Source organism: Macaca mulatta, chromosome 2, assembly GCF_049350105.2.
Source record: "Macaca mulatta isolate MMU2019108-1 chromosome 2, T2T-MMU8v2.0, whole genome shotgun sequence".
Taxonomy (NCBI): Eukaryota; Metazoa; Chordata; class Mammalia; order Primates; family Cercopithecidae; genus Macaca; species Macaca mulatta.
In genome coordinates this window covers 28292813-28536605 of record NC_133407.1, presented here as the reverse complement: position 1 = coordinate 28536605, position 243793 = coordinate 28292813, and the positions used below count along the sequence as shown (strand labels likewise).

Genomic DNA, 243793 nt, shown 5'->3' with positions numbered 1-243793 from the left:
AGAATGATCTATCAAAACTAAATGGCAAATGAAGTTGTGGTTAATCACACTCAGATTTTTAGTCAAAGATATTTAAATAAGGCTGAACATATTATTAGTTTTTTACAAATTTGAATGAAGGTATTGTTTTGTTTTGTTTTGTTTTTGAGGAGTTTTGCTCTTGTTGCCCAGGCTGGAGTGCAGTGGGACGATCTTGGCTCACCGCAACCTCTGCCTCCCCGGTTCAAGCAATTCTCCTGCCTCAGCCTCCCAAGTAGCTGGGATTACAGGCATGTTCCACCACACCCAGCTCATTTTTTTTGTATCTTTAGTAAAGACGGGGTTTCTCCATGTTGATCAGGCTGGTCTCAAACTCCTGACCTCAGGTGATTCGTCTGCCTCAGCCTCCCAAAGTGCTGAGATTACAGGCGTGAGCCACCGTTCCCCACTATGAAGGCTGTTTTCTAAGAATGTTTAGTCTTTGCATTCAATGTTCATCTATTTGCCAAAGAATTCATGTCATGTTTCCCATATGTAATATTTAGATCTCTATATATACAAATGTGAGGGTAAAATGAATTTATACTATGAAATGTTTCTCAGCCACTCTGTGCAATGTTAGTGAACACTGTGCTAATTCATGAGGATCTTCAGAACCATGAATTGGAATACAAAGAGAAGCAAAAAAATCAGCTGCTTGGCACTCTGGGAAACAATACTTGGTTATGCAAGAATCTTTTGCATTCATGCTAAGAAGGAGGATTTGACAAGCTAATTAATTTGTCTTTTCTCTTACCTAAGTACTCCTGCCACTCAAATTCTTTCTGCACTCCAAAGCCATGCCTCTTTCACCAAAAAACTCCTCAGCATTCCAATGCGGGTGCCTTTTGTTTTGAGGATCTAGGGCAAGGGATATGCTGGAAGTGTGTCTCCCCGGGGCTTGAAGATTGTTAGGCAGAAGGGTGAATGTCTAGGTTTACAAGGTCGCCCTGTCTAGAACTCATATCAACAGACACTAACACCACCACCCCCATCTCATAACTCACACACCATTTTTTTTTTTTTTTTTTTTCGAGACAGAGTCTTGCTCTGTCTCCCCGGCATGATCTCAGCTCACTGCAACCTCCACCTCTCGGGCTCAAGGGATTCTCCTGCTTCAGCCCCTTGAGTAGCTGGGATTACAGGCGCCCACCACCACGCCCAGCTGACTTTTTTTGTATTTTTAGTAGAGGCGGGGTTTTTCCGTGTTGGTTAGGCTGGTCTTTAACTCTTGAACTCCAGTGATCCACCCGGCTAGGCCTCCCAAATTGCTGGGATTACAGGCGTGAGCCTCCACACCTGGCCTCACACACCTTTTTTTTTTTTTTTTAAGTGTTTATGACACGTGGAGCTCTCTAGACTATGCGACCCAGCATAGGATTTCTCTCGCCTGAGTGTAAGAGTGATCCAGCTTTAAAAAGAGAGTTAAGGCTGGGAGTGGTGGGTGGCTCAGGCCGATAATCCCAGCACTTTGGGAGGCCAAGACAGGCGGATCATCTGAGATCAGGGGTTTGAGACCAGCTTGGCCAATATGATGAAATCTTGTCTCTACCAAAAATACAAAAAAATTAGGCAGGCATGGTGGCACACACCCGTAATCCCAGCTACTCAAGAGGCTGAGGCGGGAGAATTGCTTGAACCCTGAAGGTGGAGTTTGCAGTGAGCTGAGATCCTGCTGCTACACTCCAGCCTGGGCAACAGAGTGAGACTTTGTCTCAAACAAACAAACAAACAAACAAACAAAATAGAGTTAAAAGGCTGGGCGCGGTGGCTCATGCCTGTAATCCCAGCACTTTGTGAGGCCGAGGAGTGTGGATCACTTGAGGTCAGGAGTTCAAGACTAGCCTGGCCATCATGGTGAACCCTTGTCTCTACTAAAAATACAAAAAGTAGCCTGGCATGGTGGCAGGCGCCTGTAGTCCCAGTTACTCGGGAGGCTGAGGCAGGAGAATTGCTTAAACCCAGGAGGCAGAGGTTGCAGTGAGCCAAAATAGTGTCACAGCACTCCAGCTTGGGTGACTGAGACCCTGTCTCAAAAGAAAAAAAAAAGAGTTAAAGAAAAAACGATCATTAAAGGGATACAATAGTATTCTTAAAAAGCACTACAGTGAACTTACAGTAAAAACTGAGCTATACTGGCTGGGAACCATGGCTCATGCCTATAATCCCAGCACTTTGGGAGGCCGAGGTGGGTGGATTACCTCAGGTCAGGAGTTCAAGACCAACCTGGCCAAGATGGCAAGGGATTTGAGGATTTGCCCAGTCTTTCTTCCTTTCTCTCTCTCTTTTTTTCTTTTATTTTTGAGACAGAGTCTTGCTCTGTCACCCAGGCTGGAGTACAGTGACGCAATCTCAGTTCACTGAAACCTCCACCTCCAGGGTTCAAGCAATTCTCCTGCTCCAGCCTCCTGAGTAGCTAAGATTACAGGTGCCTGCCACCGCGCTTGGCTAATTTTTGTATTTTTAGTAGAGACAGGGTTTCAGCATGTTAGTCAGGCTGGTCTTCAACTCCTGACCTCAAGTGATCTGCCCGCCTTGGCCTCCCAAAGTGCTGGGATTACAGGACTGAGCCACTGTGCCGGCCACTTTCTTTTTGTTTTTGAGACAGTCTCCTTCTGTCACCCAGGCTGGAGTACAGTGGCGCAATCTTGGCTCACTGCAACCTCTGCCTCCTGGGCTCAAGAGACTAACTGAGTAACTGGGATTACAGGTGCATGCCACCATGCCCAGCTAATTTTTGTATTTTTAGTAGAGACGTGATTTCAACATATTGGTCAGGCTGGTCTGCCTCGGCCTCCCAAAGTGCTGGGATTACAGGTGTGAGCCACCATGCCCAGTCAACACTGTCATTTTTATACACTGGGGATAGGAGTTTAAACTGGTATGATCACTTAGCAAAACTGGAAGTGTCTGTTAAAGCTGTACTACATTTTTGCTATGATTCAGCAACCATACCCCTAGGTATATGTCCTGGAGGAAAGAGTTCATATGACTACAAAAAGGCATTTAAGAATAGTCATAATGGTGGGCCAGGCACGGTGGCTTATGCCAATAATCCCAGCACTTTGGGAGGCCGAGGCAGGCGGATCACCTGAGGTCAGGAGTTCGAGACCAGCCTGACCAATACGATGAAACCGCATCTCCACTAAAAATTAGCCAGATGTGGTTGCAGGTGCCTATAATCCCAGGTACTTGGGAGGCTGAGACAGGAGAATTGCTTGAACCCAGGAGGCAGAGGTTGCAGTGAGCCGAGATTGTGCCATTGTACTCCAGCCTGGACAAGAGTGAAACTCCATCTCACAAGAAAAAAAAAAAAGAATAGTCATAACAACTTCATTAATAATAGTAAAAAACTAGAAATGTCTATGAAGAAAATGGGTAAATCGTGGTAGAGTCATACAGTGGAATACTACATGGCAATTTAAAAAAGTGACATGAGGCCAGGCACAGTGGCTCATGCCTATAAGATGAGCACTTTGGGAGGCCGAGGTAGGCAGATCACTTGAGCACAAGAGTTCAAGACTAGCCTAGTCAACATGGTGAAACCTTATCTCTACAAAAAATAAAAATTAGCCAGGTGTAGTAGCGCCTGCAGGTAGCCCCAGCTACTTAGGAGGCTGAGGTGGGAGGATTGGTTTAGCCCTGGACGTTAAGGGTGGAGTAAGCCACGATGGCACTACTGCACTCCAATCTCGGCAATCCAACCTGAGCGACAGAGTGAGACGCTGTTTCAAAATCTAACAAACAAGCAAACAAACAAACAAAGTGACAAGGCTAAATGGAACAGCAGGATGGACTTCATAAACATAATACCTTTAAAAAGGAGGCCGGGCGTGGTGGCTTATGCCTGTAATCCCAGCACTTTGGGAGGCTGAGGTAGGTGGATCACCTGAGGTCAGGAGTTCAAGAACAGCCTGGCCAACATGGTGAAACCCTGTCTCTACTAAAAAAACAAAAAACAAAAAACAAAACAAACAAAAAAATTAGCCAGGCATGGTGGCAGGCACCTGTAATCCCAGCTACTTGGGAGGCTGAGACAGGAGAATTGCTTGAACCCGGGAGGCAGAGGTTGCAGTGAGCTGAGATTTCGCCACTGTACTCCAGCCTCGACAACAAGAGCAAAACTCCATCTAAATAAATAAATAAATAAATTTAAAATAGCAGCCCAACAACAAGAGTCCATGCTGTGTTATTTTTATATGAATTTTATGAATAGGCAAGACTAACCTATGATGATAAAGCTATTAGCAATTGCCTTAGGGTGTTGATTAGAAGTGGGCAAAAGGAGTCTTTTTTTTTTTTTTTTTTTTTTTTTTTGAGACGGAGTCTTGCTCTGTTGCCCAGGTGAGAGTGCAGTGGCGTGATATCAACTCATTGCAACATCTGCCTCCTGTTTTCAAGTGAGTCTCCTGCCTCAGCCTCCCAGGTGGCTGGGATTACAGGCGCATGCCACCACGCCTAGCTAATTTTTTGTGTTTTCAGTAGAGACAGGTTTTGCCATTTTGGCCGTGCTGGTCTCAAACTCCTGACCTCAAGTGAGCTGCCCGCCTTGGCCCCTCAAAGTGCTGGATTACAGGCGTGGGCCACTGTGCCCAGCCGGGAAGTCTTTCTGGTGTTGGGAATGTTCTATATATTGATCTGGCTGGTGAGGAATCAAGTGTTTCCATATATGAAAATTCGCTGAGCTGAACAATTAAAATTGGTGTACTTAACTAAAGCATATTATCGCTTATTTTATTTATTTGCTTATTTTAGAAACCAGGTTTCACTCTATCCTCCCATGCTGGAGAGCAGTGGTGCCATTAGAGCTCACTGCAACCTGGAACTTTTGGGTTCAAGCCATCTTCCTGCCTAACCCCCCAGGTAGCTGGGACTACAGGTATGTGCCCCTGTTCTCAGGTAGCTTTTTTATTTTTTGCAGAGACCAGGTCTTGCTATATTGTCCAGGCTCATATTATCTTAAAAAAAACTTGCTGAAAAAATAGAATAAATATTCTAGAACAGAAAGACAAAAACAGTTGAAGACACATATATATTGGGCTCTATCTCCTTTTGTTTCTTTCATTTTTCTTTCAGTGTTAAAAAAATGCATAAAAACTTATTTTAAAAAATTGATGTTAAATGCCATTTGGAGTAGATGTCATTTTTCTTTACAAGCTAATAAAAATATTAAACTCAACATAGCCAAATATAATACACATGTGTTGGCAGGTGTTTCACCTCCTACAGATTAAGGCCTTCCCTGAGTAGAAGACTAGCTAAGTAGTGGTTTAGATTCTTTCGGAAAGAACTGCTGAAAGATGTGTTTAGAAAGAAAAAAAACCAATGTAGAGTAAAAGAGATATTGAGCATGGGAATCGTTAAAATATATTGGAAATGTTAATGATCTATTGATTGCATGTTTTGGGCTGAATTGTGTCCCTCCAAAATTCATCTACTAAAGTTCTAATCCCTACTACTTCAGAATGTGACTGTATTTTGAGATTGTCTTTAAAGAGGTAGTTAAGGATAAATGAGGTCATGAGGGTGGGCCCTAATCCCATATGACTAGCATCCCTAGAAGAAGAGATGAGAACACAGAAACACACAGAGAGAAGATCACGTGAAAACACTGGAGGAAAACCACTGTCCACAAGCCAAGGACAGAGGCCTCAGAAGAAACCAATCTTGCTGTCACCTTGATCTTGGGTTTTTAGCCTCCAGAATTCTGAAGAAATAAACTTCTGTGTTTAAGCCACCCAATCTGTGGTACTTTCTTATGGAAGCCCTAGCGAACTTATATACTGTGGTAAAATCAGAAGTCAGTTTGTGTCATAAAAATGTAGATAAAATAGTATAGACAATAACAAGAAAGATGGGAGCATTTGGTGAGTACTTATATACTAATATCTTGCTTGATTTTTAACTATGTAGGATAAACACATGTCCTTTCCTAGAACATGATACCTTGGCAGAGTTGAGTAGTTATGAGAGATGACAACCCACAAAGCCTCAAATGTCTTCGTCTAGCCTTTTACAGTGAAAGTTCACTTGATCCTTCTCCACGGGTTTATTTTGCAAACATCAAAAAACATGACCAAAGATACACCTCCATCCATATTTACTTCTGGGGTGGGCAGGGAATTGGGAAATGAGATAAAATGAGATAAAGAGAGGTATAAAAGAGCAGTCTTAATTATATATTTATTATATATATTTATGGAAAATGAAAACATTAAAAACCTGGTTGGTGAATACACACATATATCACTTTATTTTTCAATGGGTTTGAAATATTTTATGACAATATAACATTGTTATGGTTTTGAAGGGATATCATGTTACTATACTAAACAGTTGTCATTTTTCTTTGTTTTTCGTACCCAAAGCATTTGCTGATGTAGAGCACCTATTTCATACATTGGAACACACTGCTCTGTGCTTTGATTTTAGACTTAAAGGTCAGTGGCCGTGTGCTCAGCCAATCAGGAGTTAGGATTAAGAAATGGATGCCTTTTACAGTAAAGGCTTCCCTTATAAGGGGACCCTGAATTGGAAAACCTGTTCTGAGAAAGATTTTTTTTCCTAATTTGTGAAACTATATGTATGAATGTTTTTATACATTTAGGGAATTAGAATCCCTCAGGTTTATTTTAAACAATTATCTGGCACTAACAGGAATAACATTTACGATGTTCTTATCATTCCAGAAAATCAAGGTCATATCAAAGTTTGGTTCTTCGGAAATTTGATTTCCTTATATAATTTTCAAGGTGCTTGAAACAATAAATTCTCATGTACTGCTTTTGAAAAGTAGAAAGTCATTTAGCCTGAATTCAGAAGAAAGCTGACTTCATTTCTTTTGCTTGTATTGTACTTTCATTGTAAATGATAAGGAAACTGGTGAAACAAGTATGTGTTAATATTTAAAACAGAAAGCAATAAAAAAAACCCCTCTGTCTTTACAAGGGCAAGGCTTAGCCAAATATACTTAGGTCTATTCATATTAATAATAGAAGATTGTTACTAAGAATAACTAACAACAAAAATAAATAAGGTTGGGTAGTGCAGTGGCTCATGGCTGTAATCCCAACACTTTGGGAGACCCAGGCAGGAAAATTGCTGAGGCCAGGAGTGAGAGACCAGTCTGGGCAACATATTGAGACCTTGTCTCTAATAAAAATTGGAAAAAAAAAATAGCCGAGTGTGGTGGCACATGCCTGTAGTCCCAGCCACTTGTGAAACTCAGGTAGGAGGATTACTTGAGTCCAGGAGGTGGAGGCTGCAGTGTGCCTTGATCATAACACAGCACTTCAGGTTGGGTGACAGAGCTAGACCCTGCCTCAAAAAGAAAAAACAAAGTTGAATAAAATAGCACTAATGGGGCTGGGCATGGTGGCTCACGCCTGAATTCTCAACACTTTGGGAGGCCGAGGTGGGTGAATCATGAGGTCAGGAGTTCAAGACCAGCCTGGCCAACATGGTGAAATCCTGTCTCTACTAAAAATATAAAAAATTATCTGGGTGTGATGGTGGGCACCTGTAATTCCAGCTACTTGGGAGGCTGAGGCAGGAGAATCACTTGAACCCAGGAGGTGGAGGTTGCAGCGAGCTGAGATAGCGCCACTGCACTCCAGCCAGGGCAAAAGAGGGAGACTACGTCTCAAAAAAAAAAAAAAAGAAAAAAAAAAAAAGAGCACTAATGGTATTTGGGACATGGTTAAGATTCACACTGGAAATGATGATTTAATTTATAAATGCTTGAAAACTAGGGAAGGGGATTTTATGTTTCCCCATCCTAGGATTCATTTTATTATTATTTTCAATACTTTTTTCCTAGGAGGATTTATTTTATTTAATTTAAAATAAATGTTCAGTAATTATAGCCACTTCCCTCAGAGGAAGGTTGGCCCAAGGGGCCCCACTGAGACATTGACCTCACGTCTCTTTATTTCACACTCATATCCAACTGCTGTTTCTAAAAGCAGGTGGCTGGGAAGAATGTCAGTCATGGGCCATGTGCTGGGTCAAACCTGCACTTTGACTTTTGACCACTTGATCTGTACCTTTAGCGTCTGTGCCTTTACTGGGGACAATTTCAATCCATCTGTGGGATCCAGGGTTACTGGTACATTACAGAAGCTGTGTAGCCTTGGTAGGAAGCAATATGGCAAGAAACTCTGCTAGATGATATAACAATAGATGACCACAAAACTTGCCTTTCTTAGGAAGGCATCTTGGAGCAAGGAATACCAGATGAACAGGGCTAGCCATGCTGTTTGGTGGAGGGTATCCGCATAGTACAGCAAATGCAAAGGCCCTGAGGTAGGAAAGCGTTTCCTGAGTTTGGCTGAAGTATACTGCAGCACCAGGGAGAATGGGAAGGGGTGGACCTTGTCAACTTCTTGTTATATAATATCATGTTGTGAAGTTGAAATTTTATTTTATTGCTATGCACCTTTTAAAATCTTTTCATTACTTTTGAATTTCCCATGCCTTTATTGAACATATACAAAATTGTGCTTATATGTCAGTGTGAGTTTGTTTTTAACATAACTGCTGCACTGAGATTTATTCAACAGTGTTTCTTAGAGATCTATGTTATTATATTTTTATAAAGGTCATTCTGTATAACAGCTATAAAATATTCTATTGTGTGAATATACCACAAGTAACCTCCAGTGGTCAGCCTGCCTCTACTATGCCCACTCTCCAGGCTTTTATTTCCTGAATGTAGCTTCTTTACCTCAGTAAGTGGTAAACACTTTGTAAATGAAAACATTGCCTTTTATTTTCTTGGTAGTCATTTCTTAAAAGTACTGTGTGCACAGAAAGAGCATATTGAATGCTTACAACAACCTAGTTATGGAAAAGCAATAAGCCTCCTGAATCCTTTGCCCTTGAAATTTCCTTGCCTGGTGCTCATAACACACTTTGAATAGGTCTTGAAACTGCGGGCCTTCAGCCTAAGGCAGTATGTCATCTGGGTACTCTGAGCAGGGAAATAATGAAAAATAATGTTCAGTTAATGGCACAAGCCATTCGCCACACAGACAGTGATGGTTTTCAGAGTGGATTGAAAGGAGAATGGCTAATTCTGCTTCAAAACATCCTGGAAATTGTCTGCCTCCTGAATTCTGAGGGACGCTTGGGAGGAGGAGGTGATAGGTGACTTAATGTTAAATCCGGGTTCCCTCCCCCAATATGTTACTGTGAAAATTTTCAAACATACAGAAAAGTCGAAAGAATTGCGCAGTGTGCCCATTACCTAGACTCTACTATTATATGGTCCCCTATTTGCTTTATCGTATCTCTGTTCATCCACCCTTTACCCATGCATAGAGGCATCCATACATCTTATTTTTGACGCATCTCAAAGTACAAAGAGCACCATTAAATAGAGTTCAATGCTTGTAATTCTTTTCTTTTTTAAAAAAATTTTGAGGCAACATTTACATCCAGTGAAATGTACAAATCTCAAGTGGACCATTCCATCAGTTTGACAAACGCCTACAAGGTAGAACCCAAGCTCTTATTAGTATTTGTTAAATCCATGTTAGAGTTTGATCAGAGAAGCACAGCCTTTAAGACTCTCACCCTGCTTTGAGGAGAATGGCAAAAATCTGCGAAATTTCTCAGCAGAGTCAGGAGAGAGTACCACTGGTAACGTGAAGCACGTCAAGCTAAGAAAGGAAGCACTGAAGTTAATTGTCCTGAACGGAACCTGATAAGAATCTGCCATTTCATCCCCTCAAGACTGGACTCAAGTTGGGAGAGAATATTGCCTTTTGCCCTGTCTAAACTAATATCACTGTTTAGATCTACAAAGTCCCCCACCTTCCCATGTTTATGTATTACACTGCATTACAAGTCAAAATAACACAGAGAATCTGGAAAAAGGAGAAGGGGAATGTTTCCAACGAAAAGCACACCCCTTAAGGCGTCTGGCCTGAGAGCTATATAGCATGCATAAAATCTGATAATAAGCACATTATGACCCACATTGCATATAACAAAAAGTAGGGCACTTCTGAAGGGTCCTGAGAAACAGCCCTGGACTTTTAAAACCTGCTTTAAGAAGGCGATCAACCGTACGCCACTTTCAAACGCAGCACTGACATGTATGCTCCACAGTCATCAACAGAGAAAACAACAGTTTTCAACAAGAGTTGAAAACTGAGTTGAGGGTTTTTTTTTTTCTTTTTTTTTTTTTTTTAAGTTTGAGGCCAAAATCGGTATTTATTCTTTTGAATGATGCTTATATCTTTTTCCTGGTTAATATGCACGCTGGTGGTACAATTTTGAAAACTACGTAACGTGATAGAACCACCACCCAGAAACGAGTCCTGTTAACAAACTTTTTGTATTCAAACTTTTTCCACTGCACATAGTTTTTATTTTGACAATGCTTTTAGACAATCGTTCTTTTAGCAACCAGCACTTTCAAACAAAAAGTACAGGGAATAGTAAGTTTTTTCCCCCTCCTCTGGCAGATTTGACCCACAAATTGCTATAGGAAGAAAGTGTTAATTATATTAAAACATAGTTTGACAGAAAGTATTTAAAAAGAGAAAGGGAAAACATCACGCTTTTATTTTGGTGAATTAGCAACAAAGAAAAGGATTAGCATGGACGGGTACTTTTCAAAAATATTTTTTTTTTCCTCTGGCTCCCGCTAGGGTGGAGGAAGTTGTCTCTGCTCAGAGACAGGGTGGAAGAGAGTGGAAGGACAAATGACTGAGAGGCGGCCCCCTCCCACTGGTGCGGGCGTGCGGGGGTCGGATGGGGGGCCGCGGAGGGGGGAGGTGGCCAGCAGGTGCCTGGGCTCCAGTCCCCTACCCCCACCCTCGTCCCCACCCTCACCCACACCCAGGGATTGGCCTCGCCCCCTGGCGGGCGAGCAGTAGGTGTCGAGGCACTGGGGTGGGGGGTGCAAACCTCGCGGGCAGCGGAAAAGAAGCCGTGGGGGGCCTCCCGGCCCCGGCACACACTGCGAGGCTGGCACCCGCCCGCACGCACACCCAGTCCGCAGCCCCGAGGAACATGTCCGCAGCCAGGGCGCGGAGCAGAGTCCCGGGCAGGATAACCAAGGAAGGGCGTGTGCTGTGGCGGCGGTGGCAGCGGCAGCGGCAGCGGCAGCGGCAGCGGAGCCGCTAGTCCCCTCCCTCCTGGGGGAGCAGCTGCCGCCGCCGCCGCCGCCGCCACCATCAGCTCGCGGGGCCCGGCCGGAGCTAGCCCGGCGAGCGGCGCGCGAGGGGGAGGGCGGGGGCGGGGAGGGGGGTGGGCGAAGGGGGCGGGAGGGCGTGGGGGGAGGGTCTCGCTCTCCCGACGACCAGAGCCCGAGAGGGAGACCCTGGCGGCGGCGGCGGCGCCTGACACTCGGCGCCTCCTGCCGTGCTCCGGGGCGGCATGTCCGAGGCTGGCGGGGCCGGGCCGGGCGGCTGCGGGGCAGGAGCCGGGGCAGGGGCCGGGCCCGGGGCGCTGCCCCCGCAGCCCGTGGTGCTGCCGCCCGCGCCCCCGCAGGGCTCCCCCTGCGCCGCTGCTGCCGGGGGCTCGGGCGCCTGCGGTCCGGCAACGGCAGTGGCTGCAGCGGGCACGGCCGAAGGACCGGGAGGCGGTGGCTCGGCCCGAATCGCCGTGAAGAAGGCGCAACTACGCTCCGCTCCGCGGGCCAAGAAACTGGAGAAACTCGGAGTGTACTCCGCCTGCAAGGTACGCGCTCGCCGTTCTCGGACCGCGGATGGGTGCTAGGGGCCCAGCCCGCGGGACCCCCCTCCCCCTCCCGCTTCCACCTCCGCCTCCCGCCTTCTGCCTTCTGCCTCTCGCCTCCCGCCTCCCGCCTGGGGCCGCTGCACCGCGGAAGTGCTCTTGTCGCCCGAGCCCAATTAGCTTCTTCTTGGATAAGAGTCCTGCTGGGTTTGAAGAAGGGGATCACTAAGACGGAGAGCCCTTCATTCCTTCCGCTTGAAAGGAGTAGCTTCGGAATCCGAGCTCCCGGGCTACTCTGGGGTTTTGTTGCTCTGTAGGAGCTCGCTGGAGTCACTTTCGCGGGAGTGGAGCGGTGCTCTCCATGTGGTGGGCGACCCAGGGGCAGGGAAACATCTTTTGGGGGACTGAGTGGTCCCTTCTGCAGTCGATCCCTTCCCGTGTCCCACTGGGAGGAACTGGGTGCAAGGAGTCGGGGTGGAGAAGACTCCCGGACTCCTGGCGCTTTGGGAAAGCGAAGGGGAGGAAAGCGCGGGGTGCGAAGGTGGGCAGAGCCCGAGGCGAGGGTCTTGTGGCGCCTGACGCCCTCGGCTGGGGGCGGAGGCGCTGCCGCGCGCAGTGACAGCCCTGTCATTATTGTATTATTACTTGTTTAGTTAAAACGCTGTCCCAGCTGCTCGAGGTGTAAACAGGATTTGGCAAGGTGACAGCCCAGCGCCGCGGACGCTACTGCTTGGTTTGAGGACACCCATTTCTTGCTACCCACTCTCCGTGCCAGTTTAGGCACCCTGTCATCCCCAGCTGCAGATCCAGATGTGGGGGCCGTGCTCCCGAGGTGGGAGGATTGCCCGAGGCCGCGGGGCAGGCTGGCCCTGCGCTGTCAGCAGCGGCTTTGTTTTGACAGGGTGACAGCTGAGGGGGGCGGGGACTTGGCCTTGTCAGCTCCTGCGGCCTGTGGCAGAGGCAGGGAAGAGACACACTCACACACACTCACACACCTCCCTGTATTCTTCCTGCCTGCTGCAAAGAGGGTCAAGTTCCCAGATTCCGGATTCCCAATTCCCACAACCAAGCTGCAGTGGCCACTTCTGAATTTTGATATAACTATTATTTATTCTACTGGAACATCTGGGTTATACTCTTCTTAGTACTTACAGGAGCTTCTTAGTCACAATGGAATGTCTGTGCTTGCTCTTTTTCCACACCGTATCCTCATGTTTATGTTGAGCACCTCTGTATCCTATACTGGTTCGATAAATATTTGTTGAGTGAATGTGGGATCTAGCCCAGTGCTCCTCAAACTTTCATGTGCATGGGAATCTCCTGGGGAAGCTGGTTAAAATGCTGATTCTGAATCAGGTGGTCTGAGGTGGAAGCTAAGAGTTTGCATTTCTGACGAACTCCCAAGTGGCACTACGCTAGTCCACAGACCACATTCCAATTCAGACCTGGACAGTATATTATTTGTCCCCGTTGAATTTAGCAGAAAAGACAGAAACAAATAATAATGCCGTGTGGTTATTTCTGAAGAAGGAATGCAAAAAAGATGAAGTGGGGAGTGTGCTTTTTGAAAGGTGCAAGCCCAGGAGTTGATCATGAAGGGCATTAGATGAATGAGAACAGGCCACTGACTGTAGTAGGCAGAAGGGAGAGCTAGGTACAGAATTAAGAACAAGGTCGTGAGTTCAGGGCATACTGCTTGGGTGATGGATACACCAAAATCTCACAGATCACCACTCAAGAATTTATGTAATCAAACACCACCTGTTCCCCCAAAACCTATGAAAAAAAAAAAAGCAAGGTCAATTACTTGGTGGCCTTGGCGTTTTGCAGCCAAAGTGGGCTCATGCAGGAACTGTGTCAACTCAGTGTTTCTGTCCTGGCTTTATTTTAACATTTGTTTATTGGGTTATCATTACCAGCACCTCTTAAAGACTTCCTGCTGCCTGCTGTAGCTTTAATATCTGAAAACTTTCCTGAAGTTTTGGTTTTGTCTAAAACCATGAGCATATGTGGCCTGCATTGATGTTTTTGATCTTTTCAAATTTCCATGGGTGAGATGTAGCACCACTTCCAAAGTTTGAGATTTGAGTGTTTTCTGGTCACTTTCATGACCAAACAAGAGAAATAGAAAATTTATTTTAAGGCCTTTTTTTTTTTTTTTTTTTTTTGAAACAGGGTCTCACACTGCCTGCAGGCTGGAGTGCAGTGGCATGATTGTAGCTCACTGCAGACTCAATCTCCCTGGGCTCAGGTGATCCTCCTACATCAGCCTCCTGACTAGCTGGGGCTACAGGCATGCACCAGTACACTATTATTATTATTTTTTTTATTCTTTGTAGAGACAGGGTTTCACCTTGTTGCCCAGGCTGTTCTCGAACTCCTGAGCCCAAGCACTTTGCCCGCCTTGGCTTCCCAAAGTGCTGGGATTATAGGCATGAGACACCATGCCCGGCTGAAAGTGTTCATTTTTATGTGTCCATTCATTCAGTAAATATTTGGAGGGTTACCAACTGGGTGTCAGGCATTGTGCTAGGTGCTGGGCCTATGACACACAGAATTTGTCCTTCAGGAGTTACTTACTGTGTGTGTGCACAAGTGCATGTGTGTGCATGCATGTGTTGGGGCCTAGGGAGGAGGGCAGTGAACCAGAATTACAGAGAAGTTCAGAAAAACTACTTTCTTGGAGTACTTGCGGACCCAGAGCAGGACAATTCATAGACTGGGGCACTGGTAGGGTGGGATTGCCTTCCTGGAGGAAGTGTCAGTGGCTGCTAAGAACTCTTGGCAGGGCAGAGTGGGGTGGGGTGAAGCTTCTTGTAGTGGAGAAACTGAAAGCAGTTCTGGAAGCTTGGAGGTGGACCAACTCCAGCCAGACCTTTGTTGCCTAGGGCCACCTGGTTGGGGGTGAGGGGTACGTGGCCAAGAGGGCACTGAGGAGTGCAGGAATCTTAACCTGGGGAGTGACACTATCTCAGATTTGCTTTAAAAAAAAAAAAATTAACTGGGCTCGATTGGATAATAGGGAGGGTAAGAGAGCAGAATCTGTGGTTCTCTCTTGGCTTGTTTCTGCACTTACTATGAGCAAGCCCGAAAGGACAGATTGCTCTACCTTTGCCACAGGCCCCTTGGCAAGTTAGATTAGAGAGATTAGAGAATGAGGAGGGATCTAGAAAGAGATAAGGTAGTTTGCTGGGGGGCTTTTGAAAGAAAAACAGGTCCCAGGCCTGATATAAATCTGGCCTTTAAACTTCACAAACAAAACCAAAAAAGAAGGGAGCTAACTCAGCCAGGGTGATGTGCCACACCCCAGAGAAAAGAAAAAGGAAAAAAAAAAAAAAAAAACAAAAGAAAGAAAGAAAAAGAAAAGAAACAAACAAACTTGTTTTGCAGGATCCAGATCTTTGAACTGTGTCCTGGTAAAGGTTGCTTCAGAGTCATTTTGCTTATGTGTGGCACAGCCAGAGTGATCATTAAAAATGTAGATCTAGGCCAGGCGCAGTGGCTCATACCTGTAATCCCAGCACTTTAGGAGGCTGAGGCGGGAGGATCACTTGAGTCCAGGAGTTTGAGGCCAGCCTGGGTAATATAGTGAGACTTCGTCTCTACAAAAAATAAAAAATTAGCCAGGAGTGGTGGCAGAGGTTGCAGTGAGCTGTGATTGCGCCACTGTACTCCAGCCTGGGTGACTGAGCGAGATTCTGTCTCAAAAAAAAAAAAAAAAAAAAGTAGATCTGACCATGTTATACCCCAATTTCAGGCCCTATAATTTCTCTTTATTGTGGTCCAGAAGGCCCTGCATGGCCCGGCTACTGCTGTCTGTGGCTCCTTTTCAAGGCTTCAGGCACATGGTTTCCTTTCACCTAGTAAGGGGTGAGGTGGGGTGAGGGGCTTTGCACATGCTGTTCCCTGGGACTGGAAGCTCTTCTTTCCACACTTGAAAATTAGCTCCCAACTCTTCCTACAGAACTCAGATTCCTTGCCTTTCCTTTACCCTCCTGAGCAGCCTTCCCATTAGAAATTATCCAAATTCATCTGTACTCTTTCTGGTGCTTTTCTTATGATTTTTATGATTTGTACGATTATTTGATATGCATTTCGAATCTTAGATTCTTAGTGATGCGGTTATTGACTAAGCGAATGAACCAGAGAAGAGAAAGTGCAAGAAATGATTAGCTGTGATGATAGCAGTTGTGGAATTATAACTTAATCACTTCTTGACAACTGAGTAGAGATTTGTCATACAGGACAGTTCTAGGTATCCCACAGATATTGATAGGATTGGCTTATTTATTTATTTATTTATTTATTTATTTTTTGAGACAGGATCTTGCTCTGTCACCCAGGCAGGAGTACAGTGGTATGATCTTGGTTCACTGCAACCTACACCTCCCAGGCTCAAGTGATCCTTCCGCCTTAGCCTCCTGAGTAGCTGAGACCACAGGCATGCACCACCACACTCAGCTAATTTTTGTACTTTTTGGTAGAGATGGGATTCTCCATGTTTGCCAGGCTGGTTTCAAACTCCTGGGCTCAAGCAGTCTGCCTGCCTCGACCTCCCAAAGTGCTGGAATTACAGGTGTGAGCCACCACACCTGGAGTATTTATTTATTTATTTTAGAGACAGGGTCTTGCTCTGTTGCCCAGGCTGGGGTGCACTGGCATGATCATAGCTCACTGCAGCCTTGAACCCCTTGACTCAGTTGATCCTCCCACCTCAGCCTCTTGGGTAGCTGGGTCTACAGGCCTGCACCACCATGCCTGCTTGGGATTGGGTTTTTAATGTTATAAAAGAAACTTCAAGTGAATGTATGAGTAGGCCAAATCCCAGTCTTCTTGAATTAAAGTGTATCATCTACTAACTTCAAAAGAGAAACAAAACCCATTGTAAAGGGACAGGCCATTTATATTAATACATAAGGGGAGACAATAGGGTGTAGTGGTTAACATGGGCTTCCAAGTTCAGACTAATCTGAGTTCAAATTTTGGGATATCCAGCTCTGCAACCTTGGATAAGGATTTCATTTAAGCCTTTATTTTCCTGTCTGTAAAGGAATGATGCTACCCCCCTCATGGCATAACAGTGAGGTTTTAAAATGGGCTGTATTAGACATCCAGCATGGTGTGTTGCCCATGGCAAGCCCTCAGAAGGTAGGGGAGACACTGTTAACTTGGAAGTCGAGTAAGAGCAACAGACTCAGTCCTGAATCCACCCCAGCTCTGCCACTTGTGTGATCTTAGGCACAAGTCACTTAGTTTTTCTCTGAGCCTCAATGACTGCATGTATAAGGTGGTGATCATGACTTCAACCTTAAAGTTAAAAGAAAAAAGTGTCCCCAGAATTCCTAGAACATAAAGATGCTAGGTTAATGCTGGCTAAACTGAATTGCCTGGTGCTTTACTCATATATCAGAGCCAGTGGCCACGAAGCATTTATGGAGAACCCAGTTGCGTAGGTTCTGGGCAAGGTGCCACATTTAAGGAGTTTCATGGACACAGGACTATAAAATTAGTCTTAATTGAAAAAACAGGGCCGGGGCGTGGTGGCTCATGCCTGTAATCCCAGCAGTTTGGGTGGCCAAGGCAGACAGATTACTTGAGCTCCCGAGTTCGAGACCAGCCTGGGCAACATGGTGAAACCCTGTCTCTACAAAAATTAGCCGGGCATGGTGGTGCATGCCTGTAGTCCCCAGCTACTCAGGAGGTTGAGGTGGGAGGATGGCTTGAGCCCAGGAGACAGAAGTTGCAGTGAGCTGAGATCATGCCACTGCAGTAGACCTTGTCTCAAAATAATAATAATAATGATTTATAATCTAGAAGTAGCACTGGCTGTAGCATATACAGAGAGCATAGGTGGATGTGCCACCATAAAAGAAAAAGCATCCTTTGTTGGCTAAGGGCTGGTGGGTGGGGCACTAGAACAAGACTTACAGTTGGAGAGCGCCCCCAACACCTTTGTATTTGTCAATCACTCCCCCAGAGAGCAAATGTCTTTTTCAATTGTCAGCATCTAGAGCAGTGGCTCTCACCAAGGAGCTATTTCACCTCCCAGGGGACATTTGACAATGTCTGGAGACATTTTCAATCTTTGCAGTTGGGAGGAGGGAATGCAACTGGCAACTAGTGAGTGGGTCAGGAATGTTGCTATACATCCCACAGTGCACAGGACAACTCTCCCCAACAAAGAATTATCTGGTCCAGAATATTAATAGAATTAACAGAAGTTGAGAAGCGTGTTTTAGACAAATACCCTTGCAGCACAGAAAGAAAAAAAATCAATGTTTTTTGTTTTGCCTTTTTTTTTTTTTTTTTTTTGAGGCTTTTTTGAGGCAGAGTCTTACTCTGTTTCCCAGGCTAGAGTGCAGTGGGCTCAGGTGATTCTTCCACCCTAGTCTCCCAAGTAGCTGGGACACAGGTGCATGTCACCATGCCTGGCTAATTTTTGTAGTTTTTATAGAGATATTTCGCCAACCTGGGTTTTGCCATGTTTAATAGGCTGGTCTTGAACTCCTGGGCTCAAGCAATTGGCCTGCCTTGGCCTTCCGAAGTGCTGGGATTACAGGCATGAACCACCACGCCTAGCCTAAACCAATGCTTTTAATATGAATTTGACTAACACTTAAAATCTGAAAAATCTCACTTTGTGAATCATGGGCACACATTTTAAACAGTTTTATTGCGGTATAATTTATAGATCATAAAAGTTGCCCACTGTAACTATGCAGTCAGCTGCTTTTGAATTAATGTATGTAGTTGTACATCCATCACCACAACCCAGTGTTATGACTTCTTCCATCCCCCGAGTTTCCTCTTGCCATGAGTACCTTTTTTTTTTTTTTTTTTTTTGGGACGGAGTCTCACACTGTCGCCCAGGCTGTAGTGGAGTGCAGTGGTGTGATCTCAGTTTACTGCAACCTCTGCCTCCTGGGTTCAGGCAATTCGCCTGCCTCAGCCTCCCGAGTAGCTGGGATTACAGGCAAGTGCCACCATGCCGTGCTAATTTTTTTTGTATTTTTAGTAGAGACAGGGTTTCACCATGTTGGCCAGGCTGGTCTCAGACTCCTGACCTCAGGTGATCTGCCTGCCTGCGCCTCCCGAAGTGCTGGGACTACAGGCCTGAGCCACCACACAAGGCCCATGACTGCCTTTTTAAAGTGATATTTTGTATCAAATTGGTTGTTGGTTTGCAAACAGAAACTAAATTAGAAATATCTTTTTGGCAATGCTTCCAATAGGCAACATTGTCACAGCAAAATACAAAACATGGAGGGAGGTGGATAAGATGTTGTTTTAAAAGATCAATCTTTAGCCACATAAGTTTATTGCCTACAATTATATCCTGTGGTGACTTCTCTAAAATACAGTATCATAAAGCCAAGCATACAAAGGAAAAAATGTTTCATTTGGCAGGCACAATACAAAAAGCCTGAGAGAAAGATGTCCAAGTTTAATTCTGTGTCCTCAGAAATTTTCAGGAAAGATGGAAATTCAAGCCTGCAAAGCCTTCAGATTGCAATTTGTAGTTTTATATAACTGAGAAAGTAGTTTACGGGGCAAAACAGCAAAATCTGCTGAGGACTGTTTTGTTTTAGGAAGTGTGTGCTTGCAAATAGCGATTTGTGATGTAGCACTGTTTAAGGTTTTTATTTTGTTTTGTTTTTAAAAATCACCCGGCAGATTTAAACCCAGTTGCCTTGGTGTTAGCCAGATTTAATTCTGTGGTAGTTAAGTAAATCCATAGGGTCCCACCCTTCATAGTGACTATGGAGGGTGAAATACACACTTTCCTGTAAGATGCCTGGGAGCAGTCAGCACATCTGCTTCTCAGCTGAATACTCAGTGTAGTGCCAATAAAATTAGGATTTTCAAGGCTCAGTGGCTTCTGATTTAGTCTGTCGTTAAGAGAAAAGTGGCTATTTGGGAAAAATTGTCAACAGTTGCCTACTCTTGCATGATACTTTTCTGCTGTGGTCATCTGATTCAAATGGGGAATTAGACCAGGCACACTGGCTACTTGCACATTTGGAGAGGAGGGGAATCCTTGCTTACTTCCCTCTATGCTGGGTGCCCTTGGGCAGCGCCCCCTTTTCTTTTTATGGAGACGGAGTCTTGCTCTGTTGCCAGTCTGGAGTGCAGTGGCATGCACTGCAACCCCCGCCTCCCGGGTTAAAGTGATTCTCTCCTGCCTCAGCCTCCCCAGTACCTGGGACTACAGGCGCGCGCCACCATGCCTGGCTAATTTTTGCATTTTTAGTAGAGACGGGGTTTCATTATGTTGGCCAGGATGGTCTCCTCTCTTGACCTCGTGATCCTCCCGCCTTGGCTTCCCAAAGTGCCAGGATTACAGGCATGAGCCACCGCGCCCGACCCGGCAGCACCTTAACTGCCTAGTTTCAGTTTCCTCTTTGGTGAAGTAGGAGTCCAGGTGCCACCTCATTGACTTATTGTGAAGATTAAATACTTCAGCATATATGAAAGTTCTTGGAACCTAGGCATTCCACAAATGTCTATTTAATTTTATTTGTAAAAAACGTTCCATTGGTATTAGCAGTTTGTGTGTTTGCCAAAGTGTTATGTCTCACGTCATTTGATTCTTCTACCCGGGGTAAGTGGAAGGTAAGGGAGGTCATTTTACTAGCAGGGAACTGAGACCCAAAGAGGGTAAGTGACTTCTTCAAGCTACAGTGGTTACTCAGGAAAGCGCCCGCCCAAGTAGATCCTCTTTCCTATGCACCATTTTGCCTCCTCTTCCAAAACTTTTGCATGGGGGTGGAGGGAGTCGCTTTTCTTCCAAATGGTTTCCGAAGAGGATTACATTTGTTTTAGGCATTCTACTATCATTTGAAATTTATCATACTCCATTTGAGAGGTATGTTCAAAGGATTTTCTAGTCCATTGAACCTGTGCAGGCCATAAAGTAAACAAAATAAGTATTCTTTATTACTGGCCCAGGACAGACATATACATGCTCTTGATTGTTTTAAAGGTGACAATCAAGACTGGTCACTGTGCTGGCCCAGTAGAATTCCCTGTTGAAGGAAGATGAAAGAGATACCTACTCAGGCTATAGAAGGTGCCAAATGTGTCAGAAAGTTAAGAAATTGACTGTCTTGAAAGTTTAGAAGTCCAGCTGGGCACTGTGGCTCCCCCTTGTAATCCTAGCATTTCAAGAGGCTGAGGCAGGCAGATCACTTGAGCTCAGGAGTTCGAGACCAGCCTGGGCAATACGGTGAGACCTGGTCTCTACTAAAAATACAAATATTAGCAGGGCATGGTAGCTTGCGCCTGTAGTCCCAGCTACTCAGAAGGCTGATGTGGGAGGACGGCTTGAGCCCGGGAGGCGGAGGTTGCAGTGAGCTGAGATCACACCATTGCACTCTAGCCTGGGCAATGGAGTGAGACCCTGTCTCAAAAAATATATATATATATTTAGAAGTCCCCCAACCAGTTTATATAAGACTGTTCACGCAACAGTATCTCAGCATGATAAAAAGGAGTCATTAAAAAAAATCTTTCAGTTGCATTATGCATAAAGGGCTCAAATCATGTTTACAGTGCAATTAATTTTTACATATGTATACATCTATGCAACTGCCACCTAGATGAAGCTGTAGGACATTTCCAGCATCTCAGAGGGTTTTCTTGTGCCTCCTCCCCACTCCTGGTAATCCTTATTCTGACTTCTATTACCGGTGATTTAGTTTTGTCTGTTCTTAAACTTTCCATAAATTGAATCATATGGTATGAATTATTTGTGTCTGGGTTCTTTCACTCAACATTATGTATGTCAGATGCATCTGTATTGTTGCGTATAGCAGTAGTTTGTAAAGACACATGTTTTTAAATTAAAAAATTAAAACATTGCCAGCAATTTTCAGGATGGAAGTCATTGGACGTGGACAACCTCATGGGATGAATCTTTAACTAAGCTTTTGAAAGAAAGGATGGGAATTTGATAGTCAAATTCAGAAGAACCTGGAATGGCAGGAATGTGGATAAGAAATCAAGGAGGTGGCCGGGCATGGTGGCTCACACCTATATAATCCCAGCACTTTGAGAGGCTGAGGTGGGCAGATCACTTGAGGCCAGAAGATCAAGACCAGCCTGGCCAACATGACAAAACCTTGTTTCTACTAAAATACAAAAATTAGCTAGGCATGGTGGCACACACTTATAGTCCCAACTTCTTGGGAGGCTGGGGCACGAGAATGACTTGAACCCAGGAGGCAGAGGTTACAGTCAGCCAAGATCACACCACGGTACTGTAGCCTGGGTGACAGAGCGATACTCTGTCTCAAAAAATCAATCAATCAATCAGTCAATCAATCAAGGAGGGGTACTTGGCCAGGTAGATATAGATAAGGAATACGGAAAGGAAGAGAGGCAGAATGATGAGGAGATGGGTGCGTGTGGGCTGATGAAGTCACTGCTGGTGGTATGTCTAGCCTGCATGTCTCCTCCCCCTGGAGTCCGTATTGGTGAGTCCTTACTGGTAAATATTCATGTGAAATCCTGTTGCCACCTGTCCCTGGTTCTGGAAGATCACTAGAGTTGTTATACATTGTAGTCGGTGAGCCATGCAGAACCATACATGTTGAGAGTGATGGCAGCTTTCCTAAAAGGTTGACCAGAGCCCAGTGCATAAAGCTCCAGTGGGCAGTGCCACCTTTGTTATATGGGCCTAGTTGATAGAGATGTTCCCGTGTTCTTTAGAACTACCTGCTGAAGCCATTAAATGCCACCCTCTCCCCAGGAATGGCAGTGAGAAGCAAAGATTACTCTACAGCTCCACAAAGATTTTTCATAACAATTGTCCCTGAAAAGTAGTATTGAATATATGATGAGCTTGTTATTTAATGGCTTCATTCGAACCATCCACTTATAAATTAGTCTTTTCCGTAATTGATATATTTAACCAAATGGGAATTTACTTGAAGATTGTGTGTTTGGACACGTGGGTTGTTATATCTGTTGCCATTTATTTATTCATTTAACATTAATTTCCACGGGCTGCTTTGGAAGATTTCTGCTCAGGTACCTCCTGTTCAAACTTCGTAAGATAATTTATCACCTAGTTATAATTGAAATGGAATCGAGTCCTTTATAATTTTGAATCACATTCATCTCTAACATCTAATTGTGCATGTGGTTACCTGCCGCTTTGCACACTTTTCTCTCCCATGTATCTCTTTATGTTGTCCTCAAAGCCTTATTCCAGTCTGTTCTTAAATGCCAGCTTCTCAGAGAAGCCTTCGTAACTCTCCGGTCTAAACTAGCAGCACCCCATCTATCACTCCATAATCTTATCTTGTTTTGTTTTCCTTTACTGCACTTACTAATATTTGGAAATTGTATTTTAAAAAATGGTTTCTTGTCTGTTTGCCTTATGACAATAGAAGCTCCATGAAGCAGAGATTTGGGTTAACGGAGCCCGTAAGGCCTCAGCCCATGAGGGGTGACAAGTTGTATGGGGATTAAATTCCATTAAATTTTCCATTAAATTCATATCCCAGGTGGATCATACCTTGCACATAGTAGGCACTTGATAAATATTTGTTAAAAAAGTTGGTAATTTGATATTCACAGGCTTTGTGAGATTGGTGGAAAGGAAACTGTGTTGTAAAGATGGCCAGGCATGGCAGCTCATGCCTGTAATCCCAGCACTTTAGGAGGCTGAGGGGGTGATCCAGCCTGGGCTATGGAGAGAGACACTGTCTCTTAAAAAAAAAAAAAGAAGAAAAAGAGCCTGGGCACAGTGGCTCATGCCTGTAATCCCAGCACTTTGGGAGGCCGAGGCAGTCGGATCACCTGAGGTCGGGAGTTTGAGACCAGGCTGGCCAACATAGTAAGACCCCATCTCTACTAAAAAAAAAACATGAAAATTAGCCGGGTACGGTGGTGGGTGCCTGTAATCCCAGCTATTTGGGAGGCTGAGGCAGGAGAATTGCTTGAACCCGGGAGGTGGAGGTTGTGATGAGCTGAGATCGCACCACTGCACTCCAGCCTGGGTGACAAGAGCTAGACCCTGTCTTCAAAAAAGAAAGATGAGGAAACTAAGGTGCAGGGAGGTTTAGTAGCTAGCTTTGTGGTCTGCAGCAGGGCAGCCTCCAGCTGGGGTTGGAACAACACCTACTTATAGTTAAGTGTGGTTTCCCTTGGTTCATGGCAGACTTGATGACAAGCAACACTTATCTGATGGCGTGAACGTCTCCTACAAATCAAGCAAAGAGGAATCACCTATATTTTAATCCTCTCCAACCACTGTTTCCTCTTCTGCAAGTTACAGTTAAATTCTCAAGGCCAGGAATGGTGGCTCACGCCTATTACAGGTGTGGGATCCTACTTTTGGGTGGCCAAGGTGGGCAGATTGCTTGAGCTCAAGGGTTTGAGACCAGCCTGGGCAACATAATGAGACCCCATCTCTATAAAAATACAAAAATTAGCTGGGCGTGGTGGCACGTGTCTATAGTCTTAGCTATTTGGGAGGCTGAGGCAGGAGGATCACTTGAGTCCAGGAGGTCGAGGCTGTGGTGAGCCATGAGTGTGATGCTGCACTCTAGCCTGAGTGACAGAGTGAGACCCTGTCTCAAAAAAACAAGACAAAACAAAAAAACTCACAAAGGTATCATGAGTGTTATGAGATCAGTGAGTTAAAAGCTACAAAGTGAGACAAAGTTTTAACATATAGTCTAGAAGTCTGTACGGTATTAGTAAACTTAAAAAAAATCAATTGTATATGAAGGCATTCTTTAAACTACTATTTCTATTTTTTGCTACTTTGTGGCCCACTTTAAAGTCTACAGTAGACTTTCTTTATTTGTTCTTTTACTGTTTAGGCTTATTATTTATTTATTTTTATTTTATTTTATTTTTTGAGACGGAGTCTCACTCTGTAGCTCAGGCTGGAGTGCAGTGGCATGATCTCAGCTCACCGTAACTTCCACCTCCAGATTCAAGTGATTCTCCTGCCTCAGTCTCCTGAGTAGCTGAGATTACAGGCATGTACCACCACACCTAGCTAATTTTTGTATTTTTAATAGAGATGGGGTCTCGCCGTGTTGGCCAGGCTGGTCTCAAACTCCTAACCTCAAGTGATCCACCCGCCTCGGCCTCCCAAAGTGCTGGGATTACAGGCATGAGCCACTGTGCCTGGCTTTAGGCTTGTTTTTGTTTTTGTTTTTTGTTTTTTTTGAGATGGAGTCTCACTCTGTCGCCCAGGCTGGAGTGCAGTGGTGCGATCTTGGCTCACTGCGACCTCCACCTCCCGGGTTCAAGCCATTCTCTGCCTCAGCCTCCTGAGTAGCTGGGATTACAGGGGCCCGCCACCATGCCTGTCTAATTTTTGTATCTTTAGTAGAGACGGGGTTTTACCATCTTGGCCAGGTTGGTCTTGAATTCCTGATCTCGTGATCCACCCACTTTGGCCTTCCAAAGTGCTGGTATTACAGGTGTGAAGGAGATGGATGCATTTATTTTGGAAAAAAAGTGTGAATAATGTCTCTAATGATCCACTTGGAACAATACATCACTTAATCTCAGGAGGAGGCTTAGGGTAATCTTGTCAGTGTATGGGGTTGTATGGGGTTGCTTCCATTAAATTCCGTGCCATCCTAATCAGTCCCCATGCATTGCATACTCTTGGCTTGTGCAGCCTTTTGCGAGGTTTGTGTGGTATGCAGGAGGTTCCAGAAGTACGAGGATGAGACCTGAGTAATATCATAGTGATTGATGGTGGCAGTGCCAATTTGCATCAGCTCTGACAAGCTGGTGTTGAAACTAGATGGCAGAATGCCAAAGACGCCAAGGTCAGCATACTTTGAAATAACGAAGTGAGTCATGTAACTCAGGATTTGCACATACTCACAGGACTACCTGACTCATCCCACCTCTGAAGGAACATATCTGTGAGCCCCGGTTAGGGGCCTGTGGCCACTTCTCTGCTACATGTGCAAAAGGAAGCAAAAGCCACAAGGAGCCCTTTTCTTGTTGAGGAGACAGATAAGGAGTGAAAGAAAACTTAAAATGAATAATCAAGCATGAAGTCAATGCAGGGAGAAACCATCATGAGCTAGGGGCAGGTGAAAGGGTGGGAGAGAGGCCCAGCCCAGGTGGAGGGAATAGCGTAAAACCGAGCAGAGAAGCAAAACTGATGTGAGCCAGACATGAGACTAGTTTAGAACATGGACCTGGGCACCAGACTGCCTGGGTTTGAACCCTGATGTGTGACCATAGGGAGGTTACTTATGCTTTACAAGCCTCAGATTTCGCAGCTGTAATGTGGAGACAGTGATATATGTCAACTTTTTCCGTTCACTCAACAAATTGTTATTTAATGTGCCAGGTGTTGATTTAGATGCTGGTGATACAGTGACAGATGGGTCCTTATTCTTGCAGAGCTTGCTTTCTGGTAGCAGAAGCAGACAATAAGCCAGAAAATAACAGAAAGTAGTAAGTGCCTCGCAGAGAATGAAAACAGAGAATTAAATGAGAGTGCCTGGGGAATTCCTCTAGATACATGCCCAGGAAAGTCCTTCTGCAGAAGGGACACGGACTGAGGCCTGCATGTCAGGAAGTGAGGAAGAGGGTACTGTGCAAAGACTCTGCGGCCAGAAGTGGCTTGGTGTGTGTGAAGCCTGTCAGGAGACCTGTGTGTCTAGATGGAGGTGGGGTGGGGGACATGAATATAGGAGATTAGGTGGAAGGGATAAATGGGGTCCAGATTGCCAACACAGAATTTTTACACAGTGATGTCAAGATCTTTACTTCTGATAAGTTTCAACAAATATATATCAAGACACAGAACTTTTCATCTCCCTAGAAAATTTCCGCCTGCTCCTTGCCGTTCAAATCTCTCTCCCGCGGAAGGAACCACTGATCTGATTTGTGTCACTTTAAGTTAATTTAGCTATTTTTCATATAAATGTTACCACATAGTACATACTGTTCTTTCACTCAGTATATTTTTGAGATTAATCCATGTTTTTGGATGCATTGATAGTTAATTTCTGTTTATTACTGAGGAGTATTCTGCTGTATGGATATACTAGTTTGTTTATCTGTTGACTTGTTAGGGACATCTGGGCTGTTTCCAGTGAATTCAAATTAGATTTCTGGTTTGAAGTGACCCCTCTGGCTGCTCTGAGAATAATAAAGTATATGAGAGAAACAGTAGATAAAGAAGGCCAGTTGGAAGTTATCGTAGTCTAGGTATGAGTAGATGGTGTCTTGGGCTAGGGTAGTAGGAATGGAGGGGTGAGAATTAGTTTGGGCTATATTGTGAGGGTAGAGGCAACAGGACTTAATTTGTTACGGGGGAGGGAGTGATGAAAAGACAGAAATGAAGGATAATGTCTAGGTTTTTGGCCTGAGCAACTGAATGGATGTAGTTCCATTTACCAAGATAGAGAATACCATAGGAGAAGCAGGTTTGGGTAAGAATAAAGAGTTCTTTGTTGGAGGTGATACATTAGATATGTCTGTTAATAGAAAAATGCTGTTTTGATGATAAAATGAAATAATGTATTTAGCAACTTGGTATAGCATCTGGAACATTCAGAATGCTGCATAGATGTCAGTTACTATTACAATCAAAACAATGCTAAATAACTTGGAGGAAAAGAGAAATACGGGCAAAGAGAAACTGGGAAATAGGGTCTGCTACGTTAGGAAGAAGTGAGTTGATAGAAAGTCTTGAATTTCAGGTAGAAAATTTTGAACTGAATCCATTTGGTAATAGTGTCCTTGCCCTTTAAGAAGGAGGAGGCACAAGGTATTTTAGAATGCCACAGAGGAGTTCTAGGTTTTGGTGTTGGCTCCTTGTCCTTTGCCAGCTGGGTGAACTCAGGCAAGCCACACCCCTTCTCTAAGCATTGAATTACTTGTCCTACAGGGTTGTTGGGAGGGGAACATGACATGATTTGGACTGCAATTGCCTTGGAAAGTAGCAAACACAAATGCTTGACGTTCTTAAGTGGTATTTTAGAATAGAGTGATGTGAACTGGTATTAGGAGGAAGGTTGGGAGTGGGAATGTATTGGAAGAGGGGAAGAAGTATTTCTTTTAGTTGGCTGATAAGGGCCTGAACTGGGGCCCTGGCAATGAGAATGGACAAGGTATAGATCTGACAAAGTTTGAAAGAAGAATCAGTTGGCCTGGATGAGGGCATTGAGTGCAGTTTAACTTTAGGAGCTGGGAGAAGGACAGTGCCAACAAAGGGAATACAAAGGGAATAGTGTAGTTGAAAAGGGAGAATTGGGATGGAGGGCAAGCCTTTTTATAAAACTTACTGGGCAGAAATGCTGGATGTAGGCAGTTAGAAATGAGGGCTGGAAGTTCTGCTTTACAGGTTGGGCTGGTTATGTGGATGTGAGAGTCGTCATCTCAGATAATGACTGATACCATGAGAACGTGAGCTATCCAAGGAAACAACATATAAGGCACTATTTATTTTGCTCATCCTGGTTGATTTGGTGCCAAAACAACAGGCGGAAGAGTGAAAAATTCTGTTAGTCAGCTGGTTGTCTGAACTGCTCAATGTTAGCCAAGCAGTTTGACAGATCTTTCCACTGTGTCGAGGTCTAAGTTGACTCCTCTGGCATTTTGACAGATAATTTCTGATAAATTCTGTGTGTGTATATTAAATGGAAAGAAATTGTCTTGGATTTAGCATTCCAGGGTACTAGTTTCTAGGCCCCAGTGTCACTCAGGACCTCCTGAGGCCCTTCCAGGGGTGATGCATGCTTAGGTTTGCTCCTGGAGAGGTCACTCAGATGTAATGAAGGGTCTGGCCAACCCCTAGGCTATTTGGTAGCCACTGGAGCCATTCCAGCATCTTCAGAGAGCCAGCCAAGGGGGTTCCAGACCTTTCTGTGAGCGGGGCCTAATTGTAATATTTAACAAAGGGAGGGCAGTTTCTTATTCAACTCCAGCATAAACACAAGGATTTCTTCCAGACAGGGATGTCATGAAGATTTTCTGTTGATTTGATTTTGGAGGAACCATGGAGAGCATAGATGAGAATTTGAATGAGGTGTTTATTTATACCTGGGTTGTTTTGTCTTGGGTCATTTCCTCGTGATATGCTTTCCACTCTCCTGTAGCCTTGACCACTCTTCAATATTTGTTTTTTTGATTCCCTGTGGCTTTACAGACCAAAATGGCACTCTGAATTAAGGTATTCAGCCAGGTGCGGTGGCTCACGTCTCTGATCTCAGCACTTTGGGAGGCCGAGGCAGGAAGATCACCTGAGGGTCAGGAGTTCAAGACCAGCCTGGCCAACATGGTGAAACCCTGTCTCTACTAAAAATACAAAAATTAGCTGGGCGTGTTGGCAGGTACTTGTAATCCCAGCTACTCGGGAGGCTGAGGTAGGAGAATTGATTGAACCTGGGAGGCAGACATTGCAGTGGGCCAAGATTGTACCACTGCACCGCAGCCTGGGCAACAGAGCGAGACTCTGTCTCAAAAAAAAAAAAAAAAGGTTTTCAGAGATGCTTCTGATAGTGAATTACCTAACTAGTTATCTTTTCTCTCTTACAATTCTATTTCTATCTCAATTCCAGGCAATTTTGTTCTCCTGAGGGAACCCCGACCCCCACCTGATACACTTTCCTCTTTTCACTTATGTCAGATTTTTAAAGTTCCCATAGTTTAAAAATCCCAGCTTGAGGTCATAGCATTATGAAATCTTCTGCTGGCCTTCCATGTGCAACTGTGTGAACTGGAAGGATTGTCTCACAGTGGAGGAAGAAAAAGGGCTTATGTCCCAGGGAGGATTACTGAACCATTTAATCTGTATATGAAAAGCTAAAGTTAATTCAGGGAGAAGAGAAAGGTGTTTCTGAAGTCAAACCATCTTTATCTCTTCAAATCTTTGCTACTCAAAGAGTGGAGTTCACCCAGGAACTTTTAGAAATGTAGAATCTCAGGTTCCACCCGACACCCACTGAATCTTAATGTTCATTTTTTTTTTTTTTTTGAGACAGAGTCTTGCTCTGTCGCCCAGGCTGGAGTGCAGTGGCCAGATCTCAGCTCACTGCAAGCTCCGCCTCCCGGGTTCACGCCATTCTCCTGCCTCAGCCTCCCGAGTAGCTGGGACTACAGGCGCCCGCCACCTCGCCTGGCTAGGTTTTTTTTTTTTTTTTGTATTTTTAGTAGAGACGGGGTTTCATCGTGTCAGCCAGGATGGTCTCAATCTCCTGACCTCGTGATCCGCCCGTCTCAGCCTCCCAAAGTGCTGGGATTACAGGCTTGAGCCACCGCGCCCGGCCTTAATCTTCATTTTGATGAGATCTCCAGGTGATTCCTGAGCAGATTGGAGTTTAAGAAGCACTACTCCAAATTACATCAGCATAATTCAAACTGCTCATTTCCAAAGAGAAAACTTTTGGCAATCCCAGCTGCTTACAGTGGACCCCAGGTGTTGTTTTTTAAAAATATAATTAAAATGTATTGCTGGGTGTGTGGCTCACACCTGTAATCCCAGCACTTTGGGAGGCTGAGGTGGGTGGATCACTTGGAGGTCAGGAGTTTGAGACCAGCCTGGCCAACATGGTGAAACCCCTTCTCTACTAAAAATACAAAAATTAGCCAGGCATGGTGGCGTGCGTCAGTTAGCCCCAGCTACTCGGGAGGGTGAGGCAGGAGAATTGCTTGAACCTGGGAGGTGGAGGTTGCAAGGAGCTGAGATCATCATGCTACTCTACTCCAGCCTGCGTGACAGAGACTCTGTCTCCAAAAAAACCCAACCAAACCAAACAAAAATATCTTTTTCAAATACATGTACACAGTTAAGTGGAAAACTCAGTTAGCAATGGTAGCAAATGAAATTGAGATTTTAAATCCTGTCACCACAATCCTCCCCCATTGTCTGTCTCACTCCTTATTCCCTTTTAATAACCATTTCCAGAAACTCTTAGTCTCCTTTCCCCATCCTTAGGCTGTGTCTTACATGTTACATGGCAGTTTTGTTTTTCATTTTTTTTTTGAGATGGAGTCTTGCTCTGTTGCCCAGGCTGGAGTGCAGTGGCACAATCTCTGCTCACTGCAACCTCCACCTCCCAGGTTCAAGCAATTCTGTTCCTCAGCTTCCCGAGTAGCTGGAATTACAAGTACGCCCCACCATGCCTGGGTAATTTTTTGTATTTTTTAGTAGAGATGGGGTTTCACCATGTTGACCAGGCTGGTCTCGAACTCCTGACCTCAAGAAATCCGCCTGCCTCGGCCTCCCAAAGGGCTGGGATTACAGGCATGAGCCACCGCATCCAGCCTGTATGGTAGTTTTAAGAAGGGAACTAGAATAACTATGTAGAAATTCACTTTAATTAATTAATTAATTTAGAGACAGGATCCTGCTTTGTCACCCTGGCTGGAGTACAGTGGCAGGATCGTAGCTCACTGTAGCCTCTAACTCCTGGGCACAAGTGATTCTTCTGCCTCAGCCTTCTAAATAGCTGGGATTACAAGTGTGAGCCACCATGCCTAGGTAATTTTTATTTTTATTTTTTGTAGAGATGGGGCCTGGCTGTGTTTCCCAGGCTGGTCTCCAACTCTTGACCTCAAGTGATTCTCCCACCCCGGCCTCTCAAAGGGTTGGCATTACAAGCCTGAGCCACCACACCCAGCCCAGAGATTCATTTCGATTTCAGTTTGGCTCTAATGAATTTGTGAAAAGACCAGAAAGTTGGACTTACTTGCTGAAGTAGAGAATCCCAAAATGAATACCAGCAACACCAGTCTTTATTATTAGTAAGTTTTAATTGTTTCAAACTCTCTATTAATTTCAAAAACAGGGCACCCTACTTAATGACTCACTTGTCTTGTCCTTTGCTATTTATCTTTTGCGAAGTCAGATTCTGACAGTGAAGGAAGGACCATATAAAGAGTGTAGCTTCTTTTGCTTTTTTAGATCTGAAAAGGACTGGGTTTGGACAGAGAAGAAGACCCCCATGTGCTGGTCCTATTAAAATAATTTTGTTTTAAGTTGTAAGTGTATCTGTCTTACTAAAGCTTCCTTAATTTGTGAGGAGAAAATAAGCCCCAATTCTGCGATGCACTTTGGGGAAACTTTTCAGAACACCTATCTTTGAAGTGATAGTTACTATCAGTTCTTGCCTTTTAAAATACAGCTTTGTTGAGTTATAATTTAGGTACCATGATATTCTCTAGTTTTAAGTGTACAATTCAATGATTTTTAAGAAATTGACAAGTTGTGCAATCATCACCACAATGTACCTTTTAGAAGGTTTCCATCACCTCCAAAAGATCCTTGGGTCCATTTACAGTTAACCCTGTTCCTACCCCCAACCCCAGATGGCCACTAATCTTTCTGTCTCTATAAATTTGCCTTTTCTGGATAGTCATGTAAATAGAAGTATACAGTATGTGGCCTTTCATGACTGGATTATTATGCTGAGTGTATTGTGTTTGAGATACATCCATGTTGTAGCATATGTCAGCACTTCTTTATTTTTCGTTGCAAGTAATAATCTGTTATATGGCTAGAACACGTTTTGCTTATGTGTTAACTAGTCGATGGGCATTTAGATTATTTCTGCCTTTTGGCTATGATGAATAATGTTGCTGAGGCATCTGCATACAAGTCTTAGTATGGATATATTTCTGTTTCTCTTGGGTAGATACTTGGGAGTGGATTTGCTGGGTCATGTGGTAAATTTATGTTTAACTTTTTGACAAAATTGTTGTTTCTTTAAAAAACTGTGGGCCGGGCACGGTGGCTCACGCCTGTAATCTCAGTACTTTGGGAGGCCGAGGCAGGCAGATCACCTGAGGTCGGGAGTTTGAGACCAACCTGACCAACAGGGAGAAACCCTGTCTCTACTAAAAATACAAAATTAGCTGGGCGTGGTGGTGCGTGCCTGTAATCCCAGCTACTGGGGAGGCTGAGGCAGGAGAATCACTTAAACCCAGGAGGTGGAGGTTGCAGTGAGCCGAGATCATGCCATTGCACTCCAGCCTGGGCAACAAGAGAGAAACTCTGTCTCAAAAATAAATAAATAAATAAAACCCCTGTGGTAATGCTGGGCATGGTGGCTCATGCCTGTAATCTTAGTACTTTGGGAGGCTGAGGTGAGGTGGGAAGATCACTTGAGCCTAGGAGTTTGAGACCAGCATGAGTCACATAGTAAGACCCTGTCTCTACTGAAAAATAAAAATTAAAAATAAAATTAAAAAATTATCCAGGTGTAGTGGTACATGTCTGTGGTCCTGTCTACTCAGTAGGCTGAGGTTGGAGGATTGCTTGAACCCAGGAGGTTGAGGTTGTAATAAGCTGTGATCATGCCACTGCACTCCTGGGCAACAGAGTGAGACCCTGTCTCAAAACAACAAAAACAACAACAAAACTCTGGTAAAATATACATGATATAAAGTTTACCATCTGAACTATTTTTAAGTGTCTAGTTCATTGGTATTAAGACGTTCACATGATTGTGCAGTCATCATCACCATCCATCCACAGAACACTTTTCAGCTTGCAAAACTGAAACTCTGTGTTCATTAAACAGTAACTCCCTCTTCCTTCCTCTAACCCCTCGGCAACCACCATTCCTATCTCTATGAATTTGGCTACCATAGACACCTTATCTAAGTGGAATCATACAGTATTTGTCATTTTGTGACTATTTTACTTAGCATAACATCCTCAAGTTTCATTCAAGTTGTGGCACGTGTCAGAGTTGCTTTTCTTTTTAAGGTTATGTAATAGCCCTTTGAATGTGTATACTACGTTTTACTTATTTATTCATCTCTCAAGGGGTGCTGGGGTTGCTTGCACCTTTTTGCTATTGTGCTTAATAATGATGCTGGAACGTGGTGTCCAAATATTTCTTTGACTTCCTACTTTCAATTCTTTTGGGTATATACCCAGAAGTGGAATTGCTGCCTCATATGGTAATTCCATTTCTAATATTTTGAGGAACTGTCATACGGTTTTCCATAGCAGCCGTACCATTTTACATTTTCAGCAGGAACATTCAAGGTTTTTCAGTTTCTCTACATCCTCTCCAACACTGTTTTCTGTTTTTTGTAGTAGCCATGCTAATGGGAGTGAGGTGGTATTTCATTGTAGTTTTAATTTGCATTTTCATATATATATATGAAATATTATATATATATATTAGATGTAGTTTTGCTTAGTCGCCCAGGCTGGAGTACAGTGGTATGATCTCAGCTCACTGTAACGTCTGCCTCCCGGATTCAAGTGATTCTCCTGACTCAGCTTCCCGAGTAGCTGGGATTACAGGCATGCACTGCCACGCCCAGCCAAATTTTGTATTTTTAGTAGAGATGGGGTTTCGCCTTGTTGGCCAGACTGGTCTTGAACTCCTGACCTCAGGTGATCCACCCGCCTCAGCCTCTCAAAGTATTGGGATTACAGGCGTGAGCCACCGTGCCTGGCCCATTTTTGTAATTATTAATGATGTTGAACATCTTTTCATGTATTTATTGACCATTTATATCTCTTCTTTCAAGTTTCAAGTTTCAAGATTCATTCACGTGCCACAACTTGAATGCAACTTGAGAGAGACACTTCTTTGGAGAAGTGTCTGCTCAAGTCCTTTGCCCATTTTAAAATTTTGTTGTTATTGTTGAGTTGTAGGCATTCTTTATATATTCTGAATATTAACCCCTTATCAAATACATGGTTTGCAAATATTTTCTCACATTCTCTGGGTTGCCTCTTCACTCTGTTGTGTATGTCTTTTGGTACACAGAAATTTAAAGTTTTTACTAATTCCAGTTTATCTGTTTTTCTTTTGTTCTCTGTGTTTTTGTTATTTGAAACAGGATCTTGCCCTGTTGCCCAGGCTGGAGTGCAGTGGCACAATCATGGCCTGTTGCTGCCTCGAACTCCTAGGCTTAAGGGATCTGCCCGCCTCAGTGTCCTGAGTGACTGTGACTACAGCATGCACCACTACATCCAGCTAATTTTTTTTTTTTTTTTTTTTTTTGAGACGGAGTCTCGCTCTGTCGCCCAGGCTGGAGTGCAGTGGCCGGATCTCAGCTCACTGCAAGCTCCGCCTCCCGGGTTCACGCCATTCTCCTGCCTCAGCCTCCCGAGTAGCTGGGACTACAGGCGCCCGCCACCTCGCCCGGCTAGTTTTTTTGTAGTTTTAGTAGAGACGGGGTTTCACTGTGTTCACCAGGATGGTCTCGATCTCCTGACCTCGTGATCCACCCGTCTCGGCCTGCCAAAGTGCTGGGATTACAGGCTTGAGCCACCGCGCCCGGCCCATCCAGCTAATTTTTAAAATTCTTGTAGAGATGGAGTCTTGTTTGTTGCCCAGGCTGGTCTTGAACTCCTGACCTTCCCAAAGTGCTGATATTATACACGTGAGCCACCACACCTGGCCGCCTGTGCTTTTGATGTTATATCCAAGACACCTTTGCCTAATCTAGTATCATGAAGTTTTTTTCTGTATTTTCTTTTAAGATATTCTTTTTTTTTTTTCTTTTGAGACGGGGATCTCTCCCTGTTGCCCAGGCTGGAATGCAGTGGTGCAATCTCACCTCACAGCAGCTTCTGAGTAGGCCCTTCTTTTTTTTTTTTTTGAGATGGTTGCTCTGTCGCCCAGGCTGGAGGTTAGTGGCGCAATCTCAGCTCACTGCAACCTCTGCCTCCCGGGTTCAAGCAATTCTCCTGCCTCAGCCTCCCAAGTAGCTGGGATTACAGACGTGCAGCAGCATGCCTGGCTAATTTTTGTATTTTTAGTAGAGACAGGATTTCACCATGTTGGCCAGGCTGGTCTCCAACTCCTGACCTCGTGATCCAACTGCCTCGGCCCCCCAAAATGCTGGGACTACAGGAGTGAACTACCGCGCCTGGTCAAGATTCATAGTTTTATGTTTTATGTTGAAGTCTTTCATCTATTTTGAGTTCATTTGTGTGTGTGTTACTAGCTAAGGCTCCAACTTCATTCTTTTGCACGCAGATATCTAGTTTTTCCAGCCCCATTTGTTGAAAAGACTGTCCTTTCTCTATTGAATGGTCTTGGCACACTTGTCAAAATCATTTGACCATTATCTGTGAGGGTTTATTTCTGGGCTATCTATTGTGTTCCATTAGTGTATAAGAAGCTAGCAAACTGTTTTCCAAAGTGACTGTACCTTGTTACATCCCACAAACACTGTATGAGGATTCCAATTTTTCACATCCCTGATAATTTGTTAGTCTGCTCCATTTGAAAAAATAATTTATTTTGTGTTTAATTGACACCTAATAATTATACATATTGATGGGGGCATAGTGTGGTGTTTTGAAACATGTATATATTGTGTAATGGCCAAATCAGTGTAATTAGCATGTTCATCATCTCAATCACTTGTCATTTCTTTGTGATGAGAACATTCAAAATCCTCTCTTGTAGCTATTTTGTAATATGCAATATCTTATTGTTAACTAGTCACTCTGCTGTGCGATAGAACACCAGAATTTACTCCTCCTATCTATATTTGGTTAGAGATATCTTATTGGCTGTGAAGTTACGGTTTTGATCTTTGACATTTAAACATTATGCCTTTGTTCAACATGGAGCAGAGAGGTAGTGAATAAGAGCGAGGCCTTCCTCACTCACAACCACAGTGCCAGTTACCTGCCCGGACACACTTTGTGCTCCTGCAGGGTAGAATGAGTAACCCCAGGCAAGTCTCTTATCACCTAGAGCCTCAACTTTCTCTTTTAATAATGGCAATAATTCATACTTTCCTTATGTCAGGTGAGATAAGAATACATGTAGATTTTTAATTTTGGGAGCTAAATAAATGTTGGATTCACAGTTATACTGAATAAATTTTCCATCAGCGTGTTCTTGCTGTGGGACATCTTTGACACTAATTTAAGTTTTCCAACAAATATGACTTTCCAATATTTTAAGCATGACAGAATCCTACTAGACAGCTGGCTGTCTTTCTCCTGTTCCTCTGGATGTCAGTCAAATATCCTCACACCCATCTCACTCATTAACACAGAGTGAAGTGTGAGCTCCCCACCCCTTGTCTGTCTGTGATCTGGGTTGTGACCACTTGTTTATCCTGTTTATCTTCTTTCTCATCATCCATCTGGTTTCTGGCTACTATGACAAAATCGGTTGCATGCTTCTGACCTCTAACCCTGGATCCTATTGGGATGAAAACATTATCCCAGTCCTGTTGAAAGTAGTGCAATGGCCTTTTCTTCCTTCTTGGTTCTGCAGTGTCTACAGAGACTTGCTCTTGGGGGAGACGAAGTCATCTGGTTAGCTTTCCCCTCCCTGTGCCCAGGTTGCTAGCTGCTACAGTAATTGGCTTGGCAGTGCACTCCCCAAAAGGTTGTCCTTCAGCTGATACTTCGTTAAAGCTGCAAGGCCAACTCCCTTGGGAGTTCCCTTAGACAGCAGCTGTCATGCCTAATTAAGGAGAGACATGGGAAAGGTGTTTTGAAAGGAGACCTCTTATCTCAAAGAACAGTGGCCAGGCCTGAACATTCAATGGGGAGACGAAGGCCAAAGTGGAGGGCATGGTAGCAGTAGCTCAGAAAACTTGGCAGAAAATGCTTTGCTGGCAGTCAAGGATAAGAGCATTGACTGTTTTTTAAAGGACATAGTACGTCCTTTTTAGCAAATCAACGAGTCCCATATGTATTAAAAATTTTGTACACTTAGGTTGTTAGGTGTCCCATGGAGCGTGCACACGTGCGAGAACCAGTTTTCATATCCTACAAAAAATACTGAAACAGGTAAGGAAAACGCAAGGGATTCTTGGATATATCAATAGGGTATAACTTTAATGAGTTAGGACCACTTAGGGATGCTGAGACTATTCTATGCTTCAACTGTTAGGGTCCATAGTGAAGACCTGGGGCTTGGGGGTAGAGTTCCTTTATAGTCCAGTGCACTAATATCCAATAGAAATATGGGGGCCACATATATTATTTAACATTTTCTAGTAGTCCTGTGTATTAGTTTCTTAGGCCTGTCATAACAACCACAAAATATGTGGCTTAAAACAACAAATAGAGTTTGTTTTTTTTTTTTTATTCACTGTTTTGGAGGCTAGAAGTCTGAGATCAAGATGTCATCTGGGCCACACTCCTTTTGAAGGCTGTAGGGAAGAATCCTTCCTTGCCTCTTCCTAGCATGTGGTGGTGCTTGGCAGTCCTTGGCATTCTTTGGCTTATAGTGAGACCCTGGTCTCTCTTATAGTGAGATCCAGCCTCTGCTTCTGTTTTCACTTAGCCTTCTTTGCTGTTGGTCTGTGTCTGTCTCCAAATCTCCTTCTTTCTCTTAGGAAAACACCAGTCATTGGTTTTAGGGGTCAGGATAATTTCATCTGCATATCCTTAACTGATCACATCTGCAATGAACCTATTTCCAAATATGATCCCATTCTGAGGTTCCAGGGGAACATGAACTTTATTTACTATTATGATTATTTTTTTGAGACAGTCTCGCTCTGTCACCTAGGCTGGAGTGCAGTGGTGCCATCTCAGCTTACTGCAACTTAGGCCTCCTGGGTTCAAGTAATTATCCTGCCTCAGCTTCCTGAATAGCTGGGATTACAAGTGCGTGCCACCATGCCTGGCTAATTTTTGTGTTTTTAATAGAGACAGGGTTTTACCATGTTGGCCAGGCTGGTCTCGAACTCCTGACCTCATGTGATCCTCAGCCTCGGCATCCCAAAGTGCTGGGATTACAGGCATGAGCCACTGCACCTGGCTGGGACAAGAACTTTAGGGGACACACTGTTCAACCCACTGCACCAGATTTAAAAAAAAAAATCAGAAAAGCCAAAACTTAAATTTCATTAATTCTATTGTTTACTTTAACTGAATATTTCAAAATATTATTACAATACGTAATCAATATAAAATAGTTCTTAATGTGATATTTTAACATTCTTTTTTTAATACTAAGTCTTTGAAATTCAGGGTATATTTTCAAACACGCATAACACATCTCAATTTTTATTGCCAATTTTTAAAGACTCCGTATTCACTTGTGGCTGGCTGCCACATCTTGGACAGCACAGTTGGAGTGCTGCAGGGCTGACAAAACTTTTATACTTCTCAGTGTTTCGCCCCATGTTGTCTCCCTCTCTTCATTCTTCTTAGTTTTCAGGGAATTTTAATTTGTTTCGAAAGTCTCAGTCATTATGAACAAAAGAAATAAAAATCTACTTTGTACTGGGATCGCAAGACTCAGTGGAGGAGGTAAAAAAAAAGCCAATTTTGAAAGAAAAGATCTTTATTCAGTTACATTTTTAAGCATCAGTGTTTATTGTGGGGTAGAATTCATTAAGCACTCTATCACAAGTGGTTTCAACACGTGCGGTTAATATTTAGGATGTAACTTTTTTTTTTTTAAATTGAGTAGGGGGAATATAAGACCTTATTATTACAAATCTCCCTGCCATGAGATTTGTGACTCACCCATTTATGAGCCCCCAGTGAACACAGCCATTATTCTCTGTCATGTTAAGACAAGAAGGGGCATAAATAAACTTTTTTTCTGGGCTGACCGAACTTAGTCTGTTGCAACAATGAAGTTAAGATCTACATCTCTAAAACTCTGTATTGTCTTCTCCAAGAATTTAAAACTTGTTACTTGTTAGCATGAATCTCAGGGCAAGGCAGAGTTTTATAAGCAAGCTCATAGGAAGAAAAGTTTTAGATCCTTGAATTCTTTATTTTATTTATTTTTTAATTTTTTAAAAAACTCTGAGACAGGGTCTCACTCTGTCACCCAGGCTGGAGTGCAGTGGCGCGATCTTGGTTCACTGCAACCTCTGCCTCCCGGGTTCAAGCGATTCTCCTGCCTCAGCCTCTCAAGTAGCTGGGATTACAGGCATTCACCACCATGCCTGGCTAATTTTTGTATTTTTAATAGAGACGGGGGTCTTGCCATGTTGGCCAGACTGGTCTCGAACTCCTGACCTCAGGTGATCTGCCTGCCTTAGCCTCCCAAAGTTCTAGGATTACCTGTGCCTGTCCTGTCTGGCTTAATTTCATTTCTTTTCTTTTTCTTTTTTTTTTTTTTTTTTGAGGCAGGGTCTTACTCTGTCACCTACACTGGAGTGCAGTGGCATGATCTTGGCTCACTGCAACCTCTGCCTCCCGGGTTCAAGTGATTCTGCTGCCTCAGCCATCTGAGTAGCTGGGATTACAGGTGTGCACCACCATGCCAAGTAATTTTTGTATTTTTAGTGGAGATGGGATTTCACCATGTTGGCCAGGCTGGTCTCGAACTCCTGACCTCAGGTGATCCGCCTGCCTCGGCCTCCCAAAGTGCTGGGATTACAGGTGTGAGCCACTGTGCTCGACCCTGTCTGGTTTAATTTCAACATGTCTTTTACCCACTGTGCTGTAGCCACATTGGCCTTTGCTTTCTGTTGAGCAAGCCAGGCACTCTCTTGGCTTTGCACTAGCTGTGTTTCCCTTATACCAGATACCTAATAACCAACTCCCTCCTTTTTTCAAGTCTTTGCTCTAAGGTCATCTCAAAAAGTCCTAGTTAAAATTATACCTTTTATCCCACCCTCTGCTAAGTTCCCTGTACTCGTCCTTTTATCTTTCTTTCCATAGCACCATCACATTCTCCAGTATATGCTATAATTTACTTATGTGTTAATCTTGTTTTCCCCATCCCCGGCCACCCCTAATGTAATCTCCAGGAGAGCAGAATCTTTGTTTCATAGTCAATAGTACCTGGCGTGTAGTAGGCCTCAATAAATATTGTTGAAAGAATGAATCAGTGTGCATGACTCCTGGGCTCGAAATGCAGTTCTCCAAACTCAAGGTGTTTTTGGTTATTACTGTTTTTTGCTTCTAGGTTTGGCCTGCCATCCTTAATTGCTTTGTGGGGGCTGTTTAGTCATTTTTTTTTTTTCTCAAACTGAAGGTCCTTTGGGAAAGGGCTGTGGATCAGACCAGGCTATTCAGAAAAGCTGGAGGCTTAGGGAGTTCCTGGAAGTAGTTATGCAGCAACTAAGAGAGGTTGGTCCGCAATAAGGGTGGTTTCCTCTGACCCTACGAAATCTTAGTGATACTTTTGTAGGGGAAGAAAGCTGTTTTCCCTTTACCATTTTAGGCGCATCGGTTGGGGCCCTGTCAGTCAGACTAATAAAATACATTAACAAGAGAAAAACAAAAGCAAGTTTATTGACATATTCATTGTGCATGAACATGGGAGCACCCAGTGAAGAGTACCTCAAAGAAGTGGTTAGAACTTGGGCTTATGGGCTATCTCAGCAGACTAGTAAATTTTTAGAGAAGTGAGAAGACAAAGGAAAAGGACCTTGAGCTGCTAGGGACAGCAGATTGTGGGAAGGCAAGTATGTGCAGAAACCAATGGTAGATTAGGGCTGGTTTTAGCAAAGTTTGTTATGTAGATTCCCCTGGTACCTTTGGGCTGATAAAGGTCTAGAGTTGTCTCCATGATCAACTTCTGTCCTTCTTGGTAGAGAGGGAAGAAGGGATACCTTTAAGAATTTATGTCCTGCTTTTGGGGATATACGGGAGGGCAGAGAACTTTTCTTTTTCTTTTTTTTTTTTGAGACAGAGTCTCACTCTCGCTCAGGCTGGAGTACAGTAATCTCAGCTCACTGTAACCTCTGCTGCCCGGGTTCAAGTGATTCTCCTGCTTCGGCCTCCCGAGTAGTTAGGATTACAGGCGCCTGCTACCATGCCCTGCTAATTTTTGTATTTTTAGTAGAGACGGGGTTTTAGCATTCAAGACTGGCCAGGCTGGTCTTGAACTCCTGACCTCATGATCCACCCGCCTCGGCCTCTCAAAGTGCTGGGATTACAGGTGTGAGCCACTGCGCCTGGCCAAGCTTTTCTTGTATCTGCATTTTAATAACCCTTATACCAAAGCTGTGTATTTTGGCTTGCCATATTCTGCTATTCACTGTCTTCATTGTAAATTCTCATGACAATTTCCCTCGAGAACATGGCCTCTGAGACCTTTGCAGCCTCTGAAGAGGTGGATGGCTCATTGCAGAGAATTTCAAGGCCAGGTTCAGCCTGGCAACAGAGAACTCTGGGGGTAAAAGTTGGGCCTGCCTGATGCCTAGACAAAAGAGGGTCACTTGAGCTACTCACTGGGGGATGTAGCTATGGGGATGCTGATGTAGGTGCTTCTCCTGGCCCTGCTTTCTCCATCCTCATTAATACAAAATGGGAAAAGCAATCAGGTTAGGTGTTCCAGATTCACACGGCCCACTGAAGAAGACTCATTCAAAAGCAGAGTTTTCTTCTACCGTGACCCTTCTTACCTTGCCAATGGTTTATTCTCTTTTCTTTTTTTTTTTTTTTTTGAGACAGAGTCTCGCTCTGTCGCCCAGGCTGGGGTGCAGTGGCCGGATCTCAGCTCACTACAAGCTCTGCCTCCCGGGTTTAGGCCATTCTCCTGCCTCAACCTCCCGAGTAGCTGGGATTACAAGCTGGCGCCCGCCACCTTGCCCGGCTAGTTTTTTGTATTTTTTAGTAGAGACGGAGTTTCACCGTGTTAGCCAGGATGGTCTCGATCTCCTGACCTTGTGATCCGCCTGTCTCGGCCTCCCAAAGTGCTGGGATTACAGGCTTGAGCCACCGCGCCTGGCCGACTATTCTCTTTTCTTATACTGTTATACACAGCTCGGAAATGATCTCTATCTTGGAGAATTTTATGTATGAGGTCAAAGCAGCAGCCTCTAACATTTTCTTCAAATTACACTTATGCTGCTGGGCATGGTGGCGCACGCCTGTAATACCGGCACTTTGGGAGGCTGAGGTGGGTGGATCACCTGAGGTCAGGAGTTCGAGACCAGCCTTGGCAACATGGTGAAACCCTGTCTCCACTAAAACACAAAACTTAGCTGGGCGTGGTGGTGCATGCCAGTAATCCCAGCTACTCAGGAGGCTGAGGCACAAGAATCACTCGAACCTGAGAGGCGGAGGTTGCAGTGAGACAAGAATGCACCACTGCACTCCAGCTTGGGCAACACAGAGAGGCTCTGTCTCAAAAAAAAAAAAAAAAAAAACCCAAAAAGTTTGGATAACTGTATTATAAAAGTAAAAAGAAGTCAATATTAATAATATCTTTTCTTTAACCCATATATCCAAAATAATACATTTAAACATATAATTTCAATATATAATGTAAAAATTGTTAATGGTATATTTTATATTTTGCACTAACCTTCTAAATCTGTATATTTTACAACTACAGTGCACTTTGATTTGAACTAGCTAGATTTCCAGTGCTCAGTAGCCACATGTGCCCAGACGCTTCCATACTGGATAGTATATGCAGATGGCTCTACCCTAGAGTGACTTCATCTGTGTTACATGTTATTCTAACAGTGTACTTTCTGGTTTCCCAGCCATAGCTGACTTGAAGCAGTATATAAATGGTGAGAGTGATGGAGTGCTGAGAATAGTAGAGAAGGGGCAGAATAATTATTTTTATAAGTGGCTGGGGTCATTCATTGCGAGCATGCTAGCCTTTCATACCTTGAGACCTGCCGAAGCACACAGTGTGGTACCAGGTAGAATAACTGATAATTTTTCCTGCTTGCCTTCCATTTCATGGGTCAAATCACTTACAGAAGGCCACATCGTGTTCACTCTTGTCTACAAACATAGAGAGGTGTGAAGAGTATGTGGACAAAGTTAAGGGAGCTTTCTATCAAGTGTTGCTAAAATGATGATGTTCTAGTACAGGAAACCTGGAAATATATGTATAAGTAGAAACCCAGGACTACATGATGAAGCCCTCTTCAGTTCTAAAGCTGGGAGCTCACAGAAGTCTTGGAGGAGCCTGCAAGTGTGTCGTCAGCTGGGTGTGCCCCCGTCTCATCTTCCTAAGATTGCTAACTTCTTCGGTCCTGTGGGTTTCCCTTCTGGTCCATGGGGCAGAGATGCAGCTGGTGCCTTAGAGCCTGCAAGGCTCAACCTTAGCCTAGACCTTAGCTGTGTTTGTGGGACATCAGGAGTCTGGCTTGTGGATTTGGACATCTTTGAGATGGACTTTCTTGGAACTGACCACTTCATGGACACCCATTGGGGGTAATGGGAGCAAAGTGTGTGGGTCAGCTGCATGAGCTGTAGCATGCAGATTCCAGCCAGCAGAAAACAAAAGAAAACAAAAAGCAAAGCACCCAAATCAAATACCACCTTTGGCTTTTCTTTCTTTTTTTTTTAAACTGGAATAAGTGTTTATTTTCTATTAATAAAAATGAATTGTGACAAAAGTGGACTCCCCTCCCCCTCACCCCCACCCCTCTGGGATAAAAATTTTCCAGCATTGCCGGGAGCTTTCAGGTACACATTAAATTAAAGAATAAAATGAAGTTAAGCAGCTGGAGTATAGGATAGTATTTGATTTTCAAGATCACCTGAAGCTGCACTATCGTACCAAGCTGACCAAGTATAATAAAAAGAAAAAAAAAACAACCCATGCACAAAGATAGACACCTGCTTGATCTGCAGCTTTTCTATTTTTCTCTTGTCTATATGGAAGACGACAAAGTCAGGGGTGAGGGGGTAGCTGTCATATAACTAGTGTACATTGTTCTCATGTAAAACCATCAGTCCACGGCTGCCTGTTACATAATTTTATCTGTTTCTTTATTCCTTTTTTAGGCCGAGGAGTCTTGCAAATGTAATGGCTGGAAAAACCCTAACCCGTCACCCACTCCCCCCAGAGCCGATCTGCAGCAAATAATTGTCAGTCTGACGGAATCCTGTCGGAGTTGTAGCCATGCCCTAGGTGAGTTCCTAAATCTTCAAGGAAAGTATAACGAGTTCATTGTAGCCTGAGACTCTTAACTTACTGAATTCTGTGGGCTCACCAAATTTGAATGCTATGTACCTCTGTATGAGACCAACAACAAGAGCCTCTCTAGTCTCATGAGTTTGCTGGGAAGGGCTTCTTGTGAGAGACAAATGCTGCACTGTGTGCAGTGACTTTGTCCCTTCTTGCTTTCAAGAGCTGAGTTGGACTGGGGGATTGCCAAGTAAGATGAAACATGACAATCGAGCTAGTTAGCATGAATAATGTGTAACATGTCCTGATTCATTTTGGGGGTTGGGGCCTGAGGGTCTTTGACCTCAGGGTTGAAACCTCAACCAATGGGTTTAATGATAATAATTACCCTGTTTGTTATTTCTGTTGCCCTGAACTTTCTGGGGTGCTTCATTTTATCTTCATGTTCCTTAGTTTTGTGTATCTCATAGCTCTTTCTTCACTGGGTTGCTCTTTACTGTGTTTAGTGAATGTTTACTGGTGGTTTCCCTTTCAACTTTCTTATCTGACCCTGCAAAATAATCATTGTCAGTGATGGCACAGTAGGCCCTGCTGCAGTTACTCAAAAGGACTGTGCTAGTATGTTGTTCTGTGTCCTGATACTAGTTTTATGATTAAAATATTTTTAAAAAATCATATGTTGTTTGAGTAGATAAAAGTTGAGGAATTAGTTTTTCCTAGATACTAAAATTTCAGTCCGTGAAGAATCTTAGAATATTATTATTTTTTTTGAGACGGAGTCTTGCTCTGTCGCCCAGGCTGGAGTGCAGTGGCGCGATCTCGGCTCACTGCAAGCTCCGCCTCCTGGGTTCACGCCATTCTCATGCCTCAGCCTCCCGAGTAGCTGGGACTACAGGCGCCCGCCACCACCCCGGTTAATTTTTTGTATTTTGAGTAGAGATGGCATTTCACCGAGTTAGCCAGGATGGTCTGGATCTCCTGACCTTGTGATCTGCCCGCCTCGGCCTCCCAAAGTGCTGGGATTACAGGCGTGAGCCACTGCGCCCAGCCGAATCTTAAAATATTCTTACTTTTCTGCCTTCAGTTATACAATCTCCCCCAAAATGTCAACAAGGCCATTTTGCTGTCCATGACAGCAAGGACATAACACTGGGCAGAACATTCTTGCTAAGGTACTTGCTCTTTCCACCTGACCATTATAAGTGGGAGACTTCTTATGCCATCATTTCTCTAGAGCTTCCTGCTTACAAGAAATGGTGTTGCCTCCAAGGTTAGCATGGTGTTAGGTCGTCCTAAATTTTATTTTGTACTCAGAGAGTATTTCAATATTTACAGAGCATAAAAGTAGATAATGTGATCTTCCCAAGAAGTCATCACATTGGAATAACCTTCAGAAAATAGAAATAGTCTTGATCTCACAAAAGAAACACACTAATAATTTCATCATTTTGTCAACTTAACTGGTATCTCAAATAATGTAAGCTCTGAGTCTTGAAGTACCCAATACAGAGCAAAAATTTCAAAAGTTTGAGAACTATCCTTGATTATAATTTACCTTTTTTTTTTTTAAACAAAACAAAACAACCCCTAACTATGACTGGAGTGAATGGAGTTTAGGATTGCCTTAGGAAATATGACGTAATAAAAGGCTGGACTCAAGAACTCCTTAAGCCTTAGGCTTGAAGTGTATTTGTTATTGATTGGGAAATCCTATTGTCCTACATCAATTAACATTTAAAACAGGATCTTCTTTCTTCCTTAGCTGAGCAGATTGTCTCCATTCTAAGCACGTAAACACACATGAATGCCTGAAGGCAGAAACAGTGCTTCACAAAAAAAAGCCAACTTTGTTTCCTTTTTTATTTCTTAACAAGCTTTGAAAACAAATGCCCTCATTCTGCAATACATAATCAAGAATGAAGACTGAAAAAAAATCACATATCCTTTGACCTGCCAAATCCATGCCAGAAATTTAATCTATGTGTAAATTAAGGCATGCCCTCAAATTAAACTAAAAGGATAGTGACATGTTTTATGGCCTTACTTATGATAATGAAAAGCATGAAACAACCTAAATATTCCAATGTAGGAGATGATTGTGAAGAAATCAGGTAATAAAGCAGCTTGATAGAAGGTTTTATAATTTAGGACTAAATTATTGGATCTATCAGCCTGAGTTCAAATTCTGGCTCTATAACCGGTAGCTGTGAGTAGCAGCACATTGCTTAATCTGCCTGGACTTCAGTTTTTCAGTTCTGAAATGGGTTAATACATAGTAGTATTTACGTTGTAGGATCATTGTGAGGATTATATAAGACAAGAAAAAATCTTAGAATAGTAAATACATGATTATTAGCTGATGTTTTTAGTAGTAGTGGTAGTATAACACTATCAGGGTTCTTTCACTTCATACAACAGATATATACTCTGTCTAGCTTAAATAAGAAAACAATGCATATAAGAAGGATACTGGTAGCTTCTAGAAGCTGAACACAATGGGAAAACAGGTTTTGATCTCATTTGGGGATCTCAGCCGCAGAAGTTCACAGACCTTCTGTTCAGTCTGCTGCCACTGAATGACTTAGGATTCAGCTCCAACTGCCTCTGTCCCTGTGAGTATTGGTTCAGGATTTAAATACCCTGTGGAGGAGATTGTGCCTGTCATGTGCCTAACCCCGAATTTCACCCCAAGGAAACTAAGAAGTTGGTCCTTTCCCAAATACAGGATGCTGACTGAGGAACAGCATTGATGTTTCATGAGTATAATCCCATTTTATTAGTTAAGAAAATGTAATACTATAAGGCTGGGTGTGGTGGTTCACTCTTGTAATCCCAGCACTTTGGGAGGCTGAGACAGGCAGATCATGAGGTCAGAAGATCAAGACTATCCTGGCTAACACGGTGAAACCCCGTCTCTACTAAAAGTGCAAAAAATTAGTCGGGTGTGGTGGCGGGCGCCTGTAATCCCAGCTACTGGGGAGGCTGAGGCAGGAGAATGGCGTGAACCAGGAGGCGAAGCTTGCAGTGAGCCGAGATCCCGCCCCTGCACTCCAGCCTGGGTGACAGAGCAAGACTCCGTCTCAAGGAAAAAAAAAAATTAGGTGTACATGGTGGCAGGTGCCTGTAGTCCCAGCTACTTGGGAGGCTGAGGCAGGAGAATTGCTTGAACCCAGGAGGTGGAGGTTGCGGCGAGCTGAGATCGCGCCACTGCACTCCAGCCTGGGTGACATTGAGAGACTCCGTCTCAAAAAAAAAAAAAAAAAAAGAAAATACAATGCTGTAAAACTTTTTTCTATTTTACTCAACACAGAACACTTCTGTGACCAGCTGTGTGTGTGTGTGTGTGTGTTTTTTTTTTTTCCTTCACTCGCCAGGCAATTCTCCCACTCTGAACACTAGTTGGATGTCCCATAATTCATTTCAGTTCTGTCATGACCTACCTGGAGATAGCATCACATCCCACAGGATCAGGGCTCAGTCCCACAATACTACTCCTACTTCAGATGTCAATTGCAAGTCCCAGGTTGTGACCTTTGCTTCTGACCGACTGGCTATAAATCAGGGTTCCCACCATATCCCTTCCTTGGTTTCAATAATTTGCTAGGATGGCTTGCAGAACTCAAGGAAACACTTCAGTTTACTGGTTTAATATAAAGGATACACAGACAGCCAGATGAAGGGATGCACATGGCAAGGTTTGGGGAAAGGGAGTGAAGCTTCCTTTCCCTCTCCAGGTGCACGACCCCCCAGGCACCTCCACATGTTCAGCAACCTGGAAGCTTGAGCCTGTCGTCTCAGCTACTTGGGAGACCGAGGCATGAGAATCGATTAAACCTGGGAGCAGAGGCTGCAGTGAGCTGAGATCGTACCACTGCAGCCTGGGCGACAGAGTGAGACTCCATCTCAAAAAAAAAAAAAAAATTTTTTTTTTTTCTTAGGGCTTTATCTCTACACTTTCCCTCCCCTACCTTTCTTGTAGGTTGATGGGTGGAGCTGAAGGTTCCAATCCTTTAATCCTCTAATAACCTGGTCTGTCTGGTGAGCAGCTTCATCCTGGGTTATCTGTGCACTACACCTTAAGTCACCTCATTAACATAAACTCAGGTATGATCAAAAGGGGCTCTTGATGAACAATAAAAGACACTCCTCCTGCTCAGGAAATCCCAAGGGTTTTAAGAGCTCGTGACAGGAACTGGGACAAAGACCAAATAGATTTCATACTATACCACAAACATAAATTTTAATATATATGATCAGGAAAAGGTCTGGAAGGATGTATGTTGAGTTGCTGACTGATTTTCTCAGAGTACTGGGGGTACAGGTATTTAAAAAATATTTTCCCCTACTCCTTCCTTTTTTCCTTGTTTCTTCTCTATTCTTTAGTCTGCTCTCTTAAAACTGAAATTACTGCACATTTTCAAGTGGTCTTGGAATTATTGTTGGAATGCCAGTGTTTATTTATTGGTCTTAGAATAACGGCTCTAGAAAACCGTTTTCCGAGATTACTCTTCCTTCCTTCCTCCTTTCTGTGCTTTTTAAAAAACTTTTTTTTCTTAATGGAAAGTTTTAAACACCCTTAAAGGCAGAAGGGATAGTTTAATGAACTGCCTTGGACTCAGCAGCCAGCTCTAATGATTATCTACATTTGCCAATTTTGTTTTATCTAACCCCCTGCTTTTATTTGCCAGAGTATTTTAGCAAGTTTCCTACATTTTTTATCTTAATCATGCAGGTTTCTTCTTAATTGTTACTGACAAAGTACAAGTTGAGGTTTAGGGAATTCTGTTAGGAATTATGTAAGCCTGAATTCTCGAATACATTTCAGTTGCTATACATTGTTGTTCTGTTTTCACATACAGTAGTCACCATTCTGAGCATGGTTGATTTACTCACCAGTAATTGTACACACGTGTCAATACGAAGTGTTCTTGAATTTGTCAAAACAGAACAATACTGGCTTATTGATTGAGATGGTATCAATTCTATTGATTAAATGTTGGGTTTCTTTTGCCTCAGCCATATATGTTCTTTGGAGCTCTGGTTTTATGTAATCTCCTGACAATTTCTTTCATCCCAGACATCTTTGGTCTGACATAATTTAATACTATTCTGTGTTTCATGGACATAAAACACAGGAGCGAGATAGTCTGATCTAGTAGAAAGAACATTCATTTGGGAACTAGGAAGTAAGAACTCTAGCCTGTCTGGGTATGGTGGTTTGAGCCTGTGATGGCAGCTACTCAGGACGCTGAGATGGGAGGATCCTTTGAGCCCGGGAGTTTGAGGCTACAGTGAGCTGTGATGGGGCCACTGTATTTTAGCCTTGGAGACAGCAAAACCCCACCTCTAACAAAACAAAACCAAACCAAGAAAAGAATTCTAACTTGGCCCTGCAATTTACCAAGTTCCTTAACCTTTTTGCTGTTTAGTATCTCCATCCACAGAATGAAATAGTTGGTCTAGACCTGTGCTGTACAATACGGTAGCCACTGGCCACATGAAATGTGTTTACTTTGAATTGAGATATGCTGTAAGTGTAAAATACACACAGTTTTTGAAGACATCATAAGCAAAAACAATGCAGAATGTCCCAGTAATTATATTTTATATTGATTATATGTTAAAATGATAATATTTTGAATATGTTCGGGTAATATATTATTAAAATTATTTCTACTGGAAAATTTGAAATTACGTATATAGCTCACATTATATTTCTATTGAATTGTGCTGGTTTAGAATATTCTAGTTCATTCTCTGAAATTGTATTTGGGATTGGCACAATAATATTCAGTTTACAAAAATTTTACAAAGGGCTCTAACAGAGTGCTTTAGTTGGTCCCAGCATTTCTCCTTATTTTAGTATGAATAAAGATTTTTCTTATTTTGGGACTGCTATTTAAAAAGCAGCTTGGGTCTTGCGTGGTGGCTCACGCCTGTAATCCTACCATTTTGGGAGGCTGAGGCAGGTGGATTGTTTGAGCCCAGGAATTTGAGACCAGGTTGGGCAACATGGCGAAACTCCATCTCTACAAAAAATACAAAAATTAGCCAGGCATGGTGGCAAGTGCCTGTAGTCCCCGCTACTCGGGAGACTAAAGTGGGAGGGAGGATGGCCTGAACCTGGGAGACAGAGGTTGTAATGAACCGAGATTGCACCACTTGTTCTCCAACCTTGGTGACAGAGTAAGGCCCTGTCTCAAAGTAAATAAATAATAAATAAATAAATAAAAAAGAAAATAAAAAAGCAGCCTGTTTTTATGAGCAGGAAAGTAGGAAGCAAATCCTTGCGATCAAAACATGGTTGGAATTTCTGTTGTTATTTTGGAGTCCATTGTTCTGAACTGTTTCAGAACAGACTGATTATTAAATTTGTCTAGTAATAGTATTTTAGTTTATGTAGAAGTTTTTTGATTATTTTTCAGCGTCATCACCTTTTTCTTTCTCTTCTGCCTGGGCTGGTGTGCAGTGGCGCGATCTCAGCTTACTGCAACCTCCCCATCTTGGGCTCAAGCTATCCTTTCACTTCAGCCTCTTGAGTAGCTAGGACCACAGACATGTGGCAACATGCCCAGCTAATTTTTTTTTTTTTTGTATCTTTGGTAGAGACGGATTTTGTTATATTGCCTGGGCTGGTCTCAAACTCCTGAGGTCAAGCGATCTGCCCACCTCGGCCTCCCAAAGTGCTGGGATTACAACTACCTCACCCTTCATCTTCTTTCTCTGATACGTGTGTGTGTGTGTGTGTGTGTGTATATATATATATTCACACTGACTGTTCAGCAGTGGAAACTGTTTTTTGTCACTATAGATTCCTTGCTTTCCTGCTTGTTTACAGTAGGAAATTTCTTTTCTGTTAACTTTTAAAATTTCGAGTTAGGCAGACCCCTCACCCTACAACCAGAATTGATTCAGAGACTCCCAGAGCTTTTTTTTTTTGAGAGGGAGTCTCGCTCTGTTGCCCAGGATGGAGTGCAGTGGCACGATCTCCGTGATCTCAGCTCACTGCAACTTCCACCTCCCAGGTTCAAGCAATTCTCCTGCCTCAGCTTCCCAAGTAGCTGGGATTACAGGCTTGCACCACCATACCCAGCTCATTTTTGTAATTATTATTATTATTATTATTTTAGTAGAGATGGGATTTTGCCATGTTAGCCACGCTGGTCTCGAACTCCTGACCTCAGGTGATCCACCCACCTCGGCCTCCCAAAGTGTTGGGATTACAGGCGTCAGCCACCACACCTGGCCCTTTTTTTTTTTCAACAGAGTCTGGCTCTGTCACCCAGGCTGGAGTGCATTGGTGCAATCTCAGCTCACTGCAACGTCCGCCTGCCAGGTTCAAGCTATTCTCCTGCCTCAGCCTCCTAAGTAGCTGGGATTACAGGAACCCACCACCATGCCTGGCTAATTTTTGTGCTTTTAGTAGAGATGGGTTTTATCGTGTTGACCAAGCTGGTCTTGAACTCCTGATCTCAGGTGATCCGCCTGCCTCGGCCTCCCAAAGTGCTGGGATTATAGGTGTGAGCCACTGCGCCCGGCCTGAGACTCCCAGAGCTTTTTAAGGAAGGTCAAGAGTTAGCTTTAACAATCACACTAGAGCTTACTTCTTGAGTATTATGAAGAAAATACCAGTATTTTTCTCATGGATATTTCAAATATTTAAATCATTTAGGCAGATCATTTGACTGAACACATTTTCTTTGGTCATATGACATTTGCATAGACTTGTACCATATAATCGCCCCCTCAGTTCCCATTTACATATGTACCGTGCAGATGCCAAAGGACGGAAACATGGGGCCCAGCTAGCACAATGACACAGCCTTCTCAATTGAGCCAGCATATTCCTCTGGCTGGGTGTCCACCGTTGGCTAATGCAGCCTTTCAGATGCTGGTTTCAGAGTTTTCAGGAGCTGTGGGTCGGGCACAGCAGGAGTTAAGGGGATAATACTGGTAATATTTTATCTGCTCATTTGATATAAGTAACATCTCCCTGACGTCCTCTGGTCATGAAGGTCCTGTTTGATACTCCCTTCAAGTCCCTCCCTCTAGCGCTGGCTGAATTTAGGCTTTTCCTCATTATTCCTTGCCCGCGTCTGCTGCAGCTTCTGGAGTTCTTATTTCCATTCCTGCATACCTGGCTTTCCCATAAAGTGATGATACAATGTGATCACACTCTCCTGCTTAACCCCTCTGAACTTCCCATTATCCTCAGAGAGAAGAGTGATCTGTAGTTGAGCAAGCAGGTTCAGTTCATTGAGGTCTCTTTATTTTCAAAGCTTTTCTCCAGTTATCTTCATTGCATTGTGGCCATCAGGCTGCTCCATGTTCTCCAAAGATTCTTTGAACTTTCTCCCCCTTCTGCCTTAGAATCTGGAAGCTCACACCAGCTGCAATGCCTTTCCTTCATTTTCTGCCAGGGAATTCTGCTTATCCTCCAAGGCTTGACTACAGAACTCTAGAGAATAAAGGCCTTCTTAGAGCTCTATGGCAATGTTCCTTCTTATATAACTATAATTATATACCAATATGTACTGAACTGTGATTAAGAGTTGACTTTTTCTCTAGTTCATAATATATTTAGTTCGTTGAGCATACTTATGCTTATTCTTTTGTTGATAAATAGTCATTGAATTCAATAATGCTAAAATGAGGGCTGGTTGCATTTATTTGCAGAGGAGCTTTCAAAGTTTATAATCTATACCTACTATGTCCAACACAGTAGCCACTAGCCATTGTGTGGCTCTTGAACACTTGCAGTTTCACTAGTTTGAATTGTGCTGTAAGTGTGAAATGTACACAGGTTTTTAAGACTTAGTAAAACAAGAGGAATGTAAATAGTAACTTTTAATATTGCATAGATATTGAAAGAATAATACTTTGGTATATTTTAGGCTAAGTAAAATGTATTATTAAATGAATTTCACCTATTTCTTTTATCTTTTTAAACACAGCTACTGGAATACTTAAATTTACGTATGTGGCTTGCATTATATTTCTGCTGGACTGCTGTCATCTAATGGGCTCTTACTCTTAGGCTTCTCTTTTTTTTCCATTCCAGATCTGAGATTACAGAAAATGAAACCACTTTTAAATGATAAGCCTTTTTGCACATTAGTCAATTTGACAGATTTCATTGCAGTCATTAATTTTACCTCTTCTAGCCTCAGTGCCAAATTCCCATGAACAAAAAATGTATTTGAGCAGCCTTTAAATCCTACTGTGTTATTTGCTTCTGGTCCAGAGGAGCAGGGACGTGTTAGCTGCCTGCCCAGCTGCTGCCTGTTCACACTGCAGGGCATGTGAGGACTGGCTGGCTGTCTTCACGAGAAGTGCAGGCCAGTGATACATGGAGCCAGCCAGAGCTTAGTGAGGGTCACAGCACACAGTGTCAGTGTGCTTCCTGTTCTCAGCAAGGTTGACAGCTGCACCGTGATTCTTGGCAGCAGTCATATGGCGGGTCACTCTCTGGCACCCTGGGTGTTTGCAAGTCTGACACAGCACCGAGAGGTGCCAAGGTACACCCTTCTGGAGAGATCTAAAGAAGGCAAAGCCTCCCCTCATCCCCTCACTTGCACCTTCTGTCTGCTTTCTTGTGCCCTTCACACAAAGTGGACCCCGGGGGAACTGTGACCCACCAAAAGGTATAAACTTTGCCACAACTCAAGGGTTGGTCAATCTTGGGTAATTACTATATATCAATGCTTTGTATCAGGCTCTTGGAAGACTAAAGTAAAAACAGGATTCTTTAATGATCAAATTCAGGTGGAGGAAAGATTGTAAAAAAACTTTTAATTTTCAAATAATTAAAAATTTACATAAAAGTCATGAGAATAATAATGAAGAGTATCCCATAAATCCTTTCCCTAGATTTACCTATTAGTAACATTTTATTCTATTTGCTGTTATTGGCTCATATATATATATATATGTATAAATGTATATAGAGAGTCTCATGTATGTAATATATATATGAGTCTTTATGTATAAATTGTTTTTTCTGGAACTATATGGGAATAAGTTACTTATATATCATAGCCCTTCCTCCCTTAAATATTTCAATATACAGTTCCTAATAATAAGGTTTCCTATTTTTGAAATGGAGTCTCACTCTGCTGCTCAGGCTTGGCTCACTGCAACCTCCACCTCCTGATTTCAAATGATTCTTGTGCCTCAGCCTCCCAGGTAGCTGGGATTACAGGTGTCTGCCACCATGACCGGCTAATTTTTTAATTTTTAGTACAGATGGGGTTTCATCATATTGGCCAGGCTGGTCTCGAACTACTGACCTTAAACGATCTGCCCACCTCAGCCTCCCAGAGTGTCGGGATTACAGACGTGAGCCACCGCGCCTGGCCAAGGTTTTCTGTTAATAACCTCAGTTCAATTACCAACTTTCGTAAATTTAACGTTAATATAATACTTTTATCTAATCTACTCTGTTTTCTAATTTTATCTGTTGACCCAAAAATATTCTTTATATTTTCCATTAAGCATCCACTCAAGAATCACATATCTGTTTAGTTGTCATGTCTCTTTAGTTTTCTTTAGTCTGGAATTCCTTAGCATTTTTATTTTATTTTTTTGACTTTTATAACATTGACATTTTGATGGAGGAATGTTTTAAATTTTAAAAACAAACTCTTTAAAGAGCTAGGAAAAATACATTTTTTGTTATTTTTCGGTTATGTAGAAAAAACCTTTGCAAGCAAAACCTTAAAGCACTGCCAAATGTAGATATGACTTTCTAAACAAATTAACATTTCTCTACAACCAAACCAAATAAACCAAACAAACCCCTCCCCACCAAATACATAAACATTTGCAATGAATATGGCAGACTAAAGGTTAGTACATAAGGTTTATTCAAGGTGGTAAGAAAAAGACTAACATCCTAAAAAACCAAGCGAAGGGACTCAAATTGGCAGTACACAGGAGATCAAATACAAATGGCCCATAATATGAAAAACAAACAACTCCCTGCTCTTTCTGTTGAATGCAGCTCAAAACAGTGGGGGGTGCTGATTAATTTTCAAAAGATCGGTTAAATTATCAAAGATGGTTCTCCACTGTAGGCAAAGCATAGGAAAAAAGAATATTCTCTCACTACAGATACAGTGTACATTGATGCACATCTTGAGGGAGGTTAAATTAGGGAGCAATGCATCAGAGCTTTAAATAGCAGAGACTTAATATCTTGAGTTTTACGGCAGGTTGACTGCTATAGATTTGTGCATTGTTGCTTACAGATTTTTATTTTATTTTTGAGTTTTTAATATGCTCCTAGACTCATAAATAATAGAGGCCTGTCTCTTTTAAGAAAACTTACTTTTAGATCATTGAAGGGAGCCTATTTGCATCAAAACGTCTTTATAAAAGATTAAGAGAAGGGTTTCTTTTAATAATGAGTGACTCTTTTTGGTTTAATATGAATTGTTTGTCAGTATAGTAGTTTAGCTTTGCAGTTAGAGTGGGGTTCACCTGGATGTTGACATGGGTTGGGATTAATTAGGTGACTGGTAAATCTAGAGATAGGTTAAACAAGTCTAATTCTGGTCAGCATCCCCAAAGAGCCAGGAGTAGTCTCTGGATTTGGTAGAGATGGGGTTGTTTAAGGAAAGTGGTATTTTAGGAAGACTACCCTGGCAGCAGAGAGAGCAGTCTGGGGGGCTATTTTATTATTGTAGGTTTGACATTCCAGTGGAACAAAGGTAGGAAGGGGGAATGCAGTGTCTCTGAAAGAGAATGAGCAAGCTCAGTGGAGTCTGGTGGCTGGTAATGTGTGGAAGGTAATGGACACTGAAGGAATGAATGATGGGCTTGTTGGCAGAAACAGGGCCAGCAAGAGGTAGCTGCTATTTTGAGGAGGGCCACGAGGAGTTCAGTCTTCGAGTCATTTTCCGTGATGGTGGTGCTGCACCTATTTTGTTGGGACAGGGAGGATGGAAGGTGGGGTTTGGGGAACATTGGAGCTGGAGAAGAGATTAGCTGGTGATGTGTATGTGTTGAGAACAGAAAGCTCAGTGCTAGTTCCTCAGAGACTGAGTTAAGTGAGAACTGAAAAGGATTTTTGGTCAAAAGAGATCTGCAGTTGGCCTCCTTGGAGAGGGGCTACATTGGAGGGTCTGAGAAGTCGGCACATTTAGACAACTATGTATTTATATAGTGTAGTCACAGCTGTTCTTGTCTGGCGTTCTTATTACGGGAAGCTTCTCTTTGATAGCAACTTGTCTGGACCTTTTTCCCCCGCTTCTCCAGCAGACTGTCCACTCCATCTACTTTCATTTGATCTTCCTCCACCTCATTGTTTATTCTAGGAAGCTTAACCTTTCTCATACAATACCCTCCTGCCTCAGTGTACCCGCTACCACCCCAGACCTATGTTTATTTCACTCTCAGAGGAAGAGATATCCTCTTCTGCTGTGAAAGTTACTCACTCTTTGTACAGTAGAGCCTTTCTTCTCTTCTGGGAAACTGTTGCTGCTTTATTTACATTTTCCCCCATCTCCACCTCCCTGTTCCTTTCTACTTTGGGTTTCACACAGAGCTCTGAGGAGAGATCACTCATTGTATTATGGTAATAAATAAATAATAAAGAAATGCAAAAAAAATCACAAAACCACAAACACATTTCATTATGGGCAGAGTCAGAGGGAAACGAGCCTCCTCAGGTCTCACTTAAGCATTTTAATTTTCATGAGGTCTGTTCTTCAAAATATGCAAAAAGTTGGTTCTAGACAGTGGTTTTAAAACTGCAGAATCCCAACAAGGGAACGGGATGGGTTCCTGAGCCTTCTGAAAACAGAGGCTTTCCCCTCTGTTTCATCCAGAGCAACTCCTTCTAATTCTGATTAGTACTTTATTTTGGTAAAGTGTTTTGTAGCTTTAAAAAAGTAAGTTACTATTTCAAAAGTAAATTATGGCATGTACTTCCATGAGTTAAATCTACTCTGTGTTAGCACCTTAGATGGTTTCATATTATGGAGCATCTGAAGGAACTTACTTGATATTGTATACTGATTTGATTGCTTTCATAGCTTAGCACAAAAAGAGATTAGAAGTTTATAAGACAGGCCAGATGCAGAGGCTCACCCCTGTAATCCTAGCACTTTGGGAGGCCAAGGTGGGAGGACTGCTTGAGCCCCGGAGTTTGAGATTAGCCTGGGCAACGTAGTGAGACTTCATCTCTATGTCTGTTAATTAAAAAAAAAGTTTATAAGACAAAAATAATCCTAAATAAAATTATTTCTGTAAATAACTGACATAAAAATGTTGACCTAGTTGTCTCCAAAATGAGGCCTGTTTCCCAAAGGCTTCAGACTGACCTCAAGGAAAATTTTGCAGTCTTAAGAAAAAGATGACCTAGCAAGTGTTCTACCTAAAATGAAGTCTGATTTTGGGTATCTTTTAGAAAGTGATGAGGCAATGTATTGTATAGCCAAATAGAAAATAATATATTTAAACATTAATTTTTGTGTTTACACACACACATAATTTTTCTTTTTCCTTCCTTCCTCCCTTCCTTCCTTCCTCCCTTCCTTCCTTCCTTCCTTCCTTCCTTCCTTCCTTCCTTCCTTCCTTCCTTCCTTCCTTCCTTCCTTCCTTTTCTTTTGCGTGGGGGACAGAGTCTTGCTGTCTCCCAGGCTTGAGTGCAGTAGTGCAATTTTGGCTCACTGCAGCCTCCACCTCCCGGGTTCAAGTGATTCTCCTGCCTCAGCCTCCCAAATAGCTGGGACTACAGGCATGCACCACTACACTTGGCTAATTTTTGTGTTTTTAGTAGAGACAGGGTTTTGCCACGCTAGCCAGGCTGGTCTTGAACTCCTGACTTCAGTTGATCCACCTGCCTTGGCCCCCCAAAGTGCTGGGATTACAGGCGTGAGCCACTGCGCCCTGCCTAGATGTAATCTTTCTATGATGTAAATTATTTATATACTTAGAAACAATGTAATTGATTATTCTTTTTCTATTTGATAATGCAATAATATGGTGTGGACATTTTATTCAACACTGCTGAAGTCAGACAGATTATAAAGATTACTTCCCATCTTCTTACCTTTTAAAAATGCTGTTTTGAGCCAGGCATGGTGGCTCACACCCATAATCTCAGCACTTTGGGAGGCCCAAGTGGATGGATCACTTGAGCTCAGAAGTTCGAGACCAACCTGGACAACATGGTGAAACCCCATCTCTACATAAGAATACAAAAACTAGCTGGGCATGGTGGTATGTACCTGTAGTCCCAGCTGTTTGGGAGACTAAGGTGGGAGGATTACTTAAGCCCAGAAAAGTTGAGGCTGTAGTCAGCCATAATTGTGCCACTATAATCCAGCCTGGGTGACAGAGTGAAACCCTGTCTCAAAATAAATAAATAAATAAATAAAAATTTAAAAAGAAAGAAAGAAAGAAAGAAAAACAAGCTGTATTGGAGGCTGGGCATGGTGGCTTATACCTGTAATTCCAGCACTTTGGGAATCCGAGACAGGAGTATCCCTTGAGCCCAGGAGTTCAAGACTAGCCTGGGCAATGTGGTGAAACTTTGTGCCAACAGAAAATACAAAAATATTAGCCAGGTATGGTGGTACACACCTATAGTACCAGCCACTTGGAAGGCTGAGGTGGGAGGATCACTTAAGCTCAGGAGGTCGAGGCTGCAGTGAGCCGAGATCACACCATTGCACTCCAACCTGGTTGACCAAGGGAGACCCTGTCTCAACACCGCCCCACCCCCCAAAAATGCTGTATTGGGGTGCACACCCATGCATGTTTCTCATCACGGGCCCATCACTCTTCCTTTCAATTACTTTTCTGTATTAGAGAGGAATGAAAGGTGAGTGGCCTCTACCACTCTAATTTTAACCCCTTTAATCCGTGTTCCTCTAGGACATTTGTGTTATTTAAAAACAAATAGAGGTTGTTTTGTTTTGTTTTGTTTTTTTGAGACGGAATCTCACTCTATCGCCCAAGCTGGAGTGCAGTGGCACAATCTCGGCTCACCACAACCTCCACCTCCCAGATTCAAATCATTCTCCTGCCTGAGCGTCTCAAGTATCTGGGATTACAGACGCGTGCCACCACGCCTGGCTAATTTTTGTATTTTGAGTAGAGACGGGGTTTCAGCATGTTGCCAGGCTGGTCTTGAACTCCTGACCTCGTGGTCCACCTGCCTGGGCCTCCCAAAGTGCTGGGATTACAGGCATGAGCCACTGTGCCCTCCTGAGATTTTTTAAAGGGTACAAAATTACAGCTCGATAGGAAGAATAAGTTCTAGTGTTCTATGCCACTGTAAGATGACTATGGTTATGGTTAACAATAATATCTAGTTTCAGATATCTAGATGGATGATATCGAGTGTTTCCAACATAAAGAAATGATAAATGTTTGAGATGATGAATATGCTAATTATATTGATCTGATCACTATGTATTAAATGTATCAAAATATTGCTGGGTACCTCATAAATATGTACAATTATATGTTAATTAAAATGAGAAAATAATTTAATTTTTTGAGCTTTATTAAGGTTTAATTAACAAAAATGTATATATTGTATATGATGTGATATTTTGAGATACATACATTGTAAAATGATTAAATCAGGCTAATTAGCATATCTCAATTCACATACTTTTAATTTTTGTGGTGAAAATATTTAAAATTGATTCTATTGACAATTTTCAATTATATAATTACAATGCATTATTATTAACTATAGTCACCATGCCATACGATTGATCTCCGGAACTTCTGTGTCAATGAAACTTTGTACTCTTTGACCAACATCTCTACCCATACCCCACATTCCAAGTCCCTGGTAACCATCATTTTACTTTCTGCTTCTCTGAGTTTGACTTTTTAAGATTCTACATATAAGTGAGATCATGTAGTATTTGTCTTTCTGTGCCTGGCGTATTTCACTTAGCATTAAGACAGGCTCTCACTTTGTTGTCCAGGCCAGAATGCAGTGGTGCAATCATAGTTCACTGTAGCCTCAAACTCCTAGGCTCAAGGGATCCTCTTGCCTTAGGTTGCTAAGTAACTGGGACTACAGATCTGAGCCACCATACCTAGCTAATTAAAAAAACTTTTTTTTTTTTTTTTTTTTTTTGAAACGGAGTCTCACTCTATCGCCCAGGCTGGAGTGCAGTGGCCGGATCTCAGCTCACTGCAAGCTCCGCCTCCCGGGTTCACGCCATTCTCCTGCCTCAGCCTCCCGAGTAGCTGGGACTACAGGTGCCTGCTGCCTCGCCCGGCTAATTTTTTGTATTTTTTAGTAGAGACGGGGTTTCACCATGTTAGCCAGGATGGTCTCGATCTCCTGACCTCATGATCCGCCTGTCTCGGCCTCCCAAAGTGCTGGGATTACAGGCTTGAGCCACCGCGCCCGGCCTAAACTTTTTTTTTTTTTTTTGTAGAGACAGGGTCTTGCCATCTTACCAAGGCTGGTCTTGAACTGGGATCAAGCAATCCTCCTGCTTCAGCCTTCCAAAGTGCTAGGATTACAGGTGCGAGCCGCTATGCCTGGCCGTTTCCTTAGTTTTTAAGGCTGAATAGTATTCGATTGTGTTAATATAGTACATTCTCTTTATCCATTCATCTGTTGGGGTGGACACTTAGGTAAATTCTATATTTTGGCTGTTGTGAATAATGCTGCAGCAAATATGGGAATGCAGATGTCTTTTTGACATACCGATTTCCTTTTCTTTGGATATATATCCAGAAGTGGAATTGCTGGGTCGGGTCATATCATAGTTCTTTTGGATTTTTTTGAGACATATCCATATGGTTTACCATACTGGCTGTACTAATTTACATTCCCACCAACAGTGTGCAAGGGTTCATTTTTCCCACATTCTTGCCAACACTCATCTTTCATCTTTTTGATAATAGCTATCCTGAGCATGAAGTGATATCTCATTGTGATTTTAATTTGCATTTCTCTGATTAGTGATGTTGAACATTTTTCCATATATACCTGTTGGCCATTTGTATGTCTTCTTTTGAGAAATGTCTATTCATATCCTTTGCACATTTTAAAATTGGGTTGTTTTCTTACCATTGAGTTGTATAAGTACCTTATATATTTTGGATATTAGCCTCTTATCAAATATATGGTTTGAAAATGTTCTCTCCCATTCCATAGGTTATTTCTTTACTCTGTTGTTTCTTTTGCTATATAGAAGCTTTTTAGTTTGATGCAGTCCAGTTTGTCTGTTTTTGTTTTGTTGCCTGTGCTTTTTGATCATATTCAAAAAATCTTTGCCAAGACCAATGTCAAGAAGCTTTTTCCTATGTTTCCTTCTAGTAGTTTTACAGTTTCAGGTCTACATTTAAGTCTTTAGTCCATTTTGAGTAGGTTTTTGTATATGGTTTGAGATAAGGGTCTAATTTCATTTTTTTGCATGTGGATATCCTGTTGTCCCAACAGCATTTATTGAAGAGACTGTCCCTTCCCCTTGGCATCTTTGATGAAAATCAGTCGACTATAAATGGATGGATTTCTGAGCTGTCCATTCTGTTCAGTTGGTCTATGTATTTGTTTTTCATGTTGGTAACATTTTGTTTTGATTGCGATAGCTTTATAGGGGATTTTGAAATCAAGTGTAGTGTGATGACCCTGCCTTTGTTCTTTTTGCTCAAGATTGCTTTGGCTATTTGGAGTCTTATGTAGTTCTGTACAGATTTTAGGATTATTTTTTCTATTTCTGTGAAAAATGTCATTGGAATTTTGATGGGGATTGCATTGAATCTGTAGATCGCTTTGGGTATTATGGACATTTTAACAGTATTAATTCTTCCAACCTGTGAACATAAAAGATATCTTATCACTTATTGGTGTCTTCTTCACTTTTTTTTTTTTGGAGATGGAGTCTTGCCCTGTCACCCAGGCAGGGGTGCAGTGGCACAATCTCAGCTCACTGCAACCTCCGCCTCCCAGGTTCAAGTGATTCTCCTGCCTCAGCCTCCTGAGTAGCTAGGATTACAGGCGTGTACCACCACACCCGGCTAATTTTTTTAATCTTTAGTGGAGATGGGGTTTCACCATGTTAGCCAGGCTGGTCTCGAACTCCTGACCTCGTGATCCGCCTGCCTCAGCTTCCCAAAGTGCTGGGACTACAGGTGTGAGCCACTGCGCCCAGCCTACTTTCTTTTATCAGTGTTTTTTAGTTTGCGGTGTATATATCTTTCACCTCCTTGGTTAAATTTATTCCTAGGTATTTAACTGTTTTTGATGCTTAACTGTTTTTGATGCTATTATAAATGAGATTGTTTTCTTGATTTTTTGTTTTGTTTTGATAGTTTGTTGTTAGTATACAGAAACATGGCTGGGCATGGTTACTCTTGCCTGTAATCCCAATGCTTTAGGAGGCTGAGGTGGAAGGACTGCTTGAGCCCAGGATTTGAGAAGACCAGCTTGGGCAACATCGTGAGACTCCATCTCTATTAAGAAAAAAAAAAAAACAGAAAAAAAAAATAGTACTGGTCTTTGTGTGTTGATTTTGTATCCTGCAACTTTACTGAGTTTGTTTATTAGTTTTAAAAGTTTTTTGATGGAGTCTTTAGGGTTTTCTGTTTATAAAACTATGTTATCTGCAGAGACAATTTAACTTCTTTCTCTTTGATTTAGATACTTTTCATTTCTTTTTCTTGCTTAATTGCTTTGGCTAGGACTTCCAATACTATGTGTAATAGAAGTGGCAAGAGTGGGTATCTTTGTCCTGTTCTTAATCTTAGAGGAAAAGCTTTCAGCTTCTCACCATTGAGTGTGATGTTAATTGTGGGTTTGTCACATATGGCCTTTTTGGGTTGAGGTACAGCATGTTCCCTCTATGCCTAATTTGTTGAGAGTTTTTATCATGAAATGATGTTGAATTTTGTCAAATGCTTTTTCTGTATCTTTAGATTACCATATGATTTTTCTCCTTCATTCTGTTAATGTGCTGTATCAATTTATTGTGGAACCATCCTGGGATTAATTCCTCTTGCTCGTGGTGAAGGATTCTTTTAATCTGCTGTTGAATTGAGATTGCTGGTTTTCTGTTGAAGATTTTTGTATCCATGTTCATCAGGGATATTGGCCTGTAATATTCTTTTCTTGTAGTGTCCTTGTCTGGCTTTGGTGTCAGTATAATGCTGACCTTTTAAAGTGAGTTTGGAAATATGCATCCCTCTTCAATTTTTTGAAGAGGTTTTTTTTTTGTTTTGTTTTTTTTTTTTTTTAGAGTTTCACTTTGTCATTCAGGCTGGAGTATAGTGGTACAAGCATGGGTCACTGCAACCTTGATCTTGTGGGTTCAAGAGATCCTCCCACCTCAGCCTCTTGAGTAGCTGGGACTACAGGCATGTGACATCACACCTGCCTAATCTTTATTTATTTTTATTTTTTGTAGAAACAGGGTCTAACTATGTTATGCAGGCTGGTCTTGAACTCCTAGGCTTAAACATTTCTCCTACCTCAGCCTCCTGAAGTGCTGGGATTATAGGCATGAGCCACTGCACTTGGGCTTTTTGAAGAGTTTGAGAAGTAGTGTTAGTTCTTTTTAAAGTGTCTGGTAGAATTCAGCCTTGAAGCCATCAGGTTCTGGGTTTTTCCATGATGGAAGGTTTTTTTTTATTTAATTACTGATTCAGTCTCCTTTCTTGTTATTAGTTTGTTCAGATTTTCTATATTTTCATGATTTAGTTGTGGTAGGTTGTACATTTCCAGGAATTTATCCATTTCTTTTAGATTATCCAATCTATTGACATAATTGTTCATCATAATCTCTTATAATCCTTTGTATTTCTGTGGTATCAGTTATAATGTCTTCTTTTCATTTCTTATTTTGAGTCTTCTCTTTTTTTTTCTTTTGTAGTCCGGCTAAAAGTTTGTCCATTTTTTTGTCTTTTCAAAGAACCAACTTTTAGTTTTGTTGATCTTTTCTATTGTTTTTTTTGTTTCCATTTATTTCTGCTCTGATCTTTTTTGTTTACTCTTTCTACTAACTTTGGACTTTAGTTTGTTCTTCTTTTTCTAGTTCTTTGAGGTGTAACATTAGGTTGCTTATTTGAGATCTTTTTTCTTTTTTAATGTAGGCATTTATTGCCATAAGCTTCTTTCTTTGAACTGCATTTGCTCCGTTTTGTAAGTTTTGGTATGTTGTATTTCCACTTCTGTTTGTCTTAAGATATTTTTAAATTTCCCTTTTAAGTTCTTCTCTGACCCACTGGTTGTTCAGGAGCATGCTGTTTAATTTCCACCTATTTGTAAATTTTCCAAAATTCCTCCTGTTAATGATTTATATAGATTAGTCCAAAATAATTGCGGTTTTTGCCATTGAAAGGAATTGCAAAAATGCAATTATTTTTGCACCAATCTAATAGTTTCCTACCGGTGTGGTTGGAATAGACACTTGGTATGATTTCAGTCTTTTAAAAGTTGTTAAGACTTGTTTTATGGCCTATCATCTGATCTGTCCTAGAGAAAATTTCATGTGCACTTGAGAAGAATGCATATTCTACTCTTATTGGATGGAATGTTCTATATATGTCTGTTAGGTCCATTTTCTTTAAAGTATAGTTCAAGCCCAGTGCTTTGTCATTGATTTTCTGTGTAAATGATTTATCCATTGTTGAAAGTGTAATATCAAAGTCTCCTACTATTATTGTATTTTATTCTATCCTTTCAGATCTTTATTTATTTATTTATTTATTTATTTATTTATTTATTTATTTATTTTTGAGTGTTGCTCCATTGCCCACGCTGGAGTGCAGTGGCATTTTCTAGGTTCACTGCAGCCTCCAACTCCCAGGTTCAAGTGATCCTCTCCCGTCAGCCTCCCAGGTAGCTGGGATTACAAGCATGTGCCACCACATCCAGCTAATTTTTTGTATTTTTAGTAGAGACGAGGTTTCACCATGCTGGCCCCACTGGTCTCAAACTCCTGACTTCAAGTGATCCACCCACCTTGTCCTCCTAAAGTGCTGGGATTACAGACATGAGCCACTGTGCCCAGATCAGATTTATTAATGTTTGCTTTATATTATATTATATATTTTATATATTTACAGCAAACATTAGGTGCTGTAACATTAGGTACATGTATATTTACAATTGTTATATCCCCTTGATGAATTGATCCTTTTGGTCTCTCTGTATAGTTTTGTTTTTTTTTTTTTTGAGATGGAGTCTCCCTGTGTCGCCAGGCTGGAGTGCAGTGGTGTGATGTCGGCTCACTGCAATCTCTGCTTCCCGGATTCAAGCAATTCTCCTGCCTCTGCCTCTCCTGAGTAGCTAGGACTACAGGCACGCACCACCATGCCCAGCTAATTTTTGTATTTTTAGCAGAGATGGGGTTTCACCATATCGGACAGGGTGGTCTCGAACTCCTGACCTCGTGGTTTGACTGCCTTGGCCTCCCAAAGTGCTGGGATTACAGGCATGAGCCACCACGCCCAGCCAGTTTTTGACATAAAGTCCATTTTGTCTGACATAAACATAGCTACTCCTGCTCCTTCAGGATCCCCTACTCCTTGGTATTTAATCCTCTTAACTTTCTGAAAATGCATTTGTTTAGATATCTTAGTTTGAGCTCCCCAAGAAGCAGACTCTGAGACAAGGATTTGAGTGTAGGTAGTTTATTTGGGATAAGAGTAGGAGAGTGAAAAGTGAAATAATGAGGAAATGGTGGCCAATAAATAGTGAATTACTAAGCCAGCTCTCACTGTGGGCAACTGGTACTTAATTCTGTGGGGGAAAAATTGGGAGCTGGTGTAGAACACTTACCTCAGAGTTATTCCATCTGAAGAGTGAGGAAATGAGTATTTATACCCTAACTTCTTTAGTCTTTGGCTAAGAGCTGCTCTTGAGGGGTATCTAGGTGGCAGAGTAGGTTATGGTGATAAGAAAAGCCGTTAGGCCAAATGGAGCTGCTGGTAGTTGGAAACCAGGAGTTGTGGTAAGGAGGAGGGATATATAAGTGGATATTAGTAGTATCCTCTATCCCAGGCTTCTGACTCAGCATTGTGGCTCAATGGTGAGCACATCATGGTCTCCAAAGTAGACTGACCCATGTCCACCACCTACCAGATATTCCTCAATAGCCTTTAGTTTCATCTCCCTTTAAAAGAACGAGGAAAACCCTATCACTTTTTTAAACATATTAATCTTTCTTTAAAAATCATTTCAAGCACTTTAATGTTCAAGCATTTTCAGGCTGGTACACTCAGAGCTACACCTAAGAGGATCATTCTTGAACTGCTGCCTCCTGTTATGTGGCAAACATAGTAATAGATGTTGGGGATAACAGAAATAAAAGACATGATTCCAGCCCAGAGGAGTTCCTGGGCAAGTGGGTGATTATTAGATGGTTTATCTAGAGATCCTTTTTCAAGTGAAAAGGGACTTGAAGTGAATCATTTAATCAACAGAAGTATGTTTGTAGGTGCTTTAGAATTTGGGTCAAATCTTTTTCAGTTTCAAACCCTAGCTCTGCCTTGTTGGCTGAGTGACATTTGGTGAAACAATATTTAGTCTGTCTGAGACTGTATTAGTTCATTTTCACACAGCTATAAAGAACTACCTGAGGCTGGATAATTTATAAAGAAAGGAGGTTTAATTGACTCACAGTTCTGCATGGCTGGGGAGGCCTCAGGAATCTTACAATCATGGTGGAAGGCGAAGGGGAAGGAAGGCAAGTCCTACACGGCTGCAGGAGAGAGAGAACGAGTGAGCAAGGAGGGACTTGTCGAACACTTTTGAACATCAGATCTCATGAGAACTCACTATCATGAGAAGAGCATGGGGGAAACTGCCTCCATGATCCAATCACTTCCCACCAGGTCCCTCCCTTGACATGTGGGGATTGCAATTCGAGACGACTTTTGGGTGGGGACACAGATCCAAACCATATCAGAGCCTTAGTTTCCTCAATTGTAAAATGGAATTACTAATGCCGACTACATGGGGTTGGGGATTAAATGCAATAACCTTAAAAGATGGACTGTATTTGAGTAGAAGAGATTACAAAAGGATGAGTGAAGAGAGGGTCAATGGATAGGTCACAAAACTATAGTAATACAACAGAACAAAGATGCAAAAGTGGGTTTGCAGTTGGATCATGGAAGATGTTGAATCTCAAGCTAAAATAGGCCATGGGGACTTTGCAGCAGACAGTGAGGTTTCAGTGTGTCTCAATCAGAAAGGCTGAAGAAAAAGGCCTTCAGTCTTTACACTATCATGATATTCTTTGGTGAATGAGCTCTTCATAGGACTTAGAGCTACACCTTTAGGGAGCTTGGTTTTCTGCATCTCTGAACCACCAACTTACAAATCCTGCATTCATGACTAGGACCATAGAGAACCCTCTTGACATGGTAGAGAATTTGCTTTTATGGAAACCTAAGAACTTGACCCTATCAGGACTAGTCTTGATGCTACCAATACTGGTTCTTAAAATGTGCATTATTTGCATACATTAGTCACCAGCCCATTTTTAATGTTGGAAGAGGAGACTAAGGCTCAGGAACATGGTAGTCTCTTAATTATAGGTAGATTTTCTGAGAAGACTTCAGTCCTACAGGAGTTCAGAAATTTTCTTTTATTCCCAATGAGCTTAAAGGATTGATGGTAAGATTGATGAGAGAGAACCTTCTATTTTAAAATGGGGAATGTTTGGTTTCCAATTGAGTTCTTATATATGTTTATCTGATCTTATCATAAGCTGCTCATGTTTCCCACCTGGAGAATGTGTCAGAGGAAGAAATGAACAGACTCCTGGGAATAGTATTGGATGTGGAATATCTCTTTACCTGTGTCCACAAGGAAGAAGATGCAGATACCAAACAAGTTTATTTCTACCTATTTAAGGTGAGATTTTAACATTTTAAAAACATTTTCTCTCATTATTCAAATGTGCTCCGTCTCCATATGCCAGGTCATGTGTGTGAAGACTTTCAGCTCATGGTACATTTTGCCCTCAGAGTGTGCTGAACCATACGTTTCTTCATGATGGATTCTCTAAAATGACCCACCATACTTTGAACACATCACTGTCTCTGAGAGCTTTCACACTTGTATGCAAAGTTGAGTATCTTGATTTGCATGTGCAAATAGATTTTTCCATCCACCCAACAAATATTTATTGCACATCTGCTCTGCATGTAGCACTAATGTAGGCATGAGGGATAGAACAGTGGACAAAACAGAGTTCTTCCCCTCATGAAGTATACATCTCAGTAGAAGAGACAGTCAACAAGTAAATAATATCTCTGCAGGTGGTGATAAGTGTTCTGAAGAGAAACAAAGTAGGATAAGTGGAATCAGAATGGCAGCGATGGTGGTGAGTTGGGGACATGCCAGTGAGGAAGGTCAGTTAGGATAGCCTCTCTGAGGAGATGGAAGTTGAGCAAAACCTGAGTGGGAGATAGGAGCCATCTGTACAAAGTGCTGGGGGAAGAGCCTGCCAGGCAGAGGGAAAAACAGGTATTTTAGGCCGTGCACTAAGAGAGCTTGAAGTGATGTCCGAATAGCAAGGAGGGCAGCATGGTGGAGCCCAGCGAGCAGAGGAATGAGTGGGAGGAGATGTAGTTGGAGGAGTGGCTGTAAGTCCTATCTCTAATGCTTTAAGAGGAGGAATCAAGATATTCCAAGTTTATTTTGGTATCTTAGCCACCGTTATCTGTTTCTCACTGACACCAGTCACCGATTATTGCTACCATTCCCCTAGCTGTCTCTTCACTAGTTCTACCTCAGCTCCATGTGGGTCACATCCATTCCTTTCCCATAGACGTACATCTCGTCAAGCTTCTGATTAGGCCCGGGACTAACAGATGTGGGAAGCAAACCAGTGGTGGAAATGGAGAGCAAAACTTCAGGTTGCCAAAAATAGATCTATAAACGAGGCTGCCAGAAGGAATAACCTTAAAAGAAAATAAACCTGCTATTGAGGGCATTGTAGATTATGTTGTATTGTGTAACCCTTACAAGGATGTTAAAAGCAAAACAAAAGCACTCAGAGATTATGGGTAGGAAAAGTTTGCCTCTTCTAATAAGAAGCACTGTGCTTCATTTTTGGAAATAACTCCCCTTTAACTCATTTATATTTATTTGTGCTTCATTTTTATATGACAAAAATAGCTAAATTTTCCAGTAAGTTCCCTCTTTTGCTTTGGCTGCTAGGAATCTTAGCGCAAATTTTGTATCCAGTTCCTATAGCTTTTTTCTTTTCTTTGTCTGAACTTATTTAATTCATAATTTTGCCTTTCCCCCTTTTTATTAACTTTTGTCTTTTATTGTGCTAATGGGCTTTTTTGGGTGGTTAGGAGATAGGAGAGGGAGGTAGAATTATATTTTTAAAATTTAATGGATATTAAATTTGGGGATATTAACTTTACAAAGAATAATAAGAGAGAGAGAGAAAAAGAGAAAGAGAGTGGGGGAAGGGAGAGAATATGAACAGCTGGATTCCCCACAGCCATTAACAGGCACTAGACCACTTTAGGCATCCAGGTGACAACTTGTTGACGTGGCTGTGAGGCTTGAGTCATTCAGCTCGAGCCCTGGTAGGTTCACAGTGTTTAGAGCTTCTGTGGAAAAAGATCTTAGTTGAAGAAAAACAAGGTCTGCATGACTACAGCTATTATTTGTCTTGGAACTGTGCTTCCTGGCAGCTCCCCACTACCCTGTTGGAAGTGAAGGTGGTGTCAAGGTTTCCATCCTGTCAGCCTCTTTTTGGTTTATAACCAACCAAACAGGCCAGAAAGCATTGCTCTGCTTTAAAGTACATCTTCTCTCTCTTTCTTCCCTCCTTCATCTTAAAATAACAGTACATATATATTTGCTTGTGGAAACACAGTCCAAAATATTCAGCATTCTCCCCACCTCCTGCAAAAAGTATTATTCTTGGGCAAATGAGTTATAAATAATCTATTCCTTAGCTTCTGAAAGGCAATTCCTAAAAACAAAACAAAAATAATGATTACAATTTTTTTTAATTTTAATTTTTTTGAGACAGAGTCTTACTCTGTCATCCAGGCTGGAGTGTAGTGGTGTGATCCCAGCTCACTGCAACCTCCACCTCCTGAGTTCAAGTGATTCTTCTGCCTCAGCCTCCCGAGTAGCTGGGATTACAGATGTGTGCCACCATGCCTGGCTAATATTTGTATTTTTAGTAGAGATGGGTTTCACATTGTCAGTCAGGCTGGTCTCGAACTCCTAACCTCAAGTGATTTCTCCCCCTTGGCCTTCCAAAGTGCTGGGATTATGGGTATGAGCCACTGCACCTGGCCCATGATTTTTTAAAAAGAAAAAAGGAGAAAGGCAGTTCTGTGTCTCATGTGTCAATAATTAAAGTAAAAATGTGTTATATATTTTAGTAGCATTAAAAAATTTCAGTCTTAGTCTGGGCACGGTGGCTCACAACTGTAATCTGAGCACTTTGGGAGGCTGAGGCAGGCCCTTTACTTGAGGTCAGGGGTTCGAGACCAGCCTGGTGAACATGGTGAAACGCTGTACTAAAAATACAAAAATTAGCCAGGCGTGGTTGTGCATGCCTATAAATCCCAGCTACTTGTGAGGCTGAGGCAGGAGAATTGCTTGAGTCCAGGTTGCAGAGGTTGCCATGAACTGAGATCATGCCCCTGCACTCCAACTGGGGCAACAGAGTGAGACAACATCCCAAATAATATTATTAATAAAATCAGTCTTAGATGTTGAACATAAATCCAGTGGAAAGCTGTGTCCTAAAGTTGAAATATATCTTAGTGCTTACAAGTGTGACCCTGGAGTCTAACTACCTGGGTTTAAAACTTTGCTCTATCACTTACTAAATGTGACTTTGGGCAAGTTAATCTGCCTTGTTAGTAGTAGCACCTACCTCAAAAGGTTATAAGTATTAAATGAGATAATACATATGAAGAACCATGAAGATTGTCTGGTGAAATTAAGGATGCAAATGCCTGCTGCTATTAAGAACTTTTTTATATGCCCACTTATCTCAGCTTCATCATCTTATAGATAAACTGAAGTTCAACATCTCCACAATCCATCAGTTTACCTCCAAATTGAAACCCCCAATGGGCCAAGTTCCTAAATGGTCTTATTTTAACTGGGGGAAAAAAGCAAGCAACCAGAATTATTTGTATTTAATTTTTATGACCAATCTTTAGATATTCTTAGAAACATACACAATGACTTATCTTTATTACAAATTTACTTTTATAAAGATGGGCATAATACTTGAAAGGATGAACAAATGCCCCATACTCATAATTTGTGTGGCACCCCTGGAAGGAGTTGAGGTCTTTGTAAGACACAGTTCAGTGGTAAGACATGGTCATCTTCAACCTTGGTGGTTCATTGATTTCCATTTATCTCTGAGAGAATGGTTTTCATGTTTTGTTTCTACTGAAAAGGCAGTAAGCAGAGAAAGGAGGGATTGATGTTACTTAAATAAATGTGTGGCCATATCTAACTGACCCACATGTAAAAGTTACAGAAGATTCAAGCCAAGATTGAAGGTAAAGAATTTCAATATCAAATTTATTTTCTGCGTTGTTCTTGGTGAGTGGCTCTGTGTTCTCTTTTCTGTTTGCTCTTTGAGAGCTTTAAATTCCAGTGGCAGGAATTAAGAGCAGTGTTTTTGTTTTGTGGGCATTGAGATGCCAGAACAGTTGGCCTGCCTTCTACGGATGGAAGGGAAATGAAAAAAAGACGGCAACAGTGAAAGTTGCCCATTTAGAGCTCTGCAGACTTCCTTCCCAAAGAGCCTGGGCCCTAGATGATGCGTATGCCGTGCAGCTGCTGTAGACAGCCCCTGTCGCCTGGCCTCCTTTGTGCAGAATAGATCTTGGTCTTTCACGTCTTTAAATAAGATCCTCTAGAGCTTCAGCACACCTACAGTGGCCTGGAGGGGCATGTGCCAAGTGTGTAGGGTTGCATACCAGGCCTCTGGGTCAATGGAAAGCCAGAAACAGTAGGAGAAGAGGGAAGTGAATGGAACAGTGGTGTCTGTTGGACCAGCACGGGTGGCCTAGGCTGCCCAGAATATGAAAGATGTCCAGTTCCTCATAACTCTGGCTATGGACATGAAGGCCAATTTGGGTTACCTGATATTCGTTGCCCATTTTATTGACCTAAGGATTTATTTATATATAGTTAAGATAAATAGAATATGGTAACTTCCTTTAAAGGCTGTGTGTGTGTGTGTGTGTGTGTGTGTGTGTGTGTGTAAGAGAGAGAGAGAGACAAAAGAGAGAGGAGAGAGAGACAGACATAGCAATTAAGATTTTTTTTTAATGATTTCTTTGCAGCTCTTGAGAAAGTCTATTTTACAAAGAGGAAAACCTGTGGTTGAAGGCTCTTTGGAAAAGAAACCCCCATTTGAAAAACCTAGCATTGAACAGGTAAAAAGATTTTAAAAAGTCCTCTTTTTATTGGCTTAAGGCTGAAGAAATCTTTTAATCCTCCTTTTACATGTCTGTCTATGGCTTCCCTCCTCCATACCCAGGTTAGAGATGTTTACCAGTCTGTGGAAATTGTCCTGGAGGCTTTGGATCAGAGGTGTATACCTAATTTAATACATGATCTAGCTTTTGCCTTTTAGGGTTGTTATATACTCAGAGTTTACTGTGTGTGTGGGGAAGAAAAACATTAAGTAGAACATGTAGTTTGTAAGAAAACATGAAATGTGCTTTTTCTTGTTGTTGATGCTTTAAAATGAAGTCTTTGTCCATTTGCTTGGCACTGTCTGAGAAAGCCTATTGAGGTGAGGGAATTTAGTAGCAATGTGAAAAACATTGTAAGTCAAGCAAAAAAAGCAAAAAAGAAATAAGATTTTGTACCCAGAAATGGACTTCCTGCTACATTATGATTCCTGGAAAGAAGCCGTTTTACTCAGGGAATCTGTTAAAATGTAAAGAGTTTTTCTGTTAGGTGTTGTCAGTATCTTTCATTAGCATCACTTTTTTAGCCTTTCATTGTTTGGCTAAACAAAAACACTCAGGACTGAATTTTTTGATGAGAATGACTACTGAAGTCATGATACCAGAGTCCTTAAAAGTAAATGCATTTTTATCAGTCAGTTTTCAGTAAATTTTATTTTGCCTCCAAACTCTATGAAATAAGAATTCATTGCTCTTTTATTTGAAATTAGATGAGATGGGAATATTCTATAGAAAGATTAAATTAACAGTTTTTTAAAAAGCCCATAATTCTGAATGATATATATATTTTGGTAAGCTTATTGACTTCGAACAAATGATAGTAAAGAGTTTAAATTTTAGTTGTTTAGTTCAGTGGCAGGCATGATAGCAGCCTTTTGATTAGCATTTTTGTAATGTAAAAACGTAATATTTATCTAAGAACTGCATTATATGTGGGCTACTCTGCTGATAGTGGAGCAATAATTATTCTGCACAACAGTCATATTTTCTTGATTCAGGGTTTTGACCTTTTCAGTTCATGGTTTTGATTTTCTCCTTAATGCTTCAGGATTTCAGCAGGCGTAAAGTCATAACTCACAACCTCTCTGTCTTGTCACTTTTCATCCACTGTGATCTGAGGCAAGATTCCCACTGGGGATTGCTATTTTCTTTTAGGGAAAAGGAAGAGATTTTTGTGAATAGAGAAATGTCTGTTCTTTTGCTAATAACCACCAGTCGTGCTGGCTGTGTGGGTGTTCAGAATTAGTATGATTGCATAGCTGCATGAAGAAATTGCCTTCCCTCTTTTTAAGGGTGTGAATAACTTTGTACAGTACAAATTTAGTCACCTGCCAGCAAAAGAAAGGCAAACAATAGTTGAGTTGGCAAAAATGTTCCTAAACCGCATCAACTATTGGCATCTGGAGGCACCATCTCAACGAAGACTGCGATCTCCCAATGATGATATCTCCGGATACAAAGAGAACTACACAAGGTAATCAGATGCAAGTTCTTTTCCTTTGGCCCCATAAAGCCTGTTACAGACATAAAATTCTACTTGACTCTGTAAGTAGAGGGTTGCCTAGTTATCATTATGACTCCATCTAATTCAGAGATAATGTCTTTATAATTTAACTTACAAACTCCTACTTTTCATTACTGTCATAATATGTTGAGGGGTGAGGGATGTAAATCATCTATACCCAGTATGATAGCCACTTGCCATATGAGCACTTGAAAATGTGGCTAGTTTGAATTGAGATTTCTATGATTGTACCAAAAAAGAGTTTAAAATTGCTCATTAATAGTTTTAAAATATTGATTACTTGTAGAAATGATAGTACATTGGATATATTGGATTAAATAAAATATATTAAAGTTAATTTTACCTGTTTTTACCATTCCATTGTGGCTACTAGAAAATTTAAAATCCATATGTGACTTGTATTATTTATCTATTGAATATCGCTGACTAGATAGCTACACTATAACTCTGAAATTAATTAGAGCCCTCACTCAAAAAATGCAATGACCATATAATGAAGTTACAGAATTTTTTTGGGCTGGGCACAGTGGCTCATGCCTATAATCCTAGCACTTTGGGAGGCCAAAGTGGGTAGATCACTTGGATCAGGAGTTCAAGACCAGCCTGGTCAATATGGTGAAACCCCATCTCTACCAAAAACACAAACATTAGCTGGGCATGGTGTCACATGACTGTAATCCCGGCTACTTGGGAGGCTGAGGCAAGAGAATCACTTGAGCCCAGGAGGCAGAGTTTGCAGTGAGCTGAGATTGTGTGCTACTACACTGCAGCCTGGGCAACAGAGCAAGACTCTGTCTCAAAAAAAATTTTTTTTCTTTTAAAGGGAAGATTAGCTTAGATCCAGAACTGTGATGGAACTGATATCATTATACATATTATCTTCCAGGTTTTGTCCCTTTAAATAACATTTTATATTAGTTATAATGAAAGAAAATGTAGAATTTTGTAGCCTTTGTCTCTTTACTTAACATCATATCAAACAATTCACAGGTTACATTATAGTCCATTGAGTTGATTTACCCTAATTTACCTAACCATTTCTTTATTGCTGGATATTCAAACTCTGCAGATAGTCTTGTATTGAACATATATTTTCTTCTAAAGTGGAAATTTATTTTTATTGCTTATTACTTGCAGAATAATAGAATTGGTTTTACAAATCTTAAACTTGTACCATACAAAATATAATGACCTACATTTATTTTCATTTGTAGGAGTGTGACTTGGGTCATCTATTCTTTTCAACTTTTTTGTAACTTTTCTCTGTTTGTATTTCAGAGGCACATCAAGCTTCCATCAGGGGATATTAGGAAGCTTTAGTGCTTATTTTTTTCCTGATTTAAAGTGGGCAGTAGTATCTTTTGATAGCCTGTCAAGACCACTTGTGCCCAGGTTATTTTCTGTAACAGCAGATAACATGGAAGAATGGTATAATTTAAAATAAGCTTTCCTCTCTGTCATTGACCTAATTTCATGTGTAGCACACCCTTTTCCTCTCTTTCTCTTTACTTTTACAATATATGCAATTTCAGTTACAAAGTATTTTCTCCTTAATAATTGATATTTATAGGAATTGCAGATTTCTTCAAAATAAGTTTTTAAATTATATCTTTATTTCTGTATCTTTCATTTTAGGATTTTACATTAACAATAGTCCTATATTATTGAAACTCTTGTTTATAATAAGAGTTGAGACAATAAGTCTCTCAAAAATATATAGTTTTTAATCCCATCTATGAATAATTGACAAAGCTAAATATTTGTCAAAGCCAAGGCCCTGAATTCATTTGCCACTTTTAACAGAGAAAGTAATTGTTTCATCAAGAAAAAGGAGAATTAATTGTGAAGCAGCTTGGGAGACATTACTATATTTTGTTTTCTTTTTCTTTTTCTTTTTCTTTTTTCTAGAGATAGTGTCTCATTCTGGATCCCAGGCTGGAGGGCAGTGGCATGATCATAGCTCACTGTAGCCTCAACCTCCTAGACTCAAGCAATTCATATATCTCAGCCTCCTGAGTAGCTGGGACTACAGGCACATGCCACCATGCCTGTCTATTTATTTATTTTTTATAGAGATGGGGTCTCACTATGTCACCCAGGCTGATCTCAAACTCCTGACCTCAAGCGATCCTCCCATCTTGGCCTCCCAAAGTGCTGGGGTTACATGTGTGAGTCACTGTGCCCAGCTATGATATTTTAGAAAACAGAAGAAAAATGCAAGGTAGTCTTTGAGAATTACTAAGAAGTTGGTGGCACTTACAAATACTTAAGAAGTAGTAAAAATGGAAATTGGTTTGGATGAGTGCTGGGTTTGAATGGTGTGGGTCCATCTCTCCCTTGTTATGTGAGCTTTAGACCGGTCTCTGGTCTAAAGAGACCTTTGATTTCTTTCTCTGTCCAAGTGTCATGAGTTTTGTATGTATTCCATGGGTGGTTTGTATGTAGTTTCTGACACACAGAACAGGTGCCGGGAAGATGCTCATCATCATTTTCCTCCCATGCACATTGTTCTCTAAAACTCAGTCACTGCCAATGTGGAGCTATTAAGCTAAAGCCTTAAATGTATAATTGAGTGAGCGTGTAATTATTTGAATATCACTTTAGAAATTAAGATAGCAGGGAATAGAAAAACGGCAAAAGAGTCCTTTATAGCCCAGCATCCTGAGCCAACAGCTGAAGGGAAAGAGTGGAGTCAGACAATGGAAAAGAGAAACTTGCTGAGAGAAACTGAAATGAATATGCCCTGATGAGGTCTGAAACCTGCTGATTTCTAGGTGAAATGTAGACCAAGAACCCCTATTAATAATAAATAAGGAAATGAAGGTAGATGACACCAGCCTCCCCCGCGTCCCCACCATCGCGTCATGTTGATGAGGAAAGGGAAGTAGAGAGGAACAACCTGTGAAAATTAGGAGAATCAATATTCAGAGTAAAACCTCACTGCCATGACCACATGGGGAATTAAAAAAACCACATACCACCACAGCATGATGTCTCACTGATACTGATCTTCTCAAAAATGGGTAATATTACTGGCTGCAGGCACCAGCAGGCTTTATCTTGATGTTACTGTAAGAGAACCTCAGGACCTATAACGCTGGTTCAGCTTATAACTTAGGGCAGTTACTGTAAATATTAGAACAAAGATGTGCCGAAAATGTTTGCAGTACATCAGTCTGAAAATGAAGTTAAACAGGATTCTTTGTGGAAAAGACTGGACTTAGAAAATGATTGTGTTCATTACAGAGCTAACTTGTAAATATTTATTCCATAAAAATTAAAAGCAGACTGGACAGTAGTACTGCTTAACTTACTTCTCTGTTCTGAATAAAAGACAAATATAAATAATCCTTTTTTATTTGAGATGGAGTCTCGCTCTGTTGTCTAGGCTGGAGTGCAGTGGTGTGACCTCGGCTCACTGCCACCTTCGCCTCCTGGGTTCAGGCGATTTTCCTGCCTTGGCCTCCCGAGTAGCTGGGATTACAAGTGTGTGCCACTATGCCTGGCTAATTTTTGTATTTTTAGTAAAGATGGGGTTTCACCATGTTGGCCAGGCTGGTCTCAAACTCCTGACCTCAGGTGATCTGCCTACCTCATCCTCCTCAAGTGCTGGGATTAAAGGCGTGAGCCACCACACTCAGCCTAAATATTGTTACATAAGTGTATGTTAACTGTACCTAATATATACTTGCAGAAGCACTGTGGTTATAGAAAAAAATGTGGGCAAATATTTTGAAGTTCCTGAATTTGATGATAGTACACTATTATAATTCCATGAAGAAATAACCCGAAAAGAAAGTCAGAGGATTATGGCTTCTTAAACTACAACTCACCAACAGTCTGCTGAAGGAAAGTGGCAAGTAATTAGTCTTAGATTTTGAATTGTGTAGAACTTTTGAAAATTAAAGCTTACACCCACACTGAGGAGATGTTTCACAAGAATACAGAGCGACTGGGTACAGTAGCTCATGCCTGTAATCCCAGCAACTTTGGGAGGCTGAGGCAGGAGGATCGCTTGAGCCCAGGAGTTTGAACCCAGCCTGGGCAACAGGATGAGACTTCATCTCTACAAAAAAAATTAATAAACTATCTGGGTGTGATGGCATGTGCCTGTGGTCCCAGCTACTCTGGAGATTGAGGTGGGAGGATTGCTTGAGCCCAGGAGGTCAAAGCTGCATTGAGCCGTCCATGATCCTACCACTGCACTCCAGCCTGGGCGACAGAGCACAACCCTGTCTTAAAAAAAAAAAAAAAAAGAAGAAGAAAAAGAATACATAGCAAGTTAGCTGAAACTAACTTGTTTGTTTTGGGAAACAGTTTTATTCAGCCATTCAGCCATTCTTCTATGATGTATAGCCTATTGCCATGTGTACTGAGCATTCATTATTAGACATGTAAATCTAGAACAGAATTTATCAGGAAGCACGCAAGGAACACTAGGAAACAGGAGATCTGACTTCTAGTCTGGACTTCGGTAGTAACTGGGCCTCAGTCCCTGTGAACTAGGGCAGGTCAGTTTATTCCTGAAAACCACAGGATTTTCAGTTCAGCAAGTCAGTAGAATGAGTTGGTCTTCTGTGTTCACGTTTTAAAATTCTGTTCACAGAAGTTACAAATCATCATGATGATGTGAAAAATCTGGGAGTTATTTGAACAGTCAGAAAATAGCATGCAAATACCATCCTTATTAGACATACAAAAATGAATGAACCATCATTTTGCTTCTTTTTAGTAGACCTGAAATCAGTCATGTAGGTAAAATCTTTTCCTACAGTTACTTCTTTGGAGGAATGCATGCGCCCATGCATGTCCATTTCCTTCTTTCTGTCTCACTATGTGCAATACTATCAATCAGTATATTAAAACAAAACTAGAAGTACACACACACACACTGATTCTTTCTGTCTCTTACACACACACACACACACACACACACACACACACACACACACACTGACTTGGCCTCATTGTCTTAATCTACTGTGAACTTTACAGATTACAAAATAAGATTAATCTTGAAAGTTAAGAAAAAGTTGAAAAGTATAAATTGAGGTCTATAAAATGACTTTGAGGAAATGAATGAAAACCCATTATTTGAAAATTTTTACTAGCTAATAACAATCTATGCTGTCTTCTTCTACCCTGGGAAGACTGAATAACCTGTTAAAGCACTTTTGGATAACTTTTTAGGATTTTATGATAATATTTATAACCTATCATCTTTGTAGGAGAAATAATGTCAGTCTTAGAGCCTTAGACGTCTGCAGATCTCTCCTCAAATGGAAATGCTCTTTAGACTCTAAATCAGCACTGTCCAATAGATATATAGTATGAGCCAAAAATGCAAGCCAGATATATAATTTAAAATTTTCTAGTAGCTACATATAAAATGAATAGATATAAGAAATTATTTTGAATTTTATATATATATATCTTTTTTTTTTTTTTGAGACGGAGTCTTGCTGTGTCTCCCAGGCTGGGGTGCAGTGGCTCAGTTGTGGCTCACTGCAACCTCCACCTCCTGGGTTCAAGCCATTCCCCTGCCTCTGCCTCCCAAGTAGCTGGGATTAAAGGCATGCACCACCACACCTGGCTCATTTTTGTATTTTTAGTAGAGACGGCGTTTCACCATGTTGGCCAGGCCGATCTCGAACTCCTGACCTTAAGTAATCTGCCCGTCTTGACCTCCCAGAGTGCTGGGATTACAGGCATGAGCCACCACACCTGGCCAATAATACATATATATATTTTTTACACAATATATCAAAAATACCATTTTGCCTGGGCATGGTGGCTCACGCCAGTAATCCTAGCACTTTGGGAGGCCAAGGCGGGTGGATTGCTTGAGGTCAGGAGTTCGAGACCAGCCTGGCCAACATGGTGAAACCCTGTCTCTACTAAAAATACAAAAATTAGCCAGGCATGGTGGCAGACACTTGTAATCCTAGCTACTCAGGAGGCTGGGACAGGAGAGTAGCTTGAATGGGGAGGTGGAGGTTGCAGTGAGTTGAGATCATGCCATTGCACTCCAGCCTAGGGCACAGAACAATACTCTGTCTCAAAAACTAAACAAAACAAAACAAACCACAAAAACAAAAAATGCACAAAAATATAATTTCACCATGTAACCATTGTGAAAAATTATTAAGGATATATATTTACTTTTTTGGTACTGAGTCCTTTAAACCTCCAAATCCAGTGTTTATTTTACTTTTTCCTTTTTTTTTTTTTTTGAGATGGAGTGTTGCTGTGTTTCCCAGACTGGAGTGCAGTGGTATGATCTCGGCTCACTGCAACCTTCGCCTCCCAGGTTCAAACGATTCTCTTGCCTCAGCCTCCCAAGTAGCTGGGACTACAGGTGCCTGCCACCATGCCTGGCTAATACTTATATTTTTAGTAGAGATGGGGTTTCCTCATGTTCCCCAGGCTGGTCTTGAACTCTTGACCTCAGGTAATCCACCTGCCTCAACTTCCCAAAGTCCTGGGATTACAGGTGTGAGCCACTGAATCCGGCCAAATCCAGTGTGTATTCACACATCTTAATTCAGTAGCTAAATTTTAAACAATTAAAACTAAATGGAGTCCTACTAGAACAATCAAGTTGTGTTTAATGGGAAAACATTTCACACTGTTTCCACTTAAAAGTAAAATTGAAATTGATTAAATAAAATTAAAAGTTAAACTTCTCGGTCATACTAGCCACATTTCCAGTGCTCAATAGTTACCAGTGGCTGGTGGCTACTGTGTTGGATAGCAGAGACATAGAATCATCGCCATCATCAGTGAAAGCTTTATTGGACAATAAATCTTTAAGCCTTTCATTGCAGAAGATTGGACATATTTTGTTATTTTTAAAATTTAGTCATGTTCTGCATAACCACGTTTTAGTCAGCAATGGACCATATATAATGACAGTCGTCCTTTAAGATTATACCAAAATTTTGCTGTACCTTTCTATGTTTAGGTATATTTAGATATACAAATACTTACCATTATGTTACAGTTGCTTGTAGTATTCAGTACAGTAACATGCTGTACAGGTTTGCAGCCTAAGAGCAATAGACTGTGCCATAGAGCGGGGTCCCCAACTCTTGGGCCATGGTCCACCATGGGTCCGTGGCTCGTTAGGAACCAGGCCGCACAGCAGGAAGTGAGTGGTGGGCGCGTGAGCATTGCAGCCTGAGCTCCACCTCCTGTCAGATCAGTGGTGGCGTTAGATTCTCATGGGAGCACGAACCCTATTGTGAACTGTGTATGTGAGGGACCTAGATTACGCATTCCTTCTGAGAGTCTAAGGCCTGATGATCTGAGGTGGAACAGTTTCACCTAGAAACCATCCCTTTTACCCCCCAGCCATGGAAAAATTGTCTCATGAAACTAATCCCTGGTGCCAAAAAAGTTGGGGACCTCTGCCATAGAGCCTAGGTGCCAAGTGTGTAGTAGGTTCTACCATCTAGGTTTGTGTAGGAACACTCTCCAGTGTTTGCACGATGATAAAATCACCTGACTCATTTCTCAGAATGTATTCCCATTGTTAAGCAAGACATGAAAGACATGACGATATTAAGTCTTACAGATAGTCTTGTGATTGCCTAAGTCTCATGAAATTGAACTTCTGATTATGAAGATTTGTGACTGTTTAACTCTACATTTATAGTTTCATTACTAGTTATTTGGGATCTGACTTCCCCTCAGCCCCAGATAGATAGATAGATAGATAGATAGATAGATAGATAGATAGCATGTCAGTGTCTCATTCTGTCACTCTGTCACCCAGGCTGCATTGCGGTGGCACAATCATAGTTCACTGCAGCCTGGAACTCCTAGGTTCAAGCAATCCTACCTCCTCAGCTTCCCAAGTAGCTAGGACTATAGGCGTGTGCCAATACACCTGGCTAATTTTTAAACTTTCTGTAGAGATGGGCATCTTACTATGTTGCCCAGGCTGGTCTCGAACCTGGGTTCAAGCAGTCTTCCTGCTTGGGCCTTCCAAAGCACTGGGATGACTGGTGTAAGCCACCATGCCATGCCTGGCCAGCCCATTCTTTTAACTTAATTAAGTGGCCACAGACTAACATCTAGCAAAGAATTGACTTTGAAAGCAATGAATTTCTATATGAAGCACCTTATGAATTACAAAATAAATGCACTTTCTAGTTTTTTTCTGCTACCAAGATCACACTTTCAGACAAGAGACAACATTAACACTTGAGGTACCCATTTCAGTATTGTAAACAAACGACATTTGGGGTGTAAATTATTAAAGGAAAAAAGTTGAGAGAAGAAATAGAAATAGTAGCGGAAGTTTTAGGTTATTTTTGAATCTAGGCAGACGAACTAACACTAATGAAAGCATTTTCTCCAAAGGTGTTTGAACCACTGCGACAGCTACCACCATTTCCACCACCAGCACACATACAGGCGAAATATTTTGTAATACAGAATAAGATTTTAAAAAAATGTCAGGGGCATGAATAATATTATTCCTCTCTTCATTAAAGGGCTCAAAGTTCATCGGGAGCTTTTTGTAGCAGCTTGGGCACATTGGAGAGCTGTCTCCCGTTTTAAAGGAGAACAGGAAAGCACATAGAGAGGAGAGGTTTGATTTTTGAAAGGCAGTCCTTTCCTAGAAGAGGGTGATTTGGGTCTGCTCTCGAGGAATAGGAATCTGTGGAATAACGCTTTTTGACCTTTTCCTCGTTTGGTGCCGCCCTCCATGGCTACCACTGTTACATTTATGTTGCTGGGTCCTGGGAAATTCACATCTTCCACTTCTAGGAGATTAAAAAAAACAAAAAAAGTATGGTTGGCTGAGTGTGGTAGCTCATGCCTATAATCCCAACACTTTGGGAAGCCGAGGTGGGTGAATCTCTTTAGTCCAGGAGTTCGAGACAAGCCTGGGCAACATGGTGAAACCCCGTCTTTATAAAAAATACAAAAAAATTAGCCATGTGTGGTGGTGCATGCCTGTGGTCCCAGCTGTTCGGCAGGCTGAGGTCACTTGAGCCCAGGACGTGGAGGTTGCAGTGAGCCGAGATTGTACCACTGCACTCCAGCCTGGGTGACACAGTGAGACCCTGTCTCAAAAAAAGAGAGAAAAAGAAAGAGGTTTATTTTTGAATAGATTTTTACTCTCTACTGTATGTTGGCCAAATGCACTTTCTAAATTAGATGACCTCTGTTGTCAGTGTACCCTGGAACTGTGGTCAGATCTCAAGAAAACTGGCTTCCCTCTGGTCTGGTCCTCCTCCAGCATCGTGCAGTGATGCTGAGGTGCATTTTTGACTTTGAGTCTGAGTCATTGAAAAATGTACCTAGGTGACAGATGGTAGAAGCTTAATACTTCCTACATTTTTGACTTGAGTTTTAAACAGTACTGGAGATCGTTGTCTTCCCACCAAACCTCCGATAAGTGCTGTGTAGGCTTTTTAAATAAATCTTCACATTTTACTCCGAGGACTAGGTGGTTAATTCTGATTCTTTCACAGAAGAGACTTCCTCAGCTTCTCCTTTAATTTTTTCTTTTACTTAAACTACCATTAGTGTGCCAGTAACTCCAGTTATACTGTGTCTTTTATATACAGCATTTCATTTAATGCTCACAAGAACCCAGTGAAGTAGGTATTATTGTTGTCCCCATTTTACAGGTAAGGAAAGACAGGCTAAATAGCGTAATTAAATTTTCAAAGTTATGCAGCTAGTTAAGTGGCACAGCAGGAATTTGATCCCAGGGGCTGTTTGACTCCAGGACTCACTGTGTGATGCTGCAGAATAAGTTGATTTTAACAGAATTAGACACACATGGTGGTGTAAAGGCAAGCTAATTCCCAGGTTTCACTAGCTGGTAGGGATATTGTTGCTTGTTATTGCAGGCCTAGTTTTTTTCTGCTATGGTTAATAGTACGAGATAAACATAATTGGATATTTCTGATGTCCTGGGGGTTTACAGGATATTCATGGTGCTTGACTTCTCTTGTCGCAGGTGGCTGTGTTACTGCAACGTGCCACAGTTCTGCGACAGTCTACCTCGGTACGAAACCACACAGGTGTTTGGGAGAACATTGCTTCGCTCGGTCTTCACCGTCATGAGGCGACAACTCCTGGAACAAGCAAGACAGGAAAAAGATAAACTGCCTCTTGAAAAACGAACTCTAATCCTCACCCATTTCCCAAAGTAAGGGAGAGGTTTTGCTGGTCTTTGTTTGATCCCAGAGCTTGAGGTTGCTAACTACAATGCCAACGCCTGCATAAATAACAAGATCAGGAATGACAGAAAAAGCATTCCAAGGGGGAGGGAGAAAAGACCCTCAGTTCCCTTTGTGAATCTTCTTGGGTATTTTCCAGTCCGTTTATTAGCCTGACTTTGGGTTGACTGCCGTCATTGCTCCCTTATCCCCTCCTCATCCTACCTGAGTCATTGTCTCTGACTCTCATAGAATGGGGCAGTGCTTTCTTTTGTATATTCAGCGGCCAGGAAGCTCTAGAAAGATGAGGGAGAATGTTTAGGTACATTTTCCAGCCACTCAGAAATGGTGCAAAAGTAGCCAAGTGGCTTTTTTTTTTTTCCATTCAATTTCTCCAGCTTTTTCTAAGCACTGGTGAACCATCCCTGCCTCAGCTATAGTAGACTTGAACCCACTCTTTGGAAACTAGACTGCAAAAGCAGGGATGAAGAGGAATAGAGACCTCCTTCAGCATGAACTTTGAACCTCTATGCTAAATTTCTTGTAGAATATGCATACTTTGGTGCTTCTTGCACCTGTCAGAGCTCCAAGGCATAAATAATCATTTAAATATTTTAAAGGGAAGGAAATGCTTTAAAGCAATAGAAAGTTGCGGTGCTGCACCATTGGCCTTGGAAATGCATTTTTAATGCTAAGAACCAAAAATTTAAGCTAAGAGGTTGGACGCTGGTGAGATAGGCTAAGGGTACAGTTGATGACTTCTCATGGAGCAATAACAGCGAGAAATGAATGAGACAGTTCATTTTGTGGTTATCATTCTGCCTAGATCAGCATTTGGTCAGGAAGGTAAAAGGCGTAATTTGAAAAGACTGGCTAGGTATGATATAGCCTTCCTTCCCCACACCTTTCTGAACTGCTGATGTAGAGAATAGAATTTGAGAGTAAGGATTCTTTGATGAAAGATTGATGAAACCCCGTTTTGTTTGAGAAACTAGATTTTTATTATTCAGATAGTATTACTAGATTACAGAATTTTTGTCTCACTAAAGATAGAGTTTTAATTCATAACAATAAGTTAGGTTCAAAACAATAACAAAAACAACAAAACAACAAAAAACCAAAATGGTTTTCTGAGAGAAATTGACTGAAGATTCCATGGCATTTTAACCGAAATCCTAAACCTTAGATAGATGTCATGAGTAATTCTGATGGGCTTTGGTGGAACACCTAATATTTGCACATATATTTCAGCAACCTGATTGTCAAAATTTTCTTTAGAGAACCAGTACATGAGACTAAATCATGACATGAACATTTTGTTGTCCTCTGTGGAGGGAGATTCTGAAGCACTTAAACTGCAGTTTGGATTTTGCTCCCAAAACGGGTTATGAAATTAGGGCACACTCATGTATTTCAGTGTCTTTTAACTGATGTAAGCTCCTTTCCTTAGAGACTGAAGCAGTTTTCTTCCTTATGTATCTATTACATTTGCCATATAAGCAGCATTTTATGTTTTCAGGTGATAGCTGTCATTCTGTCTCTGAGTCAAGGGACAAAAGAAGACTCCTCCCTTCCCAACACCTGTTATGGTATTTAAAGAGAAATTTTAGTTACTTTGCATAATAAGATTTTTCCCATAACAAATTCATTTTGCTTCTTGCAGATATTTGCTAATTATAGTGTGTTTTGTTCCCTCAGCCCATAGTTCTGGCATGCTTATGCTAAGAGCTAAAACATCCATGCTGCCTTCTTTTTTTCTCTATTACTAATGGTGGGGTAAAACTACCACCCACTTCTCCTTTTAAATCCCTTTTCACCGAATATGACAACATTTAAGGCTATTGGGGATTTATACCTACAGTTTTGGCAGCAGAACCACACATGTTGAAACCTGAGGTATTATTTGAGTCTTGGGCACTGTTTCAGAGTTAGAGCTGGGACCGGCTTCCCAGCACCCAGGGAGGTCTCTGCAATTCTCAGATGCATTTTCAGGGCTTACATTCTTATCTTCCTATTCTTCATATGTGCTGCCTTTTTTCCCACTTGGCTTTAACATGTGCCTCTTTCCCCATTCACCTAATTACAAAGTTTTTTTTTAAGTTTTGTATCTATATTTCATTCTAAAAGTGAAGAAAATTTGGTTCGGGGAAAAAATGAAGAAGACCACTGATAGCTTCACCACTCTGAACTATTTTTAGTGCTTTTAGATATTTCTATTTTTCCCCCTTTTATTGGCAAACAAAAATTCAGTAAGCCTCAGAGGGACTTAGGTATCTGTATTTCTTTTTTCTTTTTTTCTCTTTTAATTTTTAAGTTTTTAAAAACACCTGCCCTATTCTGATAAGCATCTGTATTTCTAATAAGGTTTCCAGATGATTTCTATGGGTTGCTAAAACTTGAGATCCATTTGGTTTAAAGTTAGCATAGTAATTAATTAGTTACTTGTTCCAATCCTGATCCTGCCATTTACTAGTTGCAGGAATTTGATTGAGTTATTTAACTTCTCTGTGCCCTACTTTCTTCATCTGTGAAATGGGTATGAATTTTATCTCATAGGGTTGTTAAAAAGATCAAGTGAGTTAGTATACATCAACCACTTACAACACTGCCTATCATGTAGTGAGAGCTATACATGTGCGTGACAAATAAAAATAGAAAATATAACTCATAGAGTTGATGTGAAGATTCAGTAAGAAGTTCTTAGAGCAGTGCAGGCACAAAGTAAGCACTCAATAAATATTAGTAACTTTTGTGAAGGTAATGACAGTGGTAATGCAGCTATATGGAGGGCTGAAATCATGCTCTGAGATTCACTGAGGAAGATTAATGCATTTCTACTGATGTAATTCAAGTGTCTGTATCCTATGTTGTGTTAAACTATGCAGGGTCAAAAGAGTAAACATTTGTATAAATGCATTTCTGTATTTGTATATACCAGGGCTGCCCAACTAAATCGTAATTTGGGTTGTAATTCTCCATTATATTTCTGATTGAAGGTTTGAGACACTTATGTTAAGGTGATTGCCACAGATTATTAGGGCTGTTGTCCTTACAGTAGTTTTTTTGTTTTTTTAAAAAATCTTATTTCTATTACTCTTGTGTCTAGATTTCTGTCCATGCTAGAAGAAGAAGTTTATAGTCAAAACTCTCCCATTTGGGATCAGGATTTTCTCTCAGCCTCGTCCAGAACCAGCCAGCTAGGCATCCAAACAGGTGAGTTTCCTTTTACACAAATCAGAGAATAACCAGGAAGGCCAACCTGACGTGTAAGTTGCAGTGAACTGTAACTTATACTTAGCTCTATAGTCAAATGAGCTTAGCTCTATAGTCAAATGCTGGCTCTTTCCAAACCCAATTATAGTCTCAGTCAATGGCTAGACACACCTAGGAATCAAGTCTCCGTCTGACCTCTTAAATCTATGATATCTGTTTTGTACATCAAGTTACCACCAGGCATAATGGTGGATAGTGAGTGAGAGGCAGTCTTGAGTCTCAGGATCTGAACTACTTCCCTGTGGGGGCAGGGCATCCTTGCTATTGCTTAAATCAGCCAGTGGCATCAGTTGGCATTTTGTGAGGAAGGAAGACAGGTGCCTTCTGGAGTCACAGTGATCCCAGAAAGAGGATCTGAATTCCTGCCTTTGACACTAGGAAGACCCCATGGAGAAGTTTGGCAAGAAATGCCAAAACAGTTTATATCTGGCTACGGGGAAAGACGGGATGCAAAATTTTGATGTCAAGAGTTTTTTTTGTAGTGCTCTAGGTCAATGTGTAATATGGGGGCTTGTGAGTATTGCCTCTAATGCCTCCAGCAAAGAAAAAAAGATTTATTCTTGCTTTAAAAACAAAATTGAAGTATAATTTATATGTACTAAAATGTACTCTTTTTACCGTACTGTGTTTTGGCAAACACATATACTTGAGTAATTACCACTGCCATCAAAATATAGAACAGTGGCCTCCTTCCAGACAGATTCCCTTGTACCTCTCTGTAGTGCATTCATAGTCCTACCTCCAGCTCTGGCAACCAGTGATCTGTTTTTTTGTTCTTATAGTTTTGCCTTTTCCAGAAAGTCATAGAAGTGGAATCATATAGTGGACAGCTTTTCGAGACTGATAACTTTAACTCAGCATAGTGCATTTGAGAGGTGATTTTTGAAAAAGGTTTTCATCTAGAGCTCAAGTTTAGGTGTAAATATAACTAAATCCCTACAAACCAAAGTACTAGTGAATGAGGAATTTTATTTGAATCATACTCTTTTTGTTTGAGCTCATTACCAAAAACATGTCAAAAACATATTTGTGTCTTTTTTTTTTTCTTTTTTATAACCTGAGGTCATAATTTCATGTATCTCTGGTCCAAAACCTGTAGTCCTTTGGGGCCTGTCTGTGCCCATTACATGTTTCTTCTACAGTTGAGCAATCAGCATTTAGTAGACATGTTTTCTGTGGTTACTGGACATATCCTTTGCATTGCTCCCTCTGTACCTGTGCTATTCACTTTACCTTTGATTTGATTTCACCTAACTTTCAAATAGCATTTCTTCTGCAAACTCTTTCCTAAGTTCTCCCATCCCTTCTAGCAAGGACTGGATCTCTTTTTTTCCAGACTTTCACAGAGCCTTGAATATATCCTATCCTTGGTTCTCAAACATGACTGCACAATGGAATCACCCATGGAATTTGAAATGCACTGTATACTGATTTCTGAGTGCCATTCCAACAGAGTGTGAGATTATTGTCCTGGGGTGTGGCCTGGACATTGGAACTTTAAAAAAAACCCCAGGTAATTTTAATGTGCAGCGACATTTGAGAATGACTGTGTTAGACAATACTCACCTCATATTATCCTAGTCCCATTTTTTCTGTATGTCTTTTATCTCCTGTGGATGCAGCTTTTTGATGGTCAGAGACCCAGTTTTGTCGCAATAATTGAAACATTTATTAAGTGCTTGGCTAAGAAGCTTCCTTGGTATCTTTAAGCCTTTTCACAAACCCTGGGAAGTTGGAATTATGATCTCCTTTACATAGTTGAGGAAATAGAAGCTCAAGGAGGAGCAACAAATTGCCCAAGATAGACCTTGTAAGTGACGGAACTGGGTTTCACATCTGTATTTAATTCCTAAATATTACACTGTAGTAAGAGAGCCAGAACTCTAACCACTACATCACACCATCTTGGTATGCCAATATACAGCATACACTTGTGGAAGGAATGAGTGAAGAACAGTTTCCTCCCTCAGGCAGTGGGGGACCAAAGTTATTCAGCAGGATCAACATAGTTCTCCTTTGGTGGGTCTGTGGAGAGGATTTTTCTGTGTGTGAAAACTCCCCTTTACCCTTGTTTGCTCAAAATTCTACAGTCTGCTCAACTTCCAGCCACATAGTTATCTGTCATAGTACAGGATGGAGAAGGAAGAGGTTGTTGTCTGTGACCGTATGGAAATTTTATTCTTTTTTCTGTGGCTAAGGTTGTCACCAGGTTAAGTTGGATTGTACACTTTAGTATTACCTGAAGCCGTCAGAAGCGGGCTGTCTTCTCTTGTTCTACTGTAATTGCAATGTGTTCTCTTGGGGGAAAAGAAGAGTGTAATCATCTACTTAATTAGCATGTCTGCGCATCGATGCAACTGTGATAAATGACATTCATAAGGATGGATCTGAAATTTTACAAGATACTCAGATGTCTTCTGAATCACCAGAGCTTTCTCTTTGTTCAGAATCACTCTAGTATGCTTTCAAATTCAGAAGGGCTATATATTGGAAGAAAAAAACATAGAGCATGGCACTTTAGTATATTCTGATTTTTGACAAACCACTAGCTATTCAGTTAGAAGTGCTATGGGTTGGTATCTCTCTCTCTCTTGGTTTATTTACTTTATTGCCTTCTTGGCTGCTGGGAATGTCCTTGTTGACTGAATTGTGGCTGTGTTGAAAGTTAGATGAACATTCTCTCTGACAATTGTCTGTACTGCCATGCTGTGTCTTGTGTGTGACCAGTGTTTTTGAGAATGTCTATACCCCTTGTCACCTCTCACCTCATCAGCTACCAGTCAGCAACACAGCTAGCAAAGCAGCATCCTACTTTGTAAGGCCTTTTTTTTTTTTTTTTCTGAGATGGAGTCTCACTCTGTCGCCCAGGCTGGAGTGCAGTGGCACGATTTCTGCTCACTGCAAGCTCTACCTCCCGGGTTCATGCCATTCTCCTGCCTCAGCCTCCGGAGTAGCTGGGACTACAGATGCCTGCCACCGCGCCCGGCTGATTTTTGTATTTTTAGTAGAGACGGGGTTTCACCGTGTTAGCCAGGATGCTGTCAATCTCCTGACCTCGTGATCCACCCGCCTCGGCCTCCCAAAGTGCTGGGATTACAGGCGTGAGCCACCACACCCGGCCTACAATGGCCTTTTCTAAAAAACAAAAATATAAAAACCCTTTTTGTTTGGAAATACTATCAAACTCACAGTAGAGTTACAAGAAGAGGACAAAGAAATCCTGTATATTTTATATTCTTTACCTGGTTATAAACCAATTGTTAACATTTTGCCATCCTTGCTTTATTATTACCCTTTCTCTATCCCTTCTTTTTCTCTTTTATTCTCTCTCTACTCTTCCCCTAAGTTATTTACATATATATATAATTTATGAGAAAAAATTATATATAATATATATTTTTATTTATATATGATATATAATATACAAATATTCACACATGTAAATATATATTATATATTATTTATATATAGGTATATATATTTTCTCCTAAATTTGTGTGTGTGTGTGTGTGTATATGTATATATAAAACTTAGGGGAGGAGTAGAGAGAGAGGAAAAAAAGAAAGAGAAAGAGAGAGACATATAGGCCAGGTGTGGTGGCTCATGCCTGTAATCCCAGCAGTTTAGGAGGCCGAGGTGGGCGGATCATCTGAGGTCAGGAGTTTGAGACCAGCCTGCTCAACATGGCAAAACCTCATCTCTACTAAAAATACAAAAAGTCAGCCGGGAGTGGTGGCAGGTGCCTGTAATCTCAGCTACTCGGGAGGCTGAGGCAGGAGAATAGCTTGAACCAGGGAGGCAGAGAAGGTTGCAGTGAGCCGAGATCGCACCACTGCACTCCAGCCTGAGCGACGAGAGTGAAACTTTGTCTCAAAAAAAAAAAGAGCTATATATATAATATATACTTTTAAAAATATATTTTTTATATAAAAAATAGCTATATATATTTAAAATATATATATAATATACAAATATATAATATATATTTTTTCAAAATATATTATATATATATTTTTTCTTCTAAATTAATTGAAAGTTACAAACATCATGCCCCTTTAGTAATTTTGATGTCTCTCATATATTCTCTAATATAAAAACTATGGTTTTCTGTCAGCATATTTAATGTTGATGTAGTATTGTTATCTAAGCTATCTGCTGTCTTCTGTTTTTGCCTCTTGTCTCAATAATGTGGTTTATTGCAAATTTTCCATTGCATCAGGAGGCATATGATTGTTGGTATTAAGTTTGATCACATGGTTGTGGTGGTGGTCACCAGCTTTCTCCGCTGCAGTATTACTACCTCTCCTTTTTAATAAAAAAAGTGCTTTTGTGGGGAGATATTTTGAGACTGTATAAATATCTTGTCTTCATCAAAATTATACTCACCAGGTTTAGCCTACACACATGATCTTCCTCAAATCAGTTATCATATGGTGGCTGCCAAATAGTGATTTTTTTTTTTTTAACTAACTTCCACCATTCCTTCCTTATTTCTTTGTTGGTATTCTTGAGCTTTCCTCATCTCCACTTATTTATTTATTTATTTATTCATTTATTATTTTATCAATATGGACTCAGATATCCTTATTCCGTTTAATGAGTTTTAATCCCTACTGTCTTTGTTATTTTGATGCCTTTGGCTTGTGTTTTAAAGATGACTTATTTTGTGGCATTGGGCAGGAATGGGGTAGTCCCATTGCACTTGGTTTCTTGTTGCCTAAGAAAGGAGTCAGTCATCTAACACCTTCTTCTCCTTTTGCCCGGGCAGTTATCAGTCCACCTCCTGTGGCTGGGACAATTTCATACAATTCAACCTCATCTTCCCTTGAGCAGTCAAATGCAGGGAGCAGCAGTCCTGCCTGCAAAGCCTCTTCTGGACTTGAGGCAAACCCAGGTAAGCTCTTAAGAGGGGTAAGACAGGGCTGTGACTTGCCCCAGGAGCTCTATTACCTGAGGAGTGCAAAAGGTAGACTTAAACCAACTACAGTTTCTGCATGTCCAGGATTTTAATGGCCAGAAATCACTTTGTATTAGGCTTTTGGCTGTACTGGTTAGTTATTGCCGTCTTAAAACTGTAATAACTGGCTGGGCGTGGTGGCTCACGCCTATAATCCCAGCACTTTGGGAGGCCGAGGTGGGTGGATCACGAGGTCAGGAGATCGAGAGCATCCTGGCTAACACGGTGAAACCCCGTCTCTACTAAAAATACAAAAAATTAGCCAGGTGTGGTGGCGGGCATCTGTAGCCCCAGCTACTCGGGAGGCTGAGGCAGGAAAATGGCGTGAAGCCGGGAGGCGGAGCTTGCAGTGACCAGAGATCCGGCCACTGCACTCTAGCCTGGGCGACAGAGTGAGACTCCATCTCAAAAACAAAAACAAATAAAAACAAAAACAAAACTGTAATAACTTATTGTCATAGCCCACTCATTTGGCGTGTTGCCTGAGAGTTGGCTGATTTCAGCTAGTCTCACTCAATCTTGGCTGGGCTTGCTTGCAAGTTACCCATTGATTATAATCTCTGTTTTGGGCTTGGCTTGGCTAGAGCACTTAAGCTGAAGCAACTCTGCTTTACATATTTCTCATAATTTTCCTGGGACTATTAGGCTACCTGGAACATGTCCTTCTTCTGAAGAGAGAGGGCAGGAAGAAATACACAGTCTCTTGAAGCCTAGGCTCGGAACTTGTAAACCATTGCTTCTGCCACATTCTTTTTTTTTTTTCTTTTTATTTGAGATGGAGTCTCACACTGTCACCCAGGCTGGAGTGCAGTGGTGCGATCTCAGCTCACTGCAACCTCCGCCTCCTGGGTTTAAGCGATTCTCCTGCCTCAGCCTCCTGAGTAGCTGGGATCACAGGTGCCCACCACCATGCCCAGCTAATTTTTGTATTTTTAGTGGAGACAAGTTTTTCCCATATTGGTCAGGCTGGTCTCAAACTCCTGACCTCAGGTGATCCACCTGTCTCGGCCTTCCAAAGTGCTGGGATTACAGGTGTGAGCCACCATGCCCTGCTGACTTCTGCCTCATTCTGTCGTCCAAAGCAAGTCATATAGTTGAACTCAGAGTTGAGAGGTAGAGAAGTGGAAAAAGGTAGTCCATTCCTTTCGTAGGAATCACTGCAAAGTCACATGGCAAAGAGTGTAGATACCAGCAGGGTAAATAATTTGGCCATTAATGTAATCTGCCACATGGGCAAAAATATCTCTTGATCCTAGAAGCATTTCACAGTTAGAGAATGTTTTGAAGGTTGCTTTTCTGTCCACAGACTGGACATCAGACAAATCTTGGATATGACCACATTTTTAAATAAATGAAGTACCATGAAAGAGGGAAAGAAGAGGACCTTATAATATAAGAAGTACCAAATATTTAGCATATGCCACCATTCCCTTTCACTTCCAAGGGAGATATCACTAATCCATCCGTAACTCTACCAGTGAGCTTGGATTCAGCCTCAGATTTTTTAAAAAAAATCATAAACACCATTAGCAGCGTAACAAGCAGAGGGCATATATCAATTAACAAACCCCAGCCATGAAATAAATAGTTTTCAGCATTACTCTTAGAGAATCATGGAATTTGAGGACTTATTGGTCAACTGTCTGAAAATATTGTTACTTGTTTCCAAAAACAAACAACAAAAAAATTGTAAAAAAAAAGAACTCGACAAAAGCCATTTAGTAAATAATATGTAATATTTCTGGAAGAATATTCTACAGTCAAGTTGCTTTGTATTGTTCTGCTCCTTTTCAACTAAAGATAGTGAGAATGCTATGTGGAGAATGTTATATTGAGATAGCAGTGGGATTCACATGTGAGGAAATAAATTAGATCTAGACATCTTAAAAATTCAAAAAATTTACTTGTAAAAATAAATACATGTTATGTCTGGAAAAAACTGGAAAAACCAAACATGAGAATAGAAAGGAGAAAAAAAACTACCATGCAATCTCATGAGGAAAGTAGAAGAAAGTTCTCTTTGCCTTTGCATGGCCTCTCCTATTGTGTGGAATGGTGAGATTGCATCTACTTGATAGGCTAGTGGCTGTGCTCACTTTGTGAGGCATCATTTTAAGGCAAAAAAGCATTGTAAAAGATGAAGTGTGTCATTTTATAATAAATTAAAGTCATTGTTTATTAAAAATAAAACAATTTATGGTATATTTCAAATATATAATATTAGACATATATACATAATATATATGCATACATATATATACACATACGTGTGTGTGTGTGTGTGTGTATAGCCAAGCCCAGCAGAGATTCCAATCAATGGGTAGACTCATGAGCAAGCCTGCCAAGATTGAATGAGACTGGTTGAAATCAGCCACCCATCAGTAAACACACCAAATGAATGAGCTATGATAGTAAGTTATTATGGTTTTAGGACTGCATTTGGGGTTGGTTTATTACATAGCAATAACTAACCAATAAAGCCCAGAGCCTAATGCAAACTGATTTCCATACATGTATGGTGGGGTGGGGGTGGGGGGTGCGGAATTAGCATGACTTCAAGGACAAATAATCAAATCAACCAACAGTTGAGGGTTTAAACAAACAACTGAGTAATTCATAGGTCAGACAAAAATATCAGTAAGGCTCTGGAAGCCCATACAACGTGATCAGTTATAGAGAGTTATAGAGATCAAAATGTGAAAATACACATTCTTTCCAAGAAGACACTGCACATTTACAAAAGACTGATCTTATTTTAGGCCATAAGGCAAATTTCAAAACATTTTGACACTTTGATGTCATATGGACCATGTTCTCTGACCTCGAAGAGACTATATTAGAAGTACTAACAAACAATAGCTAGAATCACCCCTTTGCATTTGCAGATGAAGAAACATGTACCTTAATATTTCATGTATCTAGTTAAAAATCATCGTAGAAAGTAGAGAATATTCAGAATGAATTGGGTTGGCAGTTATTGTGAGCTTGTCCCTTCTCTTTCCTATCTTCCTTTGTTACCTCTTCCCCTGGTGGTAAGGATAGAATTGACCTCCATACCCATCAGTGCTGTTAGAAAATTAGTCAGCGTGTATTATTTGTTTTTTGTTTAGAACCACCCATTGTTTGCCTTTTATTTTGATCATTACAGGAGAAAAGAGGAAAATGACTGATTCTCATGTTCTGGAGGAGGCCAAGAGACCCCGAGTTATGGGGGATATTCCGATGGAATTAATCAACGAGGTTATGTCTACCATCACGGACCCTGCAGCGATGCTTGGACCAGAGGTCAGCAGGGTAAACCTGGGCAGCCAGCTGGTAGACCTCTTCTGCTCTCCTGGCCACTCCAGCTGTCAGAAGTGGGGATGCTAATGCTGAGAGTTAACATGTTATGCTACCCTGGTTTGCATTTAACCTGGTGGTCAGTGTGGAGAGGGCAGGAACAACTGATCAAGAGGTAATTCCCCTTGATGAATATCACATCACAGGTCCACTTACTAATAATCTCACAGTCGAAGGCATCGTTCCCAGCTTTTTATCTTGAAAAATTTCAAGCCCTCATAAATGTTGCAAAAATGCTGTGATAAAAATCCATAGACGCTTCACTTAGATTCAACAGTTAACATTATGCCACATTTGCTTTCTCTCTTTCTCCCTGCGCCTCCCCATATGCTCTTTTCTCTTTCTCTCCGTGCTTCCCATGAACCATTTGGAACTGTTTCAGAATTAAAAACACATGTCGTAATACTTCACCCCTAACAATTTTTGCATGTACTGTATCTCATAAGGAAGCTATTCTCTTACATAACCACAATGCAGTCATTACTGTTAGAAAATTTAGCATGGTTACAATATTTTCTAATACAGGGTTGGTGAATTACAGCCTGCAAGCCAAATCTGGTCCACTGGCTGTTTTTTCAAATAAAGTTTTATTAAAACATAGTGTCTGCAGCTATCTTTGCATTACAACTGTAAATTTGAATAATTGAGATGGGGAATGTGTGGCTTGCAAAGCATGAAATATTTATTATCTGGCTTTTCACTGAAAAGTTTGCTGACCTCTGGCTTAATATAAAACCGTATTTAAATTTTCCATATATCCAGATGATGTCTGTTATAACCTTTGTTGTTGTTGAAGGATCAGTTAGGGATTGTGCATTGCATTTAATTCTTCTCTCTTCATTTCTTTAGTCTCCTTTAAAACCACTCCCCAGCCCTGTTTTGGTCTTTTGCAGCACTGCCATTGGTGAAGAGTCTTGGTCGCTAGTTTTGTGTAAGGTCCCTCTTCTTGGATTTCTTGATTGTTTACTAAGGATTAGATTCAAGTAAGGCATTTTTGGTAAAAGTGCTTCTGTCATCTCATTGCCTTGCATCTGAGGGCATGCAAAGCAATGACACTTCTTTAGACATGCCTGTCTTAAGACATTTCTGACAGCTTCCAGGAAATGAAGAAATGGCTTGGAGATTATATTACAGTGTTAATTTTCAATTTGCCATGTTTCCTTAAGCATTTATTTTATGATATTGAAGATACTTCAGAGAACCAGAATGTTGTGATAGAAAAACCTTTTCCTAAAATGATCTTTCCATTTCCTTCTAGATATCCAGTCTGTGAGGGCTTAAGACTATAGTTTTTTTAGGGATTTAGTAACATTGCAGATTAGCTGAGTTTAGTTTTTTTCAGCTCTAAAATGGGAATTTGTACTAGTCTATTGCATTGCTACAAAGAAATACCTGAGACTTGGTAATTTATTTTTTTTGAAAAGAGCTTTAATTGGCTCACAGTTCTGCAGATTGTACAAGAATGGCATCAGCATCTGCATAGCTTCTGGTGAGGCCTCAGGGAACTTCTACTCATGGTGCAGGGTGAAGTGGGAGCAGGCACATCACATGGTGAGAAAGGGAATGAGAGAGTGAGGAGGAGGAGCCAGACCCCTTTAGACTACCAAATCTCCTGTGAACTAACTGAGCAATAACTCATTCATCAACAAGGGGATTGTGCTAGGCCATTCATGAGGGATCTGCCGTGATGATCCAACACTTCCCACTAGGCCCCACCTCCAGCATTGGAGATTGCATTTCAGCATGAATTTGGAGGGGGCACACATTCAAACTACATCAGGATGAATCACATGTTTCAAAATATTTTGGATATATTAATATTTAGTAGTATACTGGAGCTGGCTTGTACTGGAATGCAAAGAAAATTGTTAAATTTTTAGGAATTTTGTGAGCTGGTTGTTCCATATGTTGGTAGCTTGAAATTGACCACCATGGCACCTGGTTACCTGGATAGCCAGTTCTGGACTAATGAGATGAAGTGTCACCATTTAGGGCCTTCCTTACCTGAAGAGCTGTTTGTGGAGTATTTGCTTGCAAACCACTGGGCAGATTAAATAAGATAGGGAGCATAAGTGCTGGCACGTGATTGTGCTTCCAGCTATGGTTGAGTGTAAGTCAACAGATATTCTCTGGAAAAAACCCTGTTCTTTAAAAAGAGGTGTTAAAAGTATATTCATGAGTGCTACTATTGGGCCTGTAATGAGAATTTGAATCTGTCATCTCAAGGGTCCTTAAAGCTCAGCTGGAGAGGATTCCTTTAAGCCAGAGGTTGGCAAACAATAACCCACAGACCACATTTTGTCTGCTTACTGTATTTTTAAACAAAGTTTTATTGGAACAGTACTGCACCCATTCTTTAACATATTGTCTGTGGATGCTTTTGCATTACAGCAGAAGAAGGAGTAGTTGTGACAAAGACCTTATGGCTCACAATGTCTAAAATATTTTCTATCTGGCCCTTCACAGAAAATTTTGCTGGCCCCTAATCTACACTGAATATCATCCGTGTACACATACAATACTCCAATTTCTCAAAATGCTTTACCTGCCTTTTCTGTCTTGTCTTCATAACTTGTATGTGTATGTGTCTCTGTGTGTATGTGTGCACACATGTGTGAATTTAGGACTCTGAAAATCCACAAATGTGTATCTTATTAGAACAAAAATGAGAAGCTTGGATGTGTCCCATCCCCACTGTCTTGAGAGAATAGCTCTGTGTAATTTTTTCCTGTCTCTTGCATCTCAGACCAATTTTCTGTCGGCACACTCGGCCAGGGATGAGGCGGCAAGGTTGGAAGAGCGCAGGGGTGTAATTGAATTTCACGTCGTTGGCAATTCCCTCAACCAGAAACCAAACAAGAAGATCCTCATGTGGCTGGTTGGCCTACAGAACGTTTTCTCCCACCAGCTGCCCCGAATGCCAAAAGAGTACATCACACGGCTCGTCTTTGACCCGTAAGTGGTACTTTCTGTTCCTTCTTCCTTATTTCCTTTTTAAATGAAAGAGGAACTACTTAGATAGTGAAAGTCAGCCATAGTCATCCACCGAATACCACTGCTCCTGTCTTGCTGTGGATACAGAGCTACACCAAGCTAATTTTCATGTCTGAAAGTGCTAAGATTAATTTTAAACAATATACAAATTTTCTTGTTAATGATAATGAAACTTTGTATTTTACATCGCTGTTGACTATCCTGTGCTTCATTCTTTATAGCAGTGAGAGAATGTAACACTAAGATGTTCTACTTTTTTCGTAGTCAAAATATTGGTTTTGGTATCTTAACTAGGTGCCCAGGTCTGTGGGCAATTATTGGGATATAAGATGGGTTAACTTTGAAAATCCATTGCTTTAAAAAAAAAAACAAAACAAAAAAAACCCCCACAAAACCCCAAAGAACTAAACTTCCCTAATTGAATTTATTTTAACATATATAGCCCAGTAGCCTCTGGGGACTGTGATCCATGCCTGTGACAATTCAGAGTGATGCTTTAGACAGAGGGAAGGATTCCATAATGCAAAATTTCACAAATTGTATATGTAGATTTTAAATTCTTTTTCATAATGTTTCTGTAATATTTTGGAGTAAGACTTAACTCTTCAGAGACACATATCATGTTTGTCCATGACTTCCTGCTCTCCCCTGACCCCTCCTTGGCACTGGGTGTGCCAGTTCCAGAGCACCTCCGCACATACACTGTTCTCTATTTTAAACCTCAGGCACTTCTTAGGTGACTGGTACTTTGTTCTGATGGGAGTGCTGATGACGTCTTATGCAGTCAAGCTTGCTCTAAAAAGTTCAGATAAAAGGGTAGTCTAGTGAGATAGGGGTTACATGAAGGAAGTTTCTATAGAAACTTAGGACATGTCCCTCTTTCTTAGTTGGTTAATAAGGAACACCCCAAAAAGTATATTTGTATAACTAGGATAGGTAAAACTTTGACATAATCTTATTCTTTCAGGAAACACAAAACCCTTGCTTTAATTAAAGATGGCCGTGTTATTGGTGGTATCTGTTTCCGTATGTTCCCATCTCAAGGATTCACAGAGATTGTCTTCTGTGCTGTAACCTCCAACGAGCAAGTCAAGGTAAGGGTAACCCAAGGTCTTAGAAGAAAAGCAGAATGTGGAGCTTCTCACTAAGGCCTGCAGAGCTTGGGAAGATCTCTCTGTGCCATGTCCAGAGGAGGTTCAAAGTGGAGTTAAGGACTTTCTGGGAATAGTCCTCTCACTCCAACGGTCCCCAACCGTTTTGGCACCAGGGACTGGTTTCATGGAAGACAATTTTTCCACGGGCCAGACTGGGGGTATGGTTTTGGGATGAAACGGTTCCATCTCAGATCATCAGGCATTAGTTAGATTCTCATAAGGAGCATGCAACCTAGATCCCTTGCATGCACAGTTCACAATAGGGTTTGCACTCCTGTCAGAGTCTGGTGCCACCACTGATCTGACAGGAGGCAGAGCTCAGGCGGTAATGCTCACTTCCCTGCCGTTCACCTCCTGCCCCTATGTACAGGCCACGGACTGGTAATGGTCTAGGGGTTGGGGACCTCTATCTCACTGTGAGTGTATGTGTATGTGTGTGAGAAGAGTAAATGGTTTCACCTACCAACAAATAGGGTTGTACCAAGGCTTTACTGGACTTTGGGGCAAGGTAGCAGGATACTCTGCAAGTTCCATGTGTCACTCAACTATCTATAGCAAATGAAGGGATATTTGAAAATAAATCTCAGTGTTCATTGTTAATTTCCACACCCACACACACACAAACACGTAATCACAATTAGTGACACTGCACTACTGGAAAGGATATGGTTAATGTGGATTAGAAAGATGATTCAGGCAGCTTACACTTCAGAAAGATTTCTTATGACCTTGTCCCTAAGGGAAGACAAGGACTAAAGAAATTCTTTAAGGGAAGTCATGAAATTCTATAAGGGAAGTCATGTAAATTTATGAATAAATTTCAGAAGTTATTCTGTAGGGTTTGGCGTGTGTTGGAGTGTCTTTTTGTTTTGGTTTGTTTTGTTTTTTATGTTGCTAATTTACCTTCCCAGTTGTCTTTGGCCTGGGTCCCTTCCTTTCCGGGAATTGTGTCCATGTTTTATTGGTATTGCAGTTGGTGCCGCAATCTGGCAAGACTAAACTAGACTCTGAATTGACAGAAAGAGCTCTCATCTAGACCTTGTCCTGTTCTACTTTCTTGCTTTTAAGAAAAGGGAACCAGAAAACGTGTCCTTAGAACGTTATTCACTTAGGGCTGGGCGCAGTGGCTCACACCTGTAATCCCAGCACTTTGGGAGGCTGAGGTAGGTGGATCTCCTGAGATCAGGAGTTTGAGACCAGCCTGACCAATGTGGTAAAACCCCATCTCCACTAAAAACACAAAATTAACTGGGCATGGTGGCACATGCCTGTAATCCCAGCTGCTTGGGAGGCTGAGACAGGAAGATCGCTTGAACCCGGGAGGCAGAGGTTGCAGTGAACTGAGATCACACCACTGCACTCCAGCCTGGGCAGCGGAGAGTGAAACTCCATCTCAAAAAAAAAAAAAAAAAACAAAAAAAAAAACTTTGTTATTCATTTAGGATTTTCATGGGCAGACTAAAGATTAGCAGCTCAGGATTAAGATGGCTGCTGAGAAGAATTATTGGAAGGTCTAAAGCAATGTGTCCAATAGAAATATAAAGCAACCTGCAAATATGAGGTTATAAAAGCACACATATATGTGCTTTTAAATTTTCTAGTAGTTGTATTTTTTTTTAAGAAAAGCAAGTGGAATCCAGTGAGATTAATTTTGGAAATATATTTTATTTTACCCATATATCCAAAGTGTTATAATAACTGTAACAGGCATTCAGCATCACGAAGAGTTATGGAGACCTTTTACATTACATTCTTTGTTCTGTATTGTCTTTTTTTTTTTTTTTTTTTTGAGGAGTCTCACTCTGTCGCCCAGGCAGGAGTGTAGTGGCTCCATCTCGGCTCACTGCAAGCTCCGCCTCCCAGGTTCACACCATTCTCCTGCCTCAGTCTCTTGAGTAGCTGGGACTACAGGCGCCTGCCACCATGCCCGGCTGATTTTTTTTGTTTTTGGTGGAGACGGGGTTTCACCGTGTTGGCCAGGATGCTCTCGATCTCCTGACCTCATGATCCACCCACCTCGGCCTCCCAAAGTGCTGGGATTACAGGTGTGAGCCACTGTGCCCGGCCTTTTTTTTTTTTTTTTTGAGACAGGCTCACACTCTGTTTCCCAGGCTGGAGTGCAGTGGCATGATCTTGACTGCAACCTCTGCCTCACGGATTCAAGTGATTCTCCCAACTCAGCCTCCTGAGTGGTTGGGAACTACAGGCATGTGCCACCATGCCCGGCCAATTTTTGTATTTTTAGTAGAGATGGGGTTTCACCATGTTGGCCAGGCTTGTCTTGAACTCCTGACCTCAGGTGATCTGCCCTCCCTGGTCTCCCAAAGTGCTGGAATTACAAACGTGAGCAACCATGCCCAGCCTTGTACTAAATCTTTGAAACCAAGTATGTATTTTACATTTACAACACATCTCAATTTAGACAAGCTGCCTTTCAAGTGCTTGATAGGCACATGTGGCCAGTGGCTCCTGTATTGAACAGTGCTGGTCTAAGTATTTTCTTGACTCCTTCAGCTTCAAAGAAGCAATGCCATTTACAGAAACCAAAAATAAGTCCCTGAAAGGAATCATTTTCTGCATTAGGGGCACAGCCTGTGCTGTTGGTACTGTAGCTTTCGTTAACAGCTTCACTCTCTGGTCACAGTACCCGTTTTTAAAATTATTATCATTATTATTATTATTTTGAGACAGAGTCTTGCTCTGTCACTCTCTCTGGAGTGCAGTGACGTGATCTGCTCACTGCAACCTCCGCCTCCTGGGTTCAATTGATTCTCATGCCGCAGCCACCTGAGTAGCTGGGATTACAGGCGTGAGCCACCGCACCCAGCCACAGTGCCAATTATAGCTGCTGCGATGTATTTATTCTCACAAAGCACAAGTGGAGCTTTTTGTCTTCAACTCTTTGCACTAAGCATCAAAGGGCAAATGCAATTCAACAGTCTTACATTCATCATTCTGACTGGGGAAGGTGAAGACCCATACTTGCTTGAAACTGATCTCTGGCTCATTTTCAAGGAATTCTGACAGTGTGTCTTTAGATGGTGCTGTTGCTGTGTTTATCATTATTCCCCGCTAGCCGAAGTGACAAATGTCCAGATGTTTCCAAATGTTCAAAGTAAGAACTTACTTAAAGGAAAATTTTATTTGGCTTTTCTTAGGGTGAAGACCTGGAAAATATGTATTTGGTTTGTCATTTTAGAAAAAGATGGCATAATTTTTATTTTCAAAACTAGCTATACCAAACACCTTGTTTGGAAAGGTTGATTAAGGTTGACTTGGACACTTTTAGGGATACTAGAGGGAAACTGAAGGTATTTAGTATGAATTGGATACTTTGTCTTATTACTTCCCAGAAAGGCATTTTTTCCCCCAAACCATGTAATTTTCTAAAGACTTGAAAAGGTGGCCAAGCATCACAAACTCAGTAGGAAGAACAAGAAAAACAATCACTTCTTGTAAGTGACTTGAAACTGTAGTTTTAGAAAATGAAGATTAGTCTTTCAAAACAAAATAGAATGGATGAGTTTAGTGTGTGTGTGTGTTTGCATGTGTGCGTGTGTGTGTATGTTTTAATGGTGAGAACGTGTGTGTGTGTGTGTGTTTTAATGGTAAGAACCAATCTTTAGTAGAAGTAAGAATGGGAGAAACAGTTCTTCCATTAATTTCCTGGTCTTTTTTTTTTTTTTTTTAAGACAGAGTTTTGCTCTTGTTGCCCAGGCTGGAGTACAAGGGCGTGATCTTTGTTCATTGTAAACTCCGCCTCCTGCGTTCTAGTGATTCTCCTGCCTCAGCCTCCCTAGTAGCTGGGATTACAGGCATCAGCCACCAGGCCCGGCTAAGTTTTGTATTTTTAATAGAGATGGCATTTCACCACATAGGCCAGGCTGGTCTCGAACTCCTGACCTCAGATGATTGCCTGCTTTGGCCTCCCAAAGTGCTGGGATTACAGTCGTGAGCCACTGTGCCCGGTCAATTTCCTGGTCTTTTTACTGTCCTGTGTTGTTAATGATTAATGAACAACTTTTGAGACATCACACTGCCCAAGATATTTACGTTTTCACTGGCGTATAGTCTAAGATAAAGATTGCTGAGCTCTGCCAACCCAGCAACACTAGACAACTTGGAAGCACTGCTCCAATATGGAGTAAAACTGAATGGGTCCCAGTGGCTGTAGCATACATTATTGAAAACAGAAAATTCATAAGAAGTTTTATTTTTATTTTCATGTTTTGATTTTTTTGAGATGGGGTTTTGCTCTGTTGCCCAGGCTGGAGTGCAGTGGCATGATCACAGCTCTCTGTGTCTGCGAGCTCCTGTGCTCAGGTGATCCTCCCACCTCAGCCATCTGAGTAGTTGGGATCACAGATGTGCACCACTATGCCTGGCTAATTTATTTTTTGTAGAGATAGGGTCTCCCTGTGTTGCCCAGGCTGGTCTCAAACTCCTAGTCTCAAGTGATCCTCCCTCCTCAGCCTCCTAAAGTGCTGGGATTATAGGCGTACCCCATTGTGCCCAACCATAAGCAGACGTTTTAAGTGTTTATTTTACTATATTAAAAATCTTGGCTAAATGGCATTTTAAAGTCTATGTTTGGTCATTTTGGAGAATCACGCTGATAAACAAATTCCTGTGAATTCTTTAAATTAGATTTGTATGTGGATTTATTGTGCTGAAAACACAAGATAACATTTGAGAGTTTACTTGAAGCTCCTCTCCTGATTTTGGAATATCTTGTAATCTAGCCAGGTGCGGTGCCACACCTGTAATCCCAGCACTTTGGGAGACCAAGGCAGGTGGATCACCTGAGGTTGGGAGTTCGAGACTGGCCTGACCAACATGGTGAAACCCTGTCTCTACTAAAAATGCAAAATTAGCCGGGCGTGGTGGTGCGTACCTGTAATCCCAGCTACTCAGTGGCTGAGGCAGGAGAATCACTTGAACCCAGGAGGCGGAGGTTGCGGTGAGCCGAGATTGAGCCATTGCACTCCAGCCTGGGCAACAAGAGTGAAACTCCATCTCAAAAAAAAAAAATTGAATTTGATATTATATGCAGCTTTAAAATTATGTAGCTAATGTTTGTTTACCATAATAGGTATTTAAATAAACACTGAAGTTATCAGATAGTTAGAAAGTGATCCTTTTGATGGCAGGTAAAAATAAAGGTGTACAAAGAAGGGGAAAGAGTTCTGGGGTTAAAATCGAAATAAACATTTGCTTATAATAGCTTTATGTTGTCACTGCCTCTCTAACCAAGGCAGTACTTAAACTACCATGACTGCTAGTCACAAATACTAGTTAGATACAGCGGAAGTTCAAGTTAAAAGACAGAGCCCCTTCTCACAAGCAACTTGGAATCTGGAAAAGTTTTTTGGAGAGATGACAAATTTGTGGTCACTGATGAAAAATATCTTACACAGGTTTTGAGAAGCTATTTACCAAAGAACCATTGCTGTTCTTGAGTAAAATTAATTGGATTGTGGATGAGGGGGACAAATGTATAGTTTCTATTAACTCCTTACAAGATGGTGCATACAACATAATCTCTCTTGCATTGGCGTCCATGTTAAAGTGAATTTCATCAGAAGACACATTTCTTACTAATTTTTAGACATTACTTTTCCTGTGCACATGCAATTCACTCCAACTGGCCAACCGTTTGCTTTCCTCTAGTTAAAAAAAATTTTTTTAAATATAATTTTTAATTATATAAGACATATGCAAATACATTTTCAGATAAAACAAAAATCCCATTTGCCCTTCCCACTACCATCCTGCTATTTTTGTCAGCTTGGTACACATCCTTCCAGGTACTTTTGTATTGACACAGGTACTGGAACTTACTGAACCTACAGATAAGAGGTGACTGTGTGTTTTTTTGTTGTTGTTTTCTTTCCCATTTAAATAAATGGAATTCATATTGTATGCATTGCCTTACTGGAAAAAAACTTAACATTGTCTTAGAGACCTTTCAGCTTTAGTGCCTATATGTGATTGTTTAAATTTGTATTTAGATACATTAAATTAAAATGAATATTTACCTCCTTGGTTATTCAGGTACTCAGTAGCTACATGTGACTAATCATTATCATATTGGATAGCATAGATAAAGAACATTTTCATAATTGCAGGAATTTCTATTAATGCTGATATATAGCTACTTTATTCTTTTTGTACAGTATTTTATAATATGGATGCACCATAATTTATGTAATCATTTCTCTACTGAATATATATATGCTTATTTCCAGTAATTTTCTATCACCAACAATGCTCTGTTTGGAAATGTTTCCTTAGACACTGAGAAGCAGAATTCCTATATGAATTAATATAGCCAGTGTAAATTTAAAAAATTATTTCTGAATTGCCTTCTCAGTGGGTCTACCAGTTTACGTTCTTCACCAGGGGTGTTGGAGAGAATAGTTCTCCCTACCATTACTGGCACTGGGTACATAAACGGTAAACATATTTGCATACCATCAGGTGAAATATTTCATTTTATGGTAGAGTGCTCTGATTGCTATTGAGGTCGAACATATCGCTTGTATTTACTGGTAATATTCTTGTTCTATCCTTTGACAAATTTTCTTTTATTCTGTCTCTTTTTTTGTATTGATTCTGTATTTTTGATATTAAATCTTTGTAATATATGTTGCAGCTACACCCCCTAACTTGTCATTTGTCTTTTGTTTATGGTATCTTTGATTATTTATGGTGCCTTGAAGAAGTTTTAAAATTTGAAGTATTCTACTTAATAATCAGTCTTTTACTTCATGCTTTTGCATTTTATATTTTCTTTAAGAAGCCTTTTTGTATCCCTAAGTTATATGCCCACTTTTCCTATATCTTTTTATAATACTTTTGTAAAGGTTTATTATACCTTACATTTAGATTTCCAATCCATTTCCTTCTCTTGTTTCCAATTTGAAAAACTTTTTTAAGGACTAGCTTAAACATTTTCTTTTCCTTCTATTCCCCCACTCTTTACCACCTTGATTATGGTCTTTTGCACTGTTGTTTTGTTTTGTTTGTTTGTTGTCATTTTTTGAGATGGAGTCTCACTCTGTCACCAGGCTGGAGTGCGTTGGCACGATCTTGGCTCAGATCTCGGCTCACTGCAACCGCCGACTCCCTGGTTCATGCCGTTCTCCTGTCTCAGCCTCCCGAGTAGCTGGGATTACAGGCACATGCCACCACGCCCAGCTAATTTTTGTATTTTTAGTAGATGGGGTTTCACCATGTTGGCCAGGATGGTCTTGATCTCCTGACCTCATAATCCGCCTGCCTCAGCCTCCCAAAGTGCTGGGATTATAGGCGTGAGCCACTACGCCCGGCACACTATTGAAGATACAAATATATCACTCTGTACCAATACTGCATAACAGAAATGTAATGCAAGCCTCAAATGCAAGTCACATATGTAATTTCAAAATTTTAAGTAGCCATATTAAAAAAGTAAAAAGAAACAGGTGAAATTAATTTTGACATTTTTTATTGTCTTATCAACATGTAGTAAGTATAAAATGTTAGTAATGAGAATTTTTTTCCTAGTGTGTTTTTATACTTCAGGACGTTTCAAACTGGACTAGTCTCATAGCAATTGCTCAAGAGCCACATGAGGCTAGTGTCTACTCTGCTGAATAGTATACCCCTTCTCTACACGTGTGTTTATATGTTTATCTTCCCCATTTTCCTATCGTTTCCTCAAGGAGAGAAATAGTTCATTTGTCTTTTTATCCAAGTTTTATTCAAACTCTCTGTGTTCAGTATTGTGATATGTTTGGGAAAAGCTAAAAGCTAAAATGTCTTTGGGTGACATAAATGGAAGAATAATTTGCAGAAGAGGGAGATGATGATACCGTTCTGTTTACTGGACATACTGTCCCCTTATTATTATGCTTGGTCCTAGGATCCATGCTTTAGAAAGGCATTGTTATATTAGAAAAAGCTCTGAAAAAAGTGATTAGTGGCCGGGCGCGGTGGCTCCCGGCACTTTGGGAGGTGTAATCCCAGCACTTTGGGAGGCTGAGGTGGGCAGATCACGAGGTCAGGAGATTAAGACCATCCTGGCTAACACGGTGAAACCCCATCTCTACTAAAAATACAAAAAATTAGCCGGGCGTGGTGACGGGCGCCTGTAGTCCCAGATATTCAGGAGGCTGAGGCAGGAAAATGGCATGAACCTGGGAGGCGGAGCTTGCAGTCAGCCAAGATTGTGCCACTGCACTCCAGCCTGGGAGACAAAGCAAGACTCTGTCCAAAAAAAAAAAAAAAAAAAAAAAAAAAAAGCGTGATTAGTTTGATGAGGTGTCATTCAGTCATGCCATATGAGGAATGACTGTAACCTTGATGGTGCTTGGCTTGGGACTGGGGAAGTACGGATGGGCGTGTGTGAGAGAGTATAATCTTCAAAGGCTTGAAGGGCTATTAAAAGCAAGAATGAGTCTTTGTAACTCTAGGAGTAGAACTAAGGCCAGTAAGTAGAAATAACCATGACCAGATCTTGGGTGAATGTTAGGAAGGAATTTCCAACCATATAATGCCTGAAAATGAATTGGTCTATCTCACCACCAAGGAATTGCCCTACATTGGAGGTGTTCTAGCAGATTGCCTTTTCATGATAGATGGCAAAAGACCTCTAGCCTCATATGGGTTAGGGGGTTAGACAAAATGACTTCCAGAGATCTTTCTGTCCTTGAGGTACTGTGATTCCATGAGATCATACCTGGGAGCATATTTGAGTTATTTAGAAAAATGTGCTACATGGCCGGGCGCGGTGGCTCAAGCCTGTAATCCCAGCACTTTGGCAGGCCGAGACCGGCGGATCACGAGGTCAGGAGATCAAGACCATCCTGGCTAACACGGTGAAACCCCATCTCTACTAAAAAAAATACAAAAAAAACTAGCCGGGCGAGGTGGCGGGCGCCTGTAGTCCCAGCTACTCGGGAGGCTGAGGCAGGAGAATGGCGTAAACCCGGGAGGCGGAGCTTGCAGTGAGCTGAGATCCGGCCCCTGCACTCCAGCCTGGGCGACAGAGCCAGACTCCGTCTCAAAAAAAAAAAAAAAAAAAAAAAAGAAAGAAAAATGTGCTACCAAATTGTAGAAAATTTATGTGAAGATATTTTTGTCTGGATGCTTGAATTTACTTTTATCTCTCTTCATGAGGTTCTGAAACAATCACATTAGATTTATATGTTTTCTGTAAGCTTTGTCACTGAAAAAACTTCATATTATAAAAATATTTGAATCACTGAGTTTATTCAACATTGTTCACTACCTTTAGTTATTCAGAGATTCTGGGCTTCTCAGACCTCACTTGGAAAGGTCTGATAAGACCAAATTTAAAATGCCATGTTTGTGATGATTCAGTTCTTTCGAAGGGTTGCCAATTTCTGGTTTACAGTAAACACTTGGGTTACTAAATATTCTAGTGAAGATTAGCACTTTTCATTTGCATCTTTTTTTTTTCTTCTGAGAATCTCAAATACCTTAAAGATAAGCAGAAATTCATAATCAGCATTCATTCTGAAAACTTTTATATTAATATTCAGCAAGTGATCTTTAAGATTGAGTTAGGAACTTGTGGCCCTGGTGTGTTATTTTCAAATAACTAGAAACTTATATTTTCAAATGATGATTTTTATCTTTGAAGCAAGGGTTTTGATTTTTGTTTGTTTGTTTGTTTTATAGCTTATTTTCAAAGTTAAGAAATGCAAGAAAGGGTGTCAATATATTTCCTTCAGGAAAGGTCCTGGTTGGTAAAATACGTAAAAGTACAAGCTCTTAAATTCACCATCATTTCCTGGTGGATTTATAAGAGTTTTTCTCCAGAATCTAATGTATTTGTTTGTATATTAACTTCCACACAGGGCTATGGAACACACCTAATGAATCATTTGAAAGAATATCACATAAAGCATGACATCCTGAACTTCCTCACATATGCAGATGAATATGCAATTGGATACTTTAAGAAACAGGTTGGTTTCTCACTGCACAACACTGTTTTGTCATTACTTTTCTTAATATGTTCTCAGGTAGCCTTCTTCCAAATAAGTTTCTCCCCCAGTGTCTTCCACTTACAAGAACAGACGTTTGTTTTATATCAAAATAAAACATATTTTATCAAATATATTTTATCAAAAATAAGCTTCAGCCTGGATTAGAGAGTGTCACTAGTACATAGTAAGTACTGAATAACTATTTGTTGAGAGAATGAATGAATGTCATCTGTCAGTGAGGTGTAATATTGCATCCTAACATTCTAAAATATGGTTTCTAATAAGAAATTCCCAGTCCTGGAATTTGGTGGGTAGCATTCTCTGTGAATGAGAAAAACAGATTCAGTTTCTAGAAGACCTCCATTTATGATAGCAGAGAGGAAATCCTGGAGTTTACAAAAAACTGCAAACAGTACTGATTCTACAGCACATAGTGGGCTAGGAGCTTAGCTGTCATCCTTCCTTTCTCCCTTCCTCCCTTCCTTTCTTTTTTTTGAGACAGGGTCTCACTTTGGTGCCTAGGCTGAGACTGAAGTGGTGCAGTCTCAGCTCACCACAGCCTTGACCTCTTGGGTAAGGTGATTCTCCCACCTCAGCCTCCCAAGTAGCTGTGACTACACCCAGCTAATTTTTTGTGTTTTTAGTAGAGACAGGGTTTTGCCATGTTACCCAGGCTGGTCTTGAGCTCCTGGAGTCAAGCAATCCACCCACCTCAGCCTCCCTAAGTGCTGGGATTACAGGCATGAGCAACTTCACCAGGCCTCTGTCCTGGCAGTTTCTTATCAGAAGTTTTCAGCTCAGGCTGGGTGCAGTGGCTCATGCCTGTAATCCTAGTACTTTGGGAGGCCGGGGCGGGAGGATTGCTGTGCTCAGGAGTTTGAAACAGCCTGGGCAAAATAGTGGGACCTTGTCTCTCTTTAAATAAGTCTTAAAATAAGTTTTCAGCTCAGCTTTTTGAGGACTGTTCTTTGGTTGCATATTTTTTTAATAGTGATTTGTAATTCCTAAACATTCTCATTTACTTTTCTGACTATAAAAGTAATGTATAATCATTGTAGAAAATGTAATAAAGCAAAAGAAGGAAAGAAAAATGGCTTGTAATTCCATCACCCAAAGAAATTTTTTGTTAATGCTTTGATTTTTTTATTTTAAAATTTTTCTTTTGTTTTTCCTCTCAGCTCATACCTATGCTGCTAATGCTTTGACATAAATCTTTTTAATATTTTTTTCTGTGTGTATATAAACATAAAAATTGATTCATACCTATATATATATAATATATATATTTTTGATATTTTTGTGTATATAATAATTTTGATGGTTTCCTAGGATTTTGTTGTAGAAATAGAAAATAATTTCTTTAACCAATACATTTTTGGCTATTTAGGTGTTTCTTGTGGGTAACGTGCATAAGTATGGGTGTGTTTGTGCACGTGTTTTGCCCTTAGAATAAATCTCTAGAAGTAGAGTTGCTTCCAGACATTTTTGTTATGTGTTGCCAAATACTTTAAAAATTTCCATTTTTGTCAGTAGTGTATTAGGGGGTCAGGAAAAGAGTTGGTAACTGAAAAAACATTTACCACTTTTCCAGATAATAAATTGTATATGTTTGAATGTATTTGATTATGTGAAGTTTGATTTATTTTTCCATGTTTATCAACTCTTTGTATTTGTTCCCTTTTTGGATTGCTAATTCATTTTCTTTTGTCCTTTTTTCTATAAAAATGTTTAGTTGCACATTGATTTATGATAACTATTTATATATAACAATATTAACCTTGGATAATATTTGTTTCAACATTGCTTGCGGCTTTTTCTTTAAATCTTCAGAATGTTAAAGATTTTATTACATAAAATGTATGGACTTGGTTTGGTTTGGATTTTGTTTGTTTGTTTGCTGTCAGACAGGGTCTTACACTGCCACCCGGGCTGGAGTGCTGTGGCATGATCACAGCTCACTGCAGCCTCAACCTCCTGGGCTCAGGCAATCCTCCTGCCTCAGCCACCTGAGTAGCTGTGACCTCAGGTGCATGCCACCATGCCCAGCAATTTTTTTTTTTTTATAATCATTTGTAGAGATGGTGAGGGGTTGGGAGGGAATCTTGCTGTGTTGCCTGGGCTGGTCTTGAACTCTTGGACTCAAGTGATCCTCCTACCTCAGTCTCCCAAAGTGCTGAGATTATAGGCATGAGCCACTGCACCCAGCCAGACTTTTTTTTTTTTTAAATATGTTCTTACGTAATTAGAAAGCTTTTTGTGCTCTGAAGACAGATAAATAATCTCCTATTTGTTATCTTCTCATTGTTTGAGATGCATTTTAACTTTTATGGTAAAACTTACTAAGAAATTAATTGGATTGTTTCACTGAGGTCTTGAGCATCAGCTTTCCTCGGCTGTAACTGTAGTGGAAAGCATGAGATCTCAGCCATGGTTCTTAAATGACTTGTCTGTAGTCCTCTTTGAGGATGATGGCAATAATTACTTGGAAAATAAGTTTTTGTTGAAAGATGAGGCAGTGAACTGCTGGTGATGGTGCTGAAGTTCAAGTAATTTTCTGCAAATAACTGAAATAGATACTTAAGGAAAATTATGTTTATATTATAAATATATTATTTATAATTTTGAATATTACTCTCAAGCAGTCTGTTATTATGGCTTAAAGTATGTAAATGAGTATATTCCAAAGCATTAATGTCATTGAAACAACCATACATTGTGACTGTCTGGAATTTTTTTGCCTGCAAAGAAAGGATTTCATTTCCTTAGAAACATTAAGTTTCTAATAACTTTATTTTTTTGACCATCTTTTCTTTGATAATTTAGATCAATGTTATTGATTTGTTGAGAATCCTGGGGATCCCCTCACCACTTTGGGAGAAATTTGCAACAGTCATATTTAATTATGTAATTCAGTACAAAATTAAACCTAATTTTTACTTAATACCTGTTTCTGTTTTAAGCTTTTTAATATTTCTTTCTTTTTATTAGGGCCGTTTAAAAAAATGTTGTCTTGCTTCCTGTTTACACAGTTAGATTTCTGGTGTTTTTGAACTTCATGGGTGGTTTTAAGCTAATCCTCTTCAGAATAGTATAATGAGAACTTCAAAGAAGCTTGTCTTGATTCCTCACACAGTGCCTGGAACATAGTTAGCACTCAGTAGATATTTGTGCATGGTGTTCATGTGAATGAATTTACTTTCTTTTCAGGGCTTCTCCAAAGAAATTAAAATACCTAAAACCAAATATGTTGGCTACATCAAGGATTATGAAGGAGCCACTTTAATGGGGTGTGAGCTAAATCCACGGATCCCATACACAGAATTTTCTGTCATCATTAAAAAGCAGAAGGAGGTAAGCAGGTGGTTGACTCACTTACCTTCTGTACAGGCCAGTCTTAGCTGGGGTGGGTTGCATTTCCTTGGGTGCTCTGTGTACGTATTTACCGGATAGCAAACTCTCAGTTTGCTATGGGTTATCCAGATTTCTTCTCTCTCTCTTTTTTAACACAGAGTCTCTCTGTCACCTAGACTGGAGTGCAGTGGCACTATCTCGGCTCACTGTAATCTCTGCCTCCTGGGTCCAAGCAATCCTTGTACCTCAGCCTCCTGAGTAGCTAAGATTACAGGCGTGTGCTGCCACGCCCAGCCAATTGTTCTTATTTTTAGTGGAGACAGCGTTTCACCATGTTGGCCAGGCTGGTCTCGAACTCCTGACCTCAAGTGATCCACCTGCCTTGGCCTCCCAAAATGTTGGGATTACAGGTGTGAGCCATCAACGCCTGGCCATAGATTTCTTCTTTAAAGGTATCCTTGATCTGTTTCCTTTCTCGGTTACCATTTCTACAAGAGTCATTACTTTTTAAATTTGTGTAAAATACAAAATGTGTAAAATATGGTGACATATTTTAACTTCACCTTCAAGCCATTTTACATTTTGGCCTCAATTATCGTTCCCACTCCTATCTCTCTACTTTCATCTCCAAATACTCCAAATACATCTATATTTACTGTTCTCCAAAGTGTCTTCGTCCATTAGCCACCCCCTTCACTCAGCACACGCATATTTCAAACCGTTTCAGCGTGTGTTCCAGTTACTCTTCTGAACTTCTCTAGCATCAGTTTGATCAACCTATTTGAATTTCAATTATTCATCTTACGTAGACATTTACCTTAGTGTATGTTAATCTCCGCTTTTACATTGCAAGTTCTGAGGGCTTATCTTTCTAGGTATTAAGTGATTTGTTATCTGGTATTGAGGTGACATTTTTTATGCATATGAATGAAAAGAGGAGCAGTAAAAGGGAAAGGTTGATAGAGTTGAATACATAATAATTTAAATTTTCTAAGACAGAAAAAAAAAAAAAACCCATGATGAAAAGAACAGAACTGGGGAGTACACAAAGGCCATTTATTGAAAGAAAGAACTTTGTGTGTTAAGCGCAGGATCACCTCCTGGCTGCCCCCAGTTGGGTGGAGTTTGCAGCTGTGTCATCCCACATCAATTCCACTTGATACTTCTGTTATTCGTTTAGTGCACTTTTCTCTAACAAATAGCTAAGGAGGACATCTGTCTTATCCATCTTTGTTTTCTGGTTTCTACTAACCTCCTTAATCCCAGTTCTTAGTTATTTGTCAGGCATTATCTACGGAACAGCCCTAAAGCTTTTTACACAGTGTCTGGTGCATAGTAGTTACTCATTAAGTATTTTTCTTTTACTTAAAGTGGCTCAGTCTTGTTCTTATATTTCCTGGGGAAGTGAGCAAAGGCTTTTTTTTTTTTTTTTTGGATTTGAAAATGAAAACAACTTTTGTTGCTTTTTGTTCAAAGATATCAGCCCAAGATAGAATTCCAAGTAGGCACTTGGAAGAGTTAATAAAGCACAGCAGGCTCCTCTCTCTCCCTGTCTCTCTGAAGAGCTGGCTTTCCTCATTGTTCTCTCTGGGGCTTAATGAGCAGGTCTGGATTCAGCAGCATATCATTCGGCATTAGAAGCTGCTGACCAGCTAAAGCTATCACCCTGCTGTCAGCTGCTCTTTCCTCATTCCTCCTCCCAGCAGCACAAATTCATCCCCACGGTGTTAGCTGAGAGCAGGATTCCCTTGGCAGAGTCTGCAGATTCACATTGTACGTGATCTGTTGGCCCTTCAAACCTACAGGGGAACACCAGAAGCGCAGAGCTATTTTAGATGGCTAACAAAGCAGTCAACTTTTTAGAAGCCAAGGCTCCCTCCCCCTTCTTTTTTCTCCTCTCCTCCCCCTCCCTCTCTGCCTCCAGCCTTTGCTCACACATTCCATTGAATGGGTGATGGAGGTTTGGAGCTCTTAATCTAGTTTTTTAAAAAGCTATCTGAAGTCACTTCAATAAAAATATATTTGGATTCATGTAGTATTTTTTCCCACAGAATTCAGTTGATTTTTTACAAGTGTTATTTATTCCAACTGTGAAAAACCCCTCAAGGAAGGTAGGGATTCATGGTGGCAGCAAAGAAAGAGTGAATATTTTGAGGCACTTCCTAGCCCCTGAAAGTATATAGGAGCAGAATAAGTTGTAGTTGTCATTAGTGGAGATAGAGAGAGAAAACTAGTGTAGTCGAACAGGTGGACCAAGAGTGGAGAGTTAAGTGCTACTTTGTGAGTGTTGACTCCAAGGGAAAGGTAGGATCTGTAGGGGCCTCATGTCACCTGACATGACTTTTTTGTGGGAGATTTGTTTTGAACTGGGCAGCTTGGTAATGAAATCTGCATTAGCAGAGACTCAGAGTCCAATGTGAACAGATTTGTGGGCACATGAACAGGTAGGACCATTGTTATGTCGGTGATGAAGGCACTATTTGAGAAAGTACAAATAGGCTATGAGCAAGCATAATTGGGTATATATGTGCCTATGTGTGTGTGTGTGTGTGTATGTGTACATGCATACATGTATGTGTGGATAGGCTAGGTGGTGGGTGGGGGGATAAATTCTTAACTCTTAATCTACATGTGACAGTACAAGGAATTGGGGTTAGAGAAGCCAAAGTAAGGATGGGGAAACTCAATGCAATTTTTTTATAAGGAGACATGCAAAGACTGGGTGATGTATTGGAGATGGGGAACTACTCCACTGAAATTTTCTGCTTCAGGAGACCCTAAAACTGACAGCGGTAGATCATAGGACTGAGCTATGGACTTCAGGAGAAGATGATGAGGACATACTTTCATTTGGAAGGCATTGATTTTATGGTCATGGGAGGGAGTTGAAGTGAAGATATTTTCTAGGGAGGTGAAGATAATATACTAGAACACAATGAAAATATCTCCTTTCTGAGATGCAAGTCAAAACCACAATGCGACACCATCTCACACCAGTCAGAATGGCCATTATTAAGAAGTTAAAAAAATAACAGATGTTGGCAAAGCTGTGGAGAAAACGGAATGCTTATACACTCTTGGTGGGAATGCAAATTAGTTCAGCCCCTGTGGAAAGCAGTTTGGAGATTTCTCAAAGAATTAAAAATAGAATTACCATTCCACGCAGCAATCCTATTACTGAGCATATATATACCAAAGGAAAATAAATCGTTTTTCCAAAAAGATACATGTGCTATTATGTTCATTGCAGCGCTATTCACAATAACAAAGACATGGAATCAATCCAGGTGCCCATCAAAGGTAGATTGGATAAAGAAAATGTAGTACATATACACCATGAAATATTATGCAGCCATAAAAAAGAACAAAATCATGTCGTTTGCAGCAGTGTGGGTTTAGCTGGGGCCATTATCCTAAGCAGATTAACACAGGAACAGAAAACAAAATACTGCATGTTTTCTGTTATAAGTGGGAGCTGAACATTGGGTATACATGCTCACAAAGATGGGAACAGTAGACACTGGGGTTTCCAAAAGAGGCAAGAGAGGGAGAGGAGTAAGGGTTGAAAAACTACCTGTCAGGTACTATGCTCACTACTTGGACAGTGGGATCATTAGAAGCGCAAAGTTCAGCATCACACAATATACCCATAATACCCCCTGTATGTAAAATGAAAACAAAAAATTAAAATTAAAAAAGATCTTCTCCATAGTGATTACTGGAGGTACAGAGAACTTAGGAAGCCTCCCAGTCCCATTAACAGTCACTTCTCAGGAGCCCACAATCTTTAAGGTGCTACATGAGGTGTGTGGAAGCCATCTGGTAGGTCATTGCATTTGAGAGTCCCTTGGTGAAGAGAAGGAAACTTTTCAAATTGAAATAGTCTTCAGCATATTCTCTGAAGGTATCTATTTAAGAGATTGCCCTTGGGATTTTTTTTTTTTTTTTTTTTTTTTTTGAGACAGAGTCTCACTCTTTCGCTCAGACTGGAGTGCAGTGGCACCATCTTGACTCACTACGAGCTCCACCTCCCGGGTTCACGCCATTCTCCTGCCTCAGCCTCCCGAGTAGCTGGGACTACAGGTGCCCGCCACCACACCCGGCTAATTTTTTGTATTTTTAGTAGAGACGAGGTTTCACTGTGTTAGCCAGGATGATCTCGATCTCCTGACCTCGTGATCTGCCTGCCTTGGCCTCCCAAAGTGCTGGGATTACAGGGGTGAGCCACCGCGACCGGCCGGGATTCTTTGTTTTTTAAAAAAGATTTGGATTTACAAATAAATGGAAAGCACCCATCTAGATCAGCCCTGTCAAAAGTGGTAGTCACTAGCCACATGTGGCCACTGAGTACTTGATATGTGGTTAGTCAAAATTAAGGCATGCTGTAAGTATAAAATCCTCTGATTTTCTTTTCTTTCTTTCTTTTCTTTTTTCTTTTCTTTTTTTTTTTTTTTTTTTGAGAGGAAGTCTCACTCTGTCACCCAGGCTGGAGTGCAGTGGTACAATCTTGGTTCACTGCAACCTCCACCTCCCAGGTTCAAGCAGTTCTCCTGTCTCAGCCTCCTGTGTAACTGGGATTACAGGTGTGCACTACCATGCCCAGTTAATTTTTTGTATTTTTAGTAGAAATGGAGTTTCACCATGTTGGCCAGGCTAGTCTCGACCTCCTCACCTCAAGTGATCCACCCACCTCGGCCTCCCAAAGTGCTGGGATTACAGGTGTGAGCTACCACGCCTGGCCAATCCTCTGGTTTTCAAGAGTTCATATGAATAAAGCAATGTAAAATATCTTACACTTTTTTCCAATTGTATGTTACAATATTTTAGATATAATGGGTTAAATGAAATACATTATTAAAATCAATTTCACTTGTTTCTTTTTGCCTTTTGAAAATGCGGTTAGTAGAAAAATTTAAATTACATGAGTGGCTTGTATTATGTCTCTACTGGACAGCACTGATCTAGATTTACTAGGAATATACTTTTACTAGCTCATTCATTTTATGAAGTTATTTGTTTAACTGTTAGGATTATATATTCATGCTGCAGTATTTACTAGCTGTATGTTTGAAATCAATCAAGAAGTAGATTTTTTTGTTTTCCTTTGTGAATGCAATTAGTGATTTCTATTGTTTTGTTTAATTTTCCAAAATTTCGTTATGATATGTTTAATTTCCAGATGGTGATTTTTTAGTTGTTTTTAACCTCACTGTCTTGGAAGTAGTTACCTCAGCATCTTAATAATTATTTTACAAAACAAACAAAACATCTCTTAACATTTCTCAGTCAGTGTGATGGCTCATGTCATGGTTGTGTTGCTTTAATAGATGATACTTTAAATTGCATTATTGTTTTCTTTCTTCTCATGACAGCCTACTATTATAGAGCTGCTGCTTTTTTGATGCAGGTAGAATAGGTTGGAGCTCCAGCCTTGAAAAGTTTATATAGTAAAGCTTTAACTACTGTAGGCTTTGGGGACTTTCTGGGGCCTGTTTACCTGCCTCTCTAGTCTGAAGGGAACAGTTCCTAGTTATGGATGTGAAGAGATTCTGTCACTTGACTGAGTAGTGAATGCTCAGGGCTGCTTTCCTGTGATTCTGGCAGAGCCTCCTCAGAGAGGCAGGGCAAAATAATTGGGTGTTATGCTACAGATGACAAGTGGGCCCTAGGGGCTGTGTGTTTTCTCAATATTGGCTTTTCTGGATGGCAGGGACAAGTAACTCAAAGATGTTTTTGTGAATGTCACTAAATAGACATGGTATAATATAATCTGTTCATTTCTTACCTGTTAAATAGCATTCACCCCTTTCTCCCATCTCGTTTCATAAAAAAGACTGTTTTGTTAGGAAAACATTTCATTAGGGTGACTGACTTGAACTGTATCCGTAGACTTCTTTCCCTAAACACATTTCCTTCTTGTGCTTCACAGATAATTAAAAAACTGATTGAAAGAAAACAGGCACAGATTCGAAAAGTTTACCCTGGACTTTCATGTTTTAAAGATGGAGTTCGACAGATTCCTATAGAAAGCATTCCTGGAATTAGTACGTATAGACCTTCTTTTAAAAGTGAAATTTTTTAGTAATAGTGTGATTTGTGTTTGAAACAATTTCCAGAATGCAGTAACTTGGAAAGCTATATTGCCCTGCCTGTCTCTGTGTTATCTCTAGTCTTTTAAGAAAGTCAGCAAATGTCATCGTTTTATGTCTTCCCTACCACCCAATACAAACAAACCAAAGGGAGCTTAGATGCCCCCTTGTAATAGCTGTTAATATCCACCGTTTATTAAGAGTCTGCTATTTGTAGCACAGTGCGAATTATTACGCATATGCAACCTTGAAAGCAGGGAATCCTATTTTATAAATGGGGAAATCGAGTTCCAAAGCAGTTAGATCATTTACTGCTAAAGGGCACATAGCCAGTAACGGTCAGAATTAGAAGCAGCCCAGTTCTGATGTCCAAACAACTTACTGTTTGCACCGTGTCTCATTGCCACCAGGGTTTTAACCTCCAAGGTCTGTGCTTGACTAAACTAGTCTCCCCAAACTTCCAAAAAATATTATTTGTTATGTGTGATGGAAATTGTATACCGTGTTTCATATTCCCTATTTTACAGTAGTTTTCCTAAGGGTTCTTGGCTGTATGTTAGAGTTGAGTTGTATTGGGTTAAACCATACCAAATAGTTGTTTTTATAGGCCAAAAGCCATTGAATATCATTTGGCAATTTTATTCAGTTCAAATCCAAGTTCTTTTTAGTATATTCAAGCATTAATAAAAAAACCAAAATCAAACAAGCAAAAATTTTCCAGAAAAAATAAAATGTTATTTTGGCAAGATATATCACTTTATGACATCTGCCCTATGGGAGATCTTACTTTTATGCTAAATCCAGAAATTCTACTTCCATGTATTATCTCTGTTAATGACATAATAGCAACCAGATCATTGAATGCCTACTTGTGCCACACATTTTTCTGTGCTTTTTTTTTTTTTTTTTGTACATCAACTACTCTCAATAGGGATAAAACCACCTGATTTTTAAGGTTCTGTTTTATAGATCGATAAACTGAGAGACAACTTACTCTTATTTAGGGTGAGTTACCTTTTAAGGAAAGAACAGGAAATCACATCCAGATCTGTCAGACTCCAGGCTGTTTTCTATCTGCTACACTAAACTTTCTTGCATTACAAGCGGGGCCTTAGCCAAATAGAACAGAGACCAGGACAGAGTTTGTTCTGACCTAAAATAACAGCTTAACTCTTTTACAGGGTCATCTGCAAAACATTTGACTTTCAGTTTAAAAAATACACATGCCCACAGTACTGTACATATTTATTTTTTATGCTCTCCACTGAAAGGTTGGTGTTCCTGCTTTAAAAACAGTAACATATGGGGCAGTGTTGTTAGTCTTGGAAATGTTTTATATTGTTAGCGGTATAAGGAAGTAACTAATTGCCATTAATTTCAGTCTTTTCTCAGAAGTAGATTTTTATTGAGGCATGCCTGTAATTTATTGTTTTTGATAAGTATTAACTATGTTACTCTCTTGACCAAAAGCACTTCTCATTCAGTGTTTCATTTTGTTGACCTATAGGAGAGACAGGCTGGAAACCGAGTGGAAAAGAGAAAAGGTAAGTATGACAGGCAAAAGGATGTTAATGGAAGTGATTATTTTCCCCCCACCCAGCAACTTAAAGAAAATGGGCAAACTAATTGTAATCACTCACACAACAGTTGGTGGGTTTTGAGTTTCCTAAAACATTCTGGAATGGTTCCAATTTTAGGTTTTTGTAAGAATGAGCTGAATAGTAATCAGCTGGCAATAGGGTATAAATCTAATCATTGCTCCTTGTTTCCCTTTTTCCTTTCAAGTAAAGAGCCCAGAGACCCTGACCAGCTTTACAGCACGCTCAAGAGCATCCTCCAGCAGGTGAAGGTGGGTGTCCTCTTTATTCACCTCATGCAAATATTTTGAAATGATTTCCCACATGGAATTTCCATATTAGATACCTTACTTTTTTCTTTACCCAAGAGCCATCAAAGCGCTTGGCCCTTCATGGAACCTGTGAAGAGAACAGAAGCTCCGGGATATTATGAAGTTATAAGGTTCCCCATGGGTAATGCCATTAACATTTTCTAAGTATAGATTTAAAACTGGATGGCGGTGTGGGGGACAAATGGTTGCTGAGGTTGATTTGTACTCCTCTGTTTAGGGTAGGAAGTGTATGACGGGTGGTGGGATTCCACGCACCGTGGAGGGGCAGTGATGGCAGAGAAGTGGGTGGCTGTGTTCATTAGAGACATTCTGCAGCTGTCGTTTAGAGCCCACACGAGCTTAACGACACTAGACACAGAAAATCCAGGGTAACTGCAGATAGCACTAGGTATGAAAGCTGGTACTTTAGATATAACTTTGCTTATATTCTGTTTGGTGCAAATAGAAAACATCAGCTTATCCTCTTGATATGCTTTGAGTCTGTCGTAAATAGGTATTCCTTTTCATAATTATTCAAGATAATAATGAAAGAAGTTAAACTACTTGACTGCTGTCCTTTCAGAGGGAGAAATTCTACTTACCACAATTCTGGATTTTCCATGCCCTTGATGGGTACTGTTGGTGTCACTGTATATACTCTTTATTTTAAGCTTTGTCTCATATCCAAAATCAAACAAAAAAGGATGTCTTCAGAAATGTAGAATTGTGCAGTTTGGTGCTTTGCCCACACTATGCTAAAATGAATGATTAATTCAATTGAGAACGCTCAAATTAAACTAATTTGGCATTGTGGGGTGACAGACAGCTAGCTGAAATGTTTTCTTTTTATCAGCTACGTGGCCATATTTTTGGAGAGAGCCAGAGTCTTCTGTCTCTTTTCTACTTGTAATCTATTCCAGGTGCTAAGAATTGTGGAAGTCCAGCCTGGGTAAGGTAGTGAGACCCTGTCTCTACAAAAAGTAAAAAATTAGGTGTAGTGGCACACGCCTGAGGCCCCAGCTACTTGGGAGGCTGAGGTTGGAGGATTGCTTGAGCCCAGGAGTTTGAGGCTGCAGTGAGCTGTGATTGCACTACTGCACTTCAGCCTGAGTACTGGAGGGAGACCCTGTCTCAAAAAAAAAAAAAAAAAAAAAATTATGGAAGTATTAAAAATGTGAAAAGGAAGAGTGAAAGGGATGCATTAGCTCCTTGATAACTGAGTTATTTATAGGTGTTTTCTATAGCATTTAAATGTTTCACATGAATATTTTATATATTTATAGTAATGATTTCAGTAGCCTACACCCCTTAAAGTGGACACACATCTATATGCTTTTCTTTCCCTCTTCTCTCTGCCTTACCACTATTTATTTCAGTACAAGAAAATAAAGGGTAGGGTTGAGTCAGTCTAGAATTCTGAATGGAAGGCTGATTTGGGAATCAGTATTGTCCACTATGTGCAAAATATGTTAAAACTCTTTGTGTCCATTTCTAACCATAAATTAACTGATTTTTGTATCCTCTTCTCTGGACTGTCTCAGCTTCTTTTGTGAAACCCTCATGGGAAGTTGTGTCAGTTTGGGGCCCTTTCAGCCCCTGTCCACGTGCACTCTGAAGACGTGCAGTGATAGGTCTAGCGGATCCCATTGATCATAGCCTACTTACAGCCTGCTTTCTGAAAGTGTTTTTGCTTGGTCCAACCTGTAAAGGTTGTGAACTTCTCCAGTTGGATACAACCTGTGTGCATAGCTGAGTCTCACGAGGGGAAAACTGACCTAATTGAGCAAGGCCAATGATTGGCTGAAATGTGTGCTGGACAAACTTAATTAAAGCTATAAATGGTGTTCTTCAGTAGGGCAGTATTTTTTTTTTTCTTGGTATTGTTTAGATGCTGAGTAAAATATTTAGTTTTGTCCCCAAGATTATCTTGTATTTGAAGACAAGAATGACAAATCAATAATTTTACATTTTCCCATTGTTTCCTTATTTGATTTTTCTAATAACATTACTTTTCTTTCCCCATATTCTAAAAATGGATGAGATTTTCTCTCATATGGATGGGATCTAACCTGTTTTCTCTCATATGGATGGGATCTAACCTGTTTTATTTAGGGAGTCACACACTGGACATCACCTGTATAGTCCAGCCCAAGCATGACTTCTTGTTACACATGGATGGCTAGGCAGGATTTTCATGCTTATCCAGAATTCCCAAATTAAGGGGAAGGGACATGAAAACAATAATTTAATGGTGTCTCTATATTTGGTACCACCAATATTTAGTCACCTTTTTTAACCCACCTCATTTTGTCAATTGAAAAAACTCTAAGAAGGCCAGAGGAAGAAAAATGCTATCTATAGCTATAGAATAGAAAGGAAGTATTCAGAATTGTTTATAGTTATTCAGAAAAGTCCAGACACCTCCATAATTCTTGCTTTGTTTCTGTTGCATTTTAGGCTCTCTCCATCTTTTCTTACCCACCTCCTAAAAGTAGTTCGAAAGCTTTTGGACAAACTTCTTTGTGTTGTGTCATCCTTTTGCTCCCCCTCCACCTTTTTGGGGGGTACATGTTTCTTCCTTTTAAAACGTTATAAATATTATATTGGGCAGCACATCTTAAGTGGTAGACATTTAGGTGGAAAAGTGAAAGGAATGTAAACATCTACTTTTACTTAGGGTCAATTTCATTGTTTTTTTCTTCCTTAAATGAGAGAACATTTTGATCTGTTCAGTCACACGTGGATGGGACATTTAGTGTGGATTTGATGAGTCTTTGTGTTTCTTAACGCTTTTAGATTTTTCTCTCTCTCCAAATTGTTTTAGTTAGAGAAGAAAGAAAAGTTGAAAGTTGAATTTATAGATGTGATGACATACACTCTAACCAAGATAGGCTTTAATCAAGAGATAGGCAGAAGCAGCTTTTTTCCATTTCTTCTTTGATGCTCTTGTGGTGGATTTAGGATATTGATGCAAATGAATTTCTTCCCATTTGGGGATATTGTACATAAATTTACTTACCTTATTAAATGATGATCCCAGTGTATTTGGTTATAGGTTTCTTTCCCCTGGAAATTTTGTAACATGCTTAGAATTTGGGATTTGGGTAGTCAAAAGTGTTTCCCCCCCGCATTTGACTTATTTTTCCACACATAGTTAATACAATTATAGCTTTTAACAATAAAGCCAGACTTCAAGACAACCAGGGAACCATAAATAGACAAATGTTAGCATCTATTCTAATCTGCATATAATTCTTTAAATTAGTCCTGACAGTGAGGACTGAGGAAACCCCTCTTTAGTTTTATCAGTTTAGCTGGAGTACTGTTTTCACCTGTAAAATTCTGCCATTTAAAGCAAGCAGCTATATTGGGAAATTCTTTGCAATAGTCTCACAAGGCTTACTTGCTTTAGAAAATAGATTATTAAATGAAGTTTGTTATTCTTATTTCATTGATGGAGCTTGAAGCAAAATTCATTCGAATCATTTTACATGCAAGGTCACTGGTGTGTTCACAGATGTATTTATTATTAGTTTCTCTACTTTATCTATATGACACCAAAACAACTGTGAGTTTAGTGAAACAAACGCAGTCTGATAGTTTTAAGTAATTAAATGATTCAATACCAACGATCCACCTGCTCTGCTCCATATAGATAGAGCTTCTTCTGTGTAATTCTGAATGAATAGCTAACAGTAGTCAGTTCATCATACTTATTGTTGCTAATCTACTTAGCTTCCTTGTGCTGAATAGGGGATTGAACCAGATGACTAATAATGGTCCCTTTAATGCTAAAATGGCTGTGATTTGACATTTTTAAAGAACCCACAAGAGAATGAACATAAGATTTAAGAACTGTTTTCCTTGATCATAAGAATTTCTCTTAAATAAAAGCATTGGGATGATAAAAATGTAATCAAACCAACAACATAGATTTCTTTCCCAGTCCCAGTTTTGTCAGCTGGTGTTTAAAATGAGTCAAAGATTGCTAATATTTTTTTTTCCTGTGCAGATCTGAAAACCATGAGTGAACGCCTCAAGAATAGGTACTACGTGTCTAAGAAATTATTCATGGCAGACTTACAGCGAGTCTTTACCAATTGCAAAGAGTACAACCCCCCTGAGAGTGAATACTACAAATGTGCCAATATCCTGGAGAAATTCTTCTTCAGTAAAATTAAGGAAGCTGGATTAATTGACAAGTGATTTTTTTCCCCTCTGCTTCTTAGAAACTCATCAAGCAGTGTGCCTAAAGCAAGGTGGTTTAGTTTTTTACAAAGAATTGGACATGATGTATTGAAGAGACTTGTAAATGTAATAATTAGCACTTTTGAAAAACAAAAAACCTCCTTTTAGCTTTTCAGATATGTATTTAAATTGAAGTCATAGGACATTTTTATTTTATGGAATAGATTTTAATCTATTTACTACTATTAAGGTAAATTTTCTATGGCATGTCCATTAGCTGACTATTCCATGATAGATGATTAGGGGTTTCCTCAAAACCTGTGTGTGAGGAAATTGCACATAGTAGCAAAATTTGGGGAAATTCATAAAATTTTCAGACCGTGAATGTTTCCATTTTTTTCTAATGGAATGTGAGAGTTTATTTTTATTTTATTCCGAAGGACTTTAAGGAAGGGATACATGATTTTAAAAAAGCCTGTAAGAGGTGAAATATGTGATGTTTGAAGTCTCATTATAGACTTTTTATATATATTTTTTAAAACACTCATCTAGATGAGGTGCTTTGAGCAGTTCTGAAAAATGCAGTTCCAGGAAAGCAACTGCTTTGATTCCTAAGGAAGAAATTCTAAATAATGCAAACTTTTTAAATAAGCATCTAGGTTTTTGATAATTCTGTGTACCTGCAACAAACTTGTTAGTACATAACCACTATTTTAATAATTATTTTCTCTACACAAATGTGTGATATCATATTTGACTTTGCTTATGCAGGCCATAAGTTCCAAAAGATAATTTCCCTGGCCACAAAGGCATAAACTTGAAAACACATGAGATTGAGTCAACATGCTTTAATAGGAAAAGATGTGTGGTCTATAAATGTATCCATCTGGTGAATCCTTGTTCTAATAAATATTTTTTTCTTTTCTATGATACACACAGCCACACTGATAATATGTAAATGAACATTTTCCTTTTTATATCTCCAGATTATGTTTATTGTCTGAGGTGAATTAAATTCCCACCAGGGTTTGCTGTCAGTATTTTAACACCCACATTAGTATATGGGTCCAGGGTCATAACCCCCTAAAATCCATCATGCAACCTTATTAATCTATCTTGGGATTTCAGTTTAGTGCTTGGATTTATTTCCTGATTACACTACATAGAAAAGTGAGACATCTGCCATCCCAGCTCTGGGAAAACCAACTAATATACAACCATATAAACGAAGGCCATCTTGATGGTCTCAACACTAATTTTTTATGATGCAAATTTATAAACTGATTTTTGTAAAGGACAAACTTTTAAAAGTGTATTTAACTTGATGTTTTCTATCAGCATAAATAAAATGGTCATGAATAGTCATTAAAAACAGTTGCCAGTGATAATCTGCATGAAGGAAAAAGACCCCCGCAAATGGCTGAGTTGGAAGTATTGTTTTTGATATGTAACAGATATTCAGAATGCTCACACTGAAAATGCCTCAACTTTTTAAAGTATAAGAAACCACCATGAGTGGTGTCTAGATTTCTAATGAAGAATGATGATACAGTTTGGATTAAGTATCTTGGACTGGTTTTAAACAGTGCTTTGTACCGGATCTGCCGAAGCATCTGTCCAGCCTGGTATCCTGTGAAAGTTTGTTATTTTCTGAGTAGACATTCTTATAGAGTATTGTCTTTAAAATCAGATTGTCTCTTCTATATTGAAAGCATTTTTATGTTTTCTAATTTAAAAATTAATATTTTCTTATAGATATTGTGCAATAAAGCTGAAGTAGAATGTGTGGTTTTTGCAAATGCTTTAACAGCTGATAAAATTTTACATTTGTAAAATTAATATATTGTACTGGTACAAAATAGTTTTAAATTATATTTTAAAAAGCTTCCAATCTTGTGGTGTGTTTTCTTCATTCAGTAGGCTGAGGGTAACAGAACAAATTATGATCTGGTTGATGACCATCAGTTGAATCCTTAAACCTTCTATCTTAAGCATTCTGTTGCATTTGGGGGAGGTTTCATAAAAATCCATATCTCATCAGTAAGAGGTTTTCAGGAGAGACGCTTACTCTGTCTTTTGAGTTTTCCACTGCATCTTACCCACTTACCCACTAAACAATAACAAAAACGATCCATTGAAAGAAGAGTGTTGTCGGTTTAGAAATTAAAAGAATTTTGTTTTTATACTTTGCATCTGTGAAATATATGAATGAGACAGAAATACAGCCGATTTTTAAACGTCTCCCATATGAGCTTTTAATGTTATTCAAAATGATGTCTGTAGGAAAGAATACTATATCCTTTTGGGGTTTGAGAGGACCCAACCAAGAGAACCCCTCTTCTCTACTGAAATCTAGACCAACTGAGAAGTTAAAAAAAAAAAAAAGGGCATATGATGGCCTTTAATACTAGTAAAATGGATATTGGAGAATGTGGCTTCCTTTTTATCTGTGGACAATGGGCTTTCTAATGCTGAAACCCAGAATGTGATTGACCAGCTGCTCTGTACCACTGTTCTGTACTCCAGAATGTTAATGACAAGCTGCTCTGTACCCCACTAATGGGGCAGGGACTTTCCCATTAAGCTTAGTGCAGCCCTAGAGCAGTGGTGCTCTCTAAAGGCAGGCCAATCCTGAAGAGGCCCAGGTGAGAGCGGGGCATATCAGCCTATGTCCATAATAACCTATGGTAAGTATGTTACTACTTAACTCCTTAATTAGGCAAGCCCCTCCCTGGGGAAGAATGAATGAGGGGACAGAAGGAAGCCAGGAGATGATGTATGTCCTCCTTCAAGGAAGTAAACTTTTGTAATGGAGAATAAGTCTACTTCAATCAATAATTACAAATTGGTCATATTTATTAGAAGTGAATGGTGAGAGGGAGACTTTGAGGTTTTCATGTTACCTGGACGAACAATTTATATTTCCAGAAACTAAGAAGTAGAAACAAGATCAGACTGAAGTACTATGGACCAGTTAATTATTTGTCACCCCTTTAAGCTGATATTCTTTAGACCAATCCTCAGTGTTTATTTAAAAGGATTTTAAGTGCTGCACAAGGAATGGTAACTGGCGGCAGCTCTTGTCGTTAGAGCTATTCTGCTCTATCCCTTAACTAGCATTCTCCTCTTAGCAAAGTAAAAATGCCAAAGAAAAGCCATCAGCGATTCTGGAATAGCAAAGGTCAGAATGGTTGCAAGTTCTTACTTAAGAGGTAGTCATTAGGTTGACAGTTTTTTCATCTGTTGAAGTATATGTTTAAAATTCTTCACCATTCAGACATTTTTTCCTGGCAGAAAAAAGGTGTCTGTGTAGGGGGTAGTGGAGGGTGGGCAGGGAAGGTGGTGGCAGGGAAGGTGGTGGCAGGGACTGAAATCAATGGCTGTGTTTGAGTCTTAAAGCTCCTGGTATTAAAGTCGTATTTACTTTCTCCTTTGGGTATATCAGTGCTATCAGTATAAGTGATGATGAAGATTGGCAGGATAAAAACAATGTTAACTAATGTCTCAGGTAAAGAGTTGAAAATGAATTTAAAGAGAAAAAAAGAGCAGATGAAAGATTTCCAGGTACTTCCAGGAGGAAGAGCTTCAGCAAAGTAAAAAAAAGATGCTGTAAGGAAGTGAGAAAACCATAAGCATTATGAAAGATCCTCTTTAATGTATTTATGTATATTTATGGCTTGATTTATTTATGGGAACATCTTTACTTTCTTATAGAAAAAGGAAGCTAACAATGATAAAGCTGGAAATTTTCTTTGGGTTTATTAAAAAGCAGTATTTCAACAAAGCAGAGAAAAATTAAAAGTCAAGCTTCCTGCTCCCTCTTCTTATTGGGAAGTCCGACACAACCTTCACAGGATCAGGAGTTGAAAAAGATGAGAAATGATATGTGTAATTTGTGTGTGTGTATTTATATACAGTCATGTACCACTTAACGATGGGGATACCTTCTGAGAGATGCAATGTTAGGTGATTTTGTTAGTGTGTGAGCATCCTAGAGTGTACTTACACAGTCCTAGATGGTATAGTCTACTACACACTGAAGCTCCATAGTATGGCCAGTGGCTCTTAGTCTAGAAAGTTGTATAGCATTTTACTGTAAATACTGTAGGCAACTGTAACACAAAGGTAAGTATTTTAAACATATCTAAGCATAGAAAAGGTGCAGTAAAAATATGGTATTATAATCTTATGGGACCACCATAGTATATGCAGGGTATTGTTGTCCAGACATCTTCATTTGGCATGACTCTGGGTGTATGCATGAAATTTTATGAGCTGAACCAAGGGTTACCAGTGTCAGTTTATCTAGGTTTGAAGTTCTTTAAAAGAAATCCCAGAGAACTTGGAGGCTAAGGACCTTCTGAAAATAATGCACATGTTTACATGTGTGCACTTTCTGCATATCAGTTCACTTGGTCCTTGGACTCTCCCAAAGCTCATTGGTGAACCCCAGTTTAAGAATTTTTGCTCTCACGAGTCTGGGCAACATAGCGAGACCGTATCTCTACCAAAACAAACAAACAAACAAAAACAAACAATTAGGCCAGGCATGGTGGCTCACGCCTGTAATCCCAACACTTCGGGAGGCTGAGGTGGGCGGATCAGGAGGTCAGGAGATTGAGACCATCCTGGCTATCATGGTGAAAGCCCATCTCTACTAAAAATACAAAAAATTAGCCTGGTGTGGTGGCGGGCGCCTGTAGTTAGTCCCATCTACTCGGGAGGCTGAGGCAGGAGAATGGCGGGAACCCAGGAGGCGGAGCTTGCAGTGAGCCAAGATCGCGCCACTGCACTCCAGCCTTGGCGACAGAGCCAGATTCCGTCTCAAAAAAAAAAAATAAATAAAAAGCATCTTTGCTCCGTCAACCTGCCATCTTCTAATGTTAACAGATGGACATCTAGTTTCTACTTAAAAACATCTGTGAACGGGAAATTTGCCTTTTTGTGCAATAGTACTGTTCAACAGTGGGATAGGCAAAGGTTTATAAGAAAGCCCATAGGTTGGGTTGAAGTCAGCTGTTTGTGACCAAGCTCTAGTTCGAGTTTCCCACAGAGTACTATTAGTGTGCCAGCACTGTTCCTATCCCTCAACACACCCAAGCATACTTGTACAGTTGTAGCTATGTGCACAACTCAAGATCCTGTCTATGTTTTAAAAACATTTTTAGGCTGAGCACAGTGGCTCACGCCTGTAATCCCAGTACTTTGGGATGCCGAGGCGGGTGGATCACCTGAGGTCAGGAGTTTGAGACCAGCCTGACCAACATAATGGAACCCCATCTCTATTGAAAATACAGGCCGGGCGCGGTGGCTCAAGCCTGTAATCCCAGCACTTTGGGAGGCCGAGACGGGTGGATCCCGAGGTCAGGAGATCGAGACCATCCTGGCTAACACGGTGAAACACCGTCTCTACTAAAAAATACAAAAAACTAGCCAGGCGAGGTGGCGGGCGCCTGTAGTCCCAGCTACTCGAGAGGCTGAGGCAGGAGAATGGCGTGAACCCGGGAGGTGGAGCTTGCAGTGAGCTGCGATCCGGCCACTGCACTCTAGCCTGGGCGACAGAGCGAGACTCCGTCTCAAAAAAAAAAAAAAAAAAGAAAATACAAAATTAGTCAGGCGTGGTGGCGCATGCCTGTAATCCCAGCTACTTGGGAGGCTGAGGCAGGAGAATCACTTGCAACTGGGAGATGGAGGTTGCCGTGAGCCGAGATTGCATCATTGCACTCCAGCCTGGGCAACAAGAGTGAAACTCCATCTCAAAACAAACCAAAAACATTTTTAAAAATTGAGGTATAGTTAACATACAATAAAATGCACTGGTCAGACCAGGTGTGGTGGGTCATGCCTATAATCCTAGCACTTTGGGAGGCTGGGGCAGGAGGATCGCTAGAGCCCAAGAGTTTGAGACCAGCCTGGCCAAACATGGTGGGACCCTGTCTCTATTAAAAAGCACAGGTCTTAGGTGTTAAGTTTGATGACTTTTGGCAATTATCTACACCAGTATAATCACAACCCTAAAGACAGGACATTCTTATCACCAAAGAAAAGTTCCCTCACGCCCCTTTCAGGTCAATTCTCCTTCTGTCTCCAGAAAACCACTTCTGATTTCTGTCACCATAGATTGGTTTTGTGTGTTAACTTGATTTCATATAAATGGGGTCATAGTTTGTACTTTCTGGGGTCTGGTTCATCCACATTGTAGTATGTATCAGAAGTTCATTCCTTTTTATTGCTGAAGAGTATACTATTGTAATATTCCACAATTTATCTTCTCAAGTTTAGTGGACATTTGGGTAGTTTCCAGGTTTGGGTCTTACAATAATGCTGCCATAAACATTTTTTGTGCAGGTCTTTTTGTAAACATATTGGTATTCTCTTATGTGAATACCAAATAGTGAAACTTTTAGGTCACGAAGTAGATGAGGGCTTAATTTTATAGGAAGATCCCCCTGCCCTTGTATTAACCTGAGGCATTTTTTATTCGAGTTCCAATATTCACTGTTACCTATTCCTTCTACGTTTTACATTTATAAATTACAAATTTGTTTGTAAATTATATGTTTTCTCTTGTTCATATTATTGAAAAAATATTGAACAGGATGAGGGAGAGGATGAAACTTTCCATTATGATGCTGGATACCAACTTTCAAGATGCCAAAGATCAAAATCACTCGAGTGTGACCATGCAGCTGTATGTGAACTCACCTAACAATCCCGATCCAGGCTACATTTCCCACCTTTTCTATAATACCAAGCTGGAATAAATTTTAATTACTCTCCGTTTTACTTATTACATGTATCTTCTTGCACAAATGCTACTTACCAACACCTTTTATGATAGAACGCCATACTCATTATCTTGAGTCTATTCTCATTAGACACATGCTTTTCTGCTCAAAGTTGTAGTCAGGATGTATTTAATGTATGTGAAGATGGTCTCAGGTGAATGTAAAACACTATATAAAATTTTAAGTTGACACTATAAATTTTAAAAAGGCTTTTTACCTAAACCAGTATTCAAGTATTGTTAATATGTTATTTTATTTGTACTGGCACTAAGTGGGTTTGAACTAGCAGAATTTAGTGCAGATAGTCAATCTGTGGATGCTGCATAGATTCCTATAACCAAGTAATTTCCTCAGGAATCTACCACTTATTGAGCACTTAGTAAGTGTTAAGCACTTTTCTAAGCATTTTATATGTACTAACTCACTGAATCCTTACAATTCAATGAAAATACTGAGATACAGAGAGGGAATTTTCCCAAAAAGGCAAATGCAGGGATTCTGGATCCAGAGTCAGTGCTCTTCAATGCTATGCAATGCCACAGCTACATATAAAGAATGATGGTCCTAGTTTGTTGCAGCATGAAGCATCTGGATATTAAGGCTACCAACTGTAGTTCCTATTCCTTCACATTTCCCTGCTATTTACCTCAAATTCCTATTCCACATTTATTAAGCATCTCCTATGTTTAAAATGATAAAGCCCTTTAATGCTAAGATTCTATTACTGGGAAAGAAAAGTCAATTGGAGAAGAAATGTCACATCAGTGAATTAAGAGATGAGAGACTAATTTCAGGTCAGGGTGACAGTTGATGATATGTTGTGGGATCAGGTTGGATAGAGTCATGAAACACCTTGCTAAGAGCCTGGCCTTCTAGACCAGGGGCCTAGGCCCAAGGGCCTAGAACAATGGCCCAAGAAGGCTACTGAAACTTGGAGTGTGTGTAGGTACAAAGTGATCAAAGTAGCAATTATATTTTCATGGAGAGGTCAGACATTGAATAGTAATTACAGGTATCTAGAGTGCTACAATGAAAGGTAGAGCCTGCAGTGGTGGGACTAAGGGTGGCTTCAACAAAAATACAAATTAAATCAAAAGACTTTTTAAGCAAATGTAGCTTTAATATATGTTTCCAGGGTACTCCCCTGGCTCCTTGTCCCAATATCTCCTCCATTCAAAAAATCACCACCCTAGGGCCCTGTTTATAAGGAAATTCTGGAGCTTTTACTAGTATAGTGCTATGAGATTATAAAAAGGAAGGCAAAATCTGGTAAGCAGGAACTTAGAGAAAGCTTCTGAGAGGAAGTGGCTTTTTAAGCTGAAAGATTAGAATAGGCATTGACCAAGGCAAAATCTGGAAGAAGGCAGGCAGAGACAACACAGGCTAAGATCTCCAAAGAACTGAGAGAATTCAACATGACAAGAGTTGCAGACGCAGAGGAGTGTAGTGTGAGATGGTGCAGGGCCCTAACAGGCCATATTAAGAATAATGGATTTTATTTTAAGAGAAATAGGAAATGGATTTTAAGAGAAACAGGAAACAGCTGTTAAGCATAGTCACATTTTGTGATTTTAAAAAATCATCTAGGAAATGGGATTGGAGACTTTCGCTTACACAATATCGAAGACTAAGATAACTTAAAAACTTTGACCCCTGAAAACACCTGGAAATGGTAGGTAAAATGCAATATATTTGAGGGCATAGCTGAGCTTACAAGAAAGAAAAGGCAATCTCCAAGTGACACAACCAACAGGAAACTTAAAAGAGGGGTTCAGTACATGTACTGATTCCTTGGTCACCCTGGGAAAGTTGCTATCTCTAATTAAAGGGCTTATGTTTTAATACGTATGTAGGCTGAGTGAAACAGACTGTCAACACCCCTCCATCTCTCCCCCCACACATAAAGCTAGAATCTATTAAAAGTCTGCATACATTAGTGAACGCATGGACTAAAAAAGTTTTCTAAGGATGTGAAGCCCCTGGACTTTACCTCAAGCAGATTTGGGTTTCAAGTTTTCATTCCCTACAGTCTGGTAATCTCTAAACAAATTCCCAAACATAATATAAAATAAAAATTGCTTCTTTGGTAGGTGATACCTCCAGGGCTCCTGGTAAAAGCAAACACAAAATCAGTCTACACAGATGTTTCTACAACCTAGTCCTTTCAGAAGGAAAAATAAGTTCCATGAAGGATGAGCTCACAATAAAAACTTAGAAAATATGTGAGCAAATAATTGAAAGTCAGCAGATACAACAAATATCAGAATTAGAGTGCTTATAATTGCTAAAAATAGAGAACAAAACATTAAGTGACAGGTTAAATAGGTTGATATAACCAAGGATAGAATGAGTGAACTGGAAGATAGAACTGACGAAATGATACAGAAAGGATGTAGCTAAAGAGATGGAAAATATGAAAAAGGAGTTAAGAAACACAGGTTATAAACAATGTGAATTCCATCAGGGCAGAATATTGGTTTTGGTCACTGAGGCATCCCAAGGGCCTAGAACAAGGTCTAGCACAGTTGTTCCTGACTATTATTAGTTAAATCAAAGCCCAAAAATTATGAGATATTGTATAAGGAGAGAATGGGAAAAAGGCAACATTCAACAAGCCAATAATTTTTCATAATAAAAAGCATGAATATTTATAACCATAGTGAATCCCAAGCAGGATAAATTATTGACTTCCACTTCTGCCTATGAAGTCCTCTACTATGGGACTTGTTCAGCCACTATAAGCAAAAAGGATGGAAAATATTAATCAACTTTTTCAGAAATTGTGCAATAGCTAGTAAAAGATGATGATTCCAGAGAGAAGGAAAATAAGCAGTGAGCCCCATGTTCTTCCTATATTTCTTCCCAACGTAGTTTCAGAATTGTGAGACACGGAGTGAGAATCCAGAGTCCAGTAATATCACTGAGTTGAAGAGACAGACTGAAGTTTGGAGAGGCCGCAAATGTAGAATTTTCTGGCAGAGTAGTAGACAGGAAAGAGCTATGCAGAGAAAGAGCTCCAGAATTGTGTCTCCTGAGTGTTGACTGAATACTAATCCATTCATGTGTAGGATGAAACTTCATGTAACTATGGAAAGAAGTGCAGGGTAAAGAACAATTGCAGGGAGTTGTGAGCCAAACAACACTCAAAAGTAATACTTTGAACAGGCTTGGGAATCATTCAAGCAACCAGCAGCCAGAATGGACAGACCTTGTTGAATAAATGGGACATTCAGTGAAGACCCTAGATGCTTCATATCTTTGTACTGGGGGTAAGTGAGCATAGAGTGAAAGCTCCCATAGATCTGCCCCAAAAAACTTAAAAGCAAGCCTAATAAAGATGAAGCTGATCTCTAACAAACTTAATTGCCTGACAAAACAAAGTTAACTCTTTAAAGAAATACAAGAAGATACAGCTTATACAAATGTAAAACTCCCAATGTACAGTATCCAATTTAAAAAGTTACAAGATATACAAGGCAGGAAAGTATAATAAATGACTAAAACAAAAATAGGCCAATAAAAGTTGATCCAGAAATGACAGAGATAATGGAATCGGCAGATAGCGGTGTTAAAATAGTTATTCTGAACATTATATACATGCTCTAGAATATGAAACATGAATACAATAAAGAGACAAATAAAATATATATATAAAATAAAGAACCAAATGGAATTTCTAGAGGTAAAAAAAAAGAAAATACAATATCATGACAGAAAAAATACACTGGATAGGATTAATACACGATTTAAAAAAGCAGAAGAAACTATCCAAAATGAAGCCCAGAGGGAAGAAAAGACTAAAAATCACAAGAGATTTAGAAAATACTTTAGACTAAATGACAACATATAAAAATTTGTAGGGTGCAGCTAATAGAGTACTTAAAGGAAAACTTACAGCATTAAAAATACTCATATTAAAATAAGAGAAGTCTTAATTCATAGTACCTTAAGAAGTTAGGAAAGAGCAAATTAAATCCAAAGTAGAAGGAAGAATGTCAAAGAGTAGGAATCAGTGAAATAGAGAATGAATAAAAAAGAGATACATCACTGAAACTAAAAACTGGTTCTTTGAAAGTCATAAACTTCTATTTAGATTGATCAAGAAGAAAGCACAAATAATCCCTTTTCCTGTTTGGACAAAAGAGCGCAGCTTGCTCCCAGCACTCGTTTAATTTTACATAAATACGTTCTTAGAGACTGAAGCAAATCTGACAGATTTTCAATGTGAAAATAAAATGTAAAAACTTTTCTTGGAGTTATTTCTAACAGAACTAACATCAGAATCGTCTTAATCATCAGAATCGTCTATTTTGGAAAAACTGGGTTCATCAAATGAATCTTCGACCAACAACTGTTCAAGATGATGTTAACATCACACATAGGATTGCTTTGTTTTCTAGAATTTGACATTTTCAGGTTTTGAGAATTACTACATTTTCTAAATGGAAATACAGTACTACTATAAACAGAATGCTATATATAGAATATCTTTTGTTTCCAAAGTCAATATACTAGAGTGATGGAAAAACAATAAGAGCGAGCTTATTTTGTGGCAAAGTTATCTTTGAGTAAACGCTACAGCCACAAGTGCTGCCAGTGAATATTCTTGTGGCAAATGGGAAAAAGGTTATCAATATCAGGAATGAAAGAGAGGAGGATAACTAGAGCTCTTACATGCAAGACAAAAAGTACAAGGGAATATTATGAATAACATGTCAAACAATTTGATAACTTAGATGAACAAAATCCTTGTATAACACAAATTAGCAAGACTGTCTAAAGAAATAGAAAATCTAAACATCTCTGCATCAACTTTAAAAATGAATTCATAACTTAAAACGTTTCTACAAGCAAAAGTCCTAGCGCAAATAGTCTCACTAGTGTGTCAAACTTTCAAGAAAGGAGTAATATCAATCTACACAAACTCTTTCAGAAAACAGAGGAGGTGAGAGGACTTGTGAACCCCTTTTATGAGGCTAGTATTATTACCCTGATAACCAAAGCTAGAAAAAAATTTAAAAACCATAAGAAAACTATAGACCAATAACTCTCACAAACATAGATATGAAGGTCTTTAACAAAATATTAACAAAATTCAGCAATATACAAAAATGATGTTATGACTGAGTGATGGATTTATCCCATTAACTCAAGGTTGGTTTAACATGGGAAATCCATTAATTTAACTCACCATATTAAGAGAATAAAAGAGAAAAAAAAATCATCTCAATAAAGTAGCTGACAAAGTTCAACAGTCACTCAAGATTAAAAAAAGAAAAAAGGAAAAAAACCTCCCAGCAAAGAAAGAATACAAGGAAATATCTTCAGTCTGAGAGGTTATTAGTGATCACTTACAGCTAATATCACAGTAATGCCCTAGGACCAAATGCTTCCTCCCAAAGTCGAGAAAAAGGCAAAGACAAGGGCTCTTCTCACCCCTATTCAACATTATGGAGGAAGTTCTAGTAGTGCAGTAAAGTAAGAAAATACATGCAAAACAGAAAGACAGAAGTAAATTGCCTTTATGTGTAGACTTTAAGATCATGTACAAAAAAAATCCTAATGGAACTACAAAAAATGGTGGCAGAACTAGTGAGCGAATTTAGCAAGGTCTAGGTATGAAAATCAATTGTATTCCATAAACTAGCAGCAAAATAGCTGAAAATTAAAAATAATACATTTATAACAAGTCAAGAATATGAGTTGCGAAGGGACAAACTAACAAAATATGAAGAAAAATTAGAATGACTAGACTTCTCAACAACAAAATCAAGTCTGTAAGAAAATTAGTAACTCTTAACCTATACCTCAGGAATGAGGGCAAAATTAAATTCATTTTAAGGGAAACACAGAATTTGACCATTATCAAAATGACATAAAGAAAAAGTAGAGTAGTTTCTTAGTTCACTGGTGTTGCTATAAAGGAATACCTGAAGCTGGATAATTTATAAAGAAAAAAATGTTTACTTGGCTTACAATTCTGGTGGCTGGAAGATTGGGCATGAGGTGAAAGTCTCAGGCTGCTTCCACTCATGCTGGAAGGCAAAGGGGAGCTGGCATGTGCAGAGATCACATGGAAAGAAAGGAAGCAAGAGAGAAGTAGCACCAGTCTCTTTTAAACAACCAGCTGTCTTGGGAACGAATCGAGTGAGAGCTTACTTATCTCCTCCTCCCAGTGAGGGCATTAATTCATTCAGGAGGGACCTGTTCCCATGACCCAAACACCTGCCATTAGACCCACCAGCAACACTGGGGACCAGATTTCAACATGGGACTTGGAGAAACCAAATTGTAGCAGATAGAAAGCAAAAAAAAAAAAATTCAATAAAAGTAAAATTATAGCAGTTATCACAATACATGTACATTTACAACTCCCAAGGGAGAAAAATTAAACAGATTCAATAATTAGAGAACCTGTAAGACTTATAATCATTAAAAAACTAGTACAAAATTTCCCCATGAAAGCATAGAAAGATAAGATGGTTTTGGTGTCAAGTTCACCAAACTCTCAATAGGTACAACTTGTTCCCACAGATACCAAAAATACAAGGTATATACAAGAAATTATATAGGCAAATTTTAGTCATGATCATAGACACAAAAAATCCTAAACAAAATGTTGGCCGGGCGTGGTGGCTCACGCCTGTAATCCCAGCACTTTGGGAGGCCGAGACACGCGGATCACTTGGTGTCAGGAGTTTGAGAACAGCCTGGCTAACATGGTGAAACCCCAACTCTACTAAAAATACAAAAATTAGCTGGGCATGGTGGGCACATGCCTGTAATCCCAGTTAGTTGGGAGGCTGAGACAGGAGAATCGCCAGAACCCAGGAGGTGGAGGTTGAGGTAAGCCGAGATTGCACCACTGCACTCTAGCCTGGCTGACAGAGCGAGACTCCTCTCAAAAAAAAAAAAAAAAAAAGTTAGCAAACAAATCCTACCTATGTATTAAAAGAATTATGACTTAGAAGAAAACAGAAGGAAAAAAATAGACAAATTGGATTCAATCAAATTTCAGAACTATTGTACATCAAAGGACACTATCAACAGAGTAAAAAGGCAACCCACAGAATGGGGGAGGACATTTGGAAATCACATATCTGATAAGGGACTAATATCTAATATATATACAGCCTAAAACACAACAACGAAAAATAGCCTATTGGATTTGAATAGACATTTCTTCAAAGATACACAAACTTTAATGTTCATTGATGGATAAAGAAAATATGTATACATACAATGAGATATTACTCAACCTTAAAAAGGAATAAAATTTTGATACATGCTATAACATGGATGAACCTTGAGGTTATTATGCTAAGTTAAATAAGCCAGACACAAAAGGACAAATATCGTATGATTCCATTTCTGTTAGTTACCTGAAACAGTCAAATTCATAGAGACAGAAAGTAAAAGTAGTGGTTACCAGAGATTGGGAGAGAGAGGAGAAGGCAGAGTGATTGTTTAATGGGTACAGAGTTTTAGTTTGGAAAGAAGAAAAAGTTCTGGAAAAGGGTGTACAATCATGTACTTAATGCTACTGAATGTACTTAATGCTACTGAACTTTACAAATAAAATGATCAAAATGGCCAGGTGTGGTGGCTCATGCCTGCAATCCTAGCACTTTGGGAGGCTGAGATGGGAGGATTGCTTGAGGCCAGGAGTTTAAGACAGGCCTAGGAAACACAAACAGTCTCCAGCTCTACCAAAAAAAAAAAAAAAAAAAAAAAAAAAAATAGCCAGGTGCAGTGGTGCACACTTGTAGTCCTAGGTTAAGGGGATCCTTTGAACCCAGGAGTTTGAGGCTACAGTGAGCTATGATTGGCCACGGTACTGCAGTCTGGGTGACAGAATGAGAATAAAAAAAAAAAACAAACTTAAAAAGATCAAATGATAAATTCTATGTACATTTACCACCTCCACCAACACACAAAAAATTGTGACTATACAATATACCCAGCATAAAGCTAAACAAAGCAATGGAAAGAAGCCCATTCTATGATAAAGCTAGGAATATTCAGCAGTGGGGAAAGAAGACATTAGTCAATGAATTCTGCTGGGACAACTGGTTATCCTCGTGGGAAAAAATAAAATTAGATCCCTAGTACTCAAAATAAATGCCATATGGTTTAACGACCTTAAAGCGAAAAACAAAACTGTACAAATTTTAGACAAAATCTTAAGGAAGAAGGTGGTAGAGGATACTAATATTTCAAGCTTCTAAATATCAAAGGGAATTATAAGCAAGGTATAAAAAAGGGCAGAGATTGAAGAAAGATACTTAGAATACACGTAAACAGAAAAAAGGACTAGTATGTAGACTATATAAAAAATCCATAGTTTTACATTCTAGTAGAAAAGCAGGGAAAAGGTATAATAATTCATAAAGGAAGAAATGAGAATAATAAACACTTGAATTCTCATAAGTAATTAAATCAATGAGATACAAGTTCATAGTAATTAAAACAGAGAGAGAAATAACTTCATACTTCCTGGCTTGGCTAATTTTAATGTCTAATAAAACTAAGTGATCGACAGCGTGTGCTGCTACTGGAATTTAGAAATTGCTGTTAGGACAGTGATATACTCCTTATAACAGAATTGGTGCAACCACTGTAGGAAGCAATTTCCTACAGTTCAATATACTCTACAACCGAGCAATTCCCCTTCTAGGTATTAACTTTATAGAAAGTTAAGCATTTTAAGTGTACAAAGATGCAGAATGTTCACTGCAGCACTAATTTGTAAATAATAAAGTGGAAATGAATTGTGTCTGAAAAGAAGAAATGAGTATGTCTGATTTATATAATAAACTGTACAATGATGAAAATAATCTACATCTGCCAACATGGATAAATCTCAAAAACAATGCTGAAAGTCAGTTGTAAAATGATATGTAAAACATAATATTCATATAAAATGTTAAGATATAAAACAATACTTAAAAGCCTATGGATAAATATGACAAGATTATAGGAACATTAAAAATACAAACACTTTAACATTGATTTTAGGATAATGATTGACTCTTGGGATGAAGGGAAGGGAAGGATCACAGCTAGATCAGTGTCAGAGCAGAATGATCTTTAAGGCAAAATTAAAGTACTCAATGGTCTAGAGCAGGAGTTGGCAAACTTTTTTGGTAAAGACCAGAAAGTAAGTATTTTAGGACTGTAGGCCAAGAGGCAAACTCAAGAATATAATGTAGGTACTTTACTGGGGTTCAAAGTTAGTGCTTCTATCACTAAAATTGATTTCAAGTGTTTTTTTTTTTTTTTTTCAACTATTTAAAAACGTAGAAACTATTCTTAGCTTATAGGCCATCCTGAAGCAGGTGGTGTGCTAGATTTGGCCATGGTCCAACTGAACTTTCTGTGATGATGGAAATGTTCAATATTTCCTCAATTGTCTAATATAGCCACATGTAGCTACTGGTCACTTGAAAGGTGGTTACAGTGATTGAGAAACTGACCTTTTTTTTTTTTTTTTAAAGACATTGTCTCGCTCTGTCGCCCAGGCTGGAGTGCAGTGGCGCAATCTCAGCTCACTGCAAGCTCCGCCTCCCGGGTTCACGCCATTCTCCTGCCTCAGCCTCCCGAGTAGCTGGGACTACAGGTGCCCCCCACCACGCCTGGCTAATTTTTTGTATTTTTAGTAGAGACGGGGTTTCACTGTGTTAGCCAGAATGGTCTCGATCTCCTGACCTCGTGATCCGCCCACCTCGGCCTTCCAAAGTGCTGGGATTACAGGCGTGCGCCACCTGCCCAGCCGAGAAACGGACTTTTTTACTGTCTAGTCTTAGTTTAAGATAGCTACTCTAGTGTTTCCATGAATTTAAAGAATAAGTATAAAGGGAGTAGTAAGAAAAAAAACTGAAAAATTAAGAGACTGTGATGGGAGACTAGGGTATATGAATCAGTGATGAGGGGGCTAGAAAAATCAGGGATGATGAAAAGGATTTCGGCTCTGACTGACATAGAATACAGAAAGATAGGGAGATAACAGCCAAGAAAATCTGAGATATCAGGATTAGAACTGTCCCCCCATAAAATTATAATTTGTGAATCATGAACTGGGAGATTACATAGAGAAAAGTTGGGAGAGAGAAGTGTTAGGTTGAAAGTATGGAGGGGAAGCTGAGAGTTTCACAGCAATGACTACTGAAAATACTAAGGATTAACTCACCTAGATCATACCCCCGCCCCCAAAAAAGAGAATACCAAGAGGAGGGGAGAGGAAATGTCCAAGGATGAGAATAGTGAAGACAGAGAGATATTCTATTTTTGATATTTAAAGAATAGAAGGGAAGCAGTCACTATCCTATACAAGCTTTATTGCTCTTTAAAAATGAATAACCTACAAAGTTTTAAAATTTAAAGAGGTATATACAAGTATAGACATCAAACTTTCTGAACTGAACCAATTCCCTATCGTTGGTTGATCAAAAATATACAAAAACCCTAAATATTCACACATTTAATCTTTGAGATTTCTGACTAAATAAGGAGCTATCCTGAAAGTACATGACATTTGTAATTTTATTGAGGCATCACTCTGAACATACAATTAGAGCTTGGGGTTCAGAACTAGTCACTTACCTAGTCCCTGAGCCTAAAAAACAATAAATTTCTCTAGTCATTTTTCCATACACATTTTATCTGAAAAATTAAATACAACAGTGGTATGAGGAATTCATAAACAACTTAGGGTGTACTCTACTGTAAATATCAAAAATTTATTCTACTCAAATACTACACAGAGTTTCAAAAGATCCACAATAATTTATTTTACTTAAATACTGTACTGAAGGGTTTCAAAAGATCCTCTTAGAAAATCATTCACTTTAGTATCCCCCACTTAAGGGAAAAATAGAGATGCCAGAAGCTTATAACGAAAATATCTTAATTTGAGTAATCATTATTCATTTCTAAAATGTTTGTATAAGATATATTTTGGGCCGGGCGCAGTGGCTCATGCCTGTAATCCCAGCACTTTGGGAGGCTGAAGCGGGCAGATCACCTGAGGTTGGGAGTTCGAGACCAACTTGACCAACATGGAGAAACTCTGTCTCTACTAAAAATACAACATTAGCTGGGCGTGGTGGCGCATGCCTGTAGTCCCAGCTAGTCGGGAGTCTGAGGCTGGAGAATCGCTTGAACCTGGGAGGCAGAGGTTGCAGTGAACTCAGATCATGCCACTGCACTCCAGCCTGGGCAACAAGAATGAATTTCTGTCTCCAAAACAACAACAACAACAAAAGATACATTTTGACCAACATTAAGAGGTTTAGGCAGCATAAGAAATCGGTATGATGATAATGCTTAAGTTCAGTTATTTATATTCAAAAGAAAAAACAAATTAGATTTATTAACATTTTAATACAAAACATCCCATTTGAAGCATAGTTCTGAAGAAACGTTTATGAGCTAGGGTCCTGTCAAAAGAATATTCTATGGCAATGGCTCACTCTGTTTGTGTACTCTTACAGATCCTCTCTTGAAGCAACAGAAAGAGGTGTAGATTGAATTTAAACAATATTCAACAAAACCTTCATTGTATTTGTTTCATACTTTTTTTAGAACGTCTCAAATCCTTCTTCTGCTTGAAAATAGGAGAATTCAAAAAGCACAAATCTGTAAAAGGGTCCCCTCTTCTCAGTTTCCTGGAAGAGTAAAAAGAGATCTCAGGCATAATATAAGCATCCCAATATTAACTTACTCCTCAGTATCAAGTTATGGTAAAATACACCAATTTTAAATGTTACCACTTCAGTTTTTTAAAATCAAATGTTTTTATTTCAGAAAAAACTCATTATTGAACAAAGCTCTATAACCTTATTCCCCCGACATGTATCATTAAAAATAAGTTCCCACAAACCAAATACTTACGAAGCGAGGGTGGGCTCCTTATAGTTCACGCTGACTGTGCACCTACGTTTAGGCAGAGCCACTGCTGGGCTTTCTTTAGTCTTTTTTGGAGAAACAGAAAGCCTTCCGATTTTCACAACAGGATACAAGGAGACATTGGTGATATCCTTCAGTTTAAGATGAGGTGACTGGTGAGTTTCAGGTGGTGTACCTACAAAATAATTTTTACTGAATGATTTAAAAAAAACCCACACAGGAACTAAAATTGTACTCAATTTTATATATCTTAACTGTATACAAAATCCAGCATTTAATAACAGAATTTTTTTTAGATGGGCTCTCATTGTGTTGCCCAGGCTGAAGTGCAGTAGTGTGATCTCAGCTCATTGCAACCTCCACCTCCTGGTCTCAAGCAATCCTCCTGCTTCAGTCTTCTGAGGAGCTGGGACTACAGGTGTGCACCAACATGTCCGGCCAATAATACATTTTTTTTTTTTTGGCTTTTTCATCATTTTTTCCTCTTCCTTTCAAACCATTGTTGAAATATTAATTATAACAGAACACTTCACTAAAACGTAAAATTCTTCTAGGATAGCTTGGGCATAATAAGTTAGTTTAACCATGGAATTTCATTTTAGTCATACCTTGCTATTTGGAATCAAGTCCTCTCTCTTTCAATACCAAGGTTTTTATCAAGTCTCTTCCTATAGTCTTATAAAGCCGCTAAAATTCCTTCTATTAAACAAATGAGAATTCTAAATAACAGCTTCTGTGTAAACCAGGAGACAAACTAGCATGTTAAAAAGTTACTCAGTTTTTTTCCCATCATAAACATCCAAGTATACTTTGGAGCTACACATATATTGGAAGGCAAATGTCCAACACATAATAAAGACACTGCAAAACAATCTCCTCAAATAGCTTTAAAAAGCAAACTGTACCCCCAAAAAAGTAAACTATAACCGTGAAATGACTGTACACTAAGAGCCATATGCTCCAGTGTCATCTGGTTTTTATAGTCTGTCCTGTTTGTTGCCACATAAATATATTGTACTGTATTAATTATTCCAACTTTCGGTTTGAGAAATATATCTTATGGAACAATATCAGATCGGTTGCTACATTCTGGAAAAATGCTTCTCAAACTTTAATGAGTATATGAATCCACAGGAGGACTTCTTAATGGCCAGGCACGGTGGCTCACGCCTGTAATCCCAGCACTCTGGGAGACCCGAGGTTGAGTTTCAGGTCAGCCTAACCAACATGGAGAAACTCCGTCTCTACTAAAAATACAAAATTAGCCCGGCGTGGTGGCACATGCCTGTAATCCCAGCTACTCGGGAGTCTGAGGCGGGAGAATAGCTTGAACCCAGGAGGTGGAGGTTGGGATGAGCTGAGACTGTGCCACTGCACTGTAGCCTGGGCAACAAGAGCAAAACTCTTGTCTCAAAAAAAAAAAAAAAAAAAAAAACCCCACAAAGATGCAGATTCTGACTCCAGGGTATGGGATATGGCCTGAGATTCTGCATTTCTAAGAGGTCTAGGGATCAAACTCTTGAGTAACACTATTTTAGAGTATATTTTTTTCTTTTAAAAATGTATTTTTTATGGATTTTATGTATTTTTATGGATACAGGCTCACACACCTGTAATCCCAGCACTTTGTGAGGCCAAGGCAGGAGGACTGCTTGAGCCCAGGAATTTGAGACCACCCTGGCAACACAGTGAGCCCTCATCTTTACAAAAAGTAAAAAAAAAGAAAAAAAAATTAGCCAGGTGTGATGGCGTATGCCTATAGTCCCGGCTACTGGGGAGGCTGAGGTGGAAGAATCACTTGAGCCTGGGAGGTTGAGATTGCATTGAGCCATGACAGTGACAGTGCCCTCCAGTCTGGGTGATAGAGCAAGACCCTGTCTCAATTAAAAAGTGAACAACAACCAAAAAATCCCAACTTCTTCTGGACATTTTCAAATGTACACAAACATGGCAATAACAGTATAATAAACTCTGAGTTACCTAGGTTCAATAATTATCAACACTCTGCCAATCTTGTTTGATTTTTTTTTTTTTTTTGAGACCGAGTTTTGCTCGTTGCCTAGGCTGGAGCACAATGGCATAGTCTCGGCTCACTGCAACCTCTGTCTCCTGGGTACAAGCGATTCTCCTGCCTCAGCCTCCAGAGTAGCTGGGATTACAGGTGCGTATCACCACGCCCAGCTCATTTTTTTGTATTTTTAGTGGAGATGGGGTTTCACCATGTTGGCCAGGCTGGTCTCGAACTCCTGACCTCAGGTCATCCGCCTACCTCGGCCCCCCAAAGTGCTGGGATTACAGGCATGAGCCAACCCGCCCAGCCTACAGCATATTTTTTAAGAAGATACTTGCCTGCTACCACTGACTAGCCGATTTAGAAAGTTGGTTCGGTTTTTAAGGTTTTAATCTCCTTATAAACAAAATAAGCATCATAACACCTATACTTCACAGAATTGTTCTGAGGATCAAATAAAATGATATAACAATATTTTGAAAATGATACAACTTGACTATGTATGTTAGTTTTACTTGTATTAACTAAAACTGCCAAATGAGAATCTTTGTGGACAGGTGTAGGTTGTATTATGAACATCTGAACTATGCCTACTTTTGATCTCATAAAATATTTTCTGAGCCAGTTTTTAGAGATGTTGTACAAAAGAATACTAAGTCTGTCAATTGAGGAAATCTTCACTAACTAGAAGATTATTTAAAATCACAGTTCCTGTCAAATTTAATATAAAACAAGGCCATTAAAATAACAAGTCACTGGATTCAAATTTGATTTCACTTTCAAGGGGATACTTCAGGTAAGTGTATAAAAGCTACTTCAATTCAACCTAACTCCACAAAAGAGTCCCTCTGTCCTCTTGGGAGTCCTTATTTACTGAAAATAAAAATTCTGTCTCCACAACAAGCAATTTCTGAATTAGGTCAGAGCAATACAACTGTGATTTCCACACCCAGCCCCACACTGTTTAATCAGACCATAACTTCCCCCAAAGAGAGACAGATGGTAAGTCTCCAACCTCCACCAGAGAAACAGATGGTAAGTATAGTATATAAGCATCAGGAGTGATCATTTATCACAAACATTAAAAACGCAGGTAAACAAGTAGATCACTTACTAGTAGGAGTTTTTGTTGGCTTAGAACCCTCCATCTCTTTTTCATCTGTATATTTCAGTCCTCTTTTAGCTAGAGGCCTGGTGACTGGTCTTGTACCTGAATCGCTGGTGGGATTCTGAATGTACTTGCAAGTGGGCAAATAGAGGTCATCGGAATCATCTCCTGAACCACTTGATTCACAGAGGCTCACTTCAGACTCATTGTTCTCTTCTCTATTAGAGTCATTGCTCATTTTTTGTCGGAAAGGAGTAAGATGAACACCCTCTTCCAAATTAAAATTGTAAGCATCATTGGAACTGACAGATTTGTGCATTTTCTTTTTGGAAACAGTTCTTTTATTTTCACTTTTATTCTCTTTATATTTTGACATAGGTTTTGATTTTCTCCTGTTAGCTTTTCTTTTCTCTTCTCTTTTTCTTTCTTGTGTATCTCTTTGCTTACTTTTAGTTTGTTCAGATTTAGATTCTAAAATGTCTTCTTTTGTTTTAGTAAACGTTCCTGGATGAATCAGCTTTGAAAGTGATAAGTTAGCTTGGTCCTTGCTCCATTGACAAACATTGTATTGTACATTTTCAGGCATGTTTACTAGTGGGTCTAAAAATCCAACTCTTTCGAATTCAAAAGACTTCCCCGCCAAATGACTGGTTTCAAAATCATCCAAGCTATCAAACTGACATACACTGTTACAATGTTTCTTTAAACTGCGACGGACAGATACAGTTCTAGGTAAGACATTATCAGTGGACTTAGCTTCACCTGAACCAAAATCAAATCCCAGTGTTTCTTGAGGAATAGTAGGTATCTGATCTGAGAATTTAAAAAATAAATGAGAAAAATAGTTTGACTTTGTGGAAAACTGAATTTCAAGAACTTTAGAATTCAAAGTAAAAAACTGAATGACCAAAAAGTCATTCTGTAGTTTTTCTACATTATAAAATCTGTAAATAAAAATCTGGGGAACTAAAATAATACCATCTATTTACTTGTCAATGATCAACTGATGGCTTATATCTGACATGTGAAAGAATCTTGTACAGGTTCAGTATCCCTAATCTGAAAATCTGAAATCCAAAACTTTTTCAGTGCAGTCATGATGCTCCAAGGAAATGCTAACTGGAGGGTTTTGGATTTCAGATTTTCAAATTAGGGATGATGAACTGATATAATGTAAATATTCCAAAATTAAAAAAATAAATCCAAAACACTTCTGGTCCCAAGCATTTTGAATAAGGGACACTCAATCTTTATAATCTTTAAAACTATTATAGGCCAGGCACAGTCGCTCACGCCTGTAATCCCAAACTTTGGGAGGCTGAGGCGGGCGGATCACAAAGTCAGGAGATGGAGACCATCCTGGCTAACACGGTGAAACCCCGTCTCTACTAAAAATATATATAAATATAAAAAATTAGCTAGGCATGGTGGCGGGCACCTGTAGTCCCAGCTACTTGGGAGGCTGAGGCAGGAGAATAGCGTGAACCCAGGAGGTGGAGCTTATAGTAAGCTGAGATTGCGCCACTGCACTCTAAGCCTGGGCAACAGAGCGAGACTCTATCTCTCAAAAAAAAAAAAATTATAACAGGCTTTATGTGCTCTTAGTTTAAAGAAAATGAATATGTGTTTCACTGAGTACAGATTCAGAGAAGTACAACCGCATATTCCAGAGTGGGACAAATGAGAAAGTGGGAGCTAAGTTGTTCTTTGAAAAATAAATAAGATTTGGATAACTAGAAAGCTTCTCAGGTAAGAAATATAATCTGTATTTTAAGGAAAAGTGAGGCTATGTCCGGTTTTGCTATTCAAATACTATCCCTTCTTCGAAGCTTAGTTCAAGTGGAGGAGATTGACATTTGAGAACACAGACATATCAATTTAAAAGTAGTAAGAAGGGGATAGCTTTGGAGTTCAACTTTGATTTTAAATACTAGCTCTTAACATCTAGATTTCTTCATATGAGATACTTTACCTTCTTGAGTTCCTATAAAACGGGACTAATGTACTTATATTCCTAGGTTGTTGTGAGGGTTAGGTGAGATTGTGCAGGTAAAATGCCTAACATAGAGCTTGACACATAGTAGCAATCAGTAAATTGCTGCCATAGTTATAGCCAAAGTTTCAGATTACAGATTTGACATAATAAACATATTTTACAACTCTATTACTCTGTGTAAAATAAACAGATTTCCTTTGAGCAGAATACCAGATGAACAAATTTAAAAAGTTTAGAAAAAAAGAATTAGAGAAATTTAATTGTATTATTTGTTCTCAAAGACCTTATCTTGCCCTTAATAATATTTTTAGATTTTCACTTGATTACCTTCTATTTGAAATGACTCTCCTTGTCCTGGAAGTTCAGTTTCTTCAAGAGGAATTTGCCTTAGAAAATACCAATGAAAAAACAGAAATTTAATGATTATGTAATAACAAATTCAGTATTTTCCTAATTTATCTTTCCTTTAGTATCATTTCATAACTCGATTTCAAATCAATACATCTATTCTGTATCAAAGGAAACCAAAGGACACTTATGCTGATTATAGGGAGATTGATTTGTTACGACTGACATTCAACTCCTACTTGAACTAACCTATCAAGTTGGATAGTTCCACTTGAAAACATGTTATATAACTCAATTTCATTTAACTAAGGAAACAGCCAATGATAATTAATTTGTAAAATGTTTTTTAAAAAATGTAGTTTGATCACTCTTTAGGAGCCTGCTTTATCATTAGCAGAGCTATGATTTGTTTGTAATATATGCTTTTATGGTGCTTAACTATTGAACTCTTCTGAAGTTAACATTGTTCATTTTCTTTAAAAATGTTGTTCTTTACTTCATGAAACATGAAGTGTTCTTTATACTCTAACACTATTACTGGCAGTTTCATTCTAATTGTAATTTTATTCTTTATTCTCTGTAGAGAATTTTCCACTCTAGACATTAAACAGATTTATGTAATGGCTGTGGTAACTAATAACTATTTTAGAAAACTTCTACAAACGCGATTACCTTATCTTACTTTTTGTCCACAACATAAGTTTGTCAGATCTTAAAGTCCAACAGTTTAAAAACTACTAATGATTAAAAGTAATCTACGGCAATAGAAATCATCTTAGTGGTTACTTCTGTGGAGAAGGGGATGGACTTGAAAGGCATACGAAAGAACTGTCTATGGCAGTAGTTCTCATCTAAGGGCAATTATGCTCTCCAGGGAACATGTGACAATATCTGAAGTCATTTTTTGTTCTCCTGAGGGATGTTACTGGGATTCATTGGGTGGAGCCTATGGATGCTACTAAACATCCCATCATGCACAGACAGCCCTCTACAACAAAGAATTATCTGGCCCAAAATGTTAATAGTAAAAACACTATGTCTTCATTGACATTTTTGTTCCACGATATATACATTAGTCAAACTCATCGAACTGTGTAACTGTGATCTGTGCATTTTACTGTTTATAATTAAAGCTTAATAATTCATAAACAAATAAATAAAGTATATTTGATCCAAGAGAAGGGGACGAGGGTATAGGTGATCTAGAAAAATGAACTGGATCAGCGAGACAATGGGACAACTGTGTTAAATATGATGTTTCATTTATTTATTTATTTTTCCCCCAAACCAGACTATTTATAGGGCTGGCAAAACATCTCATTTCAATAGCTAATCCTTCTTAAAATAAAAACATGGTACACAGAAAAGTATGACTGGAGGAAAGTATGAAGTAGAATTAAAAATCTGGTAAGGCTTCTTTTTCCTAAGCATCAAAAAAGGAGTGAAATATGATAAAAAGGGTAGTTTAGCTTGGCTATATGTGATAGAATTTCAACACATCAAATTCTCTTAAATATATTCTCAGCAGAGAAAGCATCAGACTACAAATATAAGAGTTGACATGAGCACATTTCCTTTCATAAATGAATCACAGAATTAAATCTTTCTTAGTATTAATAATCATAATAAAGAATTTGATACTAACGGTAAATCCTTCACAAATAAATTTCTGGAGTTGTCATCGCTATTGGGGTCCATTCCAGAGGAACATATTTCCTGGTTCTGTTAATGTATTAAAACAAAACACTGTTATAACTGAAGTATTCAGAAGAAAGCATTAACTTATTCAACAATATGCACTTGTTGACAGTCTACCATGGTGCCATGCCATAGTTCTAGGAGCTGAGTCTATAAGAGCTCAAAAGCAGAGTAAGTCTTATCCTCTTAAAGCTTACATTCTAGTGCAGGGAAATAAAATTTTAAAAAGAGAAGACATATGTACAAAATTTCAGATTGTGATGAGTGCCATGAAGGAAATATCCAGGGTGAGGTGATAGAGAGTAACTCAGGTTGGATTGCTCTTTTAAATAGAGTGTATCTGATATAAATCAGAAGACTGCAAAGGAGCCAGCCACTAAAAGAGCAGGAGGAAAAGAAGGCAGTGGAAACAGCAAATACACATAAGAAAAATCTTGCTGTGTTTAGGAAAGAAAGGCTGTTGTGGCTGGAACATAGTCACTGAGAACAGTAGGAGATATACATGCAGAGGCCACATAATGTAGGGCCTTGAGAACCATGAGTTTAGATTTCAGTCTAAGTATGATGGGAAGGTACTTAATATTAAGAAAAGAAGTAAACTGATTTAAGTTTTTGAAAGATCAGTCTGAATTAAAAGAGGCCAGGGGTAGAAAGAGTTGAGACATCATCATAGCATATCTGGCAAGACATGGTATCAGCTAAGATTAGAGTCATGGCTATGGAGGTGAAGCCCAGTGGAAGGCCTTGAGATGACAGGTCAAGCTCAAGGACTGAAAAGGGATGGAGGTGGGAACAATGAGGGAGAGGAAAGCCTCTTGTGGTTTTGGACTAAGCAAATGAGTAGGCTACTTTACTAAGATGAGTAAGACTTATAAAGGAAGGTAGGAAGTATACAGTATCTTTGGGGGAGGCAAGGGGAAGTTGTGCTTTATATAAGGTATGTTTGAGATCCCTTATACATCTTTAAGTGGAGATAGCAAATGGTGGCTGTGTGTATACGTGTGTATGTGTTTGTTTTTAGATTCTGTACTGTAAACTGGGAAGGCATCAGCAGACAGTACATAAAGCTATGACAGGGTATAAGATGAGTCTACAACAACTGGCATTTATTCATTTTTTGAAATAAAGTCTTGCTTTGTCACCCAAGCTGAAGTGTAGTGGTGCTATCATAGCTCACTGCAGCCTTCAACTTCTGGGCACACGTGATCCTCCTATCTGAGCTTCCCAAGTAGCTGGGACTACAGGTGCATGCCACCACAACTGGCTAATTTTTATTTTTTATTTTGTAGAGATGGGAGTCTCGCTGTGTTGCCCAGGCTGGTCTTGAACTCCTGGGCTCAAGTGATCCTCTCACCTCAGCCTTCCAAAGTGCTCAGATTACAGGCATGAGTCAATGTGCCTGGCCAAGAATTGACATTTAAAGGTAGAATGAGGAAGAAATCAGCAAGAGACCGATATGGAATAGTCAGAAAGGTAGAATAAAAACCAGGGGAGCATAATATCATGAAAACTAATAGATCAAAGTATGTCAAGTAAAGAGTGGTCCCTGTTTTACATATTATTACTGCAAGGTCAAGAAGAAAGAGAAGTTACCACTGAATTTGGTAACATGGAGGTTTTGGTGACCTTGATATGCAGTGACAACAGAATGGTAAGGATCAAATCTAGATTCAGAGTGGCTGCAGGCCAGGCGTGGTACCTCATGCCTGTATTCCTAGCATTTAGAGAGGCTGAAGCAGGGGGATTACTTGAACCCAGGAGGTCAAGACCAACCTGGGCAACATAGTGAGGTGGTCTCTACAAAAAAATGTTTAAAAATTATCTGGGCGTGGTGGTGTTCCAGCTATTCAGGAGACTGAGGTTTGGAGGAGCACTTGAGCCTGGGAGGTCAAGGCTGCAGTAAGCCATGATTATGCCACTGCACTTCAGTCTAGGCAACGGAGCGAGATCCTGTCTCAAAGAAAAAAAAAAAAGAGTAATTTCAAATGTGAATGGAAGCTGAGGAAGTGAAGAATATACTGTTTTCTTTTAAAAAGTTCTGCTGTGAAGGGAAGAAAACAAATGAGGAGATAAAGAAATATGAGACGAGGAGAGGTTTCATTACTTTCTTCTTCTCTAAGGTTGAGAGATACGAAAGCACATCTTTATGATGACTGAAATGATCCAGTGGAGAGGGGGATATATGGAAGAGAGAACAATCTTCCAGGAATAAAGTTGTAGAGGAGGTGAGAAGAGAAAATCTGATGCATGGGCTAGGGAGCGGCTTGGGGTGGTGCTTGCCTTTAGCAGGAATAGGGGCCATTCTGCCACTGTAACAAGAGGGAAGATGAAGAACCTAAGTATAGAGGTGGATTTGTAGATCTCTGTTATGAAGATGACAATTCTCACTCAATTCCTAAGAAGCCAATTCTAATTTAATTGAATTATCTTCTGAAATTTGATGAACGTTGACATTATAATAAATAGGCCAAAAATGTTCATTAAAAACAAAACAACCAGAAATTTAATCCCATTAAAATCTTTCGGCCAGGTGTGGTGGCTCATGCCTGTAATCCCAGCACATTGGGAGGCCAAGGCCGGAGGATTGCTTGAGACCAGGAGTTCAAGACCAGCCTGGGCAACATGGCAAGATCCTGTCTCTGGCAAAAAAAAAAAAAAAAAAGAAAAAATTAGCCAGGTGTGGCAGTGCACGCCCATAGTCCCACCTACTCAGGAGGCTGAGATAGGAAGATCGTTTGAACCTGGGAGGTGAAGGCTGAGTGTGCGTGAGCCTGGGAGGTGAAAGCTGCAGTGAGCTGTGATCACACCACTGCACCCCAGACTGGGCAAGAGCGAGACTCTGTCCCCCTCAACCTACCCCGGCCAAAGATGAAAACTTTAAATTTGACATCAATGTAGCTAATGTTCTGAAACGAATATTAATGCAGGTAAATAAAAAAGAACATTTAAATATATACTAATATAACTTAAAAACAAGTCATTAAAAAAATCTATAAAATTAGGGAACAAAAAGGCTGTTAAAAATTACCTAAATGTTAACTATTGCTAGGCTAGGCAAGAAAACATTCTTGTAAAATTTTTACATTTTAAGCTTCTCCATCACTGCTAAATTGATTTGATAAGCACTGAAGCATGGGTGTACAATGAGGTTGAGAATGAGTGACACAAGCAATTAGTATATAGCAGAAAATACAAACGTTGACATTCTAAATGCTAAGAATATATTTGCGTAGCAACTAACAATGTTTTTAATAAATACTCAAAAACCACTGAGCTGCAGTAATAGAATTTTTTCCCAACTGCTTTTGTAATTATCTCATCAAGTATTCACTTCCTACTATTTCTGTTTTTCAGCAAAAACTTTGTAAAAGGAGGAGGAAGATTCAAATGCCTTTAGAGGAACTGTTTCCCCCTACTAGTTGACTGAACAAGGAAAATACAAAATTAGAAAAGATTACATTCTGGGGGAAAAAAAAAAAAAGTAATCTACCACACCTAGCACAGTGGCTCACGCCTGTAATCCCAGCACTTTAGGAGGCTGCGGTGGGTGGGTCACTTGAGGCCAGGAGTTCAAGACACCTGACCAACATGGCGAAACCCTGTCTCTACTAAAAATATAAAAATTAGCCAGGTGTGGTGGCACATGCCTGTAATCCCAGCTCTCGGGAGGCTGAGGCACAAGAATCGCTTGATCCCAGGAGGCAGGGGCTCCAGTGAGCTGAGACTGCACCACTGTACTCCAGCCTGGCAACAGAGCAAGACTCTGTCTCAGAAAAAAAAAAAAAAAAAAAAAAAAAAAATATATATATATATATATATATATACACACACACACACACACACACACACACATATCAACCTCCCATGAAGGTAAAGAAAATATACCTAATCTTTATAGAGGCAGTTCTCAAATATACCATATATGTACTTATTGTCTATGTGTATATATACATATATATTACACGTGTCTTAATCACATGGAGGAAAAAAAATAAGGAATCAATAGGGAGTGAAGCAAGAACTCTTTCACTGACTTCTCCTGTCAATGGAGAAGTGACATTAATTCCATTTTCAATTACCCGCCCACCTCCTCCCACCCCCAATATCCCTCCCCTAATCATTATGTTCTCACTTTCTTATCTGACCTTCCGGTCTAAGTGCCAACTCAAATGTTTTCACTGGTATAGCGAAGCAATGGCCACTGGGAAGAATTTCAATGTTCTGTACGCCTGACACTCACCACTGCTTTTTTTCTTTCTCTGCCTCATTTCCCTGGCAGTGGCTACTGGAAAAAGGGATAAATAAACTAGTTCATCATTACTTTTTTCATAAGTAATGACACACATTACTGTATACACAATGATACACAATGGTACAGCAAGACACAAAGAATATCCTAAAGCAAACCTTCTCCATATCTGTTATATTTTGGCTAGCAGGACCATATTTGAACACCTTCTTTACAATCTTAGACAAAAAGAAAATCAGATTGAAAATTTGAGCAGCAAAATGTTTATGATCTTACTTGTCTGGGAGTGAACAGTCTTCTCTACTTAGTCAACAAGTAGGTAAAAACGATTCTCCAAAAAGCACTTAAATACTCCCTATGTCCTAAATAAAGGTAGTTCTTATAAAACCCCACTGGATATAGCAAAACAAAAGGCTAAGGTAAAAGCTAAGATAGCATTGATTAAAACTTCTGGATGAGTCCACTTCAACTACCACTTTTATATCTTTAGCTTAGTTGCACTATCTTTGACTCACTTAGTTGAACATTCAAATAGACCAGCAATGCAAAAGGCTAAAACTATGTCTTCTGCATCCTGTCTTGCTACCTGCTTTACGAATGAAATAGGCAGGAACAGGCTTCAATCACCTATATGCTTGAAGCTTTCTTAACTGGCCAAATGCAATAGCTGTGCTCTGAAGCACCAAAGAAGGATGTTTTAAACAATTCATGCATAATTGAGCTATCAGTAATTCATTTAAATAAAATAATTGATCTAAACTACTTAACTAAACTAAGAAATTCGGCCTCAGTAATGAAAATACCTGAGCAGGTTCTTCTGTTTGTTGTGATGTAAGTTTTCCTTTCAATGCATATAGCTGCCATGTGAGATAGTAACATTCTTTTCTCAGCTGTAGGATGATATCTTGGGCTTCTCTCACTTTGGATTTTTCATTTTCCAAAGCTAAAACTAACATTTTGTTGTTGTCTTGGTAATTTTTCAGCAGTGTAGAAGTGTTGGCTAAAAAAGGATTAAAAAATTTATCAGTTATTAAATCTAAACTTAAAAGTGATATAAAAGGACAACATAAAAATCTCTTACTGATTATTTGGCATGGTGCAGCTATAAAAGATCTGCGTTTGCCAATCTCTGCCAAGTTTTTATTCCTTTTCTCTTTCATTCGCTTCTTTATGTCTTCAAGACTATCTTGAAAGGACTTCTTCAGGCATCTTTCCTTGGCCATCTTTTGCCTAAACAATAAAAAATAATTTTTCTCAGAGAGAATATTATCAAATATAAAACTTTAAAAAACATACGCTGTTCATAAAGAATGCATTAAATAGACTAAACTGTAGAATTAGCTCAAAGTAGATAGTTAACTAACTTGATAACATAAATTTTCCCCTTTTAAAATCTCATTCATGTTTTTGATGTTCTCTTGTCCTCCTCAGGCACTTTATAGAAAAGTTTTATTGAATATAGATTTCCAACCCAAAGATTCCACAATATGCCACTTATTCATTCTTTAACAAATACTCACTGTGGCATATATGCCAGACACTATTGAAAATGCTTATTATTATATCTTGATGCCATTATTATTTATGCTTCTTAAAGAAAATGTTTAGGACCAACTTTTAGTGCTTAGGCTTACAGCATTAGTTCTGAGGCAATTATATATCTGGGTTTTGTTTTCCAGCTCTTCTTTAATGATTAATTCATCACATTAGGTCATTCAACTATTTTTCCATAATTAGATAATTTTAACCTAATTATCGCTTATGATATACACACACTCTCAAGAAAGTCAAGGTGATCCTTAGAGGTTTAAACTATGTAGCACTACATACAATTTTATTAGGCTATTGTAACAATTACAGAGCTAGAGCAGGAACTTGGGCAGAAGAACACTCCAGTATTCTCAAAGTATGGCTAAAACTTAGGGCTGTTAACTCCCAGTGAATTATGAACATAACAAATCAGACATAAAATATTGTTGTACATACAGTTAAACGCTGAGTATTAAATACATAAGTATACTTAATCTTTCAATGTTGTAAGTCAGGTAGGTTTTAGCATGCTACTAAACATGTCAAACCACTTTTCAGAAACATCTTTTACTCTAGATTGCACTTTGAATATCTTAAAATTGAAAAAAAACTTGTTTCCAATAATAATGTATGCATACAATTTTCACCACAAAGGATATCGCTACCTTCTCTAAGATAGTCAAACATTTTCCTAAACCTTACACTTTCTTGAGTATGTTCTCCAGGCCTTATTTTCCTCTATGCAGTGTCTGGAATCTTAAATATAGATATTATAGATTAAGAACTTTCTACCAAGGTATATACAATATATACTGGGAGGTTCCTAGCAGAGATAGGATAGCTATTTTTAAAAGCAGTAATGGTAAAGGGGTTGTTTTACACAATTAAGTTAGAATTGAGGATGTTTGAGAGTCATACAGATTAAGTTACTGATCTAGTTTAGTTAAGGTATTTTAAAGTTTTCCTTATTACTTTTAATCAAGCTAAAATCACAAAATAAACTTTCCATATCAAAAGTTTTATATCCTGTCTAAATTAGGCGATGGTGTTAGTAGGGGGTGTGGTAGACAGAAGGAATGAAAGCACAGCCAGGCTACAGCGCGAGATGACGGTCTCAATCTGTAGAGTACTCGCGTGGCGCTCTGGATTCAAAAGAACCTAGCATATTTGATCTCCGTTCATAACTATCCAATCAGTTCTGCTGCGAAGACAGCCAGGTAGGACACTAGTCAGTGCCGGCCTCTTCAGGGTAAGTGAGGAAGAGAATGGCCTGGACAATGAGGACGTCAACGGTATCACGCTGCACAAAGAACTGCTGTCAATTTTCTTGCGTTGAGCCAGGCTTTTAACTACCGTAAAAAGCTTTATTTGCACATCACTTAATCTACACAATTTTGCAAAGTAGGATATTAGGGTCTCCATTTATTTAACGTAAGAGGAAGACAGAACATCTGAACGGGCAGATCGAGTGGCTGAACCGCGAAAAGCGCGCGGCCAGTGGGACTCCAGAGCCCGAGCTTTCGGCCACCGAATTTAGAACGGTATTGAGAACCCAAGGGAAGTCAAACACGGATCACTACGCCCTTGTTTCCCACCTTAAAACCTACTTCCTCCTCCTTCAGGAGGCGGAAAGCCGAGGGGAGGTGGGGCTGGTCCAGAACCATACCTTGGCCACTACTTCTGCAAGAGCTATCTTCCTCCTTCTCACATTTCAAGGCTCTTCGAGGCTCTCTCGCGCGAGCCACGCGCAAAGAGCCCTCCAGGACCGTACCCAGTCGCCTGGAACTACCGTCGCCACATTCGAAATTTTCCGCCTCGTTCCTCCATTGGTTGGCTGGGAGGCGGTCACGTGCACCCAACACCAACCGGCGCTGGCAGAGTCCCGCCCCGCCAGGTGACGTCACGCGGCTCAAACTCGCTCACGTCCACATCCGGGCATCCATCGGGCCCGGGGGCGGAGCTGGTGGTCGGGTCGCGGCGACCTGCCGGGACCTTTTCCTCAGAGATGTGGGGATTTTGCGGGTGGAGTCACTCCGAAACCTTTAAGACGGGGTGTGATCGGTAGTCCAGAGCTTCCTGTTTCTTCAGTCTGACAGCTTCCAGTGTCCCAGGTTGTGCTCAAAGCCTTCCTCCTGTGAGAAGAATCTCTTTGGTTGCCTGTTAAAGCGGTCAGCCAGCTTGCAACACGGAAGCAGCTTTTAGGGGAATTAAAACCAAAGCAAGGAGCAAATTCTGGATTAAAGAGGTATTAGGGAAACTGCAGATACCTGAAAATTGGAGCTCCATGTTTCTCTTTGCCGGCTACCTCTGGCTCTTTAACGCTTCTCGAGAAATGGCACCAACATCCATCCAGTTACCGACTAGAAGCCTGATAAATCATCCTTAATGATTCTTTATCCTCTCTTAACCTTTGCCCGTCCAGTCAGTCACACGGTCTTCTCAACTCTACTTTCCAAGTTTCTCTCATGCCCACTTTTTTCCCCCCAATCCAGCTTCCAGCCTAATCTTATTCCCAAAATGGCACTAGTACCCACTCTGACCGCAGATTCTACTCCCTATATTCTTCATAGAGTAATATTTTTACAAAACAAGTATCAAATAGGAAACTTGACAGTGGCTCCCTGTTGCATTTAAGGTGAAGTTCAGACTCCTTTAACATATTTTGTCCTTAAAGAGCCCCACGATTCCTGGTTCCACCACTTGTACATTTTCTTAAGATTCTTGCCCCTTTTGCCAATACCGTTCTGTCAAGAACATTCTTTCCCTTGGCCTGACTTTCTCGTATGTGTACTGAAGTTTCACTGTACAGATTAATTCTTCCAGAAAGACTTATCTGACCCTAAAGCCCCTTAGTATCTGTTTTACACTTTCTTAGTGCCCTGCATTTTTGGAGTATTCCTTGTGACACTGACTTGTCGTTCATTGCCTGTTTCTTGAAGTTGAATAAGGGCAGGAACTACATCTGCTTTATCGATAGCTAAATTGTCAGCATCTCGTTGCAATTTGAAGTAGGTAGTAAATATTCACTGGGACAATAAAGGAACAAATGAAAACGTAGCAAATGCTTTGAATCTAGGCATTCTTTATGAAGGTATGTTGTGTTTTTTAAAGGTAGCTAACACGTGCTTGCTCTAATCTAGGGACCGGTCCTAGCTTGAGTGGAAGAGGCTGAAACACCCTTCTCCAGCCAACAACTCCCTTGTTTTCCAAGTTAACCAGACCAACTCCATTAATCCTCAGTTTACTGCCACTGGGCAATGTGGCTTATATGTGCAGAAGCATCAAGAAGGAATGGGCAGAGAGCTTTTTTGTTGTTTGAGGTCAGAAGAGTATGAAGTGGAAAGTGAGAGCAGAGAGTAGGGCCAGCTTTATCAGCAGGCAACCGGTGCTTAGAAGGGCTGTGCATTTGGTTTAATGCTCTGCTGTGGCCATCTTGAAATGCTTAGTAGTTTATATTTGAACTTATGTTTTGTAAGTTATGTCTGATGAGGCAATGGAGCAATCTTGTGAGCAGATGTGATTCATGCAATGCGTGTCTGTCACTGTTTTTTTGTCCCATGTCATACAGTGTTCAGGATGCTCACTAAATGGCTTCCATGAACCACTTATTTTGTAGTTAGGGACCTAAGTACAAAGTGCTCAGAAGGACTCACCCTTGCCGTCTTGAAATTATTATTATTTTCTTTGAGACGGAGTTTTGCTCTGTCTCCCAGGTTGGAGTGCAGTGACACGATCTCTGCTCACTGCAGTCTCCACCTCCCAGGTTCAAGCAGTTCTCCTGCCCCAGCCTCCCAGGTAGCTGGGATTACAGGTACCCACCACCACGCCCCGCTAATTTTTGTATTTTTTTGTAGAGACAGGGTTTTGCCATGTTGCGTAGACTGGTCTCAAACTCCTGAGCTCTAGTGATTCGCCTGCCTCAGCCTCCCAAAGTGGGATTACTGGCTAAGCCACCATGCCCAACCAACCTTATTATATTTGCTAACCACTTACACTAAAAGTGATGGCGTGAAAGGAAAAGGAAAGGTAAGACATTCCACAATTCCTTTTCTTTTCAATCTTTCTCTACTTATCGGTAAGCTGAAGGTTTTTGTCTTGCATTTTTAGCAAGGAGCGTCATGTTTTCATTTCACATCGACCCACAGAGATTATATAGTTGGCCCTGACCAAAGGCTTGGAGGTTCTGACTTTTTGAGGGGTGTCTTCCCCGTTCCCAATTTAAAAATGGATCAGACTTCAAATCAAGTGTTTATTATAGAGCGTTAAAGAATAGAAATGGCTGAATTTAGGGGCAGTGAGGGAAAATACCACCGGAGTCCTAGCATGAATAACTTTCGTACATCAAAATGTTCTACTGCCGCTGATTTTAGGGAACTAAATTCCTGTTGGAATCAACAGCTCTTTTAAAATATTGTGGAAACTACAGCTGTTCCCAAGAAGAGTGCACATATTCCTTTTTGAACAAAAATAGGCATATTTCAAAGAGTGCTAAATGGTGGACTGGAGTTTGAACCCAGGAAGCCTGGCTCCAAAGTCCATGCTATTAACAACTAGACTATGTTCTGCTACTTCTCCCTTTTATTATATCACAGTGGTACCCAGCCTAATTCAGAGATAATCCATAGTTTAATTATATCAGCAAAGTACAGTGTAGGAACATGTCATCTAGCTGACAAACTGAGAAGAACCTATGAAAGGGTACCCAATTAGTCAAAATTCTTTGTTTAATTTAGTAGATGTTTAGAATAGTTATGGCGTAATTCAAATAATTTTAACTTCTTAAAAATCTTGCTCTCAAATGACAGTGAATATTTGTAGCTGCATTACTATCAGGGTTTTTCAACATGTGAATGCATGTTATTTCTACTTTCGTTAATTTTAACTTTATGATATATATAAAATATAACGAGCACTCACATTCTCCCCTGCAAGTTCCTAAAATCCCAATAAAACTGGTTGTTACTAATCTTTAACTGCCTTGTTCCTAACATTTATTACTATGTGCAGATTTTATGATTTTTACTCGAAGTCCTGACCTCAGGTGATCCACCCGCCTCAGCCTTCCAGAGTGCTGGGATTACAGGCATGAGCCACCACACCCGACCTTTTTTTTTTGTTTGTTTTGTTTTTTTTTAGAGTCAAAGTCTCCCTCTGTTGCTCAAACTCCTGGCTTCAAGGTATCCTCCCACCTCAGCCTCCTACGTAGCTGGGATTATAGGCTCAAACCACACGCCTGGTTCTTTCACTTTCTTAATGGCGTACTTTGAAGCACAAAATTTTAAATTTCCATAACTTTATTGAAAATTTAATTCTCAATTATTATTGATTTATTTATTTGCTGTTCCTTGTGGTTTTGATGTCATCTCTCAGAAGTCATTGACTAATACAAAGTTACAAAGATTTATATCTATATTTTCTTTTAACAGTTTTGTAGTTTTACTTCTTACATTTAGGCCCTTGTGGTTTATCTACACTGTGGTAGTGGATATATAAGCCTACACAGGCAATAATATAACTTACACACACACACACATACACACATACACACAACACACAAAACAGATGGATGCTGGTCAAACTGAGGAAATCTAAGATTTCAATGTCAATATCCTGGCTATTATATGATAGTTTTGCAAAATGTTACCTATAGGGTAAATTGGGCAAAGTGTGAGGGGGATTTCTTAGTATTATTTTTTACAGTTACATGAGAATCTAAAATTAGTTCAATAAAAATTTTAATTAAGAATAATAGTCTGTGGAAATTGCTACTTTTCCTTTTCTTTATGTTATACAAATTGTGGGTAGTCACCTTTTGAATTTTTTTTTTTTTTCATCTGAAAGAAGGGGAATACTGGAGTAATTATTGCCAGGCAAATTAAGAGCATTGTGTGGGTATAGATAATTCTTGTCTTTAAAAATAAACAACAAGCATATAATAGTTTTGGTGTTAATTCTAAATATATACCTAGCACTGTTTTAACATATAGTACTGATTTTGATTTCTACCAATTGCTTTATCACAATGGCATACGTAAGTGCAAATTTGGTAGGGAGGAATAATTTTAGGTGGACCAATAACTTATACAAGTAATCATATGTTGTAGTATATTATGCTTAACGTAAAATAAGAAGTAAATAAAGACACAGATGATCTAATTACTTCTTTAAATTTATGAGTTTTCTGGTATATAAACACATATAGAAGGGTATACCATAATCCTCTACGTAGATAACTTTTGCTGACATTATTAAAAATCAGGTAATCATTTATTTACCTATTAGCATATAATAAACATACATAGATCTAGCAAGAAAAATTGTGAAAAATTTTAAAGTAGTTAAAAAATATTACTATGTATCATCTTGAGTGTGCTCTTCCAGCTTATCTCAGCCTTTCATTGTTTTGGAGCTATTTTACAACTTTATATATTGTAGAAAATTGGTAATAATGCAAATGATTTTTTTGTCCATAGAAATGCAGATGATTGTGTCCACTAGAATTCAATTAATTATTTTCCTGAGGATAGATCTATTTTTCAGCTATTTACAAATTCATTTTAGCATTCCTGATTTTCCGTATTCACATGATTCTTAGAATTCTCCTTTGAACTGGTTATAACATCTTACTGATTTTCTCAATAACTGATGAGTTAAATCAAATTCTGACATCAATTCATTTTAATTTGTATGAGTCATGATTTTACCTCTAAAAAAATCCTTTAATAGATGGCTACAACATTCAAACAGTACAAAATAGAATAAAATGAAAAGTGAAAATCTTCTTCCCAGCTAGTGTCATCTTCATGAGCCTTACAGTCCCATGGTGAAGACAGATGTTTATCCGAGAATGTAAGATAAATATAAAATTGTAATTCTGATAAATGTGATGAAAAAGAGGAACACAGTACTGCGAGAGCGTATGTAACAGGGTAACAACTTAGCCAGGGGGATCTGGGAAGTCTTCTCTGAAATAATAACAAGTGGCCTGAGATGTGACTATAGGTAGGGAGAACCATTATTTATTAATATAAAATGAGACCCAATTGCTTCCTCCATTAATGCTTGGTGATAGATTGTAGGCATAAAAAAAAAAAGTACCTGGGTTGGTGCAGGCCTGGGAGAGAAGGACAGAGGGTAATTTTAGGGTATTGGCAAGAATATTACTGAAATAATGGTTCATGGAATTTAAGATGGGTAAGTAAGCAAGTGAAAAAAAAAAAGCTGGTGGGTGGTTAGGACTAATGACTTGAAAGAAAATAGAAGTATTCATAAACTTGAAGTTCTGATAAAGTTGACAATACAAATTAGAAAGAAAGTCTATTATTAGAAGAGCCTGGGTTGTCTGAAATAGAAAATTTTGAGGAGGAGCAGTTACAGAAAATGAAAAGTTCAAGGTGTCCCATTGGAGTGGGTGAGGAGGGTAAAAAGAAGGACATTGGAGATGAAGAAGACAAGGATCTAGGAGGTCATTTATTTGATTGCTTGCCTGTATGGACACTGAAGTCCCCTGGCATTTATGACAGGGATTGATGGTGAGTCACTTGCCAAGTCACAGCTGAATGTGGTGAGTGACTTGAAAGAGTTATAAACAGGAAAAGGTAAGGGGAGGACTAACGGCCTGGAAGAGGTCCAAAGGTCCAAGGAATGAATCTACCACCACCTGAGAGGGCTACAGGGCCCGGAGCGCCATTGGGAAAAATCTCAAATTAAGTTGATTCAAGCTGTCCTTTTATTTTCCTGTAAACTGCTTGTGTGTGTCTCTGTCTATTTAAAAGTGGACTGTTTGTCTTTTTCTTACTGACTTTTTTACTAGCTCTTAGTAAATTAAGGAAATTAGCTATTTGTCTGACATCCATGTACATTACAAATAATTTTTCCCATTAGTTGTCTTGGACTTTGTTTATGGTATTTTGCCATGTAGCAGTTTTAAATATTTATGAACTGGTTATATCAATCTTTCATTTTTGTGCTTCTGGATTTGTGTTTCTGGGTTTCTGCTCATAAAGACCTTTCCCCTCTAATAGTATAAATAATTCCACTTGTGATTTGTTCTAGAAATTTGATGGATTCACTTTAATAGTCAAATCTTTGCTCTACCTGGAATTCAATTTGGTATAAAAGTGAGAAGGGATTTAGCTTACTTTTTCTTTTCCAGGTGTGTGTTCATTTGTTCCAACACCAATTCTCTACTGGTATGAAATCTCACACTTGTCATAATAAAATTCCAGTATGTATTTGCATCTATATTAGAAGAAAAAAAGGTTAATATGAGACTGCATGATATAATCAAGAGGCATATCTCAGAGTTAAACGGACTTTAAATCCTGGCCTTTCCTGTTGACCTTAGCCAAGGAGCTGAACTTCTCTGGGCTCTAGTTTCTTCATCTTCAAAATGGGAATAATAATAGTCTTTGAGGATTAGTGACAATACATGACATATATGAGCCACTGTGGCTAGAGGAGAGTGAAGGAAGAGGATAGAGAAGAGGAGGTGAGAGAAATATCAGGGAGGTAGAAAATCTAAGACTTTGTAGGCCATTGTAAAGATTTTGTTTCTGTTTTTCTGAATAAGGTGAGAAACCACTAAGGATTTTAAGCAGAGAAGTGATATGATCTAACTTACATTTTAAAAGCCTTCTGTGTTGCAACTATACTGTGGAAAGAAGCAAGGTAAAGCTAATTGCAGTTTTCAACAGAGAGATGATGATGTCTCAGGCCAGGATGGGAGCAAAGATTTGCATAAGGAATGGTAGAATTTTAGATGGAGCTGCTGTCAGCTGAGATGGGAAAGACTTGTGAGTACAGTAAGTCTGAGGGCAAAGATTGAGAGCTCAGATTTGATCATGTTAAACGTGAGAGATTTGCCACATATGCAAGCATAGGTGTCAGGTAGGCGGTATATACTCTTGGGGTTCAGGAGAGAGATCTGAGCTGGAGAAAAAAACTGGGAGTCATTGGATAGCACATAATTGTATTTAACAAATTTAAGGTCACATGAATGAAGTGGATAAGCAAGGCAATGAGTATGGACAGAGTAGGGAAGAAGCTTCAGGACACCAACATTAAGTTGGTGGGCTCACCAACATTAAGAGATTGAAGATAAAGGAGAAACCAGTGAAGAAAGTTGAAGAGTGTTCAGTAAGGCAGGAAAAACTGAAGAAAAGCAGGATCTTAGAAGCCAAGTGGTGGAGTTGTAGGGGTAAAAGCCAGATTGAAGTGGGTTTAAGAGAAGGTGGGAGGAAAGGAATTGGAGAAAGTGAGTACATAAAGCTCTTTTAAGAAGGTTGAATGGGGGAGGTGGTGCCGGTGAGAAGAAGAAAGGAGAAGGTATGACCTTGTTACTCAGGAGAGTCATGCATTTGCTAATTACAAGTATTTGGGTTGGTGTTTACCAAAGCGCGTCCAGCATACCAATGTTGGTATGTGAGGTGATGATAAGTGATGCCTGAAAGCGTATTTTTAAATTTTGAGTCTATTGTATATTTTAAAAATACAACCAGTATTTATAGTGATATAAAAGTGATGGTATAAATTTCCTTTTGAAATAAATTTATTTTGGCAGAAAAAGTGAATCAATTTAAAAAATATATTAAAGGTAGTTTATCGATGTGATGGGTTTACACAAATAATTTTAGGTTTAGGAAACACATACTTGGGCATTCAAGGACCTTTGCAATCTAGCTCCTTACCTGACTGAAGGTGAATTTTCTTTCTCAACCTTTCTGTAGAATCCTTCCCATCAATATTTCTCTATTCTTTTCTGCCCATTGTCTTCTTCCAATCCTTTATTTTGACATTGGACTATATTGTATTGTTTATATATTGGAGTCTGTAGGAACATTGAAAAGCTAGACCTGGACTAGTGCCTAGGAAGCTGGCAGCTAAGCTGCTATGACAGGTGGTGCAGGCCAGAAGAGCCAGGCAGCTCCAGGTACAACGTCTTAAGGTTAGAATAACCATAGAACCAGCTCAGGTGGTTGTCAGAATAAGGAGGTCAGGCCTGGTGATTAGGACATAGCAGCAAGCACTTCCAGGTAGCAGTTCATTAACAACCAGGCAGGGAAAATTATTAAAGCAAGGAAATTTGCACATATGCAGTTAGACCATCACTTTTCTGCTGGGTTACAGGAAGGAGATGTCCAGTCTCAGGAAGGAGGCCTGCCAGACTTAAGTGGGTATCAGGATCCCCATCACCAACTAGGAAGCCTCCTGGTTTGTAGAGGCTTATTTTAATGGAGCAGACTTGGCATCAGAAAATCTGGATTTGAATCCTAGCTTCATCTAACTATGTGGCCTCAGTTTCTCATCTATAAAATGGTGATAATAATTTCCAATAATTATTAATTAAATTAATTACATATGAAAAGAGCCTTATATAATAATGAATATTGATTATAACACTTTAATTATTAATATAGTTAATAAATAAAAAAAGAGTAGAAGATCCTAACAAAGGGACTTTACCATAAGTCAGGGCTTGGGCACAATAATCTGAATTATGGTCAATAATAGTATAAGTTACTATGTTGTTTTTAGTCATTGGTGGAATGAACTGGTGATGTAAATAAATGTGTCAATCACCCAATACCATGCAGTGGCATTATTATTTCTAATGTAAATGGGACCTGTGGGGTCCTGGATAAAATTCCACTGCTGTATTCACAATGTTAGGCCACTTTTAAGTGATATTTTTAGTTTTAAGGGTAATGTGTAGAAATTGAAGAGGGCTCAGGCCATAAATTATTAAATGCATTTGGTCATTTCTTTTGCAAATGTTTATTGAGTGCATACCCAATGAAATCACTCCCGTAAGTGGGCCTTGAGGAGATGGTAATGAATGGGATAGAGGCTGTCTCTGTCTTTTGGAGACAAGCAACTCATGTCAATTAGTTAATTATAACTGTAATGGATGCTAGATGAAGTACAGGATGCAAAGAATGCATCTAATAAGGGGGAACCTGTGCAAATCTAGGGGTGGTTGTCAGGATGTTTAAACTGAGACCTGGAAGATGGTGAGAAGTCAGTTGGATAAAGAAGAAGGGAAAGCACATTCCAGGAAGGAGGACAATGGGCTGAGGCCCTGATGAGGTTGAAGGAGCATGGATTTCCCAGAATTAAAAGATGTTTGGTGTGGCTAGAGTGCAGAGAGGGATCAGCATTGGAGAATGTGACTGGTGGAAAATCCGGAAGGCAGGACCTTCTGGGTGAGATTAAGGAGTTTAGATTTCTAGTTTAGATTTAGAAATCGGGGAAACTTATGCACATTAGTGAAATGAACTGAGAGATCACTCTGGCAGCAGTGTGGAAGAGGGTAGGCAGCAGTTCCAGAAGGGATGGGGGAGACTACTTAGGAAGCTACTGTAGTGTCCCAGATAATACATGATAGGGGCTTACACTCAGGTGGTGGCAGCACATGGAGAGATGCAGACCAACTTGAGAGACATAAAATAGCTCCCTTGGGAAAAGAGACTACTTTTTCTAGAGAAGAGAAGGCAAAGGTTTTAGGTTTTATATGTTTTAAAGTGTTACCATGAAGAGGGTATTGGCTGGTTGTCATCTATCTCTATAGAGAAAGAAAGAATAAATTACCTTATCATTTAATGAGGCAGAATTTGAGTTTCCTTGTTATCCTAACAGACCTGCCAGTAGAAACTGTTTAATTTTTATTTGAGGTACTTTTAAGATGCAGAAATCAACCCTGGAGGCAAGGAGATGAATGCAATGACCCCTTGAACTATTTCCTACTTCAAATTATATTATTGTTCAGCAAATTTGCCTGGAGCATCATAATGTCGTAGGAATACTGGGATATATTCTATTTAAAACTCATCCCAATCTTGAGCCTTGAGTATTCCCAGAAGTTTTGCTGAAGTATTTTCACATTTTATAAGTGTGAAAAAGAGAAAAGCAGACCCTGACAGCTGGAAACTGTCCTGGCACACACAGCTGGGCCGTGGTGTTTTACTGAACATAAACACCAACGCTGGACAAGGCCACTCTGTGACCATGGTGGACCAAGACAAAAACAAAACCACCCTATAGTCAGGGTTGAACATAGACAAAAACATGAGCATTATCCAAACCACAAAAATGGCCAAACATCTCCATATCCTGGCTGATATAACTGACTGCTGTTTAAAAAAAAAAAAATGACAGCTTTAGCTTCACCCCAATCATCTCATCATCTAAAATAGACAAGAATAAGAGACCCAATTACAGAATTACTCCACTTCCTGATACTATCCAATCCAGAGCACAGCCCTGCTTCCTGGAACTCTTCCCCAACTCACCTAATCAAACTCTAATCCCAATAAATAATTATTATAATAATATAATAATATAATTATAATAATAATCCTTATTAATAAGTTAATAAACTCTTTCTAATACCTCTTACTGAGATTGCCTCATAGTTACCTACATGGTTCTCCATTGCTACAAGTCAAGAATCCCAAATTTGTTCAACTGCAGGTGTGTTCCTGGCAGTCCTTGACTGGAGGTCATTGGCAAGTGTAAGGAACAGACTGTAGGTTTTGTTCTTTTTCTCTCGCTTTTGTTACTGGAATAAACATTTTGGATTTTCTATGTTCTGCTGTATCATATAGCTGATTATCTTTTAATTTTCTCTATGATTCCTTGATATGTGTAAAGTCACAACATTCTGGCTTTTTAAAAGCCTTGTAACCCACTTCTTTACCTTTCTATATCATCAAGTTCTTACATCATGGGAAACATAACCATTGACAAAAAATCTTTGACTTTTTTGTTACCACTTTCAAATAGAAAAACTGTTAAGCAAATGATATAAAAAGTATAACAATTTTAACAACTCAGCCAGATCATACTGCTTGTTTGTAATTATAGTGTCTTCCCTCATCCTCAAGGGATATCTTCTAAGCCCCCTAACGGATGCCTGAAAACTCAGATAATACTGAATGCTACATGTACTATGTTTTTTCCTATGCACACCTTTAATTTATGGTTTAGACATGGTAAGAGATTAATAATGGTAACTAATAATAAAATAGAACAATGTAACAATATACTGTTCTAAAAGTTATGTGAATGTGATCTCTCTCTCGCTCCCTTTCTCAAAATATCTTATTGTACTGTACTCACCCTGCTTTTTGGCCACTGATACCTGAAACCATGGATAAGTGAGATACTACTGTGTAAGGTTATTCTGTGTGAAGCAAAAGTGGCTTTGTGTATATGTGTTCAAGAGTCTTAGTTTGCCCTTGTTTGTGGGATATTCTCAAAGATACTTTGGTCTTCTGTATCCATGTATGAGTATTCATTGATGATACTCATTATTCATTACCTGTGCATGGGCAAACTGCTGAATAGTGACTTAGTATACATAGCTTTCTCTTTTAGCTAATTCTCTATGTAGAACACAGTACTCAGCAACATCTTGTATGTAGTAGATTTGGGACAGACTTTGGCAGGAATTTGGCCATTTGTAGGTACCTACATTAAATGGTTGTCTGCATTTGGGGAATGTTGCTGTTGAGAGAAATACTGCAACGTCAAGGACTTTATTTCAGAAATACACAAGTCCTCACTGCAATTTGTATCACATTCTGGTGAAATATAAATGCTCAAATAAAAGCGTAATGTTTATCTGCATGTATGTTTTGGTCTGCTTGTGTAATCAAAGTGACCATGTACTCATCATTCACATGCTTTTCTTAAGTCAGTGAACACTCCCTTCATGCCCCCTGTGTTTTTCTTGATGGAATGCTTTCCTTTTATGAAACAGAAGCAGTCAGAAAAGGTGAAAGAAGGAGGTAGCTGAAAGAAGGAGACAGCAGGGAATTATTATATGACACTGGTTGCTAAATAATAACTGCTGCATCATTTTACCATGCTTTTGGGATCAGAATGAAGATGAGGTAAAGGAACAGTTTAAGAAAGAACAATTCTTTTTGCAGCCCAAACTGTTATCACATTCTCCTACATAGTAATTCGTATCTTGAATACTCCTAGGATGTTACTTCTATTTTGACAGAAAGAGAGGACACCAAGAATGTGGAAAATGATTAGATATGATCAAGATTTGGAACATCTAATAGGAAATCATTTCTATTTTATTTCTTGAGAAAATATAAACATTACCTTTTTTTTTTTTTTTTTTTTTTTTGAGACGGAGTCTCGCTCTGTCGCCCAGGCTGGAGTGCAGTGGCGCGATCTCGGCTCACTGCAAGCTCCGCCTCCCGGGTTCACACCATTCTCCTGCCTCAGCCTCCCGAGTAGCTGGGACTACAGGCGCCCACAGCCGCGCCCGGCTAATTCTTTGTATTTTTAGTAGAGACGGGGTTTCACCATGGTCTCGATCTCCTGACCTTGTGATCCGCCCGCCTCGGCCTCCCAAAGTGCTGGGATTACAGGCGTGAGCCACCGCGCCCGGCTTTTTTTTTTTTTTTTTTTTGAGATAGAGTCTTGCTCTGTCACCCAGGCTGTACTGCAGTGGCGCGATCTCAGCTCACTGCAACCTCCGCCTTCTAGGTTCAAGCAATTCTCCTGCCTCAGCCTCCCTAGTAGCTGGGATTACAGGCGCCCACCACCACACCCAGCTAATCTTTGTATTTTTAGTAGAGACGGGGTTTCACCATGTTGGCCAGGCTGGTCTCTAACTCATGGCTTCAGGCAATCCACCCGCCTTGGCCTCCCAAAGTGCTGGGATTATAGGTGTGAGCCACCATGCCCTGCCCAAACATTGCTTTAATAAATTAAATAATTTAAATCTTTTGAACAGCCCTGAGTAGCAATTAAATGTATTTGTTAAATTATTTATAATTCATTAATTCTCAAATATTAAATGTTAACCTACAAAAAGTCACTTTTAAATTATTAAATATAATGTTTTAAGAGTAGAGCTGGTTTTACAATTTGGAAACTTTATTTTTTTTAATTAATAAAAAGATCACTAAAGGTTTTCTTCTGGAACAGTTTCATAAGGAAGGAGAATTACACAATCACTTTGTCACCCAAGCTATAGTGCAGAAGTGTGATCATAGCTCACTGTAGCCTTGAATTCCTGGGCTCAAACGGTCCTGCTGTCTCAGCTTCATGAGTAGCTGGGACTACAGCTGCATGCCACCACACCAGACTAATTTTACTTTTTTATTTTTTGTAAAAATGGTGTCTTGCTATGTTGCCCAAGCTTGTCTCATCTTTTTAAAGGATGTTTTTGTTTTGTTTTGTTTGATTTATATTAAATTGTTTACCTTTTTTGTTTTGAAACAATTTGAAATTTACAGAAAAGTGCCAAAAGTAATACAAAGGGCCCAAGAGCTGTGTATCTCCTTCAGCCAGATTTCCCAGTTGTTAGCATTGTCCATATTTGCATCCTCTTTCTTTATTGCTCTACACACACACACACACACACACACACACACACACACACAATCACATCACTGTAGGTTTTTTCCCCCCTGTGCCACTTGAAAATAAGTTGCAGACAAAATCTCTTAATATTTGGCATGTATTTACAGTTCCAAAATCAAAATTATGAAATCAACATTTATCTAACAGTACCATCTAATCCACAGATCCCATTCAAACATTACTTATTTTTTCCAAAATTTTCTTTAGAGGTTCAGAATCCAATCCAGGGTCATACATTTGTTACTCCAACTTGGAACAGTTCCTAAATCTCCCTTTCTTTCATGACTATGACATTTTTAAAGGGTAATGCCACTTACATTGCAGAATCTCTCGTGACTTAAAATTTTGACTTTTGTATATGTTACATCATACAGATGATTTGTCTGAAGAATAGCACATGTGTGTAACTTATAAACAAATAAATGGAGGTACATACTCAATTTTTTTTTAAACCAGTGGTGACACATATAGATAAAGGGTTGCAGATCACTTGCTAGGTGATCAGCAAGAGTAACCAGCCACTGTCTAGAAGCTGGGTTGTAGAAAGAAGAGAATGGGCAGTTCATATTGAGAATTGTTGTGGGAGACCAGGAGCCTTGAGCTGCTGAATCTTGGTGCTGGATAAGTACATTATTTTAAGCCTTTACTCATTATGTGATCAAATGCTTCACTCTAATATAAAAACTTGGTGTAGCATTTCGTGATACAGAAATTTGAAACCTATTTTTAAAATTATTTGAATATACTTGATTTTAATGTCTGTTGTAGTCAAAAAAGTTCTTCTAAAGACATGTATGCCCAAATGGAAAAAGTGTACCTTTGAGTATGCATTCCAAATCGTGATACTTATCATTTTTTTAAAAAAACATTTTATTATTATTTTTTAAGCTTTTATTTTAGATTAGGGGGTACATGTGGAGATTTGTTACATAGGCAATCTTGTGTCACAGATTATTTCATCACCCAGCTGTTAAACCCAGTGCTCAATAGTTATCTTTTCTGCTCTTCTCTCTCCTCCCTGCCCTCAAGTAGACTCCAGTGTCTGTTGTTGTTCCCTTCTTTGTATACACGAGTTCTCATCATTTAGCTCCCACTTAGTAGTGAGAACATGTGGTATTTGGTTTTCTGTTCCTACACTACTTGGCTAAGGATAATAGTCTCTAGCTCTATCCACATTCCCACAACATATATGATCTTGCTCCTTTTTATGGCTGCATATTATTCCATGGTGTACATGTACCACATTTTCTTTGTCCAGTTGGTCATTGATGGGCATTCAGATTGATTCCATGTCTTCACCATTGTGAATAGTACTGCAGTGAACATTTACATTCATGTGTCTTTATTGTAGAATGCTTTATATTCCTCTGGTTATATACCAAGTAATGGGATTGCTGTATCGAATGGGTAGTTCTGCTTTTAGCTTTTTGGGAAATTGCCACACTGCTCCCCACAATGGTTGAACTAGTTTACACTCCCACCAACAGTATATAAGTGCTCCCTTTCCTCCACAACCTCACCAACATCTGCTACTTTATGACTGTTTAATAATAGCCATTCTGACTGGTGTGAGATAGTATCTCATTGTGGTTTTGATTTGCATTTCTCTGATAATCAGTGATATTGAACTTTTTTCATATGCTTGTTGGCTGCATGTATCTTCTTTTGAAAAGTGTCTGTTCATGTCCTTTGCCCACTTTTTAATGGGGTTGTTTGTTTTCCTTTTGTAAATTTATTTAAGTTCCTTATAGATGCTGGATATTAGACTTTTGTCAAATGCATAGTTCACAAATATTTTCTCCCCTTTGGTAGATCTGTTTCCTCTGTTAATAGTTTCTTTTGCTGTGTAGAAGCTCTTACTTGTAATTAGATCCCACTTGTCAATTTTTGTTTTTGTAGCAATTGCTTTTGGTGACTTTGTCATGAAATCTTTGCCTGTGTCTATATCCCAGATGGCATTGCCTAGGTTTTCTTCCAGGGATTTTATGGTTTGGGCTTTTACCTTTGTTTTTAATCCATCTTGAGTTTATTTTTGTATATGGTGTAAGGAAAATGTCCAGCCTCAGTCTTCTGCATACAGCAAACCAGCTATCCCAGAACCATTTATTGAATATGGAGTTAATATGTTTGGCTCTATGTCCCCACCCAAATCTCATCTTGAATTGTAATCCCCACGTATTGAGGGAGGGTCCTGTAATCCCCATGTCGAGGGAGGGAAGTAATTGAATTATAGGGGCAGTGTTACTCGTGCTGTTCTCATGATAGTGAGTGAATTCTTGCAAGCACTGATGGTTTTATAAATGGTAGTTTTTCTGGTGCTCTCACACTCCTCTCTCTCCTGCTGCCATGTAAAACGTGCTTCTTTCCCCTTCTGTCATGATTGTAAGTTTCCTGAGGCCTTCCCAGCCATATGGAAGCATGAGACAATTAAACCTCTCTTGTTTGTAAATTACCCAGTCTTGGGCAGTTCTTTACAACAGTGTGAGAAGTGACTAATACAGGAGTCTTTTCCTCGTTGCTTGTTTTTGTCAGTTTTGTTGAAGTTCAGATGGTTGTAGGTGTGTGGCCTTATTTCTGGGCTCTCTGTTCTGTTCCATCGATCTACAGGTCTGTTTTTGTACCAGTACCATGCTATTTTGGTTACACAGTGCAGTAGTATAGTTTGAAGTTGAGTTATGTGACACCTCCAGCTTTGCTCTTTTTGCTTAGGATTGCCTTAGCTATTCAGGCTCTTTTCTGGTTCCATGTGAATTTTAAAATGGTTATGAGAAGAATGTCATTGGTAGTTTGACAGGAACGGCATTGAATCTGTAAATTGCTTTGGGCAGTATAGCCATTTTGATGATATTGACTCTTCCTATCCATGATCATAGGATGTTTTTCTATTTATTTGTGTCTTCTGTGATTTCTTTGAGCAGTGTTTTGTAATTCTCTTGGTAGAGATCTTTCACCTTTCTGGTTAGCTATATTCCTAGGTATTTTATTCTTTTTGTGTCACTTGTGAATGATATTGACTTCCTGATTTGGCTCTTGGCTTGGCTGCTGTTGGTGCATAGGAATGCCAATGATTTTAGTGCATTAATTTTGCATACTGAATCTTTGCTGAAGTTGTTTACTAGCTGAAGGAGCTTTTGGGTATGTCTATGTCTAGAGTTTTTCTAGACATAGAATCATGTTGTCTGCAAACAGAGATCGTCTTCTCTTCCTATTTGGATGACTTTTATTTCTTTCTTCTGCCTGATTACTCTGGTTAGGACTTCCAGTACTGTGATGAAAGCAGTGGTGAGAGAGGGCATTCTTGTCTCATGCCGGTTTTCACAGGGAATGCTTCCAGCTTTTGCCCATTGAGTATGATATTGGCTGTGCGTTTATGACTTTTTTTCAGTGTCTAGTTTATTGGGAGTTTTTAACATGAAAGTGTGTTAAATTTTACCAAAAGTCTTTTCTGCGTCTATTGAAATAATCATGTCATTTTTGTCTGTAGTTCTGTTTGTGTGATGAATCACATTTATTTGCATATGTTGAACTAACCTTGATTTGCATATATCGAACCAACCTTCATCCCAGGGATGAAGGCTACTTGATCATGGTGAATTAGCTTTTTGATGTGCTGCTGGATTTGGCTTGCAAATATTTTGTTGAGGATTTTTGCATCAATGTTCATCAAGGATATTGGCCTGAAGTTTTTTGTTGTTGTTGTGTCCCTGCCAGGTTTTGGTATCAAGATGATGCTGGCCTCATAGAATGAATTGGGGAGGAGTCCCTCCTCCTCAGTTTTTTGGAATAGTTTCTGTAGGAATGGTACCAGCTCTTCTTTGTACATCTGGTTGAATTCAGCTATGCGTCTGGTGAATCCATCACATCCTGGGCTTTTTTGTTGGTGGTAAACTATTTATTACTGATTCAATTTTGGAGCTTGTTACTGGTCTGTTTATAGAATCAGTTTCTTTCTGGTTCAGTCTTGGGAGGATGTGTGCGTCCAGGACTTTATCCATCTCTTCTAGGTTTTCTAGTTTGTGTAGAGGTGTTTTTAGTAGTTTCTGATGGTTATTTTTATTTCTGTGGGGTCAGTGGTAACATTGCCATTATCATTTCTATTTATTTGGATCCTCTCGCTTTTCTTCTTTATTAGTCAAGCTAGCAGCCTATATAGTTTATTAATTTTTTCAAAAAACTAACTCCTCAATTCATTGGTCTTTTGAATGCTTTTTTGTATCTTCATTTCCTTGAGTTCAGCTCTGATTTTTGTTATTTCTCATCTTCTGCTAGCTTTGAGGTTGATTTTTTCTTACTTCTCTAATTATTTCAGTTGTGATGTTGTTAATCTGAGATCTTTCTAACTTTTTGATGTCAGCTAACTTGTAATACTTGTCTTTCAAAGCAAATCCAAAATTATGTAAATATTTCTGCTGAAAAAATAACTAGAAAATTTCTGTGTATTCAAGCTCTATACTTTAAAATTTTTAACATGTAGGCTTAACATGCACTAAAACTTCAATATTCTTAACAAGTCATAATAATTTTCCAAGTTTCTTTTTTTTTCCTTTTGAAACAAGGTCTCCCTCTGTCATCCAGGCTGGAGTGCAGTGGCATGATCATTGCTTACTGCAGCCTCAACCTCTCAGACTCAAGCAATCCTCCTGCCTGAGCCTCCCTAGTATCTGGGATCACAGGTATGTGCCACCACACCTGACTATGTTTTCATTTTCATTTTTTTGTAGAGATGGGGTCTCACTGTGTTGCCCAAGCTGTACTCGAACTTCTGAGCTCAAGTGATCTTTCCACCTATGCCTCCCAAAGTATTGGGATTACAGGAATGAGCCACTGCACCTGGCTATTTTCCAGATTTCTTAAGTGTGCAAGTATTAGAATTTCCATAGTCTACATAATCTTTAACAACAACAGCGTATAATGCTGGAAACACTTCAAAGGTTTTGTTTTTAAAGAGCTCTCTCCATAGATCATATGGTAGTTCTGTCCATAGCCCTTCAGGACTATGTTGATGGCTGATGTCTCTCAGTTGCTTCATTCTCTAGGTATTGCACTCAGGGAAAGAAAGCTGTCTCACCCAAGGTCACATTGCTTCCCAGAGGGCAGCTCTCCTCCAAAGACCAGCCTATGGTAAATTCAAAGGCCTGAATCCTTTTATGCTGTGGGTGGAAATGTAAATTTGGAAATTTATAGACAACACTGTAGAGACTCCTCAAAAAACTAAAAACAGAACTACCATATGATCCAACAATCCCATTTCTGGGTATATATCCAATGGAATTGAAATCAATATGTTGAAGAGATATCTGCATTCCCATGTTCATTGCAACACTGTTCACAATAGTGAAGATGTGGGAGCAACCTAAGTATCCATCATCAGATGAATGGTTAAAGAAAATGTAATATAGATGCACAATGAAATACTACTTAGCCTTGAAAAAGAAGGAAATTCTGTCATTTTTGACAACACGGATGAACCTGGAGGATATTATACTAAGTGAAATTAACTAGGCACAGAATGACAAATGCCACTTGATCTCACTTATGTGTAGAATCTAAAAAATGTTGAACTCATAGTAGTAGAGTTTAGAATGGTGGTTGCCAGAGGCTGGGAAAGCAGGTGAATGAGGAAAGGAGACATGTTGATTGAAGAGTAAAAGGTTTCAGTTAGGAGGAATAAGTAAGTTCTGGCACAGCATGGCGCCTATAGTTAACAACAATGTATATTTCAAAATTGCCCAAAGAGTAGATTTTAAATGTTTTCACCACAAATGATAGATATGTGAGGTGATGGATATGTTAATTAGCTTGATTTAACCATCCCACAATGTATACATATATAATAACATCACATTGTACTCTATAAATACATGCAATTATTATTTGTCACTTAAAAATAAAATAAATTTAAGAAAAAAAAAGGGCTGGCTAGCTTGCTGCAAGGTGAGACAATACTGACAGGCTGTCTGAGCTCCCCATGGGATTGGTTGAGGACACTGTGGTAACTGCATCAGAGTTCAGCTTCTTCCTCTGCTCATTCCTGCTTCCTTCACTTCCCCTTGGCTGTTGAGCCTGAGAGCACTCCCCAGTATAATTTCTTTTTCTTTTTTTTTTTGATCACTGCTCATTGCAGCCTCAACCACCCCAGCTCAGGTGATCCTCCCATCTCAGCCTCCTGGGTAGTGGGGACCATAGGTACCCACTACCATGGCTGGCTAATATTTTGCATTTTTTTTGTAGAGACAGGGTTTCACAAAGTTCTCCAGGCTGGTCTCAGCTCAAGCTATCCTTCTGCCTCGTCCTCCCAAAGTGCTGGGACTACAGACATGAGCCACTCCCCCCGGCCCCAATAGCATTTCTATATACAGCTCTCCATGTCAGAATCTTCTTTCCAAAGAATTTGATCTAAATTGGTTACATTCCATAAGAGAGTGCAAAGAGTCCTCTAAAATTTTAAATGTCTTGTTTTTATAAAACTAACCTCATCCATAACATCCTGTAGCACTTTGCTCTCTTCTGGCTTCACCATATTTTTCATGACAGTTCACTTGTGAGTGAGAAAGAAAATGTATTTCATGTGGGGTATTTTATCTGTATCCTTGCTTGGGAATTAAAAAAATTCCAGTTCAAATAGTTGCCCCACGATTTTTCATGTATCATAGTTTTTCTAAAAGAAACCATTTATTGTTGAAGGAAATATTACTTTTTTTAACAGCTCACATACAAAAAAAAAAAAAAAAAGCAGTTATTCATGTGTTTTATTATTGGAAACAGAATCCAGAAAATACCATAGCTAAAATGTGTTGGAAACATCAGTGCTTCATCTAAATATATACCAAACCTTCAACACTACGTAATTTGTTCCAACATTTGTTTCTGCACTCTACTATAATGTTTTCTATATATCATCCAACTGTATTTGCTGACAAAGACATGCATTTAGGTTTCATCATATGCTCTTTCTTTTGTATTATTTCAGCCATTTTTACCATAACAGAAAGAACAAGTGTTTCCCCAGTGGATGTGGCTGTGCTTTTTACCTTTGCTTTAAAATGAGAAATCTCTAAAGAAGCTTCTACATTTTTATTACTATATTTCATGGCACTTTGTAAAATTCTATATTAGTGTTGTGTGACTTTATAAATCCCTGAAGAATTGAAGTCTTTTTTCTTTAGGTTAGAATGCTTAGTTTGTTTTTCTTTTCTTTTTTTCATCAGTTTGGTGAAAAAAGGGATGCTTAGTTTTAACAGATCCTGCTAAATTTGTGGCATCATACCACCATTTTCTATTTCTATTTCTGGCAATATGGCAAATTATATTACCCAGCGAGCTTCCTGATTTCCTTTCCTTTTCCTTTTCCTTTTCCCTTTCATTTTTTTCTCCTTTCCCTTTCCCTTTCCCTTTCCACAGTCTTTCTTGGTCACCCAGGCACAGTCTCGGCTCACTGCAACCTCCACCTCAATTCTCCTGCCTTGGCCTACCGACTAGCTGGGACTACAGATGTGCACCACCATGCCCGGCTAACTTTTTTTTTTTTTTTTTGTATTTTTAGTAGAGACGAGGTTTCGCTATGTTGGCCAGCTGGTCTTAAACTCTTGACCTTATGTGATCCACCCACTTCGGCTTTCTAGAGTGCTGTGATTACAGATGTGAGCCACCGTGCACAGCCACCAATATCTTTCTTTAAAGCCTGTGAAAACCCTGAGCATTGGCGAAGTAAATGTAAAACTTCTTTGAAGGGACATCTTCAATCCAGATAGAATTACCGCCAATAGAATCCTGCTGCTGAAGATTTCATAATACAAAATTGCAAAATGCATAAGAAAACAATATGCCACAATTGAGAGTCAGCATACACGATAAGCTTTAGTAATATACTATCAAAAACATAAAAGAACTATTGAATAGTAAAGATAAAATAAATATGCATAAAATGGTTAAGGATATAAACAGGAAATCCAAAGCATGAGAGAAAAAAAACACTATCAAAAAGACCAAGAAAATTTAAAAAAAGAAATAAATACAACCAAATTGAACTTTTAGAAATAAGAAAAGTAGTCATTGATATTAAAAACTCAGTAGACAGATTGAAAAGATTTGACTCAGCTGAAGATGGAATTAACACACTGGAAGATAGATCTGATTGGAAATGAAATTGTGATGCAGTTTCTTTTATTATGCCTTTGGACATTGTACCTTACCCATCTGGCCACTTCTCTGAAGTGAAAGCCTGTTGCCTGTTTTGAGTTAGCATCCCATTCTCTATTCTGCTGTAGTGTGCCAATCTTCTATTTCTGGCTCCCTCTCCTCATGAGTGAACCATTTGCCAGAGATATTCCTATTTGTAGCATACATGAGTACTCTTAATGAATCTGCTTCCTTTTTGATAAAGTGTACATTTTTTTCCTTCCTTCTCTTTCTTTCTTCCTTCCTTCCTTCCTTCCTTCCTCCCTCCCTCCCTCCCTCCCTCCCTTCCTTCCTTCCTGCCTTCCTTCCTTCCTTCCTTCCTTTCTTCTTTCTTTCTTTCTCTTTCACAGGGTCTCACTGTGTCACTCAGGCTGGAGTGCAGTGGTGTGATCCTGGCTCACTGTGAACTCTGCCTCCCAGGCTCGAGTGATCCTCCCACCTCAGCCTCCCAAGTAGCTAGGACTACAGGCATATGCCACTGCACCCAGCTAATTTTTATATTTTTGGTATAGATGGGGTTTCACCATTTTGCCCAGGCTGGTCTTGAGCTCAAGTGATCTGCCCACCTCTGCGTCCCAAAGTGGTAAGATTACAGGTGGGAGCTACCGTGCCTGGCCTAATTGGTACATTTTCATAATATTGAAAGAAGTTGCACTTTAGATCACTGAGCCTGTACTAGTCATCATAGAGGAAAGTAGGAAAGCTAGAGTTAGGCAAATAGTCTTGGTTTTTATTAATAATAAATTATTTATTAATAATAACAAATAGATAAAACATATTCTATAAAATAGGCATTCTAAATTTGCTTACTAACCTGAAAATATTCTAAAACAGATAATCAAAACAATTTTAAATAATTATATTAAGAAGTGTGGCTTTATGAATTAAACTTTTCAAAAGAGAAAGTTACCCAAACTATTCATGTCATACACACACAGATATGTATGCATGTACACAGACATACATGTAATTTACTGATAGATCAGAGGAATACTATAGACAGAATGTATGTAAATTATTCTGGGCAAGTTAGATTAATGTGTGCTATGTTAGTCAAGGTTCAGTGCAAGAAGTAGAAACAATTGTAGATATTTTAGGCATAAAAGAATATTTCATAAAACTTCACCAACTATCAGGTGCACCATTATTTCTAAAAAATGCTAAGTGCTATTAAGCTATGCCAAACTGCCTTAATGATAGTCTTGAATTAGTTGGTCACATCAGCCTTTTATTATTTGAAGTCATATTACCTATTTTGTGGGATTTGGTTATTTCTCTTGCTTTTGGTTGCATTGCTTGACATGAGATAGGCAGATCTTTTGCACATATTTAAGTAATGAAATTGGGAATCTCTGTTATAAAGCAGGGGCTGGCAAACTATGGCCTATGGGCTAAACCTGTAAATAAAGTTTCACTCCAACACAATCATGCCCTTTTTTTTTTTTTATCTACTATATCTGATCCTTCTACAGTGGCAGAGTTCAGTGGTTGTAACAGAGAGGATTGTATGACTTGAAAGAATGGGCCCTTTACAGAGAAAAAGCTTGCTCACCCCTGCTACAGGGAAATATATATCATAATAGGAGCTATCATCTCTTGATACTGTGGTACACGATGCTAAGTACTTTATGTGGGGTAGAAGTCTCTTATCTAACAGGGAGACAAATGTTAGTTGATTGATTGATCTATTCAATCAGTCAACAAATATTTATAGAGTAACTACCATCTACCAAGAGACATGTTCAAGGAATTTGAAATATAGGGCATTAAAACACAAAAATCATTGTTTTTATAGAACATACACTCTAATTGCCTATGAGAGGGCAGGATAAGGCTCAATAAAGAGGAGTTAGAAAATAACTGAATTAATATGTAAAAAGTATTATGACAGATCATGATAAATGCATGTGAAAAGAAATGCAGGAGAGGTAGTGCTAGAGGCAGGGCTTCAGATTAAAAATAGAGAAATCAGTTATGAGATAATCCTGGGCAAGGACTTTTTGGAAAAGATGTCAAAAAGTCAGGTAAGAAGAGCATGAATAGACAAATGGGACTGCATCAAACTAAAAAGCTTCTGCAGAGCAAAGGAAACAATCAACAGAGTGTGAAGAGATAACCTACAGAAATGGAGAAAATATTTATAAACTATGCATTAATTAAGAAGTTAATATTCAGAATACCTAAGAAACCCAACTCAATAGCAAAAAAATTCGATCAAAAATGGGTAAAATCTCTGAATAAATATTTCTTAAAAGAAGTCCTACAAATGCCCAACAGGTATATGAAAAAAATCCTTAACATCGCTAATCATTAAGGAAATGCAAATCAAAACCATTATGAGCCATCACCTCACCCCAGTTGGAATGCCTATTATCAAAAAGATGAAAAATAGCAAATGTTGACTCAAATATGGAGAAAGGAGAACTCTTCTTGTACGCTGTTGGTGGGGGATGTAAATTAGTACAGCCATTATAAAAAACAGTATGGAGATTCCTCAAAAAAATTACAAATAAGGGTGGATGTGGTGGCTCATTCCTGTAATTCTGGCACTTTGGGAGGTTGAGGAGGGAAGATTGCTTGAAGACCAGCTTGGGCAAAATAGTGAAACCCTGTCTATGCAAAAAACAGAAAAATAAGAGAAAACTAAAAACAGAACTACTATGTGATCCAACAATCCTACTACTGGTGTATATCCAAAGGAAATGAAATCAGTATGTCAAAGAGATATCTGCACTGCAATGTTTATTGCAGCACTATTCATAATAGCCAAGATACGGAATCAATTTAAATATACAAATATCCACCAATGGATGAATCGATAAAATGTGGTGTATATACATAATGGAATATGATTCAGCCATAAGAAGAATAAATTTCTGTCACTTTTAACCACATGGATCAACCTAGAGGACATTAAGTGAAATAAGTGAGGTACAGAACAACAGATACTGGGCCGTACGCGGTGGCTCACACCTGTAATCCCAGCACTTTGGAAGGCCGAGGTGGGCAGATCACGAGGTCAAGAGATCGAGACCATCCTGGCCAACATAGTAAAACCCCATCTCTACTAATTAGCTGGGCATGGTGGCACGTGCCTGTAGTTCCAGCTACTTTGGAGGCTGAGGCAGGAGAATCGCTTGAACCTGGGAGGTGGAGGTTGCAGTGAGCCGAGATCACACCACTGCACTCCAGCCTTGTGACAGAGTAAGACTGTGTCGCAAAAACAAACAAAAAACAAATAAACAAACAAAAATCTCTCTCATATGTGAGATATAAATAAATTGATCTTATATAGAAGTAGAGAGTAGAATAGTGGTTACCAGAAGCTGGGGGAGAGTACAGGGAAGGAGAATGGTGGGAGGTTGGTCAACAGATACAAAGTAACAGGTGGGAGAAATTAGTTCTAGTGTTCTATTGCATAGTAGGGTGACTATAGTCAACAATAATATATTGCATACTTCAAAATAGCTAGAAGAGTGGAGTTTGAATGTTCTTACCACAAAGAAATGACAAGTGTTTGAGGTGATGGGTATGCTAATCACCCTGATTGATCATTGTGTAGCGGGATGAGCCGCAGACAAAACTCCTCAAACACCAGATTAAAGAAGGAAGAGGTTTTTTATTCGGCCCGCTAAAGAGCCGAGCTCCCTGAAAAAGAAATTCCTAGCCCTTTTAAGGGCTTACAACTCTAAGGGGTCCACGTGAAAACGTCATGATAGATCAAGTAAGTGTGAGGAACGTGACTGGGGGCTACATACATCAGCTAACAGAACAAAAAGCTTCACAGTGCTTTCTCATACAATGTCTGGAATTTACAGATAACACCAGTATTTTGGTCAGGGGTTAATATTATTATTATTATTTTAACCACCAGGGACAGGTGGTGGCGCCAAAGTCGTCTAGCTAGTTATCTTACTTCTGTTTCTTTCCAACTTTTTGCTTTCTCCCTTTTCTCCTGTCTTATAAACTAGGGAAAAGGGGAGGTGAGGGAGAAGCAGGGAAGGACAACAGGAGAAGTAGTGGTCTCATTCCATAATTGCACAATATATATACACATTGAAACACCACACTGTACCTCATAAATATGTGCAATTATTATATGTCAGTTAAAAACAAAGAGAATGGAAAAGTTAGGAAAGTTTCACAAAGGCAATGGTATTTGAATGAGGACCTGAAGGAGGTGAGGACAAGCCATGAGGATATCTAGTAGGAAAGCATTCCAGCTGGAGGCAGCAATCACCTCACAGGCAACAAGGAGGGGAAACGTCTTGCGGTTTTGAAGAAAAAGTAAGAAGGCTTGTATCTTTAAAGTGAAGAAATAAGTAGAGAATAACATCGAAGAGGTAAAAAGAAATGGTGCAGGGGCCGTGCAGATTATGGACTATTGTGAAGATTTTAGTTTTTGTTGTGAGTGAGTTGGGAAGCCATTGGAAAGTTTTGAGCGGAGGAGTAATATGAGTCTACTGAACTGGATACCTCTGTTGCTTTGTGGAGAATAGCTGGAAATTGGGCAAGACTGAAAGCTGTTAGAAAGGGCTTAGGAGGCAATTAAGGAGCATTTGCCATAACCCACCTAAGAGCTGGGAGTGGCTTAGACCTTTGCAGTAGCGACAAAGGTGGTAAAAATACATATGCAAACTTTTCATGGTGGAAAATATAGAACATATATGGAAGTGGAGAGAAGAATATAAGAAACCCCTCCAACTTCAAAAACATTAGTAACTCAGGACCAATTTTCTCTTGTTTATTACCCATTCAATCCTCCTACCATATTATTTTGAAGAAATCTCAGACAGTTTTGGATATATTTAGAAGGTAAAGCTGATAGAATTTACTGCTAGTTTGGATATGGGGAGTAGGCTTCAAGGAAGACTCCTTGAGTACCAGGAAGGAAAAGCTGAGATTTACTGAGATGGGAAAGACTGAACAAGGGGCAAAGCTTTTTATGATGTTTATGTGGGGGGAGTGAAAATCAGGAGTTTGGATTTTCACATAATAGTTTTGAGAATTTATTAGCTATTCAAGAGATGAGATATGTATCTCCATACTTCCCAGTGTGACAATTTGGGGGATCTTTTTGATTGGCACCTGCTGACCTCACCCATTACATTTCCTTCCAATTCCCCACAGGAATTGGAACCTCTTTTGTTTTTTTGAATGTCAGTGATTCCCAAATGTTGCTGCATGATAGGACCACCTGGGAGAGACTTAAAAAACTCTAATGTGCAAGTTGCATCTCAGATCCACTGTATCTGAATGTCTGAGGGTGGACCCAGGCATCAGTACTTTTAAAAAGTCTCCAGATGATTTCAATATACAGCACAGTTTGGAAACACACTGCTCTAGTTCCAGTATTGCAAAGCGTGGTCCCCATCCAGCAGGTATGGTCCTTCAGCCAGCAGTGTTGGCAACACCTAAGAATTTGTTAGAAATGCAAAATCTCAGGCCTCACCCTGACCTCCTGAACTCAAACCTACATTTTAACATCTTCTAGTGATTTATATTCACATCAGTGTCTAAGAAACACATCTGTCTTTTGTTTTTGTGTCTTTGCAGAAGTTGTCTTCTCTGCCAAGTTGCCTGCCCACCCATCCTGCTGCCTCATTCCCATTTATCCTTTAAGATTGACCTCAGCCATTCTCGTCCTGGAAGACTTTCTTATCCTTCTCACATCATGCTCAGGCTTTTCTTCTGGGGACATCCTCTATTTACCTTTATTATATCTTTTATTACAGTTTATTGTAATTGTTGGTTTAGCGGATATGGATAGTCTCTTAGGTTTTGGGCCCACCGCGGCAGAGATCATATTCCTGGTAATATGTGCTCAGTCAGTGTTTGTTGAATGGAGCAACTAAGGCAGGAATTGGTCAGGTGCGACTGTCACAGGCCTAGATGGCAGGGCACTGAGTCTGTCAGATGAAACCACTGGAGATACTGGTAACGAGCAGCAGCCCCGGTGTGGGTGAGCTCTGATCTTTGAGCTGCATGAGACTATTTATTCTCTTTTATCTTCTGTGTTATGGGGAGAAAGATTGTAGCTTGCAAGATGTGTGCTCATAGCCTGAACTTTTTTTTTTTTTTTTTTTTTTTGAGACAGAGTCTCATTCTGTCGCCTAGGCTGGAGTGCAGTGGCACGATCTCGGCTCACCACAAGCTCTGCCTCCCGGGTTCATGCCATTCTCTTGCCTCAGCCTCCCAAGTAGCTGGGACTACAGGCGCCCACCACCACGCCCGGATAATTTTTTTGTATTTTTAGTAGAGACGGCTTTTCACCGTGTTAGCCAGGATGGTCTCGATCTCCTGACCTTGTGATCTGCCCGCCTAGGCCTCCCAAAGTGCTAGGATTACAGGTGTGAGCCACTGTGCCCGGCCCATAGCCTGAACTTTTAAGGTATACCCTCCTCATAGCAGTGATAGGGAATGAGGGGTTAGCATAGCTTGAATTTATTCTAAATTTTGTTAAAATTGTTTCTTATGATAACTTCTTTTCCTAATCTTTAAACCAGTACACAGAAAAGAACAATGAAAATATAAATTATTTGCAGTTCTAAAACAGCAAAAAAGAAAGTTATTTTAGCTTGTGCCTTTCTAGTATTAATATAAAAAAATACTGCATTTGTCATATAAGGACCCACATCATCTGATCCCTTTAGTACCTATCTAACTTTCTTTTCTCTCACTTGTTTTCTCTTCTTCAGACACACCTACCTCATTGCTGTTGCTTATGCACCCCAGGCACACCCACCTTCAGGACTTTGCTCTGGCTGTCTTTTCCAAGTGGGGTAATCTCCCTCATACCTCCTTGCCTTCTAGTCTGTGCTCAAATCCCACATTCAAAAATTGCCTATCCTGACCATGCTATTTAAAACTGCAACCGATTTCCACATTTTATCCCCACCTCCAATTCCCACGTCCAGTCCCCATTGTCCTGCTTCACTGTGCTTTTCTTAACAGAATTTAGGATTTTCTAACAGACTATGTAATGTACTTATTTTATTATATGCATTATTTATTGTCATTGTTGCTTCTCTACTTCCTCCCCTTTAATCTTCAAGGGCAAAAGATTGTTATGAATTTAATAGTGACAGACATATAATAGATGCTCAATAAATATTTGAATATTTGAATATATAATTGTAACTAAAATGTTAACATAGTATAACTATGTTTTGTGTACTGTTGTTTTTCATTTAGCAATATACTGTTGTACTGTAATGTTAATTTAGCAATATACTGTGTCTATCTCTTCACATAAAGTAATATTCTTTGACAGATCTATATCCCTGAATGTTTTTATGCCTCCAAACAATTTCTGTAATCATTGATAAGCTCCAGCATCAGTAAAGATTTGAAGCTTGACTAGGGAGAAGCTGACCACATCCCATTCTTTTATTCAGTATACACACACGTGGCCTACTGTATGAAAAAAAAAATAGTGGTAGAGAAACTGAGAAAATAAAAACCCAATTTCTATATATTGAAATAAGATTCTTGCAGGCAAGATTCTTGGAGCTACATGTGACTTTGCTTTTCTTTATTTCTTTATTTTATTGACTTTATTTTTCTCTTGTCATTAGTACATGGTAGATTCTCTCCCCAGCTCTGTTTGGAGTCAACCCATTCTCACTGCAGCTCTGTTTGGAGTCAACCCATTCTCACTTCCAACTTGCCTTGGAGGTGTCTGTAATGAAGCTGCCCTCTCCTGTACAGGACAGCAAAGCCAGCAGGCGTCTCTTTTTCACAGCTGCTGATTCTGGGCAGCTGTGAGAATCTGGCAGCCCCTGTTTCTGTGGGTGACTGGTCCTCTGGTTGGTGGCAAAATAACTCCAGACTAAAATGCACTTTTTATTCTTAGATATCAGTCTCAGATTTAGGGGGAAATTGTATGTCATAGAGAAGAAAGAGGCACAGAGTCTTGTGATTAATGGAAAGAAAGAAGTTCATTTTGCCTCTAGTCCCTTTCTTTGTTCCCTGATCCAGCTTATTCTCCCTTATTCATTGTCCTGCCGCTGACCATTGTGATTGTGTGGCCACCTATGGCTTTTTCATTTATTTACCAGCATGGTTCACACATTCCAAATGACGGCAGAGACATTAGGAGCCATAACTCACCCAGTGAAAATGGCCAGTTTTCTTATTGTTCTTCTTTGGCATTTGTGTTATTTTAAATTACTTGTCTAGCTAATTATCCCAGGAGACAGGGAGCATTAAGGACCTTACATTTGACTACAAACGAAGTCAGAGAAGGCTAGCATCTCTTTTCAGAAATGAATTTTTAAAAAGTGAACACTTCTGAAATGCACGTTACTCTTTTCCTTAGGATGAAGAAACATCCTGAGAAGGTTGACATGCTGAATGCCTTAAAGAGCTTCAATTGAGATGCCAGATGAAAGCGTAACTAGAATTTCTATGGCTTAAATAACGAGAGTAAGAGGCCTCTATTGTTATTATTCTGCCAGTTTTTTTCTCTTTCTCTTTTCTATGTTGTGTATGTCATCTTTTTTGAAATACTGTATTTCAATAACTATTACTTCTTTCAGTCCAAGGAGATTTCTGAGAAGTCCTACTTGGGATGAAAAGATGGAATTACATAATAAAATATAATTTATAAAGATAATTTGAACATAAAATAGGTCACAAGACTATCTTTCCTAGAGTCAGAAGGTGAATTTGGTAAGTCTGACATGTGTGTATAAAAATTATATATCACGTATTTCTTAGAAATGAAATTAGATGTCAGTGTTATTTCTGATTAGTCCAGATAATTAGGAAAGAAGTAGAGGGAGAAAAACACTAGAAGTAAGAAGATTTGATTTCATGTGTAATCAGAAGAAATATGCAAGTAATTCATCACTAATTCAAATAGTCAAGAAAAGTCTAGGAAAAGCCCTAGGAAGCATAATTACTTATGCTGAGGGTTGAAACATTTGCAAAATGTCACAGTTATAAATTGCTATTTTCTTCCCCCTGAGACCTGAGCAATGCTTTATCAACAAATCCCAGAAGACTTTTTAGCAAGTCTCAACATGAAATACTTGTACCTGATGCAAGACTTTTCACCTAGAAAGAAAAGTGGCCGGCTTTGGAAGGTTAGCTTCTTACTTTTTGAAAAGCTTTCTGGAACTCTGCCTTCACTTTCTGGGCTTCATTTACCCTTGGTGAAAAATGGAGGGATTGTACCTGTCACCCACTTTTCTCCCAAGGGTGTTATACAGCAGCTAGAGAAAGTCAATTTACCCACAATCCTGTGCTGTGAGTGACAGGCCAATGGGCCTCCCTGGCCCAATAATGTGTTCTTGGTCTCTTCTGCTTCAGGTAAGGGAATGTCTTATTATCCCCCAATCTCCTGTTGGTAATATTTATTTGCTACAGTTCAGACAATGCTTGATTGAATACTGAACTCAAATACTTACCTTAGACAAGAACCTTGACCACAGCAGTCATTTCTAGGCCTGATTGGCATAGGTTCTCTTCACAAAGCATACTGGGAATAGATGAAAAATTCTGATATTGCAGTTTCTGGGTGTGCTCAGGACTCTTCCTTGCTATCACTGGTTGTGTCTGAGACTGTCTAGCTGGGGAAATTTGGTTGGGGTAATGAGTGAGGGAGGGCTAGAACTGTGGGATGCTTTTTTATTTCCTAAATTTCCTTCCAAGAACCTCTAGAGTCACTGGAATTTCACCCCTGTGGTATTGGTTAGCAGGTGGGGGAAAATTTACCTTCTCATTCCTAGAGCTACATTAGGGGAAACAAGTACTATGCTGTTTGGGGTGAAGTTGGTATTAATTTTCCCTGAGAAACAATACTGTTGATGATGGTTGGGTTCTGTGGGCCTGTTAGTAACAATATAATTCATCTATAGTATGAGTTAAGTGGACTTGTGTGGGCTATTCTATTAATACATTGTCTGTAACATTGTTTCTTTGAAAATAATGTATCCTGAGTTCCAAAAAATGGACTTCAAACATTTGGAATACACACCATTACTCAGTGGGGACTAATGTGGGGCAGCCATAATGAATGATTCAGAAAATATGGTCCCTGCTGGCATTCACTAGTGTTTATAAATTTCAGTCTCCTAGCTTTCAGTTTCTTGAAAACGCTTCATTTCTTCATATGGTTTAGGAGGTAGAATGTGTACAATTTTCTAGTCAGCTGAGAAGGTTCATTCTCAATCCATTTATTTTTGTAGTTTGGTAAAAGGATATCCTTTTACTTTTTAAAATTTAGATTATTAAATAATAAATGAACATTGAATATATATATATATTTTCTACATTCTTGCCATTTTGGGGTTAAGAATATACTCTTATGTAGCAATAATCAAAAGTATAAAAATTCCTTAATTTCCTATATATGTAAAACTCTGTATAAATTCCTTATGTAATGTCAACATCATTTGGTTCTGTCAATTTTTGCTTTTAAAGTTATGCTTTAGATGTAGACAAGTTAAAATTTTTCTGTTATTTTGGTGAAATGAACCTTTTAAACATGAAGTAGTAATTCTTTTTTGTTAATAATGCTTTTTGCTTTAAAGGTAGTTTAATCTGATATTAACAAAACTATATCATGCAAAATTGTATATTCAGAGTTGTCTGTTATAGAGGAAAACTGGCAGCAACAAAAAAGTTTAACAGTAGGACACTGGATACACAGAAAGAATATGTTCATACTTTGATATACTGTGCAGCTGTGTAATACAATGTTATACATTATAACCTTCGTGAAGAAAAAAGCTCACAGCTATGCATTAGAAAAGAAAATGTAAAAAAGAAAAAAAAAAGAAGCATACTACAAAATAGCTTGTATTATAGGATGCTATTTTTGTACACCCTGATACATATGTAAATATATGTTTAGCAAATAATCTGATATTATCCACTAGAATATCATATTGAATACTTTTGGGTGAAGAAATTGTGAATAATTTTAAATTCTTTGTTCTCTTTAAAAATATATTCCTGTGTCATAAGTTAATTATTATTTCAAATAATGAACATATGCTACTTTTAAAAGAAATACAATATAGCCTTTTATTTGACAAAAAAGCTCTCCTCTTATTCTGTAGTTTATAAACAAGAATTCTGAGCCAGATAATTAGCTTTTTTAAACAAATGTCCATGATTCTTACTTGTTTTCTTTGTAGATTTTTAAAGAAAGATGACTACTTTGAATTACATAAACTTTAATTTCTAAAACATAAATGTCTGGGTAGAATAGTAAAATTGTATCCCATATCTACTTAACAAAAGTAGTTATAAACTTGGAATGGAATGTGACGTAATAAATTGCAATAATTATATAAGATTTTCAGTTTCAAACATACATATTAGGAAGGCCTAATTGAGACTAGAATTTTAGAAGTACAAATGCAATTTTTTTTTTGCATCATGAATGAATAGAAAAAAAAAAATCCCCTCAAGTTTGGCTAGCTGAATGAGCATGTTGTAAGTAGAATGTATTATTTTGTTAGTGTACCCCTCAGAGGTTGGCAGTTGGGTAGCAGCAACGCAGCAACAATATAAAGCTGTCACTTGGTGGAGCTAGAATACTATGTAATTCCAGTATCCTCTTTCAGCAGATTTCTTGGGGAAAATGGTTTAATGGCAAAATTTAAGACTATTGCCCCCAGTTGCCAAATATTGAAGTACTTACTCTTTGGGGAATCTGGTTTTATGGTTTTCTTTGTTATTGTGGCAGAGTATGAGCAAATGCCAAACTAACTGGGCAAAAGGTCTTTACTGATTACACTTAATAAATTACAATCTTTTCATCATGCTAAATTCAATGCCTTCCCCCCACCCTGCCCCAGGAGTTAGTTTAAATGAATATATCATCTATTGATTCAGTGACATTTTCACACATTCCATATGGCACCTAATAACCCAGTATCATTTCACTTGCTATGTCAATTACTGTAAAATCAAGATGGGCTTTTAGATAGCTTATGATGCCTGAAACAAAATGCTCAATGGATATTATACAAGTGTTTGGTGATAAATACCAGCTTTTGGGATTCCCTGGGCAGGGTAGAAATTTTAGATCAATTCAAATATTGACCAAAACTTTTTAGATGAAATTTTAGGGTGACCAGTAAATGAAAACTGCTATAGACTCAGACAATCCTTCCCTGGAATGAATTTAACACTTTTGGAAAATTCTGGATTGGAGCCATTCTTACTTTGGTCTTCCCAAAATTGAAAAATTGAAGAAAGATTTTTACATTTGTATTTATAAGTGGGTGTGTATAGTTTTATGCCTTCATCAAGGTTAAATTGTGCCAACCTTTTCTCTCCGGTATTAGGCATATTCCAAAAAGACTTAATTTTAAAATTAGATTAATATCTTTCATACTTACAAGGTGTTAACTCAGATAAAATTATTGTATACCTTGACTATGTGAATGGATGCTGAAATTAATGTATTTATGGATCATTATGTTGACACGTGAAGAGCAATAATTGAGTTTTTTATTTTTTAACTTTTTAAATTTAAATTAATTTTTTTTTTTGAGACAGGGTTTCGCTCTCTCATCCAGGCTAGAGTGCAGTGAAGTGATCACAGCTCACTGTAGCCTTGACCTCCAGGTTCAAGTGATCCTCCTGCCAGAAATGGAGCCACTGTGCCCAAATGAGGATTTTAAAATATTTCCTATTCCTAATTTGGCTGGGTTCTGATTCTCTTATACTTTTATTTTTTCATAGAAGCTTTTTTTTTTTCCCCCCAGTGAGAAAGATTTTATTTGACCTTATAGATAATTCTATTTGGGAAAACTGTGGAAATAGGATAATCAGTCTTCTATTACATATTATGGTCAGGGTAGATCCAGGTTTTGTGAGACTAAAGCCTGTGTGGTTTGAGCTCTTTTATGTAAAAGGATACAAAATTACAAATGCAAAGTTAGGCATAAAAGTCCACATTTATTTAAAATTCGAAAAAAGAAACCGATTGAATAGTTTAAAAAGCTGGGACAAAACCTTCAAACAGTGAAAGATCCAGAGAAATTATATTTTTATTAAATAACTGCCAACACATCTCTATAATTATTTCCACATACCAACTTATGGTTCCATACATTCACAATATAATTTCTTCTCACATAATTCCAGTTTTGACTACCATAGGCATATTCATATCATGATAGGACTCTGTCTCTCACCTTTGCAAAAAAAAATGCTGGATAACTCACCACAGTGGGCATTAGGAGTATTTTTGGAATCCATTTCTATACTAGGAAAGCCAGCAATAACTTAACTATACAGGGAACTGACTGTGAGCCACATAAATAATGCACATTAAACTCAAACCAAACGTATCTCCTACTCAGCATCCCAGGGTCTTGGAAGGACCCCATGCAAATGAGGGACCCTAAAATCTAAAACTCTTTAGTATCACAGTAATTCTACCTTTTTGAAATCCTTCTATCAATAATGTACCTCACTTGATTAAAATCGTCATCATCTTTAGGGTGATTTAAAGTTTGGGAACCACTAACAGTAACATTCATATATGAAAGGATAGTAAATTTGGGTAAAAGTATTCTTAAAACTATTTGCCATATAGACAAGGAGGACATAACCGTAGGGATGTTATTTCAAGACCTTATTTTCTAAGTATCACTTACTGGCTTTTAGCAAAGAGTACTAAAGAAAGTGTTAGGACTGTCTTACAGATTTTTACAAAATTCTTACAAAATATTTCTGATTCACCATTATTCTTATATACCATTAAGAAGTACTGTTTTTTTTAAACAACAGCTTGAAAGGCATAGCTACTTTCCTATTTAATTTGTATTCTTAATCTACCAGAAAAATCTGCAACTCCAGCAGTAAGATCATTGGTTATTTATTTCATGGATAATATCCACATTGTTGAAAGGCTTCCCGTTTTAGTGATTAAACAAACAAAAACAAAAACAAAAGCAACACAGCCTTGTATCAGACATGAAATTCTGTTTCTATTTGATGATTCCTGGAAGTCTCTTGACTCCTTAAAAGAGCACCTTATGCATGCACTTGAACACTAAAGCCGTAGTAATAGTAATAGTTAACATCTATTGAGTGCTTTCTGTGAGCCAGACATTTAGTGAAGGGCTTTACTTGCATTCTTTGTTTAATTTTCTGAACAGCTCTATGAGGTACGTACCATTTTATGAATGAAAAACTGAGGCTTAGAGAGTTTAAATGACAAGCCCAGATCCATGCAGTTTGTAAAGTGGCAGGCATGGTGGCTGAATATATACTTATTTTAACTGCTTTGCAATAGTGTCACAGAAGCAGTCATTCAATGAATGTCAGAAAGGTTCAGAATTCATAGGTAGCACTTGAATAACTACAACTTCAAAAGGGGAGAAGCTCTGAATTTAGGAGAGAGTACAACATAGGAAAAGACAGTAGAAGTCCAGGCACTGGAGTCAACTGTATTCTGGCTCCATCATTTATTAGCTGATTGACTTTTGACAAGTTACTTAACCTTTCTGTGCTCCAGTTTCCCTTGTAAAAAGAGGATAATCCTAATAAGGTATGAGGATTTAATGAGGTGGATGAAACATTTAAACCAGTGGCTGGCACAGTAGACTCTCAAAAAGTTGTATCATTATTGTCTATTAACATTTATGCTTATTTGTCCTTTGAAATAAAGTATATGACTTGTGCAATGATAGGTAAACAGTATAAAAATTTTGTCATCTTTCTTTTCTAATACGTGTGTTATTTAGTTAAGGATCCTCGAAGTATAATGGAGAATGTGTTCATAGAAATATTGTAATATCAATACAAAAATGCATCCTAGATTTAAAAAATAAAAATACTTCCCAGGAAAATTAAATTTAAAAAATTTGTACCATATTTGTATTTTTATGTTGATTTAAAGGATATTGCCACTACGTGGAAGAATTTCCAGTCCAGGTATGTTCCTGTAGATGTTGACTTTTCAAAACTTAATCTACTATTTATGTTATAAAATTATTAATATCATGTAGCTGAGCAGAAACATTAGTATAACATGACAAAAGTTGCATCTCTGCTCCTGATACTCTTAATAAACACATTATTCATTTTTTATTCAATTCAACTGCAAATAGCTATATTGAAAACATTACCAAAGGGTACATTTCTATTTTAGGGTGACAGGAAAATAACTCCTGAAGAGTCTTAGAAGTGAGAAACAAAATATGAATTATATAGTAGGTGGGAAAACATAAAAGATTCTGATGTCTATGAATAACTATATTTCCCAAAGGAATAAACATTAGTGACTTTAATTAGATTATAATTGCTCATGAGAGCAAGCTCTTGCATGAGATAAAAACACCTGACAATGCATTATGACTGAGCTTTTCTGTCAGCAGCATAGGATGGATTAATATAAATGCGATTAAAAGGTAGAGAATTGTCTAAATGTAAACTAAGCCCTTAATCAGTGCTATTGTGATGGAAAGATACTCTCATAAGTAGGTCACGTTCTATTTTGGTCTTGACAGTTGTGCATCATGTTGAGATTTAAGACAGGACTGTAACTGTGGAAGACTCCAGAATGTTATCTCTTACTAACATTTATTCACAAATGTGTAAAAATAAACAAATGAGAGTTTTTATGAAAGTTGCGATTTATATTGTTTCTTTTATTTACTGGAGGAACTCTCTAGAAGTAATCTGTTTGGGATTAGATTTAGGGATTTTCTTTCCTTTCTTGGGCACACTTTTGGAGTCTGTATTTGCTCCATCAGTCATTTTTGGTTCAGAGGACTCTGTTAAGAATAGATGCATTTTGCAGTTTCCTCAGGTATTAAAATGACCCAGTTATAGGTGGAAAAGCCCGCTTCAGTCAAGTATTTCTAGACCTTTGGAAAAACAGTGAATATTTATTGACATGCTAAAAACCTAAGTTCTCTAAAATTTCTTAATTTATCTTGTTTTTGATACTTTTGTTGAGGGGAAAAAAATCTCAGGTGGGGCACATCTGTTATTAATATTATAGAACTTTTATGAATTATGATGCTTTAGATCTGTCTAGTAGTCCAAGGCTTGGCTGACCAGTGCGTATAATGCATTTGATCGTGGTTTTGTTAGTAGTGAGTTAATCTGTCACTGGCCTCACCATACTTCACTGTATTGAGTCCTGTATTGAGTCAAGTTTCCTATGGCACCTTTCAGAGCCCATTAAGTCCTTACAGAGCTACAAATTCCATCTTCAACACAAGTTAGGAAGGTAATATAAGTCAGTGAAGCAGGCGAGGGGGGACAGTAGCAAACTGGAGGTCCATTCTCTGACTAAGGGACAGCAGATACTCAGCCCATGGTAATCAGATCTTACGATAAAAAAATGCTGGAAATCTGGGTTTTCACATAAACATTTTGATAGTTAAATGTTATCAACTAATTAAACAAAAACTTAGTAAATGAATTAAGCCATGTCTGTTACCCTTTTATGATGTCTATATAAGGAATTTTTAAAAATCTGTCAGTCTCTATTTTTTTGTATACCTTTTCCACACTACAGACCAAATGCTGCAATACATTTGAAGAAAAGCCATCTAAACCAACATATTATATTATTCAAGCATCATTTCTCCCATGCATTTCACTTCCAGGTGTTTTCCAAAGTGAATGCAGTTGTATTTTAGCTAGGTATGACTTTATATGACTAATATAGTACAACACAGCAGTGATAATGTGCCATATTCAAAGAGGAAAGGTAAATATAAATTTAGGCTAATGGATAAAGATTTGGCTTTCTGTTTACTTAAACCTTTGGGCTCCACGTTGCAAGGGGATTAAGAAACATATGGGGAAGTTTTGATTTAATAGCACAGAGTGCCAATTCTGTAACTCCAGGTGCCTTTTGGAGAAAAAAAAATCCTGGCTATAGTATCTTGTTTTGAAAAGCCACTCAAAACAATTGAGGTATTCTACAAATATAAAATGGCTCCTGAAAGCTTTTAAATTGTACAGGATCTAGTTCTGAATAAACCAATGTTGGGTTTCTTAAAAAGAATTTTATATACAGCTAGAGAGGATGTATATACATAGAGAAAGGGAGGCACATAATCATAATACATGTTAAGATTTATCTCCACTTGCAATGAAATTCTACATGACTGACACATGAATACCTAATGTAGACTTAATGAGTACAAAAAGAAAAGAAAATAGAAGTCACAGTGAAGCACAAAATTGAAAATGAATCAGAAAACAATGGAATTAAATTAAGAATAAATTAACATAGGATAAAAGTGAAAGACACTGGCCAGTTATTAGTAATATATATTTTAGTAATTTCCAGTGGTAAGGGATAAGTTACTCATCAAAAGCAATGATCTTCTTTTAGGCTGGGCATGGTGGCTCACATCTGTAATCCCAGATCTTTGGAAGGCCTAGGCAGGTGTATCACTTGAGGTCAGGAGTTTGACACCAGCTTGGCCAACATGGTGAAACTCCGTTTCTACTAAAAAATACAAAAATTAGCTGGGTGTGGTAGGCCATGCCTGTAATCCTAGCTACTCTGGAGGCTTAGGCAGGAGAATCACTTGAACTTGGGATGTGGAGGCTGCAGTGAGCTGAGATCACCCCACTGGACTCCAGCCTGGGCGACAGAGTGAGATTCCATCTCAAAAAAAAAAAAAAAAAAAGCAATTTTCTTCTTTTAAATCAATAATGTCTACCTATAGTTTACTGCTTAATATTATTTTTGCAATATATGACCTTAGAATAAAGGTGTTTTTTTCCTCACCTTCTGTAAAACTAAATATACATCAAACAAAAGACCCTACCTTGTTAACTTGGCAGTGTACAGCATGGTATTTAAGGATTTGGCTTGAGGTCCTAGGCTTAAATCCCAGTTCTGCTTCATATGAGATATGCACCACTGGGGAAATACTTCACTTTTCTGACCCTGATTTCCTTATCCATAACTGGAGACAATAATAATATTTACACCATGGGGTCATTGTAATGTTTATAGAAAATAGTCTATGTTTTCATGTTTACAAGACACAGACAAATAGCAAGTACGTAATAAGTAGTGGCTGCAGATATTGTTACAAAATAAGAAGTCTAGACAGTCCAGGCTCATTATATGAAACATGATGGGAAAAATTTGATTTCAATTACTTCCCTTAATAAGCACTTGTTGTTTGGATTAAGGCAAAAAGCTGTCAAATTACTGTAAAATAGTATCAAAGGAATATTCTTTATTTAGCTAGGAAGAGAAAGCCTGATATGTGTCCTAATATTTTAAATGTTATTAAAAAGAATATAAAGATTTTAAAAAGAATGGTTCTATTTATTAGCAGAGTGATTGAAAAGAAAAGATTGACCCTTTTAGCATTAGTAGGTACTTGGAACAAAATTGAAAAATACTTGGAACAAAATTGAAAACTGATGTGACACACTGAAATGAAATTATGATAGTTTTAAGACTCTTTTTCTTTGCAGAATTTGTAGTTTATCTTTCTTGGGTGGATTGTAGACCTTGAAAGATAGAATTGTTAGCCTTGAAGTCAATAATTCCACCATTATTTTATTTTTGTCCAATAATCAAACTGTAATATATATATATTAAATATAGAATTTGAATAAGAAGAGAAATGCTTAGCTATGGCACTTTACACTTGGCAAAGTCCACTTGGCAGTAGTGTGGTTATAAGTTCACAATGCAGGGTTTGTATAACTAAATGCTTCTAACCTGGGATTTGAAAAAGCAGCCTCTGGGTCAAAGATCAGAATTTTCTGTAAATGGATTTGGACATTATATTTGACTGATAATTTGATATAGAAATATGTGGTAACAGAATACAATACTTATGGAATATGTTTTGGAACCAAATTCAAATCCAAAGCAATTTGAGGTTCCTAACAGAGTGTTTTTGAAATCACTAAAGAGCACACTTTGCAGTTATTTTCCTTGGTGAAAGAACCAAGGAAAGTATTGCATAAGCATGCATTTTTTTTTTCTTTAAGTAAACTTCTTATCTAGGTTCACAGGGCAAGACCACATCTAATATGGTTCATATGTTTTGTGGAAACATGTATTTTTATTCAGAATAGCTATGTGGAAAAGGAAAGGTAAAACGGATCCCAAGGGCATCTTAAACACACTAAAGATGTATTACAGGCCACATAGTTCAACTCAAGAGTGTTTTGGCAAGCAGAAAGTGGCAGACAAATTACAAGCCCAGCAATGTATATAAAAACCTATGAAACATGTCTATGGATAGAATTCAATAATGCAATTAGTTGGGGAAACCTTGAATAAACATGTTAAGTAGTCAGCATTTATCAAATACTCTTTTTGAGGAGAAGGAAAACAAGAGTTACCATGAGGTAGAGTAAGAGGTCACATAATCTGTGAGTGAGGGTTAAATCACCACGCAAAGATATCTGAGGGTACTCTCATTTTGAATAAGGTTAAAGCTGTCAAACTAGTTATAAAGAATGACTTTGAGCCAGGTGGTACTCGCTGAGAGTGGAGGTACCTGCTCCTGTAACTGTAAAACTATTTAAACATACTAAAACTATAGAAGTAAATCAAGGTGTTTTAAAGTGGTTATACACCTCCCCCTCTTTGGTCTCCTGTTATAGGCAGTCCAAGGAAACCATTAGCAATCATAAGTCTTTCCACATTTAATCATTCAAGTACTACCTTGATGCACCATCTTTAATATTTATATAAGAAATAATTTAAAGATTTGCTCACTGTTTCACTGTCAGGAAGGTTTCTATAATTTGTATAAATGAACAACTAACATCACTAGTCATAAATACTCGATAACCTTACTTAAAAGTAAAAACAAATGAAATGAAATGTTATTAAGTTCTAGCTAGACACTGTAGATTGTTGAAGGCTGTAATTCTGAGGCATACTCTCTATCAACACAGATATAAAAAATGCCCTTATCCATTTACTTAGAAATTATACAATTAGGAATGTAGCCTGAAGATTTGTTTATGACTGTGTCAATTGATCTTATGCACAAGGTTATTTGTTGAAGCATTGTTTGATGTAGCAGAAGACTACAATAAAATAAATAATAATGATTAGCAAAAGTTATTGTGCATTCATATATACATATATATATGACAAGGTTTTGCTCTGTCACACAGACTGGAGTGCAGTAGCATGATCACAGCTCACTGCTGCCTCGACCTCCTGGGCTCAGAGATTCTCCTACCTCAGCCTCTTGAGTAGCTGGGACCACAGGTGTGTGCCACCAAGCCTGGCTAATTTATTTTTACTTTTTGTAGAGACAGAGTCTCCTGGTGTTGCCCCTCCCCACTCCCCTCCACTCCTCCTCCCCTGCCCCTCCCCCTCCCCTCCCCTTCCCTTCCCCTTCCCCTCCCCGCCCCCTCCCCTCCCCCTCCCCCACTTCCCCTACCCTCTCCTCCACCCCTTCCCTCTACCCTCCCCCCACTCCTCCACCCCCTCCCCTCTCCCTCCCCCCTCCTCTACCCCCTCCCCTCTACCCTCCCCCACTCCTCCACCCCCTCCCCTCTACCCCCTCCCCTCTACCCCCTCCCCTCTACCCTCCCCCCACTCCTCCACCCCCTCCCCTCTACCCCCTCCCCTCTACATTCCCCCTCCACTCCTCCACCCCCTCCCCCATCCCCTCTCCCCTCCCCTCCCATCCCCCATCCCCTCGCCTCTACCCTCCCCTCTTCCCTCCCCTCCCTTTCCCCTCTCCCCTCCCCCATCCCCTCCCCCATCCCCTCCCCTCTACCCTCCCCTTCCTCTCCCCATCCCCTCCCCTCTACCCTCCCCCCTCTCCTCCCCCATCCCCTTCCCTCCCCCCCTCCCCTCCTCATCCCCTCCCCTCTCCCCTCCCTTCCCCTCTCCCGTCCCCTCCTGTCTCCCCTCCCCCCTCCCCTCTCCTCCCCAGTTTCTCTCTTGTTGCCCAGGCTGGAGTGCAATGGCATGATCTCTGCTCACCGCAACCTCCGCCTCCCAGGTTCAAGCGATTTTTCTGCCTCAGCCTCCCCAGTAGCTGGGATTACAGGCTTGCGCCACCATGTCTGGCTAATTTTGTATTTTTAGTAGAGACGGGGTTTCTGCATGTTGGTCAGGCTGGTCTCGAAATCCTGACCTCAGGCAATCTGCCCACCTCCGTCTCCCAAAGTGCTGGGATTAAAGGCGTGAGCCACCACGCCCAGCCTGCATCCTCCATATTTTCTGGCCCAGTGGTTTTCACCATTAGGATTAGGAACAATTGGAAGCTCATGAAATTAACTAAGTGGTTTTAAAAAATAAATGAAACAGAACAGAATAGAAAAAAATAAAATAGAAAATAATCAGAGTGCTTACCTCATAGTAAAGCTAAGTATCATTTTATGAAACTCTCTCTTCCCCACCCCCCCAAAAAAGTCTGAAAACTGTCATCTGTTTTTGAAAATCCAGTAACAATTCCTTGATATCTGGAGAGATGATTGTCTCTAGCATTGTGTGTTTGAGGACAAAAATCAGATAAAACTAGGAACTCCCAGGAAAAAGTTGAAATCACCAGGAGCAAAGCCGTCTAAGTCCCAATATAATCCTAGCTGACTATGGACTCCAACAGCCTCAGGAGAAAATGGAGGGACTGGAAGGGCATTTAGAACTTATTAACCAGAAGCTTGGATCTATGACTAGGAAGAAGATAAAAGTCCCAGAGACTATATACAATCGACTGGTTCGCTTCTGAAATGGGAACATGCCACATAGCCCACATGTTCTTGTTGTGCAAGTCAGGTTTAATATAGCAGTCTTTTTTTAAAATTATTATTACCTTCTATGAATTATCAAAATATCAGCCAATATTAAAATTTCTTATATATTTTGAATACTTAAAAATCTAGATACATTTAAATATTTCTTATATTCCTTAATTTTAAGCCCTGTTTTCTCTGTGTAAGAAATTGCATTTCTCTCCTAGTTATAAGAAAAATTAGAGAAACTCAGCAGAGAAAAATATGAAGAAAATAAAATTATATAATAGACACTACCAGAAAGATTAGAAAATTTAGGGAAGTGGCCGGGCACGGTGGCTCAAGCCTGTAATCCCAGCACTTTGGGAGGCCGAGACGGGCGGATCACAAGGTCAGGAGATTGAGACCATCCTGGCTAACACTGTGAAACCCTGTCTCTTCTCTACTAAGAAATACAAAAAACTAGCCGGGCGAGGTGGCGGGCGCCTGTAGTCCCGGCTACTCTGGAGGCTGAGGCAGAATGGCGTAAACCCGGGAGGCGGAGCTTGCAGTGAGCTGAGATCCGGCCACTGCACTCCAGCCTGGGCGACAGAGCGAGACTCGGTCTCAAAAAAAAAAAAAAAAAAAAAAAAAAAAAAAAAAAAAATTTAGGGAAGTAAATGGAAGAAAAGTAAAATTTATCCATAATGCTCCAATCCAGCAATACTATTAGTGTTTTGCATGTTTCTTTCTGGTCTGTGTATGTATGCTTGTGCATATGTGTAGATAATTTCAAATTTTTTCTATTATTAGTAACACTTTGACAAATAGCCATATACATAAAACTTCACCTGATTGTTGGGTGAAAGGAAATGCCCATTTTAAAGACTCTTTTTATATATTGACAAATTGCTTTCTTGGAAGCTTATATAATTAACATGCTCATCGGTAGTGCCAGGAGTATAGAGTCTATTCCAACATATTCTCATCAACACTGGTTATAATTATCTGTCTGAATATTTGCTAGTATAATGGCAAAAAAATTTATCACATTGTTCTTTTACTTTTTGACCACTGAAGAAGTTGAATTTAAAAGTGTATTTGTTAGCCAATTTTATTTCTCTTGGGAATTGTTCGTTCATGTCCTTTGCCCCATTCCTATTAGAGTATTAATGTCTTTTTATTAATCTTATGTTGTCAATTAAGAAAGCGAGGGTTTTTGTCTCTTACATTTGTGACAAATAACTTCTCCAGACATATTTTTTAAACTTTCGATTGTTTGGAAGTTTTTAAACAAAAGCTTAAATTTTTTTTCCAGTCAAATCTATTTTTTTTTTTTTTTTTTTTTTTGGTTATTCTTTGTAGTTTGTTCCATTGTTTTTATGTTTAGAAATTCCTCTTTCAGCCGGGCGCGGTGGCTCAAGCCTGTAATCCCAGCACTTTGGGAGGCCGAGACGGGCGGATCACGAGGTCAGGAGATTGAGACCATGCTGGCTAACACGGTGAAACCCCATCTCTACTAAAAAATACAAAAAACTAGCTGGGCGTGGTGGCGGGCGCCTGTAGTCCCAGCTACTTGGGAGGCTGAGGCAGAAGAATGGCGTGAACCCGGGAGGCGGAGCTTGCAGTGAGCCGAGATCGCGCCACTGCACTCCAGCCTTGGCAACTGAGTGAGACCCCATCTCAAACAAAAAAAGAAATTCCTCTTTCATTCTGTGACCAGATAGGCATTTATTTATATTCTTGTTTGATTTTCAGAAGAAAATGGTTTTCTTTTTAATTTTGAAGGCTATGCTCCAGTTAGAATTTTCCTTCGTGGATTTAGGTAAGGATCCAAACTTGATTTCTTGCCATTTCCATAATTAACTCACTGATTTAGCTCCATTTAAAAAAATAATTCTCCTTCATTCATGTAGAATACCAAATTCATTTGTTTCATTCTGTTTAATTGCTTTTTCTGTCACTATTTTGCTGTATTATTTAGATTACTATAGCTTTATTATGTGTTTTGATTCTGTTTAGAACACTTTATTTATTTATTTAAACCTTTTATTTTTATTTTATTCTCAAGATGGTGGATTAGAGGCTTTTGGCATGCCTTGGCCCCATGGAAATAGTAAGATGGTATATAAAGATCAACTCTCTGAGCTGTAATTCAAGAAGGAAAATGGGAATCCACTGGAATCATGAAGGACACCCCTGGTGCCGGGGAGGAGAATGTGGGCAAACAGTCCCCATGATGGTGTTACAGCTGATATAAGTGGGTTAAGCCCCAGTAAGTGAGAGAGGCAGAGAGCCTCCCTTTGTGACTCACCTTTCCAGTTGGGATCTGAGCAACCCAAGCCGAGGGAGGGCACTTTGTTTCTTCCAAACCCCAGAGCTACCTTGGGAAGAGGCTTGGAGGTGCTGAGAGGGAAATAAACTGGGAAAAGCTGCAGGCATTTTCCCAGACCCATGACTAAGAGTGAGACACCATTTTCAATCTGGGTGCATACAAAGTCAGCCAATTGTTGGGGACCCAGCAGCATGGTCATGCAGGCATCATTGTCTTGGGCCAGATACTGGAGCACTTGCTCTGGAGTGAGGAAGGGGCCTCTACAGCTAGAATTGTGAAAAGCACCTCAGTAGCAGGCACTTCAATTGTGCTCTCTGTCATCATAGGCCTGGCTGGGAGGAGAGCTGTTACAGCTGCAGTTTCTTCTAGGTGATGAGACATGCAGCCAGGGCCAGTTTGATGACCTGGAAGCAGTCTGTGTGTGTCATTGCTCAGTGCCTCAGCCTGCTCCTCTGACATCATGGAACAGTGAAACTTTCTCTGCTTCAACCCTATACAGAACTCCAGGCATTTGGAGCACACATTTGCCTGGACTAGCAGCCTGAGCTTCCCATCCTTCCTGGGCATAGATTGAGGTACAGCAGGGCCCTCTCTGCTCTACTCCCAGATATATCTCCAGGTATTTGGATCACCCACTCACCCAAATCAGCAGTCTGACCCACCCAACCCTCCCTGTACAGAGATCCTGGTGCAATGTTGCTCTCTCTGATTCAAGTCTAGGCAGAGGGCATATGGAGCTCCTGCTTGCCTGGTTCAGCAACCTGAGTTGCCCCAGCTTTCCTGGGCAGAGATACTGGTTCAGAGGGGATCACTGTACTCCACACCTAGGCAGATCTCCAGGCATTTGGGGCACCTATTTACACGAACTGGTAGTGCGAGCTGCCTCCACCTTCCTGCACAGAGATTGCGATGCAGCAGGGTCTTCTCCACTCTATGTGCAGTAGTCAGAACACTCACTCACCTGGATTTGCACTGTGTGCTTCCCCATCATTCCTGTGCAGAAATGGTGGTGAAGTGGGGCCTTCTTGGCTCTACACCCAGCCATATGTCCAGGCATTTCAGAGCAACAAGTCCTCTGAATTACTAGCCTGAGCTGCCCGCCCTTCCTGTGCAGAGATTGTGGTGTAGTGGGGCCCTTTGCACTCCAAGTCCAGGCAGATCTCCAAACACTTGCCACACTAACTCTCCTGGATTAGGAATTTAGGCTGGTCCCCATGCCAATGTAGAGAACTGGGGGCTAAGGGGGTTTCTCAGCTCCATGCTTAGGCACACCTCTGGGTTCTTGGTGGATGCCCATCGAATTCTTGCTCAGGACTAATGTTGTGCCCACCTCAGGGAACCAGTAGGTGGGTTTGCTGGGTCTGGGCCTGCCCATCTTAATTTGTCACCTTGGGGCTCCATAGGAAGCTCAGACCACTGTGCACTCCACAGATCAGACCACTGCCTGAGGCAACAGAGAGCTTTTCTCAGGAAACAAGGATCAAGTATATATCCATCCACATTGGCTTCAGTTGGCTCTTACCTATAAGCACCATCTACTGACCTGTAGGTCAAAACAAATGGCCCAATATAAACCTGCTGACAGGGTGCACAGGGCTATAGAAGCAAAGCCAAAAGATTCTACTTAACATTCTCTGCAGTCACAACCCCTCGGGAGGGGAAAAGGGAATAAAAACAACTCAATAGTATGGTAGGAAAAGAGAATGAGAAAAAAATCCTATCTTCATGAAAATAATTACAAAAATTAGAGGTGCCAGTGTCTCCAGATGAGAAGGAGCCAGCAGAATAATTCTGGTATCACAAGAAATCTGAATGTCATGACACCAACAAAGGGTCACACTAGCTCTGCAGCAATGGTCAATAATAAAAATGAAAACTCAGAAATGACAGGTAAAGAATTCAAAGCGTGAATTGGAAGGAAGCTCAATGAGACCCAGGACAAAGTTGGAAATCAACACAAGGAAACTTCTACAGCAACTCAGAAAATGAAAGAGAAAATAAACATCTTAAAAATAAATCAGAGCTTCTGGAATATAAAAACTCACTTAAGGAATTTCAAAATACAATCAAAAGCTTTCCCAATAGACAAGACCAGGAAAAATAAGACCTAGAAGAATTAGAAAAACAAGAACAAACTAACTCCAAAGTTAGCAGAAGAAAATGAGTAACTAAAATTAGAGCAGACCTGAACAAAATTGACACCCCAAAATGCATATGAAGAATCAATGAAACCAAGAGTTGGTTGTTTGAAAGGCTAAACAAGATTGATAGACTGCTAGCTAGATTAAAAAAAAAGAGAAGATCAAAATGAGCATAATCCAAAATGACAAAGATGACATTACAACCAATCCCACAGAAATACAAAAGAGACTAGTATAAACACCCCTATGCACACACACTAGAAAATCTAGAGGAAATGGATAAATAACTGGAAATACACAACCCCTGAGGATTGAATCAACAAAAAATGGAAACACTGAACAGATCAATATTATGTTCTGAAACTGAATCAGTCATAAAAATCCCTACCAATAATAAAAAAAAAAAACCCTGGATCAGGTAGACATACAGCTGAATTCTACCAGATCTACAGAGATGAACTGGTACTAATCCTACTGAAACTATTCAAACAAGTCAAGGAGGGTCTCCTCTCTAACACATTCTGTTAAGTCTGCATCCCTCTGATATCAAAATCTGGCAAAGACACAACAACAATCTACAGGTCAGTATCCTTGATGAATACCGATGCAAAAATTCTCAACAAAACATTAACAATTAAATTCATCACCATAACAAAAAGATTATGATCAAATAGGCTACATCCCTGGGATGCAAGTTGGTTTAACATAAGCAAATCAATAAATGTGACTCCTCACATGAACAGAATTAAAAACAAAAACCATATGATCATCTCAATAGATGCAGACAGCTTTTGATAAAATTCAACATGGCTTCATGGTAAAAATTCTCAACAAACTAGGCATCAAAGGGATGTACCTCAAAATAATAAGCGCCATCTATGACAAATCCACAGCCTTCAGGATACTGAATGGGAAAAAGCTGGAGGCCTTCCCCTTGAGAACTGGAACAAGACAAGGACATCCACTCTCACCACTCGTATTCAAAATAGTACTGGAAGTCCTAGCCAGAGCAATGAGATAAGAAAAATAAAAGGCATCCAAATAGGGAAAGAAGTTAAATTATTTCTCTTCACTGACAATATGATTCTATGCACAGAAAACACTAAAAACTTCACCAAATACCTCTGGAACTGATAAATGGCTTTGCTAATGTTTCAAGATATAAAATCAATGTACAAAAATAAGTAGCATTTCTATAAACAAATAACATTCAAGCTGAGAGTGAAATCAAGAAAAAAATCCCATTTACAGTAGCTAAAAAAAAAAAAAAAAAGCCCAGGAATACCCCTAACCAAGGAGGTGAAAGATCTTTACAAGGAGAATTATAAAACACTACTTAAATAAATCAGTGATTACAGAAGTAGAAAAGCATTCCATGACCATGGATTTAAAGAATCAATATCATTTAAATGGCTGTACTGCCCAAAGCAATCTGCAGATTCAGTGTTATTCCTATCAAACTACCAATGTCATTTTTCATAGTATTAGAAAAGTTTATTCTAAAATTCCTATGGAACCATAAAAGAGCCTGAATAACCAAAGTAATCTTAAGTACAAAGAACAAACAAGGAGGCATTACAGGACCCAACTTCAAACTATATTTTAAGGTTGCAGTAACCCAAAACACATGGTGCTGGCACAAAAACAGACACATAGACCAGTGAAACATAATAGAGAACCCAGAAATAAAGCCACTACAGCTGTTAGATCTTCAACAAAGTCAACAAAAATAAGTAATGGGGGAAGGACTCTCTATTCAATAAATGGTGCTGGGATAGTTGGCTAGCCATATGCAGAAGAATGAAACTGGACCCCTATCCCTCACTATATACAAAACTAATTCAAGATGGATTAAATATTTAAGTATAAGATCTCAAACTATAAGAATTCTAGAAGAAAACTGGGAAATACCATTCTGGATATTGGTTTTGACAAAGAGTTTATGATTAAGTTTTCAAAAGCAATTGCAACAAAAACAAAAACTGACAAGTGGGACCTAATTAAACTAAAGTGCTTCTGCACAGCAAAATAAACTATCAACAGAGTAAACAGCCCACAGAATAGTCAAAAATATTCGCAAATTATGCATCCAATAAAGATCTAATATCCAGAGTCTATAAACAACTCAATAAGCAAAAAAAAAAAAAAAAAAAAAAAAAAATCTCCATTAAAAAGAAGGCAAACCATCAGTCGTAGACTGGATAAAGAAAATGTGGTACATATATGCCGTGGAATACTATGCGACATAAAAAAGAATGAGATAATATCCTTTGCAGTAACATGGATAGAGCTGGAGACCATTATCCTAAGCAAACTAATCTAAGAACAGAAAACTAAGTAGCGTATGTTCTCACTTATAAGTGGGAGCTAAACAATGAGAACACAGGGACACAAAGAGCGAAGTAACAAACACTGGGGCCTAACTTAAGGTGGAAGGTGGGAGGAGGGAGAGGATAAAAAAATACCTATCATATACTATACTTATTACCCGAGGGGGCTAAGTAGTCGTCTGTATACCAATCTCTGCAACATATAGTTTACCTATGTAACAATCCTGCACATGTACTCCTAAACCTAAAATAAAAGTTTAAAAAAGTGGGTAAAGGATATCAACAGATACTTTTCGAAAGAATATATACAAGCAGCCAACAAACATGAAAAAAAAAAATGCCCCACATCACTAATCCTGAGAGAAGTGCAAATCAAAACCACAATGAGATACCATCTCATACCAGTCAGAATGGCTTTTATTAAAAAATCATGGCCGGGCTTGGTGGCTCATGCCTGTAATCCCAGCACCTTGGGAGGCTGAAGCAAGTGAATCACCTGAGGTCAAGAGTTCGAGACCAGCCTGGCCAACATGGTGAAACCCCATCTCTACTAAAAATACAAAAATTAGCTGGGTGTGGTGGCACATGCTTGTAGTCCCAGCTACTTGGGAGGCTGAGGCAGGAGAATCGCTTGAACCTAGAAGGTTGCAGTGAGCCGAGATCATGCCATTGCACTCCAGCCTGGGCAATAGAGCAAGACTGTCTCAAAACAAAAACAAAAACCAAAAAGTCAAAAAACAACAAATACAAGGGAACACTTATACACTGTTGGTGGGAATGTAAATTGGTTCAGCCATTTGTGTGTAAAGCAGTTTGGAGATTTCTCGAAGAACTTAAAACAGAACTACCATTTGACCCAGCAATCCCATTGCTGGCTATATACCCAAAGGAAAATAATTATTCTACAAAATAGATATGTGCACAGGTATGTTCCTTGAAGCACTACACACAATAGCAAAGACATGGAATCAACCTAGGTGCCCATCAACAGTGGATTGGATAAAGAAAGTTTGATACATATGCACCATAGAAAACAATACAAGTCATTAAAAAATAATGAAATCATGTCCTTTGCAGCAACCTCAATGCAGCTACATAGACCATCAATCTGAGCAATTTAATACAGGAAGAGAAAAGCAAATACTGCATGTTCTCATGTATAAATGTGAACTAAGCATTGGATACATATGGACATAAAGAAGAGAAAAATAGACACTCAGGACTACTAGAGGGGAAATAAGAGGAGTGGGACAAGGGCTGAAAAACCACATATTGGGTACGATGCTCACTACCTGGGTGATGGAATCATTTGTACCCCAAACCTTATCATCACACAATATACCCATGTAAAAAACCTGCACCCATATTCCTGAATAAACAAAAGTTGAAATTATAAAAAATTGAAAAAATAAATTACCAGATTAAACATACCTGTTTTATACAGAAAAGAGTTTGTCTAAGTTTTAGGAAAATCTATACATCGAGTTTAATATGGAAAAATGGAGGAAAAACATTTTTGCATTGAAAAGTTATATCTTTATTATATAGTGTTCTTATATGTGAGAAAGATAATCACAAACACCCCAATAGAAAAAGGGCAAAGATGCAATTTACAAGGTAATAAAACACATTGTAGATATTATATTTTGAGGAAATTGTTGTGACTATAATTCACCTACATATTCTTTGACTTCTTTCATAATTTCTTATTAAATATTTAAATATTTAATTAATTTATCATTTTAATGTTGTGTAAAATATGATGTAGGAAACCAGTTATGTTTTTCTAAGTGATTAGCCTTTTGTTTTATTGACTAATTAAGTTATACTGGTTCATACTGCCTTTACAACATATTAAGTGAAGGATACCTCTAAAATTCCACTTTCTTCCTAACAGTAAGATTAGGGAAATTAGAGCTGGGTAGAATTTCAGATACCAACTAGTCCAGCTCCATTATTTTAGAGAAATAGAAGATATAGAAATAGAAGCTAGGTTAGGTTAAATAATTCAACTACGGTTATTCAGCTATTTACTGATAGAGTTAGAAATTGTAATCAGCAACTTATGGTTTTTTTTACTTAGTAAGAATATGGTTATCCATTTAATCTTTTGCTAAATCTAAGATAAGAAAGCTGGTAAGCCTAAAGATAAGATAAAAATGAATCAAACATCAGACAAAGATGCTTTGAACAACTTTTGTGGGGTTTCTAAGAGCCACCTCTATTAATTTAGTCCCAATTTTATTTGTAAAATTTTACTAAAAATGGAGGTTTCCAATAATTTTTTTTCTATCAAATATATTCCCTTGCCCTGTTTTGTACACGAGACACAGTAATATGTTAAGCTTTTAGATGAGCAGATCTATGTAGCAGAGAAAATGTGCTCTAGAGACCTATGAAAAAATTATAAGATCTCGCCAAGTCTTTGTAAATTCTAACATCAGAATTAGACTAAAACTCTTCTGAAATTTGAGTTGTGCTTAGTGTTTATAAAATGCAAACTGAAGTTTCATAAAACAAACCGGTCATTGGAAAACCTGACACAAAGTCCAAAATTTCTCAGATAATCTGCTATTGGTATGGATTTGAGTATCAGCGGAAAAGTTAAATGATTAATTTTAATTCCATATAAACAGAATTGAGAAGTCTAGATAAGACAATATTTGGCTAACAACATCTTTTGTAGTCTCTCTCAATTTCCCTTTAAAATACTTACAAGACACAGGAAAAACAGAAACACAAAGCAATGCCAGACTAGATGAATACAGCTTATAAAATCTGCATTAAATATCTGTAATCATAACATAAATAGTACTTAAGTTAGGATCTCCCTATATTCTCTCTTCCTCTTAACCAAAAAAGGGGAAAGCACGTCCTTCTTTTGGAAGAGAAGATGGTTCATGTTCATCGATCCAAGTGTCATCAAACAGAAAATTAGATAGGTATCTTTTACTGTGAGACATCTTCTCTGTAATCAGTGGCGTGAGAACTGTATTAACCCTTGTATTTCAACCCATATTCCAAACAGAAGAAGAATCAAAGACATAGTTGCTTATTTGATAAGTTGATCAACTGGAATCTATTGAGCCTCATCACTGTCTCTCAACCCCCTCATGTTTTCACTTCTCCCCTTACCTACCTTAAATTACATCGTCAATCTTTATAATTGCTCATTTGTTCTTTTGTTCTATTTTATTGCCTGGAAAACCTCCAACCTTGATTAAACATACTGACACTACACCTGTCTTGTGCACCTGAAAGCTGATGGAGAAATTCACTCAACTAGACTGACATGAATTAACTTAAATTCCTCCCACTAACTCTAGAGAGCCCTTCATGGTGTCTGTAAATATTGCCACATGTCCATAGTTTGTTCACAATCCTGCTTTCCTAGCAACTACTTCTCCTCCCCACCCCAAAATATATCACGTTTCTGCTTATGTTCTTTTCTAGCCACAATTCTATTTCTCTTGTTCTCTTAAAGCTTCAAAACTCCTGGAACTGCTTGTCTATGTGTCTCCAAGTTGTCTCCTCTCATTTCCTCTCAGAGCACTGCCATCACCTCAAGCACTCCACCAAAATTTGTCTTTGACCTTTACATTGCTAAATCTAAAGAAATTTTTTTTCCTTTTCTTGTTTGAACTATAAAGAGCATTTCACACAGTCTCTACCATCTTTCTTCTAGAAATTTTTCTTCACTTGACCTGAAAAGCATCAGACTCTCTGGTCCTCATCCTGTATCCCAGGAGTATAAGCATAGTTCAGTAAGGGCATGACAAGGTCACTACTGCTATTTTCTATTGCCTTGGAAATTCTAGACAAGGCAGTAAAATATAATAAATTAGAGGTAAATATATATACATGGAGACCACAAAATTATTATAAAGTATGGATAATTATTTTCCTAGGAAATTTCAAGAGAATCAGTAAGAAAACCCATGAAAACCAGTAAGAGTTCAGAAAGGTGGCCAAATGAATAATAAATATATAAAAATCAATAGCTTTTTGTATTCCAGCAATGACTACTTTAAAATATATTGAAAAAGAGATACATAATAGTAACAAAAATTATAGTTTCTAAAAATTTCAAAACAAAATCTAGAGTTTCTAAATGAAAAGAACTGCAAAAGGTTACTAAGAACATGAAGGATGACTCAACAAAATCAAAAGACATAAATGCAAGAATCTTAAAGTGGAAAGTGAATAGCTTATGGAAATGTTGGAGACTGCCTCTGAAACCCTCATTACCAAAATAGATACCGTGGTCCTGAATTAGAACTCTTTAAGTATCATAGAGATGTCAATCTTGACAGATTAATCTACATGTTTAATAAAATTGTAATTGAAATCTTAATATGACATTTTCTATGGTGTCAGTGTTGTTCTCAAGTTCACCAAGAAGACTTTGCAAGCAGGACAAGAGAGAATCATTGCAAAAACTAGGGAAATCCAAATGAAGTCCGATGTTTAGTTAACAATGTGCCAACTTTAATTTCTTCATTTTGATAATTGTCCAATGGTTATGAAAGGTATTAATATTAGGGGAGGCTGAGTGAAAGACCTAAGGGAGGCTGAGTGAAAGCCTGAGTGAAAGACATTCTCTGTATTATCTTTGTAAACCTTTTGTAGATCTAAATTTCCTTCAAAATAAAAAGGTTATTTGTTTTTCGTGATTTTAACTCTTATTTTACATTCAGAGGGTACATATGTAGGTTTGTTGCATGGGTATATTGTGTGATGCTGGGGTTTGGGATACGAGTCATTCTGTAACCCAGACAATGAGCATAGTACCCAAAAGTATCCTCCACCCTCTACTGGTCCCCACTGTTTATTTTTGCCGCTGTTATATTCGTGAGTAACCAATATTTAGCTCCCACTTGTAAGTAAGAACATACAGTATTTCATTTACTGTTTTTGCTTTAATTGGTTTAGGATAATGGCTTCCAGCTGCATCATTGTTGCTACAAAGGACATGATTTTCTTCTTTTTTATGGCTGTGTAGTATTCCTTGGTGGATATGTATTACATTTTCTTTATCCAATCCACCATTGATGGGCATCTAGGCTGATTCCATGTCTTTGTTATTGTGAGTAGTGCTGCAAGAAACATATGTGTACACGTCTTTTTTTTGTAGAATGATTTATTTTGCTTTGGGTATTTAGCTAATAATGGCATTACTGGTTTGAATGGTAGTCCTGTGTTAAGTTTTTTGAGAAATCTCCAAATTGCTTTACACAGTGGCTGAACTCATTTACATTCCTACCAACATTTTATATGCATTTTCTTTTCTCTGAAGCCTTGCCAGTATCTGTTGTTTTTTGACTCTTTTAATAATAGCCATTCTGACTGGTATGAGATGGTATCTCATTGTGATTTTGATTTGCATTTCTCTGATAATTAGTGATGTGGAGAATTTTTTCATACTTTTTTTTGGATGCTTGTATGTCTTCTTTTGAGAAGTGTTTGTTCAAGTCCTTTGTCCATTTTAAAATAGGGTTATTTATTTTTTGCTTATTGATTTATTTAAATTCCTTGTAGATTCTGGATTTTTGACCTTTGTTGGATGCATAGTTTGCAAATAATTTTCCCATTCTGTAGATTGTTTGTTTACTCTGTTGACAGTTTCTTTTGCTGTGTAAAAGCTCTTTAGTTTAATTAGTTCTCATTTGTCAATTTTTTGCTTTTTGTTGCAATTGCTTTTGAGGATATGCTCATAAATTCTTTGTTAAAGCTGATGTCAAGAATGGTGTTTCCCAGATGTGTGAGTCTGTTCTCAGGCTGCTAATAAAGACATACCTGAAACTGAGTAATTTATAAAGGAAAGAGGTTTAATTGACTCACAGTTCAGTATGGCTGGGGAGGTCTCAGGAAACTTACAATCATGGTGGAAGGAGAAGCAAACATCCTTCTTCACATGGCAGCAGCAAGGAAAATTAATGAGCAAAAGGGGGAAAAGCCCCTTATAAAACCATCAGATCTCATGAGCACTCACTATCATGAGAACAGCAGCATGGGCGTGACCACCTCTGTGATTCAATTACCTCCCACCAGGTCTCTCCCATGACATGTGGAGTTATGGGAACTAAAAATCAAGATGAGATTTGGGTGGGGACACAGCCAAACCCATATCACTAGGTTTTCGTCTAGAATTTTTGTAGTTCGAGGTTTTGCATTTAACTCTTTAATCCATCTTGAGCTAATTTTTGTATATGGTACAAGGTAGGGGTCCAGTTTCATTCTCCTGCATAGGACTAGCCAGCTATCCCAGCACCATTTATTGAATAGGGAGTCCTTTCCACATTGCTCACTTTTGTCAACTTATGTCAAAGATCAGATGGCCATAATTGTGTGACTTTATTTCTTGGTTCTCTATACTGTTCCATTGGTCTATGTGTCTGTTTTTGTACCAGTATCATGCTGTTTTAGTTCCTGAAGCCTTATAGTATATTTTGAATTGGGTAATGTGATGCCTCTTGCTTTGTTCTTTTTACTTAGGATTGCTTTGGCTATGTGGGCTCTTCATGGTTCCATATGAATTTTAGAATAAAATTTTGTAATTCTACAAAAATAACATTAGTAGTTTGATAATAATGGTGTTTAATCTATAGATTGCTCTGGGCAGTATGGCTGTTTGTGTAAGTCTGTTTTTGCATTACTATACAGGAATACCTGAGACTGAGTAATTTATAAAGAAAAGAGGCTCATAGTTCTGCATGCTGTACAAAAAGCATGGTACCAGTATCTGCTTTTGGTGAGGGCCTCAGGAAGCTTACAATTATGGCAAAAGGTAAATGGGGAGCAATGTAGTCACACAGTAAGAGCAAAGCAAGAGGTTGTAGGGAGGTGCCACACTCTTAAACAACCAGGTCTCACATTAACTATCAGAGTGAGAACTCACTCATAACCAAGGGGATGGTGCTAAGCCAATCTTGAGGGATTCACCTCTATGACCCAAACACCTCCTACTAGGCCCCACCTCCAACATTGGGGATCACATTTCAACATAATTAGATTTGGAAGGCACAGACATCCAAATCATATCTTTTCAGTGTGGCCACAAAATGTCATGTTCTTCTCACAATGCAAAATAAAATCATACTTTTTTTTTTTTTTTTTTGTAACTGAGTCTTGCTCTGTCACCCAGGCTGGAGTGCAGTGGCATGATCTCAGTTCACTGCAACCTCTGCCTCCTGGGTTCAAGCGATTCTTCTGCCTCAGCCTCCCGAGTAGCTGAGATTACAGGTGCTGACCATCACCCCTAGCTAATTTTTGTATTTTTGTAGCAACGAGGTTTCACCATGTTGTCCAGGCTGGTCTCAAACTCCTGACCTCGGGTGATCCACTTGCCTCGGCATCCCAAAGTGCTGGGATTACAGACATGATCCACTGCGCCTGGCCCAATCATCCCTTCTTTTAATCCTCCAAAATCTTAACTTGTTCCAACATCAAGTTCAAAGTCTCATTTGGGACTCAAGTTATTTCCACCTATGAGCCTGTAAAATAAAAAACAAGTTATGTAACTTTCAAGATACAATGTTAGTACACATATTGGGTAAACATTCCTGTTCAAAAAGGGAGAAATCAGCCAAAAGAAAGGGGCTACAAGCCTCATGGAAGTCTGAAACCCAGCAGGCAGGCATTAAATCTTACAGCTCCCAAATAATCCTTGACTCTGTGTTCCACATCTGTGGCACACCGGTGCAACCGGTGAGGTCTCAACGCCTTTGGCAGCTCCACCCCTGTGACTTTGCAGCATTCAGCCCCCATGGCTGCTTACACAGGTTGGAGTTGTGTGCCAGTGGTGTTTCTGGTACAGGGCATGGGCTGCTGGTGGACTGACTATTCACAGCTATAGAGGGCAGTGGTTCCATTCCCACAGCTCCACTAGACAGTGCTACAGTGGGGAGTCTGCATTGGGACTCCAACCCCACATTTCCCCTTGTCATTGCCCTAATAGAATTTCTCTATGTGGGCTTTGCCCCTGTGATACATCCTCTGAAATATAGGGGGGAAGCTGCCAAGTCTTCTTCACTCTTGCATTCTGTGTTCCCGCAGGCTTTAATATCACCTGGATGCCACCAAGCCTTACCACTTGTGCCCTTTGGAGTGGTGGCCAGAGCTGTACCTGGGCCCCTTTATGCTGTGATGAGCTGGAGAGGGTGGGATGCAGGTAGTAGTGTCCTGAAGCTGTGCAGGGCAATGGGGCCATGGACCTGGCCCCCCAAATTATTCTTTCTTTCCAGGCCTCTGGGCCTGTGATAAGAGGCTGTCTCTAAGATCTCTGAAATATCTTTGAGGCCTTTTTCCCATTGTCTTGGATACTAACGTTTGACTGACTCCCTTTTAGTCATGCTAATGTCTTTAGCAAGTGGTTTCAGTCCAGCCTGCTTGGATTCTTTACCACAGGACCAGGCTGCAAGTGTTCCAAATGTTTACATTCTACTTCCATTTTAAATATTAGTTCCAACTTTAAGTCACTTATTTGTCCTCATATCTGATTTAGGATGTTAGAAGCAACCAAGTCATCTTTTGAATGCCTTGCTGCTTAGAGATATCTTCTGCCAGATACCCTAGCTCATCAATCTTAAGTTGAAACTTCCATGGATTCCTAGGGCATGGACACAATGCAGCTAAGTTCTTTGCTAGGGTGTAATATGGGTGACGTTTGTTCCAGTTCCCAAAAGATTTCTTATTTCCATCTGAGACCTTCAACAACCTGGACTTTATGGTCTATATCTCTATCAGCATTTGGTCACAACCACTTAACAAGTTGCTAAGAAGTTCCAAACTTTCCCTCATCTTCCTGTCTTCTTCTGAGCCCTTCAGATGTTTCCAACTTCAGCCCATTACCCAGTTCAAAGCTGCTTCCACACCTTTGGGTATGTTCATAGCAATATCCCACTCCTTGTTACTAATTTTCTGTGTTAGTCCATTTTTGCCTTGCTACAAAGGAATACCTGAGACTGAATTATAAACAAGGGAGGTTTAATTGGCTCACAGTTCTGCTTGCTGTACAGGAAGTGTGGTGTCAGTATCTCTTTCTGATGAGGGCCCCAGGAAGCTTACCACTATGGTAGAAGGTGAAAGGAGACCTGGTGCATTACGTGGTAAGAGTGGGAGCAAGAAAGTGAGGTGGGGAGGTGCCACGTTCTTTTAAACAACTAGATCTCATGTGAACTAGCCGAATGAGAACTCACTCACCACCAAGAGGATGGCACTAAGCCATTCATGAGCGATCAGCTCCCATTAGGCCCCACCTTCAACATTGGGGATCACATTTCAACAGGACATATGGAGGGAACACACATCCAAACTATATCACCATTTTAATCATATTGATTCTTCCAATCTATGAACATGAAATGCTTTTCCACTTGTTTGTATCATCTCTGATTTCTTTCAGCAGTGTTTTACAGTTCTCCTTGTAGAGATCTTTCACCTCTACAAGGATTCTAAAATAAAGGTATTTTAAAAGAAAGGTATTTTAATTTTTGTGGCTATTGTAAATGGGATTTTATTCTTAATCTGGATCTCAGCTTGAACATTATTGGTATGTAGAAATGCTACCTCTTTTTGTACATTGATTTTATGTCTTGAAACTTTACTAACATTTTTCAGTTCAAGGAGGCTTTTGGCAGAGTCTTCAGGGTTTTGTAGGTATAGAGTCACATATTCAGTAAAGAGGGATAGTTTGACTTCTTCTTTCCCTATTTGGATGCCTTTTATTTTTTCTCTTGTCTCATTGCACTGGCTTAAACATCCAGCACTATTTTGAATAGGAATGGTGGGGGTGGGCATCCTTATCTTGTTCCAGTTCCCAAGGGTAATGCTTCCAGCTTTTTCCCATTCAGTATGATGTTGGCTGTGGGTTCATCACAGATAACGTTTATTATTTAGAGGTATGTTCCTTTGGTACCTAGTTTGTTGAGGGTTTTTATCACGAAGGCATGTTGAATTTTATTGAAAGCTTTCTCTGCATTAATTGAGATGATCATATGATTATTGTTTTTAATTTTGCTTATCTGGTGAATCACATTTATTGATTTGCATATGCTAAACCAACCTTGCATCCCAGGGAAAAAGCCTACTTGATTGTGGTGAATTATCTTTTTGATGTGCTGCTGGATTTGGTTTGTTAGTATTTTACTGAGGATTTTTGCATCAATGTTCATCAGGATATTGGTCTGTATTTTGTTGTTCTTTGTTGTTGTTGTTCTGTCTTTTTCATGTTTCTGTATCAGGGTAGTGCTGGCTTCATAGAATGAGTTAGAGAGGAGTCTCTCCTCCTTGATGTTGCTGAATAGTTTCAGTAGGATTAGTACCAGCTCGTCTCTGTATATCTAATATATTCAACTGTGAGTCCACCTGGTCTTGGGCTTTTCTTGGTTGGTAGGTTTTTTTAGGACTGATTCAATTTAAGAACTTAATATTGGTCTGTTTAGGGTTTCAATTTCTTCTTAATTCAGTCTTAAGAGATTGTGTGTCTTCAGGAACTTACTCATTTTCTCCATATTTTGTAGTGTGTGTGCCTAAGGGTATTCATAATAGTCTCTGAGGAACGTTTATATTTCTGTGGGATTAGTTGCGATGTTACCATTGTCATTTCTGATTGTGCTCATTTGGATCTTCTCTCTTTTGTTCTTTGTTAGTCAGTGGTCTATCCATCCTGTTTATCCTTTCAAAGAATCAACTTTTGGTTTTGTTGAATCTTTGTATGGACTTCTGAGTCTCAGTTCTGTTCAGTTCTGCTCCAATTTTCATTATCTATTTTCTTTTGCTAGCTTTTGGTTTTTTTTATTATTATACTTTAAGTTCTGGGGTACATGTGCAGAACGTGCAGGTTTGTTACATAGGCATGCATGCGTGCGCCATGGTGGTTTGCTGCATCCATCAGCCCCTCATCTACATTGGGTATTTCTCCTAGGGCTATCCTTTCCCTAGCCCTCCAACCCCTGGCGGGCCCTGGTGTGTGATGTTCCCTTCCCTGTGTCCATGTGTTCTCATTGTTCAGATCCCACTTATGAGTGTGAATATGCAGTGTTTAGTTTTCTGTTCTTATTAGTTTGCTGATAATGATGGTTTCCAGCTTCATCCATGTCCCTGCAAAGGACATGAACTCATCCTTTTTTATGGCTGCGTAGTATTCCATGGTGTATATGTGCCACATTTTCTTTATCCAGTCTATCACTGATGGGCATTTGGGTTGGTTCCAAGTCTTTGCTATTGTGAACAGTGCAGAAAGAAACATACACGTGCATGTGTTTTTGTGGTAGAATGATTTATAATCCTTTGGGTATATACCCAGTAATGGGATTGCTGGGTCAAAAGGTATTTCTAGTTCTAGATCCTTGAGGAATTGCCACATTGTCTTCCACAATGGTTGAACTAATTTACACTCCCACCAATAGTGTAAAAGCATTCCTATTTCTCCACATCCTCTCCAGCATCTGTTGTTTCCTAACTTTTTAATGATTGCCATTCTAACTGGCGTGAGATGGTATCTTGTTGTGGTTTTGATTTGCATTTCTCTAATGACCAGTGATGATGAGCTTTTTTCATATGTTTGTGGGCTACATACATGTCTTCTTTAGAGAGGTGTCTGTTCATATCCTTTGCCCACTTTTTGATAGGGTTGTTTGTTTTTTTATTGTAAATTTGTTTACATTCTTTGTAGATTCTGGATATTAGCCCTTTGTCAGATGGATAGATTGTAAAAATTTTCTCTCATTCTGTAGGCTGCCTGTTCACTCTGATGATAGTTTCTTTTGCTGTACAGAAGCTCTTTAGTTTAATTAGATCCCATTTGTCAATTTTGGCTTTTGTTGCCTTTGCTTTTGGTGTTTTAGTCATGAAGTCTTTGCCCATGCCTATGTCCTGAATGGTATTGTCTAGGTTTTCTTCTAGGACTTTTATGGTTTTAGGTGTTACATTTAAGTCTTTAATCCATCTTGAGTTAATTTTTGTATAAGGTGTAAGGAAGGGATCCAGTTTCAGTTTTCTGCATATGGCTAGCCAGTTTTCCCAACATCATTTATTAAATAGGAAGTCCTTTCCCTATTGCTTGTTTTTGTCAGGTTTGTTAAAGATCAGATGGTTGTAGATTTGTTGCATTATTTCTGAGGCCTCTGTTCTGTTCCATTGGTCTATATCTCTGTTTTGGTACCAGTACCATGCTGTTTTGGTTACTGTAGCCTTGTAGTATAGTTTGAAGTCAGGTAGTGTGATACCTCCAGCTTTGTTCTTTTGGCTTAGGATTGTCTTGGCTATACGGGCTCTTTTTGGGTTCCATATGAAATTTAAAATAGTTTTTTCCAATTCTGTGAAGAAAGTCAATGGTAGATTGATGGGGACAGCATCGAATCTATACATTACTTTGGGCAGTATGGCCATTTTCCCAACATTGATTCTTCCTATCCATGAGCATGGAATGTTTTTTCATTTGTTTGTGTCCTCTCTGATTTCCTTGAGCAGTGGTTTGTAGTTCTCCCTGAAGAGGTCCTTCACATCCATTGTAAGTTGGATTTCTAGGTATTTTATTCTCTTTTTAGCAATTGTAAATGGGAGCTCAATCATGATTTGGCTCTCTGTTTGTCTGTTATTGGTGTATAGGAATGCTTATGATTTTTGCACATTGGTTTTGTATCCTGAGACTTTGCTGAAGTTGCTTATCAACCTGAGATTTGGGGATGAGACGATGGGGTTTTCTAAATACACAATCATGTCATCTGCAAACAGAGACAACTTGACTTCCTCTCTTCCTGACTGAATACACTTTATTTCTTTCTCTTGCCTGATTGCCCTGGCCAGAACTTCCAATACTATGTTGAATAGGAGTAGTGAGAGAGGGCATGCTTGTCTTGTGCCGGTTTTCAAAGGAAATGCTTCCAGTTTTTGCACATTCAGTATGATATTTATTGTCATAAATAGCTCTTATTATTTTTGAGATATGTTTCATCAATACCTAGTTTATTGAGAGTTTTTAACATGAAGCAGTGTTGAATTTTGTTGAAGAACTTTTCTGCATCTATTGAGATAATCATGTGGTTTTTGTCATTGGTTCTGTTTATGTGATGGATTATATTTATTGATTTGCATATGTTGAACCAGTCTTGCATCCCAGGGATGAAGCCAACTTGATCGTGGTGGATAAGCTTTTTAATGTGCTGCTGGATTCGGTTTGCCAGTATTTTATGGAGGATTTTCACTTTGATGTTCATTGGGGATATTGGCCTGAAATTTTCTTTTTTTGTTGTGTCTCTGTCAGGTTTTGGTATCAGGATGATGCTGGCCTCATAAAATGAGTTAGGTAGGAGTCCCTCTTTTTCTGTTATTTGGAATAGTTTCAGAAGGAATGGTACCAGCTCCTTTTTATATCTCTAGTAGAATTCGGCTGTGAATCCGTCTGGTCCTGGACTTTTTTTGGTTGGTAGGCTATCAATTGCTGCCTCAATTTCAGAACTTGTTACTGGTCTATCCAGGGATTCGACTTCTTCCTGGTTTAGTCTTGGGAGGGTGTATGTGTCCAGGAATTCATCCATTTCTTCTAGATTTTCTAGTTTATTTGCCTAGAGATGTTTATAGTTTTTTCTGATGGTAGTTTGTATTTCTTTAGGATCTGTGGTGATATCACCTTTATCATTTTTTATTGCATCCATTTGATTCTTCTCTCTTTTCTTCTTTATTATTCTTGCTAGCAGTGTATCTATTTCGTTGATCTTTTCAAAAAACCAGCTCCTGAATTCAGTGATTTTTTTGAAAGGTTTTTTTTTATCTCTTTATCTCTTTCAGTTCTGCTCTGATCTTAGTTATTTCTTATCTTCTGCTAGCTTTTGAATTTGTTTGCTCTTGCCTCTCTAGTTCTTTTAATTGTGATGATGGTGTCAACTTTAGCTCTTTTCTCCTTTCTCTTGTAGGCATTTAGTACTATAAATTTCCCTCTACACACTGCTTTGAATGTGTCCCAGAGATTCTGGTACGTTGTGTCTTTGTTCTCATTGGCCTCAAAGAACATCTTTATTTCTGCCTTCATTTCATTATTTACCCACTAGTCATTCAGGAACAGGTTGTTCAATTTCCATGTAGTTGTGTGGTTTTGAGTGAGTTTCTTAATCCTGATTTCTACTTTGATTGCACTGTGATCTGAGAGACTGTTTATTATAATTTCCGTTCTTTTACATTTGCTGAGGAGTGTTTTACTTTGGATTATGTGGTCAATTTTAGAATAAGTGGAATGTGGTGCTGAGAAAATGTATATTCTGTTGATTTGGGGTGGAGAGTTCTGTAGACATCTATTAGGTTTGCTTGATCCAAAGTTGAGTTCAAGTCCTGGATATCCTTGTTAATTTTCTGTCCATTGATCTGTCTAATATTGACAGGGGGGTGTTAAAGTCTCCCACTATTATTGTGTGGGAGTCTAAGTCTCTTTGTAGGTCTCTAAGAACTTTATGAATCTGGGTGCTCCTGTATTGGGTGCATATATATTTAGGGTAGTTAGCTCTTCTTATTGCATTGATCCCTTTACCATTATGTAATGCCCTTCTTTGTATTTTTTGATCTTTGTTGGTTTAAAGTCTGTTTTATCAGAAATTAGGATTGCCACCCATGCTTTTTTTTTTTTTTTTTTTTTTTGCTTTCTATTTGCTTGGTAGATCTTCCTCCATCCCTTTATTTTAACCTATGTGTTTCTTTGCACATGAGATGGACTCCTGAATACAGCACATTGATGGGTCTTGACTCTTTATCCAATTTGCCAGTCTGTGTCTTTTAATTGGGGCATTTAGCCCATTTACATTTAAGGTTAATATTGTTATGTGTGAATTTGATCCTGCCTTTATGATGCCAGCTGGTTACTTTGCCCATTAGTTGATGCAGTTTCTTCATCGCGTCAATGGTCTTTACAATTTGGTATGTTTTTGCAGTGGCTTGTACCAATTGTTCCTTTCCATGTTTAGTGCTTTCTTCAGAAGCTCTTGTAAGGCAGGTTTGGTGGTGACAAAGTCTCTCAGCATTTGCTTCTCTGTAAAGGATTTTATTTCTTCTTCGTCTGTGAAGCTTAGTTTGGTTTGATATGAGGCTTGATATGAGCTTCTGGGCTGAAAATTCTTTTCTTCAAGAATGTCGAATATTGGCCCCCACTCTCTTCTGGCTTGTAGGGTTTCTGCAGAGAGATCCGCTGTTAGTCTGATGGGCTTCCCTCTGTGGGTTACCTGACCTTTCTCTCTGGCTGCCCTTAACATTTTTTCCTTCATTTCCACCTTGGTGAATCTGACCATTATGCGTCTTGGGGTTGTTCTTCTCGAGGAGTATCTTTGTAGTGTTTTCTGTGTTTCCTGAATTTGAATATTGGCCTGTCTTGCTAGGGTGGGGAAGTTCTCCTGGATAATATCCTGAAGAGAATGGAACCAACTTGGTTCCATTCTCCCACTTTCGGGTACACCAGTCAAACATAGGTTTTATCTTTTCACAGAGTCCCGTATTTCTTGGAGGCTTTCTTCATTCTTTTTCATTCTTTTTTCTCTAATCTTGTCTTCATGCTTTATTTCATTAAGTTGATCTTCAACTGTGATATCCTTTCTTCCACTTGATCAATTCAGTTACTGATACTTAAGTATGCTTCATGAAGTTCTCGTGCTGTGTTTTTCAGCTCCATCAGGTCATTTATGTTCTTCTCTAAACTGGTTATTCTAGTTAGCAATTCATCTAACCTTTTTTCAAGGTTCTTAGCTTCCTTGCATTGGGTTAGAACATGCTCCTTTAGCTCAGAGGAGTTTGTTATTACCCACCTTCTGAAGCCTACTTCTGTCAATTCATCAAGCTCCTTCTTTGTCCTGTTTCATTCCCTTGCTGGCGAGGAGTTGTGATCCTTTGGAGGAGAAGAGGCATTCTGGTTTTTGGAATTTTCAGCCTTTTTGCACTGGTTTCTCTCCATCTTAATGGATTTATCTACCTTTGGTCTTTGAAGTCAGTGACCTTTGGATGGGTTCTCTAAGTGGATGTCATTTATGTTGATGTTGATAGTATTCCTCTCTGCTTGTTAGTTTTCCTTCTAACTGTCTAGGTCCTTCTGCTGCAGGTCTGCTGGAGTTTTCTGGAGGTTCACTCTAGATCCTGTTTGCCTGGGTATCACCAGCGGGGGCTGCAGAACAGCAAAGATTGCTGCCTATTCCTTCCTCTGGAAGCTTCGTCCCAGAGGGGCACCCACCAGATGCCAGCCAGAGCTCTCCTGTATGAGATATCTGTCAGCCCCTACTGGGAGGTGTCTCCCAGTCAGGATACATGGGGGTCAGGGACTCACTCGAGGATGCAGTCTGTCCCTTATCAGATCTTGAATGCTATGCTGGGAGTTCCGCTACTCTCTTCAGAGCTGCCAGGCAGGGTCATTTAAGTCTGCTGAGGCTGTGTCCACAACTCCCCCTTCCTCCAGGTGCTCCGTCCCATAGAGGTGGGGGTTTTATCTATAAGTCCCTGACTGGGGCTGCTGCCTTTTTTTTTTTTCAGAGATGCTCTGCCCAGAGAGGAGGGAATCTAGAGAGGCAGTCTGGCCTCAGCACCTTGCTGAGCTGAGTTGGGCTCTGGCCAGTTAGAACTTCCCTGCGACCCTGTTTACATTGTGAGGGTAAAACTGCCTACTGAAGCCTCAGCAATGGTGGACGCTTCTCCCCCAACCAAGCTCTAGTATTCCAGGTCAAGCTCAGACTGCTGTGCTTGTAGCAGAATTTCAAGCCAGTGGATCTTAGCTTGCTGGGCTCTTTGGGTGTGGGACCCACCAAGCCAGACCACTTGGCTCCCTGGTTTCAGCCCCCTTTCCAGGGGAGTGAGTGGTTCTGTCTCCCTGGCGTTCCAGGCGCCACTGGGGTATGAAAAAAAGAGAAAACTCCTGTGGCTAGCTGGATGTCTGCCCAAATGGCTGCCCGGTTTTGTGCTAGAAACTCACGGCCCTGGTGGCATAGGTATCGGAGGGAATCTCCTCGTCTGTGGGTTGCAAAGACCATGGGAAAAGTGCAGTATCTGGGCCAGAGTGCACAGTACAGTCCCTAATGGCTTACCTTGGCTAGGAGAGGGAGTTCCCTGACCCCTTGTGCTTCCCAGGTGAGGCAATGCCCCACCCTGCTTCTGCTCACCCTCATTGCGCTGCACCCACTGTCTAACCAACCAGTCCCAGTGAGATGAACTGGGTACCTCAGTTGGATATGCTGAAATCACCTGCCTTCTGCGTTGATCTCACTGGGAACTGCAGACTGGAGCTGTTTTCTATTCGGCCATCTTGCCAGCCACTTTGTTCCTGGAGTTTTTGTTGTTGTTGTTTGGTTCTTGTAAGTGTGATGTTAGAGCTTTTAACAAAGATCTTCCTAACTTCCTTGAGCAGTATAAACTTTCCTCTTAACACTGCTTTTGCTGCGTGTGATAGATTTTGGTATGTTATGTCTGTGTTTTCATTTTTTTGATTTCTGCCTTAATTTTGTTGTTTACACAAAAGTCATTCAGGAGCAAGTTCTTTAATTTCCATGTGATTGTGTGATTTTGGGAGATCTTCTTGGTATTGATTTCCATTTTTATTCCACTTTTTGCTGAGAATATGGTTGGTGTGATTTCTTTGTCTTTTTTTTTTTTTTGCATTTTCTGAGACTGACTCTATGACTGAGCATAATGATCAATGTTGGAGGATATTTCTTGTGCAGATGAGAAGAAGGTATATTCTGTGGTTAATGGGTGGAGTAGTCTGTAGATGTTTATTAGGCCCCATTGGTCCAGTGTCGAATTTAAGTTCACAATTCTTTTGCTAGTTTTCTCCCTTTATGATCTAATGCTTTTAGTGGGGTGTTGAAGTCCCCCACTAATATTGGGTCACTGTCTAAGTCTTTTTATAGGTCTAGAAGTACCTGTCTTACGAATCCTGGTGCTCCAATATTGGGGGCATATATATTTAGGGTAGTTAAGTCTTCTTGTTGAACTGAACGCTTTATCATAATTTAATGCACTTCTTTGTTTTTTTTTCCCTGTTGTTGGTTTAAAGTCTTGTTTATCTAAGAATAGCAAACCTTGCTCTGTTTTGTTTTCTATTTGCATGATAGATCTTCAACCCTTTACTTTTAGTCTATGAGTGTCATTACATGTGAGATGGTTCTTTTGAAGACAGCAGACAGATGGGCCTTTTTATTTTTTAATCCGACTTAAAATGCGTTTTAAATGTGGCAACAATTTACATTCAAGATTAATATTGATGTGTGAGGTTCTGATACTGTTGTAAAGTTTTTAGGTGATTGCTTGTAGTTTCTATCCTGTAGTTGCTTTATAGAGTCTGGGATATGCATAATACTGTTTTTGTGGTAACAGGTATTATTCTCTCATTTCCACATTTAGAACTCTCTTGAGAGTACTTGTAAGTTTGGTCTAGTGCTAGTGAATTCCCTTAATGACTGCTTGTCTAAAATGTATTTTATTTTTCCTTTGCTTATTAAGCTAGGTTTGGCAGGATATGACATTCTTGGTTGGAATTTCTTTTCTTTAGGAATGCTGTAAATAGGCCTCCTGTTTCTTCTGGCTTGTAAGGTTTCTGCCAGGAAGTTTGCTGTTAGCCTGATAGGGTTCCCTTTGTACATGATCTCACCTTTTTCTCAGCTGCCTTTAAGATTTTTTCTTTGGCATTGACTTTGGATAGTCTGATGACTATATACTTTCATGATGTTCATTTTGTATAGTATCTCTCAGGTGTTCTTTCAACTTTTTAAATATGTGAATATTTACCTTTCTAGGAAGATTAGGGAAATTTTCTTTGGTTATTCTCTGAAATATGTTTTCCAGGTTGTTTACCTTTTCTCTTTTTCTCTAGAAAATGCAAATAATTCATAGGTTTGGTTGCTTTACATAATCCTGTACCTCTTGAAGACTTTGTTCATTTTAAAAAATTCTTTTTAAATATTTTGTCTGACTGGGTTAGTTCAAAAGACCAGTCTTCAAGTTTTGATTCATTTTTCTGCTTGATCTAGTCTATTGATAAAGCTTTTAATTGTATTTTGAAATTCCTTAAGTTTTTCTGTTTCAGAAGCTCTGATTAATTTCTTTTTATGTTGTTCATCTCTTCCTTCATTTCCTGGGTTGCTTTATAAATTTCTTTGTGTTGGCTGGGCTCAGTGGCTCAAACTTGTAATCCCAGCACTTTGGGAGGCCAAGGTGGATTGCTTGAACTCAGGAGTTCGAGACCAGCCTGGGCAACATGGCAAAATCTCGTGTCTATAAAAAAATACAAAAATTAGCTGTGTGTGGTGGTGGATGCCTGTGGTCCCAGCTAGAGGTGGGAGGATTGTTTGAGCCCAGTAGGTTGAGGCTGCAGTGAGCCAAGATCATGCCACTGCACTCCAGCCTGGGTGACAAAGTAGTGAGACCTTGTCTCCAAAAAAAAAAAAAAAAAAAAAAAAAGAAAGAAAGAAAGAGAGAAAGAAAGAAAGAAGTTTCTTTGTGTTAATTTTCAACTTCATCTTTGATTTCATTTAGCTTCCTTGCAATCCATGCTTTGAATTTTTTGTCTGTAATTCTGAGTTTCCATTTTGATTATCGACCATTGGTGGGGAGCTAGTGTGATCCTCTGTCAATATTGCGACATTGAGATTTCTCACACCAGGATTCTTCTTCTGGTTCCTTCTCATCTACAGAAACTGGTACTTCTAATTTTTGTAATTATTTTTGTGTGGATAGGATTTTTTTCTTTCTTTCTTTCCTTATCATATTATTGAGTTTTTCCCCCCTTTCCCCCGCTCCCTAAGGATTGTGATTATAGAGAATGCTGGGTAGAGTCTTTTGGCTTTGCTTCTATAGCCTTATGCACCCCTGTCCACACGTTTTTATATTGGGCTGTATTTTTGACCTACAGGTCAGCAGATGGTGCTTATGGGTAAAAATGAAATGAGGCCAATGTGGATGGGTAGATACTTCATCCTTGTTTACTAGGAGAAGCTCTCTGTTGCCTCAGGCAGTAGGCTGATCCAGGCAGTAGACAGTGGTGTGAGCTCCTTGCTCAGCACCATAGTGGGACACCAAGATGGGTAAGGCTGAATGAGGCAGGGCATGTGCAAGTTACCCAATGGCAGGCACAAGGACCAGCACCAAGGAGGGGGTCCAGTGGGCAGCCACCAAATGCCCTAATCTGGCAATTTCTTATTTCAATTGGTAACAAATATGATTTTCTAAAATTTTAAAGCATTATTTATGCTTTAATGCTTACATGAGAAAATGCTTAAATGAAAAATGAGAAAATATAACAAGTTTTAAATTCCTTAATACATTGGTAGCTCTTAAATATCAATAGGAAAAATGTACAAATTCTTATAGAAATGTGGTGAAGGAAACTAACAAGACATTTACCACTTCTTGACTTTATTACAAAAAGAAAATTAGATAAATATGCAGCAAGATCCAAAGACAATCATTATTGCATTGTCTATGACAGTGAAATATTTGAATCAATCTGAAGATCTGTAAATAGAGCATTAGTTAAATATATTTGGGAATGGATGTGTAAATGAAATAATATGCAGCCTTATGCAAACCTAGATTTATTTTGGAGTATGTAGTTACTCAGGCTTCTAGTAAGTTTGTTTGTAATTCCACAGTCTGGAAGCTTTTAGTCCTAGGGTTAACAAGCCAGGAGAACATGGGTTGTTAATAGTCAAATATGAGGAATTCCTAGCCCTAAGGAATGTGCCTTATACCATTGGGAGGAAGATTGTAATTAAATGCTTGTCAGTTGATGTGTTGCCAATTACCAAAAAGTTTACTAAATTATAATGTTATTCCTTGAACTTGACTGACATGGTTTTCTTGGCCTCATAGTTTCATTGACTAAGCCAAGGCAACCTTGTTCAGTAGATTGGCCCTCTTGCCTGAGGATATTAGTAATTTAAATTGAATAAGTGGTAAAATTGTGGACAGTTACATTCTGAGGTTGTCTCATGGTTGACACATGGGCTGGTAAAACCACTTTAAAGGCGTATATCTCTTTAGCAGTGACTGCATGCATGCCAGGGAAAAGAAAACTGCATATTAGGATGGATGAAAGTTTGCATACTGCAGATGAATGTTTGTATTACCTTTCTGTTACGAATGTTTAACTTGGCCTTTCAAACTCAAGCTCTTCATAATTTAGGAATTAATGTGTATACTGCTGCTTGGCGTCTTTCAGAAATTTTCAAAGCTTCACTTTTTAATTTAATTTAATTTTATTTTTGAGACAGAGTCTTGCGTCTCGCTCTGTTGCCAGAGTGGAATGCAGTGGCACGATCTTGGCTCACTGCAACCTCCGCATCCTGGGTTCAAGTGCTTCTCCTGCCTCAGCCTCCCAAGTAGCTGGGACTACAGGCATGCGCCACCACACCCAGCTAATTTTTGTATTTTTAGTAGAGATGGGTTTTCACCACATGGTCTCAATCTCTTGACCTTGTGGTCTGCCTGCCTCAGCCTCTCAAAGTGCTGGGATTACAGGCATGAGTCACTGTGCCCAGCCAAAGCTTCACTTTTTAAAAATCAGTATCAGTGTGTTTGTATAAATTATTGTATGACTAGCAGATCCTATTAAGTTGGTCGATTACCAATGGGAAAAAAAAAAGAAAATTCAAAGATTATCTTTAAAGCAATGTGGTAGAGTTTTGCAAATAAGATGGTGTGGAAATTTCCCTTCAGTCCAGTACAATTTCTTTTGGCTGTCTTTGTTGTCAGTATGTACATTTATCTGTAAAGACTTTAAAAATATTAAATATAAGTATATTCAATTATTTGGAAATATTGTGTGAAAAATGTGGCTTTGAGGTCTTAGGATTCTATACCCCTAATTTTAATGCCACAACCTGTAGAATTAATAGATCACAAGGGAAATAAGTATGGGCATTCATCCATCAATGTAAACCATTTCAGTATAATTTATTAAGAAATAGTTCTCGGGTTTTTATGGTATTAGGTCTAACATTTAAGTCTCTAATCCATCTTGAATTAATTTTCGTATAAGGAGTAAGGAAAGGATCCAGTTTCAGCTTTCTACTTATGGCTAGCCAGTTTTCCCAGCACCATTTATTAAATAGGGAATCCTTTCCCCATTTCTTGTTTTTCTCAGGTTTGTCAAAGATCAGATGGCTGTAGATGTGTGGTATTCTGAGGACTCTGTTCTGTTCCATTGGTCTATATCTCTGTTTTGGTCCAGTACCATGCTGTTTTGGTTACTGTAGCCTTGTAGTATAGTTTGAAGTCAGGTAGCGTGATGCCTCCAGCTTTGTTCTTTTGACTTAGGATTGTCTTGGCAATGCGGGGTCTTTTTTGGTTCCATATGAACTTTAAAGCAGTTTTTTCCAATTCTGTGAAGAAACTCATTGGTAGCTTGATGGGGATGGCATTGAATCTATAAATTACCTTGGGCAGTATGGCCATTTTCATGATATTGATTCTTCCTGTCCATGAGCATGGTATGTTCTTCCATTTGTTTGTGTCCTCTTTTATTTCACTGAGCAGTGGTTTGTAGTTCTCCTTGAAGAGGTCCTTTACATCCCTTTAAGAAAACCTAGGTAATACCATTCAGGACATAGGCATGGCAAGGACTTCATGTCTAAAACACCAAAAGCAATGGCAACAAAAGCCAAAATTGACAAATGGGATCTAATTAAGCTAAAGAGCTTCTGTGCAGCAAAAGAAACTACCATCAGAGTGAAAAGGCAACCTACAGAATGGGAGAAAATTTTTGCAATCTACTCATCTGACAAAGGGCTAATATCCAGAACCTACAAAGAACTCAAACAAATTTACAAGAAAAAAACAAACAACCCCATCAAAAAGTGGGCAAAGGATATGAACAGACATTTCTTAAAAAGAAGACATTCATATAGCCAACAGACACATGAAAAAATGCTCATCATCACTGGCCATCAGAGAAATGCAAATCAAAACCACAATGAGATGCCATCTCACACCAGTTAGAATGGCAATCATTAAAAAGTCAGGAAACAACAGGTGCTGGAGAGGATGTGGAGAAACACTTTTACACTTTTGGTGGGATTGTAGGAACACTTTTACACTGTTGGTGGGATTGTAAACCAGTTCAACCATTATGGAAAACAGTATGGCGATTCCTCAAGGATCTAGAACTAGATGTACCATATGACCCAGCCATCCCATTACTGGGTATATACCCAAAGGATTATAAATCATGCTGCTATAAAGACACATGCACATGTGTGTTTATTGCAGCACTATTCACAATAGCAAAGACTTGGAATCAACCCAAATGTCCATCAGTGACAGACTGGATTAAGAAAATGTGGCACATATACACCATGGAATACTATGCAGCCATAAAAAAGGATGAGTTTTTGTCCTTTGTAGGGACATGGATGCAGGTGGAAACCATCATTCTCCGCAAACTATCGCAAGAACAGAAAACCAAACACCGCATGTTCTCACTCCTAGGTGGGAACTGAACAATGAGATCACTTGGACTCGGGAAGGGGAACATCACACACCGGGGCCTATCATGGGGAGAGGAGTGGGGGGACGGATTGCATTGGGAGTTATACCTGATATAAATGACAAGTTGATGGGTGCTGACGAGTTGATGGGTGCAGCACACCAACATGGCACAAGTATACGTATGTAACAAACCTGCACGTTATGCACATGTACCCTAGAACTTAAAGTATAATAATAAAAAATAAAATAAAAAATAAAAAAAATCTGGATTTGAAAAAAAAAAAAGAAATAGTTATCAGACATGATCAACAAATGGTGCAGACATTTCAGCTCTCTAAGACAAAAGAGTGAGACTTTGATTACAGAAAGTCAGAAACAGAAAGAAAAGTAGAAATTTAGAATAAAAAGAAAAATCAGACTATGGAAACTAAGAAACAGAGATAAGTATGCCATATGTATTTGCAGCTAGATCTTTTTGTCCTCTTGTTAGGTGGTAGGAAGAGGGTGACCAAGGGTATGTGCAGGGTGGTGAAAGTATCCACCAGGGCAAATAGAGTCAGCAGAAAATACATCTTACAGGGGGACCTTACCTTTAAGAACTCAGGCAAACTACTTATTCAAGTTTCAATAGCATGTCACCTAGTATATCTCGTGTGTCTCTCATATTCTCATATGAAGAAAGTTGGTATTTGTGAGCTAACCAGAAAATGGATTTATTTTTTCCTTTCATTTCTTAGCTTTTTCAGGTTTTCTGGAACTTTAATTAAGATTCCAGACATCTCAACCATAATTTTCAGACAGCTTTTGTTAATAATACCAATCTCTGTGTTTAGTTCAGTGTAATCAAGCCTGTTTCTTTTTTAAAAAAATGCCTGTTTATGCTCAGTGCTTATGTTCTAAAAAACATAGATGTGATAGATAATCATGGTAAAATATTTTAATTTTGAATGTCACTGGCTCCACTGAATAATAGAAAAGTTATCTAATTGTCTAATAATAGAAAAGTTACCTAATTGTTGTAATTACTCCCAAAAAGGTTCTCCCCCACCTCCATCTTCCCTGATGTTTTTATTCTGTTGAATTCTCTAGAATGCATGCCAGTTATTTCTGTTTTAAATCTTGATTTGGTAATTTTTTGGTATTGTATATAGATTCTAACTAGCAAAGTGTATGGCGTTTTGTGACTTTTACATTGATCTTTTATCTTAACATAGTTTATTTTTATAATTTTATGTAAAAATCATTCAAAAACAATTATCTATATGTGCTTAAACATTTTAAGTGGACAATTGATGTACAGAACAAAACAGATGGCATGTTTTTCCAGGGAAATTTGTATGTCTTGTATGTTTTAAATTCTGTAAGATCCAACAGGCTAAAATCATCAAAATTACACTTAAATAATAAAAATTGCACTCAAATAGAGATGCATTTTTAAAGGTGTGATTGATTGCAATTTTAGGTAAAGACCAAATGTTGTTTTTTAAAAATTCCCTCTATGAAGGGCTGTATAATATGCTTATTTGAAGTATTATTCAACTGTGGTCAAAACAAGAAGAAAAATATAAACCAGGCTTTATTTAAGTGTATGACACTGCAGCAGCAATGAACAGAATTCTAGAAGAGTGACAATTGACCAATTGTTGTCACAAAGTTCCAGGGATATCTGTGAGCAGGCAAATTATGGGCAGAATTAAAAACATGCAGTGGATATTTCTGTGCAATTGTACTGCTGAATATTGCAGAGTCAAATACATTTCCTAGTGTACTTTTACTTTGTTATTCTCCTCTCTTCAATATACAAAATCATTTGAACGCAGTGTAGATGCTATAAGAAGGCCTTTAAACCAGATATTGCTATAACAGTGTCTAAAGGTGAAAGGAATTTGAATTCCCTCATTCTTTTTATATGTTTAATGATGCCAAAGTTAACCAGGGAAAGACCTGTGCATCTTGACTTTCCTCAAGCTGAGTTTATCCTGAATCTCTGTGATGACTCATAATTTCTCAAAAGCTCCTACAATCTATATGGCTCTAATTTTAGTGGAAACTTCCCAAAATCTTAGAATAATTTCATTTAAACAATCTTTCAACTATTTATTAAACTGGCCATCACTATATATCTTTAAATCTTACATGGAAACGTTATTTTCAGAATAATCGTCTTGGAAGATTCTATATTCATGTTATAGTTGCAAAAATAATTTTTGGAATTGTGTGTGTATTTGTGTGTAATTATCTTTTGTATAGATTCAGGGATGGAAAATTTTTATTCTGAGGATAGATCCTTTTGTTCCTTCCTTTTAATGTATAACTTTTCCTGACATGAATTTGAAATGTCTGCAGAATATTCCATTGTACAGTCAGGCCTGCGTTTAGGCAGTTTATAATTTTCTGATAAACATCCTAGTTTTGATAGCAACAGGAGGCAGATAAATTCTAGTCAAACAGGGGCAGGTCCCTGGCAAGACCCCACCTTCGAATCAAAAATTCTGAAACCCATGGCCCAAACTGAGAACTTCCATTCTTGTGTGCCCGTTCTCTCCTGATTTGTTCTTTCTGAATAATTTTTTTTTTTACCAATGGAATGTTGCCTTTTCCCAAAATTCCTATGTCCTGCCCCACCCACATCCTGTGCCTATAAAGACCCCAAACTCAGCAGGCAGGGAGGAGAAGTGACTGGATGTCAGAGAGAAGCAGCTAGACGTTGAGGAGAGGTGACTTTGGCTTCAGAGATGGCAGCTAGATGAGGCTACTTGACTTCAGAAGAGAGAGGCAGAGAGGCAGCTTGACTTCAGGGGAGAGCAACCTTTCCTTCCTGTCGCCTTTCCAGCTCTTCTCTCTACTGACAGCTGCTTTACTCAATAAAATCCTCCACATTCACCATCTTTCAATTCATCCACGTGACTTCATTCCTCTTGGGCACTGGACAAGAATTCGGGACACACCAGGTATGGGTACCTGCTGTCACGCTGGCCCTTTGCCCTCACAGCCACCCCACACAACAAGGGAAAGGTCTCACTGAGCTGATAACACACTGTTGTCTGCAGATAGCTGAACTAAGAGAGCATTGTAACATGCCCTCTAGGGCTTTGGGGTCACAGGCACCCCCACATAGATGCTGCTATGGGGACTCCATGGAGTTCGCTCCGTTGCTAAAGCAGCTGTGTCCTGTACTCGCTCACGTGTATGCTCCCTCCTGCAAGGGATGGAGCACAGCAGACCCAAGTGAGTGGTGTTTGCTCCTGCCAACACCAAAGTGGCTGGCCAATTCCTGCAGTCATTCGCTCACATGGTCCTTCCTGCAAGGGAGGCTGAGTAAACGAGGCACCCCTGTTGCAAGTCCCATGAAGGTGTCAAGAAAATATCCTGCATCAGTTTGATGATTATTGACCACTTCTCTGTATAAAAGCGAGATTATTGATCAAAAGCCTATGAAAAAATATGAAGTTTCCATACATTACTTTAGAGTATTTTAATAAGGACCTAGTTCAATTTGAATCACATAAACTGTTTGGATTCTACCAGATAAGGGTGGGCAGGAATTGGAAGATTAAAATATTTTTCCACTTCCACTTAGAGGTTAGGTGAGGTTGTAGCCATTCACTTATTTATTAAACAGAGTCATTGTTTATGCTTCCTTGTTATCATAGAATAACTATTTTTCTCCTAGTTGATGTGTATGATTTACCTAATTTTTTATTATTATACTTTAAGTTCTGGGATACATGTGCAGAATGTGCAGGTTTGTTTGCTGCACCCATGAACTGTCATCTACATTAGGTATTTCTCCTAATGCTATCCCTCCCCTAGGCCCCCATCCCTGGACAGGCCCCGGTGTGTGATGTTCTCCTCCCTGTGCCCATGTGTTCTCATTGTTCAACTCCCACTTATGAGTGAGAATATGCGGTGTTTGGTTTTCTGTTCTTGTTAGTTTGCTGATAATGATGGTTTCCAGCTTCATCCATGTCTCTGCAAAGGACACGAACTCATCCTTTTTTATGGCTGCGTGGTATTCCATGGTGTATATGTGCCACATTTTCTTTATCCAGTCTATCATTTATGGGCATTTGGGTTGGTTCCATGTCTTTGCTGTTGTGAATAGTGCATCAAGAAACATACGTGTGCATGTATCTTTATAGTAGAATGATTTATAATCTTTTGGGTATATACCCAGTAATGGGATTGTTGGGTCAAATGGTATTTCTAGTTCTAGATCCTTGAGGAATTGCCACACTGTATTCCACAATGTTTGAACTAATTTATGCTCCCACCAACAGTGTAAAAACGTTTCCATTTTTCCACATCCTCTCCAGCATCTGTTGTTTCCTGACTTTTTGATTGCCATTCTAACTGGCATGAGATGGTATCTCATTGTGGTTTTGATTTGCATTTCTCTAATGACCAGTGATGATGAGCTTTTTTTCCATACGTTTTTTGGCCACATAACTGTCTTTTTTTGAGAATTGTCTGTTCATATCCCTTGCCCACTTTTTCATGTTTTTTTTTTGTTTTGTTTTGTTTTGTAAATTTGTTTACGTTCTTTGTAGATTCTGGATATTAGCCCTTTGTCAGATGGAAAGATTGTAAAAATTTTCCCTTATTCTGTAGGTTGCCTGTGCTCTCTGATGGTAGTTTCTTTTGCTGTACAGAAGCTCTTTAGTTTAATTAGATCTCATTTGTCTATTTTGGCTTTTGTTGCCATTGCTTTTGGTGTTTTGGTCATGAAGTCTTTGCCCATGCCGAGGTTTTCTTCTAGGGTTTTTATGGTTTTAGGTGTTACGTTTAAATATTTAATCCATCTTGAGTTAATTTTTGTATAAGGTGTAAGGAAGGGATCCAGTTTCAGTTTTCTGTGTATGGCTAGCCAGTTTCCCAACACCATTTATTAAACAGGAAATCCTTTCTCCATTGCTTGTTTTTGTCAGGTTTGTCAAAGATCAGATGGTTGTAGATGTGTGGCATTTCTTCTGAGGCCTCTGTTCTGTTCCATTGGTCTATATATCTGTTTTGATACCAGTACCATACTGTTTTGGTTACTGTAGCCTTGTAGTATAGTTTGAAGTCAGGTGGAGTGATACTTCCAGCTTTGTTCTTTTTGCTTAGGATTGTCTTGGCTATATGGGCTCTTTTTTTGTTTCATATGAAATTTAAAGTAGTTTTTTTTCTAATTCTGTGAAGAGAGTTAGTCCTAGCTTGATGGGAGTAGCATTGAATCTATAAATTACTTTGGGCAATATGACCATTTTCACGATATTGATTCTTCCTATGCATGAGCATGGAATATTTTTCCATTTGTTTGTGTCCACTTTGATTTCCTTGAGCAGTGGTTTATAGTTCTCCTTGAAGAGGTCCTTCACATCCCTTGCAAGTTGAATTCCTAGGTATTTTATTCTCTTTTTAGCAATTGTGAATGGGAGCTCAATCATGATTTGGCTCTCTGTTTGTCTGTTATTGGTGTATAGGAAAAGCTTGTGATTTTTGCACGTTGATTTTGTATCCTGAGACTTTGCAGAAGTTGCTTACCAACTTAAGGAGATTTTGGGCTGAGACGATGGGATTTTCTAAATATACAATCATGTCATCTGCGAACAGAGACAATTTGACTTCCTCTCTTCCTAATTGAATACCCTTTATTTCTTTCTCCTGCCTGATTGCCCAGGCCAGAACTTCCAATACTATGTTGAATAGGAGTGGAGAGAGAGGGCATCCTTGTCATGTGCCGGTTTTCAAAGGGAATGCTTCCAGCTTTTGCCCATTCAGTTTGATATTGGCTGTAGGTTTGTCATAAATAGCTCTTATTATTTTGAGATACAATCCATCAATACCTAGTTTAATGAGAATTTTTAGCATGAAGGGGTGTTGACTTTTATCAAAGGCCTTTTCTGCATCTATTGAGATAATAATGTGGTTTTGTCTTTCATTTTGTTTATGCGATGGATTACATTTATTGATTTGCATAGGATGAATCAGTCTTGCATCCTAGGGATGAAGCCGACTTGATCATGGTGGATAGGTTTTTGATGTGCTGCTGGATTCGGTTTTCCAGTATTTTGTGGAGGATTTTTGGATCAATGTTCATCAGGGATACTGGCCTGAAATTTTCCTTTTTTTGTTGTGTCTCTGCCAGGTTTTGGTATCAGGATGATGCTGGTCTCATAAAATGAGTTAGGGAGGAGTCCCTGAGTAGTTTTAGAAGGAATGATACCAGCTCCTCTTTGTACCTCTGGTAGAATTTGGCTGTGAATCCATCTGGTCCTGGGCTTTTTTTGGTTTGTGGGCTCTTATTGCCTCAATTTCAGAACTTGTTATTGGTCTATTCAGGGATTCAGCTTCTTCCTGGTTTAATCTTGGGAGGATGTATTTTTCCAGGAATTTATCCATTTCCTCTAGATTTTCTAGTTTATTTGCATAGAGATGTTTCTAGTATTCTCTGATGGTAGCTCGTATTTCTTGTATTTCTATGGGATCAGTGGTGATATCCCCTTTATCATTTTTTATTGTGTTTATTTTTTTCTTCTCTCTTTTCTTCTTTATTAGTTTGGCTAGTGGTCTATCTTTTCAAAAAACCAGTTATTGATTTTTTGATGGGTTTTTTGTGTCTCTGTCTCCTTCGGTTCTGCTCTGATCTTAGTTATTACTTGTCTTCTGCTAGCTTTTGAGATTGTTTGCTCTTACTTCTCTAGTTCTTTTAATTGTGATGTTAGGGTGTTGATTTAAGATTTTTCCTGCTTTCTCCTGTGGGCATACAGTGCTGTGAATTTCCCTCTAAACACTGAAAAATACAAAATGCTTCACGGATTTGCATATCTTCCTTGTGCAGGGGTCATGCTAATCTGTATCATTACAATTTTAGTATATGTGCTGCCGAACGAGCACCTTATTTGTTCTTCTTATCATAGAGGATCCAACATATACCTTTGTGATATTATCAGTATGTAGATGTTAGTTGAAGCTGCATACATATAAATGACATGATCTAGGAAGAATGTGTGGTGGAGAAAGAAAGAGTTGAATATGGAACCCTGGAGAATAACAACATTTAAGGTTCAGGCCTTTAAAGAAGTCTTTTTCCTGCAGATTGGGAAAGAGTAGCTAACCAGGTGAGAGACAACTAGAGAGTGGAGAATTCCAGAAAAATACAATGTTTCAACTGTGATGGAGATATTAGGGATGTCAAATGCATCAAAAATGTCTAGGAAGATGAGAGTGGATAAGTGCTGTGTTTATCAACACAATTGTTCTATTCCTTTTGAGAGGTGAAGCTGGCTGGGCTTCTGGGTTGGATGGGAACATGGAGAACGTTTGTATCTAGCTAAAGGATTGTAAACGCACCAATCAGCACTCTGTGTCCTCTGTGTCTAGCTAAAGGATTGTAAACGCACCAATCAGCACTCTGTAAAAATGCACCAATCAGCACTCTGTAAAATGGACCAATCAGCAGGATGTGGGCTGGGCCAAATAAGGGAATAAAAGCTGGCCATCTGAGCCAGCAGCGGCAACCCACTCAGGTAGCCCTTTCCACACTGTGGAAACTTTATTCTTTCACTCTTCACAATAAACCTTGCTGCTGCTCACTCTTTGGGTCTGCACTACCTTTATAAGCTGTTAACACTCACTGCAAAGGTCTGCGGCTTCACTCCTGAAGTCAGTGAGACCACAAACCCACCAGGAGGAACAAACAACTCCAGGGGTGCCACCTTTAAGAGGCGTAACACTCACTGCAAAGGTCTGTGGCTTCACTCCTGAAGTCAGTGAGACCATGAACTCACCAGGAGGAACAAACAACTCCGGAAGCACCACCTTTAAGAGCTGTAACACTCACTGTGAAGGTCTGCGGCTTCACTCCTGAAGTCAGCGAGATCACGAACTCACCAGAAGGAAGAAACTCCGGACACATCTGAACATCTGAAGGAACAAACTCCAGACACACCATCTTTAAGAACTGTACAACTTATTGTGAGTGTCTGCGGCTTCATTCTTGAAATCAGCAAGACCAAGAATCCACTGGAAGAAATCAATTCTGGACACATTTTGGTGACCACGAAGGGACTGTTGCCTATCGCCAAGTGGTGAGTACCATCGGACCCCTTTCGCTTGCTGTTCTGTCCTATTTTTCCTTAGAATTCGGGGGCTAAACACTGGGCACCTCTTGGCCAGTTAAAAGTGACTAGCATGGCCGCTGGACTAAAGACACGGGTGTCAGGCTTTCTGGGAAAGGGCTAACAACCACTGACTCTTTGGAGTTGGCAGCATTGGTTTGACTATAACCAGCTTCTGCTTTTCCTGTACTTCTGGGCTGAGCCAAGGGTCAACAGAGAAGAAAGCCATTCAGCTCCAGGGTCTCGATAACAAGTTGGTTGACCCTGTGGCCATAAGCGGAACTCTCAAAGTTACGTCGCCCAAGTGAGACTTGCCCATCTATCTTATGTATCCTGACCCTTCCCTCCTGGGTCCTAATGCCTGTCAGACAAACTTCCTCTCACCTCTCTTCTCCAAGGCTAGTCCTGCTTCTAAAAACCATTCCCTGTTTCTGGTGCTTTTCTAGTTTCTCCTATAAGAATGATTTCTAGTATAAACTCCAGGACTCTATTCCCTTCTTTAGGCACCCGGGCTTACCAATCAGAAAGACATAATTTTTGCTCAAAGTCCCATTGTAGGGGGGACTATCTGGAATTTTAGGATCCCTCCTTGGACAAGCAGGCCTAACAAAAGCTATTTCTGAAGCTATGATACGGAGAGCCTCAGAAATTGTATCTTTCTTATTCATGTAAGTGAGGACAAAAGGCATGACTCTTCCAACTCTGGAGATCTCTTCCCTCCCTCAGGGTATGGCTCTCCACTTCATTTTTGAGGCATAACATCTTTATAGGACGGGGATAAAGTCCCAATACTAACAGGAGAATGCTTGGGACTCTAGCAGGTTTTCGAGAATGTGTCGGGAAGGGCCACTAAATCCGACATTCCTCAGTCCTCCTTGTGGTCTAGGAGGAAAATTAGTGTTTCTGCTGCTGTGTTGGTGAGTGCAACTATTCTGATCAGCAGGGTCCAGGACCGTTGCGGGTTCTTGGGCAAGAGGTGTTTCTGCTGCTGCGTCGATGAGTGCAACTATTTCAATCAGCAGGGTCCAGGGACCACTGTGGGTTCTTGGGCAGGGGGAGAAACAAACAAACCAAAATCATGAGCGGTTTTGTCTTTCGGATGGGAAACACTCAGGCATCCACAAGAATGACCAGAGTTGATCCACTATCAGGGATGGGCCGAACCTTCAGACAGGATTTACAGGCATCAGCCCAGTTGCTGAGTTGTGGACTGCTAAGCAAGCTAGTACAGTCACTTCTTTTAGATTGCTTTGGAGGGAGGGGTTTTTCAAATTTGCTTTTGGTTTAAGGTGGTCAAGGGCATTGAGTTGAGCAAGGAAACAAGCTTTTCTTAAAGGACTGTTTTCCAAACAGGCTTGGTTCTGTGGACCCAAATGACAAGATAGTTTCTGGTTAAATCTCACAGATAAAGTTCTAACCCTCTAAAAAGAAAAATGATTTTCAAAAAGACTTAGGTCATTCATTCTAACAGGTAAGAACAACCTTCCATATACATGACAGCCAAAACTTTGTTATCACATGGGAAAAAATCTTCCGCCACCTAGTCTGCTAAATATTATTTACAAATTTCTTTATGATGGGTACAAATACCCAAAATCCCGCCATCACTCTTTATTAGTATAGATGGGAACATATGGGACTGTGGTGTGACTCAGCTCATTAAGATCTTTATTATTTTTATCAGTGAAAGGGGGGTAGGGGGTGCACTTAAAAAGATTGTATTTCTGAGAGAGGGAAGGGAATGTTACAAATAGATGAGTAAGTCAACAAAAGGAGAAAGATGTAGAATGCCTGCAAACTATCTGATTATTTTAAAAAGTCTACCTTTTAAGGGAGATAGAATCAAAATTCTTGAGTGGACTCTATTTATCCTATGCTGTTTGAAATGATAACTACATTTTTACTTTATGCCAATGGTGTTTCTGCTCACAGATTCCAAATTCCCTGGTTAATGTGCTGAAAATTTGTTTTGCTGAACATGAAACCCAATAAAATCATTGATTTCTACAATATTTGTATGGTGGAGCTCAATTCAATGAATAAATTAATAAAATGAATAAATGATAAATGAATTGAAACATAATAAATTAATAAAACCTCAATGTAATATGCCTCTTAATATATTCAGGAGGGAATGTTTCAACTGTTAAATTGATTGCAGTTAAATGAATTAAAAAACAAAATAAATTTTAAAATGCTCCATTATTCATTAAAGTGCTTTAGTGCCTCATTAATCTATTTTAGATCACTCAGGCCTATAAGTGCCTATTGTCAAAAGCTGATAAAGTGTAAGGAATTGCTTTTCATACCCTAGAGTCAACTGAATACAGCAACGCTTCTCAAAGTGTAAAGATCAAATCTGTTGGGTATAAAGTGTCTTTGAAGCTTGAAAACTTTTTGAAGGGAATATTGGGAGGATTTTGTTTTTCTATGTTCAGATAGTCACATTTTAAAAATTGTTATAAAAAAAGGAAATAAAAGAAACCTCTGGATTTTAAAGTATCCCATTTGTCTCCTTTCCAGAGCACTCTTAAGATGAGACACATCAGTGGGTCAACCTAAAAGATTTCCTGATTTAAAACACAGTTGCAACTTTTTTTTTTCCCCCCGAAAGGTGTTGTTCTTTCTAGTGGCTTAATCTCTATTCCTCTTAATCATTTGCATCTTCTTTCTCCAGTCTCAGCTTCCAGAGGTAAATTCCCAGTGACTTTCTGCTGAGTCTTCTCCTGTTCTGCTGAGTCTTATTGACAAGATCAAGTCATCCTATGCTGGCTGGC

General features: G+C 39.4%; 2 protein-coding genes and 1 pseudogene across 5 annotated transcripts; 1 reads left to right on the top strand and 2 right to left on the bottom strand.

The window, feature by feature from the left end:
- Positions 1-11374: 11374 nt before the first annotated feature.
- Positions 11375-127697, top strand: KAT2B (lysine acetyltransferase 2B). Of its 2 annotated transcripts, XM_028843648.2 has the most exons (18): positions 11375-11709; positions 44321-44447; positions 68147-68292; positions 72735-72827; positions 74159-74340; positions 84374-84565; positions 87682-87788; positions 92617-92742; positions 95954-96090; positions 98891-99099; positions 100106-100232; positions 110159-110269; positions 113498-113641; positions 119571-119685; positions 121238-121274; positions 121516-121579; positions 121676-121760; positions 125631-127697. In XM_028843648.2, exons 1-18 carry the CDS (start codon positions 11407-11409, stop codon positions 125822-125824), a joined length of 2499 nt encoding a protein of 832 aa, XP_028699481.1. In that variant the 5' UTR covers positions 11375-11406; the 3' UTR covers positions 125825-127697. The 2 variants fall into 2 exon arrangements, with proteins under 2 accessions (XP_028699481.1, XP_028699482.1); XM_028843649.2 differs by lacking the exon at positions 121676-121760.
- Positions 127698-143913: 16216 nt separating this feature from the next.
- On the bottom strand, positions 143914-160994 carry SGO1 (shugoshin 1). 3 transcript variants are annotated; one of them, XM_001089281.5, is made up of 9 exons: positions 159709-160994; positions 159108-159573; positions 156993-157141; positions 156715-156911; positions 151610-151686; positions 149944-150002; positions 147627-148433; positions 144487-144676; positions 143914-144260 (listed from the first exon to the last, which is right to left on the bottom strand). In XM_001089281.5, the coding sequence occupies exons 3-9, from the start codon at positions 157132-157134 to the stop codon at positions 144149-144151; spliced, it is 1584 nt and encodes a 527-aa protein (XP_001089281.3). In that variant the 5' UTR covers positions 157135-157141; positions 159108-159573; positions 159709-160994; the 3' UTR covers positions 143914-144148. The 3 variants fall into 3 exon arrangements, with proteins under 3 accessions (XP_001089281.3, XP_028699480.1, XP_077850276.1); XM_028843647.2 differs by lacking the exon at positions 147627-148433; XM_077994150.1 differs by lacking the exon at positions 159108-159573.
- Positions 160995-239692: 78698 nt separating this feature from the next.
- On the bottom strand, positions 239693-239793 carry LOC114676501 (U6 spliceosomal RNA; annotated as a pseudogene).
- Between the last annotated feature and the right edge of the window lie 4000 nt (positions 239794-243793).

What these genes read in the sequence shown, in the direction of transcription:
- KAT2B (XM_028843648.2), top strand. Translation starts at nt 11,407, where the DNA reads ATGTCCGAGGCTGGCGGGGCCGGGCCGGGCGGCTGCGGGGCAGGAGCC. An exon ending in CCAGCTAGGCATCCAAACAG is followed by an intron (nt 87,789 to 92,616) that starts GTGAGTTTCCTT and finishes TTGCCCGGGCAG; the next exon opens with TTATCAGTCCACCTCCTGTG. An exon ending in GCATCCTCCAGCAGGTGAAG is followed by an intron (nt 121,580 to 121,675) that starts GTGGGTGTCCTC and finishes TCTTTACCCAAG; the next exon opens with AGCCATCAAAGCGCTTGGCC.
- SGO1 (XM_001089281.5), bottom strand. Translation starts at nt 157,134, where the DNA reads ATGGCCAAGGAAAGATGCCTGAAGAAGTCCTTTCAAGATAGTCTTGAA. An exon ending in TGCACCATGCCAAATAATCA is followed by an intron (nt 156,912 to 156,992) that starts GTAAGAGATTTT and finishes ATCCTTTTTTAG; the next exon opens with CCAACACTTCTACACTGCTG. An exon ending in AAGGAGCCCACCCTCGCTTC is followed by an intron (nt 144,261 to 144,486) that starts GTAAGTATTTGG and finishes TTACTCTTCCAG; the next exon opens with GAAACTGAGAAGAGGGGACC.